Source organism: Excalfactoria chinensis, chromosome 3 (assembly GCF_039878825.1).
Source record: "Excalfactoria chinensis isolate bCotChi1 chromosome 3, bCotChi1.hap2, whole genome shotgun sequence".
NCBI lineage: Eukaryota > Metazoa > Chordata > Aves > Galliformes > Phasianidae > Excalfactoria > Excalfactoria chinensis.
This window is the reverse complement of record NC_092827.1, coordinates 82,858,133-83,146,490: the sequence shown is the minus strand read 5'-3', so window position 1 is coordinate 83,146,490 and position 288,358 is coordinate 82,858,133. Positions and strand designations below refer to the sequence as shown.

General features: G+C 39.2%; 1 protein-coding gene and 1 long non-coding RNA gene across 7 annotated transcripts; both read left to right on the top strand.

Moving 5' to 3' along the window:
• Positions 1 to 101,774: 101,774 nt before the first annotated feature.
• LOC140250273 (uncharacterized) lies at positions 101,775 to 111,076 on the top strand. 2 transcript variants are annotated; one of them, XR_011903127.1, is made up of 4 exons: positions 101,775 to 101,839; positions 101,955 to 102,050; positions 104,675 to 104,795; positions 107,649 to 111,076. It is a non-coding gene; the product is annotated as an uncharacterized lncRNA (long non-coding RNA). The 2 variants fall into 2 exon arrangements; XR_011903128.1 differs by lacking the exon at positions 101,955 to 102,050 and having other exon boundaries at positions 101,793 to 101,839.
• A 5,969-nt stretch (positions 111,077 to 117,045) lies between these two features.
• On the top strand, positions 117,046 to 261,181 carry EML4 (EMAP like 4). Of its 5 annotated transcripts, none has more exons than XM_072332257.1 (24): positions 117,046 to 117,343; positions 193,757 to 193,939; positions 203,531 to 203,660; positions 208,324 to 208,497; positions 210,574 to 210,702; positions 214,256 to 214,281; positions 214,719 to 214,751; positions 225,275 to 225,398; positions 230,307 to 230,456; positions 231,921 to 231,990; positions 233,254 to 233,364; positions 235,525 to 235,620; positions 237,556 to 237,690; positions 237,918 to 238,053; positions 239,785 to 239,936; positions 241,213 to 241,338; positions 241,454 to 241,585; positions 242,167 to 242,234; positions 246,988 to 247,076; positions 248,353 to 248,450; positions 253,856 to 253,943; positions 255,216 to 255,314; positions 258,814 to 258,944; positions 259,716 to 261,181. In XM_072332257.1, exons 1-24 carry the CDS (start codon positions 117,319 to 117,321, stop codon positions 260,178 to 260,180), a joined length of 2,970 nt encoding a protein of 989 aa, XP_072188358.1. In that variant the 5' UTR covers positions 117,046 to 117,318; the 3' UTR covers positions 260,181 to 261,181. The 5 variants fall into 5 exon arrangements, with proteins under 5 accessions (XP_072188358.1, XP_072188356.1, XP_072188359.1 ...); XM_072332255.1 differs by lacking the exon at positions 117,046 to 117,343 and adding an exon at positions 176,179 to 176,358; XM_072332258.1 differs by lacking the exons at positions 117,046 to 117,343; positions 208,324 to 208,497 and adding an exon at positions 176,179 to 176,358.
• Positions 261,182 to 288,358: the final 27,177 nt, after the last annotated feature.

The following is a 288,358-nucleotide window of genomic DNA, read 5'->3' as shown; positions in this document are numbered from 1 at the left end:
GATTTGGAAGCACTCATAGTTTTCATACCTTCATTAATCATGTGGAATGAACACTGGGGAGCTTTTGGGAAATCAAGGGGGGATGACATCATCACCAGAATCTTGAAAACAGTAATTAAAAATGACAGGTGAGCACAGCTGGGAAATAAAGCTAAATTGATGACACATTTTGTCTGAATAATTACAACTTTTTAACCCACAAATCAATACAAAATTATTAAAATGCTGCAGTGCAGTTATTCTTTGTGAGTACAACTTCAGTATGAAAGAAAATGGAAGATGTTAATATAGACAAAATAGACAAAATGCTGGTAAGGAGAAAAACTTTAGCCTTTAGCAAAAGTTACTTCAGTGCCTTCCTGCTATGGATCATCCTGGGGACGTCAGTCTGATTAATTTATGAAATGATCCAGTTCTGTATGTGCATTTCTTTCTCTCCCTCACAGGACCAAAAGATGCTGCATGCCTTCTCCCTGTCCTCATCATTAGCTGTTCTGATTCATAGAGTCAAAGCATTCAAAAAGAATGAGGATAAACTTTTAAAGGAAAATGGAAAAAGATTTACTACTCTAAAGTATCTCAAAGACGTGCAAGTAATATATTACATGTCACCAAACTGGTCTGTAAGCAAACAGATGCTTAGCAAAATAAGTAGTTTATGCTTGTTCCTTATCAGGAATGATTTCATGAGCATTTCAAGAATTCCTAGCTGAGCACAGAACAGTTGGTCCATCTTGTGTAGAAATATAGCTGAAAAGTGTCCAAGGTTTTATTACTTTTCCAGAAGAATATTATGTCCTGGTTTTTCCAGCTGCAGATTGGGTAAGTTCAATTTAGTGAACGTTTCTAAACCTAAGTATTAATAGTAGAAGTAATACAAGATTCATTAGCTGAGCCTGTGGTAGTTTTTGGAGGTGCACTTCATGGATCAGGAGCTCATCTACGATGCTCAAGGGACATGGCAGATTACTGTTTGTACAAAAGGCCAACTATTTTGTATCTTCTGTATCAGAAATCCCTAGAGGCAGCCATTGAGATTCAGGACAAAACTGTCTGAATAAGCAATGAAACTTTAACATTTTGATATTGTTCTCAATTTTCTTGGGTTTTCTTCCAGAAAGCAATGATTTAAAGACTCCGTTCAGCAAAAATGTTCCACTGCTTTTGCAACAGTTAAGCCAAGAGAGTCATGAAACATGTTTTTGGCACCCAGATGAGCTATTAAGCAGCAACTCAGCTGGGACTCCAGGCCAGGTGCCTCCTGCAGAGAACACTCAGGAGGCAGAGTTTTTATGTTAGCAGCTCTCCCCAACCTCCAAGACTCCACTCAGGACTATGACCTCTCCATCTGCAAAAGCAGTTTTCAGAAGTCAACTTTTTTAAGACAAACGCTCTTCCTCCCTGGTTCCGTACTGTCAATTGTGTGACCATATTGACCTCCCACCTAAAGACATCCTAACTCCGTTCCTGCTACTGAGATTCCTCACTGCTCTTTACCCATAATAGGTTACAGCACATACTGAAAGAAGTATGATTTCTGGTTAATCAGCAGCTCCTCCAGATACCTGCCCACCCCTTGAGCTGAACTCTGCACATTTTGAAAGTTTCCATTGGGGCCCATTTGGTCTTTTCATCATCAGCCAAATTTCATGTGGTCATGAAGAGAGAGGCAAATCAAAAGGGTCCTTATGAATAAAGGAAGATAAGAAAAAAAGAAAGGCTCAGTTTCACAGTCATGATTAAATAAAACAAACACTTTTGCCATCTGATTAGAGGTGAAGGAATACTTCCAAAAATATTTGCTGAAAGTCCTCTAAAGATTTCATCTGAGAGGGGGAAGGGTGTTAGGAGGGCTAACGAGTCTGCCTTGTTTGGGGTTTTGACCTTTTTTTCATTTTCTGGAAACATGTTGCAGCAGTATTTGCCTGAGTAGTAGGCTGTAAGTCAGCATCACAAGCTATTTGCTGAATGTCAGATTGAGAACTGTGAGTGTTCACGTGGAAAACTCTTCAGAAGAATCAGACTTGTCTGGAAAACAGGACTCTGTAGGAGTCTGTCCAAAGGATTTTCAGTACTCAGTATTTTGCTCTTTATACATATACTGCTTTGCACATGAAGCAGCAACAGTTTCAGTGTAGGAAATGCATTCAAAATAAGCTGGTGGGAACCTCAACATCTAAAATGAATTTGTTTTCTATCTATCTTTGTTTTTTTTTCTTGAGAGAGTAATAGTCTCAGAGTAGAATAATGACAACAGAAAGGGCTACCTTTGAATGCCCTTTAGAATCTCTCAGCGTAGTATCTAACAAGTACAGAGGTAAAATGTTCTTGTATTTATTAAGTTTCATCAGAGAAGAGGAATACTTGAGAAAAGTATTCAGCAGGCAAGGCGACAGGTGGCAGGGCTAATCTTTTGTCAAAAGGGCCATACTAGAAGGGGAAGCAATTTAGTACTGTGTCAGTGCCAATCAGTATTACTTTCATGGAAGAGTGTAAACAGAGGACTCTCAGGCCCTTGCTAATTAATTCACATGGAGATATTGCTAACAGATGGTAAACATATGATTAGTCATGGCATCTTTGGTGTCTACTTCAATATAGCTATCACAAGAAATGAAACAAACTGCAAGAACAGCACAGTTCTGAAATTACTTACAAGTAATATGTTCCCCTACCTTCACCACAATAGCTCTGCCCTACAGCATTTAAGTACCATATACATATTTTGTCTGGTAACTTGTAAATTGTTCAGTTCAGAACAAAACAACATACTTAAAAATCTACCTTTCTTTGGGAAATCAAAGCTTAACTCCATTTTCTCTTGTGAGACACATATCCTTTGCTTAAGGGCTTTGTTGTGAATGTCAGTATCTTATTTCTTTCAGAATCATTATGAAATTGACAGATCAACTAATGTAACTGGGTAGTGCTACCCATCAGTCTGTTCCGCTTCCTGTTCAGCTCTCCCTTGTTGGGAACAGAGTTCAAATATGGAGCTTCAAGGCATCAAAGGCCCATTTTATAAGTTTAATGTCAAAGTTATGTGCTGTTGCAAACTAGGCCAGCTTCTAAAAAGCATGCAAAATCAGAGTAAATGAAGCCCAGTCTGGCAGCTGTGAAAACTTTCACCGCTAGTGCAGCCAAAGCAGATGCTTCAGTTAGAAACTGCTTTTAGTAAAGTGGCTGCCAAACTGAGGGTCATCTGTATAGAGAGAGCCAGCATGTATGTTGATTAGCACCAGGCTGCAGTGCATCCCAAATCCTCTCTGCCAGTGTTCAGATTTATTGTACTTGGGGTTACTTACATAAAGCACAGAGCTGGGAAAACATGTGGTGATAAACCTGGCTTGTTCCAGAGGGAAGATACTTAAAAGAGATGGCATATAATGAGATTATAGCTCAAGTGAACCCAACCTTCAAGTGAGCCTATAAACCACATACCAACCCCTTGCATAGCTGAAAGCTAGAGAACACATACCACATACCTCAGCAAGGAGAACAAGGTTTTACATGTGGCTGTTGAAGTAGTTCTTTTGGAGCTCCTTATCTTGGGTGGGTCTGGGTCTTGCTGCCAGGATGACTCAGATGTGCCAGCAGTGGCACCCCCTGGGCCAGCATTTGTTTTTCAGTAGCTCCAGCATATTTTGTCAGAGCAGCATCTCTCTGCTGTCTCTTAACCAAGCCCCAGCACAGAAGATCCAGTGTGAAAATCTAGGCATGTTTGCCTGGTGTTCATCCAGACCTATTCCAGAGGGATACATTACTACTTTTACCTTACTCTTGTGTAAGAATAAATGAAAAAGCCAAAAGATGAGAATTTTTTATGTTGAAGAAGAAAAAACACTTTCCAAGGCAGTCATCCTGTTCCAGAAGATCATAAATCCAGTGGGAATTTTACTGTTGGCATCAATGGAGCAGGTCTAAGCCTGCTAGCACTACTGACAGAAAACAATCCCAAAGGGCTAGCAGGATGGCTGGACATTCCCAGCTTGTCAGACAGGCAATGAGATCAGGATGACTGTCATAACTCAAAGAAGTTAAAAGCAGTATGAGCAGCAAGTGCTTGAAGGAGAACTCTGATCACGAGTTTTATACCAAAGTCAGTATCCTGCTAAGTCTCACTTTGTCTGGATAAATTCTAATACATCCATAGATGAAATTAAACAAGTTGCACATCACTGTGATTTTGAACTCAGTAAGCTAAAGCAGTTTCATAGAGTGGCCAGTGAAAAGTGAAATCACAAGTGGGTTGGGCTAAACTGAGTCTAACTAACAGGAAAAATAGGCATACTTACTGTCCATGGATGAAATATTCTGTTTATATTAGGCTATTAACCTATGTGATATACTTTGCTTTTTCCACTCCTTTAATGGTATATTTTATCATACATTTCCAGGTGGTTTCCTGTGCAAAGTTCAAAGGAGTCTGAGAATTGCTATATGAAGTTGTTTTTCCTGGGTGAAAGGAAGAAATGTTTGAAATGCCTAGCAAGTTCAAAGAATATACAGAACATTCCCATTAAAAGATCAAATTCCAGTTCACACAGATAGATTTCCCTATTGTAACTATAGGAAATAAACAATGTATGTAAGATAGACACTGTGCACTGCAGGAAACACTAGTAAAGAAGGCTTGACAGGGACTCTAATAATGCATCCCTTACTGGAGATTTAGAATCTCTTTGATAAAAGTCATCAAAGCATTTCATCAAATAGGAGAGAACAACACAGAAAACAAAGAGGAAATATAACTCAGTTTTCTTCTACTCCCGTCATCCCTGACATTTCCACTCAGGTATTTCTGCCATTCAGTCTGTTTCTTTGCCTACCAATACTGGCTTCAGGTCTGGCCTGTTACTTTGTAAGTTGGCTAGGAGGGAAGAAGTCACAGACCACCTCTAAGAAGGAGTGATGAAGCCATGGCCCTTTCTTTTTTTAACCTCTTAGTAGTGCACTCTTTTCCTGGAGGCTTTCCCAAGATGGGCATTCTGCACCCTTCCTACACCAGGTCTGAGTGCCCTGACTGGAGACATATTTCAGGATGCCACACAAGATCACAACAGCTCAGAAAAAAAGAACAACAAAATATATTTTTTCTTCACATGGAACTTTAAAAAAAAGAAGAAAAAAGAAAAAAAGAAAAATGTGGGTTTTGCTGAGAATGAAGCTGGATTTTTGCACTCCTTTCTGACTGCCTACCTATACACACAGACTGGGTTAGCTTATCCTCAATATACAGTTTAAATTGGTGAGTGAATGCTTGGCAGTTACATTTGAGACATAATGAACAAATCAGTTTGTCATCAGTTTGTAATGGTACAAACATTATGAGTATTGCAAGACAGCCTAAATAATATGAGCTCTCCAAAGTAAAATGTTAGCATTTACTTAGTGGCAACAGTGGGTAAAAACAAATACTTGTTTCAGGAATGCTAAGTTTCTGTGAGGTTAACCACACTCTGGCCAGAATCAGGCCAGAAATTAGCCTCTCAGCTGCTAAAATGGCAGCCAAAATGTGCAGATTTGATAAAGCCCCTCTGGATATAGCTGCTTAGGGCAATTCAGAGAAGTGATAAGGAAGTTTAGAATCAATTTAGACTTGGTTAAACCAGGTTTAAAATTGCCCCCCTCACCATGTTTTGAGCACCAGAATATTGTATGTCTGCTACAATTATAACTGTATACCTTAATCAGCAACTAGATTCCTAAGCTGACTGCACACAACTCCAGAGACTGGCAGTGGGAGTCAAACTCCAGCTTTGCTCTGCAGGAAGAGCCTGCCCAATCAACAGAAGTTTGAGTTCCTGAATACACCTCATTCTAAGGTCCGGTTTTCAAATATTTATGAATTTGCTGAATTTAAATCATTCAGGCAGAACAGCTTATTGCTGCAAAATTTGTTTCCGTTTATACAGTTCATTAAAGCAACAGAGATCTGTGTATTAGTATGTATCTAAAAAATTCAGGCCTTACTACTGACCCAGGCATGATCACTGATTTTATGGTAGAGACATCTGTATTTTATCTGTTTCCTTAAACATTTAGAGAAACTACAAGAACTGTTTTGCCCTCCATGTAGTCACTCTCAGTCTGTGACATTACAGGAAATCTCCGCATGCTTGACACTGTGTTCTCACACCAGTCTCTTTGAGCCTCCATAAGACTGTTTTCTTTCTGGTTACTTAATTCAAAAATTCATCAAAACAGCAGAACAGTTTTGGTTCCAGGAAGATGAATCATAGTAATGATTTTGACAGAAGCTCCTGTGACTTAAAAGGGCAGTGTGGAGGAGTCTTTGTCATCAGCTTCCCAAATCAGAAAACGCTCACTGGTATCTTAGCTAAAAATTACCATTTATGCATGATTTGTGTCAACCTACATGAGATCTGAATTACTTATGGGAACAGGGATGTGATCACAGCCTCGTGTACTTTTATAATATAATTCAGAATCAAGATTGAGCTTTTTGCATCTTAAAAGGAATCCATGATCTGACTTACATGATGGGTCAAAATAAATCTTGACAAGACTTAAAGTGCTATTACTGACGAATGCACTTGCAAAGGTTGTCATATTTGAAAAAACACTGTTGGTATCTTTGATCTGTCTTTGTTTTAGCTAAAGATATATTTCATATAATAACAAAAAGTGGCTTTCTTTATAATTTAAAACAGTCAGGTTGTGTGAGTCTTTTAGTGAGTCATTAAGCATGCCCTCTGAAGATAAATCTGAAGTTTTCAGTTATGAATTCTCCCATAGAGGAAATGGAGGAAGTGAGGAGGAAAGGAAGAAGAGAGAGAGAGAGAGAATGGAAGAGAAAGGAAAGGGAAAGGAAAGGAAAGGAAAGGAAAGGAAAGGAAAGGAAAGGAAAGGAAAGGAAAGGAAAGGAAAGGAAAGGAAAGGAAAGGAAAGGAAAGGAAAGGAAAGGAAAGGAAAGGAAAGGAAAGGAAAGGAAAGGAAAGGAAAGGACCCATACACTGTCTCATAAAGACAATTGCAAGGAAATAGCTACAAACATCATAAATATTGAAAATAATTGAAGGACAATTTTATTTAATAAAATGATTATATTTTATGAATTATTTAAGAGATAAGGGAAAATAAACATTGTTTGAAAAATAAGCAGTTTGTATGTAACCAAGGTAATTATTTGTCTTTCCTACACTGATGTTTTGTGAAATCAAAATTCTCTTTGATTTCAGTGAAAGTCAGTGAGACAGAGGAAAGTAAGTTAGTGATCATGAAAGCCTTTGACAACTTGTGAGAGAACTTGGTGCTGGTAAGGCTTATTTGGTGCTTTTCCATTGATCACTGCATAGGCAATATTCTACCCATTCTGTTTAGACAGCTTAATGCTTAGAGAGTTTCTTGCCATTAGAAGACACAATGTAATCTAAGGTATAGGGACTATTTTTTTCCTTAACACTGACTGTATCAGTGTTAAGGAAAGTGTTTATGCAAGTAGAGCTACTATGAATAAAAGGTTCACTAACCGCATCTGCCTAAGACAAAGTATGTTCTTTTTCAATAGTTTTGGCTTAACTGTTTTGAGCAAGCAAGTTGTCTCTGAAAAGAATTATTTTTATGTAGTTTCCAGCTGTGTGCAGCCAATGCTGAGCACTGCAGCCCAGCACACAGCTGGAGCCAGGAGAGGGAAACAAAGGTGGAACAAAGAGTGAGGGAAGAATAGGATGTACACAAACAGGATTTTCTCAGTTTAAACAGTTTGTGAAAAAAAAATAATTCCTACCTGCTTAAGACAGACCTGCATCATAAAGCCAACTTGAGTTAATGGTTGGATCTGTGAGTCCCATGCCAGTGTAAGGAGAACTAGGTCATAGAAATCATAGTTACAACCTTTAGACTCTAAAGACTTTAAAGCAGTTTCTGGAAGCAAAATTTAAGAGCATTCATTTGTTCTTTGTGTGAGACTGAGTCATGTTTCTGCTCATTGCTAGGTATCAACTCTGCCCAAGTACCTTCTTAGGCACTGGGATCATTTGTGCAGCAGATGAATATCCAGTGCGGGTGCACTCTTCTTAGCTTTAGCCATATTTCAGAGAAACTCTGAACAAAATGACAAATTCCTAGTTCCACTATAGGTATTTCTGGGGTGCTTATTGTCACAAGATCTGAATATCTTATGAGCATAGCTGAATTTATCTTCCAGCATCTACCAATGCAAGGCGTAAGATTATTCCTGATTTATAAATGAGAATAATCAAGACTGGCTGGGTATCTCACAGGAGATGGCATGGATCTGATTTTTTGGAGTACCAAACATTTCATGGCATGTTGCAGTTTCATGGCACAGCTTCTGTTGACTCAGCTGTCTTTCTGAGAGCTCAGCATTTCTTAAAGCCAGACCTCAAGTATCTCAAAGTGGGTGCTCAGATCTGAGGAAAACACAGTCTGACCACGTGTGAAATTTTTGCTGTGTGATTTGCCCACCATTGCCAACAGCTTGCAAGCAGGGCAAGGGACAGTATTCAACTCACACAGGTAGTAACCCACTCTCTGAAGCACAGGGGTTTTCATCATCTTCCTGAACATCTGCCTTACTTCTTGGCTTAATCCAGTCATGGGCCAAGTCACTGGGAAACAACCCAAAAAACTCCCACTATAAATAAAAAGCTATTATCAAAATATTTGGTATGTCTTACTTTTGGGGAAAATCAATAAACAAAAACAAATGGTCACATTCATTAGGAGGGAGCTGCAGTTTGTGTTGCTACTCTCTTCTCTTTAGAAGCTTTTATTTGATTTTATATTATCAAAGCTAAAAAGTAGCTTTACTTCTGTCATCCTTGTCATTTGGACATCAGCCTATTACCTCATAAAGCCATCACACTTACATTGTCACACCATGTTTTTCAAAAGTGTTTCTGCTTCATTAGAACTGACAATTTCTCTCTATAACCTCATTCAAATAAACGTAACACTCATTTTAAAGCCAGTCTACTAAAGCTTGTAGTTTTGTCCTTTCTGTAAACTATCTGACTGAAGCAGTGCATGTGCACACAGAGTTATCCTGACACTTCACAACCAGCAAAAAACAATTCACCCAGGACTAGGAAGAACAGACGGAGGTGCGGTGACAGCCTTGGTGCCTGTTCCAATTCCTCCAGGGCTCAACACCTCCGTGACTAACACTGATGCTCAAAAAATGCTCATCTTCCTGTGTGAGCAGAAGGATGGCCATAGAGCAACCTGTTCTGCAGCAGGAAGAGCCGGAGTGCTGCTTTCAGTGACAGTCCACAGCCGGATAGGCTCAGCCAATTGTAAAACCACAGTGTAAGTCTCCCTTTCTTCACTCTGAGCCTGGCCAGCCCAAAGCGCAAAACCCCAAACCTTTGCTAACGACATGTTATGGCTGGGAATTGAAACATGTGCACAGTGTGTGTGTGCAGCGCCAGCTATGTGTTATCTGCTAGGAAAGTCATGCTGGCCACTGGGGAAAAGTGCAATGACTTCCATGGGGAGATTCAGGCTACAGAAAAAGCTTCTTTTCTGCTGTCAGAACACACTGTCATATTTGAGTTAGCTTACAATAAGAGAATGAAGAAAGTATTTCAAAAAGTTGAAACAGTTTAAAAAGTTAAACCTGAACATGCTGCACGTATTAAGGTTCGCCATTCCTGCTTGTTTTTGTAAACATGCAGCTCAGCATTTTGTTTTCTTTTTAAAACATTTGGAGCAGGATCTGTATTTTCAAACCTTAAAATGTACTGCAAGTCAAGGGAAGAATAAGCTGTTTCCTCCCCAGCTAGTGTCAGCCTGTCTTCATCTCTCTGCTCTTCCTGGTTGAGCAGTCATTGTCATGGAAGGGCAGGCCTGCTCAGTAAGCTGCCATGGAAAGAATTTGTGCTTCCTTTGCTCTCATCACAGCCTGGAGATTGCATAGGAGGATGACTGTTTTACAGAAGGGCTAATTAAATGATTTTGGTTTGGTAAGCCAAAAATTACAGCAAAAACGAGTGACTGAACCAAAATTTCAAGCTTCTAAGCATGAACTCATGCCCCATTCATGCTGCTTGCTTGACTAAACCTGCTCTTTTCTACTTTCTTTGACCTATAAACAATGAGAATTAGTGCAGGTCATGATATATAATCATTTTATTTTACTGCCTACATGCATGTATTTCTCTCTCTTTATTACTACTACGAATAAATAATGTTGTTACCATAGCATTTCCAGTTTAGTCCAGAGTTTTGCGTTTCTCTCAATCTATGAAGTATATACTGAAGTTCTCCTGTCTTCAGGACAGCACTGATCATATAATGCTAAAAGTGCTTCAGAATCTAGAATATAAAAACTTATCCACATTCTCTATTTGGTTGGTGTTTCATGGCTGGCTACATGGGAAGATAAGAAAGCCATGAAGGATTCAAGTCCCTTAAAAGTGCCTATCATCTCTGTTTTCTATGTCAGATAGGATGTCAGTAGGAAACACCCACACTTTCATCAGGAATAGAGCCTTTGACTAATTGTAATATTGAACATATATACATGGAGAGACAACAATCATAGGTGTTGTTATGATATACATGATGTGTCACATGATATAGGTGACACAAAAACATTCTCTATTTATACAGCAAAAAAATAATTCAGGATCTTCCCTAAGGTGATATTTTATTTAAGAGGTAAATGTATAAAGTCATTTATGTAACCACATAATTACTTTATAAGAAACCTGAGGGCTTCTTCTCTGCTGAAAGTTTTGCTGTCAGTCTTTTCATTTTCCCACATTCTGTTCCTCATCATCCAAAGTCAGATGCTTTCAAGCTGTATCAGTAGAAGAGTAGCACTACTTGGCAGCAAAATTATAGAATCAGTATCACAGAATGGTTTGAGCTGGAGGGAACACCTAAAGGTCATCTATTCCAACTCCCCTGCACTGAAAAAGGACATCTACAGATCAACCACATTGCTCAGAGTCTCATCCAGCCTGATCTTGAGTGTCTCCAGGAACAGGGCATCCATCACATCAATGCCTTCATGTCTGGAGAGACAGCTAGGTGCCACCTACCCCCAGTCAGGACAGATATCAAATAAGCCTGCTCCAGGGGATGCTTTGTACCTTGTGAGTCAGTTCCCAAAGGCTCTTCATGTCTCATTGTCACCTATTCTTTCTAAATTTCAAATCTAGTGTGGATTGAGTGGATAAAATACTTATTCTGGAGTGCCTTAGATGCTATGGGGATAATTCCTACTGAACAACTGTAGTTTAAACTAAAATCTTTTGAACTATAAAATAAAATTTAAAAAAAGTTAAGACTATTTATAACTATAATTTGAAATATTTTGAAGGAACACTATGGATCTTCTATGCACACAGCCAAGAGAAAAAGGCAGTTTTCACTTCAGACACAAGAAAGAGACAGAGGTATTTACTTAAAACATTACACTGCCTTCTCTGTGCCCAGTTTGTTAGTTTTATACCATAGGACGCTTGACAGCATAATGATATAAAATTATATAAAATGTAAAGGAAAGCAAACACCTATTTTGAAGAAATACCCACTTAGCACTCAGTTCAAATGCCTGCATCTCCAAGCTTAGCAATAACAAATTATTTCAGAACAAAGTACACATTCTGTTGGAAGGGTGGAAGGGTCATGATATATATTTCTATCCCATTACATTCCTACCATCATGAATCTTAATCTTCACATTAAAGTCACAAGGGCTACTATTGTTCGTATCCTTTCCATTTTCATCCCCCATCTGAATACATTCTTCCATTTGAAAAAATAATAAAAAAGGCCTTGACACATGCTTGGATACAGAGAATTCAAAAGAAAGAAGTTTGGTTGCTATTTCTCCCAGTTGTGAAACAGGAATTGCTTTTGTATGAGACTGGGTCTAACAGAGTGAGACTAAACATTTATAAAATCAAGTAGAGATTGAAATATAGCATTGTGGTTACTAGCATTTCGCAGTAGCATATCAAGTTTCACGTTTCATCAGCTGAATAGAGTCTGTGTGCTGGGCTATTGTGGTTCAGTAGCTGACAGCAGTCAAGTAAGTGCTGCTCTCTTCCTGGCTTAATCATTTCTATTACACTCAGTGTCAAAACAATAATGTCAGTGAAATGGGCTTGCTGACATTCTAGATTAGAATTGAGTGATTCTGAATGTCCTGTGACTGAATTGCATTTTATTTGTAGAAAATAACATATTACAATTGCAAATTAAAGAGCTTAGATCTCAACAAGCTGTATGAACAAATATGTAGCCGTGGACTCCAAGCTGACAGGCAGATGATCCATCACCAAATTCATGAGGTTTCACATATACTAACAAGAGAACCGCTGCCTAAATATTCATCCATGCATTTGGAGATTTGCAGAACAATTATTTTTTCTAGAACAGACACAAAACAAAAGGTGAGAATCTCTGGGGTAACCTCAGAATAAAAGGATGCTCCAGAAAAATAAGTAACAATAAAATGTATAGAGATATATATATTTGTTTCTCTTTCTTCCATCAGCCAGTCACCACAACTTAAGATGACACATCTCCCAATATTCACCCAAGGAACGGGTTCAGAATTTAGAGAGTAACCCCAGCCACAGGCTGCAGAGTTTCTGTGAGAGTGAGAACCACCGAATGACAAGAATCAGCATTCAGTGCCTGCGGTCATCAGAGCTCTTTCTGAGAAAGAATGGACATTTCTGTTGTCTGTCCTTTAGATGGCATGGACAGTAACTGTGTCTCATAGTACTCTTCTGTAAAATCACATATAAGAATCATACTCTTATTATCATGCAATCATTTAGGTTGGAAAAAACCTTAACAATCACGAAGACCAACCATCAACCTGACCTACCAAATCTCATCACCAAACCACCACGTCCCTTAGTGCCACATCCACACACCTCTTAAAAACCTCCATAGATGAGGACACTCTCCAACAATAACCAAGATAAAAACAGTTTAAGACCGTTTCAAGTATATAGAAAACTTTGACATACAAAAGATGTGTTTTTCTGGAAAATGAGCCCAGCAGAAGTCACTCTGGTATTTATAATATAATCGGAGTTCCCTTGCAAAGACCAAGTAAGAACAAACAATGTTTTCCAGCCCCTCTGACCACTATGTTCCTTCTTTCCTAACTCAACATTTCTCTGCAATGAGATCAGTATTTTCTTATTTCTTCTCTTCAAAAGATGAACAAAAATACAAATACACAGAGAATACATACAAAACACACCAAACATTACCTATTTATGAGTTTTTCATCTGAGCAAGGAGTCCTTTCCATTTCTCTCATTCCTTTATGTGAACATGTGCATTTTCTCAGAGAAGTAAGGAAGGAATCTTCCAGTTACATCAATTCTCTCATTTTTCATTTATTTCTTTTCTTAAAATTTTTATTTTGTAACCATCCTTTAACTGTACAATCATTATTGGAAGATAAACTCCCAATGACTGATAGTCTACAAGCTAAAGCATGGCAAATATTAGAAGGGTTTGGGATTTGATTTTATAACTTTCTCCTAAACAAGAAAATATATTTGCTTTGCCTATCCTGTAGGACTTGAAATTTATTCATAGCCTGCAAAAGCCTGTATGTATTCAGAATATTATTTGCAAGAGCTGCCAAACAAGGAGAGAATGTAGTCATATCATTCACACATGGCAGTACTTATTTCCAGAAACCAGAATCAATAGGCCATCACCTTCAAGGCTCTCTGAAAGTTCATTTAATCAATAAGCAGAAATAATACTTCCAAGTGAATATCAAAAAACAGACACTCAACAAGAACTACAGAAGAGTCTACAGACATGTGGCATGTTTACAGGTAAGAAAATACAACAGGAAACACTTGATCTTAATACATTTTGTTAATTACTTAAACTATCCACCAGATCCCAGTATGCTAGCATCTTGGAAGTAATGTGGAAACAGGAAAGAGATTATGTTTGTGGAATAAATCAGTTGTTGTCAATATTATGACAAGGTAACATTTACAGAGAGCGATGAAAGAGAGCTGGAGAAAAGAGCAAGTCTGTATGCATTTGTATAATTCATCGCATCACAGAATCAATATTAAAAGCAAGCCATCTGTGCTCCATGACGGAACTTAGATAAGTTTTCAGTTAATTCTCAGTATTACTATTTTGAACCAGAGTTCAAAAAGCATGAACAGCTGCTGATGGCTACAAAAAAACCCATGAGGTTATGTTTAAAACTGCTCATATTTTAAATACTCTTCATTTATTTGATAGTTTTTCAGCAAATTGGGCAGGGAGATCTATAATTTTCAGGACTTTATTTATTTATTTTATTTTTTTTTACAATAGTTATAAAGACTAGATATACTTTTAAACAAATGAAAGCCAAGAGCTTAGGTTAATTTGCACATTTAAGGTAAGACAAATCTATATACACACACATATATATATTTAATTCCTGATGTATCTGATAGAAGGAATACTCATTTTTCTCTTAAAAATTTCTCCACACACGTTAGGAAAAACATTAGGAAAAGAGGATGTTGACAAATTCACCCAATTTTTTATTTAATTCTTGCAAATTCTTCATTACTTTTCTAAATGCATATCTGCTGAGAAGCCACATCTTTACCTAGTTATGTGTCTGGCAACCTCCTTTGTTTAGCTGAATGAGAAAGTGTGTCCTCATTTCATATTTAGCAGAAAGCCAGTCATGCACGTAACAAAGGTACAGGTTTTAGCAAGGAATAACGGGTGCCAGAAATATAAATATTTGTTATGTGTAATCATAGAACATCTGTTGCTCTCTCCCCATGGGTGGTCCACAACCAAAGCATCCTCAGCATTTGCACCTTTTGCCATGCAGCCCAGATAGTGTAATGCTGTGCAGCACTTCATTAGTGCTTCTTGATGACTCTTGGGATAAAACTGCTTTCTCTGGTGAACTACAGTGAGTGCCCAGTAATTAAAGTAAAAAGAGACATACACAGCTTATCCTCCCCAGATAGTTTTTTTTTTTTTGAGTTTTTTATGTATTTTTACAGTATTTTTTTACAATAATGTCCCTTTTGTTTGTTTGTTTGTTTTGTTTGCTTTATTTTGCCTTGTTGTTTTTTTTTGTTGTTGTTGTTGTTTAATTCTTAATTTTTAATTTTTGCATTTCTTTTGATCATTACATTCCCAAACAAAGCAATTCTTCTTTTTTTCTACTTTACCATAGTGATGGTGGTTCCTTGAGTCACAGAGTTAAACTGTTTGACTGCTCAACAGGGAGTGAAATACGAGATTTCAGAGGGTTAGTTATGGAGCATTAGCAGTAATTCTGCATTTCCTCTGCCTCTGTCTCTCTCCCTTATCTCTTTTCAGACCTCACTCTCACATTTGCAGGCTGGAAAGGGACATTTCTCTCACGATAGAGCATTAAAGCTCTCTCTGGGTGCTTCAGTCGAATCACTCTTGTGAGGGTCTCCAAAAAGGCAACACAAGCATATTTCTTTCTAAGGAAGGTTCTCAGTGTTTAATCTTTATTAATCATAGTATCATAGTATCATAGTATTGTGCGAGTTGGAAGGGACCTTAGAGATCATCGAGTCCAACTCCCGGGATTCGAGCCCTCTGTGTAGCAGAGCGGCACTTCTACCCCCTGCTCCACAGGGGGGATTCGAACCCGGGCCCCCTGGTGTTGCAAACGGGAATTCTACCGCTGCGCCACCGGGGCACATGAAGGACTACTCCCTCTAAGTCTTATAAATTTAACATTAAAAATGATAACAGACTCTGAGCTGATGAACTAGAAGAAGCTACTTGTTTGATGTGGGTGCAGACAGTGTCTCACCTGCTCCTCTGCCAGCCCATGGCCACCACAATTGTCACCCAGCTCAACTCCCAACATCAGGGCTGCTCATCAAAATGGCTAGTCAGGCCTTCATGGCAGCAAGATGAGCCCCAGGTCCTCATGCCCCTTGTGCTCCAGTGGGCTGCCAAGTGGCTGTGCAAATGCCAACCTAAAGAAACGGTTGTGTGCTAGGACTGTCACCACAGGGTCAGCACTACCAGTGTGCTGAGCACATTTCAAGGACACCTTCACTTCCTGGCACTCAGGAAAAAAGTGTGTTCTAAAGAAATTTTTTTTCTACACGATGCAAGAGCTGCTATTCTTCTGTAAGTACTAATCACATACTGATTGATTGTCAGGTTTTAAACAAGAAACCTAGGAAATACACACATTTTCCAATCACTAGTATGAAAAAATATTGTACTTTGTTTCCCAATAAAGTGTTTTGACTATTTTTTTTGTTGTTGTTGTTAAATTAGAATAGAAAGGCAACATTCTTTTTGGAAAGTCTTAATTAAGACCAGGCATGTGATCTAGGAAATATAGAGCTGTGTAACCTGATGGAAACGATCATTTTCAATTGTCAGGACACTTCTGCTTCTTTTCACTTCTGTTTCAAGTCCATCTGGTTTCCACCTGCTCTCTATAAAATTGGTTTTTCCTCTTTTTAAATGTGAGTGTCATGCTCTCCGTGCTTGTCCATGGCATTTAACTCAAAAAAGTCAACTCCACCTGGAATACGGGTGCAGCAAGATGGGAAGGGGATGCATCCATATGTGACCTGAAGTCTTCCTGGACCAAAGCATACCTTCTATCTCCTTGACCACCTTCTAGAGACTCTTCAATTTACCACGAAAGGTGGCATTTTTTGAAGATTATCGTGAGTTTTTGAGACCAAAGATCTCTTTCCACCTATGCAGTTTTGATATCTGTTTTCCAGCATGTTCATTGTCCTATTAAAGAAAGATGTAATGACAAAGCAGTCTGTGGTATCAAGATATGAAGGTCATGAATCTTTGGCTGGTGCTTTGCTTGTGCCTGTGTCAGAAATGTCCACACATAGCATTCTGCAGAAAGAACATGGATGGGCATAGTACTTTCAGAAATCAAGCAACCAATGTACTTCTTCATTGAAGAATATAACATGATAGGACTCGAGAAACACAACAGTCACCCATCAGATACATTCTGGACAGTGGTTTTTCCCTGTTCAAGAAAGGAAGTTTTATGTCAGGATCCTGCAGGGGATAACCAAGTTTTGTTATCAATACTTAAGGGAAAGGAGCCATCCTCTGAGTATCATCTGATAACAAAGAAGCTTCTGATCTTTTTTCACTTGGGAAATCAATGTTTTTTCAAAGCAGTTGTGATGATATGACCATTGAAATGGGCAAACTTCTGCTCCCTTCTAAGTGGAGCCTATGCCCTTATTCCCTGAGATACAAAACAATCTGAGAAGAATAGTCCACTTCACAGATGTCTGTGATGCAGCTTTGCAGTGTTACAAATAGAGATAAAGTGTTACTCCATCTTTGTGCAGATGGCTGTACAGGTGCTTCTGCAAATCTTGGCTATGATGATCATACACACACAATGTCTTTTAAAGGAGACTTACTCATTTTCACTTCACTTCTCAGGGCACGATCTTTACACATTAACCAGAGTCTGTCTTCAATAAAATCCCTTTTAAAGGCTGCACATGCAGCCCCAGCAACATGCAAATTAGAATGAGTTGAAGCCTGACAATGTTCTGGAGACAGCAGTGGTTCCAGCTGGTGCACACCTTTGGCTAGGAAGGGGCTGAACACCATGAGGGCACCCCACATCCAGCCTCCCTCCCAGGCCTCATGCTAGTATTGATACAGCTGGCAGAGGTGCTCTGAGTCAGATGTATTGACTTTGGACATAGAGGGGTGCCTGAAGAAGAAACAGAACACAGATCTTCCAACATTTAGTTCAGTATCTGGATGTATCTTTCAATTCCCTCAGAATTCCCACTTGCTTTTTAGCAACTGCGTATGTTTACAGCAAATGAGACAGTTTCACTGTAGATTGGATGAGAAAGATCTTTCTACTGGAAGTGAAACATTCTTTGTGATCATGTAAGTAACAACCATTTTGTCAAGTTAATGCATAAAAAGACACAGTTCAGTTGTACACTGAACAAAGCCGATTTCCAGCACAGGACTGATACTCCTGCCAAATTCCAAGTATCCATTACCTTTTGCAGAGGTGCTAGCGCCATTATAAAAATCTTAAAACCTCTTACATCAGAAAAATATTTTTAACACTTTTTTCCTGACCTAGAAGATACTCAGCCTTCCCGAACTTAAAGTCTGTGAGAAAGTTATGCTTTAACTACACTTCTCTGGCTGCCATTCGCCAGCTACTGGTGCTGGATGTTGGATGTCATTTAATCATGATGGTACAGATCTAATCCACATCAAAAGTAGGCAAATGATCACATTGCTCTTGAAATAACAAGTGCTGAAATTTATTCCAGCTTTACGCTTTTATTCTGGCAGTACAAGGACATGGAATTTCTATATCTTTGCAAATTTTGCCCTTCAGAAATGATTGAATGAATCTGAAAGAACAAACCGAGTTTACATGGGGTCACCAGTTGTGTGGCTGTGTTATCTTTGTTCCAGTGTTAAAAGTAGTGGATTTACTACATCATGACCCTTTGCAATATTCAGACTATTCTGAAAAATGGGCATCCTCCCAAACCAACAGAAGACTCCGATTCCCATCTGTTGCAGCAAATAGCCGTATTTTTTATTGTATTACCCCTTTTCTTTCTGACCCTCATGCACCTCATCTGCCTGCTCCATTTTCTGCCAAATACAGAGAGTGGAGGCAGAGATCACAGAATAAAAGGTACTGCACCTCTACCTCCGCAACCCCAAGGCTACAGAGCCTGTGAAGATTCACGTTGCTATGAAGCCCACGTTGGGGCAGCTGAAGGATGGCAGGTATAGCCAGGCACATGTGAGGGGGAATTTACATATGATATTGCAACAAGTAAGATGCCTGATCTCAGCTGTGGTGGTCTTTGAGGATCACAGACAGACCAAAGATGAGAGACTGCTGGTGTCCCCACTCCTTTGCCTCACATGAAGGACTGGGACTGAGTAGCCAGCCTTCCTCACTAAGGCCTTTGTGCCAGTTCCGTCCAAGTATTTACAGTATGTTGTGCTCGCATTGACTTAAGTACAAAAGTAAATTATATCTGCTGTCACTAAACAATCATTTACTGTAAATAGTCTGGATAACTGTATTAGTGGTCAAAGTCATTTGAAGAATACTTATTCAGAAACAAATACATTCCCAGAAACCACAGCCTTTCTGTGGACAGTTATTCCATGAATATGAGATGAAGATTACTGAACAAAGCACAGCAAATTATTTGTTCACTCAGCTTTCCAGCATCTATGAGAAAAAGGAACATGGGACATTTTTGTGTTCTCCTTACATCAGTTTTTAGGGTAGAGGAACAAAACTTGATGACAAGATTTTATATTTATTTGGTGAGAAACAAATTGAAAGCACACTTAAAAAGACCAACAACAACAGCAACAACAAAAATAAGGCAAAATCAATCCAGTATTTGAAACAGAATTATTTAGTCTGCAAAATATAGTGGAGTTGTATGTTAGGACTTCTTCTGTTTCCACAGCTTGTCTGTAGGCACACCCTCAGCCACCCACAAAAGTAAGACCCTGTATCCTAAACAGTGGGACATTGCCTAGTATTTCATTCACAAGTGTGGGAAAAATGGTTCCTTGCCCAGGCAGGAGTCTGGCTCAGAAGCCATTCCTCCATCCACTCTGGTCAAGGGCTTTCCCCTGTGATGCATGGCTATGCAAGTATCTCTACAGTTCTGAGGTGTATTGGTGATGTTTTCAAACTCCATGCTTGTTGACTATTCTGGGCTATCAACTACTGTTGTAAGAATAACAGTTCTCTTTCAGTTATTATGGCAATGCCTCAACAACAATCAATTTTATGAGGAACTGTATGCAAATGACTCCATAAAAGCCTTCTGTAGCATTCCAACAACCAAGGTGTGTTCAGGCTACAATGCTAATTTATGAAGCAGGCTGCCAAAACATTATGGAGTACACTGAAACGAGTACTTTAATTTACTGGAGAATGCAAGTTCCATAAACTTGGAAGAGAAGGAAGAGAAATGCTTATCGGAGTATTTATTATTGATTATAAGGCAAGCAGAATTACTTATAAATTCTCAACTGCACTCTTCCTTTACCCTCCTTGCTGTGAATGAAACTAAATATTTACATCCCAGCTGAAGCTTCTTCTTGGCCTCATATTTTATTTCTGTCATTGTTATATTTTGTTTTTGGGTTGGATCACCTGGTGCTACAGAAGGTAACCGGTAAATCCAAAATCAAGGTGATGAGGGCAAACATCATACATGAAGTATTGAAACTAACCTGTCTAGTGCATCTAAACTGAATTAATAGTCAGTTCAAGACATTCAAAGCAGTATTTATACCACCATATCAGCATAGGACTGTTTTTCTTGGTATCCTTGTGTCCAAGAGAGGTTAAAAGAGGAAGGACAGAGGGTTCAGCACTGTGTAATAAAAACTGTGATAAAAGAATTTCCCTTCACAGGAAGCACTAAATTTCTGTGTCAACAGAAGTAAGCAAATAGGTATTGTGCAATCATTCAGTACATTTTTTTCTGATGATTTTAAGTATATCATAGTATCAGGTAAATAATTCTCTCTCCCATGTAGACAGGCTATCAAACAATAATTTCAAAAACACTTCAATCCTTTGGAAAATCTTAGAATCTTAGAAGACAGTGCTTGTAAAAACAAACTCAGTTTTACTTGTGAATGACAAAATCAAGAGAATGAATTTCTGTTCCAGACTTGAGACAGGAGCTTGGAAGCAGGAGAAAGAGCTGCAGGGAGGAAAACCATGCAGTTAAACTGAAAACCATGGGAGAACTTTGATCAACAAAATAATATAACATAGGATAGAAAGGCAAATACCTAAGCACAGATATCTAGGAACCTCTGAAGACTCATTGACAATGCTCATTGTCTTACAAAGTTCAAACTTGAATGCAGTAGCCACAATGAAAAAAATTATTAATATTCAAGAGGTTTTAACAAGGTTTAACATGCTTGTTAACTGCAGACATGTATATCTATCTCAGCACTGAAAGTATTTCGGGTATTAGTTTGCTTTGGCTACAAATTTTGATCTGTGCCCGGCCTAGGTAAAAAATTGAAGCATAAATGTTGTTAAAATTTCAACACAATTAAAACTTAGTTCTATTGGCACTCTAGCTTCTCAGGTTCATTGAGGCTAATGTGCTCTGAGACAATGATCCCTATATTTTTAGTTATTCTGAAGCAGTGGAACAGCTGACACTGAAAACTCAAATTTGGCTGTATTTTTCATCTCTAAATCTTGGCCTTTTCTTTGAGATGCAGCTCTTTGAGATCCACTGAAGTCAGTGACACAGGGAAGGCTGTCTGCTTTGAAGGTTATGAAGACTTCATGCTTTTACGACTAGGCTGGAGAGGCATCCCCTTGCAAAAGGCTTTGATATAGCTGATCCTACCCCTGGGCAGCATAATGACCAAGAATACCTCTCTAGCTCCCTTCCAGATATATTTTCTTTTACACTACTCAGTGTTTTTAATTTAAAGGCATGAGAAGTAAAGAAATGCTTCTATTGCAATGTTTAATGACTTCTGTTACTTAACTAATGAGACATTTATAGTTCATATTGCAAAGCTGTTACGTTTTCATTGCTTCTGTTTTCTGAAAACCAGGTTCAGAGCTCAACAGAACTCATAAATGACATATTTTCAACTTAGGCAATAGTCATTACTTTTATAACTCAGACATCAGTGAGATCTTATCTCTTTTTGTTGCAATTTTAGACTTTTTTCTTTCATTCATGTCTCCTCTCCCTCTCCTCTCCTCTCCTCTCCTCTCCTCTCCTCTCCTCTCCTCTCCTCTCCTCTCCTCTCCTCTCCTCTCCTCTCCTCTCCTCTCCTCTCCTCTCCTCTCCTCTCCTCTCCTCTCCTCTCCTCTCCTCTCCTCTCCTCTCCTCTCCTCTCCTCTCCTCTCCTCTCCTCTCCTCTCCTCTTTTCTTTCTTTTCATAGTGGCAGCCCAGATAACCCATCTCCCACCTAATTCGGAACAGATCACGGAATGGTTAGGAATGATTAGCACCCTGCTGCATTCTGGGGCTGGACGTGACTTGGTGCCGTGCTCCCCGGCTCAGGGAGACCCGAAGCTTTGCGCTGGTGTAGCTGTGCCAGCTCCCCACGCACAAAAGAGGAACAGCACCTAAGCCCGGGGTTTGAAGGCATTTACCAGCAGGAAACGCAATTTGGCTTTTCATCCGTCTCCCACGGCTGTCAGTTGGAGAGGCTTTACCCGGAGCAGGGTTGCCATCTAATGGTGCAGAGTGGAAGCAACTCAACACTTTCCTATATTTTGAAACAAAAGGAGTCCTGACTATGGCAGAACTCCTGGTCAAAAAACAAACAAACAAACAAAAAACCAATAGAGACTGATTTTTCTCTCCTCATTCCTCTTCACGCTGGCGCCTGACCTCGAGGCCATGGATGGTAGATTGTCGCATTGTGTAACATGGTTTAGTGATATGGCGGTGATGGGTTGATGTTTGGACAAAATGATCTCAGTGGTCTTTCCAACCTTTCTATCGTCCTATGAGTCTACGATGGACTCAGGAGCCCTTTATTAGCTTCAAATAAACTGTTTTACCAAGAATAAAGTTCCAGTGAATTTGGAGATATCAGTCAGATCAGGCAGCCTTGTAGCCCACCACTCACACCACAGCCAGTGACAGCCTTGGGGAATGACTGTAAAAATAGAGTGGTTTAAGGACTTTCACAGCCAGAGGCTGAATGCATGAAATTCAGTGAGACCTTCAGTGAAGACAAATCTTTCCAAAAGTTATGCTAATAAGTGTAAAACTGCATGATTTACACCAATGGTGTAAATTTCATTTTCTCTTCAGGTCCTCTTGAAAGAAAAGAACAAAATGAAGAACAATAACAAGAACACCCAACAAAACCTGAAATTTCGGCCCTCTTGAAAGCCTTCTGGGAAGATCACGTTGCTTAATATTGTTATTTAAAGCTCTGAAAAATCAATCAATCAGAAGAAATTGAAGGGCTTCTGATAAAAATATTGTGAGAGCCATTCTCGAGACTGATATGTCAAACAAGCCGAAGTGACCCTTTCAGTGTTGTTTTGTAAGTGTGCTGGGAACCTAAACCCACTCCTGGTCTCTCTGGACAAAACACAGAAACTATATTTAAACTGTAAAGGGAGAAGTTAGAAAAACAGCATGAACACAGACTCACCAGCATATTTACTCCAGATTTATGCCAAGCACCTTTCTGTTTTTTCTTGTTGCAGCCATTACGCCAGGGGTCATGCTGAGGCCAGTCTGCCAAACACAGAAGTGCTGGGAAGGCAGCAGCAGTCTATCATTGCCAAACCCATGTGCTGATGGTGAGTATGGCCTTTGTGGGGCAGGCACAAGGCTTTGGGTATGTGGTGGGTACGTCAGTGACAGAGTGTGAGTGAGGGAAAGTAGTTTTGCTTGAGTTCAGAATCCTCCTTCCTACTTGCAAAGCCTTACAAAGTCTTTCCAAATTACTGCTATAATCCTGAAATATGAAATGCTACAGGGGTAGCAGGTAGCATGTTTGAACACACACCTTAATCATATGGTAAAAGTATAATGTGATATTCCAGGAGACTCCTCAACAGAAAAAAAAAGAAAAAAAGAAAAAAAATAAAAAAAAAAAGAAAAAGAAAAAAAATAACAGAGATTATTTTGCTCTGATCTTTTGACATCATGAAACAAAAGAGGAAGCTTTCTTTGAAACACCTCTTCATCATTAGGTGTTAGATGTGGGTGAAACCAGCTCACTCTAAAACAGAATAAGTATTGCCTAATGATTAGCCAAAAGTGAGCCCTGTGCCTGGCTGCTGTTCCAGAAAGGAGCTCTCCATGTCTCATCAAGACATGTGTCCCAGGACTCTCCAGCCAGGGTCTGCATCTAGCCCCCAGCAGGGCCTTCAAGCAGGACAAAATGCTATGGCTAGATAACCGCACAGTGGCTACCTATAAATCCATGTTTGAAGAAAAATCCTGCACTGTGAATTCCAGATTTGCAGCCCCCTCTCCCAGAGTCACCTGATAGACTGACTCAGGGAAAGCTGCAGCCCTTCCCAGGGCAAGTGGGAGGCTGTAGGTGTCCCCAGCCATAGCAATGAGGAAGTAGCTTGGGGAGCACAGTGCCACTGGGGGATGTATGTCAGAAAAGGCAGCAATCTGAATTTTATCAGTGTTTCTTTTTGTTTGTTTGTTTGTTTGTTTTCCTAGGAATCTTTTGGAATGGAACGTTGCATCTGCAAATTCATGTCACAGTCAGCACTGTGCATAGAATCATAGAATGTCCCAAGTTGGAAGTGACTTACAAGGACCATCAAGTCCAATCCCTGGATCCACACAGGACCTCCCAAAAATCAAATCCCATGTCTGAGAGCACTATCTAGATGCTTCTTGAACTCCGGCATGTTGGAGCTGTGATCACTGCCTCGGGAGCATGTTTCAGTGCCTGACCACCCTCTGGTAAAGAACCTTTTCTTGATATCCAACCTGACACTCACCTTCATGGCATTCCTTCATCTACATGCCAATAAAGAGAACATAAATTGTCTGTACATTTTTTAGGGCTTTCTGTAGGTCCTGTACTCTATGAAATCACCATAGCTTCCTTTAAATCAGACTTGATGTGACAAACACCACACTTTCTGAGTTAATAAGGATGTTTCTTTTTGTTGGCCAGATGACTGTATAAGGGAGACAATGAATGGTACCCACACTATATAACAACTTAGTAAAACTATAAAGTTTAGGTTTTCCTCTTTAAGATATGTAGGAAAAATGTTCTTAGACCTTTCACTTTATGGCAAACACTTGCTGAGCTCAAGCTGAAAGGCATTAAAAATTCAGTGAGATGGCTCTCTTATCCAGCCCACTAGTATACTTGAAATATTGCAGAGAGAAGAAAATATGTAAAGAAATAAAGAACTGTAAAGAATATCTTCAGTAGAAAGTGATCCTATAATCAATCTGAAAAATTTCTTCCATTAAAAATCACTGGTTTTGTTTTTGCCATCTTGAATTACATCTTTGATACTAACCCCTGCTGAGGTATAGCTTTTTTTCATGCAATAACATAAAATACATATATATATACTCTAAAGTGGTCATAATGTTCTCTTCACTGTTATTTCATAATTTACTGCTATCACATCTGAAAGAGAATCAAGAACCAAACTTATTGAAGTCTATTCAATTATACATAAGGGTCTTTTGCACTTCAAATAGCATCTGGCTTGCATAAAAAGTGGTGAGTCCATCTACCTTATTTATCCTCAGTGTGTTAAGGCGTTTATTATTTTTTGCTGAAAAAGATCTTGCTCCCCATATAATATGATCTGCTTGTTGTTGCTATTGTCTATTACTGTTATGTTACAACAGTCAAAATGTGCTAGCTGTTTTTTCCAGAAGTGTCCCAGATACAATTTCTATCTCAAAAATGTGTCAGTTTTGGAAAATAAATTTCATGTCCTAAAGGTAAAACTTTGTGAGGGACACCGTCAGCCTGAAAACATTACAAAGATCAACTTGCTGTGATCTCATGCTGAGATATGGAAACTCTGACTCCTGAGAGATGAGTACTGAGGCTCCGTAGAAAAAGGAGTCCCAAAGGATGGAGGAAAGAAGATCTCAGTTGACAGTGTCAGAGGAGGTTCTTGGGCCACCATTCTGTAAGCAAATAGGACATGTGAGCAGTAGACTCACAATGTCATTAGGAGAAAAGCCATGGGCAGCCAGGGGAAGGAGAACTGCATTGCAAAACTGACCTTATCGTACCCAGGTTACTCAAATAAAAGAAGAAATAGCTATTATTAATTGTTATTTTTCTTCTTTGATATATGTATCACCAAAAGTAGGTACACATTGAAAGGTGCACTGAAAGAAGGAGGTTTCAAAGTATAAAGGGGAAAAAATGAGGTTTCTTCTAGGTAATAGAGAACAGCACTGTGGGATGTCTGATGGTGAAGGGTCTAGAGGGAAAGACATATGAGGGGTGGCTGAAGTCCCTGGGTTTGTTCAACCCAGAGCAAAGGAGGTTGAAAAGAGGCCTCATGGTGGCCTATGGCTCTTCATGAGGGGAGTAAAGGAGCAGCACTGATTTTTGCTCTCTGCTGACAGAAATAGAACCCAAGAGAATGGCATGGAGCTGCAACAGTTGAGGTTCAGGTTGGGTATCAGGAGAAGATTCTTCACCAGAGGATGGTCAGGCATTGGAAACAGGTTCCCCAGGGCAGTGGTCATGGCACGAAGCCTTCTAGAATTCAAGAAGAGTCTGGACAGTGCTCTCAGTTTGATTTTTGGTTGGTACGTTGTGAACTCAGGATTTGGACTAAATTATTCTTATATGTTCCTTCCAACTTGGGATATTCTATGATTCTATGATTATCTGTGCTCCTGGAAAACTTCCTCCTGCTTTTAAGTGGAAGTTGCATGAGACAGGGTGGTCAGTCTGAGAACTAACAAAGGGGATGCACTTCCCAGTCACTGAAGGTAATAGAAAAAGTTTACTTGTTTACAAAGATGTAAATATGTAGCAGTATGATAGCATTTCCTGATATCTACAAGAAGTTAAGATCCTAGGATAGATGGCTTATGCCCAGTACTTCTCCATGCCTGGCAGGTGACATGAGAAAACAGGGCACTGATGTAGATTCAAACCCTGTCTCTGGAAAAACCGAGTTTTCTCAAGCAAACTTTTGACTGTGTTCTGCGTTTAGGGTTATTCACAACAAACTAGAGCAAGCTTCTAGTGGTACAGAGAGCAGACAGACATACAACGCCTGCCTTGATTTTGGGAGTCCAGCACAAAGTACTACTTTCTACTGTGAACAAATGGATTGGGTAAATACATTTCAGACAGCGCGGTTTTAGCTACAAATGTGTAATTTGCAAGTTAAATATAAAGGTATGGATACGTAGGTCAGGAAGCAAAGTTCTTGGCTTCTCTTTGCGACACTCTCACCACCATGTTTTCACACTAACTCTGCACAAAAGCTCAAGGAGTTAAAGCAGCATACCTGGGAAAACTTAAGTACACTTTCCCATAAGAATATTGGGGAAAACAAAGCAAATTCCATACAATTCCTTATACATCATTAAGGAGATTTATACCAACTAGAAAATATAAATTATGCTTGCTGTCTGCCTACCTTGCACAAAAAAGTCTGAGTTTTTCCTTACATTTCATGACATGTCTGCATGCTAGGAAAATGAGCTAGTAGAGGAAGTCCCAAATTTATCACAACTTTGTAGTTCATAAAGCTGGTGTTGACAGGTTTCTCCCTTGCTGTACTGAGCTGAGCAGTCTGCCTACACTGCTTACCAGGCTTTGCACATTTTGAATCATGCCTCTGGTGTGAGCACCCACAAATAACATTCTTTGCCTGAAAGGGCCACAAATGATCCCTGTCTGATGTGCTGCTCTGACTGGCAGAATACGGACAACTTTCCTCTGTTGGGGTCCCAGCAGTCTGGACAAGAAAGAAACTTGACTTATGTGCTCATAAGAAGTACAGATCAGCTCTACACTGAAACAGTGATTCCAAATCTTAGTAACACTATTTTTTTTTTCCTTATCCTTCATGCCCATGCATACATGTCCACAAAAACACACCACATATATAAACAGACACCTAATTACGCACATCAGCTCAGCACAAACTTTTGACCTGAAGCACTGGGGAATACTTGCAGACATCAAAGAGTTGCCAACAGATAGAATTCATTCTTTAAAGTTTAGGCTTCATGGGAAATATATATATATGTGTGTGTGTATATATATATATATTCTTTGATACTTTTCTTCCACTTAATTCTCTGAAGCCTAAGTCTGCAAAACCATCACAATTAATATTTTATATTGATGCATGAAGTGGAGATGTAAGGGAGAAGTCAACAGAGCATAGGCAGAAGCTTTGTAGGATGAAACAGAAAACTTGTGCTGATCCAGTAGCTCTGTGATTTTCTGGCCAGCATCAAACCATGCTCTCCACAGAGCAATATTATTGCAGCTTTCCTTAAAATATGACTCTAAAAAGCTTCTCTTGTTAAGAATGATATGAGGAAGAAAAGAGAATAGCACAACTTGTGTGTGGAGTACATTAGTACTCCCTGCCTTTCAGGTGGACAAAAAGATCAGTGTATTTTTTTTAATTTTTTCAGGTAGATGGTGTAGTGTATTGTTTACATTCCCCTATCATTCCAGAGAAAGATTTAAATATTACCCAAGTGATTTAAAGTCCAAGAGATTTTTCTATTTTTCATAGAATGGCCCAGGTTAGAAGAGACCTCAAGGACCATCAGGCTCCGAACACCCTTCCACAGGTAGGGCCACCAACATCCACATTTAATACTAGACCAGGCTGCCCGTGGCTCCATCCAACCTGGCCTTGAACACTTCCAGGGTTGAGACATCCACAACCTTTCTGGGCATTTTTCAGCCATGGTAATTACAGAATCACAGAATCACAGAATTAGATTGGAAAAGACCTCAAAGATCATCAAGTCCAACTGCAGCCTAACCATAGTACCCTAAGTCTAACAACCCTCTGCTAAATCTGAGCATCACATCTGCTAATCTCTGAGCACCACATCCAAAAGGCTCTTAAACACATCCAGGGACAGTTACTCAACCACCTCCATGGGGAGCCTATTCCATATTAATTAATATACTGCCTGTATTCAATTTAATAATGTATGAACAGTAATAGCCTTGATTTAGCAATATTCTTTCTTAAGAGCATGTATCCTAAATATAAATCTTTTCAAATTTTGCCTTGGAAGTAATGCTTGCAACCAAGGAAAGAAATCACTTGCTTCTTTAGCATGTTAAGAGAGAATCCTGGGGTGATTATATGCTTAGAAAGGCTTTTGATGCTGTCTTAAATCATCATCATAGTATCATAGTATCATAGTATTGTGCGAGTTGGAAGGGACCTTAGAGATCATCGAGTCCAACTCCCGGGATTCGAGCCCTCTGTGTAGCAGAGCGGCACTTCTACCCCCTGCTCCACAGGGGGGGATTCGAACCCGGGCCCCCTGGTGTTGCAAACGGGAATTTTACCGCTGCGCCACCGGAGGCACACAAAAATAAATAAATTAAAATGTATCGTGGCGGTGAAATTGTCATGTTGTGATTGTACAAACGGATAGAATACTACTCTTGAACAATAACTAGTAATGATTCACTCTTAAAATAATGGAACTGCTGAAGTATTACCTGCCCAGGCCCAGTTTTCTTCAAAAGTCAAAGTTCTGTATAACAGAATGGAGTACCGTGATCTGAAAGGCACTACAATTATTTGAAGGACTGAATTAAACTAGAGTAGATTTATCTTGGAAAGTTGGAGAAATGATCTAATATCTGAAGGAAAAAGTACAAGTAAATATGCTGGGGACTGCATGGTGGATTACAGTTTAAATGTGGATCAAAACTATAAGGCTATTGCAGAATGAGAAAAGTTATATGCAGCCTACGAAACATGATTATTATAGTTTACTCAATCTCTTCTAAAGGTGGAGGCTGAGGGGAGAAAACTTACAACTATTCAGCAAGAGATAGCTGATCCACTTGGCCACAGTGGAGAGAAGAAGTACTGTGCTTCATTTATGTGAAAAGCCATTTAAAATTAAGCATTAGGAAAAGCTTGTCTAGCTGCAAAGATACTGAAGACCGTAAGAGAGCATAGGATTTTGATTTTGAAAGTCTTAAGCTGATATTGGGTGATTGCTGACAGATGCCTATCCTTGTCAGTCTGAAACTGTTCCTCTGCAGAAGCATAGACTGGATGACCTCTACCTTCCAGTTCTCTGTCCGCGTGAAGAAATAGGGAGCTCTGAGCTAGCAGGCAAGGGAAGCAGCAACAGCTACTGAGTAACAGCTTGCTTTGTTGAGATGTTTTTTCATCCCTGCCACTGGCATATATCCATGTTCTGAATTTACATGCTGCTGAATTGCATCCAAATAAGTGTCTACACATAGTTACAAATACGTACTGCAAGCCAAAATAATTGTTTCTTATAATATGAATCATCTTGAAGAGCATTTTATTATTATAAATGAGAAAGTTTCTAAAAATACATTATGCCCTATTTGGCATGGTATTAGAAAAATACCACTGTATTAGATTTGAAAAAGCCTCCTCCATGCCAAGTCTTACCCAAGTTGACTGGTGTATCTGAGGGCAGAATTTTCCCTACTGTAATTAAATCCAAACGTTGCATCAGAGTTTAACTAGCACAAGCTTTAACTTGTTGATTTTAAAACAGTGGAAATGTCTACAGCCTTTTTTTCAGTGTTTTTGGGCTGAAGCAGGCCTTCCATAGGTTTTAATACAATGGCAGACACAATTTGAAGGTAATGTATTAGCCCAGCATGAACGAATAAATAAGCCAGTGTGTTTAGAAAGGATTTACAACTAGAACTCTGTGTTCCCTCCTTACTTCCTGCTCTCCTTGCTTAGAAATAGACCCTCTTGATAGCTGATAAAGTAATAAAACTGAAACGTGGACGATGCTTACTAGGAATTCCCAGTCAGTAAATGTAGACCTATCCACAAATGCTTAAACATTTCTTGTACAATATTCTGGAGTCACTGACCTTACAGAAGCCCGCTCTAAGTGGAACATACAAGGCTGGATTCTCTGTCAATAAAGATTATTCTCTATGTATTAAAAACTGCAATGCAAACAGAATTTTATATGGGAAGTTTACACTATGCTTTTGGAGAAGGTTGGCCATCACTATATGGCAGCTAGAAAGAGCAGAAAGATATTTTTTTGGTAAGGTAAATGGGTAGAGAAGAAAGGAATGATAGAGGCAAAGATATGTATAGGCAACAATGAAAGAAAATTCTGCAAGACTGAAATTCCACTGCTTTACATTTCCAGTTCGAACTGGGTTGAAGTCCTGAGAATCTCTGCCACTTTAACTTGAAGTGTGATACAGCAATTTAGAATAAGAGATATCTTTGTCCTCAAGTCTCTGTGCTTGAAAATAAGTCTCTCTTTTGGGAGAGAGTACAAAGAGAAGGGTAGAACCTTCCTTGACACGAAAAGCATATTGTACTGTATTTTCTCGATCCACTGGAAGGGCTTAATCTATTGAGTGAATGTGCAAATATTCCCTGGGGACCAGAGGTCTTCCTGTCAGAAATTATATCCTATCATCCGCTTGGCATGATTTTCACATGTGTTGTATTACTGTCCTTATTGGGGAGTTTTCCACAACTCTGTGAAGAATGAAAATAGGCTCAGTGCTCTTTGGTTAAAAGTATAATCCCAGCACCACCATGATTTGGGCTAGGCTCTCAAAGAGTAAGTTTTATTGGGACTGACTTTTGAGAACTGCCTCTTTATGTTTGGAATAGCATATCTGGATGCATTATGCAAGCACTTTTTTTCATGGGGAAAAAATTTGGCAGCAAGCTGGTCCAGGACATCGCTCTATTTTTTTTGGCTTACAAAACTATGTTCTTCAGTATCTATGATGGGTGTTAAATCAGGTAGAAGACTGTGGAATAAAAACTGTAAAAACTGCAGTTCTGTGGTGAGCTAGAACTTGTACAAAGGAATTGCTTTGACCATTGTTAGGCCAGATTCTGATTTAAGCATAGGTGTCTGGTATTTAGACAAATAGCAAACATCACTGTGTCCAATGCAAATATGAAGACAACAAAGACTGTATGCTGAATATTAAATAGAGGCTATTTATAAGGGTTTCTATGACACATACTAATCTTCCAAACCAGTCTAGAACTCGGTTGTTATTTGATTTAATACTTTTGAGAAATAAAAATAAAAACAAGTTCTACCGAGACAAGTAAAGTATCATTCACCCTTCTATAAGGGTAAAAATGACAACTTACTCATGCCATAGGCAGCTATTTAAAGTGTTTGCCTTTTCATGTATGACCTCCTTGTTTCAGAAACAGTTCAGATCATAAAAATTAATTCATATTTTTCCTGAAGGATAATTAAAAAGACATAGCAGTACAAAGGTTGCTGTTCTGAGATACTGTTAAATGTACTCATTCATGAATGGGGGATTTAAGAAAAATTAAATGTCATTATCTGCTCCTGTTTTCACTCTATATTATTTGTTTTCTGTATTTTTATAAATCCTCTTTTGAAAAAAATAAATTTCTCTCAAATGGACTAATTAGCAAAAGACTTGTGTTGGACTTATGGACTTAAATTCTTATACATAGACTGATAACAGAAACTGATGAAAGAACATGACTAGTAGCACAAATATTGGATCACTTAAGGAATCCAAAAGAATTCCTGAATCCCCTGGATATGTGTAAATGGATATGCCAGGCAATGCGGTGTATCTGTATTCCATATTTTGAACTAGGAGTGCTAGAATATCAAGGGGGAAGGGACACAGTGGAGGCTGAGAAAATTCAGCAGTAGATTATATTAAGACTTGGAAAGATGCCTCTTTCTGAGCCATATTAAATACAGAAAAGGTCAACATTTTTGACATTCAGGCCAAACCTAAATGAGAAGGGTTCGGTATTATGCAAACCCTGTAATATGCTGTCAGCTCTTTAGCAACTCAGAAAGATGTTATCAGTAGAGGCAAGAATGTAGAGGAATGTTCTTGGAGGCTTAAAGCAGATAAAAGAAAGGAAAAAAATGTCCCTTTATATATATTTTTTTTTCCTGAGGTCAAGGAGATCTATCAAATATGCAATTGAATTTTATAAAATAGATGCCTGAACAGAAAATTGCATTCTGAAGGGAATGCAAAAGAAAAACAAAAGAAACCCTTTGAAACAGTTACTCAGTTCATAAGAACTATTTCTTTCTTGACCTTTCAGTCAGGATGCCAGTGATGTACAGTATTAGTTAGTATAAATATATGACTGGCCATGTGACATTCAGATAATTAGTTCAATCATAGTAAACAGAGAGGTGAAAAGAAGACGCAGAAGAATGCAAGACAGAAATAACCAAGGCCCACAAATGAAACCTGTTGCCTTAAATTAGAATCATGTATGTAAGTGACATGAGAAAAAGGTGACATGTCAGCCCATACTCTTCTGCGGTGCGTGTAGAACCGTCCTAGCTTGTAATAACATAACAAAGGCTCACAGAAAGAAGCAGCAGTCACTATAGATGTTTTGTTAGGAAAGCAATCATCTTAATTATAGAAAAAATATATATATTCCGATATTGTCTAGATAGCATGAAAATAGCCCAGATTCTGAAACTATATTTCAGCTTCTGCCCTTAAATGGACTGCATGGTAGGTTACAACAGCTAAACCTTTGCTTCTATTTTATTGCCTCAGTCACAAGGTTTTAAGCTCTATTTATACAAGTGGTTTCAGTTATAAAACACACATTATTACTTAAAAGTAATTGAAAATAGCCTCCCAGACAAACAGAGATCTGGCCACCTGAACTGTAAGTTTGCCTAACAAAACTATAATTTGATAGGTGTGCGACAAATGGTAGATATCCGGCACTAATTCTTCTGAATGTCATTTGATACAAAGATGTAAGGAAAACAGTAGCAGAAGTATACACAGTTATTTAGAGTTTAAGTCACTAGGAAAATTACTGGGAAATTGCAAATGTCTCCCATTAACTTTTTAACTTTATTAGTATGTTTTCAATTTAGCTGACAAACTCCTCCTTTTCAGGTCCTATAGGAATGTGTAGGAAAATAAGGTACTTGATAGAACGTTTCCATGCAGAATTTGGTTTCAGCTATGCAGTAAAATACACAATAAACTCAAGGGCAGACTTAAGCATTTTCCGCTTTAGGCTGGTAGAAACTGGAAATACTAGAGAAAACATGCTTTGGTCTCCTAAAGGTTGGCATTGTTTTATTAATTTATTTATTTTGATAATGCAACTTATATACCAAAAGTGAAGTAAAGATGGAAGCTAAAATTTTCAGGAAGAAAGAAAATGTTCACATGAAAGGGGGTTAAGAAATTTCCGAGTCTTTCATCTATGAATGACTCAGGACTTAATCCTACTGCTACTGAAGTCAAAGCAAATCACTTAAATCAAACAGGACCTCCTTCTAACACAGTAACAAGGGGAAGTACATTGAGAAACTTAAATAAAACCTATCCCAAACATGAGGAATTTTTTGTGACTACAGAGGATCACAGCCAACTTTAAGTCATCTTCTCATTCTGGTAAGCCTGGGTAAAATTTTCAAAGTCAGCTGAGTGTCCTTGAAGTCCAACTCCATGAAGGGACCAAGGCACTTCAGAAAATCTTGCTCCCTAATTCTTTCTGAGCCACCTTTGTGCATTTCCCTCCAACATATGCCCTTTAAACTGGTGTGATGAGTGCACTTCATACTGGAATGTGGCCGGCAGCCGGCAGTATAAATAGCTTGCTCTGCTTAATTACAAAAGGAACGCTGTTTTCTTTAGGCTCCTACAATAACCAGCGTAAGAAGCCAGTTTCAGGACATTTCAAGTTCTGAGCTTTATGTTCATTTAAATACTTCCAAATATGTACTCTAGCAGATGAAATTTGAATATAAGATAATTGCCAAAAATCAGTGCTTGTGTTTTCATTGTTGCAGGGAGTTGCCTTCAAAAAGAACTGAGATAATAGATTTCAATCTCTTTAATCAGTATGATTGCATGTCATGCTAGCAGTTGTTTCAAGGAGAACTTCTTTCCAATTCCAAAGGAAAAGTTTGCTTACACATTTTTGCTATGATATTGAGCTACCTGAATTAACACCACGAGTACTGAAAGCTGCACTACAGAAGGCGATCAGCTAAACTGTATCATGGCTTGGAAGGGAAATGTTGGTGTTACTACTATACAGATGGCTGAAAGATATCAGAGAACAAGCTATATGCCTTTATGCTCTCTGTCAGATCATACTGAACACCAGAGACACTTTTATGTCCTTATCTGATACTCTGCATCATAAAGTGCTGTGTTTCTACACAGCTCTTGGCCCTGTAAAAACTGAGATGCTGTCACTGATTAAAAATAAATGTTTAAAGATTTTGACCATTCTAAGCACTTCTTGGTCTAATGAATGGTAAGATGTCAACAGCTGATGGGCTGGTTCGGCCCGGTTATGTGACTAGTGGGACGGAGGGATTTTGCAAAATTAGTGCCTCCAGAAAAGGGAAACAAGGGACCCCAAAATAATTAAAAACAGAGACAATGATCTGAGGAGAAACAAACTGATTGACTAAATATGATATCGGAATGCAAGATAACACTATAGTACAATATAATTAGAACTGAAGCTAATAAATCAAATATAATGAGAGAATATCTGAAAGCTGTAGGCCTTACAGTAATACTGAAGTGATGCATGCAGCCAGGACAGGCAGCAGCGAGAAAGAGGTGAAGGAGGAGAGCTACGAAGAGAAAAACAACCCATCAGGTGACCTTGCCAGGAGCTCTCTGGCCACAGAGCCCCGCTGGGGAATGTAGTTCTTCTCTTCTAGGCAGGTACCTGGAACTGGAGTATTAACTCCCAGTGCCCTACATGATGTTATGATGTAAAATACCAGTAACCAAAAATCATAAAATCAGAACATAAGACTTGAGCAGTCAACTTTAAAGTCAGCTTTAGCCCATGCTATGGCAGTTGATGAACACTGCATCCACATATTGTCAATATCTAGTGGATAAGGGGGTGACAGTGTGTTGTGCATTCTGTTTCCCAGGCTGAAGCATCCTTCTTGTTTGGAGGCATTTGGGGTCACGTTCTGCTGCCTTCAAGGTGGCACAGCTCCAGCTGGCTTCACCCATGGTGCATCCTGAGTCAGGCCTGCTAGGGCTCTCTTGCTCATGGATCAGCACCATGAGCCCTCACACACTAGAGCCTACGACTTGCCTGTAGTCCTCAGGACCACCTAGGAGCTTGGTGACAACTGCTCTCAGCAACGTGTGCAACACACTGCTTTTAATTAGCCACAGGCAGGTTCTCTCTCTCTCTCTCTTTTTTTTTTTTTTTTTTTTTTTTTTTTTTTTTTTTTTTTATGAAAAGAACTGAGAGAAAAGCTGAAGAGGTTAACATGGTTAACATTTCAAAAGCTCTTCCTGAATTTTGGTGGAACACAAGTTTGAACGGTGCAGCTTTCCCTCAGCATTTCTAACTTTTGAGACAAGGAGGCACTGAAGTTTTGTTTCCAGACCAAATATTTCCCAATAAGTATCTGATTGTGTTATTTGAGCAAACTTCTTCAGCCTTTAAAGTTTGCCCACCCATCCCTCACCTGATGAGCTCTTCAAAGCTCTATGGATTCTTAACTCAGCAGAGTTCTGAAATCATGCAGAGGAAGCAGGATAGTATAATCACCATATGGTGATCAAAACTCCGCAGTGTATGAAGAAATACACAGCAGAATTGCATTTTCTGTTTCTGATATCAAAGTGTGCAATTGAGTTTAGTCTCCTATCATCATCACCAAATCCTCAGAAAATTACTGGCTGGTCTGAACAGCTCTGAACACCACAGTTAGGGCCACACCAAGTAAAGGAGCCAGGACATGGGGACAAAGGTGGCTAGGGAAGATATGATCTACATAACACAACTACCTCATAAAGTCATTATCCATGCCCTCAAATCATCTGATTTTCTGTTCTGGCTATAAGGTCCACTATAAGCTCTCACAATATACAGCTGTATTTATACCCAAACAGATACTTTTGCAAAGGTGCCACAAAGAATAATACCTCATAAATTTTAGTGCCTACAGAAGGTTATTTAAATTAGAAAAAATTCATTTCATTTCCTACTTTTTTCTTAACAGTCATGGAGCTAGAAGAGATGAATATGAGCCCAGATCTTGTCTGGGTAGATATTCAATGGGACCACTATGATAGAAAAAGAAAAGATCTGTGTCAGATAAAAGAGGAGAGGAGAGGAGAGGAGAGGAGAGGAGAGGAGAGGAGAGGAGAGGAGAGGAGAGGAGAGGAGAGGAGAGGAGAGGAGAGGAGAGGAGAGAGAAGACCTCATACAATCCATTCTTTCTTCTAATAGAAAAATACTTGCTTTCACTCATGGTTCCTCTAAATTCAGAAACTGGACTCAGCTTGGAAAACAGAAAGGGTTCTTTGGATACCACTCTGTCAGCCTTAGAATGAGTCACGAAGGTGGAAAAGAGCATCAACAGTCTGCCATGGGGAACTGTGGGTCTCAGATCCTACCATTACACTTTCAGGATTTGCACTTACAATGTACATAAAGGTGCTGGTTTTGGTGGAATGAGGAGTATTAAAAAAACAAAAACAACAACAACAAAAACACAACAAAAACAAAGCTCAGTGACCAGAGTTAATATAGCTTTTCTAGCAGTGGCATTTCTCTTCTAATGGTCAAGAGAGTGGTGTTGCTTGCATTCATGCCATTGTATCAAATTATATTATCATACTTCTCTACAGTCTGCCTTACAGAAGACTGCTGGCTGAATTTTCGCAAATAATACTACATAACAGTAATTGCAATGACTAGAGTAAAATCAGGAATGAGTTCTCTGGTCAAAGGTGAAATAGGTGTAAATAATAAATAAAATCCACATAAAATAGTGTTTAAATTGAAAACAGGAATGTGGGAAAACAGGTGGAAAAACCTTCACATAAAACATTGAGAGAAAATATTTTATACAGTTTAGAAAGCCTAGACAACATAAATACACATACATATATTTGCCTGTTCTGGCATTTGTAAAATCTGTCGTGTGCAGGAAGTGCCAAAAGACTATGAAAGAGCTTATATCCTATTTTTTTTCGGGCTGATTGTAATCAGGGAAATACCAGAAATATCATGGGAACTTTTTTCTTCAACATTTGCAGATTGAAAATGCAAAGAAAATAAAAATCAGCCAAACTTTTGCGACTAGTGCTGAGACAATCCTAAAGAGCTGAGGTTTGTTAGAATTGAGTAGGCAATTTCCTGGTATTGTTAATATGCTAAATCAAGATGAGATATGAAACAATTTACAGTAAAATACCAGACACCGTAAAACAGAGAGTCTGCATTGCTCCTCTTTTCCATCACTGTCTCACTCTGTGACCTTCTAAAAGGGCATTTTCAGATAAAAGTATCAAATGTAAATAATGTCTGATAAAAGCATAAAGCAAAATCTAATTTTAGTCTAAGATAAGTGCAAAGGGCATTTTTTAAATACAAAAGTCTCTTAGATAAAGTCCTTCAATGTACCATATTTTTCAGAGAAGCTACAGTCCCAGAGCCAAAATGTCTTACCCTTTTAGATGCAGCAGCATAGGCTTGTTACTCAGAAAAATAACCACAAGGTGGAGATGTTACAAGCTCTTACCAGCAAACATAAGGTATAGTGGATAATACTGTTTTCTCCAGTTTTCATCTAGGGAAATAGGATTACATTTTAGATTACAGCTGTCTCTAGTTAACAGTAATGGTGTGATAAAAGCAAAATGAGTATACAAGAGTAAAATAATTAAAAAGAAGGCTTTTGTCTGCTGTTTGTGTCTTGACCTTGAAATTTGTCCTTCAGATTTTATAAAATTTAATGATACTAAAATAATCATTACTTTCTTGACAGGAACATGATTTATGTTAGTGAAATTGTATCTGCAAGTTACATAGCTAGACTGCAAGTCAGCCTTGCAATTATTCATATCCCTTTCGATTTCCACAGTGCATTGCAGAAACTTCTCTGACTTGAATTGTAGGTGGATAGAAAGTAGAGAAAGAGGACAAAAGCACAAGCTGGAGCATGCTGTATTTCAAATCAGATGGCTACATCTTTATAATACATCTGTATGAGTAGAAGCAGGGACAGGTTACCCAGGAGGAGTATAGAGATAATTGTAGCCTGTGTACAGATGAGGTTGGGAAGACAAAGGCCAAATTGGAATTGGGCTTGGAAAAAGGAACAAAGAAAAATAAGGAAGGTTTCTATCAGTACAAAAACCAGAAAAGGAAAGTATCCTACCGAGTGAGCAATGTAGGTAGGCTAGTATCAACAAACAAGGAAAAGGCCAAGATATTTAATAACATTTTTGCCTCAGTCTTCACTAGCAACTGCACTATACACAGCCTTCCAGTGCATGGTTCAAGAGGTGATAACTGTGGTTGCATGAGCAATGCCCCTCTCACTGTAAGTGAAGGTTAGGTTCAGAACTGCTTGAGGAATTCGAACAGCCAAAAACCTACATGTCCCAATGAGATGCATCCCAGAGTCCTGAGGGAATTGGCTGACATAGGCACAAAGCCACTCTCAACGATATTTGAATAGTCAGGTGAAGTCCCTTGTGACTGGAAAAAAAGACAATATAGCACCCATTTTTAAGAAGGATGGAAAAGATGTTCCAGGAAACTACAAATCTGTTAGCCTAACCTCAGTGCCAGGGAAGACCATGGAGCAGAACCTCCTGGAAGCTATGCTATGGCATGTAGAAGAAAGGGAGTTGATATGAAATAATCTGCATGGCTTTACCAAACTCAGGTCCTGCCTGATCAACATTGTCACTTTTTATGACAGAGTAACTGTGTCAGTAGAGTAGGAAAGAATCACTGATATTGTCTATTCTGACTTCAGGATAGACTTTGATACAGTCCCCATAACATCTTTCTCTCCACATTGGAAAGGTGTGTATTTGATGGGTGGGCTGTTCAATGGATGAGGAACTGTTTGTGAGAATGTACCCAGAGATAGCTCAATGTCTGGTTGGAGGTCAGTGACAAGTGGTGTCCCTTAAGAGTCAATAATGGGATCTTCTTGTCTTGCAGTGCATCTTCAGCAAGTTTGTGGATGATACCAAGCTTAACACAACCAAGGGACAGGATGCTATCCAGAGAGACTTAAGACAGACTCAAGAAGTGGGCCCAGGAGAATCTCATGAGGCTCAACCAATCCAAGTGCAAGGTCTTGCACCTGGCTCATGGCAACCACTGTAGCAAAATACGTTGAATCACTTCATTAATCAGGTGATAATTAAGTGCTACTAAATAGCATTCAATCTAATTTTGTGATTTACAGAAAAGTATTAATAAAGCCAAATTGCTGCAAAGTCAAAGCCATGCAAAAATTAATTTGCGACACCAGCAGTCTCAAGATTTGCAAATGCAATAAATATTTTCTATATGAGTAGAACTTAATCTGATTTGGAAAAGCACGACCTATCATTCTGAAGGGTTTGTGCACCATTATCTTGAGACATTTAAGTCAGATGAAGTATTTTGAGACACAAAAATCCCTTTGGGGAGTAGTACTGGTGTTATCTACATCTGTTGAAGTAAAAACATCAAAATCATTTAAACTGAGACATAACTTATCTGTTCTTTGCCTGGAAATACAGTGAGACAGAGAAAGAACTAAAAATGTTCAAGAATAATCATAGATCTGCTTCTTCATAAAGTATGTTACAACACTGTGTAACTGTTGGCTAAAAGTTTTGTATATGCTGCACACTCATGGCGGGAAGCTGTAAATTTATGTACAGCTACAAATTGTGGAGCCAGCTTATATCAAGCTCATCCTTCAAACCAGCAAAACCTATCCCTGTGGAGTTCCCATATTACAGAAATGTTATAGCTAGGTGCTGTGGGAAGTAAAGAAATGGAAATTACAAGAAAGCTGCTCCTATTTTTCACATACACTATCCGATACCGTCTGTGTTCTTCCTCTGTAGTAGCCTCCTAAATTACAACATTTTATACTCTAGGTATAAATTTATCCATATGAAAAATTATTTACCCAAATAACTTTTCAAAACAACTTTTTTTCATTCTTAGAACGAATATTATTTATACTTACATTGCAAGCATGCTATACATCCTACTGTTACGATAACAGTAGTAATAGGTTACCATTGCTAGTATTAAAGCTTCACAGCTATCCCTTAAACACACCATCTTCTGCTTGGTTTTTACTTCAACTTTAGGACTTCCCTGTATACATTTCTCTGACTTAAGAAACTCAATAGCAGCAATACAATACTCGCACAATAGGAAAGTTAGACTGTGAAGTATTAACTGTTGGTGAATCACCCTCCTAGGCAGAAGCCAGCTCACATCTTACTCAACTTTATGGGCTGCAGCTGGTGCACCACACCAGTCTTTTATCAAGCCCCAAATGAAGTATTTAAGGATAAGCCAGGGAGGTAAGGAATGAAAATAAGAAGAGGGTTATTACAGGAAGAGGAATTGTATTTGTGTTTTCTTTTGTCCAGTCTTTATTCTTGTAGCATTTACAAATGCAATAGACCTAGTACTGTCAATTTTCTTCTTACTGTCAGTGCATAAACCCACAGTTCTGCATTTACAATGAGTTAGTGCACACTTTTGAGTGAAGAGCCAAATGTCATTCCCTGAAAAATGCTCTCACAGCTATTTTGAGCATGGTTGAGGAGGCCCACTGAATGTGTGTCTGTATGTGTTTAGATCAGCGAGGACCCTTACAAGGCAGCAAATCCTTAAAATCAACAGAAGTGTGAGCTGGTAGCTACTGTAATTGCTAGCAGTGAGTTACACTAACAGAGAAATGGTGAAATATAGTCTGTTTTATTATTATTATGAGGGGCTATAGCTAGATTCAACAGAAGAATATAGCGCTCATGGGAAGCCTCATAAACACTGACATAATCAAGTATTGGTTTTAATACAAATTCATAAATTTTTATAGGTGTTGAGTTGTCAGACAGATAAAATACGACTGAACTCTGGATAAAGTATATGGAAAAAACTTTCCAGAAGGACTGCAAATATAATATGATACAGTGCAATGCCACAGAGGACTGCAGCTTTGTTGGGACCACTGCTGTGAGCAAGGGGGTGCAAAAATCATTCCAGGCAGTGCCTTTGAAAGGCCAGCCTGGCCCCAGAAAGCTGACGCATTCGAAGTCTTAGAAAGCTTCTTTGAAACTGTTAACAAAAGGAGCAAACACAGAGTGTACTTTTTGCAGAGCAGTTAGTAGAATTGTTAGTAGGGGTAACATTTCCCTTGTAAAGAAATAAAAATTGGAATGGATGTGTTGGAAGTTTTGCCAGAGGAAGAGTTGGAGTCTTCTCTCCCATAGGCCAGAAGGTTGATTTTGGTCCAGGGAAATACTGCTTTGTGAGCAGCTACTTGTGTTTCCCTGGTTACCAGTGCAGTATCAGCTACTGTGTGTGAAACACCCCTGTAAGCAGCCTCAGCAGAAGCAGCACAGATCAGGGATCTCCCAGCTTTAGTAGCAGGTTCTCAAGCTCCACAGTCACCACATGCCATGAGTGGGCTGGAGGAAGATTCACACGTCTGCAGCTCATGCTGGTATCAACTGCGTAAAAGGAGCCTGAATGACCACAGCATGAGCCAGCTTTACTGTTGCAAAGCAGATAAAGGCAGCATTTACGAGCACAGATGGCTGCAGCTTCTCCCTGACTCCCACTGAGAAGAATGCAAGGCAGGGCCCCCTTCCCCCCTCTGCTCCATAGTTGCTCCGTTTCCTTTGTAACTGCTCCTCGACACTGCTGGCCATCAGCCACGTACTGCTTCCCCACAGGCAACTACAACTGCAGTTGCAGGACAGCCCTCTGTCCTGCCAACTGTGAAATACAATATTCTGACATAATATAATCTCTTCGTGTAAAACAAAAATGCGTGCAAACAGCAAGCAGAATGGCTAGTAAAATGAAAAGATGCAAGGGAGGTACTATAATGAGAGAGAAATTCTAGCCTTGTTCAGATCAATGGCAAAAATCCCACTCTTTTCAGTCAGCCAAAATTCACCCGAGATATTCATGACCCTTCTAAGCTATGTTTCAGATAGCTAGTTTGGCAAATTCTACAGTGCCTCGTGCTGTGTGTATAACTTTGGGATTTATTTTCAATTGACTGTGTTAGGAACTCTTTCACTTTGATCACATACCAATTCTGGCCCCCAAATTAAAAGTGCATGTGACAAATTAGTTTTCCTAAGAAATACTGTAGATGGCTATCAACAATTCAGTATGTTGGCACCCAGACTCAACTCGCCTTGTGTACTCTGTTACTCTAAGCCTGCCCCAGAGCAATTCATTGATCCCCCATATATAGCAAGTCCCTGAAATGCAGAGATCCTGGATAACATACAGCAGTGCCAACTTCTGTCTTCAGCATTTGCTGCCTTTTTCTCTGGAGGCATGGTAAAGAAATGTTTAAATCTCTAAATATTGCTATAACTTCGTTCTGACAAGGATTTTACGTTTTGATCAATGTCAAAAATAGATCTGTCATTCTGGGCTTCCCATACACAACCAATTTAGTCATTTACTATGACAGTTCTGTGCATTTGTTGCATTGTGCTCTGCTGGTGCTCAAGGACATCAGTAGATAAATTTCAGGATAGCACAGAGACAGACAGGGATCTGTGGAAGTTATTTGGCTCTAAAGAAACCCCACACTGAATTAAACTGAAAAGGAATCCAAACTTCAGAGAAAATGATGTTTCACATTTTTAAGAAGTTTGGCTGGAAACGGCAGCAAGGAGAAAAACTGAGTCAAGTTATTTGATCCATTCTGCAGTACATCATGTGCCATTGTGCTGTCTTCAGTATAAACTCACCTTTCATCTAGAGCTGGGAATGGTTAGCGGCCTTTGGTAAAACTGAGAAGGAGCAAATAATTCATGCATAAGTTTGTGTTCTTTTAATAACTGAGTTTGAAGAATTTGTCTACTTTGGATAGTGCTTTAATCATTTTTTACTTCAAGCTCCCTCTGAAGAAACCTTATATTTTATACTCTTACGGAGAGACAACCTTATAATTTATACCAGTTAAATATATATTACAGTATCTCATGGCTAAAATAAGTCCTTTGTTTTCCCTCAGAACATTACAGCAAGCCATATTATGAATCAATAAAATCTGCTGCCTTTTTCCCCTTGTTCAACTGTATACACTTGGGGCTTGGGGCTGTGCCAAAAAAAATCAACACATACCAATGAAGGTCATAAAGAAAAAAATCTTGACATCTTCTCCTGCCACTCATTTTAGCATAGCTAGCCTGGCTGGATGCATAATTTACTTTTCAGATAATGTGCTAGTTGATTACTATTGCTTACCTCACAGCAAAGTTTTGGGTAAAACTTCCCAGTTCTTTTGGCTGATACTTATTTTTTGTGAATATTTGTGCTACAAAACACTTGTAACAAAAAGTCTTTTTTTCCCATTACCTTGTTAGGGAATGAGAAATCCTGAATTCTAAAGCTTACTCTGCAGGGAAAGCAAAAAGAAAGGATTGCATAATCAGTCAAAAGTTTTAACCCTTTGGGGATTTCTTATTACAAGTTCACATGAAATAGCATCGTTTAGTCAAGCCTAAAGGAAAATCAGCCACACAAAGCATGTGTTTCATACCTAAACTGCATCATTTATTAAATGCTGGCAACAATAGTTCACAGTGTTTGTACTTATTTTTATGGAGTACCCCTTCTTCACACAAGGCTGCATTTTCAGAAGTAGACTGTCAATGTGAGAAAAATATTCACTTTTGATTTTCATTTTCTAGACAATTGTACTATGCCTCCTCAGAAATTAACAAGTTCTGCTCAAGTTGGAAATGCTAACATTCCTTTATTTTCAACAGAAGCTTCTTGAAGGCCTAGCCAAGGATAAAGAACAGTCAAGAAAGCTGGATCTGATCTGAGACCAACTGCTGCATCTCAGCACTTCACAAGAAAACACCGAGGTTTCAATTCTAGGTCAAAATGACTGACTTAACATCTCCTGAAGTCAGTCTCAACTTTGAATTCAACAGTGTTGGACTCAAACCATATGCCCTAATTCATATCTGCACCTCTAATTGGAAAACAAAACAAAACAACATTAAGAAGTAAATTTAAATATTACTCCAGAAAGGCAAGCACTAAGGTACACCTCTAATATTCCTTGCCTCAAGGCTATAGTAAGAAACCATACAAAGAACTAAAGGAAACATGACAGTAACTCAAGAATAATACCATTTACAAATGTACAGGTTGGAAAATAAAGCACAGTCATGATAAGTGTTATCAATTATCAAAACCAGAAATCTGGGAGAGATCTTGTCACAATGGCATAACAGATTACTGTATTTCGGGTTGGATGTTAGGAAAGATTTCATCTCAGAAAGAGTGGTAAGGCACTGAACAGGCTGTCTGAAGTGATGGTGAAGTCACTGTCCCTGGAGGTGTTCAAGATACACGTAGATATCACACATAGAAACATAGTTCAGTGTTATGGTGGTGATGGGCTAGCAGTTGGACTGGATGATCTTAGAGGTCTTTTCTAACCATAATGATTCTATGATTCCATGATTTACAGTGCCTGGTTTATAGATCTAATTCTGCAACAGATATACTACACAGCTGTTAACATTGTAGAGACACTACAAATGACCTTATTAAGTGCAATTCCTCTGTCACCTTGCCAGCTCTTTTTGTATTTTCCTGTGGGTCCAGACCAGGCCTGTTACTGAGATACTCCTTCCATTGACTAGAACAACATTGGAAAAGGTCCATATTAACAAGAAAAATGCAACATAAGGGGTCATTGTAATATATTTCATTAATATCTCATTTAAAAAACAAAAGCCCAAGAAAATGCAGAAAAAGTTATTTTGATAAGTTAAGAACTGTAAACAGAATAACTTTGTAACTTTTATTTTTAAATGTTTTATAATACCTTTTTTTGTTTTTTAGACTGTACTTTTACAAACAGGCCAGGTAGAGGAGAGCGAATGGTTAACAGTGGTACGTATTTTCCTGGCTTTTTATTCCCTCTTACTTCCCTCTTGCTGTTTTTCCCAGTTGTACCCATTCTGATAGGGCAACTATAAGTAAATGTGTGCATCCCTTTGCTTCTTTATCAGGGAGTGTGGTGATAGGATAAGGCTGTAAGCTAAAAGAGGTGAGATTTAGATTAGGAAGAAATTCTTCACTGTGAATGTGATGAGGCACTGGAACAGGCTGTCCAGAGAACTGTGGATGTCCCAGCCATGGAAATATTCAAGGTCAGATTGGGTGGGACTTTAAGCAACCTAGGGTAGGTGACTCTGCCCATGGCAAGTGGAGTGGAACTAGATGATCTGTAACTTCCGTTCCAATGTAAAACATTCTGTGATTCTACAATTCTAAGTTAACCTGATCCAAAGATAGGTTTTGTGTGATGTTCTTATGTGAAGTGTCAGCCTTAGGAGGAAGTTGATGATAGTCATGGAAAAGGGAAGCCATTCTGGGCTTCACAACAGCTCAATTTAGCGTGGCCAAAACCCAGATATGTGAATATCATGTTTTCTAGGAAAGCTTTGGTGTGTCCATCCTCAGGATGATAGATGAGAAGTGTCTAAGCCATGTTATCCTGCTGCCTTGGTATAGCAGTATCCAGTCCAGTATAAATAAGACTACAGAAATTACCCACAATCTGATCCTGCACACATTCAAGCACATCTGAGTGTTGCCTTTTGCTGTTTAGGAAAATTGAAATGTTCAACTTCATTAATTGTTCTTTAAAATAAATTTCTTGTGCCACAAGGACTTGTGTCGCGTATCAAAAAATTCATGTTGAATAAAAATAAGATTCCTCCGAGAAGAATGAAGGAGAATGTTCAGAAAGGTCAAAAGATGTTCAGATGCTGAGAAGTAGCATGGTATTTTATTACTCACCCTGGAAAATAATTCAGCACAAACCACTGAGACATTTCTTGAGATGTGTAACTTCCACTCTACTGTAACAAATTGTTACTTCAGGAGATAATATTTCTTGTTTCAGGATATTTTTGTGATAAAAAATAAAGTGTGTTTTTCACTACTGATGGATGTAAGCACTACTGGGTCATTTTCCAGTTCTTCATTATCCCTGAACAGTCATTCTAAAGTTAATATTTTTGCAGTTTTCCCTTATGTCCCTGGTAAATAAGAGTCAATCACCTGATTTTTAAATTGATGGTTTATAAAGCTTGATTAATCATGGAAGAGTAAGTTCTTTACTCAAACTGCTGCCAGTCAAAGAAGGCTCTGAAGATAAGTGAACTGCTGCAATTTATTTACTAGGAATGAAACAAGATCTATGAGACATTTTATTTCTCACTTCTATTCTTGTTGCTTTCTGTAAAAAAATCTGTAAAAGCATCCCATTGCAGCAAACTCTTGGAAAAGAAGACTTACAAAGGTTTGGCTATAAGGATATACCTGCCAAACCCTGAAACATGTAAGTTCGGTTGCCTACAGGTTAGATAATGCCTTAGTTTCCAGGAATCATCTCTGCTATTACCCTATAACCACAAAAGGAGCATTTTTGTCTTGCTTTCTTCGATCAGAACCTGTTCATAAACAAAACAAAACAAAACAAAACAAACAGAAGAATTCATTGTAACACTTCAGAAGTTGTTAGAAAATGTTGATCTTCCATTTTCTAATCTAGTGCTACAAATAACCAGTCTTATTATAAATCCATATATATATGTGTATACAAATTATACAAATATAATTGTATATGTATACAAATTCATCACTGGTCTTCAGTAGATTCTTCGTATAGACGGCTTATTACAATAGCACTCATGCACTCATGTCGTTCTTGTAACATGACTATGGCCACATACCCTGCACAAAACACTGTGGTACTATTTTTATAGGCCCTTTCTTTTTTGTAGCCAGAGACATTGGCCCTGGTTTGCACTGATAGTTGTATAGGGCAGAGAGAAAGAAGACCTCTGCCAAGAATCTGCCTGTTTTAGCTCCAAATTTATTTTCATGCCTTGTAAAGCCAAGGATCATTTGAAGACTATCTCCAAACTCCCAGGAGAAAGAAAAGTGTCTGGTGGCTTGTAAATATAACCTAGTAAAATAGATAGGATTTTCTTTTACACTCTTTAAACATGTGTACATTGTGCTTGGGTTGCAAACATGCACTGAATTCTCTCTCTCTCCTTCTCTCTTTCTCTCTTTAACATCAGTGATGTGTTCAATCTGAATAAGGCTAAGTAGTCAGAAGACTTTCTACATGTGCTATAGTGCTTCCCAAAACCTGTCTTAAATCCCATAATAAACAACACTGTGAGAAAAAATTAATTCTAGAACATTCTGATAATAACAAGGATACAGCTTCATAACAATAACAACAAAAGCCACTGGAGAAAGTGTAGCTGGCAATAACCTCAGGGCCCATGTCATGTTACTGTGGCCACAAAACAAAAATTATTTTGTTCCCAATATTTCTGTGTGTAATAATGTTATTAAAGACAGATTGCTCTAATTAAAATGAGAGGGATCCCTAAAAATTGAATGAAACATACGTCTTTTAGAAGTGGGTTACTTACCACTCACATCAGAGCAGTGGAAAGATCTGGGGTAGAGATGTTCTTGCCGTTCAATTACAAAAGGTGTGCTTCAGAGTTATATTTGATATATTTGAAAAAAAGTATTATCCTACAACAGTATTTTTGTTCTTACAACCTGTGTACTGCCAACACGAAACCCACCCCTGTGTCTTAGTCTGTTTTTTCGGACAAAGTACTGTTCTTGTCTTTACCCAATTTGGTCAGCTGAAGAATGGATGACCTTGAAAATCCTAACACTTTAGCAGCTCCTGGTTCAGAGGCAGAAATATCACCAGAAGCAAGTTTTCCTGAAGACTACTGGGAGAGATTCATTTCCTCTCTGCTTCCCTGCTTCAGAAAACTTAGTATATTTAAAAATCTCACCAGCCACATTAAAAAATGGTCTTCCCAAACACTCACGTTACTTCTATTTCTATATTTCTATGTATGTCTGTATACTTTGCAGCTATTTATTGCTTTGTTATAAGTAAGACTCACTGATATAGTCCTAACACAATCTCATCTAATCTTAATGGGACAGTTGCCTTGATTTTGTTAGTGCCAGTATTCTTCATTCATACCATCTTATCAACGCATGTCATTCTGATTTGTTAGGCACTTAAGAAATTCTGAAGGGCAAAATCAGAGCTGGCTTTTCTTCATCTACACCTGCACATCTTTCACCTCTTTCTGAACTGCCAAAATAGAGATCTGGAAAGTGAATTGTTATTTTCCTGCAGTTGAAAATGAAGCACACACAGGAAACAATTTCTGGGGAAAAGTAATAGGCAAAAACTATCTGAAAGAATGCACTGGACCCCCTCCTACTGTAAGTTTTTCCAGATGTTGACCAGGTGTTCTTATCCATACATCACTGAGTGGATTAAAACCCAATTCTGCATACTAGGTATCAAATCACTTGCAGATATCCTCTGTATCATGCAGAGCTTCAACATCCACCTGGAAATTCCATGAAGGAATGAGTCTAAATACCGCTTGCTTCAAATCCACTCCATATTCTCACCCTTTTATCTTTCATTACTTTGTCTTTTCTTTAAGAATAACCTCATGAAAACTAGGAAGAATTTTCCAAATGTGCATTTTCATTTCTTCCTTTTTCCTCTCTCCCCTAGAACTTAACTATTTTTATGTCCAGAGACAATTCATATCGGAAGGAATGGGAGAAAAGAAATTTCTGTCCACACTTTTGGAAGGGGATCTGGCCTCTCTTGTCTTGAAAATAACATAAGGAGAAGCAGAACACAACAATACTGTATAGAAGTTAAGGATCTCTTGCTCTTCTGTTACTTTATAATCATTACCATCACCTACAATGGAAGCTGACAAAATCCAGGAAGAGAAATGAGGTATTTAAAGGGTACTATTTCAACATCTCACAGCAGCTGTACTTTTAAAGCTTGCTTCCTTTCCTACTTGAACTCTCTTTAATAGCATATTATTGTAAATAGGCAACACACTATCTTCACCAAAGTTCACTCATCACCACCAGGTCATTGTTTATCTTTCTCCTTTGCCTTGAACTTGGCTGCTTGCTGCAGTCATTATTCCAGTTGGTTGAGTTTGAGTGTTGCTGAAATTTCCTTAATGTCTGTTTTGACTTCTTATCTGTTATGTACCACACAGTACTACACAAATATCATCTGTTTACAAAAACCTTTGCCTTGGTTATGGTATCTCTATGCTTGGATTAGCTGATCTACCATTTGCTGGTAAGTAATTTTTACAAGTGTCCTACAGCAGGAAGCACTTGAATGAAATGGAGGGAAAAAAAGAGTACAGATCTCTTCACATGATTGCAAATTTACCTTCTGACAAAACTTGAGTGGTAAGCTATGAAAAGGTGTTCTTCCTGAGGAGAAAGTATGGATTCAGATAGTCTAGCCTTGAATCAACTCAGGTAAATAAAGGAAAAGAGGGCAATAATTGCTGATGATCAGCTAAAGAGAGTACCAGAGCAAAGAAATGTTTTAAAGCACATTTGCTTTGTGTGACTTGATTGTAAGGAGAAAGTTGTCATGGAAAATCTAGAACTTTCCACATTTTTTACAGATATCCTGGGTTTGCCATCAGTTTCTGTTTTGGCCATCATAATGATGAACCTTACAGACTGTTCATACAGGTTATTTCACCTGTACAACAGTTTCCAGGTCATTAAAGGTGTACTGCATAAGCCATAGCCTATGGGCTTGTGGTATGTTTCACGGCCTTGCAGTAAACTTTTGGTCTAAGGCATACTATTATATTTATCTATTTCCAGATTGTATACATGATTTACCAATCCTGATAGATAAATAGGCATATTTATAGATAGACAGATAGGTAAGTATGCATTTCTAAGATTTCACTAAGAAATGTTAAAAAATTAACCACAAGTGGAGAAATGAAAAATAAAGGCCCAGAGAGCAGCATAACTTCATCTTCATTTTTCATTATCATCTTATTCACTGGATTAGAATTCAAAATGAGCATGCCGTAAATGGAACAGGTGTTGTATAAGTGGAAAAGGCTCTGTTTGTGGCCTGAGGTCTCCTATGTAAAACAATTTGATTAAAAAAGTATTTGCCACTAATAAGGACTTCATAAAAGCATCCATAAATTATTTTATGCAAGAATTCCATAAAAATTTGGCTTCAAATGTGGGAAAATTTTCCAAAAAAACTTAAAATACAAAGAAGGGTGTTAAATGTATACTTTAGCCTCAGCAGTTCTTAAATGGTTTGTATTTCTATAAAATTTTTCATCCTAGAATTGTCCAAAATCATTTTAAAAGTTATTATAGGAAACTCCAGACTTTTCTGCATGAGGGCCCTTCTGCTAATGTTATTTAGTATTTGCTCAATCCACATGCCTAAAGAAACATGGTGAAACATGGTGAAACATGGCCACTGGCAAGACGACACTCACAGGAAGACTCCTCAAGATAGTACAAAAATAACATGTCCTGTTGATTAACTAGGAATAATAAAATACCCAGAATACAAAAGCCCCTATGGAAATTTGTTAACACAGCAGACAAAATGCTCCCGAAAACAGAATTCTTTATTTTTTGGTAAAATTAAATTGACCTGAATTGATAGATCATGATTGAAAAGCATTTGCATTTGATCACGAGATGATTCATTCTGCAAAACAAAGCACTGCCTAATTCTGATTATATTTTAAAATGTAGAACCTCAACTTCAAATTTTTCGTGAAAGCAGATACAATCACCCTTATATCACTTCTGTGGCAGCCATCAGAATCTGGTGGAAAGCCTGTTTTCCTGTGCTTTCAATTTAGAATATTTAAAAAAGTAGAAAGAAGAAAGTTGAAAGAAAAAAGAGAAAAGAAAAGAAAAACATTTTTACAACTGAAACGTGTTAAATTTGGGAGATTTGTTTTGCGAATGAAGGAATTTCTAAGGGGTCATTCCCAACGCTAGTTCTGTTCATCTTCGATCAGTGTCTCAGCCTCAAGCTCTGCTAGCTTCCAAAACATCTTCAGGAACTGCCTTCTTCCAATGCTCACCAGAGACAGCACAAAGATGGTCAGACTTCCTTCCCCCCTACAGCCATTTTTTGTTTCATTTGGACTCAGTTCACTGGAGATTATGCGTATTACCATCTGATAGCTGTTATCCTACTATCAGATACAGAGTTTATTGGGATCCTGCTTGCAACTACTGATTTAAAGGGTATTTTCTGATAATGAAGAGGGCCTTGTGTGGCAGAGTTACAGTCCAAAGCATTAGCAGCTACCAGTATACAAGGCTCTTGGGCTATCTTTTGATGCTCTATAATGTTCTGGCTCATGCATACGTGTACTGGTATATCTTTTTTGCTTGTGAAACTTTAGAGCTATACAGGCTTCAACAAAGCTCTGCTCATATAATAATCCAGCTGCATCCCACTATGACATTAATCCAAAAATCTAAGACCTCAAAACTTTGTAAGTCCTTGCCAGATTTTCCCTCGCCCTTCCTGGGTTAGCGCTGTAGCCAGTTAAAACCACACTGAAATTACCTTTTAAACATGCCTTCAGGCACAGAGTAAAAGCAAAGGTTTGGCAAAGCTCTTCCAATTCTTAATGCTGTAATGCCATATTATTACTACTCATTGAAAAACTTAATGCATTTAAATGCAACCACCATGCCAAAATACACTGATGTTATTTAAGAGTTCGCCATATAATTTGAACTGATCGCATACTTATTACTGAAGCAGTCTCAAACTGTAAAGCCCTCTGGTTTCCTCAGAAGCACTTATCCTTCTTACACGTTGATTGTCTCTTCCTACATGGATGTTACTCACAGCAGGCTTCAGAGAATTCTTTATTTAATAGCGAATATTTACATTTCTTCTGCCTTCCATCAGCAGGGTTTGAATTTGTGGTTCGGGGATTTTTCTGCTGAAAAAGCAACAAGAATCTCCTGCTGTAAAAGATCTCAGCTTCTCTGGTTTCAACACACGTCGCCCCAGGCGTGCCCCAAGGAGTCAATGTGCTCGTACAACGGCTTTTTAGAATGTGTCTATACAAGCAGCACTAGGAAATTATCCTCTTTCTTTGTGAAAGCTGTTGAGATCAGCATGACTTGAAACAAACACATTCTAGGGCTAATTCTTTAATTCCTACTGTAATTTTTAATTTGAAAGATAGATACTGAGAAACTGGCTAACTGTCAATGTCCATTCATCATTTACAAAAAAACATGAACAGCTGAAATGGAAGGTGCGTGTTCCCACAAGACGAGAACAGACAACGCAGGTCTCAGAGTCTGTGTGAATCAATTTTTAGCACATTCAAAAGCCTGTCTTTGCCCGCATTTTGTCACATGCTTTGTATTCCTGAGGAAAATTCACCACTGCTAGCAAAAAGTGCAATCACGGGAAGACACATTCCTTGCAGAACATCAAATAGCAGCTACACCCTTAAATTACACCAAAATAGTACTCACTGATGGTCAGTCACTGTAAACCATACAGCAGCATCTCCCCAGATGAACCATGCTCTCGCAATAGTGCTCTTCTCCCCTTATTTCTCCCTTTACTTTCGGATATTGACACACCTACCCCAGAACATCCAAAAACTGCTAGTGGATAGGAACCTTTTTCACATGTTTCAGGAAAGGCTTCTTTTCTCTGAATTATTCTACTAGCTCATCTACTTAAAATCATGATCATTAAGGTTGGAAAATACCTCAGTGACCACCTAGCCCAACCATCCTCCAATCATCAGCCCACTAACCCATATCCTTCAGTGCTACACCTACATGTTTCTTGAACACCTCCAGGGACAGTGACTCCACCACCACCCTGGCAGCCTGTTCCAATATATCCCATAGTATCATAATTTGAAATACTAACCAAAGATAGCAGTGAGGCAAAAATAATTACAGGGGAAAAGAAAAAGTAAAAAAAAAAAAGGAAAAAAAAAGACATATTCTCTCATTCAGAGAGGCATCCATTTGGCAGTACATTGAATGTGAGACACAGTTTGCGCTCAGTAAGCACAAGATCAGGTCTCCGGTGCCCACTTTCAGTTCACACAGAGGTAAACTGCAGAAGGTAAAAGTGCACTTTGTTAAGCTAAAGCTCTCCAGCTGGCCTCCATGGAGTAAAACCAAGAGAAGCACTTGACCCTCTGTGTATTTAACAGGATCTGTGCCAGGAAAAAAGAAAAAAGAAAAGGAGAATAAAAGCCCACACACAGTCCTCAAATTTATCAAGCAAGAATCTTCTAAGAAGTTAGAAACAGTCAGTCTTTCTTGGGTGACAATTATATCTGTTTTGCAATTCGTCTCTTCCACAACAAAATGACAATTTGCTTTTTTTTTCCCCCTTCTTTCCCAGCATGTAGTTCTGTTTGTGCCCTGCAAATGGGCAGTTCACCATCAGTCACAAGCTTTGCAAATCAGACTTTGTGAGCAGAGTTTATTTTTTCTTTGAAACTATCAATCAAGTAGACTGCAGCAGACATATGGAGCTCTTTATGATATGCCGTGTACAGAAGTGGGATTATAAAAGAGTTAAAAACATTGCCTTTAATTTCTCTGACTACTCCACTAGCAGTGAAGTAAAGTAGATCAGTCTAGACTGGAGAAACTTCTGTACTGGAAGAGGATCTCAGTGCTGAGGACATGGGAGGCACAAAAGAAACAAACAGAAACCAAAATGCACTGAATCATGCTGGTCAATTAAAGGGCACAGCATTGCCACCCAAATGGAGGGGAGCAGGAATCCACAATACACTCAGCTTCAACCACATCCAAACATGCGTATTTCACAATGAAAGCATCTGTAGTGATCTGTAGTGAATCTGGAGCCACCCACATGTTGGGTGTTTTGTTTGTTTTAAACTGACACACTCCTTTCCTGGACTGATAAATGAACAGAAGATGAGAGTGAAAGGGAATAAATAAATCTCACATGGAGAAATAAATACATTTTCCCTCTTCACAGCATCAGCCAAACTCTGTGGGAAGTAGGATGGCAACCATGTGTCATTTTATCATCTTATAAACTGATGAAGTTGATGTTAATTGGAAGAATAAACTAACTTAGTCACAAAAGCTTTTTCAGCTTGGTTTCTTGGTGCTATATTGGACAATGCATATGAGATTATGCTATCAATGCACAAGTGTCAGAGGCCAAAGGCTACAAGAACAGCCCAGATATAGTATTTCTTTAACATCTGGAAGTAAGGAATTACACTTTCTCTTGAATGATTTTATCAGGCAGATTGTTACTTGTGTCCCTCTTTCAATCCAGATACCCTGCCCTGCTAAATTCCTCTAGCAGAGGGATATGTACACAGCTTTATAATCTCTTTCATACCATTACAGAACTTATACCTTCCTGCTCACAAAAAGAGGTAGCCATCTATTCCTTAAAACTGCCAGGAAAAAGACTTGTTGGAAGTGCTGGTGGGCAGTCCTTGGGAAGCAGGTAGGGCACAAAGCTGGAAATCTCAGCATCTCTCATACCTGGGCTGGTATTTTTCTATCAAATCCTCATGGAAGTAATTCTGAGTCTAGAGAAAAGATGTGGTCCACAGCAGTACACGGCAATAGCAACAGCACGCTGGGGGTGTGCCCCTATGCATAGGAGAAGAGCCGTTTTCTAAGGATCTTACAGCAGAAGCTTCTGCTGTTTAGACAAACTAACTCAGCTCTGTTGAATATTTTTCAGTAAGTTCAATAATTTCCATGTGTACCTTAACAGAGAGAAAACTGTATTGGACAACTGTGTTAATGCATTTGATTTTAAATGGTTTATCTGGGCAAGGACTGATGAAACTGAAGAAAAGAATGTGGATTTAGACCATTTTTGTCACACTGCAATGATGACTTTGTTATTATATTGCTGTGAATGTATATTGAATATGATTAGCAAATTCCTTCCCCAGTGGCTATCAATTCACTTTCTATTTTTCATGTTTCTTTTTCTTTGACATACATAACACAAAGCAAGTCACATCAGCTTTTCTCTGAGATGAATTTTGTTCCTTTTTCTTTACCTTTAGAACACCTCACACAGTGTTCTGAGTTTCAGAGAATCACAAGAAAAGGAAGGATGGATTTTGACATCTGGAAATGATTATGAAAACATATTGTACTGCATAAATATGCTTCTTTTTCCCTGCCCAATTCTAACACAAAGCAGTGATAGTGAAACAGATGCCAGACTAAACAGTGGAGAAAACAATGCAAACATGAACTTTGCCACCATCAACCTAAGTACTCAGCTGGATCATCAAGGAAAGTACAAACTGGACTGGATGGATATTCCAAAGTGGGTGAAGTAGTCTGCTGAGGAAATCAACATGAAATTTGTGTATACTTGTGTGTGTGTGTGTGTGAACATAAGCAAAATTTGATATCACTGAAAACTAGCTGGTCTTAAGCTGCTGAAGTGTGAACTCACAGCAGAAAGATCTAGTTTCTAAAACAGCTCTAGGAAAATAGGCATCTCTAGCGCAGAGGAAGTCAGAAGGAAATCAGCTAAAAAGAATGTCTGCTCTATTTCCTCTGAGATTTAGGTATTTCTATCTCCAGAAAAGGGGAAATAACTGCAGCTTGCCTTGGGCCCCAGCTGCCTCAGACAGCTCTTTCTAGGGCTTTGTCAATTTCTTTTTTGACGTTGTTGTTGGGTTTTGAGTGATCTGGCTTTACTATCAGTCTCCCTTTCTAAATGCATTTTTGCTTTTTCAAATAACCACTGATTCTGCATTTAGCTAGTAATATGGCATCGGACTGCATGAATCTGTTGACATATTTCCTTGTGTCTGAAAGTTCAAGCAACTTTTTGTGTACATTTATCTGACTGTCATTTATTTTTAATTCAGTCAAGACCAAGTTACCAGTATACTGAAAATCCTTTCAGTGTCCAGCCATACGATGGTCTGATTCAGCATTCAGAACAAATAGCTGCTCACCCCAGAGGCCAACCCAACAATGGTTGTAACCATTGTGTAAAGGTGGGAGAGAACTGAGAGGTTGAGGATAGATAAGTTATTCTAGAAACTGACTTGGGGTACAAGCAGTTTACCAGGTAAAAGCATGGGACTTTCAAACACTCCTTCAATTTGACATCCAACTTTTATTCACACTGTGTAAATGAAGGGACTTCCATTTTGCTGTCACTCTTATAAGCACAGAGGTATAAGCATGACCAGCAAGTAGAAGTCTGAATCAGTACTTTTGATCTTCCTGTCAGCTTCATACTCTCTAGCTTCCTTCTCCATCTCCTGACTCTCACTACTGCCATGCACCTCCCTTCATTCCTGTAACTTCAGGAAACTTGCTGCTGCCCACCTCAACCCCAAAACTGTGGGGTTTCCCAGTAAAATAAGTCTACCATTATTTATTATCAGGCAATGTTCCTCTGGCTGTAGCACACTTCAATTGAAGAGCTGGCATATTTCAACTGCAACATACATCTCCTTAGGACCAAACCAGAGCTAAAAGGCAAAGACCAAGCAATAGGCTCCTATCTTCTGTAGTAAGAAGTCGCTAATATTGCAACAAAGCTGCTGCGCAACCAGCAAACACAACATCCACTCCTACTCTTCTTGGTATGAACACTACAGAGCAGTCCTCTACAACCCCTTTCGCCCCATGGGAGAGCCCACAGTCACAAAATCTCTAGACCTTGTCCATGCCTCTCATGGACTAGATGGACGTGCATTTCTCCTCATTATATTTAGTTTCAAACACACTATGAGAGTTATTCACAGCTGACAGGCATAAAGTATTATACATCTGTTGATATAAAAACAATCTGTAGATCTTAAGTATTGTATCATAAAAGTTATGACTCCATTATTTATCACCTGAAATGTGGTGCTATTCTACTTGTTTTTCTGTTTCACTGAAATGCTAGAATGAGTGAATTCTCTGAAGTGGTATAAAAAGTTGCAGATTATGAAAACATAGGAAGACTATGGAGGTATGACTTTTCATTCCCTGCTTCACTGCATTTTTCCATTGTAGAAAAGAATATCTAAACTTTGGAAACTCTTGCAGAAATAGATTACATTGCTGTATAGGGGTGAAGCTGTTCCAGACTACCTTCTTTAACCATGGCTAAGTGGTGGCTTGAGTTACCCACCCAAGCTGCCTTGAGTTCCTACTGCTTGGTGGGGCATAGTCCAAGGTCCAGCAACTTCCCCCTGGAGCTTGATTTTTCTTGCCTGAGAAAACAGAGTTGATTTGCTTGAGGCCAAGCCACAATATGATCCAATAGTAGGAAGTGAAGATGGTGGGAGAGCTTGGATTCAAGCCACAAACCAACATGTAATTATGCACAAATACCGTCATGTCAGAAAGCACTGCTGAAACCAACAAGTCAGCTCTGGCTGAAACCAACAACCAGTTAGGTGTTATCAGGCAGTTATCTAAGCAGGTATTTTAACTGGAATCACATTATCATCTGACTTCTACTGCTACACATGGGAGGGGATTTGTCACTTTTCTTTGCAAATTTTTGAATTAGACCAGAAATGAGTAGGTACTCGGGTGTTTCCTCCTTCATATACTGACCTAAACCAGTAAAAACAGCTTGAAGACAAGTTGCTTAATCCCCTGATTCTAAGTGCAAAATTTGCTGGTTCTTCTTAATACTCATAAAAATGTGCCATGCAGAGCACATCAGATACTCACTTTGATATATTTCAAGCGAAAGTAGACAGTCCGAAGAGAAAGTGTATTCCAAAGCCCATGGTCTCTGAGAAACAGTATCTCATCCATGAATTGTTCAGAGATCTTCTGGGCTCTCCAATACTGGCTGGAAAAGGTTTCTCCTCCAGGGTGGCTTTCAAAAATACAGGCTGTGAAGTTTAAGGGAATTACTAGCAGCCTCATCACAGCCCATGATGCTGTGAACAGAAGTATGTGGTAAACAAATTTCAGCTCCTTGAGTGATTCTTGATGACAGCAGTAGCACCAGCTTCTTTTCTTCCCTGGTCTACATATTCACAGATTCACAGCTTAGGAGTTACAGTTTCAAAAGCATGTGGATAAATTGGAGAGGCTGTAAAAGCGATTGGAGTGCTCAGGAAAACACAAAACAACAGGAGCTGTTGGGCCCAATCTATGCAATTTATCAAACTTGAAAGACAAGCGGTTCATCACATGAAAACATTCAGAATAGAAAACACAGGAGATTCATGTCTTCAGTCTAAGGCTGGAGTGCGTAACATCTGTATCTAGCCACTGGAGTCAAACAAAATCAAATTAGATTGCAGAAGCACTTTTTAATTGCAATTGCAATTAATCAGTGGGGTAAAATCCAATGGAAATGGTGAGCTCTCCACATCTCGTTGTTTCTTACAGCAGGCGTAGGTGCTTTTCTAGAGAAGATGATTTCAGCAAGCAAACTGGAAGTGCAAGTCAGAGTGAAACTGCAGCTTGTGTTATTCAGAAGGTCAGACCAGATGATCTAATGGTCTCTTTTGGTCTCAAAATTCTGTTTGTGAGTCTATGAATCCTTTTTTAAAATTATTATTATTTTTAATTTATTTTTACTCCAATTACTCTGTGTGTAAACAGAGCTAAATAGCAGTGCCTGCCTGCCACTAACAGTATCAGTGTTTACACAGTTGCATTAACATCACTTCCGTATCATTTTCACCCGGCATCCAGGGCAGCATTAAGAAGACAGACGCTGTCTGCCTCCTTTCGCACTCAAACCAGGAGATAAATACATGACACGGGACTCACTCCAGTGAAGCTCTGGAAAGTGTCCCGCGGCTGACTGGGCGGTTCTCCTGGAACGGCCATTCATCCTTTCAGCTGTGGATGCGGGAAGGCAGGACAAATCTCTCCCCGTCCATCCGAGGGTACGCAGGCAGGGCCTCGCCGGAGGCCGTGCCCATAGGCCACAAGGGGGCAGCGCCGCGCCGCGCCGAGCAGGCCTAGGCCGGGTCCGAGGCCGGTATCAAGGCCGGGGCCCGGCGTACTGTGGGTGCTGCGCGGGTGCTGGAGCAGACGGGCCCGCACTGCTCCGCGCCTCCTTCTCTTTAACAGAAGATCTTTTTCTTTTTCCTTTTCTTTTTCTTTTATTCTTTTCCCCCTGAAACCTAAATTAGGAGCAATTAAAGGCACAGGAGTAGCAGAAATCAATGCAGTATCTCCAATTGCATTGCTCCTGTGTCATTCTGAAGCCATACTGGCTAGGAGGAAAAGTGTTGTGCTCCTGGAGCATCTGCTGTTGCTTTAGATTTGCATATACAGCCAGGAAAGGTTTTGGTGAGGAACATAAGCACACGTAGATTTATGTTCACAGGAGAATATCCATGGGGAAACAAAAGTTGTAAATGTGTAATTCCACAGATTAGTAACTAGTATACTTAAGGAATTAACTATCCTTGTAAACTGTGAGGATTTAGAGCTTTAATAAACCAAATGTTTGGTGAGCTGGACCTGCTGTCTGTTTCACATGTGATTGATGTGCTAAGTGTTATTTCTGAACCCATAAATGCCAGTTCCAAAGTGCTTGCAAAACTCGGTAACACTACGGCAGTTTGCTCTGTTCACTCAGAACTCTCAAGTCCTGCTATTTTTGTACAGCATTAAATTCTGCCTTTATTTTTAGCATGCTCTGATAACTAGACAGACATACTGTGGCAATGAAAGTTTACAGCAGAAACACCCACTGCATTCTGAAGTGCTCAGTTTACTTCCAGAATTTGTGTCTGATGTATGGCACCATTTCAAGACGCAAACGATGTGACACAATAGTGATGGAAACATTCTAATCCCTTGGAAGTTGAAGTTTGGCCTCTCTCTCCTTTTTCCCATGCTGTGACTCTTGTATTAATTCCGAACAAACTATCAGGAAATTAATTTTACATTTAGATTTACTGTGCACTCAATACCTATTGCTGCAACACCCAGCCATCCGAGTTCTCACTGTTCCCCCGATAGCTCCCTTTACCGTTGCCATTCTTTCTTGTACAGTCAAAACCGCAGTTTCTAAACTCCGCATGCCTCTTTCTGGTAAATTTTTTATACTGGTAAAAAGCAACAGGGTATTTGATTCCCTCCTCCCCTCCCCCTCCTTTTTTTCTTCATTCAGAAAAGATACTAAAAGAGTTAGATCAGGATCTTGAGAGCAGATAAGAATTGGGAAAGGGTTTTGCTTCTTATTTTATTTTCTTTCATTATAGCAGAAAAGTTTAGTGTCTGTGCAGTCAAGTTCATAATCAACAAAATAGTTCCTTTTATGCATGGTTTCTAATAGATGGCAAGCTTGTTTTCCCTGTGCTTGAAAAGGAAATGAGTAATAAGTAATTATTTTCACAAGATAAAGTTAATTCAACAGGAAAGAGCTATACTTCAAGATAAACTTAGAAGTGTGCTTATAATTATTATTTTTCTTTAGATTTGTTGGTTATTTTTTTTTTGTTCTGACTGCAGTTTATATGGAACGGAGTACAGCATACTGTAATTTTAAATGAGTGGCCTCTACTTTATATGGTAACCGTTGGCAGATCTAACATCACAACTGAATAAAAACAAAAGCACCTCACATATTTTAAAAGACTTGAAGAGCCCTTTACACTGCATCTGTTACCACTACCAACTCACTTATCCTTTGATAATGAAACAGTTAAAAATATCTGAAATAAATTGACTGGGCCAAATTGCTCCCTGTTACAATTCCGTAGAGTATACTGGGGATGAATTTAGCACAATTTTATCAGCATTATAAAAGCTACATCCAGTCATTACCCGGTTGATAAATTATTCAGGAGATTTCCTTCCATACAGCCCATTAGGGAAAAAGAAAATCCTTTTTCAATCAGTCATTGTCTTGTCTTTATTTTTGGTACTGATTTAAGAAAACAGGCTGCATTAAGAAGTGATTAATATTGCAGGTTGCATGCAGGTTGGGAGCATTGTTCCTCAGTGTGCAGGGGTGGGTACAGCTTGAGCCCATCCTACACAAAGCATAAGCAGCTTGGAAGTCAGCCTAGCCAGTCAGCGCAACACCATTTCCATCACTGACCACATCCTGGTTACAGAGGTCAGAGCAGAAGATGCAAACAAAATTAAGATCTATCACTGTGCATCTATCCCCTCGGCTACCCCTCAGCTTGTCTTTAAATCTTTTGATAGTGCTTATGATGAGCTTTTCCTACTACAGAGTTTGTCAAGAAATGGGACACTGGATACTAAGCACAGTAAACCTCTTTTTGGTGACATCGAGGAGTGTGTCATTGCTGCACAATAGTGACTTTCATTACCAAAGCCATGCCCCTTAAAAGCACTCAGGTATTTGGGTTTGAGTTCATATGCCAAGATCCAATAATTCTGATCCTCTGAGATCTATTCCCTCCTACTTTGTGAACTCTACAAATATCCAAATTTCCTCAGCATTCAATTCCTGACTGCAGTGTTCAAGGTCAAATTCATTACATCTCAGTTAAAATCTCCCACCAGCAGTTTCCGAACAGGATATCAAACTTGGATGTCTCACCTGGAAGAGAAATGCATCTCTTTCTTGTCTATGTCATACTGCAGTGAGTTAATTTCCTTACTGAGTATTTTTTCATTTGTAAGACAGTTTTTAGATTCAAACTGGGGGATGTACAGGGATTGAAGTCTTCCAAGTTCAGATCCTGTACATGGGGATACAGTCTGACTTTCAGTCCTTCATTGTAAAATATAGCTAAGAGTATTGAGGCTCTATCACCAGACTGACATTATTTGAGAACTCCAAAATGCTGGAAAGGATTACACAAGTTTCTAGTAGACACAGAGGGAATAATGGACTGTACTAAAGAAATTATCTTTATAAAATTCCTTTTTTTTTTTTTTTTCCTTACCTGAGGCTTTTTATTATTATTATTATTATTATATAATTTATTTATTTTTTTCCTTACCTGAGATGTTTTTCGTATAATCTAAACACAAGATGAATACCTGGCTCATCCTCTCACACTGGAAAAGAATAAGAAAAAACAGTCTGTGAAGAGGAATTGTTTCTGCCATATCAGTTTGGGCTCGTTACATCAGGACCTGGAAGATAATGCCTAGCTCTGCAGCAGAATTCTTGCTACTCTGTCATGCGGGTGAAACTAATTCATTTAGGAGATAGAGTTACGCACTTATAAAGCCAACAACCATGCCAAAGCTTTGATGCGTTATATAAAAAGTCAATATCAGCTTTCACTCCTCTTCAGTTCTGCCTGACTTAAAAATTTCCCCAGTCAGCTCTGTTATTTCCAATCCAACATAAATTCTCTGCAATGTAAGTGAGCGCAGAGCACAGTCCTCTCTCAAACCAGATGATATTTAAATTAGCTTCATCTATTTGCTTATTTAAAGCAGCATGACAGGAGGGATAGCTGAGCCCCACCTTGATGGCATAATAAACTTGAACTTAGTGATATGTGCTGGGGATTGATTTATGCTGTTGACAGGTTCTAGGCTTCAACAATGAATGTGTTAGAGGAGATGTAAATGCAAATGGCCGCATGGTTTCCCAGAGACATGAGTTCTCCTATGGTCTTATACTAATCACTTCCACATTTAACTCTTGTTTTTCTCAATGTAAGCTCCCTGCTTTTCACAGGAAACTTGTGGACATTCCAACTGAATGCATTTATTCACCAGCTCAAGGAGTTTTTTTGGAATAATAAACACCAATTTTAAAACAAATAAAAAAGAACTTCACTTTCTGAAATGTCTCATGAAGGTGCATTCCAATATGTGTTAGAGCAAAGCCCTGACTAAATAAGAACTGACATGGGGTAAAAATCAGTATAAGAAATGTCAACCTCTATTTCCTATGTTGTTGTAGACAAACATATTTTTTTCTTTTTTTTTTTCTTTCTTTTTTCTTTTTAACTGTCTCTGATAATTTCAGTTGGGAACACACATAACAACATGATTTTTTTGCCAAAAGGTGATGCTGTTTTCCCCCTTGTTTGGGAAAGCCTCATCTCTTTCTCTCCTTCTCAAGAACCACAAATGAATCTTTAGTATCTGTTCTTAGACCGAATTCCAAAGTGTGGGTGTTTTGTTTTTGGCTTGAAAAGAGACAAGAAAGTCCCAGAGATGCTGCTACCTTTCCCTAGAATTCTTGCCCTGCTTAAAACAAAACATAAATTTTGAATTATAGAAGACCTGTTAAAGGAACTCAGAAGAGGGGAAATCCTGATGCCTTGGCATTATAACTGTATATTGAAGTATGACTCACTTCTTATCAAGATAACACATGTATAGCCATGCTGACAGCTCAGTAGGAAATGTTCTGCTCCTGCAGCTTCCAAGAAGAGCACAACACACTCACTGCATCCACTGACAGCCCACAGCTCCTGTACAAAGAGCGTCTCGTGCAAGCAGATGTTAGCGGTGCTGGCATTTTGAGGAAGGAAATGACCTTCCCTATGAGGGGGCAAGGTCACAGACAAACCAGCAGCTGCTTTTTTAGACAGGAAGTGCTGAACACTTAGCTGATGTTACTTTCTCTCTTCTTGATTCTTGTATGAAAGGAAACAGAAGCTGCACAAGTCTGGGGGAATATCGTGGCTGGCAGCCTTCTGCCACTACCCTGACTTCAATGAAATCATAAAGATCTTGAATGTAACTGCTGTACAGAACTGTGAGGGGGAAAATTTTTTTGCAAGGCAGACAGAGCTGTTGATCCGCCTCCAGTTTGGAAGTCAACAGATACATGTACCTGATCGTGGATGCCAGCCAGCAAGAAGCGCCCACGATTTCCAGCATAAGTTTACTTCGTTTCCTCGCTGTACTCGCCCCATCCTGTTCCTTTGTGCTTTGAAGGGAGCAAATGCAAACACAAGGCTTTTCCTAATTTCTCTGTGGAATTGATAGTCAAATCAACTTTAGGATTTAAGGGATTTCTATTTGTACAGGCTCTGCCCAGAAGTATTTTGTTGTCAAAACAGAAAACACATGCCAGGTTCTGTTTGCCCTTGCTCTTGAAGATGCTCCTATTCTTTCCAGCTCTCCCATAGAGACATTAAAGCTAATATGAATTTATCTGTTGTGGTAAAAGAAAGAGAGAAAGAGACTGCATTCAAAAACTCCAGAAAACAGAGTTTCAAAGAATAAAATTCACAGTAAGACTGAGAGAGCTGCCTGCTGTGTGATAGCCCTGCAGTATCTGCTGGGTTATCTTGTAAAGACTCACAGAGGAAAAGAGATGGTTTAGTAACACCCAGATTACTCAAAGCCAACCTTTCAAAACAAAACAGGAAGCCTTTGCTTTGCACTGGCTATCTGACTGCAATAAAAGAATTTGCAAAGGGCTGTTGAACACAAGGCATTGGAGGCCCTCTCTTAAAAGGAAGTATCAACGACCCTGAAAATCTCTACTATTTCTTTACATTCTTTTTGCATTATATCTTATTTTTATCATTTGGTACAGATTTATTTGGTTTCAAGGAATCTTATATATGTATATATATATATAAAAGGAAAGTCTGCTAAATCATTACATTACCACTTCCTCATTCTTAGGCATATCACTTAATAAACTTGAAATGTCCTCACAGTAGGCATTACCTCTGTTTTAGAGTAAGAGAGCAGTAAGTCATATTGCTCAAGCCAGGACAGTAACTCAACATCTGAGCCACCATCAGTATTCTGGAGTTCATTGAGTCCCCCACAGCCTCAGGCAGGGATGATCTCGGTGGGCAGTGTTCCACTGGCACATGCTTGGAGGGCAGCACTTCAAGGTTGAGCTGGAAACTGCTGAGAAGTCACAGTTTCCTATGAAATTTGAAAAAGAATTCCAGGCTACCTATAGGTGTACTAAAAACAAAGTTATAGTCCAAAAGGAAAGTAAAATTGCCCTCTTGTTAACATCAGCTGTTTCAGAAACGCAGAATCAATCCGTGTTAGTGTATATCACAAGTTCAGTCACCTTAATAATGTGCAATGAGCTCACAGTTTGGTCAGCTTTAACATTTAAGAATGTATTATATGTGCAAGATGTGCCTAGAAGAGTTTTGCTGTTAAAAGCTAGAAAATACCATATAGACTAAAATTTCAGACACTGCATTAATTTGTCCAGAGCACACTGTTGGATACACATTGTGTGATTCCCCTTTTAGAAGTAGCATACACATCATTCTGCCTGGAAGGGAAAGCAGTCACAAAGAGCTGAAAGCTCGATCATGTAAGAAGGCCAAGAAGTCAGAACCAGACACAACTGTGATTGAGTAATGAAGTTGAAATAGCCAGCTGTTCCACCTGGAGCTCTTCTTGAAAGGCAAGAGAGATGAGTAGACTCCTCCAGATCTCATTCAAGCACAGTGTCTCTTTTTTCTAATTCCAATATATTCCAATATCCTGACCAATATCCAAAACTGTACACTTGGCAATCATCACTATTGCAAAGTATCTCAGGGTAGTAAGATGCTTTGCATTAAGACACTTTGATAATTCTCGGGCTACTAGCATGCAGTATCCAGTTTAGATTACTTTTCTCTTGATAATCTTTCACTGCATGGTATCATAATGGTAGAAAGGACTGTCTCACACTTCTCGGTATTTCAACTCATTATTCTTCCTGCTGTAAATTTCCATGTGGCCAGCCTGGAGCCCAGCACGTGGGGTTTTAAAATATATCATATTTGCTTACAGGACAAGCTACATATTGTTTGAAGAGAGTAATCAATGCCCATGTTTACAGGACAGTTACACCCTGAAAGTTCTTTTTTATGTGCATGTATTATACTATATTGTATTTTTGTCAATAACAGCATCTTAATTTCACTGCTTGGTATGATACTGACTTTATGGCTTAGCAACTGTTTGTTCTTTTTCTAGCTATGGTGTAGAAACCCAGAACAGGTACCCCAGGAGAGACAAAGATTCCTGACCTTAACTGTAGGTGGCATTCTTCATCTGTTCATCTGAGTTATAGCTTAGGAAACAAGGACAATTGAGTAATTTTCATGTACCCTTGATTAATGTAATCAGTCCTTTTCTAAGTTTAATTAAATTGTACTTCTAGTTGGAAGGAATTTGAGTTCATAAAATCTGAAGTTGCATAACTGTGTTACCTGGAAAGATTAAAACAAGACTCTGCTGTTCTTGCCCTAAAAGACGAGGAAATGGCATGTATTTGAATGATCTGGAGTGTTTCCAGACAAATTCTTCTGTGATGTGCTATGAAGAAGAAAGAGATTTAATGCTCAAAGGTTTAGACATGGTCTAGAGATGATTTCCAATTACCTTGCAGCAACAGTGAATAAACACAGTTACATTAAAAAAATAAAAAATCAGTATTATCATTAGCAAAAGCTCAAATAATTTACTTTACTGAGAGTGTTTCAGCATATCTAGAATTATCCCTGTGTCCTTGGTTACTTCAGAGAGTTCTGCAGCCTTCCAGCAGCTTTAGAACTGTCAGAGGATGAAGAGTAAATTTTCTGCTTTCTTCAGTGTAGTAAAAAAATTCAGCAAGCTTGAAAAAGAGGAGTCACGCTCAGATAGAGCCAGACTGAACTACAAGTAAGCAAGTTATCTTTGAGTATCTCATGCAGCTCTGAGTACATTCTGCTCTCTAAGCTTTTCCAGCCCTGATCCATTTGCTAATGTAGTGCCATCAGTGGTATTAGACTGTGTTCATCTTTCATGATGTAGGCAAGCATCCACAGAGAAGTAGACTAAGGGCATGGGATTCGTTTCTATTTGTGATATGGGAGAGTAGACAACTTTTAATCCTGCAAATAAATCTTCCAAATGGAAATGCAATTCAATTAAATTATTCATTTCCCTTCTCAGCTTAATCAAAGATTAAACTACAAGAAATACGTACTTGTGCCAGATAACTGAAAACAGATGGCTAAGATTCATTTTCTTCATTGGGGAAATTGGTGGGTCAAAGACACTGAGTCCCTCAAGATTAGTCTTCTTTTTATTTATTTATTTATATTTTAATAATAAAAACAATGAAAGGTCTTAGTTTATGAGTAACTCGTTTTCTTTTAATACTTTTATTTCTGTCATGACAGTGAGGTGTAGTCAGAACTGTTAAATGAGCTGTAATATCCACATGGCTGAGAGGGTTATGGGAAACATTTCACGGGGATTTAGTTACATTTCCACTTTTTTTGTGCAAGATGTATTATCAAAATATTAACATCTATATGAATTGAGTTGAAAATCTATATTTTTTGTTCAAGGGGAAATACTCAGAAAAGTCTATAGTTGAGATATTTGGAAGCATTGTTTTATTTTCTATGTAGACAAATAAGTGATTCAAAGACAAAATGATCTGCAATACTCCTTTCTAGGAGCCATAGCTAGACCGTACTTCTTTACCAGGTGTAGCTTTTCTTAGGATGGAAAACTAGTGCTGTTGTCCTCCCCTCCATCCCTGTCTCCCATGGTTACTGCTTGGTGCAGCATGCCTTCTCTGTTAAGTGACAGAGATGAGGTAATGAATGTTATCTCTCCCATCCACAGTGTTGCCAGCTTCAGCCTTTGATAAGAAGAACAGAAATATAGATGAGTCCCCATAAGGAAAGCTGTGAAAGAGATGAAAACCCTGTATAATGCTGGATAGTAGTATCTTAAATACTCTTCTTTTTTTGTTGTTGTTATTAAAATGGTATATTAGAACATGGGAAAATTGTGTCAATTTATTTTTCATGTTTTTTGTTTGTTTTGTTTCCACCTGCTAAGTAAAATTTAAATACCAAAACTTGGAGAATTTGTATTTTAGGGTGATATCTCAATGAATGTTGCAAAAGGAACCGTATCCACTCACACCATGTGAAGGGTTAGCCTATTCCATAAGGAAAACACAGCACAAATACAGTGTACAAGTAAATAGTGTTGAAGGCTGTCCTGGACTTGCTGCTGACTACATTATAATATTTCAGATATTTCACTTATATCAACAGTGTTTATGTTATTTTACCAGAACTGGTGGGCAGAAAATGCATTGCTAAAGCTGGTTCTGTATATCTGTGACTGTATTACTCTGCAAAATCCTGACCAGGTCAAAACTCCAAACAAGGCCCCTAAAAAGCCTTGAATGATTTTTGAATGATTTATATCATCTCAACCTTGCTTGTCTGGGTTTTGAAATGGATCAACACATCAAGTTCTTGAGTTTCAGGCTTTTTTGTTTGTTTGTTTTTAACTTTCAAATTGCTCTGATGTTAATGAGGTCTTTAGTTGCACAGGTGATAGAGATAAGCAGCTGCATTCTGCTTGAGGGAACACACCAAGATTACATAAAATGTACTCTAGTATATTTTACAGCTCGCTTTATGTTCTCACGTCTGGAAAATATGCTTCATGTTGACAGTTTAACTAGAATACCATGAACTGAAGCATGCAACAGGTTTCTAGGTTTCATATTCGGCAGAGAGAAAAAAATAAAACAGCTTTGTTTTTTATAAACATTAGTCATTGTGGTATTAACTAAATCCTACAACTCAAGCTGTGTCAGATATACGTGTATTTACACAGACTTCTGTAATCAAGCAGTGGGTAAATAATTCCCTTGCTACCTTACTAGCACACAGCATGCTGCCATGTAGGCACAGCAAATTCAAAATACACATTCATAAACATACATTCTATAGTGCAATATTTTTTTTTCATCTTTACTGAATATACACCTGATGTGGTGCTCCAGATGAAGTTATGCACACTACAACTCTGCAACAAAACTGAGGCTGACAACATGGCTACCTGGGTATATAAGCAGCAGTATCTGTAATTGGCTGGCAACTTTGCCAATTATTTCAATAGATTTAAAACTGCCCCATGTCTTTTCCCATAAACAAGAATGAGATGCAAAATCCAGCTTTACTGGGTATAACTGGATCTCTCATTGCTCGTATCCTTTGAAGTTACTTTGATAGATAACCTAAGGGTAGATGTCTGGTTATAAAACTGTTTCATCCTGCACACATTGAAATGGACACAAGACAGTCTCGAATCTGTAGCAGCACAGGGACTGAACTGAAACAAGAAGACAGCTGCACTTCATGTTCTGTGCCATGGAAGTGTGGCATCTTATTCTCATGGGTTACTGTAATAATTAGTTTCATAAATCCCTTTTCTCTGGTTTTATTAATCAAGGGATATGGGTAAAGCAGAGAAAACCATATAGTCTGGAGAGAAATAGTCAGAGAAATAATCTTTGTCACATTGTAGATTTAATAATGAGAAGCTTTAGGAGGCTAACCTGAACCACATCATTGAAAATCATGCAGTGATTTTCCCAAATGAAATTCATTCTGTGCTTTGGAAGAGTGCCTTGGAAAATGAAGTCCACGATGGTTCTTGTAACATGTGGACAGTGCATAAGCACATAGCCCCAGATCATGAAAACAGATTGTGTGTTTTCCCACTCTAGAACCTGACCTAAAGCAGAATGACTGATTGATTCATCTTTTTGGACTGTCAGAATGCTTACTGTAAACTCAATACACCACTTACTCTAAGTACATTGCAGCAGAGGGTACAATCCAAGGAACAGTTTCTTTTCCCTTGATTAACAACATCTTGGAAATCACGCTCAAGAGCATTCTGAGTTCCCCTAAGGTGAAGAAAAGATGCAATGTTTAGGAATTAGAAGTGTGGTTCACACTGAGGCATTAGGCTGTACATCAGCTCACCCTACGTTGCTCACTAATTTACTTTAAAAAATTACATAACAGCCTCTTCTGCCCTTCCTCTCCTTCTCAACAATGTTTTGTTTTGTTTTATTTCCTTCAGGAGGGACAGTTTAGTTATCAGGGATACCCACTGAGTCTTCACTCTAACAATGCAGTTTGGTAGAATTGTTGGAGGGAAGCACACACTTCATTCTTCTTCAATGTTTCTGATTCATAGAAAATATTGTGCACATCTCTGGCAGAAGTTAGGGCAAGAACCCAAATGTTTTTGCCTTGTATGCGCAACTCTTCAGTTGGGAACTGGATGTGAGATAGTGCAGTGTTGCTATAAAACATAAGGAAAAGTCAGGTTTTGTAGGAGCTACAAGGCCTAGTTTTGTAGGAATTATATGCAGAATGAGCAAACATCTGTTGTCTTCTCCTTCTCAGTAATTTACTTCTAAAGTATACTGAAGTACCTGTATCAGTACTTAATCAAATAATTCCCCTCACAGACCATTGCTAATAAACTTGACATAGGGAAGAAAGGGTGTTCAAGCACAGCCAATCAGTATTTTCTGTCATAAAATTGCAATAGCAGCAATACTGAACATTGAATAACAGCAAAGAGAAATAAAATACTTGTGAAGAGAGTATCAAATCAATGAGCATCACTTGGGACCAGCCCAACTGAAGACAAAAAACATGGGGCAAGTGATGGTACGCAGGACTCACAAGGACACAGTGATGCACCCAATAGCATTAGCTAAAAGGTGGAAGCCCACTCAGCAGATTAGAGATGTTACTTCTATTTTTATTTTCTATGGAAACTACAACAAAGAGCATAATTACGCTATTTAATGGAGGAAATTGTCAGCTATGAAACACTATTCTTCAACACAGTCACTACCACTAGCTATGCATTTTAATCAGTGATGAACAAGAGCCTGCATTCCTCACTTGTATCAGTCTGCAATAGTAGGAGTGACCCACTGTTGATATCACCACTACTGAAACACACTATCTGCCACCTTACTGGGCTCATATCCTCTCTTAGGTCTCCATAAATGTTCAGCAAGTATGGATGAATGTCAATGGGTGCCACTTTTTCCACGTGGAGGAATTCAGTGATACACCATCACTCCATACGCACACTTCCATGTCAGATGTCATTTTGTCAGACTGCTCCTTTGCTATTATCTGCCACAATAACAAAATGTAACAATACTGGTAGGAACGTACTTTTTTCATACTGAATGTACCTTTTTTTCTCCTTTGAGCATGGAAAAAAAAGTCTTTGAATAGCTTATATGATGTGCAGCCCTGAATGTGTATCTTAACTAAAGAAACCCCAAGGGATACAGAATAGAGCTCATATCACAGGAGCAATGCTAAGGCCCAGAAACCTATTATTTTGTTATAATTAATATGGAAATACTAGTGTTCATCACAGTATATTAATTAGCAGCATTTTTACTATATCACCACTGGAATGCTTCAGTATCCATCAAGCAACTCACAAAACCTTTATTTTTGCAGGATGGAAGATGCTCATCTCAGGAACCAAGGTAATATTGCTGCCTGGAAAGGAAGGTGCTTGGAATGCTAGAAAAAATGAGGATATCAGCTTTAGGTTCATCTGCACAACAGCTTATCTGACATTGAAAAATCATGCATTTCACATATTCTGAATGGAGAAAGAGCCCACATATGTCAGTTATTCTCCATCCACCAGTACAACAATAAAAAATTCTAAAATGGGGGAAGTGTTTCCAGATCTCTTGTTAGGAATTTGAAATACCTGCTGACAACAACTGCTGTTTCTTTTTCCTGCTCCTTCAGTAATTATCACTAGGACTGAAAAGAAATGACAGCTGTGGTTTTGTCATTAGAAAAGTAAACAGCCATAACCCAGAAATAATATGGTAAACAAATGTTAATATATATATCATTTTCAAATTTTAGTGGTTCACTCTTCTTTCTGATATTAATTTAATGCAGATTACAGTTATCTGATTATTATAATGGAATCAAAAATGAAATAATATAAAGGCAGATAATCTTTACGTGAACAAATATATAGACAACTTTACAAGGTTTGGCAAGAGCACATTATTATGCCCCAGGTAAGGAAAGCAAATTGAAATGCAGAAAAGTAAATGAAGCTTTAGCAAAAGTATGCGGTGGAAAAGAAGAATATGAAAGAAAAGTTCCGAGGAAAAAAAAACAACAAAGGAAAAAAAAAAAAATTTAGAGGAAATTGCTTAAAAAAGATGGGAAAATTGCTTAAAAAAGATGGGAAAGAAAAAAGATAAATAAGGAAAAGGCTGTTTAAAAGGCTGGAGCGTAAAATATCGTATTCCACCTTCAGTGGAAACAAATCTAATGGCTACTTTTTTATAGGTGGAAGGGTAAACACTCTGACTAAAACACTCTGGATTCCAAACAGCATTGCCAATGCAAATATCACCAGGAAACATAAGCTGTGCACAACTGCCCCATAGTTAATTCTGTTGTTCTGACTTTTACAGGCACAAAATACTGTACATGTTGTTCAGTAACGTTATACCTGAGCCATGCATATGGATAGGTTTTCTAGACTGCCTCAGTGCATGCAGGGGCTGCTTGGCCCAGACAGAGGCCTGCCCACCACAGGCCTCCTGAGCCTCATGGGCTCTGTCACCATTCATTAAGCTCTTAAAGATAGGGTATCTTTAAAGTTTTGTATTTTACCTTTGACATACAGAAAACCTACACTGCTTTGTGTGTGTGTGTGTGTGTGTGTGTGTGTGTGCCATTATTTCTCCACAGCTAAGTATAAACTCACAGTTTCAATCTCAGCAACTTCTTGTGCAGTACCAAATCTGATCCTGCTGAATGACCTTTGCCCTTGCATCTCTATGCCTGTGGTTAAGACAAACTGTTTGTGATCAAGTTGCCCCATTGCTTTCAACAGTTCACCATGAAATATCATCTGAGAACCTCTGGGAAATGTGAAGAATTTGATCTGGGCTTCCTCAGGTCACTTAGAAGTGGCATGTTCACTGAGTAGGGTCTACTCCATGAAAAATGTTCCCAAGCTCCACCAAACCTCCCAGCATCTGCAGGGGGTGGACACATCACCGCCTTCTGAAGGCCTTCTGACTCGGTATTTTTCTGGTTGATGCCTTCTGCCTCTTGCTGAGGGAGGAGGCAGCTATAGGCAGGTCTTAGAGCTGATAGACTCTGCATGGTGTCCCCAGTGTACACCTGAGATTACCTACACTTGTTCTTCCCTGGGATGGCTTTATTCAGTACCATCACCAGTTTACGTGCCTGCTCCTCATCAAATGAGCATGATCATGTATTCACAGTCAAAGCAGTCCCAAGTAGAGATCATTAAGCAAACCTGGCTGACACTGGGATGTGTTCAGTCCCAGCAGCCTGCCTGGTAGCACTCATGAACCATGTTGCTTTCCTAACAAAGACTGCTCCCATCCCTAGGAGCTGCCAGCACTACTGGGAGTGTTAAAAGATAAAGTGAAGAAAAGGCTGCTCTAGGTATAGAATTTCACTGAGCTTGGATAAAGGTTATTTTCCCTTTTGCCCTATTTAAAAAAGTCCTCCTTTCTGAAGAATTGCTACGGTTTTTCCAAGCCCTTAAGATGCTCAGAATTATAATTATTTGGGGAGGAAAAAATGAAATCCTTTTGTGTCATGTTTCCACTGATTTAAAGAGAAGCTTGCTTGAATATTCTTCCTTTGATGTATAAAGGAGAGGTAATAACATTTTCAAACTCTTTTCATGGATGAATGCAGTATATACTGAATTCATGTCAAGAAGAAACATTTCTCCATTTTTTCTTACCAATTCATTTTGTAATGAAATGACAGCATTGACCCTTATTAAAATTCCCGAGTTCATGACACACTTTTTTTAAAACTGAATGTTTGTTTTAAAATAAACTTAATATCTCAACTTGATCATTGTCCTTTATGTATTTGAAAAAGCAGTCCGTGGATGTGTTTACGAGTGATGACTGTGCTATGGATCATACAAAACCACTCATGTCAGTAGTCTTGAACTAGAAATTAGTCCAAACTTGGAAATACTCAGATAGAATATCTAGTTACTTAGTAAGTATGATTAACTGTGATGGCATTGTAAGGTTCAGGTACTCTTTGGTATTTTTTTCCCTCAACAAGCAATATCCAGCCATCTGAGCTACTTCAGGGAGGGAGCAAATTTCTGCTGACATCAACAAATTCAAATATTGCTTAAGTTTCCCCAAAATCCAACCTTTAACCCCAAGAGGTTTATTTTCTATATCATAAATAAGTGAAATAGTTATGATGCTAAATGTATGAAGGCAGATATTACAGTCTAAACAAAATATTTACATTTGTTATAAGCATAAAAAGAAAAACAGCATCACGAGCTTGAACTAATCACAGAAATCAAGTGCAGCTAACATTTAAAATGTTATGCAAACATTACATATTAGCTTCAATGTCTTTTAAAGCAGTAAAGCTGGAAGGTGGGGTATAATTCAATTTATATGAGTAGACATCAATTATTTTACGATGGAAAAGCCAAACAGATCTTTTTTTTTCCTCCTTTTTCCCTGTCCTCTCTTAAGAATGAAAAACAGACAAGAGTGACATACTGTGCTACTGCTTTGAACATAGCAAACATCAGTGTCAGAATTAAAATACACGTATGCATAAATAAATTGATGCTAAGTGTAAAAATGAAGTGCAAGATAACAGCAGGACACACTGAGCAGCAGTTTGAAAAGGGACACCAAATTCCCTGCTGTTTTTCATTTGTGTTAGAGTATATGGGCAACAATTCATGAATTTTTGCTCGAGCTACTTGATTATAGTTGCTTTCTTTCATTAGTTTTACAATGCCTTCATTAATAGGTGAGCATTCTACTTTTTCATCTATTCTTTTATTTTAAAAGTAAGAAATGTAGACTACCGTAAAAACAAAACCCCTGAGTTTAAAGAAGACCTATTTGAGAGTGAATTTAAGTCAGAAATTCAAGAGCTTAGGAGTAATGATCTCCAGGTGGCAAGTTCCAAATCATTCTGCCTGCACTCCATGAGAAGCTAGTTGTTGCTTCTTTCTCTTTGCGGAGCTGCCTGACAGTAAGTACTTCCAACAGTAAAAATGCAGAGTAAATTCTCCTGAGAATGCCTGACAGAAAAACAAGGTGTGCCTCAAATGGAAAGCTTAAAAAGGACATTTTTAATGGCAGAGATTTTGCAAAAAAAAAATTGCTGTTATAAGCCAACAGTTCGGTAGCATTTTTAAGATCAGGAAATCCTTCTCTACAATGGATACTTTGTAATGCCAACAGACAGATCCAAAATTACATTGTGACTCATTCATCAGGCATTCAAACATTTTTATTTTCTTCAAATGTCTGGAGTTTGAATCATCCAAATCTCCATCAAAAGAAGAAGCAAGCAAGAACTTTCTCCTTTCTGATGAGATGTTTTGACAAGAGGCTGTGTCTTTCACCAGCAAATGCAGCAGAGTGTGGCATTCATAGGTCAGTAACAGCAGTCTGCAGTGCTTGCAGTCTCCTGAGCACTAATCAAGCTGCTAACCAACTTGTCTCTACAGATTTTTACCTCTAATAGAGCCTTTCAAAGAACAAAAACACTTTGGCTGTGGTACGGTACATGTACATCATAATGACTTTGTACAAAGTGTATACTGTTGAATTTAATCTGTTTAGACAAGTTCCTCGTCTGATTCACAGCTTAAGTAATATACTCTGAAAAGATTTCAGCAGGATTTTCTTAATTTCCTGTGTTGCTTCTATTCAGGCATTGCCGATGCTGATTTTTTTGGTCAAGCACAGGAACAGCAAGGATCTTCGATGCTGACATTCACAAAACTCCATAAATTGCTTTCCAAAGTGATTTAATTCCCATTTCTATTGTAGAAAGTGTAAAAAACGTGTTCATATAGCTGCATAAGGATTTACTGCATGGGTATGTAAAAAGTCAGTGCTCACTTGTGAAATCTCACTTGAGGATTAGTTTTTTAATTCTTGATTATAGCTGTGAAGTTCTTTTTGTCTCTCATTCTGCTCACCCACTGCACTGTTCATTACATAGTAGTTTTTGCCTGTGAGTAGTAAAAAACAGAACCATGGGTAGGTGAAGTTTGCCTTGTCTCTCTTGATTTTATTTTTTACTTGGGATTGGGTTTTGATCATAAACTTAAAGAGTTACTCCATACAGTGAGTCTAAAATTAATACAAGTTGTATGTCCCAGCCAGCAGGCTGTGCAGGCATGTCCCATATTCTTATACACCCATGTACATCATGTACCCCAGGTATAACAGCATCATTACAGATCATCCACTCCACCAAACTGACAAAAGCTCAATAATCAAGAACTATGAAACACCTAGGCTTTTGCCTGCATGCCAAAGGAAGCAAATTAACTGCTTAGGTGGTTACAGTTTATTCACGTGGCTCTCCTTGAAACCAAATATAACACCTCGCATTCAAGACTCTGATCCTACAGGCTCCTGCAAGTCCCTGAAGGACCGCCTGATTTCACTGCAAGGAGCAGTTCCATTCAGTGACTGACACAGAGCTGATAATGAGAGTAAAAGCAAACAAATGTGTGCTTGATTAAGTCTTTAAAGTTGATATTTCTGAAACTGAGGTATTCAACAGATTTGTTTAGACCTGATAATAACTTGGACTTTATTTCAGTGGTTATTCATTTTTTAGTTTCTTCATTGAAACAGTGGTTCTGTAGCTATCTGATACATGCCTAACAAAGAAAAATGACCTAGAATTAGTTATTTTAAAAGTAAGTTGCATATTTGATTAGAGAGAAATCATTTAAAGTTTTAGTGCACACACAAAGAAAAAACTGTAACGGGGAAATTGTAGTGCAACCAGACAGAGAAACAGCCAGTTGCTCACACAGCCTGGGAGCTCATATTTTCAAACACAGCAGTGGCACAAGAAAGAATACCTGAGATTCCAGCCTTGGCTTTTCAAGATTTCAAGCACTCAGACTTTAAAAGCCCTTTGAATAGAAAGTACAGGCCCTCCACATTTTTATTTTTTTTTAAATAATCACTTCTAATTTTTTACAAAGCAAATTCTCAACTGCTTTGAAGATGGGTGTAAACCATTGTCTGTTAATTGAACAGGTTATGTTCAGTTCACCAAGCACTGTTACTCTCATTTCCACAACTGGTGTCTACCTGACTGTAGTAAGATTTTGAGGGTGCCATATATTTGAGTTCATACCTAAAATCAGAATCTTTTTTTTTTTTCAAATTCTGTCAGTTATAGTTGTCTTGAAAATAAACATTTATCTCTGCAGAGTAGACCTACCACATTTAACGCACTATAAATTAGAACATGAAAAAGTGCTCTACTTTATTCCTCATTAGGCTACCAATCCAGCAGAATTACCTTTTCAGATCAGGAGATGTGTTTTTGCCATAGTATTTTCAGGTTTTGTTCTCTGTTCAAGCTGGAACATACCTATATAAGAACTTATCAAACATAGAGCCATTCCAGCCTTTACTGACACTCACAATAAGTGATTTCTGGAGGTAAGTCATGACTGTAGGCAAAATCCTGACCTCCTTCGCTCACTGAAACACAGTGATTTCAGTGAACAGAATGTGTGAGATAGTTTATATATATTTTTAATATATTTAGAAGTATTAAATGGTAAAGTAGATTGACACTCCTGCTTTAGAAACTGGTGTCATCCAGCATCAGGCAACATTTCAACATTCAAAGGACAGCTGCGACCAATACAAATTGTTACTACCTGCCAATAACTTGCAGAGAAAAATGACCATTTCCACTCTATTACCTGTTTAACATTTATCAGGGTGCAGCTTTTCTTTTGAGTGCCTTTGTAAAGTCCACACTGTTATGAATACTCATACAATAGAAGACTGAATCCTGGTTCACTGAATTGACCTGTAAGACACGAGCTTTCCTGGAACAACACAGCCATTAGTATAGCAGTCTGTCTTAGACAGCTAATGAATGGCTGTCACAGCACAATAAACTTACTTTGAATGAGAAACAACTCTGAAACACCACTCCAGTGGAAACTAACCATGAAGTCTGCACAAAAGTAAAGCAAAGAAACAACTTTTTGGGAGGGAGCTCAGGCTATCACTGATAGCCTCACATGTCTCGCATTTCCTCTTTCAGCCCTGTGGATTACATAAAGGAAAGAAAATATGATTAATGCCTCTCTGCAATCCACCAGTCACAAGACTGTTGGTGGCACAGAGTGATAATTTTGAGTTTGAAGCATAATTATGATTAGTATCTCCAAGTACAGTTAAAGACAAACAGAGAGTCCAGGAACATTACTATGAAATGCTCTCCAAGCATTTTGTCCTCATTTTCTAGAATACTATATGTAATATGAAGACCCACATGGTAATGACCGAGAAGCAAAGTAAGAGTCTAACTTTTCAGGGTCTTTGCTCAACAGGAAATGTTAAATGCAACATAGATTTACATTTACTCTGTGGCTACAGAGAGTGAGCTCTTTCCTGGAAGAGTTGGCAATTTCTTTGGCCAAAATGAACAGACAGCAATCTCAGCTAGAAATTGCCTTAAAGTACTTCAGACAGCACTGTGATTCCCTTTGACTTACCAGTCATTCAGCTTCAGTGATACTCAAAGGAAACTTCTTGAGATACAGAAATGACAGACCTAAATGGGAGATAGCGTCCATCCAGATCCCACAAAAGGCATGTTAAGAGTTCCGATGCTGGCATAAGCAAATGGCAACAGGATTCCTGGCTTAGAGAGACTAAGAAGATAACCAGAGAACTATGAAGAATCAAAACCACATACTCATAAACAAGTGATCAGTCTTTTATGGAATGAGGTGATTATGAAAGAAAGCTGTATCCTGTTCTGCATTTTAACCAAACTCACTTCAAAATCCTGTCGGAGCATTTCAGAAGCAGGCATGATAGGTTCTGATCCCCTCTGTGCTTAGTCTGTGTAGGTTGGTGGTGTCAGAATCACCCAGAGGCTGCTGGCACCTTCACGTCTGTGATGCATCTGTGTCTATTGCAATACCCAGCAAACCAAACGTACTCAGGTGAACAAACAAAACAAATGAAAGCCAAGAGAGTTGGAAGGAAAATATTTCAGCTTGACAGGCAGAAAAACATAGCAAATGGGGAACAGTGATAGAACTTCTTCAGAAACAGTCACACTTCGGGAAGAAAAAAGCAAAACAACCATAGCACTATGCTGTTGCAATTTTTCTTTGCACCCAGTTACAAAGGCATTAAACTATTTGTACAGTAAGTGTCAGTAATTGCAAAGCAAATATATCCTGTAATCATGCTCACATCTCTGTTTCCTCTGTGAATCTCAAAGTACTCTACGAAGGAAGAGAAATATTGCTGTTCCTATTTGAAGAGGATGATTCCCAATTCACAGATTTAGTTACCACACCACACAGTCCCCCCAGGCAGCAGTAACATTTCTCAGTTCATCCAGCTATGAAGAGGATCAGCTCAGAGTTGCATTTTAACCAACATACACCAGAGAAAGAAACACAAGCCTTGAAGAGTTTTGTTTCAGGTTGCATCTCTACAGGACATGTGAAGATGAGAGAAAATGTCTCTTATAGCTACATACAGCCCAAACACCTGCATATTCTTTTGGATTTATTTCATAAAGTGTTTTTTCTTCCCATTCTGCCTAGCAGCACATCTTCCTGGCAACTGGAAATGGTTAGAAAGCAGCAGGAAAATGGGGGTGGGAAGGAAGCAAGGGAAAAAGAGAATATTTTCATGTGGCTTTAAATATTTTCCAGATTTGAGTTTTCAGAGTTGGGGGAGGAAAAAGGGGGAGCCTGTTTTTCTAAAAAAGCATGGGAATCCAAAAGTCAAAATCTTTAAATTTCCAAATGCCAGAATTCAATGGCGTTAAGTCAAACCAGATGTTTCATTTTGTTTTTGCATTTAAAAATGGATTCGTGTTTTAATATTGTCATTCCATACTAAATATTTTGTTTTAAAACGTGCTATAAAGCACTCAATTTTCCTCTTCCTTGACTATTTTTAAAGCAGCATCCCCAGAGAAGTTTCAACAGGAGAAAAGAAAGGGCATTATGACCTCCCCTACCTCCGAGCTTGACTTTAACCTGCCTATGCAAGCAGCTTGCCCTGTTGTCTTCATTATGCTATGCTCAAAAAGAGATTTACTGAAGTAGGTGGTAAATATTCCCTATTGGATATGATATGATGAGATAATGAATTAAGGACACAGGAAACATTACCGTTAACTGCTTGTAATTTACAGGAAAAGAGTAGGATATAAAGCTAAAGAAAAGGAGTAAAGTTTCATCTTGCAATTTGGAATAGTGTATTTCTTGTCATTTTATAGCTTTGAAGTATCTTTATTTTGTATTATTTTTTCTAATCAAGTTTCTCACTACATGCTTTTTATAGTCAATACTAATCATTTTGTATATTAGTAGCAGGGTTTTCTTTTGAGAGATATTATGTGACTAAGAGAACCTTAGAACAGTTCATGCAAATATGCATATCAAGTATATGCAAATGTGCATACTGCTGTATTTTCATTTTTAATATATTTTAATACAGTATGCCTCTAATACAAAGAGAAATAAACACCTTTGCTGAAGACTGACTTTCCATCACTTAACCATCTTAAGTATATAAAATGGTGCAGTGTGAATGATGCTGTTGACACATTTACAAAGAAGTGTAAAATCTGCTATAAATTTTGAAACTAATCGTCTGGCCTCTGCAAACCAATGCCTTTGTAATGATTCCTACAGCACCAAAGAAACATTTATGCAAATATGCCCACTGAGATGAGAGTGAAAGACTGGAGAAGGCAGCTAAAGGGATCTTTTTGGTACAACAGATAAGGGTAATCTGAAAGGAAGAAAAATGCAGTTGCAAAAATATGGACTTAACAGTGTGGATCCTGTGCAATAGGAAGGAGTGAAGAATGAAAGAAAGGAACACATGCCTGAGGATTCAGGCAGAAAAATGCTAGAACTGCTTTGCAAGTGACAGAAATAGTTTCTGCGTGCTATTTTTATCTTTAGCAAAGTATGTCTAAACAGCATGGAAAGGCCCAGGGTCAGGCTTTTAAAATACAAAAGGTGTAGATAAGATGCGTTGGGTGCAAAGGGAAGTGTGTAATCTGCCATCTCACTTCCACTGAAAATGAGAAGGTGAGCGACCCATTTTAACTTCAAAAATTCAGCCCCCACCTCTGTATACAGACAGACTATACGTGAGGGAATAGTGCTTCCTCTTTAAAATGTTTCTCCATAAGCCCTCAAAGAGCTGTAGTATAAAAGAGCTCTTTGGTAGAGTCCAGAGGGCTGCAGGAGCAGAGCATTGCATCAGGACTTCATTTCATTCCACTATTACATTTGCTCACACTCTGTCCCTTTATTACACTGCATAAGAAATTAAAAGCATTGTTATGTTTCTTCGCAGCTGGTCTGAGGCCATAATTTCAAGGGCAAGAAGAAACCCAGCAGCTTTCAGATAGGGCAAATTTGATTCACTCTGGCCCTTAGTCACACACCACATGCAGAGTTTTGGGCAATATTTTATAATCCTCTATGAATTACCATGGAACACTTCCTCGGGGCAGCCCACACAGGCTGAAAAAAACTGCTGTTTCCTGTGATTTGGGCCTGATGTGCAAGCTGTCCACCTGGAAGCTCATCAAAGAGCAATTCTAGATCTGCAGTAACACTGCTGCTTCTGCACTGGCTCCTGAATCCACGTGCTGCCTGCAGAGTGGGTGCATCACACTTTATTCTAGAAATTTATGACTGATGGATGTATAGTTGCTTTTCTTCTGGGACAGGGCAAAACAATTCTGCTAAAAGGTCAAAGAAGAACAACAGCTGCAGCCCAAAAATCTCACTCCTTTTGTTCCCACTTGGGTAGTCATAAAATCACCTGAGCTGGAAGGTACCCTTAAAGGCCACCGTTGCAAGAAAGCATAGCAGCAAGGTCTTGGACTAAGGTGAGGGATGGCCTGCTAGGGTGTAATAGCAGTAGATGTGGAAAAATGGAAAAGAATTTGCATACTTCAGGAAAGCCCACAAGATCCCTTAGTAAGCAGAGATCTCCAGACAAAATGCTCCATTCTTCACTACCAACTCTTAAACGAGGTCTGGGAAGGGATGGATCCTGGCTTCACCCCTTCCAGTAACTCAGGTGCACTGAATGCACATCAGGTCCTCTGGGTTGGCCATGCCTTACCAACATCTGCTTCAAGCCATGATTTAGCATTTCCACTGTAGCCATCCAGTCCAACTCCCTGAAGTGCCTGCAGTGAACAGGGGCACCTACAGTTCAGTCACATTGCTTAGTCTCCAAGGATGGGGCACCTGTCACATCTCTTGGCAACCTGTTCCAGTGCCTGACTACCCTTATCACAAAAAACATTTTCCTTACATCCAGACTAAAATTCAGTCTCTCTTATTATGCAAACTCAAAGTTAATCAAAACCAAAGGATTCCTAGCAAAATAAATTTAAGAAAGAGGTTGACAGAGTAAAGATACAGATCCATAGGAGAATTTTCAGTCTAAGCAAACAAGCAGCTGAGAGTGAGATGGTGAGACAGAGAGCACTCAGTGTCACACAGAAAATCTGTAAGAGAGCAAAGCCCTCTGCAATCACACTGGAACATCACTCCCTTTCTCTGACTCTATGCCACATGTCACCCAACCCTTGGTGGCCCAGGAACAAGTCTGCAGCTTACTGACCACAGTTCTCCAACTCAGTTCTTACACATTGGTTCAAACTTCCCTCTCCCTAAGTGAGTGCTGAGATAAATCTGTGGTGAGGAAGGTATTTTTGATCCATTAGAAAAAGTGAGGCACTGAAACAGGTTGCCCAGGGAGGTGGTGGATACTCTGTCCCTGGAGGCACTTGAAGTCAGGCTGGATGGGGCTCCAAGCAACCTGACTGAGTTGTGGATGTTCCTGTTCATTGCAGGGGAGTTGGCTGTAATGGCCTTTAAGGGTCCCTTCCAACTGAAATGATTCTATGATTCTATGATTCAGTGGAATATATTCTTATGATCAATTCCATCACTGGAATTGCAGTGCTTACTAGTATTTGCAGAACACTATTTGCACTCCTTTCACTAATCACAAAATCAGTGTTCATGAGAAGGTTTGCTTTTTCCCTCAGAATCAGCATTTTGAGTTCTTTTTTCCTGTCTCTTTAGCTTGTTCCCATTCACTCTACTTTTCAAACCCATCTTATTTTCTCTCAAACAACATACAAAGAAAGCAGCTGACCTACCATGGTTCAGCTCTCACACAAAGTGGATGCAGAGAGCCGTGGACATGAGAACTGCACCATTGGAGTAGCTGCCTGCTTGGCTGGCAGTGCCACCTCCCGCAGCCCTGGTTTGGTGCATGTGTTAGCTGGGGCTGGATGACATAGTCACACACCATTTGCTGCCCAAGAATTAAGCAGACTGAATTACTGTGTCCTCAAGAAATTATTGCATCTTGACAGGCCCTTTGTTCTGAGATCAGCCTCTGTTTTACTTTAACTGGGCCACTGAAGAATGTCTCACAGCATTTCAGCATTGCTCAGAGCCGTCTGAGTGGAGCTGGTGATTAACAACACATTCTGGGATACCTGGTGATCCGCATCGGGTGCTCAGTCCTCAGAATCTGCTACATTTAGAAAATGTGGTGAAAAATGGGGCCTTTGTAAACTTTCTCCTAAGCATGATTTTAAAGCATGTTTGCTTGCAGCGTTTGTGGTAATCAAGTCCATTATCCCTGTGCTGTTTCCCTGAGCTATGTCTTGGCACCTGCATGCAGACATTATATAAATACATACGTAGCAGATTTTCAGGCTGCTTGGGACTGGACTCGCCATAGCTTTTTCTTCCTGGCAATCTCTTCACAAGTGAATTTATTGGCACAAATATTCTTCAACTAAAACAAGTCTGAAGAGGCTCTTATAGAAGTCTTTTGAACTGGTATTGTGTAAAATCTTGCTCGGAGCCCATTTCCCTGAGGTACAGACATCTGATCAAGGAATGTGCTGGAGCACTCACATCCTGCAAACACACACTCAGCTTCACGGCTTCACACTTTTCTGTGATAATAAATATTTGCAGAGGATTGGTATTTCAGAATGCCACTCCCCACTATAAAACCACTCGTGCTCCCACTTCAGCCCTCTCATTACTGTTTTTTTCGAAGGCCAAATTCCCATTCTGAAAGAGACAGAGTAAACCACCCCCTGAAACACCTCACAAGTAGATGAGATGCTGGGATCTCAGTGCTGGGGCACTCCTGATGGACCATGGTCCCACTACAGCAGCAGCAGCTTATCCCCACCCCTGCTGGGGAAGCAAACAGACCCAGTTTTGGTCTGCTCCACATCTGGTTGGCAGTGCTGATGTCTGGCACTGACTCTGCATGGATATTTGCAGTCTGTCAAGTGGTTTGATGAACATGTCAATATGATGGTCAAGCACGTCAGCTTTCATTTCAAGTAGTGTTGCCAAAGTATGTTTTTTATTTAAAGTGAGGCTGATTTGAAACTCCCTTTCATTCTTCCATGATGCCTCATGGCTTACTGAAACTCATTCTTGGAAGGGCTTTACAGCTCACCCTCTGCTCCTGTTAGGCTGCCCAGGGAGCCTTGATCGTGCTCCAGCACAGGCAAGCTGCATGGCTCTTGCCACTCCTCCTTGCTTGCACGAAAACACTCTGACACCACCTGTGTGTAGCAGTGGTTAGAAAATAACTGGGTTCAGACTTCGTCCCTTCTGGAAAGGAGTGGGCAGGATCTGAGCAGCATAAGAGCATTCCCTCAACAACAGAGTCACTACAGCACTGTCCCAGAACTGCTACAGTAAGGGCTGGCCTCCAGGAGGCTGCATGCTAGTACAGATGAGGAGACCCAGGAAAGCTAATCCTTATTAACCTTTAAAGTGGATTGGTTAAACTAAATTAAACTCCCACTTAGATGCTTTTACTCATCAAAATGGAATAAGCACTGGCAGCCACAGTGATTTATTTAACAGTGTCCACAGGGCAGTTTAATTCAATTTAATTAATTCATTTTGGAATTCACCCCTCTAATTAAATACAAGTTTACTTTCTAGCTGTCAGATTTGCCGACAACCCTAAATGAATAGCCCTTAAAACAAGATAGTCTGTTTTGCTCACTAAAAAATGGAAGATGTGAAAGGGGCTGTAAGAAGAACTGGTACAAGAGAGTGCTTGGCTTTCTTTTAAATTACAATCAATTCTATGACATTTCACATTCTTTTATATTGCTGCTTTGGATTTCTAAGTAAGAATCTGAGATGCAATTAAATGATAACAATGTCTCCTGGTTCAGTAAAGAATCATCCAGTTTCTGTAGACCTGTACTGAATTAAAGCCTATAAAAAGCAAGACCAATAACATTCCCTTAGAGATATGTGTTATAAATGGAGCCTGCTCGTCCCCAGGCTCTATTCCAGGTGCCAAGAATGAGCAGAAAGTTATATTTGTATATACACAATGAAATACCAGAGCTGTTGTTTCAGTGATCTAGCAGTAAAGTAAGAAAGAAACCCAAGACTAGTTCACTTTGTCCAGGTGCTGGTTTTCAGTAGGTTTCCCGTCTTTAAATAATTGTCACTGAACTACCCTTGCTGCTCAGTTGGATGACTAAAGACTTCAGAAAAAAAGAACGATGAACTGATAACACAGTGACTAATGGCTAATGCATTCATGGCACTACTGTTTATGGCCTGATGCCACAACATGTAATATTTTCATGATGCTTGAATACATTTGTGCATAGAAACCATTCAAAGTTGGTTAAAAGGCTAATGCTGAGTGGAAATTTTCAATTTCTTGAATTGCTTTTTATTATCTGGGTAGTGCAACTAGGATACAATTCTTCAAGAGGTTATTAGGCATTATCTTAATCCAACAAAGCACTTAAGCAAAGAGATTCAGAGCTCTGCTGTCTCCTTTAAGTCAGAGGATTCTACTGCACCTTGGTGATCCACTGCCATATGAAAGCTACCTAATGGGGGACAACAAAATTAAATGCTTCCAGCCCATCAACAGTTAAAAATGCAGCTGCAGCATTCCAGTAATAACTTCCGGGAAATCTCAGCCCCCATAAGATGACATTGACCACAAAAATCTCCCAAGATTAAACACTCAGAAAATTGATTGCTTCTACTTAAAAAAAAAAAAACAAACCCACAGTTTAGTGACAGCAGGTTTATGAAATAGATTTGTAGCAGCAGCTATGGCCAATATTGGGTGTATTTCCTCTCTGACAAGAGAGTGATATCAGCACGCGCTGTTCTCTGAAGGTCTCAGAACACAAAACCTCGAGGGACTGTACAAAGGCATTTCTCTCAAGCCCTCCAGAAGAGGCATTAGGCATCACTCTGCACAGCTACGCAATCTACAGTCTCTGATTCACAACCCCACATATTAAGTCAGTTTTCAGACTGGATATCACAACACTAGAAGCATAAGGTACATTGAACAGTTCTGTGGATAATTGGGAAGCTTTCCATAAAGCAGCAAATTAGCTTTGGTGTAGATACACACAGTGATATGGGTACAGTTTATCTTTACTTAATGCATGGATGCTGCCTCAGCTTTTCCTCTCTTAAAATACCTCTCCTTGAGTTCACTTGTCTTGAATTTCCTTTTCAAAGAAAGGAAGAGTCTGAGTACATGACATAGGTTGGATGTCTCCCTTCAGCCAGCTGACCTAAAGACTACCAGAGACTCCATAGAGGGCCTTCCTGCCTAGAGGAAGTGCTGACTCTTGAGAGGAAACTTTTCCCTCATTAGTAGGGTATCTCCATTTCTTTTCACGTCATTGCTTCTGGCTCCATACGGCCAGTTGAGTACTTCACAGCAGTAAGGAAAGAAGCTTATATAAACAAGCCAAGGCCATCTCTTCCTACAATTTCAACATCAACAAGTACATTGATCACAACACAGGGGGCACAAGACTTGCATGTACTACTTCATCTTTTTTTCAGGGCTTTGTCTCAGTCACCTTACAGTTTCCATTAGCTTCTCCTTTCACTAAAATAAATAGGGGTATCACACAGGATAACACATGTAGATCTGAGCCCAACTTATATCTTGTATGGAAGCTCCAGAATGAAAAGCTCAGAATCTTAGGCAATTCTGTAGCACTTGCAGACTAATGAGGAATTCATTCTTCTCCTCCAGGACAATTACCTGGGTTGATTGTCCTCAGCAGGAGGTGATTTGTGTGCCCATACAGAGATGTGAAGGGTGGAGAACTGGCTGTGCCTCCATAAATATTGGTCAGATGGTAAACTGCCTCTTGCTGGGTGGTATTGATTTCAGCATCTTGCCTTACTGATTCCTCCATGGCACTGTGACAAAATTCAGATTTATCTCCACCTCCGGCATTAAGTCTTCAATAACACATGCATATGCCAAGACCAGCCAGAAAAAAAAAGGTGTACAATCAAAGAAAATATGTATTTCTCCTCCTTTAGAGATAGTTTAGCTTCATTTTTAACAATAATTAAAGCCTGAAATGGTTAAGATGCTAACAGAGCATATACTGTGGTATTCAGAGAACAGTAATCACGCACTAGTTGAAACAAGGTTGGTAAGTGAAAGCAACGCGTTTTATTAGACTTGGTGCTGTTACAAGAAACAAATGAACTCTGGTCTTCTTCACTCTGAACATCTGAATACCTTTTATTTGTTTTCCCTTTCTACAAACCATGTCTTACTTCTCCATTAATAGAAGGTCAAAGATGCAGCAGGTGAAAAGAAGCAGCAGCAGACAGTTCCAGCAGAAATCAAGAATGATATATTCCAGTTTTCAAATTTTAAATTGTTGAGTGAAGTCTTGAATTTAAGCAGTTTTCTAAGCACATCTCAGGTCTTACCATTCAAAATATGTCCTGGTCCTTGTTTCTAACTTATTGTTTTCATTTTTATCGAATGGCATAGCCCACAACTTTTTTCCAACTTATTTATTTATGCTATGCTTACAGAAATCGGGATCTTTCTTTGTTTATGCTATTTTTTTTCCAAGTTCATTATATGTCACTCCTAAAACTCAAGAAAGATCTATTCTCTGGACCATTTTTGCTTCAGAAAATCATAACTGCAGTCACGAATGCTGAATGCTTAGTTTCTTGTTTGGGAATGATCTACAAGTCTAGAAAATTTCTTCAGTTCTATATATGAAACACGTGTAAGCACAGATGCAAAAGGAGAGAAATTATTTCAAGATACCAAGACTTAGTTGTAACCAGATCTCATGTGATTTCTTTCAACTTTGACCAAAACTTTTGCCTTTGCTAATACCCAGGAAACTGGAAGTATTCAGCAAAATAATAGATGGAAATTCTTGACTGGCAGTTGTTTTCTTAAAAGCCAATTCAGCAAAACATAATAATAGTATGGGAAGGCATTGCCCCATGCTCTTGAAACAACAGTTGTAGGCACTATAGAAAAATACTCACCAATCTCTAATTTACTACTTCATCTAAATCTTTCCACAAACAAAACCACAATGGGTGAATCAGAGCTTTTGCTAGGGCACATCATTAAGATCTCGTATATCCACAGGAAAATATATTCATAGGACAGATGCACCCACCAGCAGCGGGAGTGAGTCAGGTCCTGGCTCCTGTGGTCGGAAGTGGTCGGGTGTTGTGGCAGCACCAGTGGGAAGACAAGGCTGTGGGCTCTGCCTCCAGGCTCTCTGGAGGTGTGATAGAGGGCTGACTCAGAGGAAAACATGCCATCTACTGACTCGGGTTACTGCTTGCAGCACCTGGGATTTTCCCTGAAAACTCCCATTCAAAACTTCAGAAGAAACCATATTGATATACTGGCAAGGGCTCAAGGAGAACAAAAGTCATCCTACAGAAAGAGGAATTGGGTCTGCTTACTTGGTGTTTTCTCTTTGTCTTATATCCCATACACTTCAGTTTTTACTATCTAAGCCACCAGAAGTATCAGAGAAAATGTTCCACAAGTGGAACTTGCATAATGCTGTTCAGCAGTATAGTGCGACTTTGCAGTGAAACAACATTAGTTTCACGATTATGGGAGCATCTTGCTAATGGCCATTGCCAGAAATAGAGCCTCTGTGACAAAATCAAAGCAAAAGTCTGTACTGTAGATACAAGTAACAGTACCAGCCAGCATCTGAGATCACTTACTCTACAGGGTTTGTCTTGTCCTCCTTCATATTAGCAGGGAAACTAAGTTACAGTTTATATTCAGTGAGCTAAATGTACTTCTGAAATGACCTTGGAAGTCAAAGGACAGCATTTCTTCGTGAAGCAGCATGAGGCAGCGTGAGGAGAGAAACTACAACTCCATGGTCTGCATCAATTTTTTTGCTCTAATTTCCACCCGCTAGTTTCAGTGGACCTCTTTCCCAGATTTGTATTCATCTAGTTAGAGTCGGCTTCATGCTGTACATACTTTGAAAACTTCATATAATTAAATAGACTTTAAGGATAAGCACTGAAAACATTCTAAGAACTGAATGTTTCTGTGATACTTCTTCCTGTTTGTCTGGAGAAGGAAAATACTTGGCCTCTTTTTTTTTTTTTTTTTTTTTTTTTTTTGTAGGTTTGCGTGTTCCATATTCTGCTCTTGATTCCATTAGAGTTAGTTTTGAACAACTCCATTTATTTTGTTTATCTGTGTCATTAATCATATTCCTGACATTAGAAACTGGCAGCCTTTTCAGATGTCTGCTGAGCCAAACTATTCTTTGTTCCACCATCATGCACCTAAAATGAACGCTTTCTAAAATCCAACACATTGACTCATGGTAGCATTGCCTCTCACAGGTTTCATCAGTAATTACTAATGTTGCTTTCCTCTGCAGGAGATAACAAGTCTCACTTAGATGACCTTGAAAGGATTTTTTTCTTGAGACCGCAAATTGTTAGATCCATTGCACTCACTTAAAAGCTAAATCTGCACAGCAGTAATGGGCCTTCTGTTTCTGAAGCAGTGTGAAAAAAGTCCTTCTGCTTGGTTGTTGCTGAATGTGGTCCCAAATATTTTCAGGGTGCTTTTCTGGCTGTGTCATTGCAAGCGCAAACTTTGTATCTCAGAAGATTCAAGCAAGTAGACAGGTAAAAAAGCTGCCTGTACATCACCTAGCCTGGCTGTCTGGCAAAGTACACCTTTTTTGTTCAAAAACTGATAGAATTGTCCAGAGAATAAACCTGCACAGCCCTTGCTCTGAGTACACAGCATTTACAATTAGTCACATTCCTTGACATGCTCACTCCTGTAGTAATTCCCCTATTTTGCATCAGGAATAAAGCACAAAAGCTGCTTGTTTAAAGCACCCATTTTCCCTTCTGCTTCTGTAACTCTTCCATTGGCTGGCCCCAAAGTCCATATTCTGAGATGACTTTCCAGTGCCAGGGCATGCATCCTGTCAGCAGACCAGGTTTAAAGGCTTTTTCCTACACATGACAGCCTGAGACTGAGGTTACTCAATCCTGGCTGTCTTAGAAATGGAGCTATAGAGGGGGCATGAGAAGGAAGGAAACACAGAACTGTATGCTCACAGAAGGGTGCCAAGTACCTAGAAAGAGCATAGTGGCTTTGAAAGAGTTTTTATGCTGTCAGTGGGTCACATATTCCTATTTTTAATGGCAAAAAGGATTGGTGGTGAGAAGATTTTGTTGTCATTGCAAGCACAATGTCTTTCAACTTCCTACTCCCAGCTATCTCTGAGCACCTTTGGCCAAAACTGAGGGAAGTCAGGTGGTATAGGGACAGACAAATCCCACAGCAATAATGATGATAAATCCAATGCTAGTGATGTAAGACTCTCCTGTGCCAGGCTGGGTGCTAGCAGCACAGCTCCTGGATAGGTGTGCTCTGGAATGATGGGTGGCCACAGAGCAGCAGGCTGCAGGACAGACAGCAGGCCGCAGGACAGCAGGCCGCAGGACAGCAGGCCACAAGACAGCAAGCCACACAGGAAGCAGGGTGCAGAGGGACAGCCCACAGTTCATCTTGGCAGACCCACTACTTCCTCACCCTGCTTGCTTTCCCTTCATTGGGAACAGAAAGGTGGAAAGTTTGCTGAGGTGAATGCAGAGCAGTGCTAAACATGGCAGGGGAAGACAGGAAGAGGAGCAGGCTCTCTCCTGAGTCATTTCATTACCTTGGTTTTCTGATATGGCCTGCTATTTTCCCTCCATAGTGCTATCTTTTACATGGTTGTTCTGTATTTCTGCTCTCCATCCTGTACCCAACAACGTGCTGCTGTTCCTGCTCCAGCAATTTGGGGCCACCTCCCCCGGTCTGCTGAAGAACTATGGATTCCCATTTCTAGGAATATTTGCAGAACTGCTGCTAAATGAGTTCTTTGAGTATCTGCCAGCACATATGGTTACTTCCAGTTTTTGTCAGCATTTAGCCTTCTGCCCATATTCTCAGCCTTCAGTCTCTATCTTTCTCCTCTCCAGCCAGCTTTGCATTTCCTGCCACTCAAAGCCTCCCAACCCCCTGGCTGAGAGGGAAATGGAACCTCCCTAATAGCCTTTGACAATTAACTATTCACATCCAAGACTCAATTCCATTTGGAGATTGAGACACAATGTAGATTATCTCAAGGAAACTCAGAAGCAATGGAGCTTTTTTGTATTGCCTGTATTTCCATTTTTACATTTGCTGTATATCTATTTCGGTATTCTTCTTTCTTAAAGGAAAGTTAGAGCAATCAGAATTTTAAACAGCATTTTTACCTTGATCCACAAACAGACCTTGGTTTGAACTGACACAGAAGAATAGGAAAAAGACAATTTCCCATACCCACAGGGAAAGAAAAAGGATTGCCTTTTAAATAGCACCAATGCTGATGAAAACAGGTTCTTGTGAGCTGACATCTGTTTGTCTTCTGCTCACCACAGCAGCGCACAATTGTACCAATTATAGTTGAGATGCTCCAAACTTCCACCTACACCTACACCAGACGCCCTTGCTCTGGGCTGAAAAAACACGCTGGATGTAAGGCATCTTTTATTAAACAAACAGCAATTGAGAAAGAAGCAAGCCCTTAAGCCACCACTGTGTTCTGCTGTAAGCCCAAGCAAACTGCTGCTAAGAGCAGGGGAGAAGTCTCCTGCAGCAACCAGGCGCCCTTAGAGCAGACACTCAAATAATACGACATTATTCATCACAATAGTATCTCTAATTAGCAGATGATTATCTCTACGGATGTAAGCAAGATGAGGCTTCTAGGGAAAAACAGTTTCTTTTATTAGACTAGCTGGCATATTTGGAAGAAACTAACAAGCTTTGAGGAACACAGACTCTACTGCAAGGCACCATCTAAAACCATTTTCGACAGGTTTGTTCACCAGCCACTCTCACTTCTTGGATTTTCTGTTGACTGGGGAAGTTCACCTGGACACTGCACAAGTTATCCACTCCCAAGATTTGATCTGACAGTTTATGCCACAAGTGCATTTGTACTGTGCTGTCCTGGTGACTCCTGGTGCAGAAAGCAGAGAAAATTTATAAAGGTCCAGAGGAAAGTGGAGCCCTGTCCCAGCAACCAGCAACTCAGAAGCTACAGTAAGGGGGACACTCCTGGGGACAGGAGATGAGTGATGCTGGCATGACAAGGGGTTCCCAGCCCAGAAGCCTGTGGGAGGACCACGTCCTGTGGCTTTCCCCCACTGTTACCTCTTTTCCTCTGGGCTCCCAGGGGTCTGACATACAACCTAGTTCAGCTCAGGGAAAAAGCACCAGGGGCTTTTCTGTGCCTGCCCAACTCACAGCCCACTCAACTGTGCTTAATGCTGTCTTCATGCTGTCAGCTCAGTGATGAGAAAGAGTGCTACCTTCCGGAAAAAAAGAACTGTTTGTAGAGGTGGAAGATCTCCAGCCGCTGCAGCAATGCACACGCCTTGTCACTGACAAGAGGAAAGGAGGACACGTGACACTAGCCGTGGGTGACAGCCGTGGGCAGAAGCCGCCGTGCCAGAAGGACTCAGCATCACTCAGCCAGCACCTTCCCAGTGAGGGACACAGGTCACAAGTGTAGAACTACCAGTCACTGCAGATGCTGTGCAGGAAGCCATCCCAGCAAGCTGTTGCATCACTGTCTGGATGCGCTTCTTTCCTTTGGGGTAGGCTTTGTGCAGCTCTGTCCACCCCATTAATAGCCCTCACCTTCTCTCAAATTCATTCTTGGTTTAAATGCCAAGTTCATGTTGCAGTTACCTCTCAAAGTCTTTTGGATGTCTTTTTCCTGAATGCTGAGTCTTCACAAAAAATAAGCATGTATAAGCTTGTGTGCATCTTTTTCTTTCTTACTGTACTTATCATTCTGAGAATCACAGTCTGACCATAGAGAAACATTAGCTTGCATACTGTTTTCAGAAGCTCAGAAATCTCAGTACTTGGCACACAGCAAGGTTTGGGCTTTCTGTGTACTAGGTACAGTTCTAGTCCTCATGGAGGTAGAAAGGGATGGTTTGAAAATGAAATGCTGATCATGCAGAAAATAAAGGACAACCAAAACCATGGTTATAGTCTTTAAAAATATGTAATGTTAGAACAGATCAAGATTTTTGGAGGTTTGGGGATGGCAATATAAAAGGTACCTCTTAATTCCCTGGGTTTGGAGGGAGATGTATCTGTACTGCAAAAGAATAGCTATTGAGATTTCATTTTCATCCTGTTAGCATCCATCACCACTCTGTTAGAAGCAGACACACACACACACCATTTCAAGCAGTCTGGGCCGTATCCTTATTTAGAGAACAGTCTCAGCTTCCTCGTACTTTTGGTCTGTGCGCGCTCAAGCCATGCTACACATTAACATAACAGCTGACAAAGTTAATCAGCAGTAATAGAAGCACTTGCATGACTTGACCCGTATAATCTATTTGAGGACATTTCTCTCCTGCCTGCTCTTTTGCTCACCCTGTGCTTTTATGTCTAGCTCACTTATTTTTACCCGTCATCTGCAAGGCAATTTGAACATACTGTAGCATGACTGTGATTACTGGGCTGAACAGCAGAAGTTACTTTTGGCAGTAGTTACTGTAGAGTGGGTCAAATATAGCTGTAAAGCTGCTCTTCCGTGGCATCGTGGGTATTTTTCCTCATTTAAGTGAAAATCTGTATCAGAAAAATGTCACTTGGTTTGAGATAATGGAAGTAAATAAGTAAAAAAATCTAATTAAACTTTGGGGAAACAACAACAACAACAAACATTAAGGAGTGGCAAAGCAAAAAGGAAAAGAGGAAAAATTCTCTTTTGTAAATGACCTCAAGTGTTATTATGCATGACAGGAGATGTTACTCTTTATTCCCGGTGTTTTTGTTGCTGATGAACTGTATTTCTTCCAATAAAAGGACAGGAAATTGAAATGAAAGGGAAATTTCTGAAGATTTCTGGGCTTTCCTTACGATAAGAGGTGAAAAGGCCTGACTAAGAACATAACTAACTCAAGAAATCAGATAGAAAGGACCATTATCTCTCTTAAGAATAAGAAATAAGAGATAGAACACAGAAAGATAGCTCTCCCCCTGTACTGATGGTGGAAGCAAATCAAGGAACAGGAAATTCCTTCTCATTATGCTGCATGTATGCATGTTATTTGTTTTGTGGGTTGTTGTTTTTTTTTTCCCTGGGAATACTGCCTCGTGTTACTGTGCACTGAGCATCCTGCAATTGTCAGCTGACTGGCTCTGGGAGGGGGTGTGCAGCCCTGGGCTGGTAACACTCGGGATGTGCTTGGAGACTCTGATACTGCATCTGACATGGAACTGGATGCCTTTCTGCCCCTATCTTCTCATGCAAGGGGGTGTCACTATCTAACCTTACCAAGAATATTAAAGTACAGGCAGACGCAATTCCATGTGCTATTTTTAAATCCGAAAGTATGCAAATAGACATGCAAGTAAGGCATGGCTCAGGCATCCTGGTGTGCTTCCAGTATACAGCTGTAAATTTTGAGGGGGTTCTGGAACAGGCAACTGCATCACCACTCCCATTAATCTGGCTATTCTATAGGACGCATTCTCTGTCCGAATTAGAAAAATACTTCCCTTCCTTCATTCCATGTTGTTGTGAAATATTCCATTTGCACAATTTTTGTCTATGGAAGTATCACAGGGAGGCAGGTGAAGACAAATAAATTAGATCATAACTTACGACATACACTTTGTGCTTGTTTATCCTACATACAACTTGAAAAGGGAAGCAAAGAACATTAAGGCCAACACAATTAAGAACAGTGGGAAGAATTCTGAAAGACATGTTAGGTGCGTAAGAATAAAGTCACTCAACACACATGCTCAACTTTGAAAAAGTGGTAAAATTTTCAAGAGTAGCGAATGCATGAAAATGGCTGGTGTCAGTGGAAAAGCTTGGGAAAATTTGTATTCAAAGAAGTTATGAGAGCTTGCCGAGGGATTTTCTGAACTCTCTCCTTTAGTTATTTTTGGTTGATGGTGTTTTGTTTTATTTCAGCAGCTCCTGCAATGTAGATGAAAACTGGGGAAGCCTGAAGATCATTTAGGATAGCGTCAGTATTTAAAAAACAGGTAAGTAAGATGAAAGCTATTACGTGGGTGCTCATCTCTGAATCTCAAAGAATATACCCACACACTTCTCATCAGTCTAGCTATACTGCACAGTGCAGCTCTGTACTGAGATATTATCTTAGTTTCAGGAACAGTTTAGCTGCATCAGTGTAGCCTCTGTTCTAATTTAATTAGCCTGGGCATACCACTTTGCTGATGCAGCTAGACTGTTCCCAGTTCTGGAGCTGTTTCAGTTGGAGTTACGTCAGGTATTGTAGCATATTTTTGTATTGCACCATTGAGGCATAAATGCTAGACTCCATATGCCTGTCCATGTAATATATTGCTCAACAGAGAGGTCATACTCTTATCACTAAAGAGAACTTCCTATTGGAAGAACAGGCAATGATACAATATAAATCTCACTAGCTGTCCTTCCAGCATGGTAATTTGTACTTGTCTCCAGCAATAGTGCTCTCACAGTGCTACAGATAATGATTTATGAGCATTGATGTAAAATACAGTTCAGATGTTGCCACCATATCATGAACTACTTTGCATGAGACTCCTTAGTGCAGATAAGGTCAACAAGAAGGTGCCAGCCATGATAATTTACGCACACCGAAAAGGAAAAACAATTGAGAGAATACTCTTGATAAAAAGGGGCCAGAAAAATACTGAAGACATAAGAAATCATCACACATTTCAGGCATGGTTTGTTGAAGAGTAGAGAATAGGATCTTTCATCTGTTCATCATTTTGTTTTTATTTTCTGCGGTTGGATTTTTTTAATAATTCTTCTTCAAGTCCTATGGGACTTCTTCCACAGTAACTGCCCTGGAACATATTACCCTAATTGTATGGATAATTTGTGCAACCCGCAGGCTAGTACTTGGACTTGGCTCTCCATACTGCCAACTCTTCTTTTATTTCCATCAGATTTTCTTCCTTCTTTAGTGCCATGCTCCTCATCTTTCTCTCTTTCCTCCCTGCTGTGAAAATGTTTCATTTCTGCTCTCTCTAAATCTGCCTGCACCAGAGCAGGAGATACGGGATCTGACAGAGTTGTCTTCAGGCTGCTCTTAAGCAGCAAAACTTTGGCCATGGCAAGCTCTTTGCAATCAGCCAGCTGACCAGAAAGGCACCTCAGGTACATCTCGAACGCCTCCAGTAACGCAATGCAAGTCTAGTAGCACCACCAGCTTTTCCTAGAGGAACAAACACACAACTATTCAGCTTCTCAAAGACAGACCTTCCAGTTCTTCCTCCCCTTACAGCAGCCAATGAGCAATTCTGGATTGGTGCTGCCAGACCACTGCTGCGCTGCTGCTTCTGCAGTACAGTTGTGCCCCACAGAGGTACATCTCTTTATCTATATGGTCCCTTTGCTTTGAAGATCATTGTTGGTTCAACTTGAACATATTTAATTGCTTTTGCCATTGCTGTGACATGCTGATAGTATTCATGAAAATGTAGATGAAACACACTGTCGACATCCCTGAATGTGCATGTGAAATCTTGACAAAGAATTGTAGGAGGAAAGAATGAGAAATAAAAAATATCTTTTTGCATTGTCCGTGTCTGTAGCTCCTTCTTATGAAAGGGGAAGAGTGAGGTAAAAATGTTGGGGGAAGTCCAGGAATATTTCTTGGTGGCAGTAAAGCTTTCCTTCCCAAGCTAACACCCAATCTACTTCACCATGAGATTAGGGAAGAAAGAAATACAGTCATCGTTATTGCTTCCAGAATTTGCAGAGAGATACTTAACTCTCCTCTTGCAGAAGGGGTTTTGTGTGTATCCGTATGCTTTTAAAGTCTTTGGCAACCTCCCATCACTACAACAGATTCACGGCAAACATGTGTATTGTATTAGTACATTATATTGTCCTTTACCTTCCCTCATCATGTCAACTGTATCAAGTTCTGGAATTAATTTGATCTCTTCTTTCTTGATCCCTGCTGTAAAAAACTCAGAGCTTCCCAGATACTCATGCAGTATTTTAAGAAGAATATTTCTTACCATTTTAGGCACTTCAAAAAATACTCTGGTTGCTAGAGTCTCATAGCTTTCAGTTAGAAATGAATTTCCCCTGGAATTGCAAAGAAAAATTTCAATGAATTTGTAAACTTCTAACAGTCCCAAGCAAGTGCAAAGAACTGTGAATCTGTTACAATTAAATGTCATTGTTTTAAAAACAATCTAATGATCTTTGTGGTCTGACTTACGACTTCTGAATGCCGAGGGCTGGTGCATTGTCTTTAATTGAGCTGATAGAGTGTTTTGTTCACATGCTAAAGCTCTGGCTCTTCCTTGGGAAGAGATGTACAGGTGGGGTAGAATCAATAAAGAAAGATTATTTTTGCTTATTCATTTTCTATCTGTGCTCTCATGCTTTCTTGAGCACTATCTCAGATGTTAAGGTACACTGCCTCTGCTCTGCAAAATGTTTCACAGAGCAGAAGTGAATTTTCAGTTATTAGGCAAAGATGGTTCATTTCTCCAATTTGGACCTGGACCAAGAAACTTTATCAAGAAATCAGGAAAGAACCATATTTACGATATCCCATGTCTTCCCTCAAATTTTTTCAACAAGTGAGGTCTTGTTACAGTTCTGTAGGTGAAAGCAGGGTCTGTCAGCACAAACTGCTCATTTATCTGTCCCGTAGATACTTGTACACTGCCAAGTCTCAACTCTAAGCCAGTTCCCAATACACACTCTGTACTACACAACCCAGGACATACATATAGCTGAAGCAAAATAAGGCTTTTCCTGCATTCCCTGCATCTGTTGTGAATCTCCAACCTCCATAAGCTAAGGTAGAAGTTATTCCAAAAATACTGAGGCTTCAGAGCTGAAATAGTATCCACATATTGCAGCTTTTTCCCCCTCTATGTATATACCCTTCTTATCAAGAAATGCTGATGAGACCCCTGAACAAAACTACATAACAAATAATGCAGAACTACATATTTTTAAATAATTATTCTCCATATGAAACAGCATGCACACAGCCATTTGGTGAATAATCATTGGAAGACATGGCATAATATTACTCCAGTTCTCACATTTATACAAAACACTGATCCAAAAGGAATGTAGATGACTCTTCCTCTCCCCTTTACTTTCATAAATTAAATACACAACCTGCCCCTTCTGGAAAATGCTCACCACATTTTAAACAGTCATAATGAAAAACAGAAGGCCAAAGTCTGGCTGTTCTTAAGTGTGTGTTCTGCAGAGAGCAAGAATAAAGACCATTTCCTTTGTCTGCATGGTGACAGCTGAAGCCTGCAAAATGGTCAGACCCAAGAGCCATGGCTGCAGGCTTTGAAGATCCAATTCTACGAGCCCTATGACTGTACCAAGTCTCATTAGCCATTTCAGCATTGAAGGACATCCATGGAAAGAAGAAAGGAAGAAAAAATTACCTTTTCTATATGAGCTAGATGTGATGAGGAAGGCTGCAGAGTGGAGGGGTGTGAGCCACCCTTCTCACCCTAATGATATTAGTCTTGGGGGCACATCTGGGGGCTCTGAATGCTGATGGGAAGACGTGCCATAGGAGACCTTGGATGCCCAGGGACCCCCACTGCTGCCTCCCTGGGCAGCGATGGGGACATCTTGGCCATGTTGAGGAAGTGTCAGCTGGGGTCCACAGAGGGATTTTAAAACCATTTTTATAAAATGGAGAGAAATATGACATACTCATAGCTAATGTACCTAAGGATTAGCTGAACACACTGGAGATGACCAAATAACTACTATTTTCTCTGTATGTGCACAGCACTGCTGGATAAGAACAGCCACAGACTGTACTGAAATGTACTTACCAAACAGTAATCAAATTTACTTAATTTACATTCATATCCTTTCTGGAATCTACTTCTGAAAATATTCTGGGAAAAGTGCATCTTTTTAAGAACACTCATCAGAAGCAAAATGCTGCAGTAATTCATGAAAAGAATATGCAGGGTTTGATCTTGAAGCTTTGCAGAGATCAGATGGTGTCCCGGGTGGGAGCTGGGAAGGAGCTGCCACTTGGGTGTTCCTCTCTCATTGGGGCTCTGCCTGAAGTCTTTCTCTTGGGCTGGAAACACTTGATGACTGTGTGGAAAGGGAGGAGAGGCTGAAGCAAATGTAAATAATTTACACTACTTCAGGAGGCTGACTGTCTTTCCAGGCTGCAAGTAGCACTGTGAATGGCTGTGATGGGTAAGAGAAGCATTCAGTGTTGAGTGATGGATTTGTTACCTCCTCTGCTCAACAGGTGGAAACCTACAGGGAGGGCAGAGCACCGAACTCTGAGCTCAAACTCCTTGAGGAACAGATTGGAGATTCAAGAAGCCAAGGGTAATGCACAGTTTATAGCAGAGCACTAGATAAAGAAAATGCTTCCTCCATGCTGAACACATTTACAAGAGCTGAGAGGAGAAGAATGAATTCTCCAAAAATGCCAGCGTGGAAGTAAGTAGGACTGGAGTTTATTTTCTAGGAAGCTCAGCAAATCCAAACACTATACATCAAAACAATGATAAAGGGACATTTTAAAACACCACTAGAAAAGAAAAAATTCCAAGAGTTGGATTCACCCAGTGAATCACAAAGCAGGAATAAATGGTGCATGCAGAGCAAAGCAACAGATCCCGTACTTTATAAATAACAATTGCAGTTATTTTGCAAGTATAGAAACAGTTCTTGCAAAATGTGTTCTTCATTAAATTTAGAACAATCCATACATTCAGTGTCTATGGAAAAAAAACAAAACAAAAAAATAAGTGTTGGGGAGAATGAGAACTCTGTTGTAAGTACAAATAAACGCGTGGCTTTGGCTTCGCAGTATGTGCTTCTGGAATATACTTAGGTTTGTATGCACCAAAGAGGGATCCAAGTTTCTGTGATCTTTAAGATGGCTTGGTGTTATTTAGCACAGCAGATAGCACTGTGCTCACCTCCCCCTGGCCATAAGGAGCAAACAGAAGGCACCTTGGGAGGAATCTGCACTTTCTGCAGCAGATTCCAGGCTGGCATTGGGGTGGCTGTCTCACATTCTTCCTGCTGAAGGTACGACAGAGGCAAAAGAAGAAGAGATTTTTATTAAGCCTTTCTCTTCCCAGTGTTTTCTGCCAGATAATGTTCATATAAGCCAGGTAACAATAGGTGCTTGTCTTTTTATACCTATATAATACTCTTGTCATTGTAGATAGACCTATCTTAAAATAAGCTTAAGGGTAAAAGGTGTATTTAGGAGGACTTGGAAGACATCTCTACTTAAAAGGAAATCTTGGAAAAGGAAGGTTTAAATGTTAAGTATACAAAATATGTTCAAGCAGAAAGCTGTTATTACATCCAGACAGAGAATTTTATTGAGAGAAATACTGGTGGAGATCTGACACTTACAGCTTCACTAAACAGGGAGGAGATGGTGTAACCAAAAGAGGAGCAATTTTCCTTCCAGAGTAATATTACCCAAAGGACTGAACTCATTTACATTGAGAGTTATAAAAAACAAACAGGTTCTGCAAATGCAGTGTTTATTTGTGAACTCAATCACGACCCATTAAAAGGATGGAAGAAAGAATAAGAAAATGTATGGTCCCCATGGCATCATTTTAATCCTGCTCCACATATTCCCCCAAGTACAGTTACAGCCTGTATGGGAACTGTTGAATCACAGCCTGAACCACTGATTGATCACCTGAGGCAAGCACTGAGTCAGCCCTGGCAGCACAGGTGAAGGCAATTCAGCTGTGTGATCGGAAGGGCTGGAGCCTGGCTGCATCTCTCTTAGACCCCATTTAAGGGCTGACTGACACTGGGGAAGGGTCTGTTTCTGGAGATTGCTTTTCTTGGAGTTTTCCTTGTGAGCCTAGAACACAGGTGAGAATTTTCATTTATTTTAGATTATCCTTTAGGCCATGATAATTTTTCTAGTTACATAATCTGTAAAATATCAACCTAACCACACCACTCTGTGTATTTGTTGATTATACAGAGCTGTAATGGGAAGTATAAGCTTGGGAGTGTAACACTGGGAAGGGATCTCTTTTGCCAAGTCATTGATGGAGGCAGTGAAAAGGCCTAGGCTGAGGTATGATGATTTTTGGGCGCATGAAAACACTTGAAAGAAAAGAAATACATTAAGCTAATGTGGGTTAGCAGGTGGATGTTGAATTTTTCCTTTTATTTTTTAATATGCCCACAACACTCACAGTCTGAAATAGCGAGTTCTATCCATGTTTATCAGGCTCAAACCATATTGACAACTGATGATGGCTATCTCAACATGACCCTGGTAGACTCCAGAAGGTGAAAGAAAATTAGAGAAAAAGACAGTTGATCTTTAGCAAAGAACATCAAAACTAATACTACCAAGACATACAGTGTCCCAGCAAGTTTTTCTGAAGTTTTTCTTTCCCCTGCAGGCAAGCAAAAAAGAGCTGTGCAGACTTTGAAATCTCTTTTAAACAATAACAAAGAAACATTAGTCATTGCATAAATGAAAGTGTTGTATGTTTATATAAATTGAATCAAGCTCCAAATGGAATGCTATCTTTGCTATCACTGGCACTCAAACTTAAATAATGTTGAAGTTTTGCTATTGATTTCAAAGAAATCAGGATTCCATCCTTACTGGAATGATTCCATCCATTCTACTTTTTCCAGTGGAATTATAGAACTGACTTTAAAACCTTCTGAAGTTATCAACAAAAGGCAAAACTGAAGTCAGAAGATTTAGTGGAAGCAGGCACTAAACTGACAAAGTATGAAGGTGCTACTTGGAAATACATGAGGGTATTAAAAAAAATAATAATAAGTGTTGTAAAATTTGAGCCTTTTGCTGCTAGAGTCAGTGGGGATTTGTCTCACCAGCAGTCCTGGTCCTTTCCAGACCAGCAAAATGGAAGAGATCATGGAGTGAATAGGCAAGACACTACTGCTGAGGCAAGTTTCTGCATGAAGCTATTCTTTTGCACTTAATGTCTTCTAGGCACTGCCTCTGATTCTTGATTCATACCCTTGGTGATTATCCTTGCATCAGAAATAACTATTGATGATTAATATTGAAGAATGTTTCATTAATCACTCCTTAATTGGTCCAAGTGAGGTTGAAAACCCAAATTCACTAGTGAATGTTTTTGCATCAGATTCAGAAACTATAATGTCCTTTTGCAGATTTGTCTTTCTTTTCAAGGAAGTGGTGAAGAAAGACGTGTACTTATGTGGAATAAGCTCCCAAACTCAGAGGCTACATTGAGCAGCCAGGCTGTGGTCCCTTCACACTGAGTGTGCCTGGTGTCCCCAGGAGTCCCTCATGCAAGGCCATGCGCTGTGATGGTATCTGTATCAATCACAGCCAGTTCTTCCACATATGGCAATGCTTGTATTGTGCAACTGATAAATAACAGGTGTTAAGCACGAAGGAATGCAGGCACATAACAAAGGCTGCATAGGGTTAAAACAGTGGTATTTTGCTTGCAGCTGTCCACAGTAAATACACATAAGTTCATTTTTTACTTAGTTATGTATTCATCCACCTGTTTTCCTGAAAGTGCCAGACATTTTGTATTCTGATTATTACCAGGTTCTAACCAAAGTCTATTTAAGTTAATACAAAATTGCTGTCAGTGATCTCAGGGAACTTGGACAAAGCCATATGGAGCCGTAGGGTCTCCATATCAGATTTCTGCTAAAGGTTCTTGGTTTCTCTTTAGGAGAGAAGAGCCTTGAGTAAAAAGCCTTTATTCTTTGTACAAGAAACTTGCAGATTCTGTGCCATTCTTACCTCTGGTGATGCTCTTATGTTATTCCAGTAGATATTTCTGCAGAAACATGAGTCTGTGGAGAACCCAGATATGTGCTCACCTCAATTCAGGTGCACCTAGGTCTGCTTCACCTGCAGCAGAGCACTGGCCATGAGAGAGAGGAAGAGCTGCTGCCACAGAAACAAGCACATTGCTTTTCTCCTTCACATCACTGCTTTGCTCACTTCAGACATTACTTTTTTTTCTGATGCTTGTAGCTTTCTACCTGCTATTCTCTGTCACCCATCTTACCAGTTTTTTATCTGATGATTTTATGCCTTTGCAATGAAGTAAGGCCACAGTCCTACAGGCATGGTTCATCAGTGAATCCATAGGTAGAATGTCAGACTTCAGGAGTACAGGAAATTTATGAATGCTGCAGAAAGCTTCACAGAGCGTGCTCGTGATTTACAGAAAGTCTAACAACCCACAAAAAACAATAGGAATTGGGAAATATGTAGAGGCAAGTTCACAGGGGCATAATTCAACAACACTGTGGATAATCAGCTGAGCACAGCATCAAGAATTACAAGCCTCTCAGTGAGGTTTAAGGTTGTATTTATAAATCTGGAACTGCATCACTTAATCTCTTATGCATTGATTAATAATACATTTAACAATGTAAGCTGCCATATCATTAAAACTCACCTCTTTTTAGCCTTCGTTTTCCCTTGAAAACCATTAAGAAATTCTTGATTGTGACACTATTTGGCTTCTCAGAATCCTTAAATTTTGAGCCTTATTTTATAACTCAACTATTAGATAATCAACATTGGACTTATCTTTTTTATTGTTGGTCTGGGATTTACATTAAAGATGTTGGCATATCTTGATACAGAGGTGGTGAAAATGTGTCTTGCATTTGAAAAATGAGGGCTCATTTACTTTCTACAAAATTCCTTTCTCACAGGAGCCTCTTGGCATGGAGTTCTTTCTTGGCCAGGCTTCAGGAGGTTGGTGGGTGTGATCAGGTGATGGTGTCATAAGCTGTGCTTGCACATAGCAAGAAATAAGCCTCCCAGTTTCGGCAAGTAAGTGAAAGAAGAAATGACAGACTTTATTTATTTAACGTCACTTTACTTGCTTTCTTTTTCTTTCATGTTTATGTAGTTATGTTAGCAAACTAAGCTAAAAAATTACATGTAGTTTTCTTCTTCTTACTTTCGCAATGTGCATTACCTGTAAGTATAAATTCACCTATGTAAGCTATCAGTAGCTAGGAAAAAAATAAGGAAGACTATTTCCTCAAATCTATTTGGAGTGCAGTATATGCAGTATCTCATCCTAGTTTCACATGGTGAATCAAGATGTTTTCTTGCCACTGGTAGTTTTCCTTACAGTGTTTGTGTGCTCATTTCAGTAAGAACAGCAGCAGAACTCCTTCAGTGTCAGGCTGCCTCAGGTCCTTCTGTCGCATGTGGACACAATGAGGCAACAGCGATCACCCAAATTCTGCAGGGACCATGTAGGTGAGGCTGATAAGCACTTGGCTCTCTGCAGGACAGGTTGGTCTCTCACTGCCTCATTCGCATCCTTTCTTGCAAGTGGTGTGTGATCCAATGGCAGATCAGGGTAATGCCCCTGATTTTTGGAAAATGAAAAGGTGACCCTGCCATGACAATGGAAGCTGCACTATGATTATTTCAGCAGAGAAGCATGGTACAGCATTTTATGCTTCTGAAGTTTGCTGCAGATCCATGGAAGTCTAATGATTTACTCACTGTTTTTAGGGGTAGGCACTTTCAGTTTCAGAACTGACTACAAAGCCCAGTTATAGATATTTATTGCAAGGTATTGTGTGAAAGTAAAGTTTACGCTATAGGATACATATTGTATTAAAGAACAATGGTCATGTGTTATACATCTCTATCACATTATTCTTGTGATATACTATAAATATTGTAACATTCATAGCAAAATTAAGTCTTTGATGAGGTCCTGGAAATAGGAAATGTGACTATAAGAGAAGTTCAAGTATCAGTGAGAAGCAATTTCCATCCCAATCCCATGTGAAGAGAGCTCCAAAAGCTTAGCTGAAAGCAAGCTAAGCAGACTAAAAGAGAAGAGAAAAGCATGCATCTTGGCAAACCTTCCCTAACTGATTTTGTGCTGCTGGATGAAGTTTGGTAAGAGTTAGTCAGATACCTGATCAGAAATAGTTAAAACTGCTAGCAAGCAAAAATGGAGAGGTCTGTAAACAGAAATGGTTCTTTGTACAAGTACACAGACTGTTACTGAACTCTGGACCTGAATGCCTCCCAGCCTTCCTCGTTGTGGCTGAGAAATTTTAAGAGCCACATTTTCCTTTTAAATTGATGTTCAAAAGGAAAATAAATAAATAAACCAAATAGGATATCCAGGAAAGAACCTCCTGGGAGTTCAGTAATGCTTTTTGCTGGAGTTCTCTGCCGCAAGTCAAACTGCACTGAGAACTAAAGAAAAAAGGAATGGATGCTTAGCTGTGATGAGCCAGTATGGTTCTCATGCAATCCACAAAATGCCAATTCCGACAAGAGGAAGACAGAGCTAAAACTCTGCTTTGTATTTTCCTTTGATGTGTAAATACATACAAATGAGATTGAAGGTAAGTTTTTAAGAATCATATAGCTATAATACCCGATGCAAAACACCACTTGGTTTTAGGGGCCTAGCTTACATCATAAACCTCGTATATGAGAGTTTAATGATTGATTTGGCTCTGTACTCGAGACAGAGCCTTATTTCTCAGAAGCATCAGCCTATGCTGTAAAGGGACTCCAAGTTTATGGGAAAAACATGCATAGCAGAAGCACTCTGATTTTACCATCAGTGATCTGCTTCAGGAAAAAAGTTCTGCAAAGAAATATCCCCCAAACTTAATGCAAATATAAAGTACTGTTTCCTATTAAGCCTGAACTTTTTCTGGTGGGATTATCCTGTGCAATAAATTTGGCGAGAATCACCCCTGAAGAAAAATATAATTGGTTTTACTAAAGCACTGTTAAAAATGTATTTTAAATCTGGTATTTGTGAAGAGAGATGAACTTGGGGAGACATTTATGAATTTTGCAGCAAATGCTGCTCCTTACAAACAAGCACCCAGAATCATTTCAGTGTGAGTGGGCATCAGTAATGGAAGACTTTGTGGCCTCTAAGCAAGAACTTATCCTTTATACTGTACTATTAATGAACATAAAAACGCATAATAGAATAAGCTATGAAGTAGTAATGTTGTGAACACTATGTCAGTTTTATCTAATATTGCTGCAAGTGTAGATGCTAGTATTTTAGTTATCCTTAATAAGAAAAAGTAAATTCACAACACTTCTATAACTTAAGTGTTCTTTTGTTAGTAACTCCTTAAAGTCACTAAATTTAGTTCAGCGGTGTAAATGTTGACTGTTTCAATACTGTGCTTGGTATTACTGTATGTCCTAAGGTATCATTAAAAGACTTTGATACTGAGATTCAAAAGGGGTGGGTAATTAAGGATGCTTTTGCCAGAGCATCAACCCTTTGTTCTGATTCTTCATTGTTTTGCACCTGGTCTAGTCAACTAGAGATGCCCAGAGTCAGTGTAAAACATTACAAAATCAGGATCCTCTTATCAATGAAATGATACATATGAAATGTAAGGCAGGAGATGGGACAGTCATTCCCATTGTCTTGTGGATCTGGTGCTGGGCTGGATTCTAGCTGTCTTCATGCAAATTCTTCAAGATTGATCTCTTTCACCATTAACTCATGATCAAAGATGAGCTCTTGTTCTGTGGAATTCTTGGACCTGAAGTCACAAGTGCTATCACATGTAATGTGGTTTCTTTGAAAAATGGTAACCAGCAGTAAATAGGAGATGGCCTTAATTTGTCTCAATGTTGGTTTTATTTATTTATTTATTTTTTCAGGTATCTGCTGGAATTCATCTATCGAGAGGCTGCTCTGTGCATTTTGCTGGACAGCATATGCACAAAAATACTTTCAAACTAAATGCAGATGGTTTTAATCCACTGATAATTCAATCTACATGCGTCCCAAGCTTTAACATGAACCAAGCCATCTGTAAAGTGTTAGTTACATTAGGAGACACAAATTCACAAGTCTAGTTTTTTTACAAGAGCTGAGCCAATCAATGTGACTTTATTTCTTTGATCTGTGTGTTTTCTGGAGTAATGACAAGAAACCAAACAAAAGTCACCACAAAATCAATCCAAGCCATAATGCAGCCTTAAAACTACCGGGCACTCTGATTAGGGGTTTTGCTGCTGATAGAATGTCTCAGTTCACCACATGCATTCCAGTGGTGATTCAGATTTTTTCTGCAGAAACAAACTTAGAGGATAAATGGTGCTTGCAATCATTTAGCGAGCTGTAGGAATACTAAAAAAGTATTTTCACCAACCTACATTTATTAACATGAGAGCAAACTAAGTAGGAATGTGTATGCTTCTTCTGCAGTTGGTGAGCATTTTGATTTTCCTTTGTGACAATGTTTTTGTAATGAACAGAGAAACTGGTACTGTCCACCAAACTACTCTCCAGGCCTTGGGGAAGGACAGAAGCCCTTGATAAGAGCATGAGACTACACACTAAGGTGACCCAACTGTAGTTTTTCACTTGCTGCCTGAGGTGTGTGTGTTTTTAATAGTATCCCTTTTCTGCATATGGGCCCATGAGGCATAGGAAACCTGTCATTGTAATCAAACTTTTATTATTTCCTTTACCTGAAACTCATATATTCTAAACAGTGATGGTTTCATTTTGATGACAAACCAACATCTACTAATGCCTGATGATGATTTTTGCCTTCTCTGCTTTACTGTCATTTTCTGTCTTTTCCTTTGCAAACCAGAAGACCAGTTACTTCTCCCACATTGTTAAAAGATGTGAGGCAACTCTATCCTTTGATCCACTCCAGTGGTGCAATGTGCCATTGAAGAATGAATCAAAATGGTCTTACCCAGGTACGTCATCAGTACAAGTAACCCTCCAGATAGTCGCAGCTCTAAAGCATGGTGGTTGTGTGACATAAGATGGAAGGGACAAGACCAAGAAAGAAAGCCATTTCAGTGCAGATCTCTTGGGCTGCAAAACATTACTTTAAGCACAAAATATAACAGCAAATGTGGTGAGCCAGGAAAAATAAGAGGAATAGATCATCTTCCTCCTCCTTATGTTATCACCCGTTCTTTCCCAACAAGAATCTAGCTTGACAGTCTTTATGGAAAGAACGTTTAAATCAGATTTTGATCTCTATAAATTTTAACAGCTGGAACAGTAAAAAATAGAACAGCTCACAATTGGTTTCTATATGAAGAAATGTTGGAGATATCTCTAAATCCTTTGATTTGGCAGAGAAAAGCAGTATGTATTGCCAATATACTCTGATACATCTTTTATTCAGAAAGAAAATGTCATTTGTTATCATGCATACTTCAACCACAGCATGCAGAGACAAGGAAAGAGGAGGAAATCTTTAAAAGTCTTCCATGGGAGCAGGGAGAGCATCTCACCTTTGAAGTAACCAGGGCTGTTAGAAGTCCTCTTGATTAAATCTGAAACAAAGAACCATTGGTTGTGAACTGAGACTGGAACAGGGAATCAGCCTGGCAGGGCAATTTGAGCCAAAAAAAGAAAGTCCTTACATTGCAGAGCAGAAAAAGTATATGGTAAAAGAATTAGCAGGGTAAAGAGTAAAACACTAAGAAGTCCAGCTTCGAAAAGGACTGGGTTGCCTGATTAGAGATGTGGTAAAGGGATCTACAGAGCATATGACAACTGTGTACTCAGCACAATGTGCAGGAAGAGTAAGAAAAATTGTCACATAAGAATGTCCATCATAACAGTAGAACTGGAGGATTTGCTTAAAAACAACAAAATACGTTATTCATAACGTCATGGGAATGGCTAATGCAAGATATTTCTTCTAAATTTGACACAGTACTGTCCCAATATGCTTGTTTTCCTCAGCTAGGAAGCCCTAAGGGAAGCTTGCCCTTCTCATAGTTTGTTTCCTTTAAAAACATATTAAACCTCTGTAGAGATGGAAAGATGGAGCCGCAGGATTAATTTTGATGCTCTGAATTACCTGTGGAAATCTTACCTCCTTTGGCTGCTGTTTAAGGGATGAATTCATGAGCACCTGGATATTAAATGAAACTTTTGTCTTTAATGCCAGTCTTGCAACTTTGGCAATATTAGTTTTTGAATAATGTTTTTCTTTCTTCTGTGCAAAGCCTTGCCTTTGCGTGGGACTCCATTTGTGTATTGTGTGGTTCTCAGGCCGAAACGTTCTCATACCTTGCTTCTAGTCTAATAGATTTTCTGCATTTGGTGATAAACCCTGAGGGCTGTGGTCCTGACACATGAAAGATCTCATCTGAGAAGCGTGTCATGGGAGGAGACCTGTTCCTATTCACAAATGTAACGTTTAAAGTGAAATTAAAAGTCTGAGTTGCTCCAGGCACTCACCCCTGCCTTCAGCATGATTTCTCAAGCACTGTAAACCACATAAAAGGACAAAAGGATACTTCAGTGCCAGGCCAGAGAGACTTGAGCCATGAAATACCTTTCCAGGATGAAGATCACAGATATCAAGATCACGCACCAAAAAGAAAAGGTAATTTTCAACTTTATTACGTTCTCATGACCAATGAGAAAATAGGTTACTCAAAAAATTATTTAAAGCCTACACATCAAAGCAGAGATGGCAAAAGCCAGATTTGGTTGTACATTGTCTCTCTTGCTGCCATCTACTGTTTTCATGTGGAAGCATGGAAGATTTCAAACACTGTACACCATGATTTTTCCTCTGACCTACTGCATTAACCTACAGTCTGGCAGAATTTCCTGGACCACGAAGATGGATATCATTATCAAGCTATTATACTCACTCCGTGCTTCCAGGAAACAGCAAACACAGCTCCTTCATTTGCAGGGCTGTTGGTACTGGAGATGTCTACTCAGATTGACATTTCTTGTGACCACCTGCAGGAAAACCGTCCCCTGGCAGGAAAGGCCGATGCTGGCTGCACACCAGAAAGGCTCCACTGAAGTTGCTCTGTTCATTCTATGTGAGCTGAAGGGCACTGGGAATACGTGAAATACTGCTCAGAAGTGAGGAACTGCAAAAGCTGTTGTGCAGCATCCATTTCTACATGAATGCTGCATGAACATCATTCCTGTGCTTAATAAGAGGGATAAGCCAGACAGCTTTTGGAAGCTTTTCTCAGACTGTCTCTGCTTGGAAAGCGCCTGGTTAATTTTTCTCATTTTCTTCTAAAGGAGAACATAAAGTAGTTATGGTGACATTCCTGGGTGCTGTGCTCCCCCTGAAACATGGGCAACCTGTGACAGAGGCATTAAGAAGCATTTTTCCCTTTATGCGAGGGAGCATTTATTCTGTGTAGAATCAGATCATGTTTCTTCACTTTTTAAATGCAAATGCATAAACAAAATTAGGGGCAAATCTTTTGTTTCCCCTATTTTTTATTTAAGAAGGACAATTTATTAATATGATGTGGATTTTTTTTCCATTATTTCCGCTGCCCATTCTGTGTTGTTTGGGTTTTGGTTTTTTTGTTATTTGAATTTCCATTTGGGACAAAGTGGAAGGTTGGCCACTTCTGCTGAAAAACAAAGGACGCAGATTAATAGGGGAAATAATGTATTCATTCTAGTGCATTATATACTTTCTAAAAGTAAATTTTAATTGGACGACTTGCATAAATGGAATGTAAATGTCCCTACAGCACAGCATGTGTCTGGTGCTTGAAAAGGCAAAGTTCAACTCCTGATGTCATTAATCAGGAACTATAATTTGTAAATGTGGAGTAGGTAATGGAAATTAAAACAAATGTGCTTTATTAACTAATTCTTCAGGCACAGGTAAATCTGTCTGAAAATGAGTTCATTCGCCTAGCTAAGCACTGTGCCTTATTATATTTAAGTTAATAATCTACTGCTGTTCACTGCAGAAAAATCTAACTTCCCTGCCTAAGGACCCACATATGGGACTGTGGTGCAAGATAGTCTTTACAAATTTGGTCTAAATAAAGATCACCTACCAGCCCCATCACACTATCAGCCTGAAAGACTTTGGCAGCCTTATGAAAGCAGAAGATATTATGCTGAGACATACGTTTTGATGAGCATTAAGAAAACAGGGTTAGAATTTTCATTTTCTGGATTGGTAGCAATGCTCCTGATATTCATTCAGCAAAGATACAGTCAGATATCTAATCACTAACAGTGTGTGTTTAAGAGAAGATTTACTTCCTAGTAGAAGGCAGCAGCCTCCTTCCTGGATCTACATTTCCTTGTGGAGAAGTAATGTGAAGATCTATTACTGTAGGACAGAAGGTATCAATACACAGATACTCTACTGAGCACTACCAGGGGACTGAAAGCAGACTTGCCTTTGAGTCCAAGTTCAAAGTTAGTATTTTTAATGGGAGTACAGTTGCTTTCCATTTTGTTTCAATTTAGTCTGTGATGGCCTGTGTTTGGCCTTCGTTCTTCAGCCTGCAGCCCTGCATTAACATCCATGTCGGTGTTCTCAGCCTGTAAAAAGGGGGATGATCTCCATGCTATCATTATCCCTTCCAAAAGAAAACACTGCACACCTGCCACGCTAGCTAATGACTGGGCAATATAGTGGTTGTCACAGCTTAAAAATGCAGGAATGGAAATGGGAAAGAATCCCAAACTCCCAGAACCAAAAAGGCCAAAGGAAGGCAGAAATTTACTGTGAGGAATATGGTGCAGCTGAAAGACGATATAAGATTATTTTAACTGGCCATAACAACAGGACAAAAGAAAAACAAAACCTCCCCAAACCCATTTGTTTGGTTTTATTGTGGTACTGGCTGCAATCTGCCAGCCTGTTTTAAAATCAACATTTCACAGCGAGAAACCATACACTAATGTATCACTTCTCGGCAGGCACTTCCTTTCACTGACAAATGGTTCAAGTGAAGTGATGGCCTAAACAGAATTACACAGAGGGGGAACGGCGTTGATGAAGAAGGATCTATATGAGTTCATTTATTTATAGATACGTACACGTGCACACAGCCTGTTGTGTGGACCAGCTTGTTATTGTGGATAATGATCTGTATAAAATGCAAAGCTACAGGAGATGTTTTAAGTCAGGGAAAAAAAATAATCCGCAAGTGATGCTAATTTATTCCATTCCCAAGGGGGATACCCATAACCCCTTCAGTCTGAAAATCACCACCTCTTCCAGTGGCTTCAACACATACTAGTTAGCATCTCTAGTTAGTATCGCCACTAGCTTTACCTTTTCCTAATTTTTCTAAGTAGGAGAACAGAAACCAGACCTCTCCAAAGCACACCACACAGCTCCCAAGTACAAGCTGAAGCACATTTTTTCCTGAGGCAGGGAATAAAATGCACCCTAATGTAAATGGCTGATACAATGCCAATGCACCAATTTATGCTTCAGCTAAATTCTTAACTTAGCACTTATGTAAGATATTAGACTTTTATAGGGCTTGGACCAAGGTACGAATTTCATGGGGAACTCACTAATTTGAGAAAACAACTGAGTGTGCTCTTTGGTACGAGAAACCAGACCACGTATCCATTGGGGAGAGATGAAGGAAGATAAGGTTCTATTTTTTCAGCTTTGTGAAATGTTTTTCAGATTTCCTCACTTAAAGTCATCTCAGCATCAACGAGGTTCCAATTTTTCAACCTGCTCTCTAGTTAAAATGCTGAGCCTTTCCCCTCCTTAGAAAAAAACACATTGCACACACAGATTTCCAACTATCTCTGTTCCAACCCTGCCAATTTTCTGAATGCTTAGCGTCGCACTGCATCTGCTTATTCCCCACCAGGGCTGGTGAATGAATTAGCACCAGAGCTCTGCTATTTTTCTCTTATCCAGTAGTAACAGTTCTATGAAACTGCCATTTTAGAAATATATTCATTCAAGGAGGTGAAACGTAGCTTAAACTAACAGGCTTTGTAGGTTCTACGTTTGAGCCAAAATGCATGCTCAGTGAGGACACCAGGAAATTACGCAGTTCTTGCCAGAGTTTCATTAATGGCTCGGGATTACAGTTTTGGGGTAATCAATATAAAACAGCAACCCCAAGTTTGCTTTTTCAGGAGGCGAGTGCTCCGTACTTCCTCCAAATGAAAACACCAATAGTGGGTCTCCACAATGGAGGCCCTCAGAAAACAATAGTGTGTTTACATAGAAAAAATAGCTTTCTTTTTTTTTTCTTTTCTTTTCCTTCTTCTCATTATCATAAAATTGCATTTATCCTATTAAATAAAGACATTTCTGAATAATCAGGAATGACTGCAGACTGTGATCAAATCTATTTGCAGTAAACTGAAATAACTGAGCTTGCAGATCAACTCCGTACGGCTTCAAAAGTCAAACTGACTTAATTAACAACAAAATAGTGGCGTTGTAGAAATAAGGCTACAATCCATCCTGCTTCAGAGTCCACCTAACACAGAGTTTAGCCTCTCAAAACCGTCCTGCAAAATTTGATCTTTTTATTTGGGAAGATAGATTCTTTGTATATTTTAAACAAAGTGGAGGACCATCGGCAGAACTTTAGGTATGCCTTAACTTCTGACTGCTAGGAATAACGTAGAAAGATAAAGAGTTTTGGAAAGGCTTTTATTTTGTCCCCTCTCGTGCGTTTAACTTAAATGCATTTAGCTGCCCATTCACTTTAACAAACACACAGCGGAGGATGCAGCCAGGAGTCTTTGTCAAAATCAGTGAGGATAGCCAAAGTAGTTAATAAACTCAGTCCCACTTGGATAGCCCCATGCCAGATTTAATGTAAACACTTAATTAACAACAACACTGGCATTCAGTTCGACCACAATCAGTGTCTGCTGCTACCTGCCAAGCCGTAATCAAATGTCCCCAGTTCTGCTCAAGTCCTTGGCACGACTCCTGTTGCTTCCCATGGCATTCGGCATTACAGGTGATTCATGCCCTCGACCATGTATAGGGGAGGAAAAACTCCAGCCCAGAAGGGAAAACTCCAGACTCTGTGCTGGAGGTAAGGGGATTACCCTCTGTAAACCAGGAAACGGTAATTTAATCCACCTCTAGGTCAGGCACCAAATTATTTTCCCTTACATCAGCGACTCCTGGGAGCTTCTTACAAATGCAGCCTCACTTGGGAGAATTACCAATATGCCATGCCTTATGGTAAACCAATACAATTGTTCCTCCTCAGAACAAGGCACCATAACAAGCCCCAAATACCCACAAAGGAACAGCAGCACCACACTCAGGGTGTGATCCTGCACTGCTTCAGCCCCTCCAGCTGCAGGGCAGTGCTGCTTCCCTATAGGTTGCCAGGTGGGAGCCAGGGGAGCAGGGCCAGAGCTGGTGCTGGGCTCCCCGCCTCCAGGCCAGTACTGGCTGGGGCTGCTTGCACCAGGAAAGCATGATGGAGGACACTGCCTACCATGTTTCCACTCTGGATCAGGAAACCATGAGCCATATTAAGTACTAGGAGATAAGTAGAGTGGGAAGCAGATTTCTCATGCTAATGGGCAAAGTGAAGGGGCTCAAAGGCTCAGTCTCTCAACTTCAGGGACAAGAATCTCAGCAATTTTGTTTTGTTAATCACCTTTTTTTTTTTTACATTTCCACAGTGGAAAGGTGCTTAAATACAGTTTACATTCAAGCCACCAAAAAAATTTAAACAATTCCCAGGCTGAACGTTGCCAAACTAGGTCAATTAACAATAAAATAAAATAAATACCAAGGTATTCTTGTAAGAACTGCTCAAAAAACCTGTGGTCCAAGGAAAACGTGCCAGAAAAATGAAACAATAGGGGAAAATATCTTATTTCCTTCAAGAGCAGAGTAAAAATCCCAGGAATGTGTGCAGCCTCTGCTGAGTGCTTCACAGCGACCTCCTCCTGCAGGTCACATTTTCCATTGCTGTCCCCTAGTAGGAAACTCCATGTGTACTCGTTGGCCTCAGAGCAGCCCCAAGAGGCTCAGCCAGGGATGGGGCATCCACCATCTCGCTGGGCAACCTGTTCCTGTGCCTCACCATCCTTACTGTAGGATACTTCTCCCTTATACCCAACCTAAAGCTCCCCCCTTTTAGTTGGAAACCACTTCCCCTCAGCCTGTCGCAACAGACCCTGCTGAAGAGTCTGTTCCCTTTCTTCTTACACCCCCTTTAGATGCTGACAGGCTGTTACCGTGTCTTCCCAGCGAGTAAAAGTCTTTGCTTTTTAATTTCCTTAATTGTATTTGGTTGCTGAACTCCACAGCTTTATTTTTTACGTGTTAGGACTTAACTTTGGTTTTTCAGTACTACCTGAGCACCCCAGTGTGTTTACAACAAGGCAATGGAGAGCTGGCTCTCTCAGCAGCTCTACCTTGTGGTGAGGTGCTGTGTATGACCCAGATAATGCAAAGCATTCGCGCTCCTAAGCAGTTTCAGCAGTAATTAAGGATCTAGATAAGGATCTGTTGCTGTCGCCTTCAGCTCTGTGCCTCCCTTTTCCAGGCTTACACGTGCAGGGTCGTCTCCAGCGACCCCCCCGGCCCTGCACAGGACGCGCTGCTCCCCCCCAGGACACGGCTGCGAGCAGCAAGCAGCGCTACGGGGCAGCACCTGCCCCTCTAGCTGCGTGCACGAGAGGAAAGCGTTCGCACCACAACAGGATGTTGCAACGGGTACGCAGCTTTTCCTTAGCAGGGAGAAAGCAACACATCGCACAACTTGGCGGTGTTGCCTAATGTACGAGCTCTTAAGCAGGAGACGGGGCCGGCGCGCAGCACGGCCGACCTGAATTTCTGGTTCTGCTTTGCGTTGCTCCTCATCAGCGTGAGCGGGGCTAGAAGCAACGAGAGCAGCCCGGAGCGGGGGCTGCAGCAAGGGGTGGCGGTCCCGAGAGCCACCTTATACCAGGACTTTGCCCCCAGATTAGTCTGAACCAGTGATTCCAAAGCTGCCCAAGGAAATCTCAGCTTTGATCGCTGCGTCTCACAAACGGTACCAACCCCTGAACGCAATCCGAGCAAACGCCCTGCAGAGAGGCTGCGGGTGCCGCTCCTCGGGCATACGGGCTGCAAGGACGTGAGCAGACACGGGGCCCCTCGTTCCATTTCGGCGGCCGCTGAGGCGGCGGCGGGAGCGCTCCCCTGGGGCAGCCCGAGCCGGTGCGGGGCTGCCGGCAGCGAGGGCGGCCCGATCCCCATCCCCGTCCCGCCCGCAGGGGAAGCGGCGGCTGCCAGGGCGGGCGGAGTCGGAAGCACGACAGCACGGGGCGCTGGGGCGGTGCTGGCGGCGGCGGGAGGAGCTCGGAGCTCGGCACTCGGCGCCGCGTTAGGGTCGCGGCGCAGCGCCGGAGCCGGGCAGCGCCGCCGGCCCCACAGCAGCAGCAGGAGGAGCCGGAGCCGCCCCCCGCCGAGCGCCGGGAGCCGCTGCCCCGGGCGGCCGATGAGCGCCGGACTGCGGCGCCGCTGCCGCCGCTCCGTGGGTGAATGAACCTGTCCCGGACGGCGACGGCAGCTTCGCCTCGGGCTGCGGCACCAGCCTTCCCCAGGACAAAATGGACGGGTTCGCCGGGAGCCTGGGTGAGCGGCTGCGGGCAGCGCGGGGCGGAGGGCGGGACGGGACGGCACGGGAGGGACGGGGCGAGCCTGGCGCCGGGTGGCAGCTCGCCCTCCCGCCGCGGGGCCGGGGACCGGGGGTGCGCACCTGCGCCCGGGCCGGGAGCCGCCGAGGGCAGCGCCGAGCTGCGAGCAGCGCCAGACGGAGCCGGAGCCGGGGGCGACGCGGAGCTGAGCGCGCAACGCCACCCGCTCTGCGGCGGGAGGGGAGGGAAGCGGGGAGGGAGGGAGAGAGAGAGAGAAAGGGAGGGAGGGAGGGGATGCCAGCGCGAAATCTGGTCAGCTTCAAACCATCTGTTGCGAGAACTCCGGCTGCACTTGCCTCCTTTGTTCTTTCCTCGCCGTGGACGTGCGCTTTCCCGGAGTTACTTACTTGGGCTTGGCTGGCTCGTTCTGTTTAATGCCATTTTAGTTTTGCTCCGGGTACAGAGGTCCGATGCCGGCCTGTCGGAGCTCGGCCAGACGGCTTCGTTCCCGGTGCGCTCGCTGCTCTCAGCCCGGCCCGGGGGCACCGCTCGGAGCACGGTGCGGGGGGAGCAATCCCTGCCCGGAGCTCGGCGTGCTGCGCTGCTCCCAAACCCGAAACACCTATCGCTCACCCGGGGAGCTGACAGCCTGTGCTCTTTTCGGTTTCGCTAAAACGACGGCAAATTGTCACTGCGTAGTTTAGGAGAAACCTTCCAGCAGCCCCTTTCCGAATGCTTCAGAGGATAAGTCGCATACAGCGTGAAGCCGTCCCGGTTGAAGTTATGACCTGACTTTATTTCTACGTGTATGAACTGTAGAGCATGTGCATCCTAATTTGTGCTCGGTGGCAAAGCTCTGCCTATTTGCTTCCCGGGACACCAAGCAATGCGCTGCCTACCTGCAGCCCTTCCGTGCCTGTCCCAGTGCTGCTGCACCCACTACAGCACCCAGCCCCCTTCCATCTTTGGCAGGAGAATAAATCTGCCCCTCTAAAAATGACACGGAGTTAATTTTACAGCACTCGGGTGAAATCTATAATAATAGGGAATAGTTCTCGATTTTCTGGAAAAGTTGACTCATTTGAATAGTGCTGAGTGTGATCCCAACCTTTAAGGTTTCTGAAATGTCTGCTCCTGCGTTTTGGGCACCTGTCCAAACCAAACTGGTGCACCATAATTAACAGTGCACTTTTAAAGCATATACTTTTTTTGTTTGGCTCCTGGCCTGATCCACACTCTCCTTGCCCAAATAACTTCTCTGATTATTTCATATCTCCCGATCAAAAAAGCGACACGGGGAAAGAATTGCGAGTGCTCTATTCTCATTTTTCACTGGGAAAAATTGTGCCCGTGGGTGACGTATGCAAATATACCTTGCTTAATATTTATGAACCTCTTTACCCAGTGGTGGAATTGATCACCATATCAAAGAACGGCCGTGTGCCTTTAGCTCGGGGAGTACTGCCCCCCACGAGGTCCTTATTTAGAAATAACTGTTGGAAGTGGGAGGGGGGCGGGGGAGGACCCCAACCCTGCTTTCGGAATAATGAAGCCCTGCTTTCCCGCTTGGAGGCTGCTTGCAGGGCAGCGACTCAGTCAGTGCTGTGCATGGAGGCAGTGCCCGCTTGGGGCATCCCGCTCCTCTTGCTGAGGGAAGCTCCATCTGGACCTTTAATTCGTTTCACTGTTTGGTCAGGCAGGCCCTGTGATTTTATTAGAATTTAATGAGGATTAAGCTCAGCTCAATCTTTTAAAGTGTATGTCACGATATTGTTAGTTGGCCTTTGATTTTGCTTCTGTAGTAAGCGTCGATGCATGTTGTTTGCTGGATGTGGGCTGGGAGAGCATGTCCAAAGTTTCAGGCTCCAAAACACAGAGCTCTGCGTGCCCCCGTGCTCCCAGGTTCAGCCGTGCTGCTGCTTGCTGCTTTGTGATCGCTTCTTGTTTGCTGCTGCCGGTAACAAGCATGTAATACACACAAAGATGTGCAAGTTGTTTGGAGACTTTAATAAAAAAACATCTCTAATTAAAATCTAATGGCTTGAATTTAATCAGCTTTCTGCTAAACGCCTTTTAGGAAGGCCATAAATTAATGTAATTTAGGGTGAAACGTAAAAATTAATTGCCATTATTGTTGGCAAAACTGTGCTATCTCTGCATGTGCGTGCTTCACCAGTCAAGCGAGCTTATTAGGGAGCAAGTTGTCCTTTTAATGCCTCCTGTCATCATCTGGAAGGCAAAATGTTATTACAGATTGTGCCCTCCAGCACAGGCAGAAATACCTTTTTGCATGTCTCCTGCAGTCTGAAATACTTCATGCAGCTGTTTTCTTTTGGCTTCCATACTGAAACTTTTATGAGAATAAAGAGATGAAAGAGACCGTTTCATATGTAATTTAAAAAATGGCTTTGGTTGTTGGATTAGGAGGTGCTTGTGTAGCACTGTCAAGAGCAGAGCCGTCCACTTACCGTAAACAGTACAAATAAATAAATAAAATAACACTGGGCATTGTGAGTAAAGTTCCCCAGCTGAAATAGTTATTGGCTTGCTCTTTTGATAAAGCACTGAGTTATTTCACATTTATTAGGCCTTGAGTGCATTTGGACTATGGCTAGTAGCAAAGCAGTTACTGAATCCCATTTGTTAGGTCAGGTGGAACTAGCACACCTCACATCTAAGTGTTTCAAACAGAGCACTGGGGGGGCTCAATGTATCAAGGGCTTGGTGAATTCTGGCCATCCGCTTTTTCATATGCATCCCTTGAGGTGAAGGAATGTGCTTCTGAATAGGAGTGAGAGGTCCAGGGACTTGGACAGGGCTCTCGGTCTTGTGCCTTGTGCCCTAGCCAAGACACAAGCACAGCATGGTGGCTGGTAAGGGTCTGCCAAGTTCTCTTGCTTTGGGGTCCTGATCAGCGCAACTCAGAGGCAGTGTCTTAATGGGAAAGAAAGCATTATTATTTCCACCGAAAGAAGAGGACAGCGTGGTTCTGGCAAACAGAGTCAGTATGAGAAATAGCACAGCTGAGGCTGCCAGCAGGCATTGCCTTGTTGTTACCATCTCCCTTTGTCATGGTGCAGACAATTGCCTCCATCTCCTCCACTGTCATGTTGGCGCCCATGAGAACTGGTGGCCTGGCAGCAGGAATCATAGAACCACAAGGTTGGAAAGGACCTACAAGATTATCTAGTCCAACTGTCCTCCCATTGCTACTGCAGGCCACTACATCTTATCTTGTAGCTCCTCATCCAGACTCCTCTTGAACCCTGCCAGGGACAGCAACTCCACCACCTCCGTGGACAGGCCGTTCCAGTACCTGACCACTCTCTGAGGCTGTAAGACTGCATTGTTAGCAAAACTGTTGGTCTTCTAAATTGAATTTTCATATTCCATCCAACATTATAGTCACTTCTGGCCTTCCTGCTTGCCCATGTGTTTTAGGGAGGTTTGCCAGCCCTTAGGTTAGCTTTACAGTATTGTGAACCTACTGAAGCACGGAGAGAGATATCTTTCTTGGGCCCAAATCTTAACTTCCTGGGACTGATACTTTCTTTGATGCAACAAATCATAGAATTGTAGAATGGTTTGGGTTAGAAGAGACCTTTAAGGCTACCCAGTTGTACCCCCTTGCTGTGGACAGGGCTGCCCTGGGCCCCATCCTTGTGTCCTTCCAGGTATGGGGCACCCACATCTTCTCTGGGCAGCTGTGCCACTGCCTCTCTGCTTTCTGAGTAAAGAATTTCTTCATCATATCTGATGTAAATCTAACCACTTCTGTTTTTAAACTATCCCCCTTTGTCCTATCACTGTCTTTCTCTGAGTGCCTCTAGCTGCAAGGTCTGTCTTTATACAGAGCGTTTGCCACTGTGTTACTTCTCTGGGACAATTCTCAAGCCATCCATTTAATACCCCTCTTATTTCTGCAGGGTTAGTTGGCTAAGGTACAAGATCCTTTAAATCCTACTAGATTTAGGCTTACGAAGAGTAAGCCATGGGATGTTTTCTGATAGACACTTTTCTGCTGTTCATAGCTGTTGCATTGTTTTCTGTTCTGAGAAAGCTTCAGCTTGTTGAGCTCTGTAACAATAACCAATTGTAACTAAAGATGAGGAAGCCTTCATAAGATGCATTTTAATAGAGTACGTCTGTTTCCAAGTTTGTCACCAGAATGATAACACCGTGGCATGAAGAGTGTTGTAGGACTGTCTCCAGCAATGAGGTCTGTGGGAGGACAGTAACTTATCAAAATAAACAAAGAGCTCTCAACTTATGAACTGTAACCATTGGTTGTGTGAGGGAGGCTGGGAAGCTTAGAAATCACCCATCTCTTGAAGTTTCAGGCAAAGTATTTAAGGATCAAAGGGGAAAAAATTGTGGTTCAGCTTATTCCTTTCTTTTTTTCACTTCTCCCAGAGGAAGGGAAAACAGAGGAGAGTAGTAATGGCTGGGGGGGGGGGCGGGGGATGGCTTTGCTCTTTTCAATTTGCATTACAGTTTGTTCTGATATTGTTGGAAAACAAGTCTGTAGCTGTACTGGGTCTATCTTGGATAATCACTCTTGTGAGAATGTGCTCCTCCTCTAGACATGGAAAGCCTGTGCTGCCTGTTGAGGCTCTGGCTTAGCAGAATACCCCTCCAGCCCTGCAGTGAGAGAGGGAGAGAGACTGGCCGCAGCAAGTCGGAGAGTTTGTCATTTATCTGGGCTAGTTTTGTTTTCTAATGGATGCCCTTTTAGGCTGCAGACAATGAGTTCAACTTGATTCACTGGGCTCTGCTCCTGGGACTGCTGTGTGCTATTGTCAGTGTGCTAGCTCTTTTGGAAACAAAACTTTTGGCAGGACATCGATCTGTCCTGCCTGGGAAGGATGGCTCTGACTGGTACTGGGGGCATGACAGTGGCCAGGAGAACAGTGCTTGCTGTGGGAACTCTCTGGTGGCCCCTCTTGTTTCATGGGCAGCATATAGCAGCCCTGCTTTTCGTTGCCAGCTGAACAAAGAAACCATAAACCTCAAATGCTGGAGAATCTGTGAGAAACTTTCTCTCCCTGTTGTAGAAAGGCTTTTAATGCCTGCAACACAGGGGATGGTTTTTGGCCTTACACTGTGTACTTCACGCTCTCTGACTGAATATTTCTAATACGGGCAGTTATTTGACAACATTTTCTCTTGCCTGAAAAACCTCCTCTGGAAGGATTTTATTTTCTTTCTGTTTGTCACTCCCTGCATTGTGGTGTCTGCAATTATTGAGGTTTATTATTATTATTATTATTATTATTATTATGTTTTCCCTTTTAGGTCCTTGCTAAATCTAATCCTTAATGAATGTAATCTTAAGGCCAAGAATGTTGTTCCTGTTTTACCCACACATAATGTAATAGGGTAATTAATTTTGTAACACGTGTGTATGATGACAGTGCAGGTCTGTGCTCTTGCTGCTGTTTCTAGTAGGGAGATTTCTTCTGTTTAGCACATCAGAATCACCTGATAAACAGCTTTTTATGAGCTTCACTAACTTCCTTTTCAAGAAATCTTTCTACAGCTGCTCCTGAGCTCAGGTGGAGCCTCTGCTTGCTTTGTTTCACCTCTCTGTAAACAAACATGCTGAGTTGAAAGAGAAGTTGTTACCCTGCCCTCCCCATCCCCTCTTATTTTTTTTTTTTGCTTCACCAGCTTGTTGAAATTGATGCAGAACTTTGGAGTTATGGAAATTTCTTTCATGAGGAGCTGAATGAGGGATACCTGGAAGCCCTGTGGGGTGCTATGTGGGCTCCTCTGAGTTTGCAGGCATCTTTGGGAGCCACACACGTGCACTATGATTTATGGGCAAGCCTGGAGCCTGGGTTTGTAATTAAGCCAGTGGCAGTGAGAAGGTGCTGCTGGATGAAGGACTGGGATATGAAGAGATCCCAGAGAAGTTAAAGCTCTGAGTTTATGGCTAAATCTTGGAATACATGAAATGCTTTACTCTACATTTATTTATTTATTTATTTATTTTAATCTTCTTTCCCATTTCCCTATCACTTTCTACTTTTATGCAACATTTCACTTGTTACTTTGGATATTCTTTCTCTTCTTTTGGCTTCACGTTTCAGTTATTCATGGAATGTTCGCTGATGGTCCATAGCAATATGCCTCTCAAGCTTTATGCCTTAAGACTTCTTACTTGATTGGATGAGATGCGTTTTCTTAATTGTTTTTTTGACTGTTGTGTCTCTCAGTGGATTGCCTTTTCTGCTCATCCTCAATAGCATCAGCCTAACCTGTTTGCTAAATATAGCTATGTCTTGATGTTTTTTTAACTGCTATTTTCCCAACTGCTCTCCTGTTGTGTTTTTTTTTAGTGTCTGTTCTACCCTGTAAGATATTGATTTTTCATTTGGAACAACAACTTTGCTTTTTCTAGTAAGCATTGGAGAATCCATTTTCCTTCTCTGTTGTGTCTTCTGCTTGATTGTGTGGTCTTGCGGTCTTTAGACAAGATGCTTTAGTGAGTACAAATCTGACATATTGTAGAAGTAGCCTTGCTCTTTGTATTATATAAATTTAATTTAGCTATCTAGAGTAGCTTGTACATGTGCATGACTCTTATATGTACTAAAAATATAAAGGAAGGGGAAGAGATGAAGCAACGTAGTTCTGCTGTATAAAAACATATGGTATGTTTTGGAGAAGTTTATCTACAAAGCTGCTCCAAAAGTAATGCCTCCTACTTTATTATATTGTCCCATGACATCATAGGTGAATGCTGGTGGTATGACAGTAGAAGTTCAACATTCCCATCAATATTCCACTACATTTTGTTGCCACGTGACAGATGGAAGCAGAAGGGCAGTATAACCCAATGACATCTGACAGGGAAGTGCACATAAAGCAAAGGAGTGTCGTTAAATTTCTCCATGAAAAAAAGCTTGGTCCCATTGATATGCATCGAGTCTTGCTGAACTTTTATTGAGATCAAACACTGGATGTGGGCACAGTGAGGTGGTTGGCGATACAACAGAAGGTGACACCAACAGTGGGTAACCTTTGCTGGTGCAGATTGTTACAAGCACATTGTGCAGGCTCTTGTTCATTCCTGGTGAATACGTATAGCTAATGGTGACTATGCTAAAGAAGAGTGTTTTGTAGCTGAGAATTTGCTCTATTAAAAAGTGCTATTGTGCTTTTTGTATCTGTCGTAGTTTCCATGGAAATAAATAGGCATTACATCTGGAGCAACCTATGTACCTTGGATTTTAGGTATTGTGTTAAATTAGACAAAAGCAGTCACTGTTGTCTGTTGTGTGATTCACTTGTGTTTTGCTGAAACTCAACTTTTAGCTTTGATGCAGTATTCCAGACTGGATTTGGTTCCCACTTGTCCTTCCAGTTTATTTGGGCTTAAAAAATAATAGTAATAAATAGGTGGAAGGGAGCAGAAGCCAAACTGGTTTATGCTGAAATGTATTTTGAACTTGTGTAAACAGTTTTAATGCATCAAGCTAAGTTGGCAGACTTTCATAATCCTCTGGGAAAATTGGGAGTTTGAAACCCAGTGGATAAATTGAAGTCACAAATGCTTTTAAGCCCAAGATTTGGCTCCCTAAAGGGAGTTAGGCCTAGAAATGTGGTTTAGCTAAAGCAAATGAAAATACATTTTCATGAGAACTTTATGATTTTAAGGACCAAATATTTGGATTTCTTTGTTCTGAGTTGAGGACACAAAACCAAAAAATGGCTGTTCCCAAGAAAAGGTTGTATTTGCTGTCCAAACACAAGAGGTAATGATTTCTCCACATTTTATGTTTTCAAATGAGTTTATGACATAAGAATAATAGAGGCTGTTTTAAAATGCTCAATTTCAGTTAGCTGCTGAGTTGAGCAAACGCTCCCAAGCGTAATTAATTAACACTGCCAAATATACACAAAATGAATGGCAGAACTTTTAGTTTGTTTACAGCTTACTGTATGTCACATTGTTTCTCTCTTGGAGAACAAAAGAAAAAATGTCCCTTTTCCATGGGATTTTTGAAGAGCTTTGCACCTACTGCAGTACAAAACAACAGCAGGAGGAGGGTGGGCTCCAGTTTGTTTCCTTCCCCCTCATTCACAGTCACAAGTAGACCACGCCATTTTCTCAAGAGGTTTCCTGTTGTGTGCATTATGTGGGTCTGTCGTTAATCAGACCACTGAGTTTCACTGGCAAGTTGTGTTGAAAAGATGGCAGGGAACAAGCCAAAGGTTTACCTTACAGATAGAGTTTTTGAGGATGGACATCACCTTAAAAACAAACAAATGCATTTTTTAAGGTTATATTATACGTCCTGGCTTTTATAACAAGCTTTTGGATTGTCTTGGAATTGTAGGTGTAGTCCTATAGGTAGGATATTTGACTGTCCTCCTTTCCAGGAGCAGTAGGTACTGGAAATCTGACCATGTGGAATGGAAAGAAGTTGCTGGATGTGTCATGGCATGTGGGTTTCATTGCTAGAATCTGGCTGAGAAGTTCAGAAGGTTTTCCTACAAATGTGGTCTTTGTTGTTTGTAGAATGATAGAACCATTAAGGTAGGAAAAGACTGATAATCTGAAGATCATCTAGTACAGCTATCAACCAATTGCCACCCATGCCCATGTTTCTGAAGAGAGATAAGGAAGGAGAAACCTCCAAGGGTAAGAACCGTACATGAAAATTTCTCAGTTGCAAGACTCAGAGATGTAGCAATGCTTGTGTCTAGATAATACCACTTCAGCTTTTTCAAACAAGAACGCAAACAAGAGAAAAATTACAACTTTGTTTAGCTATGAAACGCCGCATTAAACTGCTGTCGCCTCTTGTCGCAGTGCATGCTATGCAAATACCATCAGAGATATCAAGCAGGAAATTAGTGGTTTGTGTGGTTGTAGTGCTTTCTTCCTAAACTCTAAACATGTCTGTTAAAATCATGAGTGGGACAATAACAAGCAGCTCAAATTCAGTACATCTGTACATTTTCATTTATTTATTTATTTATTTATTAATTGCCTGGAATAAGCCTGTAATAGTTCTGAGCCACTGAAAGTTCTCTGATAGCTGTGATAAACCCAGTTGTGAGATCCCTTTTGTTTTTTATTCTCTCATGCACTGGAGTTGGGAGGATTTCTGTGATTCTGGGTTCTCAGAACCATGGGATGTGGGATATTTTTTCATGGAGACAGTACAACGCTGAAAAAACATGACTTGCTGACATTGCTGTTCTCTAGGTTTTGTGGCTCATTTTGTATAATTTTTATTGTGTTTTCAATAGCTTGTGACAACAGTATTTTTGAAAGGTGCTCTGTTCAGTCAAAGGTTGCTCGGCATGGGAATGGCAACAGTAAGGCTCTGTCTGTGGCTGCAGCTAGCCCAGAATTCTTGGGCTGAGTTCTTACTAGAGGAGTGGATGTATAATTAAGGTGCATACATAAGTTACCTTTGGAGGCAGATATAGTAAAACAATTAGGAATGTGATTTCTTTTGAGCGTGTTCTTTCAGCTAAAGAACCAGAGTAATAAGACTGTGTATTTAATTGATGTGGGCTTGGTGGTATTCCTGATGTAAGTATGATCTTTTTGTGTGTGTGATGCATTAAATATGTGTTTGGTGAGATGCTGTTTCTGTTTGTTAACGTTCCTATTTTAGATTGTTTTAACTCATTTTTAATGGCCTAGATTTGCAGAAACAACTATAGCTTGGGCAAATATTCAGTATGAAGCTAAGGAATACCTGAAATCTTACTCTGAGTTTGGTATGTACCTTTGCTTTCAAACAGACCTCTGCTTTACCTGCATATCTACAGATACCAAACTGTGGTACAAGCATGTAACTTCCAGTTTTTGTTCCGAATGAAAAATGAGCTCAGGCAGTTGCATGATTTCTGTCTTCTGGCACTGTTTAATTTGGCCTTTTTCACTTTAATTCTGAAAAATGCATGTTTAACCAACCTCTCACCTCGTAGGGTGGGGAGGGGGCAGGTTTCATTAGAAGAAAGCTTAGAAAAGCATGTTTGTTCCTGGAAAAGCTTCCTGGAGGATTTGGTATGGGATAAGAAACAAAAGGAAAATAAGCAGAGAGCCCCGCTGCCTTTTCTGCAGCTTCCATGCTTATTTTCCTTTGGTTTGTCATCTCGTACCAGATTTCTCTTGCAGCTGATGTGGCTGAGAACATCATTAATTTATGAAAGGCCTGGTTAGAAGGAATAGGAACTGCAAGAAGGTACTGTGTTGTTGCAGAAATGATGGAAGAATGAAGTAGGCTGAATGTGCAGTGTTCCCAGTGATGACAAGGCCAGATCCAGAAAGGCAGAGTAATACAGTCATTAATACAGCTTCTAATGACTTCAGGTTCTGAGTAACAGCATTATATTCTTTAATTCTATAACTAAAGCAGCATTTCCTGATTTCAGTAAGCTAACAGAATTAAGTCCTCTAGATTTATATTTTTCCCTTGGAAAAGCATTTGGCCTTGCTTTGTATTTGTTGTTTTTGTTCTGTTTGATCTGAAAATGTGTTGGGGGAGGGAAACTGACCCTAAAAACTACCACCAAACTACAAAAGCTTATGTCTTATTGTGAACTGAGTGGAAGCTATTGCTCCGAGGTTCTTAGTGGCCCTGTTCCTTCCTAGAGGCAAGTGATTTGAAGAAAAATAATGTGATTAAGTAGATTTTCTGTGCTAGCTGGTTTAGATGGAAAGAAAATGGGTCTGAACTTAGAATCCGCAGATTTATAGAGTGATGTTTAAAGCAGTCTCAGCTAAGGATTGGAAAAATAAAGTCAAAAAAGTGGAAAAAAAAAAAACAACAAAACCCACATCTCAGCAATTTTGTGATGTGAAAACAGTCCAGTGAGAATTTAGTTTAACTATAAGATTAATTCTAAAATGATTTTATTTTATTTTATTTATTTATTTTTTACATATAGATGCCAAATCTGTATGTATTAATTGTTACTTAAGTACTTTTGTAGAGACAAACTTTTGTTTCAAGATGCGTTGCATGGAAAGTGCCTATATTTACTTGATGACAGTGAAAGTATACCCAATGAGTAGCTTAAAGGCTTTAGTGTAATAGAAGTCTTATTTATTGTGTAAACTGTTTATTATTGTGTATGGACATGGGAGTGAGATACTGATGCAGGGTCAGGTGGTTGATTATCCAGTTTGTTTTTTTTTGCATCAATTATGTATTATAGATATTCAGAGTAAATAGTGTATGGTACAGGGAGGGGGATAAACTGGGCAATGCAAGGGAAAACCCTCTTTGGTCTTCTGAATGAGATGATTTAGTACATTTAGATTACCTACCTGTGAGGATGGTTCTTATGCTGTTGTGTGACTGTCTGTGGTTGTTAGTTGTATAGCACTGTCATTGTGCTGTCACTGTGAATCTTGTAGTTGATTTTGGTCAGCTTTTTTGGAAGATGTATCTCAGTGTATGGTTCTAGTTTTCACTATGCTGTTGATGTAGGGAGTTGGTATGCCATGCTTCTAAGCAGCAGTAGGCATTCTACTAAAAGCTCTGCTTACAAAAGATATGACTTATACCATAAATATGTTTCTGTGTGTGTTCTATGTGCATGACATCAACGTGCTTGTTTCTGCTTTTCTGATTTTGTGTGTCCTTTCACAGTGAAACTGCCAATCCTTTCATAAAATGCTATGTCAGAGCTGTGATCCCAGGCAGCTGTAAGAGTGTGAATTACAGCTTTGACAGGGGCGATGGGCTGGCTGCAATTTCTAGAGTGTGCCACAATCATTCTTCAGCACTGGAAGCCACAGCAGGTATTTTGGAACTCCTAAGGAGTGCTGAGAATGCTGAGCAGACAAATGAAAGTTGCCCGTGGAGTCTGTTTTGTATAAAAGTATTGCAAAGGTAACCTTGGTGCAAAGGTATTCAAACTGGGGGCATCAGTTATTATGGATGTCTTATTGCAGTGTACTGCAGAATTGTTTCACTTGGGTTAAATTTTCTAGTGTTCATTGGAAAATGCAGGAAATTGTGGCTTGTTTGGAAGAACCTTATATTGTTTTATGGTGGGGTTAACTTGTCATTGAGTTGCATGGCATTGGTTAGTAGTTAACTTGCCGTCCTATTTTCTAAAGTTTGATGAGGGAGAAAAGTTGTTTTATTTAAATATCAAACATTGGAATTTTGAGCAGCTTTTTGATCATTCATTTTGTATGTGTATCTACTAAAAATAATAAGAAAAAAAAAAAAGAAAAATGGTTTTCTATGCATACATTCTACTCTTTGTCATTAAAGGATTATGAAGTTGGGAGAGTGGTTAATTTGGATTTTGATAGTCAGGTGCTGAAGTCATGATCCCTGTCAAGAAGGAGGATGGTAAGCCATTTGGTACCACGTACCTGAACAGCTTACTGTATGCTTTACTTCTGATTGTCCTTCAGTTCAAACATTTATGGCTCACAAACTGCACTTGATATTCTGTCTACGCTTAAGTCAATAAAATAAATATGCTTTAGAACTGTTTCAGTTGAAATTTCACCTGTTGTTTCCCTGCAGCTGAGATTTGAAACCCGAATGGGACCTGACTTGTATGGTGCTGCTCCCCTCTTTTTTTCCTTCCCATCTCTAAATAGTGATTTGAAACCTCTAGAGATAGAAAATGTGACCTAATGTGAACATTAGTTCCTAACTGAACATTAGTTCAGTTACTGACTAGCTAAATAATAAAGGTGTAGGAGCGCAGAGGTTCTTGCTAACATGCTTTTAATTATCTGCATTTACGTAATTATTATTTGCAGTAGAAATTTCAATTTCCTGTTCATACAGCTGAGCAGCTCTAGCAGTAAAAGAATGCAAAGCCAAAACTTGGCTGCGGCTTTTGCAAATTAATGTCAGAATTCACTGTTCCCTTTTTATAAACCATACAGGGACTTTTTCTTTTCTTTTTTTCACCCAAAACTATTGATAAAATGGCAAAAGGAATTGCAAGAAAGTGAAATTAGCAATAAAACATACGTAGAGTATTTGCAGCGTGTAGCATGTACTGGATTTATCAGTACATGTGCATTTCTGTTTGATAGGGTCATATATATATCTACCTTTCCACCTTCACTTAAATTTAAACATATACAGTTCGACCAGTCCCTTTTTTGTTTCAGAACTAACAGGGAAATTTCCAGAACTTGTTGCACACACAACTTCATTCCTAAACCAGCTTTCATGTAAAGGGATGGAAGATCTGGCCATTTCTTGTTCACAACTGAATGTTTCAAAGAATGCTGTTACTGCTTGTTCTTGACCTGGTGATACAATGCATTTTGTGTAGCATCTAGAACAGGTCTTTTTGACTTCTATGTTATGTAAACTATAACTATGTCATATAGTATTCCTATATTCCAATTACAGTATACATTCATTCTTTAGTTGATACAATTCGTATTGTATTATATACCCCCATTTTCAGGTACTGTTTGGTGTATGATTTTTATTATCAGGATTATGATAATCTTATTCACTGTAATATAGTTTTGCTTTTGTGAAGCTACAAGCCGACTCTGGAGTAGTTTGGTTTTTTTCCTTTGCATTATTGCTACTTGCAAGTCTTTTGCATTCAGTGTTGCACAGATTAAAACTCAAATACTTCTGAAGTTCAAGTAATTAGCAGGTAAAAAGTATATAAATCTTTAATAGAAAGAAGTCACTTATTGAAGATGAACAGGTAATTACAATTTGGCAAACAGCTCTTGTGTACTATCTTATGACCTTTATGTAGGCATTTTTAGAGGAAAGTTGGGTAGGACCAGTGTCATCTGAGAGTCTCCTGTTCACCCTTAACTGCCCTGGGATATTATGGATCACTGGCTAGCAGCCTTGTGCCAGGTCCGTGTCATTCTCTATGTAGTAAAGCTGTAGACATGAGCGTTTCATGCTGGTGGTCATACTGAGGGCACCGATGTGTCCCATTCTGCAGTGTACATAGCATGTGTTGTCCCTGATCTCCTCCTAGCTGTGTGAGGAGCAGCTGGTCAGTGGCCTCCATCCACATGCCACCTTTTCTCCACCTTGGTGCTGGAGGAGCCAAGAGGTAGGGCTGGGGTCGTGCTGGCAGATGTCTAGAAGGAAAGCCCTCTGCAATCAAAGGCGATGAGAGCCACCCTCAGCTGCCCTCTGAGAAGTGTCACAGGGATGCTGACAGGCTGCAGCTGTTTGGAATGAGGCTCTGCTGAGCAACTCGTATTTCTTTCTATTGTGTTGGGCTGCCATAATATGCTCACCACTATAAATACCTAGAGTTTCCAACACCGTGTAATTTTTAGAACTACTTGCCCCCACCTCCTAGTATCTGTATGAATGTTTTAATTCCTGTTCCTTAGGGAATGTTTTTCTGTTTTGCTTTCTTTTTTTTTTGCTGCTGAACTTCAAGTTTTTGCTGCAAAATTCCTGAGGCGGGCCCTGATGGTTATTGCTGTTAGCTACACAACTAAGTTCTCATCTTCAGACATGAGAAGCAGGGAGAGGTTGAGGCTGGTCCCTGTAGTGTATTTGATAGCAAAGAAAGCAAATGCTATGGTCATGCTTAGTAGTGCTGCTGTGCTAGGGAGAGCCATGGGACCTGAAGTCAACATACGTTTTGAACTTCTTTTTGTACACGGGGGGTAGAAACAGGGAACTGGTGAAACTGTGTCCTCTCTAGAAGACATCTGGTGGTTCCTCAGCTGCAGCTGATGGCTGTGCTCCTGTTGCTGTTCTGACTTTGGCTCCATGTCTGCATGCCCCAGCTTTGTGCTGGCGATGGCATAAAGTCACTCCTTGAACCCAAGGGATTGCTGTGGCATGCTGGCAGCTGTTACAATACAGCCCTGCTCTGCTAATGTCTTTGTTGGTCCAAATCTGATGGTGCACAACATGCCCCCCATTCTTCTGCTGTGCTTTTGGTTGTCATGGACACATGATGTCATTCTTCTAACCTGTACCCTCTTCAGACACTGACTAGGTGATTTCTGTGCTGTACAAGCAATTTTCCATCTCCTGGAAGCAGCTGTTAGAATCGGTTTTAGCAACTTAGCTTTTGCTCTTTGTTAACTGACAATATTACTGAAATGGAAAACTGAATCACTTTGACTCTGTGAGAACTTCATGTGTTGCTGGGCCGTTTCCAGGGGGCTTAGAGCAGAAGGCTGCTTCAGCACCGCATTGACTGCTCAGTCCAATAAGGATCTTCTCTTCTGTTCTCTAACAAGAGCCGTTCTTCTTTAATGAGATGATAACTGCCATATGGCTTTCTTCTTTCCCTTCCTTTGATTTTACTTATGCTAATGGAAGAACATCAGCCATACTGCTCTTGCACTGAAAGTAGGTTTTTATGGTTAATTTAGTGATTTAAGAAATTGTGCTGATATTGTGAAGCACTTCCAGAGCTCCCAAAAGTTCACATCTCTGTTGTTTTGTTTCACTTGGATTTTTGTTCGTTCGTTTGCAGAACAGTTGCTGGATTTTAAGATGACTTTACCTAGGAAGGAAAGGAAATACTACACAACTTTTTTGAGGAACAGAGCTGTGCTTTTTTAACATTGAATAAAACACAGTATTTAAGAGCGCTTTCATTTGCAAAGTGTTTTTATACTACAAATATGTTCCAATTCTTTGTTAATCATTATGGTTTGATTACTTTGTTTGACATGAGTCATTTTTCCAAGGACTTTTATTGCATCAATTACATACTTAAAACAGGAAGCCCAGAAGGAAGTGCAACCTCAGATCACTGAAGATTCCCTGCTTCTTTTATAGCTGATCGGTGTGTTGAGTATTGTTAAAGTTAATGATTTCTTGCTGTGCATGCTATGTTTCACCTGTATGGCATACGCTGTGTCTGCTTTATCAGTGAGAAGGCTTTTCTGAACCCAATATGCATCATCATAATTAGTAGGAAACTTATCTTTGGCTTTGTAGTTGAATGCAGTTTTACTTAATGGTGCTTTCCAGAGCTGCTTTTCTATTTTATCGATATAGAAAGTTAGCCTATAAAGCCATACAGAGCAGTTATTGTAATTATCAAGATATTATACATAATTATAGTTATTTACTCTGCTACATATTGGTGTCTAGTTAATGCCGTTTGCATTCTATAGGAATTCTGCATTTTTCTGTCTGCTCCCTTTCAACGAACCCTAGAGAGGAGCTGCATATTAAGCCATTTAGAAAAGGTTCGGTTTTGATGTACTATTTGTTATCCTTTGGTATGTCGTTGTTCCTGTCTGTATGAAAATGTCACTAAAACTGGTGGCAAGGGCAAACCAGATTGACTTGACTTCTGGTTGCATACTGCCTACGTTCCCTCCTTGGAGCAAGAACAATATGTTTCTATCTCCAGGATCACGCTTTTCTTGTTGAATGTGTAAGCTCATCTGTTGATATGATGCCTCATTGAGCATAGGGCAAGGTGGATCCAATCTGGAGGTGTTTCTAAGAGCCAGGCTCTCCTGGCTTGGGAACAGAAGAGCTTTTGTAATTATTACTTTTTTCTTTTTTTTTTTTTTAAAACTCATCAGCCCTTGTAAACCCTCTTCCTGTTAACATTGGCGAACAGCTGTGTTTGAGAGCAGGGAAAATGAACAAGATGAGTGCTCCTCACAACCTCATGCATAATGAGGTATGATAACATAATGTGTTTAAGATTAAAAGGCTGGATACTGCAGGAGACTAATTAATGATTTGTGGTTGCTGAGTTCGATGGTTTGCTGTTGACAGCTGCTTTCTTGTGTGTTTTGGGGCAACTTTCACCCCCCTTTACATCATGCTGAAAAAGTTATCCAGCCTTTCTGAGGAGCTTTGAGACTTGATGACTTGATTTTGCCCTCCAAAGAGCCCAGGCACAAAGGTAGCACCAGCTTTGCATTAGTGTTGCCTTTGACTTAGTTGCAGTACTGTTCATCGTGAACTTCAGCGCTGTGCAGCAGGAATGCAGCCACTGTACAGAAGGTCACAGGTAGAATAAATTTGTCATGTCTCTGAAGGACAGAAGGTCTTGGAAGTGAGAGGGCAAAGTATCTAGAATCTTGATTTGGAAAGTGAATGTACAGGTGATATTGTGCCTCTAGAGTTTTGAAAAACTCTTGAGCTGGGAGGAATGAGAGCCAATTGGATGCTTTTGGACATCCCTGTTCCGCTCTCCATATGATCAAATGTTACCACTTTGAGCTAAACAAACTGAACTTGAATGCAACTAATGACGTAATTATTCTGCTTTGTCATCGCTATTTGCTTGCTGTCTTTATTAAGGCAGTTATATTTTCTCATCTGGAATGTGTGCACACTTCAGTCAGAATTTTCACTTGCTGGAGCTAACTTAATTCCAGTTTTCTTGCATTTATACTTTTCATGAGAGTAGCCTCCAATTAATGACTTAGTAACATAAGTTTTAATTTACAAGACCAGATTGTGAGCACCATATTCTAAAGCTAGTATGTTGTGGAGCAGCTACTCACAAGAAAGGTGAATAAGCATCAAATTACAGATTTTTTTCTACAATAGCAATATGACCATATGTGCTTTTGAATAACTCCAGATGGAACACTGATGGTTTATAATTCATTATTTTGGACTGAATTTCTTCGGAATTTTTTATTAAAAAAATGAAACAAACAACAACAACAAAAAAAAAACACAACCCAGGCATATTCTAAATGTGTTACCAATAAATAAATAAAGGTTTGCTAGTTGTATAAATCTAATCTATTTACCTGTTCGTTGCTTCCCACCCCCAACGTTTTGGCTGCATAGTTTGCATAGCTACACTATCACAGATCAGGGATGTGTTAGACTTTGATTGATTGTATAAACCTTTATTGTTATGCAGTCCCTAAGTGATGGTGTTTTTACGGTGTGATTATTTTTGATGTGTTTTTTAAAAGCATATTCAGATGCTTATCAAGAGTATTCCCACAGTGAATGTGAAACCCTTTAAATAAGAAGGTAAATATTTGAGAAAGTTAAAAACCTCTAAAACAATATTATAATGGAATTGTTTTGCAACCTTGACTCTGGCTGCCAACACCAGTGCACCCTGCAACTACTTTTGAAAGAAACATGCTTTGAGTGCTTGCCAGTCTATTTTGCTTAATGATTCCCTGCTCAAAAGAGAATGGAGTACTTTGTGATTATCAGATAATTTAAAGACTCCTTTGTTACAAAAGGAACTTTAGAAATAGAAATGTGAGCTTAGTTCATGTTGTTGAAAGCAGTGGTTAAATACCTTGACTCGGTAATTGCAGCTGTGCTTGTTGGCATGGTAAAAAAAGTGCAATTTCATGTTATTGATGATGAAGTCACAGTTGTTCCTACATTTCAGACAGCATGGGGCTTTCTTGCACGAGGAGTGCTTTTGAGTAGTCATTCCAGTTCTCTAGCCCTCCTGCTCTGGTCTATTTGATCATCTTTGATCCCCAAAAGAAGTGCCTCACTTGGGTTCAACAAGTCCTTACTGGTGCTTGTTTGCTTTATTCCTTGTGATAAGGCACTGGGATGTCTCATGGTAACTTGGAATCCCTGCAGTTCTAACTCTGTGTCTGTATTTTCCTTTGTTTTTATTTACATATTTCTCAAACAGTTTTAGCAGTATTTTACAACTTGGTGTTACAGGAAATATTAACTGTACCCATGTCAATAGATTCTTTCTGTCAGAGCATCACATGGGGTCTCTGTGTGACTGTGGATGACAGGCTAGCAGCAGAAGTGCTGGTTCTGCCTTGCTTATTCATCTTCATCCTGCCTTGGTTTGTTTCTGCTGTCAGTGCCAAATTGCTGGAATTTAAGAAAGGCTGTGTGTTTGCTGCTGCATTTACTCCATGACGGTATAGAATTTAATCTTGGCTGGTACAATTACAGAATCAGAGTATCTGGAAAACTCATTTCCACAGCTAAGAGCTTAATGCTGCTTTTACTACTTCTTAGGGCTGACAGTATTGTTTAGTGATTGCTCAGAAGTCATGCAAAGTACAAAGTAGGACTTCAGAACCTTTTAGTTTTGAGCCTTGGTAAGGTTTCCCTAGTGACTTCCAACTGGTCTTTAAGTGAAGATGTTCTTTGCATGCTTTGAGATATTAGCCGTTTTTGTTTGCAGAATGTGGTTTTCTTTGTGTAGTGTTAAAGAGAGGTCCATGATAAATCCTTTTCACAATAGGTGTGAATTTGAATAAAGTGTTAGCACTTACTTTTTTTCAGGTCAGTTTCAATTAATGTTAGAAGTATGTGTGATTAGAGAGAAATCATGATTTCTCAAGAGGAATTGCATTTTATACCATTACTGAAAAGTGAAACTGAGTAAAACAGCTTCTGGAGTACAGATCCTACAGTACAGTGCTATTTCTGAAATGCCACTAGGAAGGAGGCCAGGATTAGAAGCTGAGCAAAATTTAGTAGAACAGAGGACTGGGACTGCTGATCGTAAGCATTTTGTTACGCTTGTCCTGTTTTCACACAGCACTTTTAAATTGATTGGAGCATCTCAGGAGGAATAGCCAGAAGTGTGATGTGCCTTTGTGGGCATCTTGATCTGTGTGCCTTTTTATTCATTTGGTTTGAATTCTGTATTCTAAATGGTTTTGTCGCTTTCGTAAAAATTGACCCCCATGTTTGAAAAGTTAGTTCACTCACTGGGTGTGCAAATGTAAATGTATTTGAAAGTCCTTGTGTATAAAAGGGAGGGTACTTCCTTGGAGCTGTGTTGAGGGCTCAAGGAATGAGCTAATTTGTGCAAAGCTTTGATTTGCTTATTGGTCATTGTTGGAAGATGCACTGGGAAGCATCACCTTGCAAGTAAAATCCTGTGCCTGTTCCATTCATTCTAGCATTGCTTGGAGAGCTGTTAGCCTGCACTTGGCACATGATGGTAGTTAACTGTACAGTGCTGCAGGGAGCTCTTTGCTGTGTGTTTTTTGTTTTGTTTTTAAAGAGCTGATGTAGCACCAGCGAAGCCTGTCTGGCATATTTTAAGCTCTGATTGCTCCGTATCAGCAGCAGGCCTGCAGGAAGACACTGTCACCACACCCACCTGCAGCTCCTTTTTCTCTGAGAACTTCCCAGCCTCCAGTTTCCTCTGTGCTGGTAGGATTCAGCCCCTCAGAAGCATTTGTTTAGACCTTTCTACAAGGCAACGGTATTTTGCTGAAGGGGGATGAGTGGAACAGGCTGCCCAGGGGGGCTGTGGAGTCTCCTTCTCTGGAGATATTCAAGACCCGCCTGGACACCTGCCTGTGCAACCTGGTGTAGGGAACCTGCTTTGGTTTGGACTCAATGATCTCTGGAAGTCCCTTTCAACCCCTATGATTCTGTGATTCTTTGAAACCTGGAGTGAGACCATTGCAGGCTGACCAAACCTGCCTGTCTGTGCCTTAGGAAAGACTGTAGGGCTGGTGGGGCAGGTTTATTCCTCAGCTCCTGAAGCAACTCATGTGAACAGTGTTTTGGAAAAGGGATTTGTAGACTGGTTTTGTCAGCACTGATGTTCTGATGGCAGTGCAAGGAAAATGTGGGCTGTATGCACGGACAGCTTAAACAAAAAATGGTGGAATGTTCACTGGTTGAAATGGTTGTGTTCACTGTTTCCACAGAAATTGCTTTTGGGTAGAAATGTGACATGAAGAGCACAGGCCCACGTGGCAGTAATTTCCTGGAGCTGTAGAATCACAGAGTGACTTGGGCTGGAAGGGTCCATCTAGTTGCTTTATTACATTTGAATACCAAGAGGGAAGTGGCGGAGTTGTCTGGTGGGGTTTTTCAACTACTCAAGATTAAAGAAGTAGCAAATATTATTACAAACAGGTGACCCGTGGTGCCCTCTTCTGCATAGCAAAAGCAGCTTCATGAGAATGGAATTTTTAATATTCAGTAATTTTGATACTATATGAGCATCGTGTGGTCTCATTTCATAGCCTGGCTTGCCACAAGCAATTGCAGTAACTAAAATGTGCTGAAAGATACTTGCATAAAAAAAATCTCTGGTATTTTAAATGATAGATATTTTCTCCCACTGTTGAATGACGTACCTGTATGTGATGAAGTTAATCTCTTTGTAGAGAAGTTCCTCAAGTTTGCTTTAAAAAAATAATAATTAAAAAAGCCTTGTTATGGCTTTTGGCACAAGCATATTTATAAATAAAGATATTGTAACTTCTGAAGTATAGTCTGAAAAATACCTTTTGATTTCTTTGCTCTGTTTGTAAAAGTATTTGACATATTTAGCTTGGGATTTCAGAAGAGGAAACTGTTAGGCATGGTCCTGAATCTGCAGAAATGTTGCTGAACAAACTCAGTAAAACTGTTCACAAAAGGAGTTGCAGCTGCTTACAAACTGCACACAAAGGCAGGTGCTCACAGCTTACAACCCTAAAGCATCAAGTTAAAAGCACCAAATTTTAGTAGGGCAATTGCCATATTGGATTTAAGTTTACAGAAGCATGCTGTACAATGGTTCTGATTTTGTTTCCTTAGCTGCATTAGTTTCACCTACTTTTTGTGGTGCTCTCTGATTGTTCAAATAAGAGCAACTTGAATGACATATATGTAAGATTGTGTAATGTGGTTTTCTAGATGCTTCTGGTAGACACAAGTAAACCTCTAGTCTGTATGACCTTCAAATCTAGTGAACCATTACACCAAGTCACTGGATATGACTTCTAACTTCATTCAAATGTCTAAGCAGTTATTCAGTTTTACTCTGTTTTTCAAAATGGTTTAACCAAGATGCATCTATTTCAGTTCTGAATTTCTGATGTCACACTATCTTGAGTCATGAAGTGCCTCTCATTCACTCAGAATGCATTTTTGTAAATGACACTTTACAAGCCAGAAGGCAAGAATTAGATACTGATAAGCGTGGGCATCTTCAGTTACTGATCAAGCTCTGCCACAATTGCTCGAAGGGTTTTGGTGTTCTATTTTTCTCTCCTTACATCATGTAGGGCTTGTTAATTTGCTTTTTAGCTAATTTGCAGATATATGTTGGCTGAATTATTTTTGGTTTTATTCCTTTGCAATTGAGAAGGCAGCAAAACCTGCTGTGTGTTTGCATGTTACTTACGCGATCAACGTAAATGGTTTTGCTTTGCATGAATGTAATGTATGCTTGAAATTTAAATTTGCAACTCCACAAGAATGATAAGGAATTTAACACTTAACATCTGAACTATGTTTTTGATACTAGTCCAGCAGTACTGATTCAATACATTCCAAGGTACCCATTTCACCAGGAGTAGCAGATGTGGCATTTCTGCCTGTGAAACAAGGAATATTCATTATAGTGGTAGGTAGTTTTCTCTGCTTTCTTTCTTTTTTGTTTTTAAATCTTTTTTTTTTCTTGTATAAATAAATTACGCCCAATGCAGTAGATTTCTGCTCACATGCAAGCTCTTATAGTAAAGGCTGTGTTTTCCAAATGTCAGTACCAACATTATTACTGCCATTTGCATACTCTCTCTGTACAGTGTCTTGGCCTCTGTATTTCTTAATTGCAGACCTTTTCCTTTTACTTCATAGATCATCAATATTTTAACTTCTAAAATTACTTTTACCCACGCATGCTCGCCTCAGCATTCTCAATTTCTTTGTGTGCTTCTTTTTTTGTAAATGACCGTAATTTTAAGCAATATTATCAAGGAGGTGAATGTTTTGTAGTATTTTGGTTGTACTAAGGGATGTGGTTTAGTGCGAAAATATTGATGGTAAGTGGATGGTTGGACTGGATGATCTTGAAGGTCTTTTCTAACCTTGGTGATTCTATGATTTTTGTGAGAGTCATAGTACTGGACAAGCTTGCCTTTATTCCAGAGGAAGGATAAATTGAACTCTTTGCTTAACAGTGTTGAAACCACCTGAAGTTGAAGTGTTGAAGCCATCTGTAAGTGACAATAGAAGAAAACTCCTCAAAGTAGTAGTTCTTATATGGAAATAGTATTCTTATTAGCCTAGATGAGGTGTACCCATGTCATCATGAGATAGGCAGATCTGAGTCTGTGTGTGTTTTTGCATATACAAAAATCTTGTTACAGACTCTGTTTTCCTTGCTTCTTGATATTTTGAAGATCATCACTGACCCTGAAGTGAACTTCTTTATTGGTCATTGTGAGATCAGTGAGGAAGCAAGCAAGTCTCAGTTCTTCATTCAGAATTATATCTCTCAACATTTTAAGAAAAGGGAAACTGTACAGAACTTTTTCACCTTTTTATGGCTAGATTGAATATCTGACATGCTAAATGCTTATGATTTCTCCTTTGAAGCTGGGTTTACATTTGTATTTAGCTGTTGTAACCTATGTGTAATAGACAGGTCCATCATTGTGGTTTGTATCCACAGAGTTTACTGATCCCTTGTTTTCACAATTGTGTAGTTGCTGTTACTTATTTCACCTTGCTAGGAAATGTGAATTGTAGACAGGTTTCAAACTTAATAATAAATTTCAGTTTTCTAAAGCTATTATGGACTTCAAACAAGCAGTATCTTCATTATATTTATTATGAAAAAACAACAATTATTGTTGTATTTTATCTATAGAATAGAATAGCTCACACTGTTTAAAAGCTTTGTATACTTTCATCTGCTCCTGGTTTAAGCTGTCACAGGCTGAAACATCTTACCTTGTCCCCCTTGCAGACTTTCTGAAGTGAGGACTGCCTTCCACCATAAACTGTAGTTATCAGAATAGACTTTAAAGAAACATTTTTGGTATACACAGCAAAATCACAGCAGGTCTAATAAAATAAGGTATAAATCTGTGCTGTTCCTCCCACATTGAAGAAGTTCTGTTTATCAGCATCAATCAATTCCCAAATGCAGCAATACTGCCTTTTTGGAGACAGTAGGCAGACATTTATATTGGAGCAAAGTTTGTTGCATCAGCTCTATTACAGCAAATCTATTTTTCCTGGATTGTTTTATAGATTTTAATAGTGACTTTGGTTAGTCATCATATGCTTCTATTTCCTCAAGTCTATCTGATTATCTTTCATAATGAAGTTGGATGTTCTACAGCGAGTTTCTCTCCACATAGAGAAATTGGTTGATGCATATGTACATACGTTGCTCTGAAAGTAATGCCTTCTGCTTATTTCCCTGGAAACTACAGAGGAACAAAGACCACCATAACACTATTTGATAGAACAAATTCTCAGTTACAAAGCACTCTTTTTCAACATAGTCATCACCTTTAGTTATGCATTTTCACCAGTGATGAACAAGGACCTGTGTGTCATGGCTGTAATAATTTGCACCAGTGGAGGTACCCCACTGTGATGTACCCCACACATTGGATGTGTCTAACTGTCACCCAGAAAGGAATAATTATTTCTGCTAACCTTCTGGCTTTACTTTTGCTCACATAACCCAGTGTGTGGTCAACACTGATGGCTGCAAAGATGCCCTGGTGGTTCCTTGCTCTTTGTCCACCTGAATCCCCCAGCTCCTTTCCTTGGTGACCCCAGCCTATGCTGCTGTGTAAGGTTATCCTGCTGTTGCAGAGTTTTTCATTTCTTTGCTGTTTTTTGTGATGCTGCTGTCAGTCCAGTCTTCTAGCCGGTGCTGGTGAGGGGCAGCCCTCTCTACCATTTCAGTCCTGCCCCACGTTGGTGTTCTCCACATGCAGGATGAGGGTGCATTCACCCCAATGGATAGATGAGGTGGTACTGACCTCCCTACTGACCTATGGGGAACACTGCTTGAAAACAGCTGCTGCTGTGGGACCATTAATCCAGAAGCACTGACCACCACATGGAACCCAATAGCCCAGCTAGTTTTTCATGGAATTTTAAAAAATGACTTAAGTACTGTATAAAAATGATAATTTGATCCTTATGCTTCACAAATGCATATTTGATAAGCAGATGAATGAAAATTTGAATAGCAGAACCAATGACTTGTACTGTAGTCATTTAAAATACATCAAAGATTATAAGAAGGATTTGATTTTGGGAAGGACTGACTCCAGCAGATTAATGATCTCTTTTTAAAATTATTACTATTTTTTTTTACAAGTCCATATCCATGTTGAAAGTGATACATTCTAAGTATTTTGAACTACAATGAAATGAATTGGGAAATTGCAGTTGTTTTAATTTCTTTGGTATGAGTTGGTGGGATTTTATCCTCGAGGTCTTTGAGGGTGACTGTCTTGAAACACTTGGACTCATCTGAACTGTGAAGTAGGTAATTAGTGGTGTTACCCATTTTGCCAGAGAATGGCTTTCTGTATAGCCAGACAGTCGCAGGGGGTGTAAGGAAGTTGTAGCTGGAAAACACTGACCAGGGAACTTGCTAGGGAATGAACAGGGATGGGAGAATACATTTCCAGCTCAGAGCCGCTGATATCCATGAACTCTCCGAGCTCTTCCTACTGTGTGAATGTCAGAAAATGGCTGTTAACTGAGGATGGTGCTGTATGGAGGAAAGCTTTCAGCAGAGCACAGCAGTAGTGCTGAGGGGCTGCAGGGTTCAACCATCAGCTCTGTGTGACAGTCCTGTATGGCACTACATTGTCAGATGCAAGAGTTGTATGCCTACATTCCTGCTCTCCTTCCTTGACATCTCCCTCTCTATCCCCCTTCTCTTTTCCACTAATTGACCTCAGCAATCGGTTGTTTTATGACTGATGCTTACTAGGATTGTGAGCGTAAATCCTAGTCTAGCAAGTTGGAAATTGCTATCCCTAAAAGCCAGCTGTACTGCAGAGAGTGGAAGTTTTAAGCATAGCTGTGTTTGCTCCGTGGATACAGTGCAGCCACTCAATCATGGGCACTTAGGGGGAAAAAGGGGATTATCAGGGTTGGGCTTGGGAAGAGTGACTTGTGCTGTAGAAAGGCATTCAGGTATGTGCATTGGTTATGTTGAGCTAGATCTCTGTAGTGTAGAATCTTTGGATGGTATTGCTGCTCTAGAGATGCTTCTATTTACTGTTGCTTTGGGATATGTGTTCAATGCATATCCTTTATCTCAAATATATACATGTACCCCTATTTAATTCAGGTAAACTTTAAATGGTGCCTTGCTAACCTCAGCAGATCCATTATTATTTGTACATTTTTCTTTTTTATTTTGTTTGAGTTGGACTTAGAAAAGTTTGCACAATAACAAAGATGTATTTGCACGCCTTTTAACTATGCCAAGTAGCTCTGATTGTCAAAAGATACAGAAGTATGTTGGCTTTGCAAGCACGCAAGCATTTGGAAGATGATTTAAACTGATATCGCTTTGATGAGATATTGTGATGAATGAACTTCAGTTTTCATTACACCAGGCTTCACATTTTTTAATTACCAGAACATCACCTGCAAAAGAAAATTATGGCAGAGATCAGAACAAGAGGCCTTGAAATGAGCAAGAAATACACACTTTGCCATAGAAAGTTCTCATGAATTAGTTGTTTTGAGCATTGGTACAATTTGTTTGGAGGTTGTAATCAAGTTAAGTAACACTTTCTGTCTAAATTCATATTTTTTAACTTAATGTTCTTGCAATTAATCTGGAAAAGTCCATTCTATGCAGGAATTTATACAGTTGTGTATAGTAGTAGTATGAATTATTGACATGTCAAATATAAAGGAGACAGTAGATGCATTGACCTTCTGTTCTTAAATCCTTGAGTTTGCTGGAAGCACAAGGTAAAATCATGATTTTTTTGTTGTGTAGAGTGATGGAGATTGATGCTAACAAGAAAGAATGCATTCTTTTTTGAGTAAAAGCCTGTTTGCTCTACTTTGAGAAGTATTCACTCACTCAGTCTCCCACCAAGTACATAAGAAAAGTAAAGGCTGTTTCAACTGGCAGCCCAGTATGTCTTGAAAATTAATGGAAGATGTATTATTTAGATTATTTACTTTGTTAGGAGCAATGGTGAATATTAGGTTTTTCTGTTTTATTCCTATCCATCTGTTGCCTGAAGGATATCCAGCTGTGGTTATATATACAAAGTAATATATATGTGAAACTGGAAAATCTGGTCTTTGTTGTGACTTAGTCAAGATCACATTTAGGTTCCTGATGTAAATCAGTAACTGTAGTTTATCTATAGAGGACGGCTAACTTTTAAGTAGTTCTGTTGATCATGGAGTATGTGTCTCTTTGCATAACTGCTGATTTGCGGCTATACAGCTGTTTAAACACCTCAGTCAGTCTGCCAAGTTAATTTTGTTGTATGTAATTGCTACTCTAATAATTACTTGCTTGTGTTTGGAAATTGCAACATGTAACTTTCTTGGTACACAGTAGTCACAGTCGCATGTGGAACTGTCTAATAATGTCTGTTCTGTAGAGCAGGAGCTCCTGGAGTTTGGCACTATATGGGCACACCAGATCTGGAGCCAGAGCTCAGTCTGGTAAGCCCATGGGATTTTGCATTTAGTAAACGTTATGTCAGAACAAGAGGAAACTTCATTTATGAAGGGGGCAAAAAAAAATCATGGGAAAATACAAACATTTTCTGTGGATTGCAACAAGAAATGTCTGAAATTTGTCAGAAGAATTGGAAGCATAGAGAGAGTGCAAATGTAGGTAAAAATGGAATTAAAAACAGAATTTAAAGTCAGTTTGATATACCTGCTCACTGTGTGATAGGTACCCACCACCTGTTGCTCTGCTCTGGGGCTCAGCTGCTATGCTCCCTCATTCCCCCCCCCCAGGTGCAGGCAGGTATTTGAAACAATGCACTGGCAGCAACTGGCTGCTTGTTGGCAGGATATGGGGCTAGTGGATGGGCACTTGCTTCAGGAACTGGGAGCCTGAGAGGTTTATGAGCGATGGCAAGCCTCCCACGTCTGTTTGGTCTCAATGTTCTCTATTGTTAGTAGGCCCAGTTGTTTGAAGCTGTGACAGCTATGATTGACACTGCTATTTTTTACATATTTAGTAAAGTATTAAGAAAAATTGACTTTCACTCTGTGTGCCTTGAAAGTCCAGTGATGACTCTCTGATGGTGCTTGTTTAACCATCTGAGGCCATGCACAATTAACATGCATTATAATGGCAGTGGTAATTACCCTGCCCAGTAAGCGTGGGTAATTTGTGCTCACTTACAGGAAGATTATTTGAATATTCCCTCGGTGTAGCTTGTGGCAGCAGGGAGGTGGATCCCTGTGCTAAAACTAATAAAGGAAGACATTTCTATGTTGCATCAGTTTTCAGCATGCTTAAACTAATGCCTTACGCAAGAGCGTGTCTCCTTTAACTGATTTTTCTGAAGTCTTCTGACAAGTTTAACTGCTCCAAACCAAATGAAACCACCCCCAGGCATGTACACACGCTCAGATAGGCCATTTGAAGAAAGCTGCATTCACCATGCAGGTTTCGGGAGGCCTAGCGGAGGGGCTAGGTGAAACCAAGGGGAAAATGTGGTGAGCTTTACCCACTCTGCTCTGGGGATGTGCAGCTCTTCAGAGCTGCTGGTCTAGGGGCAGCTGTTGTTGGGGCAGTGCACCTTTCTTTAAGGAAACTTCAGCAAATGCCTAGCATAAACCTGGCAGCTCCATACCATCCCCTGTCCCTGTCACAGAGAGCAGAGCTCAGCACTGCCCTCCACTCCCTGTGAGGAGCTGCAGCCACTATGAGGTCCCCCGTTAGCCTGCTCTGGGCTGAGCAAACCCAGGGACCCCAGCCGCTCCACACACACCTTGCCCTCTGGATTCTACACCATCTTGGCAGCCCTCCTTTGGATGCTCCCATTTTCAGTCATTTTTAAACAAATGAGCACCCATGTATTTAAAAAGGAGGAAAAAGCACTACTAGGTAGCTGTAGCTGATGTTAAAGATATAAACATAAAGAAGTGAGAGGGTTTTTTGAAATTCTTGTGTTCATAGCTGATTGTGCTTTAGCAAAATGTTGTACTGGGTGATTTCCTTAGATCCTTCCAACCTATACTACTGCCACCCTAACTGACAAGTGCTTTCACTGGTCCATACCATTACTAGTATTTTTTTTCCTTGAAGCAGTGGCTTGCTTTGTCCATCCTTTCCATGGTAACACCTGGAGATAGGGAAATAACTCTTCCATTTTAGTTTAACTTTAAATTTAGATGGATCTAATATTTTACTGTATTGCCTGCTTTGGAAATATAACATTACCTGTTTAAAGGGCAGGATGTAAGAGATAAGGAAGAGTTGATTGATCAGTCAGTGATGCTAAAGAAATTCAAATCCTCATCTGACTGTTCAGGGAAGAGGGAACTGTTTTAAAAGGTGCTACTAAGCTGTGTTAAAGGTTCACTTTTCAAAATTGAAACTGTTGTTGCACCTGTTAATTAGTTAGAGTCTACATTTTCGGTATTAACCCAAACATCTCTTCATGCTGTCAATGTAGCAAAATGAATCCATTTTGTGGAAAGGCTTATCTTGAGGCTTTTGATTTAATTTGCTGTAACGGCACTCATCTTTTGTACTTCTGTGTGCTAGGGACAGAATCTCTTGGTTGTGAATTCTGAAGATTCAGAAACAAATGTATCCTTCCTCAAAATACTGATTATGTGATACCGCAAGTACTTTTCCTGCTGTGCTGACCAAAAGGAACTGCCAGTATTAGGAATCTTGTAGATCTTCCATGGAGGTGCTTAAAAATAACCAGACATTCCTCTTTTCTGTTTTGCTTTAGATGTAGAATAATATTTTTGTTCTCTGCTTTGGTGAGTTATGTGTTTTTGCTTGAATACAGCTGATAGTTTGTTTAAAACAAAATAAAACAAAAACACAACACAAAATAACATAAATGGTGTCTCCAGTAGTCTAAATATCTGTTGACCTATACATTTTAAGCTTAGCTTGGAGACTTAAGATGAAAGCAGAACTTCCATAAATGAGCTATTAGTTCCTTCCTTTCAGACACTTATTTATTTTCTGATCTTTTTCTTGCTGGGTTTTTGAGCATAAAGTAACAGTAATGGCATTGTCAGGAAGAAGCAGCAGTGAAGAGCTAATTCAGTCTTCAATAAGACAGTCCCTTAACATGAGGCTCACCTATGCTGTTTCCAAGAAAGCATTTTCTTCCTGAGGCATGCATTCCTGCAGCTCAACAGGGGACACATCTCGTATCAGAGGCAGAGAATAGGTAGGCACATAACAGAAAATCCTTCTAAAATGCTAGAAACGTTTTCTGAATAAGGATTTTAAAGGAGGAGGTCTGTATGACTTCAAAATGTTCATGAAAAGCAGGCATTACTGTTTGTGCCTCTGTAAAACAGTCTGGCACATCTGACAAGTGGACTGAGCCAGAAAAATCAAGGTGTTTTTAACATGTATCTAATTTTTTGGATTCACATTTGAACTTGGATCAAAATTTGGACTTTATGTAGTTCACAGAATAGACCAAATAGTGCAAAATTGATTTTAAATGTCTCTGAATTTTTGAAAGGTCTCTGCGTGTGACAGACAGAAGTTATAATTAGTGCTGTTAAGTAGTATTAAAATAATGCTGTGTTTTAAATAAACAAAATTCACAAACTTTTAAGTATGGGGGTTGGAAATTGTAGTGTACTTATATATAGGTACAGTGAGGAGCTGTACTAGATTACAGTTAAAATGGAAAAAAAAGGTCTTTTGCTGTTTTATCTATGCAATCAACTTTCCCAATATTAGCTAATTACTGATAGAGATGACATCAGCGATGTAATTAGAGTTGTGTATGTTAGGCTGTTTTGTTTTGTTTTTGCTTATGGTAAATGGAAGATTTTCTCACTGAATGAAGTTATCATTCGAAACTATAGATACTGTTTTTCCTACTGGTTGTTTCTTTTGACTTGGAATATGAAGGAAGAATGCATATATATATATATATATATATTGCCAGTTATAAAAAAAATGCAGTTCTCCATTGAAAGGTGTTTGCTGAAATTCAGAATTACTGATTTGGAAAGATCTAAGCCGTGTGTGCTTTCACAGGTTCCCTCGGTTTTGATTGCCTGCCTTCTGAGGAAGAAAATAGAGGCGCCTGACTTTAATTTTCTACTTTCTATTACAGCACTTGTAATTATGTAAACAGACATGCTGGCCATGATAAAAAAAATTAATCAATGTCAGTTAACAGTTACAGAATCTTCCTCTTCTGTCTCCACCCCCAACTTTTTGCTTATTCAAAGCTAAAGCTGATTAGCTTGGACTGGAAAATACTTTGAATATCTTCATAATACATAAAGGAAACTAAGCCATGTTTATGTGTCCTGGTATGGGCAATATGTGGTTTTGTTGTGAACATCAAGGCTGTTAATTGTTGCGTAATTAGCCTAAGTAGTATTACAGGAAAACACATCAAAATTAGAAACTCTGAGCTAGTAACTGGTGTCAGCCCAGACAATTGCAGTGAATCTGTAGAACAAGGATTTATTTCCCTTCCTCTTAGCCCTTCAGACAAATTCCTGATAGCATTAACTTAGGGAGGTAAGAAATCTGAGTAATTAGAGTTATATCATAAACATTTTAAGTAACATCTGGTGTCAGAAAGGGAAGGGAAAAAAAGAACACACCTCCTCTCCTTAAAAAAACAAAAAAGCTGGGGGAAGGGGAAGGGAAGTTGGGAGACAAGTAATACGGCAAGACTGAGTCAACAGGGATCTTTCAGAAAAGGGAAATTCAGCCCTTCTGAAACCAATACAGAAAGTCATTAGATACTTGAGACAAATGCATAGGAAGGAAAGCAGAATGGGTGATAGGTCTGTGAGGCAGATGGTCTGTTCTGAAATGTGTCACCTCACAAAAATAGGAAGAGCTGCAGTAGTTCCTTCTGGAATTGGTAGTTAAATGAAAAAGGCTGCGGTGGTGAGCGCTTCAGCTCTGTGGAGTTTGTTTTGTCTGCTTAATAAGAATGAATTATTCTCAAGCTGTAGGGTAGTGCTCAGTCTGGTGCACTGAAATACACATAGCAAGCTGTTGTGGCCAGATGAATATACTAAAAAATTCCAGTAAAGATGAAGGAGGAAGGAGTTTCAGTGTTCCAAAAATGTGCATTTTTGCCTTCAGTGTGAGTAGTATGGTGAAATGGCAAAGAACTGTATAAGAATCATCAGTTACTAATTTAGTTAAGGCTAGACAAACTCAAAGAAAAACAGAGTAACCTGATGAATCAACAGGAGGGAATGACAAGGAGACAAGAAAATTATGTAGTCATAATAGGATCTGCAGAGGCTTAATTACTGTCTTGTGAAGGACGAATATGAGATTGAAACAGAACCTTGATGTAGGCTCAAAACCCAAGGTTAAATAACCAAACTTTAAATACAGGGAGGGAAACAGAGTGCTTTATCTAAGTGCTTGTCTCTAAGGGATTGAAAAAGGGGCGGGGGGATGTGTTTGAAACAATAGAAAAGTAGAGCATCCCCTGTAAACAATGAGCAGCCAGTGAAACTGAACCCAAGGAAAAGGAAAAACTCCCACACGCTCTTTTTTCCCTATCCTTATTCTCACAGAATTAGTGTTTACACTGAGAAACACGTCTCCTTTATTGAAGCTGAAGCAGAGAGTTCTCCTGAGATTTGGGAGGGTTTAGTCTTTCATATGGATAGCAAGTAGATGTTAGACTAAATAATCTATTTTTAGAAAACTGCAGTTATCAGGCTTTGGGGCATAGGTATGTTTCAGAGGTGTTCGGTTTTTGTTGGTTGTTGTTTTTTTTTGCTCGTCAGGGAAAGCATATTTGATTGTGTTTTTAACATAAACAAAGAAGCAAATAATGAGTATTCTAGAAATGTGTGCTGTTGGTTGAATGAACCAGTAGTCAGAGAATTGCAGAATCATAGGGGTTGGAAGAGACCTCTGGAGAACATTGAGTCCAACCCCCTTGCTAAAAGTAGATTCCCTACAGTAAACAGTTTTTATCTGAAAGCCCAGCCCTGCTGCATGGGTAGCTCTTGGCTTCTGTGTGCCTTAGGTCCCTCAGAGGCTGCAGGAGTGTTCCCTTTGTGGTGTGGTTTGTCTACTTCCTTTTTTGTGTTGCTGTCACATTGGATGTGGTGGGTCTTCCCATTTGCCCTTTTGATTTCTATGATCTGTCGTGAAGTTTTCAAAAGCCGTTGCATGAATTATAGGCTGAATTTGTAGGATGTGGGTATTTTGTCATGTCTGGCAGGAGACCCATCTCAGTCTGGTTGTGTCATGGAATTGAAGGACCACAAAAGAGCACTGAGACCCACGAACCCCCTCACCAAAGCAGGTACCGTACAATAGGGTGCACAGGTGTCCCCCATTATGGTATAGAGAGCTCCATAGTCTGTTATGAGGAAAGCACCAAATGCAAGGTTATTATTTCCTACCAAATTGTTATTAATGAGCATCAAATGGAATGAAATATTTTCAGAGAGGCTTTAAGTTTACTGTGTGCTTAGCAAGGACTCTTACTCTCATCCACCATGTGCTAGAGAGCACATCTGCAAAGCAGTTTGCATGCCTACTGGAGTTAGTCTTGTGTTTGTTACTTTTGTACTCAGGTGTGCGTGTGTAAATAATTAATGTGTGAATTGCTTATGCAGGCGTGATCAAGTAGAAAGCTCACACTTCAAACGCTGTATGTCATGGATGCAAAGTACTTTCTTGTGCATGAGGAGGCCTCATGTCAAAGTGTTATCTCAGTATGTACTTCTGATGCTTGCGAAAGGAAGGCGCTTCAACTTCCTTTTATTATTGTTTGCACTGAATTATGGCAGTTAATCATTGCATGTGTGTATGTGCGTGGAGAATGTGTTCATGAAAGCAGTAAATCTTACTATTCAAGTTCTTTGCTTCAACTCTGCTTCGAATGAGATCTGTGTGTGTGTGGTTTTTCCTGTGTTTGTTCCTTAAGAAGCATTTTTAAGTTCAGTAAGCACTGGTGAACAGTGTTTTACTAAAAAATACTCTTGTAATACTTGTTTGTAATTGTTATATGTTCTTAAGCACAGTAAAGCTGGAATATAGCTGTGCATCCTGAATTATAGTTCAGTATAACGAAACATTAGATATGATAATGTGTATGTTTGTCAAAGGCAAAAATAAATAAAAAAACAGAAATTGCATTGTTTTCTTCATCATCACTCAGTATTCAGCTGGCAGTATTTGTTTTACAGTAACTGAAGGAGGAATGCACAGTTGAATTAAAGGAAGCTGCTATTTTTACCAGCAGTATAGGAAAACCCATGATAATACTTTTCACCTCCTTGTTGACCTTCCAGAACACGCTGATGTCTCTCTAGTCCAGTGATTCATATTTCAATTCATTTATCATCAGCTCATTTGAAGATAGGTACAAAACCGCTCTTCCAGACCAATGCAGTGTGACCTTCCTCCTTGGTTTTAGCAGAAGTTGTTTTAAATTCTGAAAAATTGTGTTTTGCATTTCCTTTTAAAACACTCGCGGGTTTGTTGTTTTTTTTAATCTTGCCTGTTATGTCTGTTTGAAAAAATGGACTTCCTGTTTTTTTGTTGTTTTTTTTTTTTTTTCTTTTTTTTTAATGCCTGCTTTTGTTACTATTAATCTGAATATATCAACTCTTGGAAAGTGGTATTTTTAGGAATGGTTTCATCTTTTGACTTGCACTTGTTAAATGCAAATGTTTTAATTAATGTATCATCATAGTATCATAGTATCGTGCGAGTTGGAAGGGACCTTAGAGATCATCGAATCCAACTCCTGGGTTTCGAGCCCCCTGTGTAGCGAAGCGGCACTTCTACCCCCTGCGCCACGGGGGATTCAAACCCGGGCCCTCCGGTGCCGCAAGCAGCAGCTTATACCACTGCGCCACTGGGGGCACACAACACTAGGTACAACACTACTTCTATTTAGAGTGCTCTTCTAGTTTTGGGGAATACATTAACATAAATTGCTCTTACTAGTGACTGTGAAAATGCTTCTTTTCCAAATATTTGCTTTCATTAGATTTTCTAATATAAGTAAGAACAAAGTCCGCAGTAAATATTTTTTTCCTCTTGTTCTTAAAATTGTTTTGAAGACTACATTTTTTTTCCTAAGAAAATCATTCAAGCAAGACATGCTAAAGCAAGACCAAAAAATTCATTTTGATTGTAAGGAATGTAGAAATGAGTTATAACTGAAGAATATAATTGCCTTTGTGTTTCATTGTGGTCAGTCTGAAGGAAGTAAGTACTTTGCATCCTGCGGAGTGTGGGAGGCTTGGTGTTAACTTTTTTTAAACCATTATTTGTGACTGACACATCCTGGTGTCGTTTACTCTTCCCGCTAGTGACCTTGAAAGCATGTCTGTGCAATAATTGGTTATTACTGGAACAAAAGATAGTTCTGTCTAAGATTTGTTTGAATTCAGGAAGCTGTGTTTGCCAAAGTAGAAACTTGGTGATGCAACTACGCCAGGTTTCAGCAGCCACACCTCTGCTAAGCAGTTTTAAGTTTTCAGTTTTAACCTTTGTTCATAGCTGTATTCCTCTTCCAACAAAACATCAGAGGTGGTTTTCTGCCACCTATAGCAGTGGAATTGTTCTAAAGGAATGCCAAGGTTCAGAAGGAACACGTGTTGTTGAGGTTGGCGCATTCTCTTAGCTTTGTGCTAAGTCAACTGGACGGTAGGATAGATGGACTCTCTTCCCAATCATTATGGTAAGGATAACTCAGTATTCATAAGTATTGAATAGTGTTGATTGTGTAGGTTTTGTAGAATAGCATTTCATACTGTATTTGATACCTGAGGGTGGAGGAGGAAAATAGAAGGAAAATGCTACAGCTGGACTACAGTGACTACCCATTGCAAAGGATGAGGGATCAAGTTGAACAGGCATGTGTTTGCTGCCATTGTACAGTTTTCAGTATGGCTCTTAGGCTTTTTAAATTGGTGTAATGCAAGAGTACCTTTCTAATGGGTCATGCTGCTGAAAGTGCTTCTTGTAGAACTGTGTGAATATAGTTTTCACTGTTTTATGACAAGGATTTGTTCTTCTGTGATTAGGGATATGTAAGAATCCTTTCAAAATTAGTAATTTTGAATGGTGATTACTGTCCTAAAGCATTTTTCCCTGGGAGCATAATGGGAACGCTCTAGGGAGGGCAGAACTGAGTTTCTGATTAGCACAATGAATCTCCATTATTAAGCTGAAAGTGAGCGAGTAATTACAAATTAGAGATTCTAATTCTTTGGGGGGGGGAAGTTATTTGCAGTGTCTTGAAATCAAATCTTGAAGGATCATCATTTCAAAAGCAGGTCCTCCCATTCCTGCTCACAGTTATCTGTATCTATTTGTGTGCATTCACATGTGGCTAACTATCAAATACTTCTACTATTTTATAGCAAAGCTGTTGCAGTTTGTCCCTTACACAAAAAAAGCTAATTTTTTTTTACCAAGCTCACAAGTACTTGAAGGATCTTCTAAAAATGCTTGCTAAACATCTGGTAAACCTGAAAACATTGTGACACTGTGCTGGATGTTGCTGGGCTTTAGCTTTTGCATTAATTTGGGTGGATGGAAGGGCTGGAATGAAGTATTCTGCACTTGGAGAGCGTTTAGTGCCTAGTTAATGCTCTTCTCCAGCCAAGCTATGCTATGGGCCAAACTCTCATTTAGTGTAGAAGTAAATAAAGAAATAAGACTTTGCAAATGATTTGTGAAGGACCAGTAGCAGTAGGTGAAGGCTCTGTGGCTTCTTTCTTACTGCATTCAGCTTCTCTATTAATTATCCTGAAGTTAGCATGAAGTAGCTGGGTGGATGTCAAATAGCCTGATGGAAAGCAGCTTGTCTGTGGTGGGTGGAAAGCCACCTTTTACCTTCCAGCATTTTGACTGACTACTGCCTTCCCCTTGGACTGCTGAGTAAGTGGTAAATGAAGAAATGTGACAATGGGATGGTATGAAAATTTGGAAAGCACTTGAAATATAATCTAATTTTAAGTTGTTGTAGATGAATGTTGCTTTTCTTTCTGCATTTTGGATGTAAATGATACCCATTTTGTGAGGGAACCTTCTCAGGGTTAGGTTGTGCTGCGTTGTTTTGTTTTTTCTTACTTTGGAAATACGTTCAATTTAGAGCACTGATAACTGACTGTTTAAGTTAATTCCATGCAGAGATGATCCTTTTACTTGAAGACAGATTTACGTGATATTCACAGTCCATTAATCATTCTTGCAGTGCCTCCCTGCAAGACTATTGGCAGTCATATTCATTACTCAGAATATACCTGTTTTCAATTAGCTTGAGGAAAATTCTCTAGTCGTGGAGAGAACATACATCTCTATTACCTGCTCTGAGAATGAAACGCCCAAATACATTTGCATGAAGATTATTAAAGTTTGCTCTGCCTAAGAAGTGGTACGTGCTGTGGTTTCAATGGAAGAGGATGGTAAGGTTTAGCAGAGCTGCCTTTGAAACTTTTCTAATCCTGAAACTTAGAACTGTGATCAAATGTCTAACAGAACCTATGAAATAAAGAAGCACAGGAAAAAGAGGTTTTGACTTGGAAAGATTTCAAAAAAGCCATCTGTGGCCGGTACAGTTTATGCTGGAGTGAGCTGTACAGATGCTAATTTGTCAGGGATAATGGCAAGGCGAGCTGGTGCCTTGCATGTTTCTCTTTGGGATCGGATGGGAGACCAGTACTGCTATCTGTTGTTTTAACAGCACTTTTCTGTGTACTCACAATGAAGTCTTCCCACTTTATATCTTAGGGGTGGGGAAATGGAGAACTTTTAGCTTTGTTTTGTCATGTGTACAACACACAGACACCCTTACTTTCTGTTTGCAGCTGCCCACTGAGTTGTCCTTTGCTTAAAGAGGTTGTTGGGTCTTTGTATCTGCAGGTTATAGCAGATTGTTCTATGCTTTTCGATTATTTCTTATGTAGCTAGGTCCGCTTCACTGGTATTGACTTTTTCCTTTCAGTTGAAGGAGAGGCAAAGGAAGACAGCCAACTTTCACCAAAAGCTTTCCCATTCTCCTAAAGAGTAATTGAAATAGTTTAGTCTGAGACTTTTTCCATTGAAAATCCAGCTTGTGTGAACTGGCATACCTATAACTGAACAATGTCCCATTAACACAGTAAATTCTAAATCCCCTTTTGAAGGCAGAAGGGGTGATCTTGATTTGTGTAAGGTTGCCAAAGTAAATGTCAGTTGAAAACTTATGGCTTGCATTTAGCTGGAACAATGCACCTGGCCTCCAACTTAAGCTTTTTTCACTGCCTGGTCAAGGATGAAGAGCTAATTTTATTCTGTTTTGCTTTTAATGAACAGATTTTAAAGGGTACAGAACTAACACATACAGCTGTTTGCTAAATATCCAGTGAAAGAGGTGTTTTGCTTCAGCACTTTTTTGACATGTATCAAACTGTTGGTGATAGGACTTTATTTTAGGAAAATCTTCTCATCCTGTTTTAGAGGGGATTGAAAACTTCTTGAGAGTACACATGTGTATGTGAATTCAGAGGGGTCTATTTTGAATGTGCGCTTCTTAAATGTAAATATTTCCGTAAAGTGATATCACCACACTTGTTTAGGTTAAAATCATGTCGTTTTTTTGTGCTTCCTGGCAAATGCTAACCATTTAACAACATGCAGTTACCTTGTGGTGAAAAGAAGTGGGAATTTTGAAATGTTTGTAAAATTGAGGCTAATGTGAGACTGCTCTGAAAGTAATTCCACCTGTTTGATTATTTTGGTCCATACCGGGTAGATGTTGGTGGTATGGCAGTAGAGGTTGAACCTTCCCACTATTCTATTGCATGTCATTGCAATGCAACAGATGGCAGCAGAGGGGCACTCTGATAAAATGCTGTCTGATGTGGAAGTGCATAAGCAGAGGCGCACTGAATTCCTCCTTGCAGAAAAGATTGCACCCATTGACACTCCTTAAAACTTATTGAATGTTTATGGAGACAGAACAGTGGATGTGAGCACAGTGAGGATGCAGTGGGTGGTGAGTTTCAGCTGTGCTGAGAGAGACAGTGGATCACCTCTGCTCATGCAGGTTGTTAGAAGCATACAGGCTCTTGTTCATTGCTGATGACTAGATTGAAGGATAGTGTTTTGTATCTGAGAACATACTCTACTAAATAGTGTCATTGAGCTGTGTGTATCTGTTGTAATTTCCATGGAAGTAAATAGAGGGCATTACTTTTGGAATGAGCTATATGTATTCTGTGACAGGTGACATTGAAGTCTAAAGAGTCTAAGGAAACATTAAAGCATTAAGATGTACTGCTAAAGGAATTATTTGTATTTATACAAAGAGAAAAGAAAAGGAAAGCCCAGAGCATCCTTAGGTGATGGTACAAGGGGTAGCAAGTTAATACAAATACTAGCTTATATCTAGCTTTTATTTTAATGTATCTTGGGTCTTACTGATCCACAATTCTTGTCAGTACGAGTGCTACATGTGTAGCTCTCTACTGTAGGGCTTCTGAAAGATACTATTTGTCCTTTAATTGCACCAAAATATATACATATATATATCTATACGCAGAGCTGGGAACAGAGTATTTATTATGTAACTTTAGACTCTGTTATTCAATTACCTCAGTATGCTTTTTTCTTTTTTTTCTTTTTTTTCTTTTTATTTTTTAACAACTACCTGTATCTCCTGGGCTATCACCCATCCCATGGAAACAGTTTCCAACTGAGGGAAAATTTAGAAATTTCAGAAAACCGCAGGTTTATATCAGGAATAGAAAGAGAATAATGTAGAATGATACACTTTACCATAATAAATTTTTTAACTTGCTACACAAATGTTTAGTAAGGTGGAAGGCTATTGGGGTGAATTTTTGTACAACTTGAAGAGGAGAAGCTTTAGGTAGCTCTTGTACCATTAAGAAACTGTCTGTAGAGCATATGGGCGCAGCGTTTGCAGCGCACTGGTTCAGCTGTGTATGGGGAAGAAGGAAACAGCATCCTCAAACTTGAATGAAATGAGGCTATAGAGCGTGCTGGCTGGTGATGCCACTGGTCAGGCTGCCTGGATTGCTAGTAGTGGTTAAAGTTGAGGATAGTGAGTGGAAAAGGTCACACAATCGCAGAATGGTCTGGGTTGGAAGGGACCTCAAGGATCATGAAACTGCAACTTCCCTGCCACAGGGAACATCAACCTCCACATTTAATACTAGACTAGGTTGCCCAGGGCCCCATCCAACCTGGCCTTGAACACCTTCAGGGACAGGGCATCCAGTCTCTCTGGGCAGCCTGTTCCAGCACCTCACCACTGTCATAGTAAAGAACTTCCCCCTGACATCCAACCTAAATCTCCCCTCCTTCAACTTAAAACCATTACCTCTTGTCTTGCTGTTATCTACCCTTTCAAAGTGTTGACCCCTGTCTTGTTCATAGGCTCACTTTAAGTACTGAAGGGTTGCAATTAGGTCACTTTGCTGAACAAGCCCAGCTCCCTCAGCCTGTCTTCATAGGAGAGGTGCTCCAGCCCCCTGATCATCTTTGTGGCCCTCCTCTCCAACAGTTTTCTGTCTTTCTTGTATTTGGGGCTCCATACCTGGACACGGTACTCCAGATGGGGCCTCACAAGAGCAGAGTAGAGAGGGACAATCACCTCCCTGCCCCTGCTGGCCACCCCTTTCCCGATGGAGCCCAGGATGCCATTTGCTTTGTTTTCTAGAAGAAATCGGAAGGATTTCAAATTAGAACTGCTTAGTGTGGGTGGGATGCTACATTGGGCCATGAAATGTGGGCTACTAGTCTGAGATTGTTCTTCAGGAACAAACGGTGCTCTTTAAAATGATCCCCTTTTCTGTGCTTTCCAGAGAGCCATTTTTTGAATTTAAACATCCTGTTCCTTCAGATTGTTTGGATAGTGCTCATATGAGCATGAGGAGGAGAGAATAGATGCTTTGTGTGAGGAAGTGCTCTATTAAGCAGTCAAAGGCTGATATGTTCCAAATACATAGAGGCAAAACCCCAGCTTTCTATTACTGAGTGGCAATATATTTTAAAGAAGAAAAGAAAAAAAAAGGGAGGGAAATGGCGCTGGGTGGAAGTTGTATGAGGAGTTTCTTCCAGGCCTGACTGATAGGATCTCTGCTGCTTACACAGTTTGCAAAAAGGAAATAGTTCTAATCGTTTTTCATGGATCATTGGTTTATGGGCCAGGTTCCAAAACCTTCTTACAGAGAGTAATTTCGTTAAAATGGTGACACTAATCAAGTGAAACTGAGAGCATTGACTCCTAGCAAGTTTAATAACAGAATGTTGATTCTTATCTTGATGCTTTCTCCCAAGCCCAGCAATGATGGGAAGGTGGTCTTCCTGTCTCTAATTGACTTTTCTAGGTGGCATGAGAGCTCCACATGACTTGTTTTGGCGTGTGAGTGGCAGCCTTGGTTAGGAGCCGAGAGCCTGTACATCTGCCAGGGTTCAGGCTGGAAGGCAGAGGAATCTCAGTGAAGCTTCTGGGCTTGAGGAGGCATTTTTTTTAAAACTGCTTTTCCTTAATTACTTGCCTGAGTCACCTCCAGTTCTAGCAGAGGCAGTATTTTCTGGATTGTTCTGGTCCTAGGTCCTGTTGACTTCCCCTGAGCTGAAGCTGGTGATGCTCCGGGAGTACAGCAGGGGGATCCAGTACATCTCCACGAGCAGACTTATTTTCATCGATTTGCCCTCTTGAACCAGAAATGAAGATTTTGGTCCTTTATGCTGAGTGTGAGCTGTCTAACTGCTCTGTGGTGCAGGAATAGATGGTCCCAGCACAGGGTATGAGCTTATGTATATCAAAGTTGCAATGTAACAGAGGAGTAGTAGCTCCTGGAGCTAGCAGTGCTGCAAATAACTGTGTTACGTGGAAAACTATTGGCAATAGCTAGGTGTTTCTCATGTATTCTAAAAGCATGCTGTACCTGAGTCTAATGCAAGTGGTTAAATACCAGTGCCAGCTTGAAAACTCCTCTAAACTGCACAATGACCACTTTCTCTGATGATATGAGGGCAGCAGCTGCAGGACATGGCTGGTAGTGCTGAAAACTCAAAAGTGATTAGGGGATTGAGTGAATTTCGCATATATTTCTTACCGCCATATAAAACTATCAGCTTAATGCAGGAAGAGTTGGCTTGCTTTTTGGTGAATGCTTGGTTATCACATTTGCTTTTGCCTGTGGTTAATCTCTCAAAGTTGCTGTAGTATATTTTCAAAACCGGTTTAAAACAAAACAATTTAAAGAGTTCTCAGAAATGATCACCTCTTTTCCTGTAGGAAGGAAGCAAGGAAAAGGGCAGAATACTTGGAAGTGATACTATCTGCATTCTTACAAGGCAGACAGTTGGTAAGAGAGAGGTCAAATGCTCTCCTAAGTTTTGAATAGGATCTATGATGTGTTTATGCTTTTCCATAATGGAGAAGCAACAAAAAAGCCAATGTTTTTCTGTTTAAAAAAAAAAAAAAGTCCCTCCAGCTAATAATTCTTGGCTTTTTGTTTGGTTGGATGTTTTTTGTTCAGGTTTGGAACAGTGGAAAAATGAGATAAAGGTTGATGACTTGAAAGCAGCAACACACGGGCATAAGCTGAAGATAGGTATTAACCATAGGATAATAGTTTCAGGTTTTTATGTGCATGCAATGTTGTTCTTATATCCTAGTCTTTCCAGGGTTTTTCAAGGAGATGTGACCCTCTTTCAGAGAAAGAATGAGAAAATATATATATTTTTAAAAGCTAAAAGTAGGCTTTGCATAGCTTTTGCCCTTTTAGTCTTCTATTCAGTTTTCTTCTACTTTTTTCTTTTACTGGCTGTAAAGTCACCACTGAGCAGGGATAAAATCAGAATCGGTTATGCAAATCAAGCGCACTTTTGTCCTTTCTTGTTCGTCTCTGAGCTGCCTTGGACTCAACAGTAGCCTGCTGCTTTCGGAGAACTATAAACCATTTTCCATGGATTACCATTACATCATCAACTTTTCTCGTTTTTAAGGATGGAGAGATTAAGATTGTTTTTAAATAGGCTGCAGTCATGCTTGCAAGTTGGAGAAGGGAACTTCTTCCAGAGGTGAATACTGCAAGCTGTTAGAGGGCATGGTGAGAGGAACTCATTTTCAGAAAGAACAGAGCAAAAGTAGCAGAAACTGGAAGGAGGGTTACTTTGCCAGAAGAATGCTGTTGTACCTGCAAGTAGAGCCTAAGACAAGGAGAATGTTATGTGCGAGGTAGAACATAAACTTGCTGCAGACTTAACATTTTTGTCATGCATTATGCAGACATCTTTTTTAGATCTTATGCCTTACCAAGAATAAGAAAATAAGCAACACACATAGGATAGATGTGTGTAACCTTCACAATTTAAGAATCAGAAAGTTCATTGTAGTTGGGACTGCGTTCTGTATATTATACCCAGTGCAAATAGTCCTGTGTGTTGGATGCTGTGCAAACTGAGGAAGAGAGCAAAAGTTAACCAAAAGCCACTTCTAACCAAATGAATTCAAAGGGTGATGTGGTAGGTTTTACTCATAGTCCATCACAGTTAAAGAAACATAACTGTTTCCAGTGAAATGGGATTCAGATTGCTTTGCGAAATTTAGAGTTTGTATCTGTGAGTTAATAGAATGTGTGAGACTTCATTGCACAGGAGTAAGATGAGGAGAATTCCAGTTCAATTTTGAGAATGTATTTTTGTTTGAAACCCGAACTTAACTAAATATTTCCTTTTTCTTCAGCACTGAGATTCTTAACAGTGGGGAACTTCTTGTCAAAGTGCTCAGTACATACCTTGTAATGGAAATTGTGGGAGAATGTGAATAGAACAGAAATAGACCTAGCGTTTATCTGATAGTTCAACAAAAAGTAAATATTGAGATTTGTTTCTCTTCTTGTAATGGACTATTAAAGTACAGCTGACTTAGGATTAGAGGAGTGAAGGGGAGAATTTCCCCAAACAAGAATGTGAAAAAGTTTAAATCTCAACGGGTCTGTTGCTCACTTTCTCCACGTTCTAACAAACTGAAAGCCTTCAGGAAAGGCTGAGAATGTGTATAAACATCAGTGAGTCCCAAGGAGACAAGAGGAAAGGTCAAAGACATTGCCCTATATCACTGTTATAGAGGGTGAGTTGGGAATGGTCTTGTACCTTGACTATGGAAGTTTGACTCAGGGAAGATTTACTTGAACAGCAGAAAAAGTCAGATTGAGATATCATGCAGCCCCTGGTGCCTCTTTTCCCAGCACAGTGCTGTTTGCCCTCTGTCTGTCTGGAGCTGTAGCTCTTGCTACCGGGCAGGAGGAACCCTTCTGTGCCTGAGCCAAACACCGGGTTGCTAAAGAATTTATTTTTCTGTCTCAGATAATCAGTGGAAGATATCAGTACAGTATCGATGCAATCTAGTAAGTGATGCACCTATGAACCTCTTAGGAAATGTCTCAAATGAACTGCCTGAAGCCTCAAACTACAGGTGCTATCTTTGCTTTGTAGATATCTGAGATACATTCATAGTATCACAGAATGGATAGGGTTGGAAGGGATCTTAAAGCCCACCCAGCCACAAGCCTAGCCATGGGTAGGGCTGTTCCCCACAGCTCAGCTGCTGAGGGCCCCGTCCAACCAATAGGCATCTGTGCTAGTGCTTCACCATCCTCTTGAGTAAAGAATTTTCTTCTATTATCTAATCTAAATGTCTCATCTTCCCCCTTCTCCTATGAGGTATCGTAAAAAGGCTTTATAAGCTCCCTTTAAGTACTGGAAGGCCCTCAGTGAAGTCTCTTCTGCAGGCAGAACAAGTCCAGCTCCCTCAGCCTTTCTTTATAGGAGAGATGCTCCAGCCTTCTGATCATCCTTGCAGATTTCTCTGGACCCATTCCAAAGCTCTACATCTTTCTTGTACTGGAAGCTTCAAGTCTGGATACAGTTCACTTGATGGGGCCTCAGGAGAGTGAAGCAGAGGCGGACAGTTACTTCTCTCTCCCCACTGGGCACCCTCTTTTGATACAGTCCAGGATACTGTTGGGTTTCCAGGCTGCGAGCCTACACTGCTGGCTCCCTGGAGTCTTCCCTTCTCTAAGCTGTACAAGCCCAGCATTTCTTTCAGCAAGTGCTTTTTTTTGTGTGTGTGTGTCTTTCAAGTGTTACAGGTCTTCACCTTAAATATTATTCCAAGAAAGACCACATCAGTCCTTGCTTTACCTCTGGTTTAAGTATGTTGTATTGTGTGTGTGTGTGTGTGTGTGTGTGTGTGTGTGTGTGTGTATATTTAAATGTGAGTAAATTAAATGATTAAAATTACATTTACCTCTGCTTCATTTCAGTGTTCATTTCACTACTACATTTCCTTGATTTCTTTTTCAGATCTTGTAGTATCAGGTTCATTGTAGCATGCTTGTAGTGCCAAGATTGCCTTCCTTCTCTCCCAAACTACTTCCTTCCCCTCTCCCTCTCTTAATGATTTTTGGCATATCTGTCATTGTTACATGTGCCAATTATTTCAGCATTGTGGGATGGAGATTATCCAGATCCCCTCATTTCTTTTTTGTAAATGTTCTCATTCTGTTTCCACAGGGTATGTGGTAATAACCATTAACCTATCCTCATTTTCAATGTACCGTTTTATTATCTTTGTTTAAACAGAAGGCAAATTATTTGCTTCAGTATTTTTTCCTTAGCATCCTCTCAAACCTCAGTGTGGAGCTGCCTTTCTGTCCCTTTTTTGAAACTGAAATGCACAGTAACGTTTATACCTCTGTGATTTATACCTCTGTGATTTCTTTTGCATGATTCACCTCAAGTGGACTTTTAAGTTGGTTTTACTTATGGTCGTACCCTGTAGGCTCTGAAACATGCTTACATTTCTTTCTTTTTTTTCTTTTCCAATTTGTATTGAAGGCTTTTATACTTATTTTCAGCATTACAGATAGGGTTTTTATACATCTGGGTTGCATGAAGTATTTCTCACCAAGTTCGTTCTTTAGCTTGAAAACTGAATCTGAAAACTGGGGAGGGCTTTCAATTGCTGTACTGAAACAGCAGTACCTATTGAAACAGTTCAGCACCATGCGCCCCTTTAACAAATGGCAGTAGTTTCTTGAGGTTTTCCCTTCCCAAATTCTAGACTGTTGGGCATATTTCTATGAAGTGATCTGAAATGGCCATGAGGTTGGCTTGTGGCTGCTGGAACCGCTGACCAAACAGCATCCCTAGTGGTTGATGGCCAAAGGGGATCTTCCAGCTATCATGCCATTACTAATGTATATATTTTTAACTATTATTTGTATTATTTTTTTTTCCCCATCTGATATTCTGGTTTCCTAGGAGTTCACACTTCTCAGTGATGATGTATGGACTGCAGTTCTTGTTTAGTTGTAAGTCTCTGCAGAATCCCTGTTGTTCCCCAGAGTATTAGTTGCCAAAAATTTGTTACTTCTTTCACTCATTCTTTCCTAACCCTATCACTGGTACTCAGTGCTTCCTCATTCCTTTACATTTAACTACCTTGTAACCTTTGGTGTCTGTGTTGCTGCTGGTGTATGTGACGGTGTGTCCTACAGCCACACAGCATCTGGCTCTGCATACTGCACCCAGGTTGAACTCTTTTGTGGCAGCGAAATACTGGAAGTTGAGCTCTTCAACTTGCTGATAAGGTCAATTGCTGAGTCTTTCTATGCCCACTAGGTCTGACAGATGGATCCATTGAATGAGACGTATGCTTTAGTACTTCCTTTATTTTTCCTCATCCAGCATTAACTATCCTACCTGGCACTATTAGCTACCATGTAAGTATTATCTAATTTTCAAAGGTTATCTTCCTCTTAATCTACTTTCTATATCTCTTAGTGTAGCAAAAGGTAGCTTTTTGTGTTACACTTTTTCTTTCGAATCTATTTAGTGCTCACTGTGGCAGGACACTCATCATCTTAATGTGAAAAACTATTCATCATACAAGAGAAATGGGGAGATGCAATATTAAAAACAAACAAACAAAAAAGAAAACAACCAAATAACAAAATAATAGGACTTCTGCAGTGGACAATTGCTACAGGGCTAGAGACTGTGGGAGAGCTGGAATGGATGGATGTATTTTTATAGGAGAAATTCTGGCAGATCTTTAACCACCATACAAGAAATGCGGTTGCCTAAAAACAAGTTGATGTCCATTTCTTTTTGCAGATGTGATCCCTATACCATTAATTGTAATTCTAGGAGATGAGAAGGCTTAGGAACACAAGGGTGCATATAAAATATTTAATCATACCAGTAAATGACTCAATTTTTTCTAATTCCCTGCACCCGGTAATGCGTATCTTTGACTGCACATGTGCTGTATATGCAGCTGTTTGTGACTCTTCCTAAACTTCCTAAAAGCAGAGTGGTAGATGTTAACTGTGCTGTGTAAATGTTGAATTATTTAAACTTTCATGTGTTACAGGAAGTTGATATGCTATTTCTGAATGGTTGCTTCACAGAAGGGTTGCTCAGACCTTTATGTGTACCAGCTGGTTTTGGTTTGGTTTGGTTGTTTTTGTGTGCATGGCTTTGTTATTTGTATGTTTTTGGGGTGTAGATGTTGTGTGCTGTTTTTTTAAGAGTTTATGGTGAAGAGTGATGGGCAAAGGGAAGGCATCAGTTAGTCTTGACATGAGGCAGGATTTTATTACATTTGGAATAACTAATTGTGATATACATTCGTTTATTTTTGGATGAGAAGGGAAAGGAAGTGGGACACATCCTACATAACAGCTTCTTCTAATGCACTGTGATTTATCCTTGTACCATGCTGTTGCTGCTCCCTGAACAAGTGAGCATACTCTTAGTATTAGTACCAGCAAAGGAAGGGTGTCTGGCATTTCAGGAGGGGCTGGTGATCAAAGTTTTATGTTACTCCTTTTAGAGAGGTCTAAAGAGATATGGGTATAATCGCTCCTGCAATAAGTGATGTTTTGTGTTCTCACTTATATGGTTATTTCTTTCCTCTCTTATGAGCATTGAACAGATGCATGCTCTGCCTTGATGCTGGCCTTGTCCTTGATGCACACTAAGTGAGATTCTCTGAGTAACCAGAGGGTTGCCTGGTTTTGTAGGTTGCAGATGCATGCATGTATACATGTATGTATATACGTATGTATGCATGCACATGCACTTACATATGTTGTACGAATTTTCTCTTATTCCCACACCAGTGGAGCTGGCAATCCTTGTGCACATTCTTGAGGAGAAGCAGACAGTATTAGTGTTGTTAACCTCAGAGGAGCTAGGAAATGGAACTAGACCCTTGGTGCAAGCAGGGATGGGAGCTTACAGTGCCTGTTTTCCTGTTGATCGCTGCAGAGAGATGGCAGAGCTAGAAGCAGCTTGTTCCCGGTGCTGTTGGAAGAGCATTGTAGCTGAGTGATATGCCTGAGGAAAGGCTTGGCTCAGTACAAGGTTTGGTATTGGTGTCTGAGAGGTCATGCTGTACCTCTGCATTATTGGGACTGTCTAAAAAAATACTACTTTGGAATTAAAAAGGAATTGTAAATTTGACTGTCTTTAAGATGGAAAAACTATAAGGTTGTTTTGATTGAAATGCTTTACTGCTTTGATTTCATGATTTAAGAACTCAGAAACAGACGCAACATTCTGATGTACATCTAGAAGAATTAACAGAATTAAAAAAAAAATCTATATACTATAAAACATATATTTTATACATATATACACATTCTTGTCTGGCTTATGCTGAAACTCAGAATCTTGCACTGATAAATTATTTAGCTACACTCTGTTAATATGCAGCCCCTTCTGGCTGCACTAGGAATAATACAGCAATGCCTAGAAATTAATGATTATTCTTGAAGAACATGAAATTGTGTTCGTTTGTGAGAAGGTTTTAAAAAGGCAAACTCTGGTTTCTTCCTTATCAGTTACCTGCTCTGTATTTACATTTGGAAATGTATCTTCCACAAATACGAATGCCAGTTATTTTGCAGAATGGCACCTGATTCAGTCTTTTCCAACACAGCCAGTTGCAGTTCAAACAGGTGCTCAGGTTTAATAGAATTTTAAAAGCTGTCTGCTTAATGCTTTAGTGCAATTAAACCCTGCTTTGTTTGTAGAAGATAGGACCAGCATTCATTGGAACAATCAATATGCCCCATAAAAATAAGGCACGTTATTCATTTTGCTGCGAATGTTCAAATAAGTGTTTTGATGCACCAAGCTGCAATGACCTTTACCAAGAGCCATGTATTCAGTGACTGAAGTCCAACAATCTTGCTAGAAGAGGAAACCTGGAGTGGCTCATTAGTATTTTTTTTTGTGTGCATCATCATCAGCTGCATTGCCAAGGGGCATGACTTTATGGCAAATGTTTCAGGAGTTTGTTTTTTCCTGAAACCCCTCTTTGTGTAGCTGTGAATTACACTGAAGAGGATTTCTGTGTGCATTTCATAAAAGCAGGAAGTCTGTAGCTCTCAAATTTGCTAAAGGAGAAAGTGTGGAGACAGTGCAGCCGGAGAGTGCAGCATTAACCAGGGAGACACGGGCTAAGAAGAATCTGATATAACAAACACAAGATATCAAAGCACTTGTACCCCTCCTAAGAATTCCGTGTTTTTTGGCTGGCCTTACATTTAAGATCTTAACAGATTTTACATTCTTGTATGCAGTGGATGCCTGTCACATGATATGTAGTTTAAACAAATGTATTTAATTGAAACTGATGTTTTTTATAGTTGTTCGGTTGAAGCTGCTGGTTTTGAAATGAGAAGAGGAAGGAGACAGTGCCTATTAGCAGTCTTTTGTCTTCTCACGTCCGTTTCAATACCATAGATCTAATTTAATCAATGATGACAGAAACCAGCAAGATGCTTCCTCCAAACTGTTGTTTAATTTAATCTTTTCTCAGCTTCTTCCACCTCCTTCCAATGCTAGTATCCTCTGTGGCTCTTGAGGATGCTGTGAGATGAAACTGATTTTATCCAATTGATGGATAACAGGTATGCTTTAAAACCTACAATTTGCTTTAATGGAAGCTAACCCTGGCCACTTGTTACTGATGAAGCAAAAACGAGAAAAAAATGACACAAAGCAGTTATTTTAAGGATTACTTTTTAGATACAAAGATCTACATTTTTCAGATATAGCTTAGCTATTCAAGTGCGTCTCAAGTGATTGGCAACAATTAATTACTGTTGAACATTGTGTAACTGTATTTTTGTATTGGATGGCAGAATTTTGGGTAATTGAACTAAGTGGCAAATTTTATTTTTTGAGTAGATGATGTCTTTTTAGCTTTCTTCAAACCTATTGCTTCATAACCTGAACGCATCCTCAAGTGGCTTCTCAAGAAACACAGAATTTTAGAGAAAACTTCAGAAAAAGGGACTAAATTTCTATTTTCTTTGATATTACAGTCCATTTTCTCACTGGTACCTAATATTCTTTTCATTCTGGTATCCCACAGTGTAATTTGGTAGTGTGCATTTTTCTGCAGGAGTCTTTTTTGTATGTTGAAAATAGGAAAAAATAAAATCAAATGTTTCTGAGCTGTAAATACAGCCAATTGAGAACTATTCTTATGCAGCTGTTAAAATGTCCTGCATTTCAGGTTTGTTTCTTTCAAGTAGATTTTGCTGAAGGCTGTTTTATTTTAGTAACTCTCCAGCACTTAGCTGAAGGAAATAGCTGAGTCTTCCTGTTTATAAAGATACTAGGCGAAATATTTCTACCAAGTAAAACTTGTGCTGAAGATGTAATATTGTCTGTTGCTCAGTGTACTTTAGGCTACTGTGTTGACTTCAAACTCACTGATAAATAAATCACAGTTATAGTTTGTCTTCTGAAGTTTTATTTTGGCAAATTTTAGAAGCTGTGGAGATGATCTGACTGTTTTTAGGGGAAAAAAGAAAATTCTTCTGGCTTGGGATTAGAAGAAAGGAGAATGTGTGGATTTTAGAGTGCCTTGTATTCTGGAGTGAGTATTCTGGTGGTCATGTGTAATTTTTGCTTAAAAAAAAATAAATCATTTTGATAAGTAGTTCAGGACACTTTACTAAGTTTGGAATAGTAAGGAAATCATAGCCTGTAAATATAAAGAATGTTTTATAACTTAAAAATATAATTTAAAAGCTGTACAACCAAGTCCAGTTCTTTGATCCTCAGATTGTTTGTTTTTTGAGTGCTTTAACCATCTTGCAAATTGATAAGAATGGTAAGTATAGTACGTTTCATAGAGAATACACAGTTGAAATCTAAGCGCTATGTTCAAGTTGTGTGTGGGTTAGAACTTGATGTTTTGAAAAGAAGCGCACAAAATCAAGCCCCAAAATCCTGCATTGAAAAATTTGAAGTTATTTGTCAAGCTTCAGTCTAAAAATCTTGTGGTGGAATTTTGATTCCATCAGTCTTGATCATGTAAACTTGCACATATGTAGGTATGCAGCTAGTTACATGAAGTCTGCTGACTTAATAGTTTAAGAATATTCCTTGTGTTTTGAAAATACTTTAAATTTTAGAAAATAGTAGTTTATTTTCTATGCATTTTTAAGGCAGAGCATTTTTAAGGCTGTAGCAGGCTACATTGCTTATCCTATGCCGTTGGGAGCTTGAATCAGTGTTGTTTCTTGTGTTAGTGAAGAATTTGCTTTTGATTTTGGTCAGATCATGCCTGGTATTTTATTATTTATTTGGCCAAAAAAGGCCAATGGCATCCTGGCTTGTATCAGGAATGGTGTAGTGAGTAGGACTAGGGAAGTCGTCCTGCCTATGTACTCAGCATTGGTGGGGCCTCACCTTGAGTACTTTGTTCAGTTTTGGTACAGAAAGGACACTGAGGTGCTGGAGCAGGTTCAAAGAAGGGCAACAAGGCTTGTGAAGGGCTTGGAGAATATGCCCTCTGAGGAGATACTGAAGGAACTGAGGCTGTTTAGTCTGGGGGTAAAGAGGCTGAGGGAAGACCTTATTGCTTCTCTTCCAATATCTGAAAGGTGTTTACAGCAAGAGCGGGGTTGGTCTCTTCTCATTGGTGACAGGATGAGGGGAAATGGTCTCAAGTTGCACCAGGGGAAGTTTAGGTTGGATATCAGGAAGAACTTTACAGAAAGGGTTGTTAAGCACTGGAATAGGCTCCCCAGGGAGGTGGTTGAGTGTCTGTCCCTGGATGTGTTTAAAAACTGTTTTGATGTTTGGAAAAACTCAGGGACATGATTTAGTGGAGGGTTGTTAGTGTAGTATGGTTGGACTCTCTGATCTTTAAGGTCTTTTCCAACCTGAGTGATTCTGTGATTCACTTGGAATGTAGATTTTCATACTTGTCAAAGAACAAATGGATTAACTCCATATCTAAGTTTCTGCTGGAGTGTGTGTGTTCCCATTGACTTCAGTATGTTTTGGATTGCTTTCTTGTTTTCTTGCCCTTGATACTCAAAGATGGCTAGGCAGAACAGAGTATGAAACTTCTTACGGAGAATAAAGGGCACAGTGAGCTCAGTCACATGCTGCAGCCACCAGCACCGCCTCCTGGGTGATGGTTTTGCCGAGTATGAAAATGTCCTTCATGTAATACAATACCGTCTAATTCCTGTCACGTCTGACCTTTGGTAGGTCTCTGAAGCTTCAGTAGTAAGTTGGATTCTCAGGAAATACAATTCTATTATTTCTTAATGCCATCAAAAACCTTTTCTGTTTTGCTGTTGGCTTCCCCCCTAACGTGATATGTTGTTGTGTACACCGCAGTGGCAAAGCAAGACCTTTACCACTGCACACCAAAGCACGTTCTTTATTTTCTCCCTCTCCTTTTTTTGTTTTGTTTTATATTGTTCTTGCTTTGACATTTAACTGTCATAACAGAACTGATGATCTAAAGGAAGAAATAATTTGTCCTGACCTATAGAATGTTTTATGACGACATCCACATATGCATATCTGTAGTCAAAGGCTGACCACAGTCTTGACATGTGAAAGATCTATTGGTTACAGTGCTGTGGGCTGTATGGTGTTACTCTTTATCCCTTGATTTTTCTCCAGAGACGCTGCCCGAAGTATCAGTTGTGTCAGTTTTTTGTAACATTAATTTTTCATGTGGGAAGAATGAATCAGCAATCAATCTCTAATTTCGTTTTGGTAATGTTATTCAAACTTACAAATAAACATGACTTTTACTGTGGCATATGGGTTTGTTGACATGGTTGAAAGGTCTCTTGACTTCTTTGGATGTGTGTGAACCAAGCTAGTTCCTTCCAATGACAGTTTTGAAAATAGTATGACTTGTTCATAGTGGTCCTTTTTTTCCAAATAACCTGCTTCAGTCAGACTCCTGTGTTACATTCACTAAGTTTTAAAGTGAAGGTGAAATATAACACTGAGAACACAACTGAAAAATGAGACGTGCATGAGAAGCTTCCAACCTTTTTTTTTAAACATAGGTATGATATCTGTTATATTTTACGGTATAGGTCATGAGCTCTGCCTTAGGATTTCACAATATTTCAGTCTTTTTATTTGTAAACAGGCCATGATGTTTATTATTATGACCCAGTTTACTGAGAGTGTAAAATATGCTGACTGGTACGTTTGAAGGAATGGCACAGATATAAAACTGTCCTTTCAGATTCCCTTTGAACCACTTCGTTTGATAGCCTGAGCCATCAGAAGGGTAATTAATTTATGGACTGTACACCTGTTAAATGTAATATGTCAAAACTGTGGCTGTAAATGATATCCTGATAAGGTCAAACTTTGAGGTGTTGTAATAGTTGAAGGTCTGACACCTACATCATGTTTGCATGTACTAGGTAATATTTAAATAGGAGATACAATGTTTACACAGTGAGGTCCCAAATATGGGCAATCACCCCACTGCTCAGGTGGGTACGTGAGTTCTGTTAGTATACGTAGGAGTCTAGACGATGAAAGCAATCTGGGCAAAGCCAGAATAGTACCTGTGTCTTTCCTGCCTCACTGACTTGCCATTTGATGAGAGGTTACATCAGAGCCAACCTGTGGATTATATTTCCAGTTCTTCTTGCTGCCCACACAGCACCTTTCTGTGCGTGATAGGGATTGCTTTGCTCTGGTACACTGAGCACTAGGTGCATCAGCAAATCTCTTGCTCGTTATCCTCCATAAGCAATAGTTTTGAGGCAAGGATCTATCTTTTCTTATTAATGTTGTTTTCTTAACAGTTTTTCCAGTTCCTTAGCATTTCAAAGTGGATAGTAAATGAGAAACTCTCTGTCATGAATAGTGGACTGTTTTCAAATTTTATTGTTGTATTTCTTTCCATGCTAAATTTAGTTTAGAGTGACTTTTAAAAGTAGCAATAATAATCAACATGTGGCAACAGCCAACATTAGGAGATGTTTTGATAGGCCAGAAAGACATTTACTCTTTGAAAGAATATGCAACTCTTAAACAGTGTAATGTTTCAAGAATTAGATACTTCATTTTGAAAGTGCTTTGTCAAAAACCATTTTTTTTGCAGTTGGTTCATCCTTCCTCTTTTTTCAGACATGATCTGTGTGGTTTGACAGCTGGGCACTTCACCTTGGCTAGTCCATAACCAGGGCTTTGTGTGACTGAGACTGCCAATTAGTTGTCTACGTGAGCAATCATAATTTTGCTGATGGCTTTCAAAGAAGGAGTATGCAGTGTGTTTAGCTAATGTAGCATGGTTTACCAATAGCTTTGGAAATACCGTTTGTGCATTCGAATCGAAGTGGATTCCAGACCAAGGGTAAAACTACAGTGATCTGCAAAAGTAGAGGCTACTCCTGGCAGGGATGCTGCTCTCATGCTCTTCCCTTTCTCAGGGGGGCGGGGTTGCACGTTTTCACTGGTCACCATGTAGAATAGGCAACAGCTGTGCTCTGGAACATATGCCCAAAGCAAAATTCACTGGAGAAACCTTTTCCTGGCTGTGTTTTAGATTTAATATGTTTTCATCTTGTTTGTTGGCCGTTTCCTTATTGCATTTGATGGGTAGGCAGGAAAGCAGCTGCAAGCAGTCTGCTTTGCAACTGCTGCTAGCAGGCAGCGGAAGGCGTGCTACAGCTGTTGTCTGATGTTATGGTTGGTGAAACACCAGCTTCTAGCACTACCACCCTTCCTGCTCTGCCCATCAGTGTGCTGCCACCTCAGTAGGGCTGTGAGTGGGCAGCTGAATAACCATGCAGCAAGAACAGACATTCAGGTGGTTACTCTTAAAACACGTGTATTTATTGCTTTCTTTCTGCTCCCTCCTCCCCCGATTATATAATGTTCTAGAGGGGGCACAAAGGAAACAAACAAACAGTTCTTCTCCAGATTACCCAGGGTGGCTGACTGCACAGCCACCACTATTGTTTAGCTTTGGAAGGCTGCCTCAGGATGGCTTTTAAAGGTTGGATACAGATGTCTTGTTTCTCACATTTTCTGCATGTTAGATTTAGTTTAGGCAAAATGCCCATAGGATGGAGGAGCTCAGCATAGGACCTGAGACTTGTGGATGCTGAATCTGGCACTGCCTTCCCCGGCACTGTAAACTCCTGGTATTCCACTCTTCTCTATCAGTTCTTGCTCTGCTCTGTTTTCTGGCAGTGAAGTGGCAATGAGGTGTGATTTACAAGCCTAACTATTTCACAACAGCCTTCCATCTCCTGAAGGCAGAGCTGCTGTTGACTGGTGAGGCTTTATGCTCTGGCTTGGATGACTTCATTTCTCTAAAGGATTTGGGTAATCACTGAAGAAATTACAGTTCTCTCTTTTGTGGGGTGGAGGTAAGGGTGCAGCAGCAATGTAGCAGCTGCTGGAATGTGATACCTTTGGTCCCGAAGGTAATTGTCTACTGAAATGTGGTTGCAGTTTCTTTTCAGAAAGAATAAAGCAAAATAATTGAAGGACTGTTTTCCTGCAGAAACACAATTAGTTTCTTATATGTGAAGAATTAGTATTAACTGGTGATCCTTCTTGCAATTCACAGTGTCATTAAATTCATCTCTGTAAACTTGATTATTTTATATTGATTAGAGATATTAATAGGTGTTGGGTTGTTTGGTTTTTTTTTTTCCTATATGGAAAGATAGGTGGGAGTGTTTCCAATAAGCTGCTGGAGGGATGATAACATAAGCAACATATCTGCCTCACATGTCATCTGTGGTTTCTACAGCCTGCTATGCTAGGAGGTAGAGATCCTGGTTCTGTGAGAATGCGGGTGGACCTTTTCCAACCTTCATACAACCATAGATAATCTTCTGGGTAGCAGGATCATTACCAAGGAAATTCAACCTTCCTTTTTTGGTTTTCATTTACTAATGATAATGCTGGAAGACCATGTCCGTTCCTTGGCCTGTGTGGCTTGAGGGACTTGTAGCTTTTAGGAAGTACCCCAGATCCCTCATCTGGATCTGGGACACTGAAAAGCAATGGCAGGGTGGCAAGGAACTTCTTTCTCCTGTCTTAGTATGGCTTTCCTCAAAAGTCAGAGAAACCATGTGCACCCACCTCTGAAGACTGTGTGGTTTGGAGTGGGTTTTGGTGCTTAAAAAGCTGAAGTATCTCAAAGGACACTTTGCTTAGGCTCATCATCTGACTGATGCTTCTGCAGTCTTTGAAACATCAACTGTTCTTACCAGATGTGTAATGTTCCCACGTGGGTTACAAAAATCCAGAGAGAAAAAAGAAAACCAAACCAAAGAAACAGCACCAAAAAACCCCTACCCACTCATCAAACAAAGCTTAACAAACCTTGTTTTTTCAACATGCTTGTTTCTATTCCTGATCTTTAACGTGCTTTATTATGTTAGATTGCGAAGGTAGGTTGTTTGATTATTTGTTGTTGTTGTTTGTTTTTCTTTTTCTTTTTCATGGTACACCATTGTATTTTGCACTGTTAATACACAGGGAGTTTTTTCCTAGGCAAAGGCTATTTGCCTTCTTTGTGTGTTTTATTTTAGTGAGAGTTGTGCTAAATATTGCGAGAGAAGGGAAGCCTGAGATGTGTTTAGGTCTGTTAAAGGTAGACACCTGTTGGAGATAGGAGGGTTGTAAGAAGGAGATGGCTTAGGATGGCAGGTACTGGCTAGAGATAGGCAAGGAAAAATCCAAATGAGAAGTTAAGGTTTTCATGAAAGATTCGAAGGTAAATAAAGGAACTGTGACCCAAGTCCTCAAATTAGTGGGCAATAGATGGAAGGTGGGCTGAACATTTTCAGGGTGAGCAAGTATACTGGGGGTGTATAGGACACTAGTTTTCACAGTCTCATCCTGAAGATTAGGCTTCTTCAAAGAGCTTACTGCCCTGGTGCAGGTTGGTGTTTGTTTTTTTCTTTTCTTGAGACTGGAACAGCCTGCTGATGGATTTTTCCCATACTTTTTAACTGTTTTAAGGAACGCTAAAATCTATCTGTGCGTCCAGCCCACCCAAGATAGCACTCAGTGTTTCATCTTGCAATGAGAATTGTTTTCTCTAATAATGTGATGCAATACATTGGTTGGGACAAGTGGAAAGCAGGGGGTCTTGGTCAATCCCAGTGCTGCAGCTGTGTGTTGAGTAGCTTGGCTTAGGGCTGTTTACTTAATTGTTCCCTTGCCTTTTGCCCTTTATCGCTTTTCATCATTCAGTTTCTTATGCTCTTTTTATTACAATTATTAATCACAGTCATTGTCTGTCTTGCTTAATGTAGGAGAGTTGTGTTCAGCTGACTGTCTGGGTTTTTTCCTGATATTTTTGTTTGGTTTTGGCTTTTTAAATCACTGCAGAGGTCAGTTCCTCCAGTGTGGTTCCTCCAGTTCCTCCAGGAGCTGCTGGAAAATGAAGATACTATTAGAGTTATGCAGATGGATAATTCCATGGTAAGAAATGCCAAGCTCTTGGTGCTCTCTCTTAACTGTGTGTTTTTATGAACCTTTTTACCAACTGTTTGTTCGTGAGCATTGAAAAAAATTCTGCACATCCTTGTTTTTGAATGGAGACGTGAACTTCCCCTATGTATTTTTGATTATGCTGCTGTTGGAAATAAAAGCTTAAATTGGGGGGTATTTAATATGCTTACAACATTTGAGAATGAACTATTCGAAGAATGATAGAGAGATGAGGCAAAATATATGCAATACATATTCACAAATAGCTTTGTTTTGACATTTATCTTGCTGCATTCATTCTGCCAACTGGCTTCAGGCACGGCTACCAAAAGAATGAACACATGTTGCATTCATTAGTTCTCATCTGGCTGTGCTTCATCTCGCAAGGCAGACAAAATCACGATCGTACTAAATAGATTGTAATGCATTTGTAATACAAGGTCTCTTCCGCTTAACAGAATGATAGCATTGCAAAGCTCCTGCTCTTAAACCCCTGGTATTTTGCTTCATTTTAATGAAATGAATACAAGTATACTGCTAGTGACGTCATTGCTTTTTTGCCTAGAAAGATGTCATAGGAAAAATATTCCAATATAATACTAAACAAATAGCCACCCTGTTGCCCTCCCCTCTGTGTGAACTTTTCATTTCGTATTGTGCTGTTACTGCTGTTAAATTGATTTTCTTTGACATAAATAGACATGCTTTGGAACAATAATCCTTTATTTGGGTTGACCAAATATAAAAATCCTTATCATTAGCATTTTGCAGTGGTTCTTAATATTCAGGCTTATTGCAAATAGACTACTGTTGTCTTTTCGTAGTTACCATCACAGTATTAAAGCTGTGTTTAATGGTCTTTGTGAATATGTTGTGTTGTCTCTCTGGAAGAGACACGGCAGGGTATGTCTGTGTGACAGCCTAATTGCTTTAGTTTTAAATGGAGAGCACTGCAAGACGGTGCGTGCGTATGTAAACAATGGCCATTTTCTGACTTTGAAGCAGGTTGAAGAGCAGCTGGAAAATTCTGCTTCCCTTAAGGGGAAGGAAAAAAAAAAGGGGGGCAAGAAAGTCATAATGTTGGGCTCGCTGATAGCTAGCTAGCGCACAGTGAAGTATTTCTGTGCCGCATGCACTCGTAAGTGCCTTTATTGGTGTATTTCTGACGTCGGAGGTCTAGCCACTCCCTGCGGCAGCCTGAGATTTTTGTCCCCATCCCACCCCCTCCAGCCTCTGGCCAGGGCTGCAGGCAGAGGGGCCAAGCTGGGGGCTGACAGCAAGCCCCCGGGACCGAAGTGGGGCCAGCAATGGAGGGCAGCTTGCCCTGCCTGGCAGCCGGCTGTGATCCCATAGCACTGGGGAGCTTCTGCATGGGTAAAGTATGGTCACCTCTGGGCAAGGGAGGGGGAAATCTGTGCACATCGAGGGGGGAAGATTTATCCGGGAGGTGGAGTCGAGTTCAGCCTTGCTAGCAGCTGGCAAGGTGTGCTTGTGGAGAGGCTGAGACAGTTTGCTGCAGTGTGATGTCCTTGAGCAAACTTTATGAGAAACCAATAAATCTGTTATCTGTGGATAGGAGGGGAAACAGCAGGAAGGTGATGGGGAGGTTAATACTTAGCAGGGCAGGATCCTTCTGGTGCGGTGGCTTTGGTGGTGTGTGTGCCCTTTGGCAGCACATCCCAGAGTGGGTCGTGCACTGCCAGGGAGGAGTGCTCTGAGCACCCCTTTCACGCATGGTGAGAGCTGCTGCTGCGTGCTCCCTTTGGTGCACAGCTTCATTTTATGTTGCAGATAGAACAGCTTGATGAAGCTTCTGCAGGGAAACATGGGCTGCACAAGGGCCTCTCAGGCAGGAGGCAGTAAAGATTCATTGAAAATAAGTGGCAAAAATAACTCTATCTGCTGCAGTTTAAAGTTACTGCATTTCTGTGTGTGTAAAATGTTTATTTGCCCTTCAGAGGTAAGATTTTTTTTTCCCCCCACTTTTATTTTTGTCAGCAACTTGGTAAATCTGAAATCTTTCAATACAGCCTTCCTTTCTGTAGGCAGCTGCTATCAAACTGACCTCTGTTCTGTATAAAACAGATGATAATTGCAGCATTCTTGCTATATCAGCCAAAAGTATGAGTTCAGTTATTAGGGGGGAAAAAATTAAAAACAAGCAAACCAGATTAGTGACCACGTGTATTTGTTCTTGTACATAGCAGAGAAGTGCATTATTCCCAGTGAAACTTTACTGGGCACTTCTTTTATTGCAGTTTTGATATAAGTACAGCATCTCACAGCAAAACTTCTCATGTTCTGTCTAAAATACATCTGTCAACAGGAAAACTTCTTTTAAAAAATGAGTAAGGGCAGGTACTCAGTGCAGAAATCTGTACCTGTATTTAATGGGAGAAGAAAGAAATGACCTTGCTACAGCGTGCTTTCTTAAAGTGAGCAACGCACTGAACTTTATCTGCTTCAGAATTCGAAGCATTTGGTTTAAAATTTAAGATGTTGCAACTCTAGGGAAAAAAGAGGGAGGGTGAATTGGAAATCTTGAAATTACAAGTGCTTCATACAGCCTTGTCAGTCATTTCCATTGACTTTAATGGCTTTTTTTGGGAGGGTGGGGGGAGATCACTATAGCACAGTCTCAGGCTTGAGTTTAAGGCATACACAGAGCTTTAGAAGCATGGCATGATGGTCTGGCCTCTAAGATGTTTAGAAATCTAGCACAGTAAGGTGCAAGAAATATATCATTTTCTCAAAACATACTTTTTACTTGAATCAGAATTTTCTAGGATGCAGGAAAAAGAACAGTAAATTTTGGTACAAAATTGAGATACTGTTGAATGAAAGTTCAAGTCAGCATTTGTAATTGAAAGAAAATGCAACTTTGGATATTTTTAGCAGTGTAATATATTCTGCTGATTTAAAATTTCATTCCTACTTACGTCATAAGACCTAATGTACCCTTGTATAAAATTTTTGTGGAATGTGCCCTGGCTGTCAAGTAAACTTACAGAAATGAGAAAGTGCTATCATGGTGAATCTACGTAGAGCTTTGTTCGTATGAAGATTCTAACCACATCCTCAAGAGCTCCTTGCATTGAGGGCTTTTAGAAGCTTCACGAGATGACAACTAGTAACAAGAAGTAGGTAAAAACCTTCAGATTAAGTTCCAGGGTGTTTTGTTTTGTTTTGTTTGGCAGTATGTATTCTTTCTGTTTGTGTGAAGGAGATTAAGACCTTTGTCATGAGAACTGTTGCTACTCTATGTTCCCTGTAACAATGAATTAGTTTGTGCTCAGCAAACACAGAATCAAAGGAAAATAACAAAACTCAGATCTTCTTCTTTTGGTGTGTTTTGTTTGTTTGTTTGTTTTGTTGTTTGTTTGTTTTTGACTATCATTATATGTCCATACATCTACTTACTCATTTCTTGGCAAAGCTAAAAACAAATTCAGTTTTTTTTCAGCAGGGAAAAACTGGAACTTCCTTTTAATAAATGGGAAGTCGGTGCTGAGAGGAAGCTTATTCAGATTTTTAAGAAAGCTACTTTGGTGTTAATAGTGTTGACTTTTTTTTTTCTTTCATATACTTGTGTTAGTGAGTCTTTCGCAACTAAAACATGGCCAGGCTTATGTCATGACACATCTCTTCAGAAAGATCTTGGCTATCAAATTAGATCTGGGCTAGAACTTAGGTTATACAGGTCAGGGTACAGATTGATGCCCCACTAGAAGGTCAGACTGTTCCCTATCAAGAGGATCAGCATTCACCAGGAGCTGAAGATGCAAAGGGTTGCATCATTTGAGACTTGACCATTCCTGCCTGTAAATGAAGTCTAAAAGTGCCTAGAAATCAGACTTTCTAAAAGTAGTGTTGGGTGGAATTCACTTTTCTGTTAAAATTTATTTACTTTTATGCTGTGCTTTATGTAAGGAAATGCTGATATATGCCGTTCTTACTGGTGTCCTTCTGCAATAAGGATCCTGCTCTTAGGTCTAGAGGTGAAATTCTATCTCATTATAGGGTATGAGAATACCACAGACACATTATTCTTCAACCTCTTGTAGAGTTACATATGCTTGTTTCTAATTCTACTTCCTACTTCCTTAGCAGGATACTATAGCTCTACGTGCATCTTCCTACTGATTTGGTAAAGTTAAATTAGCCTTTTATTCAGCTGTTATACAAGGTAATTGTAAGTGCTGTTTGAATGAACATTATTTACTTGCTTTGTGCATTAGCTGAGCATGTGCTTAATGAAGTAAGCGGTAAGCTAGACCAGCTTGTTCTGATTCCAGCTTCATTGGTTGCATCATCTAAGTGTCATTTACTTGTTATATGCCACTTATTTTTCAGGTAGCTGAGGGCAAGGGAGTTGTCTTGCTGTGTTCAGGAGGAGACAGCAAGGCAGCATGATGTGAAGGAAGGTATTGGACTCTGATGTACATCACTGACTGTAGACCTGGGCATGGTTCTGGGCAACTGGCTCTAGGTGTCCCTGCTTAAGAAGGGGCCGAACCAGCTGAGCTCCAGAGGACTCTGCTGACCTTGACCAGTCTGTGGAAACTTTTGCATAGACACATATTAAACTAAATGAATAAAATGTAAAAAAACCCAAAAACTTCCAATGTGAACCTCCACTAAAAGACAAAAAAAAAAAAATTATCCCTGGTGTATATAAATACCTAAATATCTACAGTAAATATCTGCACTTTAACACCAGTAACACCAGAGCTATTAAGACAGGAAATAAAATTACAAATTTAAACGTGGTTAAGGGGTTTCATCTTACACTTTTAAGATGGCAATGCCTACTTGACTCAGTGGAATAGTCTCAGTTCTTTAACATGATAGTTCATTTTGAAACATGTGGTTATGGTTTTGTGCAAAGTTTCTTCTGCTTTGCCTGTTCTGCTCTCTCACTTCTAGCAGTTCTAGGAATATGTATTAGTCATCACAAGGAGGTTGAAACGATGACTGGCACAGGGTAGCGGTTAGCGTATTTTTTTTTAGCACTTGCAGTAAGTGGATGGCAAATCACATTGAAAATTGCTTTAAATTAAAATTAGAGAAGTATCAAAGGTGCAGTTGATGTGATAAGCTGTCGTTAAAGGTCAGACAGAAAGACTCAGATGTGCACTCACATTCTCAAGAGTGAGATTTTGCTCACAAATGTTGAGTTATGCCCAGATACTAGATCTAGAAAATTATGAACTTTGCATCACACTTCTGCATCACATGGAAGAGTAAATGCGGCAGCATTTCAAACCTCCCTTCAGGCATGCTTCTCTAACCTGTTCATTCTGCAGTTGGCACAGAGCAGCTGTGAGAGTAGGATGTGCAAATAAACTCAGCAAAAATTGCTGAACATGCAGATTGTGAGGAGGAGAAGGGATGGAAGGACCACGTGTTACAGTCATTAGTCAGACTTACTGTGTGATGAGAAGACAGTTTGATGCATAATAACAGTATAGGTAGAGTTTAGATACTGTATTTTCTCCCTTTGTTCTTCCTTTTTTTGACTTTTTTTGTTTGTTTGTTTTTACACTTTAAAATGGCATGAGATTGTTTTTCTTTTCCCTTGTTTGCCTGTGGTGCTATTCAGAAGTACTTTAAACCATGACAGTACTCAGATTGCTTATATCTGTGAAACACATTGAGGGAAGTCTCCTTCCAGGAGAAGCTGAATGAGTTTTCTTCTCTGTCCATGGGTCATTGCTAGGAGTTCTTCCCAGCTCTGAGAGATATGATCTGAATTTAGCATTTTGCCTGCCTACAGTGACTTGGGTTTGAGCATGGACAAGGGCTGGTCCCACTTGGTTAGAGCATGGCCTTTAGCATGAGTTTTGGAGGTCTGTGTGAAGGTGGAAACTCACAGCATGTTGACACAGAGGGTTAATAAATGTGGGCTGATAGCCTGGCTTTCCTTCTTGAGTAAAAGTGTGTGCTTGAGTAGCTCCTATGGGGAAGCTGTGATGCTGTTGACTCCCTATTCTGCTTTCTTGATGGTGGTTTATGTGGCCATACCCTACTCTGTAGCCCAAAGATGCTGACTACAAATGCACCCATCCTGCACTTGTACCAACTTAGTTCCTTTCCTGGTAACATTTTAAAAAAAATAATAAAAATAGTTGGAAAATAAGATGCTCAGAATGATTACAAGGTGTTGAGATAGTACCACACAATTTGTTTTTTCTTACTGATATATTAAGTCAGAGCAGTGGGATCTTTTTTGTACATGAAGGAGTGTGTTACTTTGACTGAGATGTTGTGAAGAAATAGCAGGCTCTTGGATAGTTGTTCTATATATTTAATATATATTTATATTATATATATATTATATTATGCATTATATATATATTAATATTAATTATATATTATATAATTCTATATATTGTCTATGCATATTACATATTTAAGTAGCTACTGTAGTTAATACTTAATGAATGTATGTGAAATTAATCTTAATTTGCCAGAGTCAAAGGAATACTGGATAACTCTGGTTTAAGAGGACAGCTGCCTTCAAAATAACTTAGTTATCTTTCAGGTTTAAGATTATTCCTCCTAGATACAAGAAAGTTGCAGGAATCTACAGAGTGTTAGAACGGGAAGAGAAGCAACAGTGACCTACAGTATATGGCTCATTGTCCAGTATGTTTTTCTCTTTTTTAGAAGAGTTATGAAGCTTATCAACTTCCTAGTTCACATTTTCAGCTCAGTGCTTCTGCTTTTTGTGAAGCTGTGTTTTGAGCACAGAAAGATCCTTCTTTCTAATGAGACTTTGGTGTCAATTTGTAGTGAAGGTACTTGATTTGAAAGAATGACAAATGAAATGGGCAAAGCTTGAGGCAGCTTTTTCATGATTCACGAGGCTGCTGTTATTCAGTCACAACCAGATCTAATTCTTGGTTATCTGTGAAGTGTCTGTACAACTTGATTACTTCTAATAACAGACTTATATATTATAACCAGTCCTATTTTCTTTGCTATTTATAGGTTTTTTTTTTTGTTTTTTTTTTTGCCTAAAAAATGTCGCTTTGGTAACAAATAGTAGGAAAATAAGCCTGATGATTTTTTCCACATTAGAGGTTTCATCCATGTAAAAAATAACTATAAATATGATATGAGATATGATTGATGCATTTTGTATGGAACATCTACATAAAACATGGTGAAATTTTGGAAGCTCTTAACATGAACATTTGTCACGAGTAAGTAAACCTTGTCACGAACGAATGAAATTAGCTTAATTTCTTTGTAACATTGTTTGTTTGTAGGATTAGAGCCTTTGCAGAAAGTTTTTTAGTGGTGTCCTTATTGAAGAAAACATGGCAGCACCTGGTGGCGGAGCTGCAGACTGAGTTGTTTAGGAGATTACGTTGCTTTGTCAAATATGAAATGCTGATGTGAAATCCTTTTTAAGTAGCTGAGGGCAGCATGATGCAGAATGGCAGGTTTGGTGGCCATGCAGTAAGGCTTCTGTCAAACAGTAGCAGCCACAGCAGCAGGAAAGCTGTGAGCAATGCTTTCCACCCACACCTTGTTTATAGGAAGTGCTCACTTCAGGGCTTCGCTGGGACTGTTTAGTTGCTGATGTAATAAAACAAAGGAGTGTGTCTAAAGAACTAGTTAGGTTTTTAACTGTATTTATGATCAGTTCCTCTTTTTGAGGGTGGCTATCAACTTATACCAGTGTACATATTTCTGCTTCCTGTCTGCTCTGAAGTGTTTTCTGTGTCACATAGAATGGAAATACTCCCTTTATTTCTCAATACTTGCTTTTCTGTGGCAACAGAAATGAAGCTAACTATTAATGTGCTGTGAGTGGCTGCAGATAGCAGCTCATAGCCAGACTGTGTGGGAGTTGCAGAGCTTGTGCTTCATCCTTGGATTGGAGCAGATAGCCTAGCTGTGTTGCAAAAGTCAGGGAGGCATCTCAGTGGAGGAAAACCAAAGTGGGTTTTGGGTCTGCTCCTGTCTGTGTCCTCCTGAATGTAGGTCATGATCACAGAGGTCTGGTCTTGTGTACCCAAGAACCAATGGGCCTTTAAAAATAGCAAAAGGAAGCCTTGTGTCTATGCTTGCCTACACAAAGAGGATAGCTGGGGCCCTGGGCAACCTGAGCTGGTGCTTGACTTAGCAAGTCACAGCCCTGCCCATGTCCGGGGGTTGGGCTGGAAGGGGATGATCTTTGAGGTCTGTTCCAAGCCCTTCTATGAGATATTGTTACATTCACGAGGTTGCATCCTCTGGTTGCAGCAGTAAAGGTAACATGTTCTGCACTAGATAGAACACTTCATCCAGAAGTGCTTGTCTCTCAGTACAGTTTATTATTTACTGGGAAGGGAACATATTGTTATTGCTTGCAGGTAAGAAAATACAAGGAAGGACAATGACATTGCAAGGTCTCTTCAGAGAAAAGTGGGAGATTGCATGGTGCTGTAAGTGGAAGGAACTCATATACCTGAAATACCAGAAAACTAAGATAATACAAGTTGATAAGCCTCTTCCCATGCCAGTCTTTTCATTTATCTGAAATGGCTGTGTCATGTAATTCAGACATACAAGTGCCAGAGATTACCCTCATGTGAATGCCAGCTTGGTGCAAGGAAGTGCCTACTGAGCACTGGAACCCACAGGATCCCATTGTTCCTAGCAGAGTAAGAGAGACTACATTCTCTGCAGGAGCAAGGGGGGTTTCAGGATGGGCAACCCAAGGGATGCCAGCAACACAAAAATGAGTAACAGTGGGCTGGTGGTGAGGAGCGTGGCATCCACAAGAGGGTCACTGTGGATTTTAGGAGGGATGAAGAGCAGTCTGCATGGCAAGGCTGAATTTTGACCTTGAAACAGTACCACAAAGGGTGGGCTGGGCCAGCTTTAAGGAAGATCAACAGTGAGTGAGAAAAGCATGCACTATGCTGTGTTTAATATCAATATCAGTTAATGAATCTCTGTAACCAGACAGTACTCTAATACACATATTTTTGTGTGTCCATCATTTCAGGAGAAGAGCATTCCTCTTGTGTAAATGTAATACTAAATCAACATGATAACGTCCTATAGCCTGTAAAATATATGCAAACGCTGGCAGAAGCACAACCGATGCAACACAGATTCATAAGTAGACAGTTTGAATAAAAACGTATTTATTTGGGAAGGGAAATTAATTAAATAGACCACGGATCTCTGTTTTTCTTGACTTAATGGACAACTGCATTTTTGATAGTGTGGGTTAAAATAGCACAGGGTGAGACTGAACAAACTTTTTACAGTGTTGTTTCTGGTGTTACAGATTAGATACTCTTTTATGGGTCTTGAGGGAAGGAAAAAAGGGTAGCACAATGTAGCATCCAGCACAATTAATTTCAGTAGTGTTCCAGTATTTCCATTTAGGCACATAATGCCTAACTGGATTCCTAGATAACAGAAGCTGGAGATCATTCATTTGTATGTCATGATTTGAGATGAGAAAATTTTGCAAATAAACACTGCATGGTACAAAATAAATTGAATGCTTTGACTGATGTTATCTCACTTAATGATTTGAGTGCTTTTCTGTTGTGCTTCTGAAATTAGACAACACAACTGATGAGAATATAGTGAATGTAGTGGGTAGAAACAGCTTTCCTCCGGGGCAAAAATGTTCTTTTCAGAAGGTCAAACAAACAAAAACTCAGATTGGTTTGTTGCCTGAATGAACAATAAATGCTTAAGATATTGGAGGGTGTCCATAAATTTCAGATTAAAGCTATGTTGGTATTACTGAATACTGTTTTGCAGCAGAAGAGATTTGCTGCAGAGATGGTAAATGTTGAGTTTGGCGTGAGATGTTGCAAGCTGAAGATTGAATGCTTTGCAAACTGGATTTTATTTGCACATTAGTGAAATAAAATTGGAAAATTGGCAGTAACCTGTATGAATTGAAGTTTAAATTCTACAAAAATAGGCCTAAATATACAGACACTGCTCTAAATAGGAATTAATATCATCACTCTGACAAGAACAGTTAAATAAGTAAATAAGATGCCTGGGGAAGGAGTGGAAGAATCTGACGTGACTGTGAGTGCTCTTTTAATTTTTTTCCCCTCCACTTACAAACCTTAACACCAACTTCCACTTCCTTGCCCTGCAGTTGTAACTGGTGGGTACCACTTTGTGTAAACGAGTTGGTAAAATGTTCCTGGAAAGAGATATTTCTTGGTGCACTCTGCACGGCATTCACTGAACCTGCTGTGTGATGCTTGGGTATTTTTGTCCAAGCCTGGATAGTGCCAGTATCATCTTGAATGACGTTGAGCAGATCAGTGACAAGTAGCACTATTGTCTTTTGTTGATTTATGTAGTCATGTAACATCTGTAATGCAAATGGTTATGTATGTGAAGTTCAAGATTGAACACAGAATGCATAATGGGGGTAGTCCTTCAAACCTGTATTTAGACTTCTGGATCATGTAGGTGTTAAGGTGCAGCCTTTAATTACTTGATTCTCTTCGAAATTAGTCCTCAGAAATGATAAGTCTAGCAAAAAAGCAGTTGCTTGGTATTTAGTTGCTTTTAATTTTCCTTGGTTGGCTACCTTTGTTATTTTTATGGCGGGGCTTTTAGTCTCATTTTTCAAGGATTTCAACACCGACTTTGCTACAGAACTTACGGTAGTGTCTCAGTAGCCTACCAGTGTTAATTAACCTTTATGGGTTAAGTGTGGGATGATACTTGCATTTAACAGATGAAGAGCATAGTTAAAAAGATTAAGGTCAAAAGCATCTGCTAATAACCCAATTTTCTAATTAAGTTATTGGCCAGTAGGCAGGACATCCCCATGCCTGTCAGAAGCCTGATTGCCGTGGGCATGAAGTGCCTGGGAGAGCTGACTGGGCTCAGGAGAAAGACACAGACATTTTTAGCCTGCTCTGTTTGGTTAGAAAAGTTACAAATTTATAACTTTTAAATTAGGACTTAAGGACTTTATCATGAAAGTGTTCACTATTGTAAATAATACTGACATTTCTAGCATAATTATGATATGTATACAATAGTATATTATATAATATACAATATACATAATAATATATATTATATAGATATAATATAGACATGTATATTTTATGTATATACATTTCTAGCATAACATGATATATTCATATATATGTGATATATATTCAACTTTGTTGAAAATATACTACTGATCTTGAAGATTTTTTCCAATCTAGAAGATTTTAAGACTCACTGTTATTTTTAATGCATGTGCAATTTATAGCAGAGCAGTTGATTGCAGCAGTCACTGTAAACTATTTAATTCCCTTGTGAACTTCCAAGCATGTATGTTATATAACAGCAGGAGTTGCTGTGCCTCACTTTCTATTGCTGTGGCATGAAAGTAGTGTGTCATCTGATATTAAAAAGAATCTGGGATGACTGGGACTGTTGCTGAACAAGTTATGTAGAGCATCCCACACAGGTTCTTGTAGCCATCATGTGTTGTTCAGAAGCACTGTTTTGGAAGATAAGGGCATGTCTTGCCAGTTGAAGGCCAAGCATTGAAAAGCTTGAGCTGCAGAAGACTATCTGAGGGATCAGGTGCTAACCAATGCTGGAAAAAGAAAATTATTAAAAAAAACACAAGGCATTTTAATTAGCGGGTGGTGAAAATACAGTGAATGGTTTTAGTGTTTAGATTCATCTTAATGGAGGTGGAGTTGATAAGAAGTATGCATCTGGGGAAAGGATATTTGAGAGACAGCCAGCATAATTACCTGCTTCTTCAACTAATTACATGGATTCCTATGTCAAGCAGGAGAAATGGGCAGAAGTGTTGGTTTGGTTTTGTTTCCTCAGTCTGCTTATCAAATCTAGTATTGGCCAGGTGTGAAGACTGTTCTGTTTCTTGTAAGACATGGGTGCCCAGTAGATAATACAGTTATTGGAAACTTGGGCAAGCTGAATGATCCATTTAATTAAATACAGGGTGGAGTTGTACCCTGTGAATTTTGTGCCATTAAATTTCTAGATTATCAGCATTAAAATGAGTGTTTACAGCAGCAGATGTGCTGGATTATTACAAAAATATTTTTTACCAAAGTGCTGTAACTGTGGTTATTGCCAAGTTATTTTTTCCATGATGTTTTTTGTATTATGTTTTAATCTTTCTCTCTCTTGCTTTTTTTTTATGCCAGCAAGTATATAAATAAATGAATATAAAAGCCTGCATTCTCAGATATGTTCAGCATATACAAGCAAAACTAATTATTAGAGATAAAGATTTAGATCATCACACATGTCGGACTAACTCTTTGAAATGAGACTGCCTCAAAGCATGGGTGATGTTCTCTGTAATGCAGTGTTGCAGTAGTGCAGGTTCACAGATGTGAACTCATTTCAAATTAATCATTAAACAGTCAAAATCTACAAAGATCAGTAGCAGCTGTTGCGTTTCAGAATATTCATGTGCTGTGAGAAAATCTTGTGAATCATCTACAGACAGAACAATGTGCTAATATGGATGTGCAGTACGCTTGATGAAAAATCCAAAGAAAACTTTGTTCCACTGTAGTTGTATGTCTTTGTTCTTATCTTAAAACTAAATGCAAAGCTATGGTGATTTAACTTTATAGTATATGGCATGTTATTTTATTGTTTTTTATAATTGAGTTTTAGGTTCCATGATTGTCTATAAAGATATACACAGATCTGTACAGATCTGCTCCAGATGGACCAGTTTTCATTTATCAAAGTCATGCATAAATTCTTGACAGTATAAACCATATTTCTGTCAAGGTTTTTACTGAGGTTTTTACACACGCTCTAAATTTTCAGCCTTAAGCAAGAGTTTTCTTTTCTTTTGTTTAGTTTTTATGGCTCGGCTCTGTATACTTAACATGCTGGAGTGCACTGATGTACTTTTGAGCAATCTTATTACGTGGTCTATGATTAGAAATGTAGATTACCCTTAATTACGCTTCTGATGTTTTAGGTGCTTACTGTCCATTGGACACTGCGCTTGCTTTTTATAGTCTGATTCTGTGGTAGCATCTGTTCAAGGCTAATGTAGAGTAATATGTTTTGAGTTTGTTTTTGTTATTATTTTTTGTTGTGTTTTTCTTTTACTAACTACCGCAAAGGGGGCTAAGATAAGACTGAATAATAGAATGTCTCAATGTGCCGGTACTAATGCAGCTGTTTGAATGAGGAATGATATCATAAGTTCTTCCTGAAAACCCAGAGAAATGTCTGTGTGAGAAGAAAATAAGTTCAGCTGGTGTTCAGAGTACTAACGTACCACACATGAGCTGTGAGAGGAGACCAATCTGCAATGATCTACCTATCTTAGCTTCAAAACATCTGCATTAGCATAAAGAAGCCTTTTACCTTCATTTGCAGTAGTAAGTGCAGATTTACCAATGAGATCAAGCAGTGCATTGTTCTTAATTCTGCATGGAAGAACTGGGAAATGAGGCAAAGTGAGGGAAAAAGTAGGAAAGGAAGTGAAAGATATATGGGGTAATCCAGAGCGTTAAAGGCATGAGTCTTGCATTTGCAATGGGCAGAACTGGGGAGAACTTCCCACTCAGCTTTCATGTCAATGGCTTTAGCCTCCAGGGACACATTAGGAGTTGATAAGATATCTGTTAGGAAAATCAGACTTGCTTAATCTTCAGTGTTCATGTTTTAATTTGTTTTAATTCCAGTTCTTCCCATGCTCCTTAAGTGACTTTTTATTTCGTGAATTTTGTATTATGAGTGCAGAAGAGAATTTCTGCACCTTTGATAAACCTGTCTTCAGACATATAGGCAACAGAAAACAACAGAGAATTTTTCCTTCACTTAACATGGCAGGAAAATTTTGACTGTTATCTCTCTGGAACTAAAACCCTTAGCCAGAGTCAAATTATTCAGCGGTCTTCAGAAGAAAAGTGACAGGTTGTGCAAATCCATGCCTTCCTGTGCACATGGGCACGTCATAGTTCTAGTGAGCAGGGATTCTTTTGGGTCTGTTGTCTTCTGAAATTGTGAGCCAGATCTTTATACCAGTCCAAGTAATTTCTGTCGCATTTCTGTAATAAAAGGCTCTTAGTGCTCTGGGGAAAACAGAAAACTGTGTGGGTGCCTTGGCAGACAGTGGTTTAAAAATATCTGTGGTTTCTGTGGTTTTATTGGACAAAATGTAGGATTTTCCATCCTGTGGTTTAAATTTCCAAGTGCTGGAGCTTGTAGAATTTGTTTTTCTGAAATGCTGCTTGTGTCTAAAAGCAAGCCCTTATGTTTAGTCAGAGCTGGCAGGAGTTGGCTCCTAGGAGGGATAATGGATACTCTGGAATTGTTTAGGGGCCCCAGTTCAGTTGTAAGATATATATAAATACATACATTTTAAATGTAGAGTGTTTGGTTTTCTCTCAGACAGATGGCGATTAAGGGTGATATCTTTCAAATGCTGTTATCCTCACATACCTGCTCAGTGATACATGAGAAGGAGAGTGAGAGGTGTGTTGGGAGTTCTAAGTGCCTTCACTATGTATTGGATCCCACTGTCAGAGTTCCTTGACAAAGCCTGAGGGAACTTTTGAGCAGCAGGTTTGTTCAGACTGATGGGAGTGGTTTGACTGGTGACTGTGAGAAGTTTTCCATGGAGCACAATGTATCTGTTTAATGCCATTTGTTGGCTATGAAAAATTAATGCTAATTTTTAGTCTCTTAAGTACTGAACGCTAGCATCTAGCACACCCCTGCTTGGCCCAAAAGTGGGGGAAGTTAATATTTTAATGGCTAAAATTAAAACTCAAACTGATGAGTATGACAAAATAGCAAATCTTCTTACTTTGAAAGTTATGGTTTGCCATATCTTTAGACCTAGCATATATTTGCTTTTTCTGCATCCTGATACTCTTATCTTACACTGTTATTCAAGGTAAAAAACCTCAGACCCCTGTTTACATGCACTTCTCTTTCCTTTCACCAGCCAGCAATGCAGATGGCACTTTCTTCACAGTGGATACTGGGGCAAATTCCCTCTTGAGAGTAAAGGTTATGGGTAGCTTGGGAAAAATGACCAGAACATCAGAAATTGTACCATTTTGTTGTAACAAAAATAACCAGAGGACTGGACAGTCCCATTGAAAATGAATTAATTAAAATACATAGTCAGTTTCGCAGAAGTCTCTGGCCCAATTTTCTGACCTCTCTCTTTAAAGAAATGAAAAGCTCCCTCTGGTTTATTAAGCTGAGTGGCTTGTGGAAGGCCTGGATGCCCCATGTGGCACAAAGGAATGGCCAGATGTTTGGGAGAGGGAGAGTAGAAAGGAACGATAAATTTAAGTTTTGCTTGTGACTGTCTTTGAACTTCCTTCTGAAAAGGGAACAGCATGCCATTGAGAGAAGTTTTTTGTTTAAATTTCTTCTGAAGAAGTTCTTTGGAACTCCTGTATGTGCTTTTAAAGTAAGAAATACCCAAAAGCCAGTATTTTTAAAATGTACCTCGTGGATTTGTTAAACTGATCTCAAGGATTGTGGTTGTAGTTACTTTCAAGGCATCTTCTTTTAAACTAATCTCTAGCTGATTTACTTCTAAGGCACTCTCAAGAAGGCCATGTTGGAGTTCAGTTGAGTATTTGCTTACATGGGTGAGGTCTTTGGACTGGAAATCAGTCATTTTCAGTTCTCCTACATAATATTTAATTGTCATCACTTAGAACATACTCTGATTCTGTAGAGTAATAGAGAAGACCAAAATGTCTTCCCAGTGGGTGACTGTGATTCTTGCTCAAATAAAATGTTTTTTATTTCTGTGTGATTTTGCTGTTAAACTCTTCTATCAGTCATTGTGTTTCATGTGCTGCCCTTGCAGTGTGAAGCAGCTGCTGGTTGTTTTCTCCCATTAAACACACATGTCATTGCTTTGCCTGTTTCAGAGTCAACTAGATGTCTTCTTGATTTCCTTTTCATGCCCCGTTTATACAGCTGCCATCTCAGACAGGTTGTTGGGTTTGATTCTTCATCAACTCACTGGGCTTTGCTTGGGGACTGAACCTCCATAGCACAAGTAGTGATGAGCATTGGTCAACCGTCTTGAGCATTTGTGTTCACCATCTTAGTTTATGTTGAGGGGGTCGCAGAATTGCAGCTTTCCCTTACGTGCAGAAGTCTTGGCTCTCTACTGGCCCTTGGAGATTTGTAATGAGTGGCAAAACTTTGGCTTTGAGGGCTGGCAGGAGCAACCTAATGGGCCTCTTTTTCTGAGGTGCTAGAGTTTGGCAGAGGCAGTCTTGTCAATACTGGTAGACAGTGGGAGTAAAAAAAAGAAAAGCCCTTGTAGTGCACTTCTGGCTGTGCTCATCAAAGAGGGACCGACTGTGGAGCATTTCCTGGTTTGGTAATTACTATTTTTTGGACTTCACACAAAGAAGAGAGCTATGTCTGGCTTCTAAAACGATGATTTGACATAGCTGAGAGAGAATTACTTAGTCCTGTTACAAATCTTTTTTTTTTTTTTTTACAGTAATATGCTGCATGTTTGAAGTACGTGGAAATTTAACCACTATCAGACTTTTTAATAGTTGATTAATTGAAAACTTTAGCAGACAAATACATATGAGAAGCAAGTGGGGAAAAAAAAAAAGAGTTAAGAGAAGTGTCAAACTTTTGTGTCTGATTAAAATTCTGGTAGCATATAATGAGTTGTGAAGATTGTGATAATTACTGTAAAAATAACTGCCATTGTTCTGTACAGTGTCCATTTTGTCTGGCCCAGTGCATTCATTTAAAGGCTAGTACCGTGATTACAGAAGCAGTATGAATTATGTGGTTCCTCTTTCAATCTACTTCACTAAAGCCAAAACTCTTCATGACTTAATTGATGTAAATTGACCTTAGTTCCTTTTTATGTGTTATGTAGATGCATATGTGTGCTTGTAGGAATTTCCTGTAGCTCCTTAAAGCAGATGGGGTTTTTATGTTTTGCAAATAGAGTTTTCAATACATGAATCTTACACAGTTCTTTCTAACTGGAGTAGCAGTCTTGGTGTGGATTTCTAAAATACCAATGAGAGATCAGAGAACAAGCTGAGTTGTAGTTATTTTAATAACTCTTAAAAAGCTGATCTTTTTTTGTGTGTGTAGATGATTTACTATTATGGCTGGTGATACTGAAGTCATTTTGTTCAGAATTCTTCTCATCCATTGTCTCTGGGACTCAGTCTGATTGCATATCTTGTTAATTCCTCTGCAGTTCTTCTTATTTATTATCATGAATAGCATTAGCCACGAAGAGATAAATTTCTCTTCTTGGTTTGACAAAATAATGAATTAAGGCATTATGCAAAACTGTTTTCTTTTGGGAGTTGTCCTACCAGTGTGGTGTTAACTATTCCTTTCAGTTTAATACAAATTAACATTTCACTACTATTGTTACTTTGTTTTGCTAATTCTTTGCAGTAGTTGGTTGTTTGTTTTTTTTTTTCACTTTGTAAAAGTATTATGACTTTTTTTCAGTTGGTTAAATTCTTGCTCCTTCAGTAGTGACTGTCATCCATGTCAGTTTTCTATTTTAAAAGCATGGAAGTTCGCATTCAAATCCTTGATCTCTTTCATATTTAATGAATTGGAGCACTTTGACTTGTGTTTCCCCTTACACAAGTTCTTCAAAGGTTAAGCTGTTTAGTGAAGAATTTTTCATTGTCTTTGTATTAACTTTTTCCCTTGCTATTTATGTATCAGATTAGTGATCTAAAGCTTAGGTTGTATATACTCACAGTATTATGATCCAGTGCCTTGCTCCAATGTGGGAATTTTCTGTTGGGAATTATTTCATAAAATATTTTGTACTGTCTGTATGTAGAATGAAGGTTACGTTTTGTAAGCCGTTCCTTACTGAGTTTTAGTAAGATTAAAGCAGGATGGATAAGGAATTCAGTACCTTGTGATTGAGCAACATATTCTTTTATGGATCTTTTTTAGTGGTTAGACTGTGACTTATTGGAACAGCCAAATATGAAAATCTGTTGTGTGTTATTTTGGCTTGGCAGAAATAATGCAAAGAACTGTCAAAAGCAAAGAATATGCAGAAGCTGTAATTTCCTTTTTACCACTGAAGAACAGATTTGGCTGCAGTATGTCTTCAATGCTAATCCATCTCTGTGTGGCCAAACAGATTTTTGGAACCTTGTTTTAGTGTATTTACTTTCTTTTCACTTCAGGCCAAATGTTATAATAATATTGGCTTTTTTTGAGCCTGTGCAAGGTGGGAATGTTAAAAAAAAATACGCAAAAAACACACACAACAACAACCAAACAAAAAAAAAACCCAAAAAACTCAAAATCCCACTAACATAAAACACAACAAACTCAGACACTTGTGTGTTTTAAATGTTGTTTTTTTTTAACTTTATATCGATTTAAAATTTTGTATCACTTAAAGTTCTTCAATGGTTCCAAAAGGATGAATTGCAAAATTTGACCATAGTTTACCTGGCTTTTTAAATAAACTTAACTTCAGTCTTTCTTAAACTGCATAAACATGCTTTTCCTTATACACTTATAACAGAAAGTAGTATCCTCTTCTGCTTTTAGTGCAGCCTTTTAAGCTGATGACTAGAAATACTTCTATCTTGAAGCGTTACTTTCATTTGTTTAACATAATATCCCTTCCTTCATTGCCTGGACATGTTTGAATATCTTGAGTAGTTTAAAAGGATGGGACAGACATATTCATGCTGTACATGTCTTTCTGTGCTTTGGAACAAAACAATTAAATCCCTCTTTCTTCTGTTTCCCCTTCATACAGATGACAGCATCTCAGCTGCAAGCACATCTGATGTCCAAGACCGACTTTCAGCCTTAGAGCTGAGAGTACAGCAACAAGAAGATGAAATCACTGTCCTAAAAGCAGCATTGGCTGATGTGCTAAGGCGTCTTGCTATCTCTGAAGACCATGTAGCTTCTGTGAGAAAATCAGCTCCAAGTAAAGGTACGCTTGTGTTTAGTAAATCCTTTCAGTCAGAACATTATCATTTAATATGTTCCCATTGGTAACTTTTTCCTCCCATTTTGTTTGGAAAAGCAGGTAGATTTTGTGTGAAACAGGGTTATTTTTTATATAGAATTACTTTAGAATTTTAAGACAAACACATCAACAACAGCAACAACAAAAACAAAACAAGAAAAACCCTAGATACTATTTGCACCAATTTGCTTATATTTGCATGAAGATTTTGTGTTGGTTATGTTTGTTTGTTTGTTTTTTCCCCATGAACATTTCTATTTTGGAGAACTATTTGCATTATTATTGCAATTGACTCCAACTTTTAACTAGAAAGGGCGAGAGGCAAAACTACAGCTATGTATGTTGGTGATATATGTTAGACCTACTACCAAGTGAAAGGATAGGATATGTTTCAGATAATTTACTGTTCTAGATTGCCATAAATGCATTTATCCCCTTGAAATCATGCAGTCCAGAATTTGCTGGACTCTATCTCAGTATTTCAGCCTTTAAGTTCAGCTATTATGCCGACACTGTTATAACACTGAACTGACATGCCATACCGTGTGTTGGAGTGGCTGCACTGTACAGGCAGAAAATGCAAAAGCTGAAAATGCTGAAAGTTGGAATTGTTTTAGTTATGCCAGACAGATCAAATTGCTTAATTAAGTGTTTTTGCAGTCTCTCTGCCAGATGGAAGGAAGTGATGGTGCTTAATTGGCTTGGGTTGTGAATCCTGCCATTCTCTCTTACTTGCTAAATGGTAGACTGTTGTCATCCCTGCTTATAAATGCAGCTTTATCTGTCTGATACGCATCTCCGGTCTCATCAAGATTGAGACATCCTTGTCTAACTGCAAATTAAGCTGAAGCAAGTATTTCATCTAAATCAATCTTTGCTGTCTGCTATCCATTAGGACAAAAAGAAAATGTGTAAGTGGGAAACTGTGAGCAAAAGGAATGCAACACAGAACCCTCTTCTTCCTGTTTACATGCAGGAGAATTGAGATGCACACAAATGTAGATAAAGATCTTTGTCTTGGAAGTGTCTGATATCCAGAAAACATGATGCACAGGCAGAACAAGCTTGCCTTGTTCTTCAGTACTTGCAGCCATCTCCTTCTGGGGACATTAGGGCTCTTGGGCCTGTATCAAGTTCTGCAGGTTAATTTGTTCTGTGGAAAATATACTTTTTATTTCTAGAATGGAAGTAAGAAGATCTAAATATCTTCAACTTTGTGAAATTTCTACTAATTAGTGACAGCAGCAGTAACTGAGGAAAAAAAGTGGATGGGGGGAGAGGGTTAGATGGATGCATTAAAGTTTACTCATTGAACTTAACTGAATCATGACTAAATTGGCACTGTATTAAAGTTGTGGGTGATGTGAACTCGTTGTCTTCAGTTGCCTAATGTAACCATGCAACACCTTAGCTTCTTTGTTTACCATAAAATCAGCTGTGTATTGATGGCATAAAGATATCGCAAAATAGAAGGACTGTATGCAGTCACTGAAATTCTGTATGAAATTAAACTTAAAAAATGAACTAGATATAAATATTGGTTTAAACTTTAACATCAATATTTTAATAAATATTTCAGAAGAAAATCATGCAGAGATTTTTGTGATGCCATGGGTGGCTATTTTGCTTTCTGCATTTTAAGTGCAATCAGTGGATGAGAAACCCTTGAAACATTTTAACAAAGGAAAATGTGTTATATTCCTGAATGAACAGGATTGGCAGAAGATCTGAATTGTCATAGAAAAATAATAGAGACAATGATTTTAATTTTTCTTTGAAGTATTTTATGGATGTATAACAGGCTTTCACTAGTTAAGTCATGGTTGCTAAAGGGTTACTATATTGTATTGTAATTCTCCAAAATTCTCTCTGGAATTTGTGATTCTGTCAAGCATGCAGGTTTCTGCATTACAGCAATTCGCTTCATACCAAATAACACAGTGGGTTTCTTTTAATTTCATTTAATTTTGTTTCACAGAAGTATGTCTCTAATAGAGTTTTTAATATGTTCTGTCATTACTAATGAGAAACAAGAAAACTGTGTATGTTTTTCTGCATACGCTGAGAGGTGTGTTTAATTTGAAGCATGCAGACCATGAGATAGGTTCTTCTGAAATAAACTGGGAATTAATGAGACTCAAAGAAACAGACATTTTGAATCTTTCTATCAGAGCTTTAATCTGAGTAGCAGACAGTATCTAGCCTACTTTGAAGGAGTCTCTCCTACTTGCTGATGAAATGTTCTCTGAAGCCTCGGTGTTTTTCTATAACTAGTTCAGCAGCATCTTTGAAGTGAGATTTTTCAAAAGCTAAAAATAAGTGCTCTGAAGAGACCAGATCATGCTGAAAAGAGCAAATACAGATCACTTTTAAACTGATTTTTCTCATTCTGAAGTTGATAAGCCATCCTGGCGCAAGAAGAGATTTCATCCTTTATAGTTAGTTTGCCTGCACTGCATATCTGGAAAACTAATTCTGCTCTTACATTTTATAGCCCTTTATTTTAGACCGAGTGATTGAATCAGCCCTAGCTGGGGCTAGAGTTTCTTGTATTATCCTTGTAGTCTTTGGTTTTTTATCTTTTTTTTTTGCGTAGTTTTTGTTGCTTACTTCTTTTGAATGTAGTCCAGTCTTCAGTGAAAAATTTGACAGAGGCATGGGTAGATTTCTATTTATACCCCATGGTCTATGATTTAGCAGGTTAATGCCTACAATTTTGACTGTCTATCTGCAACTCAGAAGCAAGCTGCTCTTCATGGGATTCCAGGTGATCTGCAAACTGTTTGAGATAAGGCAGAGAGTTGAGTTTTGATGCTGCTTTAGTGTCTCCTAGTCAAGCATTAAGTGCAGATACTAGATAAGGGAAATACCTACTTGTAGCAGAATTATCATGTGTTCTGCTATTGCACAGTGAAAAGCACACAGTGTTTGTGTCTTACTCTGTAGTATTTCTCAGTGTAAAATCACTCCAGACAGAAAATCTTTTCAAAATAAAAAGGCTATGATAATACTTTTGCATCTCTGTAAATAGCTACAAATTTCTACAGACTAGTAAAATAGCCATGTCGAAAGATAGTGCTTGAAGGTTCTTAGTAATATGGAAGGGGTTGGTTAGGGGACAAGTCCTCAGCAGCTACAGGGTTTGTGGTGTGTGGGTGAATATGTGTTTGTAGTCTTTCTCTTTCTTTCCTTTTCTTTTCTTTCCTTTTCTTTTCCTTTTCTTTTCTTTTTCTTTTCTTTTCTTTTTCTTTTCTTTTTCTTTTCTTTTTCTTTTTCTTTTCTTTTCTTTTCTTTTTCTTTTCTTTTTCTTTTTCTTTTCTTTTCTTTTCTTTTCTTTTCTTTTCTTTTCTTTTCTTTTCTTTTCTTTTCTTTTCTTTTCTTTTCTTTTCTTTTCTTTTCTTTTCTTTTCTTTTCTTTTCTTTTCTTTTCTTTTCTTTTCTTTTCTTTTCTTTTCTTTTCTTTTCTTTTCTTTTTGTTTTTTCAATCAAAGACTTAGCAACAAGTTTTTCTTTGGAAGTTCTTTGTTACTTAGCATCTCTGTGCTCTCATTGCCACATGTATCTGCTGTTGACATATGATTGGTGCTGTTAGCATTTTCAAAACAAAGCTTCTTACCTGGACATTGAAGAAAAGGAAAATGTAAGGCAGCCTGGTACTTGAGGCTGCCAGCAAGATAGATTTGCTCACAGCTGGTGTCTGGTAAACCTATTAAAATCTTTCAGGGTGTCAAAACGTATATAACAGAAGAATTCATTCCCCAAAGTCTCAGTGTGTCTCACAGTGGCACCAGTAAAATTGTTCAGGCTCATCATGTTGCTGGGGTAGGAGCTGTTGCCTGAAATAGTGGCTGTCAATGAGAAAGTACGCCCTGATCTCTGCCCATAGAGTTCATGTCCTTTTTCTAGATTTGGAAGTTACAAGGAGGCTTGTCACAGACTAGCCCTCTGGAGGAACACTTCCACTGCTTGGACAAGAATTGATGTCAAATAACCTGCAGGCAAATTTAGGTCACAGAGTAGAATTGAAGCAATTGAGGCAGTTTGGAGAGAAGCTCTCCTATGATGGTGTAGAGTAGAAACCAAGAGGTATTCATTTTCATTATGCTAGAGTCTTGGGGATCTGCAGTAGCAAATGCATATTGGGAATGCAGTTTTAAAAAATTTATTCAGTTATTTATTTTTTTTTATGGGAACCTGAGAGTTTTCTTTGCTTTTCTTCTCCTTTCTTTTGTGCAAAATGTTGTCTGTTCCGTATCTCCACAATAAGAAGAATCCCAAAGTACTATCTCGCATCAGATTCCATCTCAGTGCACTGATATAAGCAAAATGCTTCATTTACATTTTCTACCTTCTCTCAACAATGGTTTCACTTTCATAACATGAAGTCATTTTACTTTGTATTTAAAAAATGGCTCCAAGTGTTCAGTAAATTTAATTAGTGAAGCACAAGATAGGTTTTTATTAGTGGTTTTAGTTTTAAAACATTGAAATGTGCATAATTGTTCTATTAACAGCGTGCATGATCATGTTGCCTAATTATTAAATGCTCACACAACTGAAAATGGAAATGCAGATAGAAAAACACTCGTGGTAAAGACAAATTATAGGCACTTATCCATGGCGTTAATACTTACCTGGAATGCTTGTATGTGTGTCTTTTACTCATGGGAACAGTCCAGTGAAAGTCTTCAGGCAGTATGCTCACATAACAAATAATGACACTCCTGAGGTCTTAATGGGTTTCCCAGGTACTGGTTTTAGTGCCGTCTGTTCTTTCTGCATTAAATTTGTTTTTTCTATGCTACTTCCCCATTTTTTCATATCTTCTGCTTTTCTTCTGCCTTCTTTAATCTCTTGCCTCTGTTGTACTTTTCTTGATATTCTTCATCTGTGCAAAGAAGTTGAATCTAGAACATGTTAATTAACTCAAGATCATTTAGCAGCTAAACTACATTGAAGGAAACAGAAGTGAAGAGGAAAGTAGATTTTTTTAAATTTAACTTCTGTAACCTAATAATCCTGTTCATGCTGAAAATGTTCAGAGCATTTAAATGGATTGTTTTTCAGTTGTGGTGATAAGTACCCTTAGTCTTTTTCCACATGCTTCTTCCAGTTTTGGATACGCTTTTAGGTATTGGGGTTTTTTTGTTTGTTTGTTTGTTTTTTTTAAGAGTGTGTACTAATACTCCTGAAGTACTGCTCTACTATTCTCCATGATATTTCTCAAGCTACAAATTGCAGTCCTGTATAGCTGAAGATATTTAGAATTTAACTTACATGATGAAATAGTTGAATACTAGTACTGAAGTACTGAAGACATTTTTTTCTGCCTCTTCTTTTCAAATGGAGGTTTAGTGCTACCATGCTTTTGCCAGTCCTCCATCAGCCGAGTGTCTTCTTGTCCTTTGAAACTTTGGAAACAAAAGAAACAACTACAGCTGCTTTGATACAGTTTATTAATAACATCTTGAAGCAAGTCTAAGTTCATCATACTTTTAAGTTTGTTCTTCATGGCTTTGTTTTAGGAAGGAAGTACTGATAAAACCTTATGTTCTGCTACCCTATTAAAGGCTCACCTGTGTGGGTTGTCTGGTGACTAATAGTGGGGTTAAGCATAGATGGTACACGTCTTTGGTATGAGTACTGAAGTGGGTTTCTGTTTTTCAAGCTATCTGTTTTATTAGCACAAAACACCTATGCTTGTAGTATATTTTAAACATACAGGCATATTTTCTAAGTTTTGGTAAAAATATAGTATTTAAGGTTGTTGAATGGTTTTGATTTCATATGCCTTATTGCTGCATTAACAAAAAAGGGGGGTGGGGGGCCTTAGAAAGGATATAAGCAAATCTTTTGTTTTGGTAGTTAGAAATAACTTGTTTGGGGTTTTTGTTTTAAGTCCACTTGGATGACGTGTAGGTATTTTAACATGGCTATATCGGTTAATTGAAATTATCCTAAAAAGAGATAGAAGATTTTGGCTTTTCTTTGGTAGAAAGACAGCTTACCTGTCAGGATCATCAAATATGAAGATACTCAGCTAATTACTATGGATTACATAGGAGAAGATGATAATAAACTATAACCAGTTTGGAGAAGAGAAATGAATTACTAGCATCAGCTCCAGTATGTTGGAAAGAAAAGCCATTGTGTTATCACAAGATGTGTATTTTCAAAACTTATCACTGTCTCCTACAGCTATGCCTCAGTTTTCCCACAGTTAGCTAATCATGGCTGATAAAGGAGTGGAAATATATTATCGGTTTGTTGTGTCCTGTGTTTTTTCCTGATCCTACTTATCTTTCTTTCTCACACATGTATACTTGACAGATGTTAACGAAATGCTTCTTTGAACTCAACAGATATTAGTTTATGGAAATTATCAGAATAGAGATGAATCTACTATCCATAAAGTATATTTTTACCACTTTGATCTCTGACAGTTTGGCTTTAATCCTGGTCGCCATGCACTGGCTTTCATTGTACATTCAGTTTATGTCTGGCTTTTGTTCCAAAGCTACTGATAAAGAGGAGTACTGTTCTGAAAATTTTCAGACTGTTTATTCTAGAAAGAGACATTCAACATGATACTGGGGAGGTATGCGATCTGAATGCTGGGACAGCTCAGTTGTCCACTGATATGGAAATCACGTCCTCCTGAGTTTGTTCATTATTACACAGGTCTCTGAAGCAACTTTGCTTTACCTGCAGTAAAATACAGTGAAGAGTAAGATTGTGACATTACTAATTTTTTGAAACCATCTGACTACAGAGATTCCCTGGTTTAAAAATCATGGAGTTGACTGTTTGGCTTGGTACAGCTTGGGCTCTTACCCTGGCTGAGAAGAGCCCTGTGCTGTCTGTCCCAATGGAGAGCCAGACTTTAATGCTCTGCTACCTGGGACTTGTAAAGGGCTTAAACTCATCCTTCTTTTGCTGTAAGAATTGAAAATCAAAGTGTGTTTTGTTTACATTCAATTAGACATATGCTTGTGTTGTTGTTTTTTTTTCCTTTAAAAACAAGTTTTCTGATGGTCATTTTTAGAATACTTAGCTATATTATAATGTATTTTGTAGAGTCTGGAAGGGGGCCTATTTCTTAAACGTGTTGAGTATTTGAGGGTGTTAATGTTTGCATTTACATGCTGATTTTTACATTTAATTGCATGTTGCATGTCACCAAACTGCCACTGAGCAAAATTCTATTTTTGATTGTAAAAGGGAGCCTAATGTATTTTGACACATGAAAAAAAATCAAAATCAACCAATGCAGTTCCCAAGATTTTTGTTGTTTTGGTCTGAATGCAAATATTTTAAAGAAATTAATGGTTAAATAAATCTGTGTTATGGTCATCATTAGTCATTCTACAAAAATGCTTTTCTTTTGGTTCAAGAATCTTCATCTCAAACTTGATTTTTCATGCCATTTGTTGAAATAATGAAGTACTCTGCAGATCTCTCATCAAAATCTCCTTCTCGAAAAGCACATAACCCAAAAATTGCTTTACAAAACCCTTTTTTTCCCTTAATTATTGTGTTAGTTATTGCATGGAGCAGAGCTCATGTTGTGAGCATGTGATGATGTACAGTTTTACTTGTGACTGGTTTTGTCCTTGGATGTGAGAACTAATGCTTTCCCTACTTAGCAAGAGAAATTCTAGATACTGTCTGTGAACGAAACATCAGTGTGCTCCTTGCTTAAGAAAAGAGAGCTTTTTTTTTCTCCCCATCTTAGTGAGATTCTGTACCTTGCCTGAAGAACGGCTGTTTTTTATGCTTTTCAGTGAATGTTTTTCTGGCGATATTGAGAATTGCCACTATTATGCCGCCAGATTCCCATTTCTGAATGGCTGCGCTACTGCTGTTTGGGAAAGCACTGATCTATTACGATGAGCAAGCAGAGATGTTAAGGTCATATGCAGTTCAAAAGTGAATCATAGGCCTTGATATTATGCATCTCCACAAAGATGATGATTTACTTTGTCAGTGAAAATAAAAGAATTAATTTATAGGTTTCTAATTTTAGAAGTGACTTTTCAGCTTGTATCCTTTTGTTCTTGCAATTCAAGTTTCAGAAGGGAGTAAAAATCTGTTGATTTTTGTTAGTTTTGTATGGTTCGTTAACCTTTTGAATCTGTTGAATAAAATGGTTTTTAAGAAGTACGAAGTTGGAAGACACCAAGCATAGCTGATTTCTGAAGAATTTAGGAAGAATAGTGGTGATCTTTGCAGTGTTTCCACACTTAATTGTCTTCAGGTTTCCTTCAGTCTTGTTTCTGAGATTTTCTGTGTGCTTTATTGGCCTCATGCAATGTGTTCTTTGGTTCAATTGAATCAGGACGCAGTCAGCTCCTGTCTGCCCATTTCTGTTTCCAGTCAAATAGTTCTGAAACCTAATATTCCCTTGGCACATCCCCCTCATATGTAAAGCAATTTTTTTAAGCATTGGTTTGTCCCTCAACCTGCTTGACAGAACTGCAATTGGATAAATTGACCAAAATTGGTATTGTTTTAATGATACCTCTGCATGTGTTTGCCTTCTGTGCACAGAGCAGTTGATTCTTCCTGACCGCTTTGAAACGTGGCCTCATGCCTTATCTATTTCACACTATTCCAAGCCTGCCATGAACACAGATGTGTGATTTTCCTGTCAGTCATGTCCTTCATACTTGTTACTGAAGTCTGGGTGACTGGGCATCATGATCCAGTGAGGAACAGTGTCAATTTGATGTTCATGCAATGGGGATGGGACACACAGATGTGGACAGAAGAACCTATGTTCCCTCCTCTCTTCTTTACAGCCCCCTCCCACATATACTGCATATTTTCAGACTTCTCAGTGAGTGAATTGGGCATATGACAAACAGCTTTCCTCACATACACAATCTTGATTCAATCAAGAGAGAGTCTTCAGTGCTCTCTGGATGGGGCAGATATTTAATGGAATAAACTTATTTTAATAATTAAATTTAATAATGCATGTGCTAAAAGGTAGACCTTTTTAAGATGGAAATGGGCAGCTGAAAAGAAACTGAAAACTTCAGTATTTGAATCCTTACTATTACAACCTATACGGGTTAGTTTAAAGGATATCATTTAAGGGATAACTTAAATCTTGTAATATAGAAAGGGCTTCTGTCTGCAACTTCTTTGGACTTAGGCGGAGAAACAAAAAAACATAACAAAACAAAAAGGAGAGTTGGAATTATCTGATCTACTCTAGTACTCATTTACTAGTCATGATCTATAATTCTCTGTGGAGCATAACTAGAAAGTGATGTGACAAGCTATTTTCTGTCATTGTGGTAGTGGAGGGTGTCTCCTGTCATTGCAAATTCTTGTCTCTAAGTGTCTCAGGTCTCCCTTCTCCAGCTATCTCGATTAAGGCTGTCATGAATGTGTGTCACTGGATACCAGCTGGTTGGCTGTCCCAGGTGCTGGGACTGCTATTGTAGGATTACCTGGTCCATCTCTGAAGGTTTATGGGTTCTCTGATAGATCTTTGAGATGGGGATGTAAAACCTAAAGCCTTCTGCTCTTCATTTTCATTTCCTAGGTCAGCCAAGCCTCCGAGAAGCTATCTCGATGTCCTGTATAACCAACGGGAGTACAGGAAGCAGGAAAACAAGCCACAGTTCCTCTGTATCTGTTGCCAGAAAAGAAACTTTTTCATCTGCTGCAAAAAGGTACCAACTGGTTACTAAAATTGAAACCACATTTTATTAAGTAAAATGGGAAAATAATGTGTAATAAGCAAAAATAAGCTTAATAAGCTTTGGAAATGTGCCATGTTGTTGGGCTGCTTACAGCAGCGTACTAAAAAGAATTCATAAATCGAGAGTATCTCTGTAGTATATACTGGCCAAAATGCATTCACACCAACAGACAGAAGGGGCAAATATATTTCAAATGTGAATGGAAAAGTTTCCTTCTTGTACTCATCCAAATCTTTTTCTTTCCTCCCCCAAGGAAACTATAGTCAAAAATGAGTTCATTGTCTAGAGTGTAAATAGCAGGCAATAGTAAAATAGTGATGAAGTAGTGAACTTTAAGACAAAAATTTACTTCTTTTTTTTTTTTTAAACATAAAATCTTAAATCAAAATGGCTTCATCTTTGCAAAGTATGTATCAGATCTCAAATATGTAAAAATGGCAATTTTAAGTTTAAGTATTTGAAATTTAAACGAGCTATGCATAAAGAAATGCCTTTTTCCTCCCCCTCGGTGTAATGGTTCCTGCTGAATACAACAAAGTGTTTCTATAATTACTTTCTTCTGTGGGACTTTTAAATAATGATTGCGTGGCTTACTTAATCAATAGTTTGCAGTGATTCATTGGGAAGAGAGAGCTGCCTGATATAGCCACAGGACAGAGAATACTCCTAATGCATAACTGTGGTAAATTATGTGAACAAATTCTTGGCCTCTGTAGAGTTCTCTGGTAACTCCAGTAGCTGGTTTGTCTTCTGCTGTGGATGTAAATACTGTGCTCTACAAGAAGACAGGAAAATGATAGATTTCAAGGAATAAAAATGCTGCATGCAAATATAAACTGTGTAAGAACAAATTAAAAAACAAACAAACAAAAAACCACCTTTAGTGCCATTTGGAATGTGGAAAGGAAGGGTAATACCCTAAACTTCACTCTTCTCCCTCCTAGAACATTGTGTATCTTCTTGTTTATTTTTTGAGCAGTAAATTAGAAACTGATCACAGTATGTCTCTATCTGCTAGCACAACAGGCGCTGGGACGAAAGACACTCCTGCAAGAATGTATTTGTTAGTTAGCACTTTTCCATTAATCTTATCCATGTGGCTCTTAGCACATTGATGAGATCCAGTGTGTTTCCAACAGTGCTCAGTTTGCTTTTGCCTACCTGATTTATTGGCTACTGGGCACTTGAGTACAGAAAAGGAGCAGAATAGTGTGACTGGCATCCCTTTCATCTGAGTTAACATCTTTAAAAGGGTACCTGGATGGGTCACAAGAGGAAAGCCCTAATGTGTGAAGAGTATCTTTGCCCAGGCTCTGAAACCAAGTATCCAGGTGGGGAGGTCTGTTTCAAGAATGTTTTAGACCTCCAATTTTCAGTTATCTGCTGATCTAATGCGATTCCACAGTCTCCTGTAAAATTTGTTTGATATTTGGAAGAGAGTAGGTTTGTCCTTCTGTAACAATATTATTTTAAGACAGATGAAAGCAAATGTCAATTCTCTCTTTGTGGATGTGAAGTTGGGATGGTTTTTTTTTCACTTTTTGTAACAGCAGCAAAACTGCTCTGTACCAAACAGTGTCCCTGCTGGGAATCATAAGTGAATTTCAGTAGTTCCATCTTCTCAACGAAGTTAGGATAGACATGTCTATTTCCAACACCTTTTTCCATATGAAGAATAGGAGGCAGGCTGAAGGATATTATCAGCAGATTGTAGGACACTTCACTTTGACTTTTCCAGGCTTTTTTTTTTTTAGGCTAAAGGTTCAACTGTTGCATCATGTGGAAATGGTTACCTGTTTATGTAGTTACCAAACAGCTCCAAAGCCTGTCATAGCTTTTCATGTTCTTAATATTTGTAGCCATGCATCCAGCCATCTACTTGAAGTTTAGTGTCTGTGAGCTGTGCGGTCTTAATACTGCATGTTTCTGGGAATCTGGCCTCTGTAGACCTGCCGTCTTTGAGCTCTACTACATATAAAGTTTCATACCTGGACTCCTTAATCCTCTCTCTACCAACCTTGAACATCTTGAAATCAAAGAAATGGTCTGATAACTCAGTACGACTGCACAACAACACTGTGCCTCATTTCAACAAACATATGCTACAATTTCAGCTGTCACTTCAGGAGCACTAAAAACAGAGTTCAGAAAAATATTGTGGAAAAAAACAGATAGATGATTCTCAGAGGCAAAGTAATATGTATGAGGAAAAATTCGTCCTAGCTGTCTGGAACTGATGTATGACAGAGATGCTGAAATGCTTTTCAACAAAAAACATGCTGCATGCTTTCTGTATCACCAGAGAAACACATTTGTACTTTGTCCTGTAATATGTTCAGAGAGACCCGTGATCATTTTCCTTAAGACTAAACATTTTTTCTGAAAGCAGCTTCTGGTAAGGAGCTGTGTAATTTCAGTCTGGCCACTCTCCACTGCAGCTGCCAGAGCGTTGTGATCCAAGGGATGAAACATTGGGTTAAGTGAAAATGGAGAATCTGGGAAATTAGCACAGGTAGTGATAGATCTCAAATACTTGAATGTGAACTGAAGAAATGCCTCATCAAGTTGGGATTTGGAACTAATTTTTGGATGCATTAAGCGACTGCTTCCCAGAAGAACTAATCTTTAGAAACCCACAATAAAAAAGGTACTCTCTTTGATTTGGTTTCAACTGTTGCACAAGAGGTGTTAGCGTTTCCAGAGATATTAGTGGGAGAGCCACTCTATGATAGCAGTCATAATGCAATTAAGCTGAAGATTTTAGCAGGAGAGAGTAAGCCAAATGCATTCAGCATTCACAGTGAATATATTTTACAGTGAACATATTTTAACTTTCAAATTAAAATAGCCATCCAAAGGGAACAACAACAACAACAAAAAAAGTTTACTTGCAAGCTGTTGCCAGATAAAAAACATTATATTGGAACACCACATATACCTGGTGCTGCAACTGCTATCAGTGGTTGACTGACTCACAGGACTTAACAGAGAAGCTGAGTAGTGAAATTCATGTCAAAGGTGAGAAATGGGCAGTCCACAGCTGATAAGTTCAGTGAGTAAATTAAAGGATTCCTATACTGAATGTATGGCTTCTAGGAGGTGGATCAGATGAGCTAAATGAGTTCAGATGAGCTGAATGAGTTCAGATAAGAACACAGAAAATATGAGACTGAATACTTAAGTCAGGTAATGCACTGCTGTCAGCAAGTGGTAATTGCACAAGCATGCTGTAAGAATGAAGAGATGAATTTTAGGATTGGTGGCAAATCATTATAAAGTAGAAAAGTTGAGCCGAAAAGGACCTTCAGTGACTCTCTAGGAAGTCTAATTCTGTGTTTGACCACCTTCAAGGTAAAGACATTTTTCCTAATGTCCATTTTGTTTTCTTCTCAATGAAAAGAACATGTAACTTAGAGGTGCTATATTGATGTGTTTAACTAGTTGATTTGGTTAACAGTAGAAATTCTAATCCTTATAATTTTTTTTGAGAGGGGGAGGTGGGTTGTGTTATTCTCAGCTATTTAAATGAATCTTCAGTGCTTCATCAGAAGCATGTACAAAATATTGAGGTCAAATGTTTTGAAGGTTTTGTTTCAGTGATAGATGATAGACTTCAAGATAACAACTGAGCCAAGAGAATACTAGGAATCTTGAATTAAAACCAGGACTCCATTTTTATTAATGTATTTTGACTATTTTAACTCCTTTTCGTAGACAGTGTTCTGTGGAAAAAAAAAAAAAAGTAAATGGAAAAACAGTTAAGATTACACAAGAATTGAGAAGTGATGTGCAGGAATAGAAATAGAAATACTGTTCTTCAGAAAAGTGCAATTCCTGTTTTGCTTTGAATTGAAGAGGGAAAACCTTTTTTTTCCCCATTTTAGTTGCTGCTTTGTTCAACTGATACATTTATTTTGGGAGTAGTTTTTTTTAATCTTATAAAAAATATGCTGTATGCTATGGAATGCTCTTCTATTTCAGGTCCTGCTAGTCGTTATGTCATTCAGTATACTGCAAATTGTGCTGTTTTATGCAAGTGACCTTAAGTTAGATCATTAATGAATTTAAGGTTGTTAATGGCATATATTTAAAGCTGTTTCAAATGTTAACCTGATAAATAGAGCACTGTGAAAATAAAGATGAATTCTTGGTTCTTTTGTACTAACAACACTGAAGAAATGGCGAGATAGCCTGACATTACCCAGCTGCAGTTCAAAACAGTGATGTGTTTTGAGGGATGGTTTCCTGTGAACTCTGCTGCATTCACTTCTGTCAGCTTCAAATGCTGTAGCAGCACCCAAGCATATTCACATCAAGGTTGTATATGGATTTAAATCAGAGTAAATTTAGTATAACTATCCAGTATAAATAAGTAAATAAACATCCACAATTCTATCACCCTTTTTATTTTTGGAGCTTGTAAATAAGTCTTGTTTTAACAAAATTCTAGCCTGAACAGAGCAATTAGATAATAAGAAGTTTCTTTAAGTGATGATATATACATAATGCTGTGATATGTTTTGCCCATCGTTTCACAGAGGTACCACCTTTTTTAATTTATTTGTTTATTCTCTTTTTTCTTTCTTTCTTTCTTTATTTTGTTTTTCCCCCTATATTATACTTTATTTTACAGCGGTACAGAAAAAAAGAAAGAAAAACCTCCTGGACAGAAAGAAAAAAAAGAGGAGTCTCATTCTAATGATCAAAGTCCACAAACTCAAGCATCACCTTCTCCCCAGCCGCCCTCACAGACTCTCCAAACACACAGGCAAACTCCAGAAAGCAAGAGTTCTGCTCCAGCTAAAAGGTTTCCACAGTACAGAGCTAGAAAATGATTGTAATGACACAGAGTTCATATCTGACAACAAGTCATGTGAAATAGCTCCAATTTCCTGATCAAGTTAATGTTTAACTTTTTTTTTTTTGAGTGAATACGCATTCAATATGCATTGCAACAGAGCAAATCTCTTGAAAATTTTTGAGCAAATTTGAGATTGCAAAATACTTTGTTCTCAGTGATTGCAATTCTAACATAGGAGATTTACCTCTAATCAGTCATTATCCTAAAGTACATAGCAATGATTTTGACTTGATCTTACTCAAAATACACAGTATATGTTTTGTCTAATGTAGCTAAATTCTGGAGTGCATTTCATGCATAGACATTTACTACATGCAATAAAATTTCATAAAGGTTAGCATTATTGCAATTCTATCTTTTTGGATCTTTTTCAATTATTCTATAATGTGATGGCAGTTCAGATTTTTTTCTTTATTTTTGCCTTCTACCTCTTTTAATTCCTGCTAGTTTGCAGGACCATTCACTTTTATTCTGATTCTTTACTCGAGTGAAGTTGTATTTTGACACCCAAATCACAGAACTGCTTGACTGGACTTGGAGGTAGGAGTTCTAGGTTTGCATCTGTGTTCCTGCTCTTTTTGGAGGAACAAAACATTGAAAATAAAAGATTGATGGACTTTAAACTTATGGAAGCAAATGTTATGATTTGGGTCATTAATTCTGAATTCAGACTATTCAGATCACTTAGTGTGCTGAGTTTTTGTTGTTTTTTTTTCCCTTTTTTGGTTTTTGGTTTTTTTTTTTTGTTTTTTTGGTTTTTTTGGGGGGGTTCATTACCTTATTGTTTGGGAACATATGACATATTTTTCTTTAACATTTTTTGTTTGAGAGACAAACAAGCCTTTAAATTTCACAAGTTCACAAGATTGTTGTCTTGCATTGCTTGAATTCTAATAATATTTAGATTTCCACTTGACTGATGCATGTCATAACACTGCATAAAGGCTGCCTTCATGTCTTGTACAAACCCTACATTATCTGAAACCAAACTTGCGGCCTGTTGTCCTTTTGCCTTGATATCTCACTGTAAAGGTGTTTGCCTGAAATCTTGCATACTAATCTTTTGCAATGTGGGGAAAAAAATTAATGCCTTTTGTGGTCTCTTGCTGGTGTAACATGATCTGGTTTACGTGTTTGCCTCAGGACCTTTTCTAGTCTCCTGAGGTGCTGTGGAGGTGAGCTTGCCTGTTCTGAAGCTGCAGTTCAGAACTTATGCCTGCAAAAAGCGTTTCTGATGGGATGACATGTAACACTGCTAGCTGAACAGATGCTGTCAGACAGTTGGATTAGATATGGCCTGGATCACTTTTGCACATATTTTCCCTAATCTGTGTATGAAACAAATGAAGTAATGATTGCAAAACATTTCAGGTTTCTATTATTGTAAATTGGCTACAATAAGATTGCTGAGAAAGCACATCAGAACTCAGCAATATGTCTAAAACACTGAACTAAACCTAGCTTGCCTTCATGTAAGAAGTTTGCAGGCATTTTTCAAAACAATTAGAGCTATTAATGTTGTTTAGAATGAGCTATCTCCAAAGCAGCCATATTCAATCATAGTCTGGAAGAGTTGTTCCACCTCAGATTGTTGGTTTAAGTCTGATGAGCGGTTTATCGATCAGTAAAAAAAATCAACTTTTCTGAGTGATTTTTTTAAAAAATTATTCTTTAAAGCCAATATGTTTTAGCTTCTTTTTTCCCCCCTTTATCTAATTTGTTAGCAAAGTACTAATGAAGCATAGAGATCTTTATTCTTCAAGTCTTTGTGTAAGAGCGTGTGAAAATGGAAAAGAATGGATAAAACATTTGGCATCTGTCTTGCTCAGTTGTTTTTGTTCATCCAGTTAGAACTTTTTGACTAATCTTTTTTTTTCTTCCTGTTTCACGCTTCAGCTTGAAGGAAGATCTTGCTCTGCTTTTGTCTACTGCTGCTTGATCTGTCGGTTGCAAACCCGTTCCAGTTACTCTTATCTTATTAACTTGTCATTCTAAAATATATATGTATTTCTTTTCTTCTAGCATAAAGAGATCGTTAACTGCTGAAAAACCTCACAGTGCCTGGGAGAGCTCGGATGACAGTCGTAACAAGCTACTGAGAGTAGCATCAACATCTAAATTAATATCCAAAGTGGCAAAGAATGCAGACAAGTACGTATAGTTGGTGCATAAAAGTGAGTGAACTTTAGAATAAAAATATTATGGAACCACATAATTTAGTGAAGTGAAATACATGCAAAAAAAAAAAAAACAAAAACAAAAAACCAAAACATTTGCATTTTTTGTTTTCACTGCAAATAATTACGTGCACAATTTGGAAATAGGACATTCCAGATGTCTGTGGAATCTGAAATCATTATAAAATGTGAAAGCATGGAGTGAGTATAAATATATTTTAATAGTCTGTTTGGGTTAGCAGAATTATGTGTTATGAGTTATGATTTATAGCTTAATACTGCTGTAGTGATTCTTCTAACCAGTCATTTTAATGATTAATAATTATTTGAAAATGCCATTATATTTCCTTGCAGTTAATTCACTGGATTTGACGTGTGTGTTTCTAAAGTAGATTGTAGTTACAGAAATAAACATTTATGGTTTCAGGTAGGTCACTGGTTAACAAATTTCTGCATACCATCTCTAGATAATAGGCAGAGTTTTTCTTTTCAGTTTGACCTTTAGTATGCCAACGTTTATCTTCTGTAACTTCTGTCCTTCAGAGAGTTTTATTTGAATAGTGAAGTGTTGCAGTGTTTTTCTAGGCTCGTCTTACAGCTTTTCTTCATACTTTGTGAAAGGCGGCCGACTTTGACGCAGCAATTGTGCATGTGCTTGCTTTGCTGCACTGCCCTAGTGAACCCAGGTGTCCCCAGACATCACAGAAGGGTTGGAGAACTGAACGGTGTGTGATTATTTCATTAAGCTCTTGAGGCATATAACACCACTTCTCCGCCATCTTAACAAGAAGGGTGTAATTCTGGAGGAGTGAGCCCTGAGGGTGCTCAAAGTGGCTGGCAGGCTGTTAGGTGCTGGGGCCAGGCTGAAGCCTTCCCTGCTTTGCTGTGTACATCCTGCTGCCAAAGTGCAGTAGAATGCCATGTTTAGCAAAAGCATTCCTGGATATCCAAGATAAACCACTGCATCTATAAATTGAGCTCACCTTTTTGTCAATAGTGAAGGGTGGCAAGAGTTGTTAACTTTTTAGCTGTTATGTTCTCCCTTCCACATGGTGGAAGCCCTGTTTCCTCTGCCCTTATGTGTGGGTCGTGTGCTCTAACCCATTGTTCCCCTTGTGCTCTTCTTCAGTATTATTCTCAGTTACTGCTCTCCACAGGGAACTCACTAGAAAACAATAGCACAGAGTAGTTACTTACAGCTTCTATTAGCACAGACACTAGTTTGTATTTTGCTCTAACTCTGCCTTGCTGACCCCCTTGCTGTGAGCCACTTTTTGTCCTCACTTGGGCTTCCAGCTTCTTATTTGTATGTTTGATTTATTTTTTAACTTTTAGAATTTTGCTCATTTTGTTGAAATAATTGTGTGACTTTTGGGTTGAGCCCTCTGCTGTTTTCAGAGATCCCTCTGAGTTCACCCCAAAAGTGCAGCCAGCTTCTCTGCCTTGATGTCCTTCCCGTTCTCATACACCCTACTCACTAATCTTTATTCAAATAATCATTAACTGACCCAAGAAAGGACTACCTGAAAGCCACTCCTGCTATGACAGGTAAAACTCCTCAGGCCTTTCAGAGTAATTTCCATGATGGTGTCCAGAGCTTGCATATGAGACTTGCAAACACATATTTAATAAGAATGGTGTAAGTGCATACCATCTTCCCTGGCAAAAGGAAGAAGAAAAACATCATAAATTAACTTGGGGGTAAAGATATTGGCACATTTACTAAAAGCTTTACATTTAGCCTGAAGAGTGCTGAGGCTCAGTGAAGTGCTGTGTGAGAGAGATTACGGCTTGCATATTTTGCAAGTTTCCTTTTATTATTGTTTTTCACTGTCAGATCTTAAAAGCCCTTTGGCAGTTTCAGTTGTAGCAGTGTACTTATAGACAATATTTTATTTATCAAATTTATTTCTCAACTTCTATTGTCCTAATAAAATATCTTAAAAATGTTCAGGTTTTCCTTTTTTTTAATATTGAAAAATATATTTTAATTTTATTGCCATTTTGTGTATTGGTTCAGAAAAGGTCAAGTGAGTTCCTTGTTTCATTTTACTGCTTTTTCTATGGAAGACATTAAACGCTACCCTTCTATGGTCTAAGATACAAGTGGTTGAGGGTAGATTATGATTAATTCCTGTCAGAAAAAGTTGTCTGTCAGCAGCTTGAAGTTCATGTATCTTAAAGCACGGGGCAAAAATGAAGTTTCTAACAGTGTGAATTGAAAACTATTGCCTGATTGAGGAATGGATATTCTGGTGTATTAAGTCTTTTGTTCTTACTTTCAGATTTATAGTAAAAAAATATTTGCATTCAAAAGCACCATTTCTTAGGTCCTGCATACTTGATTTCTAATAGAATGAGATGTATTGTGCAAAGACTGATATATTGCATTTAAAGTTTCCAATTATAAAAGTTGACCTAATCTACCTAAAATTGCCAGTCTTGTGGAAGGCAATAGAAATCAGCCCCTACTGTAGGCCTCAGGGCAGAGTTTTTTTTACATGTGCTTTGCACTGCTAGCCCGGAATATGGACTTTGTAAACTCAATCTTTAAGCCAGCGCTGAGCTGTAAATCAGTCTGATAATATCACAAGAAGTAACAGCGTTCTCACTGCAGCCAATCATTCAATGTTTTTTAGGCAAATCTGTGAATTTGCCTTTATCTTTTGGTAGCACGGTGAAGGGTGACTGTACTAATAGCCAGGAATGACTTTCCTCATGCATCTGCTTGACCCTTGGTCACTGTTGCAAGAACTCAACCTCTATCCATTGGATGCCTCTCTCATACCTTGCTGCTCAATTTAAATGTATTCAAGGGTAGATTTATTTATTTATTTTTATGCAATATGTTCTCCCATCAAGAGGTGTTATTCTCTTAAGAAGTAGCTCTGATGCTAGAAATCAGTATTTCTTCCCTTCCTCCCAAAAAAGACAGAATTTTTGAGAAAGTTCACCCTTGGTTCTGGCAAGGAAAGACATCTGAACTGCATTCCTTAAGAAGACTTTGTGTGTGTATCCAGTAGTGCTGTGTGGATTCATTTTAAATGAAACTGTGACTTGCTTACTTTTAACCCACATTTCTAACAGGGTTAATTCCTAGAGAATTTCATGTTGTTCTGTGCAGACAACTTGTTTTGACAGGTGGTAAATTCTTCACATGGAGACCTGAGGGTGTTTGGCAGCTTTAAAACATTTTGTTGTTACACATTTGCTCTCTTAAAATGGAATTTTCAGTGCGCAAAAAAATATAACCTTGATGATTTATTTTAAACATCATTTTACCTCTTGCTGTCAAAGTAGTTCTTAGGAACCATTGCCATGCTGTCAAACACTTAAAAATATAGAGATCTGAGTGAAATAATGTGTGTAAAAGTTTGCTGTGTTGACCACAGTTAATTATACAGCATCCTGTAGTACACTTACGTTATACACAGACTTCAAGAGTGTAATGCCGAATGGTATAAAATATAAAGTTAGATGATATGGGTTACATAAAGTCCTAACAATAACTTTGAATTTTTCCCTAGGCACAAAGATGTCATCGTCAGCCAAGGTAAATAAAAAACTTTATTTTCAAATAAAGATGAAAAAAATATATTTTTAACTGAATAGTACTTCTTGTAAATAAATACATTAGAAATTGTGGTTTTGAAACGGGGATACAGAGCTAAAACTGAGTTACTACCTACTTCAAAGACTGATCTTGCTAACTCTTACTCAAGGCCTCTGTAAACGTCTTTGAAATTATGGATAATTTCATCAAATTGGATCTTTAGAAAGGACGGAATTTTGCTGGGTGGTGGGAGGATTTGTTTTACTTCTCTGGGATTACACCCTATTTTTCCATCTATGTATGTTTGCAAATGGAGAGAGGTTATGAAAGCAAAAAAAATATTAAACTTTTGAACTACGTGCCAGTCTTCATCCAAGCAGGCAAGAGTGAGAATTTAGAAATAGTTTTAAGATATCTTGTTTCTGTCCCATAACCAGCAAAAATGTCAACTCGTGAAAAAAACAGCCAAGGTAAGAATTAAGCTATGCCCGTTGATCACTTTCTAATTTAGCTCTCCCATGAATCTTTTACTTGGCTTTTCACAAAGAGCATCAATGCACGATCTCTTAAAAACTCTGAGCAGCTATATGAAATATTTCAAATTTCTTACTATTTAAATAAATTAGAGTATGTATATTTATATATATCAGGTGGATTATTGGAGTAGACTAAAATGAATTACTACATGCATAATTTCCTTAGAGAGGAATGTGTTTAAATAAGGCTCTTCATGTCTTGCATTGTTGCCTGAGATATCAGGTTATTACGAACTGCCAACTAAAAGATTTGTTTTCTCAGCTTTCTGTCTTGCCAATATTAAAACATACATGCGCTAATGAGACAAGAACAGAATCTGAAGGCTTTCATATAGCTTCCTAACATGAGAAATGAGTCTCTCTTAAAGTGTATGTCTTTGTACCGATCAATCTTGCATTCTGTGGCTACCTGCTGCTGCTGGCTTGCTCAGTCAGGAAAAGGAGCCATCCCTCTGAACACGATGGAATGTGACAACAGAAGAAATCCACTTTGTGTGTCGCCAGACTACTCTGCTTTGATGTCCTGCAAACTGTACTGAAGCATGCAGTTTCAAAACTAAAGCATGTTACCTAAGTGCATGCTGTACACAACATTAGTCTATGCACAGAGGTTCTGTCTCATGCTTTTTTTGCTGCTAATTAACAAACCTGTAGTCTGAAAATTGTGTGCTGCAAGCAAGACTACATTATAAACAGTTTGATTACTTTTGATCTCCTTTGGATTTTCTTTCAAACAAAACAGTCAAGATTTTTGGAAGCTAGCATAAATTGCTTTAACGAGAGGTAAATTAACTTGAATCCAGTAACTTTGTGGTTTTTTTTTTTCTAATTTACAGAGAAATTACAGATATAAAATATTCTGAACTGATTTATATCAAAAGTGTTATCTGAAGATAGTAGGGATGAAAAGGGATGCATAAACTGTGGGAATGCTGCTTTATGCCAGGGCTTCTAACACCAGCTGTAGAACCACGTGTAGCAATGGTTGCTATAAAAAGAAAACTAATCTGTACTCTCCATACCAGTTGCAATTTAGCTTTTCAAAAAAGAAAAAAAAATAAACAAAAAACCAGTCTCACTAAAAATGCCTGTTAAAATATGCAGCTTTTCAATACCAAGTTGCATACTGCTAAAATACCTTGAATACTAATCCTTTCCTGAAAACGTTCATCTGCAATTCTACACGTCCTGCCAAAGAGGGCCTTTCTCTCAGTTCTCTCATCTTGGTGGCTATAACTTATGTGGCCTTGATGTTTCTCTGCCATTTATTATGTTACTGCAGATGATGTGAACTTTCACTGAATGATGAATGGATACTTTTCTGTGTGTGTCATGCCTTAGTTTGCTCTGAGCCTAGCTGAAGGAAAGAGAAATATGATGTAGATTAGTGACCCCATGCAAAGCTGGAAAGTCTCATCACAGAAAACGCATTTACTAATGTTTTTAAAACGTATAGTGTTAGAACATCACTCTACCTTTAACACTAACAAAGTTGCAATTAGAAAAGTTCAACCTACAAAGACTCTTTTTTTTGAATGTGGACCAATGGATATATTTTATGACAGTGGTATGTATAGTTTATGACAGCTTTCTATGTGTGTCTTTGTTGGATTATGTGTTAGATTTTGTTTTGGGTTTACTATCACAGAATAACCACCTGTAAGCTGTGGTAGTTGCAGAGGGATTTCACACTCCACACCTTCCCCGTATCAGCTCAGCCAGTTCTCTGCAGTGCAGCATCCTGTTTGGGGCAGGTGACTTTAAGCCTGTTCTCTATGAGATAGTTGCCATTTAATATCCAATTACCAATGGATGTCTTGACCCAAATGTCAGAACATTCAGCATTCAGTAGTTAATGTGATTTCCAAAGGCAGATCCTTGCAACTGGACAGATTGTCTAGAGCAGGATAGGATGGAGGGTAGCTGCAGCTGCGGCTGTTTCTGCAGGACCTCCCTGTTTTGCAAACCAAAGGCAAGACAAGCTGCTCAGACACTTCTTTGTGGCTTGTCAACTTTTACCTCTAAAGACAAGCAGTCTCTAGTGTGTTGTTAATTAGGTTCCCGCAGTTCGCCTGAGCTGCTCCTTTTGCTGGGCTGCATGTGCCTCGCTGCATACCCCAGCACACACCTCCCACGCTAATGTCTGCACTTCTTAGCTATGGTGTGCAGGGGTTCTGGGAGGCTGCTGGTGTGCAAACCGTCTGGCTTCAAAGCAGATCTACAAAGAAGTCCTTCAGTGTCTTTATGCACACATAAAACAGTAACATAGCAAATGATTGTAACAGAAGATAATTGCATGGAGTAATGGGATGAAAGATAGCCATCCTGCATAGCCGTGAACATTGTGGAATCAGTTTTGCTTTCTTTTCTTGATTCAGATTATTTAAGGTGCTGCTTTGAAATTTGTAACTGCATTAGAATGCCACAAAATGTAGATAATTGTGTTTTTGCACACTTAGTTCTTGGAATCTTATTTATCTCGCAGCAGTATTATCTATGTTGTGACCACCTGTGTAGGTTCACTGTGATTTCTGTTGAAGTATTATCTATGAAAATATAAGGCTTAAGAAGCACCTGAGAATTAATCTTAGATGAGCTTCAGTGGATGAAAGGCATTAGCTTAGTCTGATTTGTCATATTGCCCCCAGAGAGCACACGGTGCTGCATGTGAACATCGCCAAGACCTGGGCACCCCTCTCCTACCAGTAGCCACAGCCTGTATTTGCCTCATAGGCAATCTCTTGAGTTTTCGTAGCACTGAATTGAGGCAATGTATGTGAGCAGTGCTGGTCATAATTTCTTTGCAGCACCCGATACTGCTCCCCTGGTTCTTCTCTCTCACATGGGTTGATCTGCACCTGCTGTACATTAAGGTTAGTCCTGAGCTCCATGCGTTGGGGCACATTCTGAAGCAGATGCAATGCAAGAATGCTTTTGTAATGCCAATCCAATGAGGGAAGTATTAGACACGCTTCCATATGTATGCTGGAGAGGTTTGGGGGTTAGGTTCTTTGTTTCTCATTGCAAACCAGGACAGTTGTTTTTTTTTTCCCAATAAAGTCAAATACTAAGAAGTATTAAAATTCTCTGAAAATCCAATAAAGTTATGGATGGAACAAGCATATGCTTGCTATGATCTTAAAAGGACACTGAAATTGTTCTTCTAAATTCTTTACCAGCAGGTGCTTATAATTGCCTATATGAGTTATCTTGACTTTTACTTCAAGAAGAGATGTTTTTTAAAGTACTAATCATAAAGCATTCATATTTTATTTGCAGGAGCTAAAGAACCTGTTAGTTTGGAGGTTTGGGTTCGTTAGCATTGTGTGTTTTTTCAGATACAAGGTAACTTTTTCTCCGAGATTCCAAGTTTGAGTTTGAATTTCAGTGATAGCAGCTCTGTGCACGAAGCCTTGTTCACATATTATAATGTAATAAGAGACATTCAGATGTTTTTGGATGGCAATAAAAACCATATGTGAAAGAATTAATGAAAAACATTCACTGCATTCCTAAGTTTGTTTCTTTTTAGATTGTGCTTTATTAGTTTCCAGTACTTTTTCTTCTGTTAGTTTTAACTGTGCTGTAGTTCTAGCTTCACGGAAAGGGGCAATGAAGCTCACAGTGGAAATATTTACCCTGCTGACAGCATATCCTGTCCATCGAGAGCACAAAATCCAGTAACTATTTCAGAACGGTTTTGTTATCAGACAGATAGATGCTTATTGAAGGTGCTCGTGTATCTGAGGGCAAATAGTGACCTGGTCCGTCTCATGTTTCTTTGGGTTTCTGGCTCTCATATGGGTACAGTGCATGTTATTACAATCCATCAGCACTGTCAGAAAAATAAATTTGCATTGATGTATTTGTGAGTTTTTATCATTGATTTCTGAAGAAGTCAGGACTTAATTCTTTAAGCAGGAAGGACTTAGGTGCAGTCTTATTGAGCTACAATGGTTTTACAAGACAAAACCGTTAAATGATTCTAAACCCAGTCAGGTCTTCGTTCCATCTGCTTTTTCAGACTGTTTGGTTTGCCTTGCAGAAGCACTCAGCAGCAACAGTGTCTGCCTGCTTCTCTGGTTCATCAGCCTCTGATATTTGGATTGGGACAGAGCAGGCAGACCAGCCACCTTGTCTGGGACCCCTGTAACACAAAATGAGGTGATCTGGGCATACTGGCTGGACACAGTTTTATTTTTACTCTGTGCAGTTAGCATTGGTTTAAATTAGAAACAGGATTGTTAAGCCCTTGTCCCTCAGGTTAGTGGTCCTGTGGAGTTCTTGGACACAGGCCTGAAGGCAGAAAGCCTGTGGGAAAGAAGCTATTTGTAGTATTAAAAAGCATAACTGCACTGGTCAAGCAGCTAGAACGTGAAGACAGATTAATAAATGTACTCTGGATGTGGTAGTTTATTGTATGTTATTAGAGTTCTGCTTGGCCAAGCTAGCTGGAGACAGTTGGAGTTTTTTGGTTGCTAGTAATTTTCTCCAAGGTGGAGATTCAGATGATAAATGCAAATAAAACTGAGCTGCAGTTTTTGAGGTGTGGATTTTGGTGTGCCAATCCTTGCTCTCCCAGACCTCTGATAGTCGTTAATAGTTTGCAAGATCCAATTGTGCTAATGGTTTCTTAAGAATTGCTTAGATGAACTGTTGTTAGTTATTCACTATTTACCTATATGCACACACATTTATATATAAATAAACATCAACTGTTTTAGACTACCTATTATGCATACATTTTCTAGCTGAAAAGCAGTTAATTACAGCTCAGACTCGTGGAGCTGCCTCAGAGTCTGCCTAAGGAATGGGGAATAGTGATATAAAATGCATTTTAACATTTTCTCTGATAGGGCAGGAATCAGTAAGAGACAATTAGGGCTTCTCACGTGCTGCTAGGAAATCTCTGTTTGCTCCTGGACAATTGTTTTTTGGAAGTCGGGATCTTGGTTTAGCTACATCCCTATCTTCAAATTTCAGAAGGATATAAGCAGCAGCTTTCATGTCTCCTGAACCGCACTTCTCTGTAGATATTTCTTTGATCATTGTTTCTGCTGCTTTCAGTTCCTACTTGTTTTCCTCATTTTTGCCTGGAAACCACCCATATTCCCCTGAGAATATGATTCACAAAGTAATGAATTGCTCAAGTGTCACTGCGTGAGGCTTCCTGTGCTAGTTTCATGTGAGCACTGATTTCAGCCCTTCAGAGGGTTGTATTGTCATATATCTTGATGTCTGTTTTCACCTGCAGTATTTTTCAGTTGTTATCTTCCAGCTTTTTCCCTGAATTTCCAGGTTTTAAACTTTCTACCAAGAGTGAATTAATCAGCTTTGTATGAAGTAGAATTTTACTGTTTCCTTTGTGTTGCATTCTCTTTTTCCACCCAGCCTGATTAAAAGCTTGTCTGTATCAATGGGAATCTTGTTTTGATATAAGGAGACTTTGCCAAATTTTTTTTTGGTCCCTGCATTCTGTTTGCCCACAGTTCTCTACTTCCTCTTGTTTAGTCCTGGATTCTTGAAGCAGCATAAACCAGTGGTTCCCTGGCAGGCAGCAAAATGCACTTGTTTGCTTGCAGATCAGGCAGGCTTCCTGGGTTCCCTTTCTCTAGCAGCACCTTGTTTAACCAACAGTCCTGTTCCTCTCTTTTTAACAGGCTGTAAACTTTCAGAGAACCCTCAGTAGAGCAGATACTGTGCTTGCTAATGTCTGCTTTCAGTCTGCTGGGACCTATTTGGCTTAGTGTTTACACTAATGAACTTAGCACAGGAAATTTCACTGATGACGTGAAGCTGAGTGACCAAACCACTACAGTGGAAGCTGGGGATTTAATACAGGAAGACCTAGATGTTCCTGAAGTCTGCAGCAGGTGGAGATAAAATTAAATTATTCAAAGTGCAAGATCACACGTGCAGTTGTTAGCGATGTTTTAGCTATAAAAGCCTTTAAGGTTGTTTGCCAAAATGAGATGGTGTGTAAAAGAGCTCTAACGTGCTACTTCGTCACACAAAGATTGAACCTCTTATTATGAAAGCATACATGCAATCCTGTGGTTTATTGGAAGTAACTTTAACAGACATACACAGTCTTATGGGGGGGGCAGGGGGGAATAAAAATAATGCCTCAAAACCCTGGTAGGCTCTCCTCTGTAGTATTTCAGGCAGTTATAGACACCAGTGTTCATAAAAGGCAAATTTTATGGCCATATGGAGCCAGACTGAAAGTTTATCATGCAAGAGGACGGTCAAATAGCAGGATGTGTGTTGGATCGAGTATTTTTGCATCTCTGGGGAAATTATTAACTCAGGCAGAGACCTCTAGGGATCCTGTAGAGCTCTGTGTGGAGTTTGCTTGGTTCAGCACAGCAGGATGGCTCCCACGTGAGTCTCATAAGCCTGAGCTGATCCTGCGCACAAAACTGGGAGTGTTGGTCCTATGTCCCCTGGCAGTTGTGCAAAGACATTGCTGAGGATCCAGAGGTGAATTATTGCACAGCCAAGCAGAGTCTGGCAAGGGCTGTGTATTGGAGCTCGAAGCCGCACAAAAGCAGCTCCAGCTGTTCCTAGTGAAGAGCTGGCCCTTGGAGCCACAGCACTGCAGCCACGTGACACTGCCTTTTGCAGCAGCTCCGAGCTTGAGCTCTTCAGTTACATAGCACCTGGGTGTGCTGACTGCAGGCCTGGAGCTGTGCTCTTAGGTGGATCTGATCATATTTGAAAGGACTGGTTGGACAGTAGGAGCCGGAGATTCATTTTCTGAGTGCAGAGATTTTTACAGGTCCCACCTCCTGCTCCCCTGACCCCCAAAATGCTTCTATGAAGTGGATGTTGGAGTCTGAACATCTCTTCATAAGGAACAGAGAAGTTTTTACTTTGATACCTGCTGTTTGCATGCTACTATACACAGAATTGACGAGGATTTTTGTTGTTTTTTTCACCTCCAAGTTTTTTAAATTTTCATTCTCTCCCCCTAATACTCATTCATATTTCTATTATGAGATAGATAGGAAAGACTCTTTAGTTCCATTGAGTGAAGGAAAAAAATGAAAAGGTGATACAGTGCTCTGTATCTGGAAACTGAGAAAGCAGAAAAGAGGCAGATTGTCTGAGACTCTTGAATGTGCACTTGAGCCAGTGTGATAAAAAAAGAGTTAAATTCCTGGTTTTCTTAACATGCATTTACAAAAATTTGGCCGTGGGCAATTAAGTTTCTCTTGAAGAATGGTTTTGTTGATATGCTGCCATCCTCTCTAGTATTTCAAAAGATTTTTACATTAATATTGCATCTGCCCTACAGGTTATTCTGAAGAAAGGGAATTTACAGCCTTGGATAAAAACCTTTCAATGGTTGTCTGCCTGCTTTTCTTATCCTCCCTCTTCTGTGGGGAGAGGCTTAATCAAGTCATATCCATTTCGTGTCTCTCTAACAAGTGTGTTAAATATGTATGTTCAGAGGTAATCTTGAATACACACAGCTAGCTAATAAGAGCCAAAATGTTCTTTCTTTAATAGGGCAGTTCAGAGAGCTGGCTTGTGTCTGACAGCCCTGCAGACAGGCTTTTCCCCAAGCTTCAGAGACCAAAAGACCTAAATAAATTCCACTTGGACTCCTTGTCTGTAGGGTTCAGCAGGTGCAGCCACCTCCATCCTTATGCACCTCCCGTTGCAGCTTGTCTCTGCCATTCTAACAGCAATGAGAAATTGAAAGCCGATTTTGTGGCATGATTTTACACTAATTGTATGGAACCAGAAGTGCTAAGCCTAGTACTAAAGTGATGATTTGACTTGCAGAAATGGACGGTCTTTCTTAAAACACAGTGTTGCACAAGCACCAGCCTTCAGTAGAAAGACCATTATTGATAAATTATTCTATGTTTTGATCAGTATTGTTTTCTTTACAAAACATATACTGTAAATATTTTGGTGGAAAAGGGAGATATACTTCTAACTCGGAGTAATTATCTAAACATTGGTGTCAAACCATTGACAGCACAGATCTTTTGCTGTTCTCAGCAATGTACTTGAGCAGCGCACATTCAAAATATTTATTGTTTTTAATTTAGCTACTAGGAAGTGATTTCCTTTGTTCTTCATTCTTTGATATTTGATCTGAGGCAATTTTCTACTGTTGTCAATGGATGGACTCACAGGGGTCTTGTTCAAAGAACATGTATTTGTTCTTGGAAAGAAGTGGGACAACTGTTTTTCATCTTCTTTGTATTGATTCCTTTGATACTTAAATGGCTCTACTTTCATTGTATTAATATACAAAGTAAGGAAAAACCTTTATACATGTGCTAGTTTTTCACTATTCCATTATTAGCAGTTTCTGTGCAGGAAGTATTTTCTGAGCCTGTGATTTTGCCTTCAGGGTAGAACAAACATACTAAGAGGCTTAAGAGATACTCAAAACTCAAGTAAAAGCAGTTATTGTCTCAGAAGGTTGATTTCAACACACTAGAAGTAGAAAATGAGTCACACTAATCATATCTTAACGTAATCGTAAGGCTGAGAACTCAGTATATTTGATAAATTGGGATCTGCTTCCTCAGACAGTTGACTTAGAAAAAGAAAAAAAAAAAAAAAAAGAAGAAAAACTTTGAGAAAACTGTTAAAATATCAGGAAATCAAACTGCTGTTTGATCAATCAACTGTTAAGAGCAAAAGGAATAAAATCTTTCTGACAAATTAAGCCTTCAGTGTTGTGAAATCTTCAGAGTGAATATTGTATGTGAAGGTATTGAGATGCATATATTCACTGACCTAGTTAAAAGTTTTCAGTTAGAATGAAATATATGGACTGTAATAGTAATTTCCTTGTATTTTTTATGTGCGAAACTGCTTTGCATATTTAGTGAATTAAAATAGTCATACATTTCCCCCTCTCATTTTCTTCTGACTGTAAGACAGACACGAGTTATTTCTTATCAGATAGATCATGTCTCTCTGACCTAAATGGTGTGGATATTTCAGATTCAGGGAGCTCAAGGACACTGGCTTGAGGCTGGTGATTATGTTTCTGATGTGGCTCTCAACTGTTTATTTGTCAGTCTTTACATCTGCTTTCTCTTGCCTTTTTAGATCTCCAAGTTTGGTGTGAACCATCAAACTTTAATTCAGTGGGAATAAATCTGAGTTTCTCATAGTTTAGATTTTTGATGGTTTAGATCTAAAACACAGATTTCACCTTCATGCGATCTGCATAATAATCTTGCATCTTAATTCAGGAAATATTTGTAAGCTTTACCAGGACATTTATAGAAAGTTTGTCTCCTATTTGTTTTTTTAAAGTAATATAAAAGCAATTATCTTGAGATTTTTACTTTTAAATCTTGATATTAGTCGCATCAAATGTACTTAGAGGGTTCTTCAGATTGTGTTATGAATCCATAGCTGTTCCACTTCAGTCTTAATCGGCCATCTACATCTGGTGAACTCGAGTTCTCTCTGCTGCAGTTTTCACATTTTACTTAAAAAAAAAACAATAGCAAAATTTTTGTGAAACTAACATTTAATTTTGTGAAATTAACATTAATGGTGGATGCTAATCACGAAAGAAGTGATTGAAGTGTGATTTTTATAAAGCATTTAATTGATGTAAAAGTAGTGAAATACTTGAGTCCCTCTTAATCTGTATATTTTGAGATGCAGTTCCCATGTCAGTGGAGTTGGAGGTGTTGTGTTGGCTGTTATTCTTGTGGTTCTGAGGCCTGATTTAACTGTGTTGCAGTGTTGTTTTTGCTGCATGTGTAGAGCGTAAAGACCATAATAAATCTTTGGAAGTTTTATTTGTAGGATTTTTTTTTTTTTAAAGTTTTTTTTAAAGTTAGATAATATTTAGAAGGAAAACCATTGTAGGACCTAACCTTATTTACTTCTAGGCAGTTGGGAGGGGTGGTGGGCCTGCAAGCAGCTCATGGAACAGCAAGAACAAATGCCAAGTACTGCTCATGGAAAGGAAGAACCACAGCAGGGATGCAGGCTGGGGATGCAGCTCTGCAGAAAAGGCCCTGGGGGTGTGAGCAAGCAGCTAGGTGCCCAGCAGGGCTGTGCTTTCTGTGTTCTGGGAGATCCAGCTTTGAGCCAGAAGAGGGACTTAAAGACCTCCTGAGGTCTTCTTCAGCCTAAAGGATCATATCCTATGATTTCATGACTATTTATTTATTAAATTTAATATTTTAATTTAGATTTAAAATTCCTTTGCTCCTTAATTTCCATGTCTAAAATGTTACATGCTGTCTGTTCAGGAAGTTATTGTGAATTCAACTAGAACTTACAGTGCCTGTGTTGCGTGTGTGTGTTGTTCCAGGCCTTTACCAAGCTCACTTCTCAAAAATAGTTGTACCACAATTGTTTTTGCATCTCTGTGCTTACTACTAGCTTCATTTGTGTTCCTTTCTTATGTAAACTTGCCATGTGATTAATGTGTTTGGGAATTTTTTTTGTTTCAACAGAGGGAGAATATATCAAGATGTTCATGCGGGGTCGACCAATCACAATGTTCATTCCTTCTGATGTAGAAAACTATGATGATATTAGGACTGAGCTGCCTCCTGAAAAGTTAAAACTGGAGTGGGTGTATCCTTGATATCAGGAGATACTTCTTGGTGGTTTGTTTTTCTTGTCTTACCTTGTCTTTCTTCTTAATCTAGCCTTGTCTTTAAGGGAGGGAGTTGTTTACAAACAAACAATAAGAAAACAATTAAAGCAGTTTGTCAGTACTTTATGATACGTTTTTAAGCTGCAGAAACAGAAAACCTGTACTTTTACTTTTGAAACCATATGCTCTTTATTTTTAGGAAGAATATTGTCTTTGGAAAGCTACTGAGTTTTAAAATTCCTCCTCTATCTTCTCTATAAGATAGAATATCTATTCGGGAATGTAATTATTCTGTGTTTATAACTGGAGATTTTAGAGCAATGGAAACTCTTGAATGAGATCCATGATTTCTCATAGCTCCCATCTATGGGGTAAGGATTGCAATAGCCATCTGCTTGAAGTTTTTTGCACTAATTTTGTTTTGACTTTGAAATGAAGGAATTTGTTTCTTGTAGACTAGTATACTTTATGTAAATAATTTTATTATTTTTTTTTCTGAAGAGGTGAGTAGCTATTTGGCTGACAACTATTCTTCAGGCTTAGTAAATTAGGACCTCATTGCAGATGCTTCTGCACACATTTGGGTCATCTTTCACGTCCTCTCGTTTCTACAGATTCTTCTGGTAGGCTCTGATTGTATAATTAAGCTTTTTAGTCCTTCTGTAAAAGAACGTATCTAGACAGAACTTGAGTTAGTGTAATAATCCAAAACTTATTACTTCTGATCTTGCTGAAAGCAATAAGATTTTTAGAAATATTGATGATGCACTGTCATATGTCAGGAGATATGTACAGAGAGGAGCTCTCTCAGCATATTCCACAGCAACTAAGACATACCTGTATTTTAAGCTATCCTTTCTTAGTCATTTTAGGAAAGATGATTTCCCTAGTATTTTCCTGCTTTCATTAGCAGAAGCTAATGTTATTGGATACTCAGTTATGAGGAGCAACTGTGGAGCAAGTGTCCATTCAACTTTACAGAAACATTGTAAAAGCTTAGAACATTAAGGAGGAATTTTGGTTTACTAGTCTGTGAAGTTGTGGTGCCCTGCCTTTCCTAGTGTCACTGCTCCTTGGTGCTGATGCTGGTGCTTATATGACCATGGAATTAATTGAGTCAGTTGCTGATCTGGCTGAAATGCAGTCTTTTTTGTGGAGTTAACTTTCAGCAGGGTCAACTCATTATTTGATTTGTCCCATAAACACGCAAGGTCCACAACCAGTGCACTGGAGGAAGGTCTGATGTACATTTTCAGCAGCAGCAAGAAGTTTGGACTGATGAAAACTGATCGTGAAATCATACCATCAGCTAAGTAGGTGCAAATCCCAGTGTGGAAACGCTTATTCAGTGTCCAAGGACCTCGAGTTCAGGTTAAACCAGTTTCCTGCAGGGGGCTAATTAAAGTGAAATAAATCTTGTGTAAACAAATTACCCACGTGGTTTTGGAATCTGCTTAAGGGAATACAGTCCTAAATGTGACTGGTGTGTTTCTGTTTGTAGGATATCTTTTAGATATAATGCTGAAGAAAACAGTGAGGAGAAAGAGGTAAAGTTTTTGAGGCAATAATATTGATTTGCATGATGTTGAACAAAATTGGCATTCGATTCTTGAGACACAAAGTTATAGCAGCAGGTCTTGTAGTCATGCAAGGGCTGAGAAATCTGCAAGCCAGCCGTACAAATATAATTGCAGACTGAAGCCTGTGTACTTTATGAGCAAGACATGGGACAGTGTATTCACAGGGTATTTTAGTAATGTCAGTTTTTTGCAACTGAAACATTTGATTTGCAATCAGATGGTCAATAGTTCAATGTGTAGGCTTTGTTTTGAACACCTTTTATTTCTCCAGCAGTTACCTTCTGGATGTTTGTTTATAATCAGGCTTTCCTTTGGTATTACCTTGCTGCAGCTTGCTATTTACAGGCTAACTGATGAACTACAAGAATAAACATCTTCCAGTCAAGAAGAGAGGGATAAAGCTTTGAGGTAGGCTAGGACTCTTGGTGTTTGCTTGTTGTTGTTTTGGGGAGGAGGAATATTTTTAACAACTGATGCCCAGAACTATAGGTTCAACAGAACACACTCTGCTGTTATCTTCCCTGCCCTGTCAGTTGGAAAAAAACCTAAGTGACTTGGCAGGATGAAGCAGCTAGTGGGGAAATCTGAGCTCTTGACTGTGTCTGGTTCCTGAGTGATTTCATTTAAATTTAGTTTGGACATCCCTGCTTAATGATGCAATCTTGCTTGTTTCAGTTTAGAACTGGTTAAAGAATATATGGCATTGCTAATAATAGGAGAATGGGTTGCTATATTAGATGCTGACATCACCATTAGTGTTGCTATTGAGTGGCAGTGACTTTTCAGCTTCCTTCACTCACTGTAAAGTTACTCAGCTCCTGGAGGGAATTTCTGACTCCTTTTTATAAGCTTATTTTTAGCACTGGTGTTCTTCTTTCTAAGAATAATTCAAGTCAGCCATAACAATGCTATTATGTTCTTCAGTGAGATCACTTCATGGGGCCATGGCTATTTTTATCTACTTCAAAACAAACAAACAAAAGGACATAAAAGCTGTGAAGTATTTCATTTTTATGGCAAAACAGTAAACTGTCCTTGTGATTGATGAGAAAGTTTCACAATATTAAGATAGTTACCTCTGAATTTCCCAGGTTGGAACATCAGCTTCACTGAAAGATGAACATTGAATTTTGGTGTAAATTAAGCATCAAAATTGTGTTATATTTTTTTCTTTTTTCTTTTGTTTTCTGTAGAGAAAGAGCAGTTATTATATTAATGCATCTTTGCTACTTTGTTCTGCGAGTTTGGCAATGAGAAGATGTTCTATGGAGCAGCAATCCCTCTTGTTTTGAATAAAGTAAAAATTTATCTTACACAGCAGGTTATGGATTCGCATGCCCTTGAAAATGCTGCCATTGTTTGGTACTATAATATGTATAAGGAGTGAAGGAAAGGAATGGGCTGAGAAAACAACCTTTTTATTTTTGCAGCTTGGTGAATGCTAAAGCCCAGTGGTGGGTGCCAAAATATTTAGCCATAGCTTTGCATGGTAAACTACTACAAAAGGATGAATGTTCTAAGATGTCAGTCTCAATAAGTCTTTGCTATTACAGTCCCTACTATATTCAGAAGATGAATAGGATCTGCCTTTCTCCTTTGAGATGGCATTTAGACTAGTGTTCTCTGTGTTTCTGTATAAAAATAATATTTTCATTGGTTTATAGACCATTATTTCTAAAAGTTCACTTTGTTTTGTTTTACTTTTGTAAAGGGCCATTCTGGAGTTTCTTTTTGTTCCACTGATGTTTAAAAGTGGAAAATTTGGTGGGAAGTTACATTGTGATAAGGAAGAATCAGAAGCATCCTTTCTCCTCCTCTCAGCATTGTGTTCCATCAGTAGTTCTATTGATACCCTTTGTTAAAGAAAACAGTGAATAATTTCATCTTCAGAGTCACTGTGTTATTCAACAATATAGGAATCTGTTTCCTTTTCCTTGATCTTAAGGCACTTAACTGAAGGCTGAATGCATTATCCCTCTTCAAACCATATGCTAGGTACAGTAATTAATGATTTTGTTTAATTCTGCAAGTGTTCTAGTGGCATAGTAGTAATGTAGTTTAATGATACTACAAAAGAGGAAATAACTTTATTTGCTGGTATCATGTAGAGTTGTTTTTGGGGGGGGCGGAGTGGAGGGTGGCAATGAGGAGAGTGTTGGGTATTTTTGATAGAAAGGGAGCCCTTGTCCAAGAATAACAGAGGCCAGGCTGTCAAGTGAGGAGATATTAGTCTAGATGCTCCAAAATTAGGCCTACTGTGCCTGCTTTTATTAAGAGAGGGTTAGCTTGACCCATTCAGCTTTCTTCATGCTGGTCTTTGGCTTTGTCCTGTCTTTCTAATTATCCAAGAGCTTGGAATCCTTCAGCTAAAGTCGCATGTTTTTTCTTTGTTGTCACAAATGTAGTTGGTGCTGAATTGGAAACTTCTGTCTTGTCTGTTGTGCAGGATGTAAAAGGAAAGTTTGTTGGCTTTTTTGCTTGTTTTTTATAATTAAGAACTCAGAGCTACTACTGCAGTCTTGGTGATGATTTTAATAGTTCTTGATGACTGTGGGAACTGAAACACAGGCAGACCACCCTGTTAATAATCTAAATGGAGAAAGTTGCTCCAGTTTCAAAGTAATAACAAGTTATAGTAAGATTTGATCAGGGCTAGCCAAATCTGGATTGTGGTGCCTAAACATTCTGAATGTTGTAGGGGCAGGGAAATAATGCAGGCTTTTTAGAAAAATCATCCCTTTTATGTATATTGGGTTGTTTAGGGTGGACTATTTATCTTTTACTGTGTCAGTTCCTTTTAAGATTGATTTACTTTAAAAATACTTTAAAGCATTCTAAAACACTGTTTCCTGAACTTGGCAGCTGCTGTGCCAAAGTTTGCATTTTTCTGAAGAAATTTTCATATGATTGTTTTGAAAAGCCAAACAGAGCTTATATACTCCTCTCCAGCATGGCAGTGCCCAACTCTACTACTGTTAAAGATGTTAAGCCTGGATAGCGACATGAATGCTACCTAATGAAAATTCACATTGAGAATTTCTATAAGATGACACAGGTCGCATTTGTCTTAACCCCAGTGTGCCTTACATTTTCACATCAATGATTATCATTTTTATAAGAGGTTCGGTTTTATATTTTTTAAACTGTTACTGAAATTGTGCTGTAGTTTCTGAGGAAAACCTAAATGGCACTTTGTGTCATGAGAGATCCCCAGGAGTCATCCTTTCTATGGTTGTTGTTTTTTATTTTTGTGTGTGATATACAGTGGTTATAAAACCTTGACTTAAAAAAAATATATATGTATAGATATGGGTATCGTGGAAGAGATTGTCGAGCCAATGTTTACCTCCTTCCTACCGGAGAAATTGTATATTTCATAGCATCAGTTGTGGTACTATTTAATTATGAAGAGAGAACTCAGCGGCACTACCTGGGTCATACGGACTGCGTTAAATGGTTAGTATAAAACATTTGTGTGTATGTGTGTCATAATTCAGTAAGGCATTACTTTAATTCTTTACTATATCTGTGATCTCATTAATATCATCATAATCGTAGTTATTCTTTTGTTTCATCTGTCCCAGTAGATTTTACTGTAGTGAACACCAAACAAATGAACAGAGCTAGAACACCCCACGCTGGCGTAGTGTTTCTGGCTTAAATTTAAAACCGGACACGTAGATGCTCTAGAAGTGCCAGATTAGAGATGGAGTATCTGCATAAATTATTCTAAATGGATACCCCAAGAATTAAAAATTGACATCAACCAAATTCCTAGATCAAGCAGTTAAAGGCAATATGGCACAGATGTAGAATTAAGGAGAATTAGAAAACCTAATGGAAGACAGATGATAATTTTTTCATTTTTGAATGGATGTTCCATCCAATTATTTAGACCATCTGAGGTAAGAGAATGACACTTGTAAACAAAGCATCAAAGTAGGAAAATTGAAGCCAACGTCATTGTTGGTGCAAATGTTGTTGGTCACTTCACAACATTAGTCTGAAAAGTAGTAAAGAGCTTTGGTATGAATAGTATATCCTTAGTATACCTGAGTGGAAGAAAGGCATTGCTGTCTAAACCTCTTTTCCCCTAGCTCTGCTTTCATGACTGTAATTGCTTCCTGTGGGAAGAATGCTGTCAGACTTGTGTTCTTTACATTCTTTCAAAAACTTAGACTGAATTTTAAACATTTTGGTGTCTACCATCCTGACTTATTAATTCCCCCATCTACTGTTCCATCTTGCCTGTTGTCTTGGTTTCCTCACCATTGTAATTTTGCAGAGGAAGCAAATGAAAAGGCTAGTCAAAAAATAAGTAGTACTAAGAGGATGTGGATTTGGAAGTTATAGTATCTGTTTTTTTACATTGACTTCAAAGCAAAAGCAGATTTCATCTTACACTAGAAGTGCACCACATTGGATATTTTCATTAGAGCCAGTAGTCCTTAACTCCAAGGTGCATGTACCCTTGACCATCCTTCCAGCTCTTTTTTCTCCAGGTTTATGCTATCCAAAGCTTTGGGCATGTAAAGCATGCTGATAAAAATGGTGAGTAATTATATCTAGGAAGTTCAACATGAGACAATGTGCATTTTGTTACAGTGGACTCCCAATATAGTGCAAACCTGAGATTTGTCTGAGCACATGTGGAGGTGGCTCTTGTGGCACTCCAGGTTGTGTGCCAGCAGTTGTTGCAAAAGCCTGATTAAGCCAGCAGGATTTTGCAGTATCATATGTGACAAAATAGTCTGACAAAGAAAATTTTCAAGCTGTCTCACAAATGGGATCTAGGATCACAATTTCATGGGCTTCTGTTGAAAAATAAAAATATAAACAAACAACAACAACAACAAAAAACACCTCTCAGTTCTGAAGGCTGATGACAGCAAAAGCAAGTCATATTTCTGTCTGTCTTAGTCTTGCAGTTCATCCAGACAAAATTAGAATTGCAACAGGACAGTTAGCTGGAGTGGATAAAGATGGAAGGGTAAGTAATAGAGCTGTCGAGCAGTAGTGTCTTGTTTTGAAAATCAGGGAAAATTGTTTTGTTTTTCTTTTTAATCTTTTTCTTACATGCTGCATTTAGTGAGATATTTTGCTGTTTCCAAGGTTAATGGTGTGTATTTCTAGTGATAGGTAGTATCACATAAGCACTCAGCCATACATCAAAAAGAGTAGAAGCACATAGTCTTCAATCAGTGACATGGAAAACTCATGTTTAATCCTGCAAGCAACTTTGAGCCATGTAATTGATTTGTAAGGCTACATCATTTGTTATATCTCTTTCAATAACTCTTCTCCCAGAGGAAAATAAACCCCCAGTTCGGTGGGTATATGTGCTTATGAGGCTCCATGGGAAGGGAAACCAACTTTGGGAATCTGTGGAAGGTGTGTCAGGCTTTCCTAGGAAGCTTGCTCAGTTGAGGACAAGCATAGTTAAAAGCTCTTGTCCTTGGTGAGCTCTTATAATTCAAATAATCAGATTATCTTCATGAAGTTGTAGGTAAAGAAAATAATGCAGATGCCTTGAGATGTAGAACCACATTAAATACAACCCTTACTCAATTGTTTAATTTTTGTGTGTGTGTGAGAGAAATCACTGTGGGCATTGTGTAGGTGCTATAATTTCCACTGAACTTTTGCTTAACTGTGAATATATTTATTTATTTATTTATTTATTTATCTATTTATTTATTTATTTTTATGGCGAATGCTGTCAGTAAGGCCATCTAATTCCTATTTAATTTGTAATTGTTCTGCATTTATGAAGCCAACCTGCTTTGGGTTAGTACTCAAATGAAGTATATACCTTTGCAGGTTTTCTTTCAATGTTTGGTTATGCTTAGATGACTCAGTGCGCTAGGGTTGTTTTTTTAATATTATTTTTCTGCATACTTTTATGTTTTAAAAAATAGGGTTTGATCACCTGTTTTCAGTTGTTCTGCAAGGCGTTTAAGTCTGGGGTTTGAAATTCAGTATGACTCTTCTATTATTTGTTCAGTCGTTTAAACTGCACAGAGATTTATCTTCACAAGTACCAAGTGCCTACATGATATTTGTATCTCCCATGCAGTGGGCAGAACCTATCTCGACTCTGGCCACTTGAGGTTCAAAATGTACTCCAACAGCAGCACTGACACAGCTCATCTGCATTTCACCCCAGATTGCTGCTTGGGTAGCTTGACAACCTGATGGCTTCATTTGATGCTTTTCTGTCGATGACACTGTTTGTCCCATTGCTTTTGCACAGCCCTTGCAGCCCCATGTTAGAGTGTGGGACTCAGTGAGCCTGGTGACGCTGCAGGTTATCGGCCTGGGGACTTTTGAGCGTGGAGTTGGGTGCTTGGATTTTTCAAAAGCGGTAAGACATGTTGATATTGGGGTTTAACTGATTTGTCTGACCTTTCTGAATGTGATTGCCTTGCTGACCTGCTTTGGTATTAAAACTGTGTTAGTGAAGTCTTAGCGTACTCTATAAAAACAGCTGACACTGTGTGAGATGGAAAAAAGGAAATTGCAGTTGTAAAATTGTGATGACAAACAAGCTCTGTGAATAAATAGGAGGCACAGAAATACTTTGGCTTTAAATTGAAATATGTGCTGGGCTTGGTGGTTTGGGTTTGGTTGGGGAGGGTCAAGAAGGAGCTTTTATTTGTTTGAATGTTAAAAACAAGCATGTTACTGAGCTTCGTGCAGATGTTTTAATGGGTTCTGATGGAAAGGGAAACTTGGTTGCTTGCGCTATAATAGGATTTTATCCATGAACAGGAAATTAAAAAATAAACTTCAATTTATGCTTTGTAATTTTACATAGTATAAGAAATACAAATCTTATAAGCGTTGTCACTGTGCCCACAAAATTTATCAGAGTAGTAAGAAATAAAAATGTGTTGTGTTGTTTGTCACTGATAAAATTCTCATTTCCAATTTGCTGCTGACTTTATTTTGTGTAAAATGCATGTGTATTTTAATCTTTAAGCTGCCTTCATGTTTTTGCCAGATCTATAGGACACATGAGGCCTCCTGAAAATCCATGCTGTTATTCTTGCAACAGCAGAGAATTGTTGTTTAAAAACAAAACAACAATAATAAAGGACCAAACCAAAAAACAAACAACAACCAAAAAACCCAAACACCGAAAAGCCCAAACCCAGCTGTATTTTGCTTACACACAATCACAGAGCAGTTTAGGTGGAAAGGGGCCTCTGGTGATCGCCTCATCCAGGGCAGGCCGTGTAGGACTGTGTAGGACCAGTTGGGTTTTGTGCATCTTCAGGCACAGCCTGTTGAAAAATAAATGCTTATGTTCTCTTGCTGTTATTTCACCAAACATCGAACATTGCTCAGTTTTAGTTATGTCTAGGTTTTGTCCTTTAGGAAATTAAGAAAGAAAAATAAAAAAAACCTATTTTATATGTCAGGTAATAAATAAATAAAATTATGTAAGAAGAAAACTGTAAGTCCTATCACTGTAACAAACCAGGAACCTTTTAACTTTAAGGCAAATAAATGCATGTGCCACCATTTAAGAAAAAAATAAAAACACAGCGACCTAAGGAATTTGGAATGTTAGCTTTTATTAGACTGAAAAAGTGAATGTGAAGTATCCAGAGATGCGCTTTTATCACATAATCCCCCTAACCCACACAAAAGCAGCCGATGTTGCCAATGCTCTCTCAAGGGTTTTTTCCACATAATTGGAATGCATTTACATAGTGCTGCTCATAATAGTGTTGGATTGGGGAATAAAAATTTCAGCCACCTCTGTTTTCATAATTTGTTAGAGAACATGGTCTGAGCTGCACAAATCAACTTTAAAATGAGCAAGGCATCCTCCAAATCTTTCCACACATGTCCTTGAAACAGCTGGTTTGTGCAAGTATGAGCCATTTTAGTTCTTGAACGCTGTAGATGCGATATCTTCTCGCTTCTGTAATCACCATTTTGTTTTGAAAGTGTTACCTTGCTTCATTCAGTTTTACCAAGTACATAATGAAGCTGCTCAGTACATAATGCTCTGTGAGGAAAAAGATGAAGTGCTTTCTGAATGTTAATGCTGCAAAGCCGTGTGTGTGATGGCCGCCTTAGGAAAGGAAATCACAAGTGTGTGTTCTGAGACTCGAGGAAAAGCAATGTATTTGCGGAATAGAAAAAGGAGAGAAACACTTATGCTACTAGGATTATATATAATTTATATGTATTTGTTAAGAAAAAAAAATCTTTTTTTAATTATTGTTTTTAAATTTATTTTTTTAATTTAAAACAAAAACTGGAAAGGAAAGATTTGGCAAGATACTCTAAAGGTTTCCTTGAATATATTTTGAAATATTATGATTTGTTGTGAGATTATGAAAAAAATATTCCCTACCTGTAAGCAAAAAGGAAATGCCGGATATACCTATCATATAATTCCTTACAGAGGACTTGCTTGATTTATATTTCTGTCTCTGTGTTTTTTTAATGTTACTGCCATGCCTTGTTTCTGAACATGGCTTGCTAATTCTTTACCTTTTTCTTTTAGGATTCTGGCACTCATTTGTGTGTAATTGATGACTCTAATGAACATATGCTCACTGTATGGGATTGGCAGAAAAAATCAAAAGTAGCAGAAATAAAGGTAAATATTACATAAGTGCCTATTCTATAGTTCAAATGCTTTTATTTTCAAAAATACAATAATTTTGTGAGACACAAATTTGATCTTATTTGGAAACAACTGCATAATACTGCTGGGTTTTATAAGGACACAAAAGAAATGTGTTCTTAACTTGTATGTTGGAAGACTTTTGAATATTGGAACACATAATTAAATTCTGCGCTTATCCAAGGGATAATCTAAATAAAGCAATCCTCTAGTCTTAATTATAAAATAATAATGATCCTGGGAACGAAGGATCTGAAGTGATGATTCAGTCTATAATTCTGGATATTTAAATACGTATACATTTGGACTCTTAGAGGTTCCAGACATAGATTTTCTGGGTAGATATACTTCTATAGATTGCAGTTTGTTCTGCTTTCCTGATTCTCTTATGAACTGCTGAATTTCTGGTTGAGAAGTGTTGGTGTAAAGCTGGAAACATCCAATCCAATAAGAACATGCTGCTGAATTCCCTGTTTTGAGACACTTTGTTTGCAACAAGCAAACAGATAAATATGGGTGTGGAACTGAGAGGTTTTTTTAATTTATTTTAGTCGTGAGTCGGTGTGTGAAATACTCTACAAGCATATATTTCTGTGTCATTACAATCTTGAAATTTCAAATAATCAGGGCTTGGGGGCCCATTTTCCCTAAATCATGTTTACTGGTAGTAACTGTACACTGTTCTATAAGTGTTAATGTAATTAAATGTCCGCTTTGATATTTATTTTATTTTATTGCAGATACTTAATATCAAGCTATTTGGCACATTCTGTAGACTTCCTTTCCCATTTTATTGATATTTCATTTTGACTACTTTTAAAATTGAGTCCTTCACGCTTCAGAACAAATGCAAACAAATCAGCCGTGACAGCTTCAGTTATTCATCCTTAGGACTTTATCTTAGAGTATCTGGAGCACCTTCACCAACAGCTGGGTTCAGTGTGGGCAGAGAGTTCCCTTCCTTGAGCTAAATGCATTCATAAACAACAAATTAAATTTAAGAAGATTGTTTTCCTAAAGTGAGCCAAAAGTGTTGGAGCAGGATGTGGCCAAGGTCCAGTATTTTCTAGGTGCTGATTTAGCAGCACTTAAGAATACTCCTTTAAGGCATGTGCTTAAATACCACGGGAGTAAAAGTGCATTTATGTAAGTGTTATGCTGAATAATTGCCTCCAGAAAATTACCTCGAATTAAGGTTTAGTTGAGTTTACCTTAAAAGTCAGAAAAATGACAAGTCAGTTTGTTTGAAAAATTAATTTGTTTGTAAAGTAAGGGATATAATATTCACTAAGGTGTTAATAATTCAGTAAAAGTATATGTGGCCAGTAAAAATACAAAGGTTGGACTGTATGCTTCAGAGTTTTGAGTTGAACAGGCTTCTTTTTGACTCTTCCTTATGGACAAAAAAAAATGCAAAGGAATTTTTATAGAATTTCAGGAAGAGAATAATGTGTATAATCCTGGTATGCTACAGTTGCCTGAGTTACTTCTATGACAGTTTTGTTACTCAGAAAAGCAAGCTGTGCAGAAACGAAACAGCATTCAATAGAAAAACATGTTTTTGTATTTCACTCTCTTCCTGTGGCAAGATTCTTTGCTGTGCTAAAAAGCAAAGTTCTTGTGATTTGTAAAGTAAAGGTAAGGCACTGACCTTTTTACTGAATTTTGATTGAAAAAACAAAACAAAACAAAACAACTTATTGAGCCAAAAGTATGAATAGACAGTACAAAAAGGATTTGTGAAGTCATTCAGCTGGCCAGCTTAGCAGGGAATGCTTACAGATTCTTTCATACATAGAACAACCTGTGTTGCTCCTCCTGCCTTTGTTCTGAAACCTGTGATTTTACATGAGTTTCTAGTACAAGTGAAGTAGAACTTCTGAACAGATACTATTTGTTTTGTTTCAGACTACAAATGAAGTTGTGCTTGCTGTAGAATTCCATCCAACCGATGCAAATACCATAATAACATGTGGCAAATCTCATATATTTTTTTGGACTTGGAGTGGCAATTCATTATCAAGGAAGCAAGGGATATTTGGGGTAAGAATGTCTTTATATCAGGTTAGTTTTAAATAAATAGAATGGTCTGCTCATATTTTCTTCAAATTTGTTTTGCTGTCGCCTCGTATAGTTTGAGCAGTGGCAAATGAACAACAAAAAGGTTAAATTCTATTTATGCATATGTAAGGTTGTATGGGTGTGGATACATTGTTCTAAGTATGTAAAGTACAAGCAATTATCTCTTTCTTTTGCTTATTTTGTTTCAGAAATATGAAAAACCCAAATTTGTTCAATGTTTGGCTTTTTTGGGAAATGGTGATGTGCTCACTGGAGACTCAGGTGGGATAATACTTATATGGGGCAAAACTACTGTAGAATCTACTCCAGGAAAAGGACCTAAAGGTAGGATATGTTCACAGTTAATCACAGATTAGATACTCTGTAGAAGACAAATATAAAGAATTGCATTAGAAACAAAATAGGAAGAAAAACCTGGCTATTAGTAACAAGTAATACTGAACTCCTTCAGGTCTCATGCAGTTGATGACTTAATAACATTCTGGAGTTTCTCTGTGCCCAAAGTGAATGAAAACTAGTTTATCTAAATGTTTTGTATTTTACAACTGTGCAGTTAATCATATTTCCTTTCATCCTGGGGTCTGAATGAAGCTGTGGGTTCAGTTTGAGGATTTTGAGGGCTGCATTTGTTTCCTAAGGCTTGTGTTGTACCACACTTAATCTCAGGGGGATACTGTTAGGAGGACTTGTATGAAGAGAAAATGTAATGCAGAGTTATACCAGTTATGCAGATAGAAGTGTCTGGTTAACAGCACTCTTGGCTGTAAAAGATAGTTTTAAACCCATTTTATTTGAAACATGGGCTAAAGTTATTCTTCAGGACAAAAGTTTTCTAGAAAAGAAAGAAAAATTATTTTTTATCCAACATATGCAGACCTGGAACAGTTGAGCCCTAAGGTAACTTATAAATTCAAGGATAATTCATTTTGCTTGGCAGCTATTTCAAACACTCTGGTTTAAATTGGTATGCCAGGAAAACATTCGTGTAAAAAGCAAATATTTAAAGGTAAGTCTGCTTTTGTAGGTAGATCTTTTCTTGTCATTCAAGCAAACTGCAGTGAAAAAGTAATTTAAAAAGTTTTCTGATGTTCTTTTTGTGCAAAATAGCCTTTCCTATATTTAAAAGTTATCAAATACAACATTTATTTACACCAGTTTAATCAAACAAGATCTTTTAGTTAGTTCATCATGTTAAGCTGGTAACCAGGCTTGAAATCAAATGCTTTTTCACAGTGTAAGAGCATGCTGACTTGCTCTGACTTCAGCTGTGGCCAGAATCAGCTGAATTATGTTGTCATTTATGTGGGTGATGTTTCAGAGTTTTTCTCAGTTTACTGCTTGCATATATGCAATCTTCAAAGCCCTAAAACATTCCTTTATTAAGATCTACTTTCCTACGGCAGTTCTTTTCAAATAAACACCCAATTAGAATGCAAGAGATTTCCTTTAATTCTGTTTTTCATTTAATTTTTTCATCCCTCTTGTTCTTTCTAGTGTTTTCCTCTGAGTAGACTACTGTATTGATAGTTGCCAAATGCTGATTTACTATTTTTAAGTGAGGCAACATCAAGCATCAGATGTTAGGATCACACATCCTGGAAACTTTGCTATAAATAATCTGCTTTTTTTCCTCATTTTCATTCCCATAAGACTGTAGACAAGTCTTTGAGTTTCTTTTAATAAAATAATTCTTCTCTAATAATTGCATCGTGAGTATTTTTCAGGACTTTGGGAGTCTTTTTTGCATCTGGAAAAGCTGTGTTCCCTAGGATAGCAGGAAACTTAGAATATTTAGCAAATAATTGTGCTTGTCTTCACAAGTTTTAGGGTGGTTAAGCTCAAAACGTTTCTCCTTAAAAAGGCATGCCTTTTATTTTATCTTTTTATCCTGTAAGAAAACACTACCACCTTGTGTTTGCAGTTCTAATGCAATGCTAATAGCCTGAAAATCCAAATGCAATTATTGATTGTGCACTGTTACTTTACTCTTGTTTGTTTAATCCTCAGTTGAAAAAACGAGTGGTGTTTTGTATTATTTTCTTCTTCTGTATGTAGGAGTATATCAGATAAGCAGACAAATCAAAGCTCATGATGGCAGTGTATTTACCCTCTGTCAAATGAGGAATGGGATGCTACTAACGGGAGGTGGGAAAGACCGAAAGATCATTCTGTGGGATCATGATTTGAATCCCGAAAGGGAAATCGAGGTAAGAAGGCAAGAGTGACAAGGATGTTGTATTAACAGGATATGATTGGCAGTCCTGAGCCTTCCCATATTCCTTACATTATCTGTGGTTAGGATGAGAGCATACCTTCCGGTTGCTGTCTTTTTAAGTGGAAGGTGATGTTTTGTAATAAAAGTGTATCAATTTGCAGCCTAGAAATGAGCCCACAAGATCTATTTCTTGAGCTCTTCCTTAGTTTCTTTTGTTCATCCTATTTTAGAGTATTTGCTTTAGTTTTGCGTTGTGTTTTTGTAAAGTTTGCACATCTGGATAAGGGCAATGTTACCAGGATTTGAGGTTTTTGTCGAGCTGTTGCTGTGCGCACCCATGGTTCAACCCCCCCCCCTTGCCCAGGTTCTAGCAAAACCCTCGCTAGGGCCAAGAAGACCACCGCGACTCAGCAAGGAAGGTGGCAACAATGGCGTTTATTAGGAGTAATCAACACATTATATACCTTAACTACTTCGTCTACGCCCCCTAGGGTGCACGTTTGAAATGCGCGCCCAAGGTACCTCACAAGGTGGGGGACGGAAGAGGGGGGGCTACTGCCGCGTCACATCCCGAAATTTTTTTAGACATAATCAGAAGCCCATTGCACAGCTTTCTGAACAATTATTTTCTGTCCTATAAGGCTAATATTAAAGTAAGCATGTTTCCTAAAGCAAAGCCATTTAGGAAGAAAAAAATATACACAAACAACAACCCACAAATGCCCACAATAAAATAAAGCAGTGTATGAGAGTTCAAGCTTGCAATAAGCAAACTCAGTAAACATAGAGTCATTGCTGACATGAGACATATGAACGTATACTTAAGGTTAATCATGAAGTGTTAAGATAATCAGGAAGCATTTACTGTGGGCTACAAGATTCTTCTTAATTTTCACAATGTGTTTTAGAAAGTAGTCAGTGACTATATATATTGTTCCCATCCTTATGAGTTTTAAGATTGTGAAATGCATTTATTTGGGGTATCTGATGCTTAAAAATCAGTACAACTTCAGGTTGTTTTTTTTTCTGTTGAGATGTATTAAAGTGGAATAATTCCAGTTGTTCTGGAGTGAGGTCCTGTTGTATCTAATGAACAAACAAATGAGGTGAGTTTGAGGTCAAGTCCTCGCCTAGTGCATATGTGATTAGATTATTCCTTCTTTCTAGGAGAACTGCTGTTCCGGTAGTCTTGTGCACTATTTATGGCCTTCAGAAGTAAGTGCCTGTTAAGATATGTGATGTGGCTTTACAAATGTTTCTTTTCCTAGGTTCCTGATCAGTATGGAACAATACGAGCAGTAGCAGAAGGAAAAGCAGATCAATTTTTAGTGGGTACTTCACGAAACTTTGTTTTACGTGGAACATTTAATGATGGTTTCCTAGTAGAAGTACAGGTGAGCAAAATGATTTCTTGAACCATTACCCTAAAATTGTAAGAGTTTCCCCGATTGTGTGTCAATCTGAGACTTTTTATTTTATTCTTTAACAAATCACATGTGTTCTTTTCAGGGACATACAGATGAACTCTGGGGACTGGCATCGCATCCTTTCAAAGACTTATTTTTAACTTGTGCTCAAGATAGGCAAGTGTGTATGTGGAACTCTGTGGACCACACACTGGAATGGACCAGGCTGCTAGATGTATGTCAACCCTTCAACATAAAATATAAAGCTGGAAAATAGGAAAAAACATTCATTTTCTGAAACATCCTTGTCCCATGTGATTGAAAGAAGCAATAATCCTGTAACTGAGGCACTGAAGATCCATTCAGAAGCTCTTGATAAGCTTAACAAGGTTCTTTAGGTGTTGTATATGTTCTAATCTGGTTAGTCTTGTCCCAAGTCATTCTAGTGATTCAGATCAGAATGAAACTCCAAGTGCTTTCTGCTTGTTGCAGTTCAACTTTTCTTCCCAATTATTCAAACCATCTACAGAGGCTGTAGTGCAGATGTGAAAGGTTTGGTTTTAGTATTCCATCCTTACAGTCATTGTTCATATCATATTTTGGTTAATTCTATCCTATTATCTAGGCAAAAGCATCTTTTTACTAAGATATTTGGGTTTTTATTTGCGAAAAGGTCATGTAGTATATGTGATCCATTAAAGGGGGAAGTCTGTCTGCCGAGTAGTTTTTCACTCTGTCGGTTCACCTTAGGTTTTTAAGGTTTATTTGGAGTGTAAAGCAGGTGGGCAAATGATGTGTCTGTGCCTCCCTACATAGGAACCGGGGCACTGTGCCGATTTCCATCCCAGCGGTGCGGTGGTTGCGATAGGAACACACTCAGGACGGTAAGCAGGCATTGGTTGAGTTGTGATGATAAGAAGTTTAACGGAGATTCACAAGGGTTGTAGTATCGAAGCAACTATATATATATATATGTATTCCTTTTTATTCTTCTGCATGGAGTTAACTGCTCTAAAAAGTTGGGGGATGGGGCAGATCTTTCTTACAGGATGAAGATGGAGACAGAAAGACTATTTGACTGTTATTTTGGTTGTTGTTTTTTCTTTTCTATTTTTTATAGTACTTTTCTGTGAAAGACCCAGCCTTTGGTTTTATTGGTGTTGTGGTTTTTTTTTGGTGCTGGGAGGGTTTCATGAGCTTTCTGACTTCATGAAGTATCATATGTATTTTAATTGTGTGTGTAACGTCAGTTGGTAAGATAAGACAGGTACAGTACAGATCGTTTCTCCTTTCAAAATCAAACACACTTGCAACCTTTTAGGTTGATCTAGAGTGCCAAGTGAACAGGCTAGTATTCCGATTTTTCTTTTTTTGTGTGTAAGACAAATGTTAGCATGGCACATTTCTGCAGTGAAGTGCTGTTGAGCTTTTCATATTCATCCCAAAACTGTTGCTTATTTCAAAACTGTCAAAACGCAAGCCAGGACCTTTAACTCAGGCATCTTTTTGTGGTGGAAAAAAATTGTCTCAGTTCATATCCAAATTCTCTTTGGCTCAGTATCATCTCTCTTGAAAGGAGTCCAGTGTAGTGGAGTTCTAACAAGTATCAGCTATGAGAAAAAAACAGGATATTCATAGCATTAGAAAGGTTGGAGGAGCAGCTAGGAAATCTACTGACATTTTTATTCTATTTCGTACTTATATGGTAGTAAAATAACACATATAAGAAAAATTATTTTGTTTTTTGTTTAATCTGCCTCCCATAAATTTTTTTATACCTAGCAGCATGCCTAAAAACCATTTAAAATTTGGTTTTAAAAACTGCTGAGCATATGCAACAACCTTTAACTTTCCTGGAAAAATCTAGATGTTAAATATTTTTCAAGATGCTTCTTTATCCAAGTTGATGATACAGTCTGCAGTCAATTCATTAGGTACAAAATCAGACTAGGAAATCTAGTGTACCATTCTAAGAAAAATCTTATTCAGTTCTTGTACATTTGATTTCCGCATTGTGCCTTTCAATGTTTTCATCTCTTTTTAATTATAGCATTACACTGATTAAGTGCTTCTACCTTCATTAAACAGAGCAGAAGGTATTGGAATAATAACACTTGAGATAGAGGAAAAAGAAGATCAAGCTGTATTGCTTGATAGTTACTAGGCGTTATAGAAACCACATCAAAGCTCAATCAAGGCAGATTGAGCAGTCGGACCATTCAGTGTGGTGTTTGCTTTTGGCTGCCTTTGTTGTTTTTTTTTCCCTGCAGCATTTAACATCACATTTTCAATTCAGCACTTTTCAATTTAAATTCATGTTATTTAAATTACTTGAGAAGTAACCCGCTAGCACTGTATTGGGTAAGTTTATGTCAATGGTCTTTTTTTTTTTTTTTTTTGCGGGAGTTTTTGTTCAGTTGGTTGGTGATGGGTTTTTTTGTTGGTTTTTTGTTTTTGTTTTTTTTTACTAAGTTCTTACAACTAAGCAGTTACATTTTTGCCTTTCTTTTGTTCTGAAACTACATGATTAGGGGTAGGTTAGAGACACAAATTAAACTGAAGTGGGGGCCTGGTAAGTGTAGAAGCGGATGAGAAATGGAGGGAGTTGTGAATCAAGATAAACAGAACAGTTTAAGATTTACTGACTAACCGCCGGCATCACGCGGTGCTTTCTGCGCCAGATAATCCGTTCTAGGGGAGTCATTTCCCAGAGGAATGGGGTTGCGTGATAAATTTTGATTACTGTAAAAGAAGAGAGTCAGGCCTATAACAAGTAATTTAATAACTTACTCAATTTGCAACCCAAAAGGCATAAAGCAAATGTTAAATGAGTCTAATTTGTTTAGGATTTAATAAACCCAAACTTTGGTGTGAGTATTATTGCAGCTCTAGTGCTGCTTTGTTTCTAGTACAGAGGTCAGTGAGGCAAGGATTAGGAACGGAGCACTGACAAGGTTGGGTTTTATGGCTGAACTTGTGATATCTGAAGAAAATTGAATTTTCTGTCTCTTCCCATTCTTGTATGTAGTTTCACAACTTTTTTTTTATCAGATGAACACATGTTTCTGGAGTAGCTTTCACATACCTGTGATGTATTTCAATACCATTTTCCCTGTTGGGACTGTCTGCACATGATCTGCTGTAGGTTTTGTTCCCACTTCTTTATATACCTGCTGCACGTTTGGTCTTCAGTTGTCAGTGACTACGCCTGGTTAGGAGATAACTAATATACTTTTGTTGCTGCTGCTGCTTGCTGGAAGTGCAGAGCTGAAGAAGCCAATCACTTGGGTGATTGAAGGGAACGTGTTTGATTCCAGATCGCAGAGGCACAAAGAAGCAGCTGAATAAGATGTGACCAGTAGTTACTTTCCTACATAAAAATCAAAATGTCATGGTACACTGACTGTTTCCATGGTCAACTATTAGTTCAGGAAAAACTTTGGAGAAAGACTAGTGTCTCAAAATACTATATTTTAATGCCAGTGAAACTCAGTGTGCATTCTTAAGACCTTTCTTGCATTTCATACTACCCAATACAACTTCTGTGCTTTCACTACCTTGCATGCTTTTCCAACCTTTGAAAATATTTCATTTTCCAGAAGAAACATTAACAGGTGGTTTACCAACTTCAGGTAAGAACCACAGCATGGCATGGGAAGGAGCACCCAGCTGCTGTATGAAAGAAGGAAGCTTTTGCTTATTGCAGAATTCATAATTAGGTTTTATTACCAGACACCATGACTGCTGCTTGGAAGAAATAAATAGTCATCGTGTTTGGCATCTTGACAGATAGACAGATTTTACCATATAGCACCAAAGTTTTCTGGTAGAGGAAGAGCTCTTCCTGCCTCCTGATTTGCTGCCCATACACAAAAGATGTAGAGCAGTAAGGAGCCTGTACGCTGTTTTGAGTGCAGGGGAAAAAAAGCCAGAATGTGGCAGTGGTGCAGTGTCTTCAGACCAGCTTCTGACATTGCTTGAAAAACAGTTGCTGGAAGGTCAGTGATGACTCTGTGTTTTCTTCTCTGTTCTGTGATCCTGTCAGGGTGTAATTCTAAAGCAGTTTTGTCATCACAGCAAAACTTTCATTATTATTTTTTAGTCTAAGCAGTCTACATGGTATAAGTACACTCTCTCATCCTCTTTTTTCCCCCTACCAAATGTATTTGTTTTTTTGTTTTGTTTATTACATTTGTTTTTCAGTATCTGTACCCTACCCCAGTTATTAGTCAGGTACGAAAGAAATAACATTTTACTGTAATATTTGACAGGGACAAAGGGGTGGTGTTTGAACTGAATAGCAACTTCAATTGCATTTAGATAACTTGGAAAGCTTCAGTATATAGACTGGAAGAAATCAAAAGACTGCGTTTTGGCTTACAGTACTGAGAAGCACTGAGTGTGGTTTCTGCTGCTGTCCATTGAGAGCATATGAGCTGTTTTCCACTGGTTCCATCTGCCTTGCACACAGGCTGCTCAGCAGTCAATGCCATGTGGGACTGTTTTTTTCAAGTACATGTTGTTTAATTTCTTTCTGTCACATGGTTCTCTAACCACAAGCTGTTTTTAAGCCATCAGGACCAGGCCACTTTCCAGATGCCAAGCATCTGGACTCTGGATCAGCATGAGCTGGAACCTTACCTTCATCCATATAAAGCAACCATGTGTGCTGTTGTTCCTTGGGGATTATTTTAGGCTATACAAGTTGGTTTAGGAGTAGACAGTGCTGGTTTTTGCACTATGCTTGTTCCCTTGATTTTGCTGTCATACCCACAGTCTGAGCTTGCTGTTTGATGCTGGGTACACAAGCTTGGCCACTGTGTGAACATTTGAAGTTCTAAGCACAGAAATTATATTGTGATGGCAAATTTAATCTATTTAATCATGTTGACATCTTCTGTTTTCATCACATGCATGTGTGCGTGTGTATATAAATATACTTAAATTTAACTTTTGTTGTCTTTGTCTAGCAAAAGTTTGCTGCTGTTATTAGGAGTTAAGTGTTGTTGTGAAAGGCTTTGTCTCTGCTGATCTTTCTCATTTTGCTGTCAGGGGTTTTTCGGCATCTATGAACTTTTTCAGTGTGCCATACAACTAATACTGCAGTATAGAAGTTACTGTTGAATAACAAACCAATTAGAATGTTTTGTGTACAGGATGAACAAGAGTAGGGTGAAAGTGAAAGTGCTTTCGACTGTCCTAAACCTACTGGGCATTGTTGTTGTTTTTCACCTTTGCTTCATACAAATTGAGAAGTCAGATTTTATATCAAAGCCATTCTTCAAAATAGAGAATTAGAGATAGATTCAGAATTCAACTATAGCCTCAAGGCTTCAAGGTGTTAAGGCGCCAACACATTTTCTATCCAGTGGCACATTTATGGGCCAGGAGACATTTTAGTGATTACAACAGTGTTTAAGGGAGGGGGGAAAAATTCAACTGCATTTAAAAATGTTAGATGTTTTTTGGTGAAAATTGTGCTGTGAACCAGAAAAGCATTCTATTGAAAACAGAAGTGCTGCCCTTGAGGGCTAGTATGACAAGATGAAACAAGTCAGTGATTGTTGTTCTTTTGCTTGCTGCTTTTTTTTCTTTCTTTAGTGGACATGGAACTCACTGGAATTCTCCTCTCTCTAGGTGGTTTGTTCTGGATGCAGAAACAAGGGATCTGGTCTCAATACACACTGATGGCAATGAGCAGCTCTCAGTGATGCGCTATTCAGTAGGTAGGCAGACGTGCATTCAGAGTAACTGTGTGTTTTAGTTTCTGTTCAATGAGATGTTTTTTGTTCTCTTAAGCGGTGTTCAACTACTCTCCAGTCACTAAAACAGACAGAGATTTGAAAAAAATAAACTGCATTAATACCTGGATAATAAGCATAATAATGAATGAATAATAATATCTGTTTATTTGACTGTGTATTTGATTTTTGTATACTTAATCTTGGAGTTTTGTAACAGCAGACATTGTAGTCTCCCTTCCCAGCCTTTCCTTCACGTTCATCTGTTCTGTTAGCTTTGCTCCCAGAAAAATTAAGAATTCTCATTTAAAATAGTTGGCGTGTTAACAGAAGAGGAAAAAGCTACATATTAGCATTCAGTCTATTCAGGCTGTAAATAGGCTGGGAAATAACATTTTAGTAACCTTCTTAGTTAATTTTTCAGGCTTAGTAATACAAAACCATAAAACTATGTTTAGACCTGTCTGACACTCAGAGAGCTGTTTGTTAAATATGTACTACGTGATTACACGTACTACAAAACAGTACTGAGTCTCTTCCCTTGGAGGTTACATGACAGATCAGCAGAGGAATTCTCTGTTAAAACTGAGTAGAAGAAGAATCTCCTAAATCTGTTTCTTGTTTGCTTTTGGATAACATGCAGTGTCAGTGAGTAAAATGCTCCTCTGCTGCTGCCACTTCTGCCAAGCACAGTAATTTATTTCAAACCACTGTTGTTCATCGATGCTACAGAGGTATTTAATTGTGGCTCAAGGCAATCTTGACCACATTAACCATCTTTTTTTTCAAATGCAGGTAACACTGATTAAAAAACTACTTAAAATGACTGTATGATCCACTTGCTATTTAGACCTTAATTAGTGCTAATTTATGTGCAATCCACTTTCCCCTATCCCTCTAAAAAAAAAAAACACCAACCCTATAAATTTGGAATAAATGCTGTTCTTCATTTTTAGTAACACAGAAAACTCAAGCCTGCCTTCTGTCAACGGTTTCCTGAAATGTAGTGCAATCTGAGGATTTGTACTTTGTCCATTGGACTTTAATCAAAAAGAGCAAAGGCGAAAGGATTTGTCCAAAAAACTTATTCTCAAAGTAAAAAGATACTAACTGAAAACCAGTATAAACAGTTACGTATCCTTAAATACCATTTGAAAGCAAGGGCTTAATTGAGACAATTGTCTTAGTGATAAATTTGAAATTGTTAAAATTTGAAGAAGTTCTGTTAATTTATATCAAATATTTTAATTTTCTGTTGTAGATGGCACCTTACTTGCAGTTGGATCCCATGACAACTTTATTTACCTCTACATAGTGACAGAAAATGGAAGAAAGTATAGCAGACATGGAAAATGCACTGTAAGTTTTGGAGCAAATATAATCAATTCTTTTTGTATTTTGATGTTATATGCAAGCTAAGATTTTAAGCAGTGGCACAAAAAGAAAATCTCTTGATTGATTTTTTCCACTTTTAATTTTTACATCTTTTTCAGCACTTGGTTAATTTTAAACTTCATTCTAATGCATACTGCAACTGTTAGTTTTCAGGTGAACACCTATGCATCAAATTGCCCAGGCTATTAAGTGTTCTTTGAAATGGGAAAATAACAGTAAGGTGCAGAAATGTCTTTTTATTAATATGCTGAAAGTCTTTCTGGGAAAACATTTCATTTGTTTGGGATTATTTTTTCAAAGAATCATAAAATCATCATAGTATCATAGTATCACAGTATCGTGTGAGTTGGAAGGGACCTTAGAGATCATCGAGTCCAACTCCCGGGATTAGAGCCCTTCTGTGTAGCAGAGCAGCATTTCAGCCACTTGCGCCACAGGGGGGATTCGAACCCCAGGCCTCTGGTGTTGCAAGCAGCAATTCTACCACTGCGCCACCGGATTTGGGTTGGAATTAACTTTAAAGACCATTTAGTTCCAACCCACATGCCCCAGGCGGAGATGCTTCCCATAGATCAGATTGTTCAAAGCCCCCATGCAGTGTGACCTTGATGGAGCCAGAGATGGGGCATCCACAGCTACTCTGGGCAACCTGTTACAGTGCCTCACTACCCTCTGAGTAAAGATTTCTTTCTAATATCTTATCTAAACCTTCTCTCTTTTAGTTTACTGCAATACCCTTTGTAATCCTACCCTCTTTTATTTTACGGCCATTACCCCGTGTCCTGCAACTACACTCCCTGGTAAAGAGTCCCTCCTCAGCTTTCCTGTAGACCCACTTTAGATACTGGAAGGTCTCTGCAGAGTCTTCTCCAGGCTGAGCAACCCCAGCTCTGTCAGCCTGGATTGTGTTAGTTCAGTAGGGCCAAGTGCAGGGTCCCACACCTAGACTGGGGCAATCCCAACCACAGATACAGGCTGGGCAAAGAATGTATTGAGGGCAGCTCAGAGGAGAAGGACTTGGGATTGTCAGTTGATGAAAAACTCAGTATGAAAGGGCACTTTCAGCCAAGAAAGCCAGCTGTACTCTGGGCTGTATCAAAGGCAGTGTGCCCAGCAAGTCAGTGAGGTGATTGTACCCCCACTGTTCTGCCTTTGTGAGACCTCTCTTGCAGTACTGCATCCAAGTCTGGGGTCCCTAGCACAAGAAGGACGTGGGGCTGTTGGAGCGGGTCCAAAGCAGGACCAGGAAGACAAGCTGAGCACATGGCCTACCTCTCAGGTCCAGGTCCCTCCAGTGTGTCGAGCACACCAAACTGCTTGATGTCATAGTTCTTGCTATGTCCCTATTGATAAAGGTACTTCTTGGACCAAAGTAGCATTAGATTGATGCAATTTCATTAGAATATATAATTTTGGAGACTGCAAATAAGCACTATTTTCAGCTCATTTTTTTATTACAACATTTGGAATAATACCAATGAATTTCTGGCCCATGGTAAATAAATGCAAGTGTTGTGCAAGTAATGAAGTTTATTTTAGTCCTTACGTTTACGTGATGTCCCAGTGCTAAAAAAGATTGCTTTCAAAAAAGACACGCATTTTTTTCCTTTTCTTTTTAAGTTGTCTAACACCCTGGCTTTGGTTCAGCCCTCTCTCTAGGTTATTGGGAATATTTACAAAATGAACATCTGTTCCTCAGTGGGATTTGTAAATGATATCATAAAACTAGGCTCACATATCAAATGTGGCTTTTGTTGTGTTCTTTTTTAAAGAGTGCATCCCCTCCTCAAAACATTTCTCATGTGTTTATAATCAGTTGGATTTCTTTAGTTTTAAAAATAAAGAACCTTCTCAAGCTGTTTTCTTAATTTGAAAGTGGGTGTGAGAGAACTATAAGCCTAAACTATGCTTTGTAATATGTTATGTTGGTAATCTTTGTTATAGAATTCACATTGGAACCTGCTGGGGGTGGGAAACAGCTGGTTGTTGGCGAGTCCTTTAGTACCACATGTGGTATCTTTGAGAGATTTCCAGTTTCCAGGGCATTTGGCTGAGGACACCCCATACCACCCAGTCCACACTGTTTGAGAACTGGGCATGCTGGGGACTCCTTTGGGGCGCTTTTTTTTCCCCAGCACAGCATTTCACTCCATCACCTATTTTTTAGGTACACAAGATAAAATCACTCAGGACCTCTAATCTTAAAAAGCATAATATTTATCTTGCAAAATGTCCACCAAGTTGTCCAAGTTCTTTGAAGACATGTGAGATCATTTATTTCTTTATACCTTGTTTGTTGCTTTCAAGAGAGAGTGTATTTGTAATTGAAACCAGCATCAACTGGTGTTCAGTCTCCTTGCCCTTTTCTTGTGGGACAGTATTTCAGAGAGCAATTAGTTTGTTGATAATGCTGCTTTATTTCAGCAACAAATGTGTTAATAAGCAGCCTCATAATTCCAGATCATCTGAAAATATTGATCAACTACCAGTTTTCTGTGCACCGAGGATGGTGAAGCTGAGCTAAAATGGAAAGTAACACCCCACTGGAAAGTGTTTCACTCCTTCGCTATCCTTTCTGTCCTTGTGCACCCCAAAACTATTTCAGATATGCAGCTTCTCTTCACATGTCTGTCTGCCTAACATGGGCTGTAAAATTTGAGGTGGGAGAAATAAGCAGTGTTATACTCAGACATGAACAAGAATTTGTGTTTCAGTGCTGATTTCTGTTAACTGTTCTTTTTCAGCCTGAGCAACTGCATGTAGAAGCCAAAATTAGCAGCCTGCTTTCTGCTGAGGCTGAGCTGCTCTGACCCTTCCAGCCCGAGCGGATGACAGCAGCCTGTGAGCTGACCAACTGCATTGCAGGGATACTGGTTGGGTTTTATGCACCCTTGTGCCAGAGGGCCAAAGCCAGCTTTATGTGAAGCAGGGTGGCACCCAGGAGTGCTTGGCACCTGGGGCAGTCCTGGCAATGGCTTGGGTACTGGCACTGTGATCTTTTGGCATTCCTCTGTCATCCAGTAGCCTCACGAGTGACCTCCAAGTAGTATGACTCAGTCCTCCTGCTAGTCAACTTCTGGTTGTTTCTTCCAACTTGAAAACATAGTTTGAATACTTTCAGAAGGATTTTATCTACTGAACCAGCATCAGCTTGTGTATAAGGGCTATATTCCCAGTGTTAGATTTAAATCCCCTTTCAGTCATGGTGAGGCTTTCTGGGGCTCCTGCAGGGGCATGGCTGTGGCCTGTAGCATGTCTCAGCAGTGAGCGGTGGTGATGGCTGCGATCAGAAGGAATTCCAGATTAGCTGAAATGACTGCTTTGGCTTGTGCAGCTGTTTTTCAAGGGCTCCAGTTATGCAGACAGCAACGTGGAGGTATGGGCTAGGTTATGAACTTCCTATGTGTCAGCAGCTCAAGGCTAGCCAGAGCCGTCTGTTAGCAAAGGAGGAGCAAGTACTCTGCGTTTACCAAGAGAGCTGTGGGCTGAAAGCTGTGTGAGGAGCCACACTGAAGTATCTGATGCGCTAAGCTTAGCTTGAATAAATGCCCGTCCTGTAGGTTGTGGACATTTTGACTCTTGTACCACTGAAGTCAGAAACAGACAAACATTTTCAATAGAGAAGGTTTTCATGTGGTCAGATAACTTTGCTAGCCAGAGATAATGTGAGTGAATATGGTCATCGTATGTAAAGGTGCAGAAGAGAGTAAAGCATTGCTACAGCATTGCTTCAGTAGCTACTACTGAAGAAGATTTTTAATAAAAATTTTGATTATTCTTTAAAAATAGTGGCAAAGATATGTTCCAACTCATCACGCAGGGATCGCTTGCTTGAAGGGATTTTCCAGCATGGAGCCCCCTGGCCAATTGCATTGTTCTCTTCCCACCACCCCTAGGAATTTTAACAGCTGCCAAATGTCTGGCAGGATTTAGTAAATGACTGACCAATTCTTTTCCATCTTGGAGTTAGCTTGCAAATTTGAAGGCTTGGAAAATAAGAGGGGGAAAAGAATCCTAGCCAGTACTGCATTTATTTTTTTGTCAAATACCAAGTTTGCCTTTTGATACAGTATATCCTACTCATGACTGCAGTGTAGTTATGTCAATACACAGAAACTAGTTCATAAATAAACCTTAAAGGACAGCTTTTCTCCTAAGCATTTTTGGAGTGTTTTACAGAGAACCTAATGACAGACAGAGCAGGTTATATTTCCACATGTAACCCTGGGAGCAGTCAGCATCTCTTACGCCATGCTGAAGATGAGGTTGACATGGCAGCTGGACCAGCCCATGCTCCAGTGCAGCCCTGTGAGGTACTCAGGAATAGGCAGTGCTGCAGTGCCACAGGACCTTGAGGGAGCTGAGGGGCAATGTCTTCCTGATGAGTAAGGGAGGAGAACGGGCAGCTGTCTGTCATGGAGATAGTGTGATGTTGCCCAGCAGGTGGTTGGGGAAGGGAAAAAAATAAGCAATCTTGCCTTGGAGAGAGGAGCAGAGAGAAGAAATAGAAAAGTAGAATAAGAAAAGAGTGAAATGAGTGTCGTTTCTACAGAAATAAATAAATAAATTATTTTTACCCTTTACAAATATGCAGCTTCTCTGGAGACTCTCTTATCTTTATTCTTAGTATTACTACTGTCAGCAAAAAACCCTAATGCTTAAGTAAAACATTCTACCCAGACACATTTAGTTTCTCCTGCAGCACCAAAGATGGGTATGTAGTGCTTGATGTCTTAGTAACTGCAATCAGGCAAAGGTGTTTTTATTAGGCAGGGTGACCTGTGTAGTATAGGGAGGATGCCATTTGAAGCTGGCATTAATTAGTGAGCGTGCAGTGTAAGACATCGGAGAAACTTTCAACTATGACTGTTGGTCACAGTATCCTAAGTTTTTAAGATAAGCAAAGAGAGAAATAATCTCAAGATGGATGCATATATTTGAAATAATTTTGAATGGATAGTGAAATGAAGTGTTCTGATGAGATCCAAAAGCAATCCCTTGCAAGTTAACTTGCCTTTCTGAATTAGTCATGGTGTATACTTTCTTAATGCAAGTACAAATGTGAGCTCTTCAGTATTTCAGCAGTGTACCTTCTCGAAGTAAATCACACTGTGGTCGAGGCGGGACGACAGTGTTTACCCATGAGGAATCCGCCGTGCCATGGGGAGGCAGGGTGCCCAGCTGCGTGTGCTTGGCTGCTAGTGAGTGTGGCTCTAGGCAGTAAGCAGCCTTTAAAGGAGTGCAAGTAGCTGGAGGTGGGTGGGGAGGTACATTTTTTCCTGCTAACTGTCCCAACCATAGATGCAACTTCTTCTGCTATTTGATTTAAAATGTTTGTTTCATGCTGATGTTAATGCATTCTTCCTTAGGGACATTCCAGCTATATTACACACCTTGATTGGTCCCCAGACAACAAGCATATAATGTCAAACTCAGGAGACTATGAAATTCTATACTGTAAGTATGACGTGAAATGTACTGGAAACAAAAACATGCATTAACTATCACAATATTTAGAAGAATGTGTTTGATTGAGTCCGTGCAAAATGCTCACTGACTAATTTGAACTCTTGTAACCTGATATCTTGATGTTATTCAGAGCTGTGTGTTACCTAATGTCGATGCCAAATATAGCTTACTTCTTTACAAGGTCATAAATCAAGTTAACAGCTTAGAATTTACAGAACAAGTGGCGCTACGTTTTGATGTTGGCTCAAATCTCCATAGATTGAAAATAATATATATTGTTGTCTAATTTGTGTCAACAGTACCGGTTATTTTGGGGTGATAATATCAGCAGGTCTGTGCGTCTGTTCTGTTCTGCTTTGTTGGGGTTTTTTGTTTGTCTGTTATCTTGACTTTGACTGGTGAAGTCAAGAACTGAGCAAAGTAATAATATTACATTCATGAGTTAATGATTATCTTGTTTTCACATTTGTCTTTTTTGTATGTGAAAATATGGATTTAATACATAGTTGTTAGACTGCAGGTTCAACTTGTTTAGTGTATATCAATCTACTCTATTTTTTTATTTAATGTTCATATAGTTTTAATGAGGAAAAAGAGGACTATAGTTCTGTTGCTGCATAGACAAGAAGAGCCAGAAATTTCAATATCTGACATGTTAACATGTTCTTTTTGCTTGTCACTGCTTAGGCTTCAAATCTAGATGGTGCAGTGTCTGACTGTAGGAAAAGGAAGTTTTGGTGGTAATAACTACCTGCACAGGCAAGCAAAGAGCTGTGACCCATTGGCATTGGGCTGGTTTGTTGAAAGATAGACGTTCTGTTGGAAAGCAATCTTTCCTTTCTAGATCAAGTTGAAAAGCTGTCCAAGACTCCTTTGGCAGTAGTTTCTCACCATTTTAAAAGCAGAGTTTATGAATTGTTGACTGATTTTTAGCATGTCCATCAGGCTGGTAGGAAGGAGACATTTGGCTATTACATTAAAGCATTTATTGCATCAAACATTTTGTAGGCTATTCTACCATAGCAGTGGGCTCAAACTGCAAGGAAGTGCATTCGAGGTATGCTAATCTGGAAATGGAAATGAAAATTACTAGGCAAAGCGTCAGGTGTCTAGAAGGTATTGGTGTATCTTCGTCTCTACAGTGCAGTTCCAAGTTGGTCTTAAGATTTGTTAGTATTTCTATTAATTTTGGCATCTTCAAAGAGCATGTGTATAACTGTGAGGCTATATGCTGTAACTCTTAATTCACTTTTATTACAGGGGACATTCCAAGTGGCTGCAAGTTAATCAGGAATCGTTCTGACTGTAAGGATATAGATTGGACGACATACACTTGTGTGCTAGGCTTTCAAGTGTTTGGTAAGTACCATTTCATTTGCTTTTAAGCTACTTGATGCTTTTGTGATTTCTTTCTGGGATGGAAGGGTCAGCCCAAAGAGGCTGACTATTGTACTTCTGTGATACAGAGCACTGGATACTGTAATTGTAATTGATATCTATTAAAGCTTGAAGTGTAGTATTTGATTTTTCTGCTGTCGTTTTAGACTACCATCTTTGGGGAGTTTGAACTAAAGAGCTTACCAGTGCTTTTAAGTGCTCTTATGGAACAGGTAGATTGCTCTTTTCATATGTTGATTGATGAACATTTATGGTGACATTTGGAATAAGAGGAAGACTGTGCAAGTGTAAGATATAGTTTATAACTTAAAATCATGGCAGCACCTTGATAGCTGTAGTAAAAAATGAATAATAGACACTGGTTCTAAAGATTAATAGTGCTTAGAAAGTAAAAGATTATTTACCTAATGATTTATTTCTAAAATGTAGAGAAAAAAAATAGTTTCACAGCTGACAGATATATATTAATAATCTAGTCTAGGACTGTATGCAGCTAGTCCAAGCAGCTCCTGCTGATGGCAGCTCTGTTGACCTTAAACAAGTTGCTTCTCTGTGTTCAGTTGAAAAGTACTGCTTGATCCAGTTTGTGTGAGCATTATGCTGAATGTCTCGCTTCTACCACTCTCTCAGTTGTTCACACTGTAGAAAATGCCAAAAGCAGGTAAATCAGCAGTTTCTTTAGAAGTGAAGGTTGGGTCTACAAATCTTCTCAACTGCCGGGAGTTCATTTTTGAATATCAGTTTATACAAGGAAGAAAAACAATTAGGTAACTTAAGTGCTTTCTTGTAGCTTCTGACAGCTATCATGTATATTTTTAGGACTGTCAGTTGCTTAATGAGCAACTAGTCAAAAGATTAGTTAGCAACTAGTCAAAGGTTTGCAGGTTATTTGGGAGCTAACACTAGTGCTCTTGCGTGGCATAGAAACTAGGTGGAAGGAATCTGGGGACTTCATACACAGGCCTCATGTCTCAAAGTTCCAAAATTCTGAGGCAGAGAAGAGTGAATAAAGTAAATGAGCACAGTGAGGTGATGGGAGGTGCATTTCAGCAGTGGAGACAGCATTGTTGGATCATGCAGGCTCTTGTTCTTCACTGGTGAAAATACATAGCTAGTGTGGTATTAAAAATGAATGTTTTGTAGCTGAGAATTTGCTTTATCAAACAGTATTACTATGCCCTTTATATCTGTTGTAGTTTCCATAGAAATAAGTAGGAGGCATTGCTTTTGGAGCAACCTACATATTTAAACTTACTAGCTGAAATTCATCATGCTTTAGTTTTGTACTGTCTGGTGGTTTGACACCCTTTTCAGAATCCTGTAATTGTGGTGTGGTCCCAGACAAAGGCAAGAATTTTACTGTTAAATCAGACAGTGCAGAAATTTGCTTCTGGCTTTGACACCGGGGTGAGCTGGCTCAGGGATCCAAAAACCTGGGCACTGCTCACTTTGATGTTCAGGAGGAGAGGGCTGAGTTTATGGGATTTAGGCTTTCAGGAGCATGTGTTTTACAGATCCAGCACTGTGGATGGTGTCTGTAGGCACAGGCACTGCACTGTTTTTGGCAGATGAAAGAGGATGGAAGCACACAGTGGAGATGAGAATAGCATCACTCCGTTTTGGCTCACTTTACTATTGTAGTGGCTTAGTGGTATCCTCAGTCTGCACTCAGAGCACTTGAAGTCACTCATTTGTTTACTGCACATTCTCCACTCTTCTCTCTGAGCAGATTATTTTGAGAGGCTTACTGGCCAGCAGAATTTATTAAAATTAAAGTGCAGTTGTTGAAGTCCTATTATTTCAGTGGGTGTTTTTATTTCTTATTTTAAAGTTCTTAAAAACTCAGAACTTGGTCACTTTAATGCCTTAGCTTCCCATGCTTTCAGCTGCATGGAAAGCAAACCCTGCTTTATTATAATAAAACGTTGTCTGGCATTTATAACTGCTCAAGGAATTTTTGAACACAAAAAAGATGTTTAATAGGAGACACAATCTTGAATATCGGTCTTTTTAATCTTAAATTAAAAAGAAGGGGAAATAGCACAGCTGTTTAACACCACCTGACTTAGGTGCTAGCTAAAAATTCAGGAAAATGGTTTGAAGTTCATTTATTCCTCCCATCTGATGACAGAATTTTATATAAGGAATGCAGGAAAAAGTTAAAATTAGTTCATTTTGAGCTACTTGGAAATTGTTTAATATATTTTTCAGATTGAATTCATTGGTGCAAGAGTACTAAAATATTTCTGAATACCTTCCACAGCATTTCATGTCTTTAGTGAATAATATGCCATGTACTCTATTGGCACTGCAATGAACGTGATAAGCTGCCTTTGTTATTGGCCAGGGAAAATAAGTTCTCACTTCGCCCACTGAAGAACTGGGGGGCTGGGGGGGGTGGGGAGGGGGGAGGAAACAACTTTAAAATTGATTTTTTTTTTTGCCATTTTGCTTAAAAAGAAGAAAATGTAGGAGTTTGAAAAGATAAGGTAGTGCCGTGTCTGACGTTTGTTCTGTATAAGCTAGTCAACAGCATGTGCTTTTTATTCCACCAAACCTAGTGATTATAAGGAAGAAGGTTTTTCCATATCTTGTGATGAATATCTTTCTCAGTAAATCAGACACAAAATTCTTCTTGGGGTGGAAAAAAAAAAAAAAAAAAATTGAAGGAAAAAAAATCCTTATAACTCTCAGGTTAATAAAAAAAATTAATCTCAGCTACAAAATCTGGCACCATCAGCATAAATTTCTATTTTACATTACCTTGCTTACTTTTCTTTCAGTTTTTCTCACAGATGTCAATCACCAGTTTCCTTATGGTAATCTCTGAGGTCTTTATTTTTGTTCATACTATAGCTTCACCCCTCCCCAAATTGTTCATCCAACTGCTTTTCATCCAAGCAGTGTTGTTATTCTTTTGTCTAGACATATCAGTGTCTTATTTTTTTACTTAAAAGCATATTGAATTGTACTTAAGCAGTTGACAGCACTTTCATCTATGAAACTTGTACAGTCTGGGTTTCTGTGTAAAATATCATCAATCGTCTCTGTTGAATCATGGAACAACAAAAAAATGACCTCTGAATAATGTACAGTACTTTGGCTTGTTCCATACTTCAGCAGCAGTCTTGCTTTTAAATGCTTATATGTAAGTCAGTGCTGATTTGCCAGTCTAAGCAACAAACTTAATCTTAGAATCAGCCTTAGAGAAGACTGAGGCTTTCACCAGGAAATATATCAAGCCCACGAGGCTATCTGGCCCAGGGTTGAGGGCCTGGGGGTAAAAGGGACTGTGGGAGAACAGCATGAGACTGACAGTGACTACAACATTTAATTCAACACCTGCTCCATTTTCCAATTTATTTTCCTCCTTTTCTTTTGTTAAGCTTGTCTGTCATGGCTGTTTAGATTTTGTTTGATAAATATCTGCTATCCAAATATCTGTGCTTCTCTCTCCTAGGAGTATGGCCTGAAGGATCAGATGGGACAGACATAAATGCTCTCGTCAGATCCCACAATCGAAAAGTGATAGCAGTTGCTGATGATTTTTGTAAGGTCCATCTCTTTCAGTATCCCTGTTCCAAGCCAAAGGTAAGTCTAGACCAGTCTAATCTTATGTGCATGTTTGAATTACATGATGCCTTCCTTTTCAGACACCTGCCTTCAGCCTGGTTATTTTGGAACCAGGCAACCAAATCTTTGAGGACAGCACTGGAGATGAAAGCATGCATTTATCCATTAGTTGGTACATAGTTGGTAACAGTTGGTATAGAAGATTATGCATTAGGGTTATGGGGGGTTGGTTTTTTTGTTTGTTTGCTGTTGTTGTTGTTATTTATGATATGTTAATTTATTTGTGTATATATAGTGAAGTAGCCATATTTTTCCTTAAGCTCTGGAGCAGAGACTCAATACGTTTCTTCAAAGGCCTTAAGTCATAGAAACATTAAGGTTGGAAAAGACCTCTAAGGTCATCTAATCCAATCATCAACCTACCACCAATGTTATCCACTAAACCTTGTCCCTAGGGCATCATCTACATGTTTCTTGAACACCTCAAGGAACAGTGACTCCACCACCTCCCTGGGCAGCCTGTGCCCACTGTGCCTGACCACTCTTTCAGACAAGTTTTTCATAGTATCCAACTTTGGTGTCAAGACCATTACCTTTCAAATAATGTTCTAAATTTGTCCTGAGTTGCAAACATTAAGAAGAAAGGATGTGTTGTGTGGGGAAATCTAAATATCTATTGGTACTTTTATATGTGAATGAAGGGCTGAACAACAGTATTAACTTTAGATTTCAGTATCCTGTGCTCTTGTAATCAAATGTGTGATTTTTCTTTCCTGCTTATTTTACTAGGCCCCGAGTCACAAATACAGTGCTCACAGTAGTCATGTGACAAACGTCAGCTTTACCCACAGTGATAGTCACTTGATCTCAACTGGAGGGAAAGACATGAGTATTATTCAATGGAAACTTGTGGAGAAGGTAACTCTACCACAAAATGACATTGTTGTAGACATCGGTGCAACCAAAGTGCCCATCCCTGCCAGTGAGAATGCTGTACAGTCTCCTGCTCCCCTCCCGCAGCCTTTTAATGAAATGAACCAAACTGAAAGTGTAACTGGCAGCTCTCCAGCCTCCTTGGAGAGCAACTTGGAGCAGTCTGTGGAGGCCAGTGAGGAACAGAGTGAGGAGCAAAGCGATGGGAGCAGCCTGGACCCTGCCGAACCAGGCTACGAGGAGCCCTCCAACGAAACGAGTGAGGAGCACAGCGAGTCCACAGTCACTGAGGAACAGCAGGAGAACTCGCCAGAGTCATAACTCTCCAAGCTCAGATGGTTGTTATTTTCCCTTCGTGTGCGTGCTTTCATTACAGGGTGAGGGTTCAAATAGGCAAAAGTAGCTGAGATTCATGACCACTCCAGCTTTTTGAGTTTCAGTGAGATTTTTAGTCTGAGCTTCAGTTCAATACGTGGAACCATCCCAAGGGCCTGGCTTCGATGGTTTGTATCAAGATCTGGTCAAAGTTAGTAGTGGACATTATCATAGATCCATTGTAGTTCTGAAATTGCTGTTAGGAAGTGGCATGAAATATATACTGGAAAAAAAGGTTAGCTCTAAGAATTAGCTGAGATAGACCACCTTACCTATGTGAAAGGGCTTTCTGAAAGAAGTAAGCTGATGGGAAGCACTGAGCAATTCCAGCTGAGGAGTTACCATGCTGCTTTTTCTAGGTGCGAAGACAAACAAAAACCAAAAAGTTCTTGGTAGGGCTGTTTTCCTTTTTTTCTTAATGAGAAAAATAGAGGAAAAACGACGCAATGATGCCACGTGTATGGCAATGCCTTCTTGATCTAACACATATGCAATTTTCTAACACTACTAATTCCTAGTGGAGTCTGGACATGCTCACAGTTGGTCTGCCCTGGGTGCTGCTAGTTCTAAGGCAAATCCTATTGAGGAATGGTGTCAGCTGTTCCATTTTTATAGGCTACTTAATAACAGACTAACCAAATACTGATGTGTTTCACTTTTCATGACCTGAAAGTTGATTTAAACAGTAGGATCCAATTGTCTCTTCAAAGAATTGCTTTCCTAGAGAGTCTTTACATTGACTTTAATGTGAATGGCAGAGAATGCGTGACAAGAACACAAGTCAGATGGGCTCCAGAGTTAAGCTTTAAGCCTTCAAGCAGAACTTGCTCCATCCGTAGTAGGAGAAAAATACAGTTGACTTAAATTATTAAATTGGTGCTTGGGATTAGTATATTAAGTTGGTAATTTTTTTTCTTAATTTTTAGAGGTAACTCTAAGAATCATTAAACTGCAATCTTTCTTTTTTTTTTTTTTTTAACTCCAGATCCTTTAGCAATGGTGATATAAGCATACAGCAATTTAGATGATGTGATTTTTTTGTTTTCGTTTTCAGACTTGCTGATCTATTTTTGTGACTTTGTTTTTTCCCACCCCTACTCCCCCGCCTCCTCTCTCTCCCCAGGTTGCTGTAAGCCATGCAGCTCTCATGTGGCTATACCTGGCCAGTTACGGGATATCTTGGCATTTGATATGCATTTGGAAAGTAATATTTTTTTTTTAATGAAGTTTGTCAGATAGCTACAGTTTTTTTCTTAAGTGCATACGTTTCCTACTTTAAAAAGATATAGTTTTACTGACAGATATCCATTTCCTATGTACTTGTTTATATTTTGATTACATAGAATTTTCTTTTTTAACTTGCTGCATTGTGCTGGTATTTTAGTTCTTAGTTAGAATATCATGTTTAGATACTTTGGATGAGTTCATAAGTCTTAATTGTGCAAGCGTTTACGTGATTGTGCCATTCCAAAGTGCATCAAAACTGTCATTCCCTTACTAGTATCTTCTCAGGAGAAATGCTACAGATCAGGTATTTAGTCATCATTTGGAAAGATAAAAAACAAATGGACTCCCAAAGGACATTTAGAACATTTATATATAAAATATATAAATATATATATACACACATATATATATATTAAAAAATATATCCTCTTGTTTACAACAGTTCCAGAAAACCTCAAAGTAGTTCCCTTCGGATGGAGGGAGAAATGGATTCCAAGCAACCCATCTGTTTAAACTGTGCTCTGTACATAGTGTTTTACTGGAGAGCTCTAGTATGCCTGACTTGCAGATTTGCCAAATAGCAGCAATGGAAGATAAAGATCAGCTTATCAAACTGTATGGTTCCAAAGGAGGAGTATGCCATAGATTTAGAAACTAATCCTAGTAAAGGAAAAAGGATTTTAGAGCTAATGAGGCACAGAGCTCTCTGTCATTTTTATGAACTCCACGTAAGCAACACATTTCATTTGGAACATCTGTCACCTGGGGTTGCCATGTAAAGTGAGAGTTATATAGTTGTGATATTCTTGTGTTTGTAGTTCAGAAGACTCTACTAATATGCAAAAAGCCTTACAGCTTTCAATTGCTGGCAACTACTGTTTAACAAATAATTAAATCTGTGATAATGGATGGAAATGGGTGGGATTATGTAACAGTAGATGTTTTAGAAAAATAATTGTGAATGAATTAAGAGTGTTTCATGTGAAGATGTTTGAGCCATTTCTATCTATCATGCATTCCTGTCTCGAGGCAGAAAATTTTGAAGATTAAAAAAAAAAAAAAATAAAGTAATCAAAAGAATATATTGCAGTGTATTTTTCATATCTCCTGGCTCCTTCTGTATACAGTGTGCATGTTGTGGTCACGTTTGTGATGTCTGGGTCTATCATTTTAGAAGAAAAGGAAGAGGACCTCATTTAGCTGTTGCTTTTTTGATAACTCTAAAAATAAGTTCATTTAGCATTATGAGCATCAGCTGAAACTCCTAAATATTGTTCATTCTTACTTTTCAAACATTTTGATAGGCATTGTGGGATTACAGGTAAGTATCAGTCCTGGTGTGTATTGTGGTTTTAGCTTCGTGGGTTCTGCTTGCTTCTCAAGTCATGTGAGAAGTACAGGGTTATTTGTGAAATAATGTGTTAAATATCATGATGCTTCCACACTGCTGATGGTCACTGTCCAGTTGCAGATGAAGAAGGTCATAGAATTGTTTTGAGTTGAAGGGACCCTTAAAGGCCACCTGGTCCAACTCCTTTACAATGAACAGGGACACCTACAGCTTGATCAGATGCTCTAAGTCCCCCCGCCTGACCTTGAGTGTCTCCAGACATGGGGCATCCAGATCCTTTCTAGGCAACCTGCACCAGTGCCTCACCACCCTTATTGTAAAGAAGCCTTTTTCATTATATCCCATCTAAATGTACCCTCCTTTAGTTTAGTTTGAAACCATTTCCCCCTTGTCCTATCAAGGGTCACAGTATGCTTCAGTTTCTTCATATATTCCTTGCGAATGATTCTTTGTCTTTTATAAGGCTTTATATTCATATCATATTACTTGCAGCTGGTTCCTGTCATTTGCAAAAGGAGGGTGAGGTGGAGAAGAAAGAAAGAAAGAAGAAAGAAAGATAGCCAAATACCCAATACCAAAGCAAACAAAAAAAAAACTGCACCGCCACCTCCTGAGTTTGACTGGGAACATCAGTGACTCTTCCATCAGATTACGTAGCTGTTCTAAACTGAACAAGCAGGTGCCTTAAGATCATGCCATGCTGTTTCCAGCACACCCACAACATCACATATCACTGGAGTATGGGCAGCTGTGCAGTAGCATGCTCTTCCTGGCCCTTTCTGTCCAAATTCAGTACAAGGTTTTGCTGCTTTCCCTGGGCTGCTGGTAAGGTGGGAAGCAGCCTTACTCATGATGGAAGCAGGATATGGCTTCATGTGCCTGCTGGCATGGGAGACAGCATCTTCTGCCAGCTCGGGCAGCTTGTAGTGGTGATAGTCTTTGTCACTTGGAGCTGAAGTTCAGGGTGGAGGCTGTACTTTAGATATAAAAACTATTGCACCCTATTGAGCGTGACTGAAACTTCAAACTCTGCATTAAAATGTTTGCTTAGGTTGCATAATACTGGAATGTTGGAAAGGTCCAGCAAATGCATCTTATGATATGTATCCATATCAGATGCATCTCGGGTGAATTGATATTAATAGGGTTTTACTTATAAAAACATATGATATGATGACATACTATGGAATGGATAATCTCGGGAGCCATCATGGACCAATTAAAGGTCAGCCAGGGGATCAGGCCTAGTCAGCATGGGTTTATGAATGGTAGATCCTGTCTGACAAACCTGATTTCATTCTATGACAAGGTGACCCGCTTGGTGGATGAAGGTATGGCTGTCAATGTGGTCTATCTGGACTTAAGAAAGGCCTTTGACACCATCCCCCATAACATTCTCGTGGAGAAGCTGGCTGCCTGTGGTCTGGACGGGCATATGCTCTGCTGGGTGAAGCACTGGCTGGATGGTTGGGCCCAAAGAGTTGTGGTCAGTGGAGTGGAATCCAGTTGGGGGCCAGCCATGAGCACCATCCCCCAGGGCTCAGTGCTGGGACCACTTCTGTTTGACATCTTCACTGATGATCTGGATAAGGGGATTGAGTGCACCCTCAGTAAGTTTGCAGTTGGCACCAAGTTGGGAGGGAGTGTTGATATGCCAGAGAGAAGTAGGGCACTACAGTGGGACCTGGATAGACTCAATTGATGGGCCAAGGTTAATGGCAGGAGTTTCAATAGGACCAAGTGTCAGGTCCTGCATTTTGGTCACAACAACCCCTGGCAACCCTGCAGGCTTGGAGAGGTGTGGCTGGAAAGCTGCCTGGTGGAAAGGGACCTTGGCGTGCTGATGGACAGTTAGCTGAATATGAGCCATCAGCATGCCCAGGTGGCCAAGAAGGCCAATGGCATCCTGGCTTGTATCAGGAATGGTGTGGTAAGCAGGACTAGGAAGTTATCCTGCCCCTGTACTCAGCACTGGTGAGGCCTCCCCAGGGGGTGGTTGAGTCACTGTCCCTAGATGTGTTTAAGAGCCGTTTGGATGTGGTGCTCAGAGGTATGATTTAGCAGAGGGTTGTTAGAATTAGGATTGTAGGGTACTATGGTTAGAATTAGGGTACTAGGGTACTGAGATTGGATTTGATGATTTTTGAAGTCTTTTCAACCTGGGTAATTCTACTATTCTATGATTATGTGGGGCATTTTGTAGATGGGTGATGGGGAACCAAGCATTTCTTACGTTTGATCTTCCTGTAGTTCTTATTATAAATAACAAGTTTTTGCAAATGATGTGTGCTAAGTTCCAGCCTCTTGCCTTTATTTAATCATCTCTAGAATGCATAGATTATTGCTTTGGTTTTCTTTAAAAATGGAGCAAAAATTAACATTTTATGACACTGATAACAAGGCCCTGTCCAAAATGTATACTCTGTAAGTTACACTCTTTTATAGTTCCTTCAGTTCAGTGCAGTATTTCAGCTGAATTGGGGAAAAAAAGTTAGTAGTAAGCCCTTGTGAAATTTAAGCTAGACTGAGCCAAAGAAACAAATTCTTCTTTCTGCTGCCAATGAAACGTTGATTCCTGGCAACGAAAGGATTAATATTACACTAGATGGATTTTGCTTGTGTGAGACTTGTGCTGCTTGTTTGCTTTCCTTCTGAACAAGTCCAAGCCCATTGCCTAATCCTTATTTCTCGCAGATGGTTTATGTACTAATACTTTAATCAACTAAGAATGAAAACCTGCCTACAATGGAATTGTACAATTAAGAGTTTGAGGAGCACCCACACTGTAAACGATTTAATATATACTGTGATGCATTTGTAAGCATATGCAAGCATCAAACAGATAATACTGCCCAGGGCCATTTTTTTTAATGCTTGAAAGAAAAGGGTAGGTTACTGCCCTTATGGTGCAGGGAAGCATGAGCTCTTAAGGAGGTTTAGGAGCATAGGGAAGGGGAAGCATTCCAAGAAGGATGTAAGGTGAGAGGGAAAGGGGGCAGGGGATTGCAGTTGTGGGACTGTGTTTCCCATCTTGGTGCTACAGGACAGGCCCCATGACCCCCCGTAGGCCTGGATGCACACCGTCATTGGGATGGATGAGCTGAAGTTCCTGACACGTCCTCTAGAGGTTAATGCTTCTGAAGAGGTAACTCACAAACTCAAGGCATCTTACTGGATAAGTGAAAAATCCCCTCAGTTTGCTTTCTGACAACCAGTATGCTTTGTTAGTTCATTGGGATTGCTGCCTAAGACCCTATTGTTTAACTTATTAAAGGCTGTCTGGATTATAGTCATTGTCCCTTCTTTTTTTTTTAATGAAGATGTTACTCTTTCTAGAACATACTTCTGTATGGTGAGCCAAAGAAGTGCTAGAGATAGCTATTGAGATACCAAATTCCATGTTGTGAGATATTTAATCAATCTGATGTTTCTATTGTTCACCGCTAGTTTCTCAAGCCTACCTTGCTCTGAATCTCGCATCATACAGCCTGCTCTCGTCCTGCGCACATCATTGGCCTTCCAGCCTGAAAGCAAAAGGGGACATTTGCTTATGATGGTGTTTCAGAACTTACTTCCCTTAAGTAGGCCATCTTGTTATTCCAGAAGGGTCATCCCCTCCTTTCATCCTTCCCCACAGATCCATCAAGTCCTTGTTCTGGCAATAAGTTTTTCCCTTCAGTCTCTCTTGTACCCCTTCATGCTTTCTCATGTGCCTGTAACAATGCCTATAGCATTCAATAAAATAATAGAGGAGGAAGTGTCCTAAGCTGCCTGCATCTGATGAGGATACTACTTCAAAGGCCAATTACTTTAGCAGTGGTATGGAATTGATTCCTAGTGTTTTGTGTTGTATAAACACAGGCCTGTGTCTGGTACTGTGTGGATAAATGGGAGTAGAACTGGGAATTTCGTGGCTGAGATAAAAGAAGATGAGAACAAACGTCGTGTTATTGCTGCATCAGGATGGCCTGGAGACTCACCCTGATCTCAGGAAAAGGAGAACAAAATGCACAGTTTTCTATCTGTCAGTGAGAAGAAAACTGATCTATGTAGCGTGCAGAAGAGGTAAGTGTATGCTAAGCTCCCATTGTTTCTTCTGGCACAGGGGTGTGTGTGAGCTGCATCCCTGCTGGGCACAGTGTTTTAAATTGCAAAACTCCACTGCAGGTGGAGTTTCTATGTAAAACATTGTTTATGGGTTTGCATTAGTTGGATTTTTCCTTGAAGGCTTGAGCACTGCAGAATTATGACCAGAGAGAACAATCAAAATCTTGTGCACGTGCGTATACCCAACACTGTTAATGCTAATGAGATCTTTGTCATGAATGTTTAATGTGAAGAGTCTGAAGTATAAACAGAACTCCTACTTGCCCCAAGTTTAGCAAATAAAGACTTAAGCGTTGGTTGTATGAAGCTGGGTTTCTTGCATCAAAATCTTTCATGTGTTGAGATTGCATATATCCTAACTTGTGAAGGGTAATCTTGTGGTGTTTCTGCTACCTGGGTGGGAAACTGCTGAAAAATCACAACTAGGACAGTTTTGTCCTAGTTGGTCATTTTTTGTCAGGATAGGTGGCCATCGCACATAGTCAGGACTATGTGTACATCCGCATCAACCTCAGTTTATAATGGAGAATTTTGATATAGACTCAAGGACCAAATGATATTGCTTGTGTATGGATGTAAGTCCATACCCAAAGGTGACTGTGCACTGCATTCTGTCCCACAGTAAGTTACAGAGGTCCATAAAAGTTTCCTTTTTTGTGAGTACTATGCTATGGCATGTCATCATCGTCAGTGCAAGTGATATTCTTGGAGCAGTTTCACTGACTTGGATTATTTCCTCCCTGATTGTTTTCATTTTAGCAGCAGCACACAGATATCAAGATCCATGAATTTCAAAGAGGAGATGGGAAGAAAATTTTGTATGTAGAGTTCTCATTTACTCCACTGATTTTTTACTTTCCCCCTCAATTCTCCCACAATTTTAAGCACAACTGGCTGGAAATGGGCAAAGGAAAGCACTGCCACAAGGTCTGCCACAGGTTTGACTGCAGAGCAAGTTCCTGTGTTTCTCCAGATCTCTCTGGAGTCTGACCAAGGTCACAGATTTTAATGTCACAGATAGTATGAAAGACATTCTGTTTTAGCTCTGTTGTAAGGAAAGACTTAGGGGAACTGTGGGTTGTATCCCATTTTGGGTTTTGAATTACTGCCAACTATAATATTTCCTTCTTGTATGTGCTATCTCCTGAGAATCATCCTGTGGGAATAAATCATAATCCTCCAATGAAGAGCAGGAAGGATTTGTGCATGGAGCGGGGAGGGCTGTAGATGGGGAGAACTGCCATAAATGGTTTACTTTGCAGTAGAACTTTCTGCAGAATTGACAATGTTTCTAGAGGCTTGTCCCACTGAAAACCATGGGGATCAACTCCTAGCTTTTCAAGTAGATATATCTGCAAGAAGTTGGGAGCTTGGTGTAGGGGTACATCTACCACATTGTATCTCTGTAAAATATGTATTTAATGAAATGTGCAAGAAACCGAGGGAATTAAAATCACATGTGCAAAGGAACAGACAAGTTTTTGATCAGCCCAACATGAAACTGTTTTGTTATCCTTAACCTGATTTGTTTGCTTTCTGTTGTTCCTTCAAATTTTCAAAGGCCCTCCGCAAAGTTTATTCTGGGAAGTTCTCAAGAAATTTCACTTTGTAGTCATTTTCAGGGCAGAGTTCAGTTTTTTAAAAAAATAAATAAATAAAACTCACCATTGTTTTCTCCTGTGATCCAGACTTGAACAATCCATTGATAAAGGTTTACTGAAACACTGAAGTAGTGAGGTTGCATAGGTACTGATACACAGTAGTGACAGAAGCCAATTTCAAACAGTAGCCACAAATAAGACAAGTGTATTACAGGCACATAAGTGTATAGACACGATAGAGATGTTTGCAGCACTTCCTTTGGCTGAACAACACCAATGCTTGTTTTTCCTTACCTCTCGTGTGCCACACCATGGCTGTATATGAAGATAATGGCAATTTTTTGCTTCTTGATCTGTAGTGCTCTGTAGAAACTTGTGATTTTTTTATTATTATTATTATTTTTAACATTGATTTGATGGATGGTGGAAACAGGTCAAAAAAAAAAAAAAAAAAAACAAAAACAAAAACCAGCTAAAATCCACAAATCACCTACCTCCTTATCATGAGGATGTTGAATATTTCTTATGAAATATTTGGTGTCTGGTCTTCCTGCTGCAATTTAAGTAAATAAATTGATAAATATCTGCCCTGAGTTGCCTTAACAGAGATTCCCAAGTAAATATTAATTAGAGTTTATTCAGGCATACATGTTCACACATGCTATGAATGCTGCTTTCACCTTGTGTTTCTTTCTTTGGAGGAGCCTACCAAGCTTTACCTTGTGAAAGTAATTTCAGAAGAGGCAATTTTTAAGAAATGCTAGCCAATATTCATGTAAGAAATCTCAGAGATACAAAGTTAAGGTTTGAAATGGAAAGGTGATTCTGGAATTTATTTATGGAAAGGAAATATGTTCTCATATGACAGAAGAATGGGATTGCATCATTGAATTTTCTTGACTATGACAGATAAACATTCTCCAAATAGTTGTTCAGATATCTGGGCTTGTGTTGGAGAATGAAGTCAACCAGGGGACAGGCCTGAGTAAAGAACTGCTAAGATAATGTATGGGAAATCACAGCCTGAACCTCTGATTAATCAGCTGAGTGCTGGGTCAGCTATGGGAGCACAGGTGAGAGTAATCTAGCTGTGCTCCCGGAAGGGGTGGAGCTCAGCTCCGCCTCCTCTAAGACCTCATTTAAGGGCTGACCACCACCGAGGCAGCATCTTTTGGATATTGCTCCCTGGTGGAGACTGCCCCAGCTTCTTCAGCTAAGGCATCAACATTGGTGAGTTTTCCTTTGCATATAACCTTTAAATATTTGCCATCATCTTTGTATTAGCCACCCCTTACAGATAACAACAGTCAAAGCATGTGAAGTGGAACCACGGAATGGGGATATGAAGAAGTGCTTTGCTGAATGCCTCGTGATGAGATGATTTATGCAAGGGAGGACTCTGGGAGTGGGAAGGGTCGTGTGTGCATGAGGTTGCACAGTAGGTGTACGGGATATGCATCTGTGGAAGCCATGCTGGTATATAAGCCATGTGACACAGCAGAAAATTGAAGAAAAAAAAAACCATGGCATCCATGACTGTGCCTCTCTCTGGACTGTGTCTATTCCAGATGGGGTCTGGCCCAGGGTCAGTTGTCAGTAACAACATTTTGTTCATGAATAAATGTATTCAAGGAAATGACAATATTTTTCTTCATAACTTGCAAGCTGAAATGAGGGAGAAAGCTGCAGAGGGGTTTTTATATGGATGTGTCACCCTACTTAGCTCAGTAAAGGGCTGCGCACGCTGCTGTAGTGTTTTGTGAACTAAATGGTGGTTTTGCATTTCTCGTTCTGTAAGCTGCTCTTTTGTAAGAATCTTTGATTTTCTAGTAGAGGAAAATGGAATGGGAATTATGTTGCACAACAATTGTCAAACCTAGTTACAAAACAAATGTTTCTAAAGCATTTTTCTTGCTGATCTTCTCAACCAATCTTTTTCACTGTTCCCCTTCGAAGTCAGACTTAGGCTTACTCTTGACAGTGCTCATAGTGTTTGCTTATAAATCTTGCTTTCCAATACTAGTGTTCATCTGAGGTTGCTGTTCCATTAAAACAGATCTGGTTACAAGCTCTCATCAGAAATCATGCCCTCTCTATCCACTGTGATGAGAGGAGACTTGGGTATTATTATTTTGCTTTTCAGTTAAAGCAATTCTGAATATCTCCATCTCATCCAATACTCTGTGCCTCTGTATAAGCACTTTCCTTAGTGGAGACAAACTGATACAGTTAATTTAACTTATGTTCATAAAGGAAACACATTGCCATTACAGAATTGCATTGAGTGCAAGCTTTTGAGTTTGTCCTCCAACTTGACTCCGGAGAGCGTCTGTTACAAAGGCTGTACCTTCTTTTCCTGCTGAAGGAGTAAAATATTTGGTCGCTAATCTGAAAGTCTGGAGATCTCCATGCAAGACCCTGGAATACTTTGTTTTGTGGCAATGTAGGGTCCTGTTCTTCTAGCTGTGCTATAGTTTCCCTTACTCATCTCTGACCCCCCTTTCAGCATGAGCTAGAGTTTCTACCTTTCTCACCAATGGGTAAAAAATTTTCCTGTGTGGAAATATGCTCATACCTCCCAGCTCTGATCTGGTAAGTTGTAGACCCAATGAGGGCAGGATGATATGCAGTGAGACTGGTTTATTTCTCACGTTGGAAACAGAATGTAGCTTGGGAAATCTTATTGCTTTGCATAAGACATTTTGAATATATATTTTTGGTAGATTTCTCCTTTTTCTTTTTTACTAAATATTTCTATCAATTTACAATGCCTTTGTTACAGCTGTGATTATCTGAGCTGGCTCCATGTAGGCTTGTGTTAAGACTGAAACTAAACAGTGCTGCACAGTTGCTTCTCAACATAGAAAAAGTTTTCCAAAAATACATCCCTCACTGGATGCATTTTTCATGTTGTTTATTTTCACTTCCCCATTCATTTACAGAACATCTGGTATTTCCATTTGCTGCAGGTAGAAACAGATTATTTCGCCTCTCTGCCAAAACTTTGGCCACAAAGTGAATGGTATCAATCATCAGGATAATCTAGTCTGTACATAAGCCAAAAAAGATGCATCTTTCTTGTTTTCACCAGGGTAGACCATGGGCTTGTAGGAATAGAATTTTGCCTCTCAAGAAAATTTAATTACTTTTTCTTAATTGGCAAGTTGTATTTTTATGTTGTTGGTCTATAACATTCAGATTTAAGCAATTCAGTTTCTTGAAAGGCTCTCCATAGGCAGCCTACAGCACTAGGCAAGATTTGTTGCCTTGTTGGCTGGTGAACAGTCACTTCTCTCCAGCTCAGCCTCTGTGTTGCAAGCAGCTGCTCTGATAAACTGAAGGACGGGTGGCATTCCACAAAATAGTTTGTGTCCTGTCCATTATTTTGTGTTAATGAAAACAAGAAAAGCTTTTTTCTGAAATCCTGCAAATGGTTACCGTTTGTCCTCTTCACAAACTTCGACAGTCGTCTGACAGCAAGTACCTGTGATGTTAGAAACTGCCAACCTCAGGAGCAATAGAGCAACCAGCATGTATACCTACTGGTCCCAAAGGGCCTCTTACCAGTTAATCTGATAAGCCACAAGGTGGAACCAAATGTTTGTAGTAGTCTGAATCTTTCCTTGTATGTCATGCATCCTTATGAAGCGATGGTTCTTTGTGGTCATTTGTGCCAGCTTCAGCTCCACAAGTCATGCTGCTCTTCATGTAGGGAGAACTCTGCTTCTGCAGGGTACTGGAGCTGGTATGTATGGGCTATCCATTCTTTATGACATTTTGTTCCCTATCAAGTCCAAAATCTGACTATTGTGCTATTGTGAGGAGGATGGAGTCCCACAAAATGGAGGATCAGGAACCATTCAGCTGGCTGGCATCAGTGGTCACCCAGTCTGGTGGGGCTTTTCTTTGCTGTGCCTCCTGCTGTGGTGGGGGTTTTGCAGCATTAGTTAGTTACATGGCATTACTCTGAGCACCATAATGCTGAAACATTGACGTCCTAGGGATGTTATTCTGATTTCTGTGCCAAATACATGAAAAGAAAATAAGAACAAAAAATGAACCTTCTGGAAGAAGTGCTTTGTTCATGTATTTTTGAACAGGAATTATGTGTTTTGAAGTCTTTCTCACAAAATGAAGTCTAAACCTTAAATTGAAATACTCCATGGCCATTTTGAAAGCTGTTCCCTCCACTCCAGCTGATACAACTAGAACCCATTTCCACCCCCTCTCTTTTTTTTTTTTTTTTAATCTGTTTCCTTTCAGTGAAGCCTTAAGAAAGTATTTCCGCTCCCTTACCCTCCTTAAACCTAGGAGGCTGCCTGATATCCCCACGATCTGCTCTTCTTCAGAAAGCAGTATAAAAATTGTGATGGGATAACTTGTTAGTTTACACATGTGCACAGCTCCTCTATCCCCAGGACAAAGGCAGCTGGTGAGGGTCTGTGTGCTCTTGAGCTGCCTTGGAAGCCCTGTGTGAAATGTGTCTGCTGTGGGAGAGATGCACGAGTTTTTTTCAGCACACATCTTTGAAAATATGAGAGCTTAAGAAGAACTGGGTCACATCTGACTGCTACCATCTGGCCCACTTCACTCCAAGATTACCCAGGAATGTATTTCACATGTGCCTTTGGAACTAGATTGTGAGCTGCCAAAACAGAAAATATTTTGCAGCTGAGCATTGTGTTTCAGTCTGAACAGTTCAAATGCAGTAACCAAAAGAGGATTCCAGAGCAAGGGATCACGAGGATTGTTCGGACTCAGCCCCTTTGTTTTGTCTGAGTTGGTTTTGTAAGACAGGTCTCATGGTTTGCTGGATTTGGTTTGGAGGTTTCTGGGGCTTGATACAGAAGTTTCCCAATGGTAACCTGTCTTCTAAACCCAAGTCCTGAGTAGGGGGCTGATCTTGTATGAACTCAGTGGGGAAGCTGTTGCCAAAAGGCTGTACCCCTGTGTCTCAGTATCCTTGCTCATAGAAAGAGGACATCTTTCTTCCATAAAGCTGAAGTGTGCTGCTCTGCTGAAGTTTTCTATAAAGGTAAAGATTTAATAACATGCATTTATTGCATGTGGAAATGTGTGAAATGGTGTCGATATTTATTTGATTAAATGAACAAATTTCTCCATGAAAAACCAACATGCAGACCAGGAACTTGAATGATTAAAGACTGCATAGAACATGTCATGTTTGTGTTGAAGTAGATTCAGTTCTATTGTAGTGTGATAAAACCTTGTGAGTTAAATGTCAACTGTGAAGGACAGCGGCATCTCCCCTTGCCTCCATCTGGGAGATTTGTAAGAGGGAGATTTGTAAGATTTGTAAGATTTGTAAGATTTGTAAGGAGCTTCAATTTTGTCTTGTTAATTATTTTAGGCTTTACTTATTATTTTGAGGCTTGAATCCCAGAGCACTCTCCTACCTGCAGCACTTGAGCAGTATACAGTATGCAGCTGGGGGAAGGTGCACAGCATTCATACTACCCAGAGCCACCCATCTCCCATACTTTGCAGAGAGGGAATGTGCTCTCTGGGAGCAACTTGATGCTTCAAAGGGAGTGGTCTTCCCAAGGGTTCTACCCTACAGAGGTGTCTCCGCACCTTATCTGTTGGTGCCCTGATGGGCTGTACCAAATTCTTCCATCATGACACCAATGGCTACAAGTAGGCACAGTCTCAGCAGAGTGTTGGCTCTCTCATCCCTCAAGATGAGACTTTTGAGTCAGAGACTTGTTGTTGTAACATGGAGTAAGTAGTTCAGATTACTTTTGTTAATGTAGTAGTTGCACATCAGGCAGAGCTTGCAAACTGCTGTGCCTACAAAGGTTTCATCTGTCTCTAACCCTGCTGTTACCAAAACAAGTAAAGAAAAAGAAACCCATGAATTGTGCAAAGTTATCCCATGGCAAAGATGTGTTTTCCATAATTTCAAACAGTTACTAAGCTGTTAGGAAACATTATTTTCTTCCAATATGGAAGAACTTGATAACTTCTGTGCTTCAGTCTGTGCTTCTAAATAATACCAGGCTTCAAATACACATAGTGAAAGTGGTGTTTTGTGGCTTTGCTGCAGTCTGCAAGTCCTGAACAGGACGAGAAGGAAATCGGAAACAATCTTTATTCATTGAATTATGTCTTGATTCACTCTGCCCAGTAATACTGGCTTAAAGATAAGTTGTGTTTCTCATAATAAATGGCAATTAATCTCAGCTTTCTCTCAAACACACCCAAGGAAGAGGACAGCACCACGCTGCAAATAGACTTACTCTCAGATCATGTTTTGCTGGGAATATCTGTGCTCCACCCTGACGGTTTGTGTGAGCCAGTTGTTAGTAACTACTCGTAGCTCTCACTGAGAGACAAGAGTAAGATTTCTGTAGGCTGGGCATCATTTTCCTAACAATCTTTTACAAAACACCCATTGTCGGGTGTGTTGAAGATTTCTTTTATTGATCTCAGGGAAGAACATCTACAGCATGGGAACATCATTCCTTTATAGTAGGAAATGATTAAGCTGTGTTTGCACTGTCAAGGAATAACTTCTTGCCCTCATCCTCTTCCAGCCCAATTCCAGCTATTCTTTCTCCTCTATCCTTGGGCACTTCATGAGTAGTTTGAGAGTACTGCCACACTGTTCTTTTTCCATTTGTGTCTATCTTGTTTTGTGCTGAAGTCCTGAGCACATGTAATAACCTCTTTAGAGACTCACCTAGAACTGCAAGGCTTAGGTAATGGCAGAGTCTTGCCAACTTTACAAATAATGCCATTAGTTCAGACTCTTTTATAATTTCCCCTCTGTTACTTTGTGTACTTTCCTTGCACCCAGTCACAGACATATATTAGACTGCAAATATATCTAAAGAACCAATTTGTATTCATTAATTTATCACGGATAAGAGCATGCTTTTTAAATTCAAACCTGCTTGGCACTAGGTGGCACTCTGCTATAATCTAAATTAGTTAGTCTTGGTTTTGAAGTTCAGTAAATATTTTAGCAATGGGAACAACAAAAAGAGATTAGATTCATCACTAAGTTACTAAGAGAGATACCCATGCTGTGAGATTGTAGAACTGTCCTAGGATAAGGGGGAGTGGGAAGGAAAGTATCTGTGTGCATATTCTCGCAGTACCTTTGATTGTACTGACTGCTGAGAAAGCGATGTGGCCTTTAGTGGAGGGTATGTGGGGAGTAAGTCTTATAGTCTAAAATAATTCAAGACCACACCACCAGAGAATATGACAGGCATTCTGGGAACGTTTGGAAAAAAAAAGAAAAAAAAAAAAAAAAAAAAGCATTCTGCACTGCTTGTTCATCACTTATTTTAGGACTAGGAAACAGGAAGTTGCAGTATTTATAATTTTCATATTTTTGCATTGCCTTTTTAAATTATTATTATTAGTGGACTGAATGTACGGTGCATGAGAAGATTTTATTAAGAGGTGTATTTCTGGGACAGATATTGCCTGCATGGATGCAAGATCAGTTGCATGGCAGGGTAAGGTCCTAGCAGTGGCTAGCAAGGTGGAGATGTTTGCATAGTGAATCATTAGAGAAGTGATGGCTGCAGAGCTTGAGCACTGGAACTGAATTTCTGGTGATAATTTCATAGAATCATAGAATGGCCTGGATTGGAAAGGACCACAATGATCATCTGGTTTCAACCCCCCTGCAATGTGCAGGGTCGCCAACCAGCAGACCAGGCTGCCCAGAGCCACATCCAGCCTGGCCTTGAATGCCTGCAGGGATGGGGCATCTACAGCCTCTTTGGGCAACCTGTTACAGTGTGCCACCACCCTCTGTGTGAAAAACTTCCTCCTAATATCCAACCTAAACCTCCCCTGTCTCAGTTTAAGAAAGTTCCCTTGTCCTATCACTATCCACCCTTGTAAACAGCTGTTCCCCCTCCTGTTTTCATGCTCCTTCACTTTAGAGTGAGTTGTTGTGATCCATTTAAGCCCTAATTCCAAGAGTAGGTGTTGTTTGGGAATGGTTTTCAAGTTCTGCTTTAATGACATCAGCAGTGTGGCAGATGGAAGGGGAGTGTCTCAGTCACCACAGTCACCTGAGAGCAAATGCTGAAATAATGTCTTGTGTGGCTAGGTCTGGAAACAGTGGGACTGTGCTATAACAGCAGCTGGCATCTGGATACTGAGGTTTCCTATGCAAAACCTTCTTACCTATGGGTGAGACAGTTTGTGTGTGTGCTGCTTGTCAGAAAGAAATGAATAGTCTTAGAAAAACTTAGCTTGCAAATCCTGTTTTAAAAAAAACACATGTGACTTGGAAAACTGCAGTCAACTATTGATCTGACATCACTGTTATTTCTGGACAGCCCCAGAGGAAGGGTGACCCATTGCTCAGGACACAAACCCAGCCCTGGGATTAGTGCTTTGATGTTGAAGCCAGATGGTCCAGACTTCCTGCATGACTGCTATCACCAGGGCTGAATTCAGCTGCTTTAATCTTATTCCTCCCCTTGCCCACTTACTTTAGGAGCTGAGACTACAACAAGTATGTGATAAAAGCTAAGATGTGAGATGGGAAATTGGGATGTAAGCTGGAGAATGTCTCCAATCAGACCAAGAGAGAAAGGGCCTACAGCAGATGCCTCTGCAGAACAAATGTATTTTGTATAAAGTGATCACGTGTCTACATGTGTTGTGATGGTGAAGGATGACTTTTTAATGTTGGTCTGTGACCATTTTGATTTGTGTTCTGTTCCTAACACTGAAGGCTCCATCCTGAAAAAGCTTCTCTTCTGCTCCACATCAATCAGTTCTAACTGTCCCAGGTGTCTGGTGCCATTTTTCTTGGCTATCTCCACATGTAATTTATTTAGCTACTTTCATTCAATAGTCAGTTTGCAGTTTTCTTTTTTTTTTCCTCCTTTAATTTTAAGGCTTGTTGGATGCTATTAAGACTGTTCTGATATTTTAGGTTCCTTTCATTATTTAGCTTCCTTTACTATTTCATAGCAGGCATTTGGTTCTTTTTTTAATGGCAAAAAGATTTGTTTATTTTGTAGATTTCTATCTATCTATCTATCTATATATATATGGAAAGAAAACTCAAAACTTTGATGCTTCTATCCAGAGGAATTCTTGCAAAGAAAGATAAACCCACTTGGGAATAAATGGCTATCTGTGCAATGCTTGATATGTAAAGATTATTTATTCTTTAAGATTTGGGCGAGTTATTGCTTCCCTTCTTGCAAGGATTACAGGACAAAAATTTCCATATATATTCAAATCCATCTGAAGCGGTTCATTGTGAAATGTGCCTGATCTGAGTGTACTTTGTAGAAGAATACAGCTGCAATTGGTTGTTTCAAATCAGTCCAATATGTGGTGGAGTACTGGTAAAATACATTGAGGCAGCCTGTCTTCCAGTGTATATTTCTGCTGGCAGAGGCCTACATCTCCTTGGCCAAGCATTCAGAGCTGGGATATAATCTAGATTCCCAGCAAGTTCTCAGTGAAGTGCAAGATGTTTCTCGAGCACGGAGCCAGAGAAAAAACTGAAATAAGGCTCTCACTCAGAAATATCTTTAAAACTGTTTGAATAACCTAGTGTATACAAATATTTTAGGTCAACTATCATATTCTCTCAAGACTTGTGGGCGTTTCTGTCCGGGTGCCAGAAGCACTGCATTTCTAAAGAATGGAACCAATGCTGATTTCGGACTTCCACTACTGTGTCAGTGAATCCACCCACATCTTGATAGTGTCAGTGCAGTGTGATGGAAAGTTTTAATTACCATTTGGCTCTCATGTTGTTTTACTGATTTTGCGTTAGAGTTGCAAGAGAAAGGAGAAGGAGGGTAGTATCCAGGGATGTAATTCCAGAAGCAAATCACCCAAGTGTTTGAAGACAAACCCATCTCATCTCAGTTTGTAAAGCAGTACTGGGAGCCAGTCTTTCAATTTTTTTCACCCTTAAGAGACTGGCGTTAAATTAGAAGATAAACAACAGTCAGCAAGCTCTTCAGTCACATTCCTGAAGCCCTATAGCATCACATCTGTGAACAGCACACACCCACTCACATGCTTCCTTAGAGCCTCAGACAGACACACTGAGATTCTCTGTTGATGGGAGCGAATAGGTCTTAGGATGAATTATACAGTGATGAGCCCAGATCAACAGGCTGTACCACCAAGTAGCTACCAGTGTGGTTAAATCTGTGGTGCAGACAGAGCTTAAGCTGGTGTCTCACTTCATCATGGCAACCACTGTGCAGTCTGCTGACCGTCTCTATTTAAGTGTTTTGGCAGAATCCTGTTTAAAATTGGATGGAATGCTTTTAATAGTCTGTACGTTTCTGTTGGAGGCCTGCATTTGGGATACAGTTGCATCCTGCTCATATGTAAGTCTGATTAGAAAGCACAGTATAGGATGGATATACTTTGTGGCTACAGGACATCAGCAAGACAGGCTTAAAGTATCACTGGCTGAATGACAAAAGAAAGATTCAGACATTTTAAGGCAATATGCCAGATTTAGATCCTTCACATATGAAAGCAGCAGCAACTTTCTTGAAGTCAGTGGTGTTAATGTACTGCAGAGCACATGAACAGCTTCTGTATGCTTAATTATTTGAACCAAAGCACATCCGTGCTTTTATGTCACTTTGGGATATTGTATGTGGAGCTGTGAACCTCCTAAGAAGCCATCACGGTTGCCAACTGCTGCTAGCTTTCACACAGGAGAATTTAGCTCATCTGAAATTCACGCAGCAGTTTGGAAACTGCAAAATCCTTTGCTTCTTTGCAGGCTTTGGTATCTGAAGAGGGGTAAGGTTTCTGAGTATCTCCACTCAGGTGCTTGGTGTTGAAAGAGGATCTGGTCAGCTTCTGAGTTTTGTGCAGGTAGAGAACTCTGGTTTGCACAGAAAAGGTACAGGGCTCACTTTGCAAGCAGTGTTTGTAAATGCTGTATCTGGGCTGTGTCAGTGTGTGGGTTGGAAGAAATGGAGCTGTCAACCACAAGAATTCACGGCTTAACTTTCGGTCCTTTCTCTCTCTTCTTTGCCCTATTCCTCAATTAAATTTCAATAAGGATAATTTATTTTCTTAGAAGCATCAGATAATGTTCTGCAGAAGGGAGGCTGTGTGAGTCAGGTGACATAGCATTCACAGAATCATATAAACACAAGGTTGGAAAGGACCTACAAGATCATCTAGTCCTCCTGTCTTTCTTGTAGTGAGGGGATTACCTCCCTGCTCCTGCTGGCCACACTATTTCTAATGCAGACCAGGGTACCATTGGCTCTCTTGGCCACCTGGGCACACTGCTGGCTCATGTTCAGCCAAGCACCAACCAACGCCCCCAGGTTCCTTTCCTATTCACAGTCATCCAGCTACCCTGCCCCAAGCCTATAGCTCTGCATGGGGTTATTGTAGCCAAAGTGCAAGACCCTGCACTTGGCCTTATTGAATCTCATCCCATTCACCACAGCCCAGTGATCCAGCTCATCTAGATCCCTCTGACTGGCCTTCCTACCCTCAGGCAGATCAACACCACCTCCCAGCTTGGTGTCATCTGCAAACTTACTGAGGGTACACTCAATCCCCTCATCTAGGTCATCAGTGAGGATATTAAACAAGATGGGTCCCAGTACTGAGCCCTGGGGAACACCATTTGTAACGGATCACCAGCTGGACTTAACTCCATTAACCACTACTTGGTAGGCTCAGCCCTCTAGCCAGTTCCTTACCCAAAGAAGGGTATACTTGCCATGGCCATAGGCAGATATTCTTGGGATACAAACAAAAATGCAATGTAACTGGGATTAGCAAAGAGATTCATTTCAAAATTGTTCTCCTAGCCTCTAGAGATTGGGACAGGAATTTATTCTGCTGTCCCTTTTGAGAGAACTGTACCTGGGAATCTTAACCCTCTTCACGTCTGTGGCAGTCAGTCTATCATGCTGGGGGACATGTTGTCCCCCATGACTTGGGGAAATACAGCCAGCACCACAGTTGCCAGCAGCTTAACTGTACCAAAACAAGGGATTTAACAGACAGGCTCCTTTAAAGGCAATCCAAAACTATCCCATTTTGGATCTTGACTGCACATGTTAAAACATCAAACAAACGTGAAAGGAATAAGGAAGGATGACTGGAATGACTCTGCCTGATGTTCACTATTTGCTACCGAAACACTTCTCACAAAGCCAGAAAACTGGAGGAAGGAGGCTCACCTGCTGGCAGCACACTTTTCCTGTGTTTTAACGTTGCAGACTGGCAGGCTGGACCTTAAAATCTACTCTTGGCATATCAGTGAAAAAAGGCATGTGTTCATTTCATTACAGCTCAGTTCCTTGCGTTAATAAGTCTTAAACCTTCTTTCTCTTTTGTCTGACTTTCCATTTTTAGCTTACATTTTGATATTCCTAAGGGAGGTTCCCCCTTTTCATTTTCACGCAGTCTTGATGCTGGGAATCCCATTAACGTTGTTTGTATGACCTCCGGAATGTAAGTAAATGTTTCATAGCAGTCTATCTTCTTGGCTGCTCTCCAGTGCTTGTAATTAACTCTACATATATTCCCGTATCCATTGTGCCAGCTTCTGATCTGACCTAGTTGCAACAGTGGAAGTCAGAATAAAAAGCAAAGCTTTGTGAAAGCAATTAAATTGATATAAAAGGGTGCTTGTCTACTGAAAGTGCTTTGCTTGCTGATTAGTCTTGTTTGCTGTGCTCTCCTTTTAACAATATAACAGTTGTAGGAAATAGTGGTAAGTATAAAGCAGCTCTCCTAAACTATGACTCCTACCTAAAGTAGACAAGAAAAACCTAAATGGTTGGGCACCCTTCATTTTTTAAAGGGTGGTGGTGAACATACATCTCTAGTGAGTGGGCTTAATGAACTGTGGCTTAGAAAACAAAGCATTTCACTTAACAAATCATTTAAATACTTTGTCATCCTGATTAGCCTGCACATTTTTAAAAGTAGCTGTTTTCCTAATAATCTACCCTATACCCTTTGGTCTCCTTTTTACTACAATGTTTGCTTCTGGAAAATATTAATTGAATCTGTGTTTAATTCACTTAATACACCCAGTTCTTGACAGGACTGAAATAATTTTAGACACTGGAAAAAGATAGAACTTCTTTTAAAGGTGAGATATATCAGGGGATATCATTTAATTCTTGACCAGTGCTTAGAATGGATCAGGTTCTGACCACAGCTATGCTGTAGAAATCAGTAATTACAGTGAAACCAGGGTACCAAAAGAGCTGAAAGTAGAAGTTGGCCTTTATCCTGTTACATGTCACAATTAGAATTTCCTATTTTTGATCTATTTAGTTTTTTATATAATCATAGAATCCTTAGAGTTGAAAGGGACCTTTAAAAGCCATCTAGTTCAGCCCCCCTTCACTAAACAGGGACATGCATGGCTCTATCAGGTTGCTCAGAGCCTGATCCAGCCTCACCTTGAAAGTCTCCAGGGATGGGGAATCCACTGGGAAACCTGTTCTGGTGTCTCATTAGTCTCACTGTAAAAGATTTGTTCCTTGTATGCAACTTAAATCTCCATTCTTCAGTCTGGAGCCCACTTTCCTTTGTTCTATCACAACAGACCCTGCTAAAGAGTCTGTCCCTTCTTCCCTGCAACTCCCATTTAGATACTGAGAGGGCACTGTCAGGTCAGCTCACAGCCTTCTCTTCTCCAGGCTGAACAGCCCCAGCTCTCTCAGCCCATCCTTGTAGGAGAGGTATTCCAACACTGATTATTTTTGAGGCCCTCCTCTGGACACAATCAGAATCTATGCTCTCAGTTTATCTTCTGTATCCAATCATGTATATATAACCTTGATTAGCATAACTATTCAAAAACAAAGGCTATCTTACCGTTTCTTAGCTTAGTCTGTTAAGATGCATTAGACACCACTTGCAGAGAAATATTAGTAGCTCAGACAGCCATTGTATAATACTCCTGTCGATGGTTTTTACATATGTCATTCACCTGGAACAGATGTTTTCCCTCTTTCTTTCACCGTTCACAAAAATATCTGAGAGAAAAATGAAAACACAATTAATATGCATGTCTATCCAATTAATTTAAATAAATTAGCATGAAAATTGATTCTAGATTTGTTTAGCCACTTTCTGCAGTAGCCAAAAATAATCTTGATGTGGAACTGAATTTCATCAGGTTCCTCAGTTAGCAACAGAGATACTTTTTCAGAATAGGAATCTTTATAACAAGATGGTAATTCAGTATAACCAGGCCCTGCTTTCTCTGAGCTGTGTGAATCTTTGGACTTTGGTCCACTAGTAAAAGGGTCGAGAAAAACACTTACTTGAAATAGAGAGGATCGCAGTCAGACTTCTGAGGTTTTGGAAGAAGACAATGCATGTCAACTGGATGTAAGTACACTGTGGACTACTTTAAAAACTCTTCACTAAGCATTACTTAGCACAGCAGTTCCTAGACAAGATATTTTTAATACACTGGAAGTATATATTACACGTTGTTGGAGGCTCAGAGAAGGAGAAAAGATTATTCATGGTCAAAGGATGCAACACGGGATATGGCATATTGCTTGCTGAGTGCAATAAGGAAAGGGGATGGTATTTGGACATTTGAGGAGGACCCTGAATTTGTGTTGAGGGGCACTTCCTCTTTGTAGGCAGCTTAGATGTAGACATCATCTTCAGTCTTCCCTAGCTTTTGCTTTCCTTATATGCTGTGTGCTGTGATGAAATTAAGGAAAAAAAATACATCCTCTATACAGTGCTCTTCCACAGCTGCCACTATTTTTTCTAATCCATATCAAATTTTCCAGCTCTGCTAGAGACCATGCAGATAACTGTGATGACAATGTGGTGGCAAGTTTAGAGAAACTCTCCTATGAAATAAATCTGATGCCAGCTCCTATCATTCTCCAACAAAAGTTACAAACATAAACATTCAGAATTATCTATGATCCCATAGCTAAATAGCTAGCTGTTGTGTACTTTGGCTGTAGTTTTAAATGAGCTAGGACATAACTTTTCTCTGGCTTTTAGGAAGCATCATGTCAGTGGGGCAAAAAAATAAAATATGAGGTCTTATACGGAGAACATTATTCACTCAGTCGCATGATGATAATGGATTGTGAGTGTTAAAATATTGCCTACTCAGTGTGGTTGGGAAAAAATCAGAAAAGCTGAAGGCTTTACAATTAGAATTTGTTGTGCTTTCTTGCATTTGCACCTTCTCTAGACAGTTTTCTACAGCTCAGGGTCTGCCCTCCACATCATGGCACTGCAGTCTGTGACATGGGGACTTTTGTCATCCAGGAAGAGGGAACTCTGGGCTCTGTATTCCCCCTTCACTTTTGGCTTTGATTTTGTGCATAAAGCCACTAAACCATCAAGCACAAATAGATGGAGGCTCCCTTGTTGTACACTATAATGAAGCACATAAAAATAGTAACTCATACCGAGTCATTTTAAAAAAGGTACAAAATGAATCATGATCATTTTCCCTTTCCTCCCCCAGAATATCAGCTGTTAATCTTTCTCCTCCCACGGGATAATGATATAAGATCCTTCAACCAGCAGGTGAAATCTTGAAGTAGAATACTAAAGAAAACTTACTCTGAGATAGTCAGAAAGATTTATTAAGTAAACTTGAGTCAGCCATATATATACATATTTAATTTAAAGCCTGAGCTTTCTAAAAGGTAACAGCTTGGAACTTGCACCTCAGTGCAAAACAACAATGTAAACATGTCTTGTACTTCTTTTTTTTTTTTTTTTTATTTTTATTTTCTTTTTCTTTTTTTGTGGAATAATGCCATGAGCAATCTATTTTTCTGGCTTAATAAAGTTGTTGTCAGCATACCAGTGAAAATGATGAATTACCCTGTGATTTGCTTGTACTTTGCGTAAAGTTTAGTATACTCCTATACACAGCCTACAATTGGTAGGCTTTAAGGAGTCTGCAGAAATAAGTATATAAATGAGAATAAGTTATTATTTGCTTGCTGTTTGTCTATCTCATCCTGCATGAGTAAACTTTTGGGTTTTTTTATGCTGTTTGGCAGTTTATTGCTTCAGTTTTTGAGACCTTGTGAGCTCAGCAGGTGTGAGGCAGCCATTTGGGGTGCCAGTCGTGATGCTTTCACTGCCTCTAAAGAGATCACCTCTGGTCAGGGTATGACACAGCAGTGTGGCACCAGTGCCTTTCTGGCAAGGAGACGGTATTAATGTCATTGACTATGAACTTACTGCAGTGATCTTGCAAAAACTGAGGCATATTGAATGATGCAGGTAGCAGTGATGACAAAGTTGCTTCCTTTCATTTGTAAATAGAATAATGATAATAATAAAGAATATTTTGCCCTTTATGAAAATATTTTAAAATGAAAATTGGAATAGCTTTGCAACAAAAGTTGAAAACTGACATTTGGCAGGGGTTATAACTCATTGGGAAAGACTTTGGAGAGTTTCAGTGGAAATTGAGTTTGATTTGGCCAACATTCTGAGCCTTTGAAAAGTACAAAGCGGATAATGCCCGGTAAGTTTTTTTCCACTAGGTTCGTATGGATGTATTCATCATGCATTCCAGTGTGGATAACGAGCAATATTATGAAATAGGAAATGAAAGTCCACAGGAACCCATGGTCCTGGATTTCTTGTAAACCCTCTGCCTGATGAGCTGTGCAGGACAGACAGCTGCAGTGAGCCACCTGGGAATCAGTATTCCCCAACTGTCTGTGGGTAAGGTGAAGTCTTTAATGGAGACAGGTGCCACTGTCTGTAGGCTGCTGGTGCTCAGAGGCCGTCTGCCCATCCGCTTTGTTTGGTCTCTTTACTCTTAAGAAAGCCTGCAATGATTAGGGTTGGGAGGGAAACAAACTGATCTTATGTGCTAATCTTCTCATTCCAGATACTGGTTAGAAATAAAGGCCTAGATGAAATTGATTTACATATATATTGTCCTATCTTTTCCTGGGTTATGCCCTGGTCATGAAATTCCTCCTGATGAGGAATTTTTAAACACCATTTTGATAGGTTTTTCTTTGCTGTAATTAGAATCATTTCCTAATTTCTTACCTATCTAGCAAGGTATTTGTTGTCACACAGAATAGTTGCATCCCTTTTGTTTTGTTTTGTTTTTGTCTTTTACACAAAATTCTCTGTGATCTTAGCAACCAACTTAGATAGTCAGCTCAGCAGGAAAGTGTCCCAAGAAGTCTAGCAAGTTACAGTCAGGTGGTTCATATTCTCAGAGCAGGAATACCAAAAGGAATCTGCAAAAAGGGACTTGGCCTCAGAAAGCTTATTGCTTTCTTCAAGAGAGACATATAATCTGCTGATGCACCCAACTGCCACGTTTCCTGGGGCTGCAGCTGAGGATCTGAGGACTAAGTCAACAGGAGAGAAGCAAGATTCCTCATTAATTTCAAATCCAGTGTGACTTATCTTGGTGGTTACAAAAGGAGGAACTAGCAGGAAGCAGGAGGGCACAAAGGAAAGGATATCATGTTGGAGGATAGATGATAAAGATACGGTTTGCTTTGAATTGTAGTCTTTATTGGGAATACCATTGATATCCCTGGGAGTCAGCATACTCTTTCAATAAATTCCTCTCCCTTCTTTGTGAGGAGGTAGAACTTCACAAAAGAAAATCTATTTTTATTTAAAATTGTAAATTATGAGTATAAAATGTATTCACATTTTCAAGAGTATCCAAAGAGAACGTCTATGCTTGGCAGAATTTCCAGGCTTTTTTCCATGAAAAAATTGTATTATTCTCCATTAACCATCCCCAAAGACTTAGGTTGCTTTCACATAGTACTATAGAGCTTTTAACATGTCAGGGGATAATTTATTTCTTAAATTAATGAATGTAATTTCATTGAGTTTAATATTTTAGCCAGGATTTATTATGGTGCAGTCTCTAATTTATGTTTAGCTCAGGTGAATAGTTCTTTACATTTGTCATCATAATGATGATTGATTGGAGGTCTCTTATTACAAGGCACTGGTGCGGTGGATCCCGTCTTATTCTGAATAGGAACTACAACAAAAACACTTAGGTGGGGACAGTTGTTGTCTTCAAATCTATAAAATGATAGTAATTATTTAACTTTTCAGAAGAAGTGCTGGATACCAAGACTTTTCCCCAGTTATAGTCTCTATCTTCCTTTAGAGATTTGGATTTTGTTCAGTATTATTTGTGTCTGCTACAGAAGTTAAAGTAACTAAAAGCTGGATATTTGGTATTTATGATATGGAAAGGTTACACTTTACTGACTAAAGCAGCTTTGTGGATTGCCTGGACAAATAAAATACAAGGACTGCTCAGCTCTGAGGAGGTGGTTAGGAGACATCAGAGGCATAAATGAGGAATAAAAAGAAATCAATGTCCAAGTAGCTATTACATCAGTTTGCAATTTTTGCTAGTACTGGGTAAAATTTAAGCAATTTTGGGCAAAGGAAATCCCCAGTGAATCTTGAGATTTGCTTTTACACTGGATTGATTATAGCTCACCTGAACATGAGCTTAATTCAGTTCACGCTGAAGAGCAAAATAACATTTAATGCTGCAGAAGAGTTAATATCACTCCAGACATACACGCTAAAGACTAGCCAAACTTTATGACCCTGCACAGCACAGATGTTAAAACCTTTATTTTGTTTCTGCACTGAGCCTGAAACAGTACTACATCAGTCATGGCTTCAGCTGAGATCCTAAAGGATTCTGACAATACTGTCTAAGGGCAAAGGATGCCTTTAGATCAAACAGGATCTGAAAATCAAAGCTCAGGAGGTTCTAGGGTTTGCTTCCCTCCTTTTATCTCAGATTTAAGTACAGTTATATAATCATGGATTAGAAGTATTAAACCATCTTAAAGAAACACACATGTAATTTTGTCCAAGTTACCAGATGACAAATCCAGCTGTATTTTGTTCAGAAAGTAACACAGTAAACAGTGTGTTGAGAATCTATTCCTTACTTGGTTGGGGCTGAGTAGCCAAATGATTTAAAGATAAATTGTAAAAACCTGTGGGCTTCTCCTTCTCCCTTGTACAGCTGGTACTGAATAGTATGCCACAGGTTGACCATCTTCCTGACCTACTTAAGCTTCAGTCAGGTTACACTGCATGCAGATCACTATGCTGCAGACATGTATGCTTTACATGATTGTATAAGAATTATGGGAAGGGATTAATCTGGCCATATGTAATTCCAGAAAGGAATTTTAAAATATAAATTTAGGTGTTGTTTGCGTTGGTAAACTGAGTGTATCTGAGTCATTCAGTACTCTCTTATGTTTTGAAAATAATGATTTCGTATATTTAAACATATATTATACACTTAAAAGTAAACTTGATGTTGAAATTGCAGTTAACAATTACTAGTATCAACAGTCAAAACATCATGCCATAAATTCGTAGTCGAGTCCTAATTTTTTTGAAAATAGCATACATTTTTCAAAGGGAAATGTGGAAATGGACATTCAGGCACGAAGTCAGGAGACAAAAGCTCAGGAATATTCCAGAAAACATATCTATGTAATTCAGGTCTGCTTCAGATCTGTTAGAGTTCCTAGATGAATCTGGGCAGCTCATATGGTTCTTCTCATTTTTGGTATCTCCTCAGCTTTGCTGCTGGCTTTCATTTTCACCACTGGGGACTCACTGCCTTCACATACACCTTGCACTGGCAGAGTAGTGTTAGAATGCATTCAGAACCTGCTGTGCTCTGGGCTCACCAGCCCTGCACTAGGACTGCAAGGGAAAGCTGAAGCCTTCATCTGAGCTGACATCTGTGGTTTCCAACCACAAGAAAGGATTACAGTCTATCTTCTGAAGTGCACTGTAAGTGGATGTAAGCAGGTAAC

Bases quoted from the DNA above. Each gene is read 5' to 3' on its own strand.
- EML4 (XM_072332255.1), top strand. From the start codon at position 176,292: ATGGAGGGCAGCTTGCCCTGCCTGGCAGCCGGCTGTGATCCCATAGCA. The intron at 214,752-225,274 runs GTAAGAATTAAG...TTGTTTCAACAG, and splicing joins TCGTGAAAAAAACAGCCAAG to AGGGAGAATATATCAAGATG. The intron at 242,235-246,987 runs GTAAGCAGGCAT...TCCTCTCTCTAG, and splicing joins ATAGGAACACACTCAGGACG to GTGGTTTGTTCTGGATGCAG.